Genomic DNA, 228,167 nt, shown 5'->3' with positions numbered 1-228,167 from the left:
GGAAACAGAAGTCGCATTCAATCAAGCATGCACTGTACGATATTTTATCGGTAATTGTATGTATAATTTAAGACCCCATCCCCACAAATACTTTACTAGGTCGACTAGCAGGATCGACCCATCTCCGAGGGGTTTCTCGCTAAATTACATTCAGATTAAGCGGCTCTGATGTCCGGCACGCCTACCAAAGCTGTTAGGGGGTAATTAACGATCGTTTAACAGCGTCAGTAGGTGTGCCAGACATCTAAGCCGCTTAACCTGAATGCAATTTAGCAAGAATCCCCTCGGAGATGGGTCGATCCTGCTAGATCGATCTAGGTATGGGAATGGGTTCTTAAACTACAATATTTAATGGTCGGCATGATTTGAATTATTATCCCTTGTATAAATTGAGCCTTTGTCGTTATTTGAAATAGAACAGTAACGTTTTCGATGAATTGGTCGTCTTTATTCACTTTATAGCATGTGTTTGTGTAGATAAGGACGTACAAAATGTATATGTACGAGATTGTAGAGGGGAGAAAAGATGTTATGAAAAACGGACAATTAATGACTGTTATTATATGAGTAAATTACAATATTGAATAATAGGCCATGCAGATTTTTGTCCCCCCCCCCAAAAAAAAAAAAAAAAAAAATTAATGGGATGGAGTAATTAAAATGTACATGTAAATATATATCATTAGATTTATTTATTTCATGGATAGATGTAATACATACAGACCAAAAGTGAATGGTCTTATAGCCAACAATACACGGAAATTGAATGAGACAGTTTTTTTTTGTTTACACTATTGAATTCCATAACGAATACTAGCAATGCTTGGAAGACTGGTTCCTCGTTAAACGGTGTTCTTGTGATATATACCTGTAATAACCGACTAGTGGTCACTGAAAGCCTTTTTACAATAGAATTCTGGTTTTTTTAATGTCTTACCCGGAATCCCAACTACATACATCTAAATGGCAAATTGCTTTTTTTTACATTCCAGTGGGTAGCAGTAATGGAACTTTAAAATGTCAACTTTCTTCACAAAAGAGTGTGCATAACTTGAAAAGCTTCAATACATTATGTTTGTAGGTTGCAAACTAACTGGCAGCACCACTGTTCTATAGTAATTTAATGCTAAAAGTAAAACAAAGACGACGCTATCTTTCTTAAAATAAAGTTTGGCAATTGCCAAAAAAATAACTATCATATTACCAGATGACCTTAAATAGTTTTATCTTAATTTTGGCCCCCATATATGAAAAGGAATACATTTCACTGATAATAAAAAATATATTGAAAAATATTTAAACATTTACATGCTTGTGTACAAAATACACGGTGGGACTTCTGTTTATTGAGACCAAACGCTATTGTAAATATAATACAATACACAAATGGGACTTTTTTATTTTCCAGCGCTGAAAATGTTTATGGCTGATGGGATATGTCACACCCCAAACACTAATTACAACACTTACTACCCATAGTGTTTTATCAGAAATAGTACTCAAGGGGCATACAGTGTAAATTAAGATACAATTACACTGTAGAACTGAAAATGAAATATCATTAAGTCAGTATTTAATACTTACACATTTAATCGTATTGCAATGACCTTTATATACATGCAAAGTACCTACTTTTAAACAATTTGTAAGGTGAGTGAAAAAAACTGCACTGTTTTCCAACGCTTGTAGTAATACAAAAGAAGGCAGTTGTCAGGGTTCTATTGCCACTGATCCCACTATGTACGCAGAATGCATATTTTTCTTGTACTTAAAAATAGTTAATATTTGCTAAATATCTGTTAATAGTACCATGCAGAATAACATTAAGCATAATACAACGTTATGCTATCTTCGCTCTTGTTGACAATGTATAATAGGTCAATCTATAACATTCAAACTAAAAAATAAAAATAAAAAATTCTTGGCAATCTGATGTCAAACTGGATAACCAGTTGATCATTTTATATGTACATGTAGCTATATTTACAATGTAGTATACTGTGAACACTGTTTATGGAGCAAATTGGAGCCTATGCCGCTTCCTCTATACATGACTAGACAATACCATTTAAAAGTTACCTTAAATGCTCAATTTTGATTGCTGCTACCTTTATGAGTGGCTGATAACAAAACAGCCATTTTGTAACGTTTATATTGAGCGACTAGATGAAAATAAAATTAGGCCAGTTCTATGTGTACAGTTTACCCTCAAATAAAAATAACTAAGCCCTGAACAGAATTAAATATCCAACAGCAGTACTCTGACATTCGAAAACTACTGGAACATGCCTGCCTAAAAATTCTATGGCATCAATGAGTATCAAGTCCCTGTAATTTCGCCGCCTTTGGCAATGCTAAGAAATAAATGCATACATGTTATGCATATCTGGGCATAGTGCAACCTGTGGGGTAGTGATGACTCTAGACATTCTATTGTTTTTGCTGTCGTTTATTTTTACTCATCATTGTTGCATATAACCACACCACTTGCTGTTATATTTCTTCTATAAAACCAACATCGGCAGTCATATTGTATCTTAATATCATCGACTCTAAAATACAAACTTTGTGAGACGTATTTTGTCACACAAAACCTCGGGCTCCTCTTGTAATTTTTTTTAATGGTGTGACGTCCACCTGCCGTTTTAATATACAAAAGGCCGTCTTTTTCGATGTGCCTGCTGAGCACATCAACTATCAAAGCAACGGTACGTCATTTTCCTTAATGATGTTGAACTGCTCGAGGATTGTGGTAGTTGTCTCGGCAGACACATTCGAGTTGTGCTTTTCATCTAATACATTTTGTTACAACCGATCGTCTACACAATATGACGTCCTATTGTGAGGCCCAAGTTTTAGTTCCTCGTTCGTACCAATGCGCGGTTGCTGAAAAAAGAAATCATAAATAAATATATAAATACATAAATATGACATACTTGCTGAACTGAACTACAAATCATAGCCCTCGCGTGAAGTTCTTCAATAAATCATTTTTCGATAATCGAACATGTTTTCTATTTTTTTTTTGAAAGAAATTCAAAAAACGTGCCACACAAGAAAAGATTTAGAGAGTCTGCATGTAAAATGCTAAAAACTTACGATTTTGCGTATTGAGAAAAGGACAGTTTCATTTTCTCGTACCACACTAGATTTAAAATCTTGAGACTCGTACATGAACACACAGGTTCTGAACCGGCTCAACGTAACTTGTTAGCTCTATCATCCTGAGCCCATTGCTACTGATTGCAATCAACTATCTGACCTACTTACCCAATGGTCCCATGTCATCAAAATCTTATAGAGTTCCTCCCCCGGGCTCTCGAAGGGGCGGACCTGGCACTGTCCGTACAAGACATAATCCGGAGACAGTTTCTGCTTATAAACACTGTACTTCAGAAATTCTCTGAGAGCGGTGAGAGCGCGTTCCTTGGGCGCCTGGAAGCGGAAGTCACCGATGAATGCGATGCCATAGGAATCGTTGTTCCAGCTGTAAGGTATAAGGAGAGATTGAAATGCCTGTTATAAGGATATTGTAGCTATGATTATATGTTGAAAAGAAATAGTTTCGATGTTAACAAAATGCAGGCAAGACCTCTTCTGGTCTTCGACTTTCTTTCCCATGAAGAATGGTATTTATTTTTGATACACCCAGGCCAGTATCACTGAATTAAAACTACAACCTGTCCGCTGCTGTACAGATTCACCTTTTAAGGGTAAATTAAAATTTTTGAAATGTGGTAAAACTGGCTAATCCGTAGCCTGGACATTTTTTCAACAGGAAAACAATCAAACTTGAAAGCAAACAATGAGAGAGACGAAGTCAATCTCTTGCAGTCTCTAAAAAACATTATCAAACTCAAATGCTGTAATCGTAGTACATGTATCAGGACTTGAAGTGTCCTCACCGATAGCTGTGAGCCCCGATGTAATCCCACCCTCGACCTTCGTAGATCACACCGTCTTCAGCCACCAGGAAATTGTAGCCGATGTCATACCATTCTGAAAATAGAAATACAAGACGTAACAGAGATCTGACGGAGATGTGTTAATGGCAATCTGAACGACAACTTTAAGCGTGCTTTCTATGAGAGGGTTCAGATAAACCCCATGGACCGATCCAACTCTGTTGGGATTCTTGCTGAAGTGCAGGCAATGGGAGCGTTCAGATAAACCTTTCAAACTAGATGAATCGATCCAACTCTGCGGGGATTCTCGCTGGAGTGCAGTCAATGTGATCAGCTTATGTGTCTGGTATGCCTCCTTGACCAGTAAGTGGGTAATTGACTAAGGTGCGTGCTCGGCTCTCGGAAGCTCTTTCACTCGAGGAGGCCTGTTGGACAATTAAGCTGATTACAATGCATGCACTTGAATGAGAATCCCCTCATATATGGATCGATCCAGCTAGGGTTTATCTGAACGCGGTCTATTACTATATCACTGACGTAAACGGTTTCTTAGCAATGATCTCGTAAGGTCAAACAACGACCCTAAAAGCCCTGGCTTGAACTTAAACGACCTGTTCTTTCTGCCAATGAGTCTGTTGTTATTTCGCAGTTATTACAATCGGACGCTAATTGGACGTTGGTGTCGGATCTTGAATTCCTTATCTCGCCAAAATACAGTATATGAAATTCTGGGATTGTATATTATTTAGCCCATTACCTCCCTAAGTCTGGAATTCAATATTATAAACTTTTATAAAATAAAATAAATGTTATTATGATAATAATTATAAACTTCACGGAGTCTAGCATTTCTTCAAAAAGAAAAAAAAAGATAATAAAATAAGGTCCCATGTTAATTAAATACTCAGTAAAGATGAATTTTATCGTAATATTGATAATGTTGTTTTGACTTCACAATTCAAGGTTCATTTATTATATAAGGCGAAGACTTTGCGGGGAAAGCATTAGGGCAACCAATTGACCATTCAAGATTATAAGAGGAAGCAAAAACAGGTGGCGTGTGGGCGCACATCATGTGGACCTCTTATGATCACAAACCATATAAAACGTGCGTAGCACAGAGAGCCGGGTGGAAAACAAACATGTTTAGCGGGCCATTTTAGCCACAGCACGGAAGATTATTAGCAAGCGGTGGCGATCATAATCGTGAATGATAGTAGACGTTTTGCATATACAGCAGTTTGAATAAGACCCCATTCCAATACCTAGATCGATCTCATAGACCGTTCTATCTCCGACGGGTTTCTCGCTAAATTACATTCAGCTTAAAGCGGCTCTGATGTCTGGCACGCCTACTAAAACTGATAGGGTGTAATTAATTATCGTTTAGCAGTTTCAGTAGGCGTGTCAGACATTGAGGCCGCTTAATCTGAATACAATTTAGCAAGAATCCTCTCGGAGATGGGTCGATCCTGCTAAATCGATCTAGGTATGGGAATGACTTGTTACATACTCCCCATTATGGCAAGATCGACTCAGGATTTATTTTATTTATCAGCGGTGATATTCTTTGGAATAGAACTAGTAATGACTTATCTTTGGTCAAAATAAAATTAAATTTTGACCCCGGGCGTGCATTATTAACATTTTGCTCACTGAGGATTTCAGACTTTAAAAATGTTCTCCGGACAAAATAATAAACATTTTCACTCATTGCACGCATGGTGTCATAGGAAAAGAAGGCTAAAATTGTGATGGGCTAAGTCAATTAATTGTATTGGGAAATGCGTCAGTCACTATAGCATCAGACGCACGCGACATTTTCATCAGCGCTTCTCACTTACGGCACTACTTTTAAAGTGAAACTGTGAAAATGAGCAGCATCTCCGTAGCCGCTATCTCTAACACAGACTTTAACTACTGATGACGTCTTAAGCCCGTTTTCCTTACTTATCCACAAAAGATGAATCGATTTCAGCGTTCCCTTTTCTATACTTTTTTCTTTTAGAAAAAAAATCAATAATTGAGTGTTCACTGACTCAAGTATAATTCTTCACCAACCATCACCACTAAACCCCTCGGCGGGCAGTATTATTATTATTGTGCAGGCTTTTGGTTTTTGGTTTCCTATAGCTAAATATAGTCTGCATTAAATATTATATTTTTGTAAAACACCTGGTAGACCTCAACAGTGTCAATTTAAATAAACTGTATCATAGTTTCCTACGTTTTTAACGACTGATTTAATTCTAGCGTTTGAGTCATGACATGTTGAAGTAATATAGTGCCTACCTCCTGCCAAACGCTCTGGATTTTGACACAAATAAATAATTTTCTTTATCATTGAGCATCGCTTTATCCATTTAAGTACTTTTTTATAGCAGGGCTTGTTTTTCAGTTTCCCCACAATTCTAGATATTATTCATATGATTTGCTATTTCAACTCGGGGCTTTGGCAGTCAGACGACGAAAAGAAGGAAATACGTTCGGATAATACAGGTATGTCATGAGAAGAATTTAATTTAATTTCCAGGCTCATACGCTCTTGACAATTATGGGTCGTTGTATTGTTCCATCTTAAATTACCTAAAAAATACACAATCTTATTTAAGATAGGTTTCAAATGTTCACGATTAGGCTTATTCTAAAGCGAAAATGAGGGCCTAAACTTGGATATGACAAATTGGCATACAATTATTATCAACATGTAAGTATGACATTTGTCACTTTGTCAATCAATAAAGTTAAGCGTACGTAAGTAGACCAAAGAAGAAGTAAATTCAAAGGATGTAAATGAAAAAATTAATTTCAACTGGCACGGGAACGGTAATGGAGCGAGGGCAACGGAGTTGCATGGGCTTTTCTTTGTGACCCCCCCTCCCCCCCCCCCCCAAAAAAAAAAAAAATCTTTCAAAGAAACTTAAAAATATTTATATACTACTTACTTCTCCCATCCATGTGATCATCTTGCATAGATTTTACATACTCGCAGCATTTCTGAGTTTCTGTGGGACCACAGTAGAGGCCGCCAGTGTGAGCAATAATAACTCGGTGCGCTGGCAAGACGAGCTTGTCTCGCTCGCCAGATGGATATCGAGCTTTCCATCCAGCTCTTGGCATCAGTTGGATATACGTGTCTGAAAAAAACATAAACAGTAAAATACTGTATACATATACACAAATATACAAATATCGAAATGTAAACATCAAAGTGTATCGACTCTTTTGTACTACATTTTAAAAAAGATCGGAAGGGCCTTAAGTGATTTGTCATTGCTTTGAGCTCACTTTTTAACCAAAACATTAGACTTACAATAATGACTTACATCATCGAGGGACTAATTCTATATCATAGAGGCCAATGGACCGACGATTACGCGACATTTTTGTCCAGGTGAGCAAAGCACATCCCACCTCAATGTGATTTTAAGGCTCTGATGTGATAAATTGTATAATGAGACTACACTCACGGTTTTTTATAAGTTCAATATTCTTTCTGCATGGCGTTTCTATAGTCGGAAACTCCGTTTTGGGCGCAGACACAACATACACTATAACTGCCATAATAACAAGTAGCACCGCAACACCAAGAACTAATCCAAGTTTCCCGTATTTATGAACGATTTCCGTCAGTCTTTTGATTCCCTGGTTCTGTTCCTCAAGATTTTCCACAATCTCCGGATCAGTTAGGGTCACCCTGTCTCTTCTATAGTTGACCAAATTGTCCACGTTAGCCCCCATTCTCCGGAGGGGCTCTGAAACACCAACAAACAACTCATCGTATTCCTCCAGGTCCATTGTTTTTGCAGATTCTTGTTTAATCAGAGGATAGAACGCTCTTATTCGGAGCACATCGTCCGATTTTGAGATCTCAAATTCTTGGGGTGTTTTATCCCATTTTATCTTGACCCCACGGGTAATGTTCCTAATGAGGACCACTAGGAGAGGCAAGTCCAATTCAGTGACGTCACACTGAACCCCTTGCGCAGGATATAGAAGTGCAAATTCCTCTTCTGTAATAATGCTGTTTTCTTTGAGAGTCTCTATTTTTTCTCGATACTTCTTTTCGCGCAGAACTTTGGCCACGTTCTTGGTTTTAGAAGGGAGATGGGATTGGAGGTATCGCACGAGACATGCTCTGCATTCTGCGCGCAGAAGGCTGCATAGTTCAGGTACGCTCGGCGGCAGTGGTTCTTCACCAAAACCTGGTTCTAAAAAATCATTTGTAGCAATTATACAATTACCAACCGTTGACTACTTTAGTCAGTGTGTATACTACTAAGTACACACAATGGACAATGGAAGTGTCACCCCTACTGAACCAATACTTTGGGGGAGATAAATGAATGTGGAATGATATGCTCCTGGTATCATTTTATTAACATCAAATTTCACACACACACACACACACAAAAAAAAAAAAAAAAAAAAAAAAATGAAGACCAGGCATTATAAATACTCAAGATCTGACTTCTTTGATTATTGATTACTCTGATTCAGGGGGTGACACTTCCATTCTCCATTGTGTGTAATTTGACTGAATAATATTGATAGAATTTGAACATATATCTGCGCCTTTTAATCTTGACCATTCATGCAAAGCATGAACTTCCATAAGCAGCACTACATGACCATAAGTCGTTCTCATTTTGTTAGGTGTTATTATATAGAAGGAGATTCCTTACCGAGCTCCAATACACATGTGTCGTCTCCATTGTCACAATCATTTGGCACTGGCTGGCAAAATTCGTTTGCCAGAGAATTATCTTCAGGAGACGTCGGACAGTTATTTGGTATATTGTGTTCATTTGCATTTTTAATGTTCAGTAACTTGACGTCTTTATCCTGCGTGCTGCCTATTTCAGGTTCTAAGTCTCCCTCTTTATGGCAAGAAGGCGTCCAGCCAACAGGATCTTTTTGAATTTCATCGGACGGTGCCGTTTTTTCTGTGTCAGTTACAGGCAGTGTGTTAATGCTGTGAGGTACAGGTGCCTTGTGATTGTCATACTTATCCAGTATATCCTGTAGAACGTTTGCAACGTCTGTCCGTCCCATAGACATTGCCCCTTGATACAAATTATCCACGAACTGTCTTCCTGGTTGGCCACATCTACCGCTATAGATAGACAACAAGGCCTTGGTGGGTTCATTCTCTCGTTCCAGTTTTCGGATCTCTTGGAAACTGAATCCCAATATGTCTGCCAGCATTCTCCAATCATTGCCGAATGCGTCATGAGGATCCAGCAATAAAGAGAGCTGGCGTATGGCGTTGTAGCCAATGAATGAGATGCCATCCCCTGGAAAACAGTGGCAATAATTAAATTGATTGGTGATCTATGTATTTATGCACCTTTATTATATGTCACAGGGCAAGATTAAAATCAATGCAGATTTAAAATACACCATACATGTAGGTGTTCTCAAGGAATGTGTGCGATGAAAAGATGGCCCTCACTATTTCCTATAAGGCAGCTCTAGTACAGTATTGCCTTTTAAATGTATGAGCTATATGTGTATATTTATTTATCATAAAAATTGATACTTGGTATTTGAACAAATATTTTCGGTTATCTTTCTGCGTCACATATCACAAAGACAAATAAAGATACATAGTGTACCATAAATAACTACTGTACTACTGTATATACTGTATTATCATATATCTAACCGTGTTTGTTCTTGTTATAACCTTAACCTGATGTTTTTGATAAATGTGCAAAGTTCGGTGACTTGTAAGCCCACGCGAACAGGTGATTCATATATTTATATATTCACATGTCACGTTAATAAATACATTCTTCTCTTACACTCGGTCGTTTTCGCCAAACTTCATATGAATAATATTATTGCGTGCACAGCAGTAATGCGTCATACAGGGGGGTCCAATTTCTGAAAAAAAATCACACCAATGGTCCCCTCTTGAAGTTAAAAATTTGACTAGCTGAATCATAGTTCAAAACCGTACCAAATGCCACCGTTCGTCCTCTAAAATACCAAAAATTTTCGGGGCCCGCTGAAGGGCCGCGAATACCACTTCAAGGTGGGGGTGGGGGGGGGGGGGGCGGCCCTCATTCCCAAAATAACGGACCCCCTTTAAGTAATCCTGGACCCGCCCCTGTGCACAGTGTACACGCCAATTCGACACAAGTTGTACAACTTGCTGAATTGCTCATCAAAAATCAAGACAACTTAAACTAGTGTATTATTTACAAGGGAAGGACTGCAATGTTAGAGCTTCCGCAGAATACTAGCTGTAATTTTGTTGTCGTGTTTACAGGATGAAACAACTCATTAAGTGTTTGTCCTTGACCTTCAAGACGCCTTCGATTGTTACCAGCAAAGTCAACATTAACTATCAACCAGGAGGAAATTTTTAAGCATAGGTCTACAGTTTGACACACGAAGTTCCACTGGTCGTGTACACACATAATTAAACAAAAGCCCTTCACGGGACTCCTAACCCCACTCCAAGGGGGGGGGGGGGGAGGGTCGGCTTTGCACATGCGGATCCCCCTCAAATAATCCTGGATTCGCCCCTACCTAACTACGAAATTTGCGGACTTTTCGAACAGAATGGAAGGAAAATTACGACCAGAAACTTGAAGGTTCTTGGTTGATCGAATGATTAATTTGGTTTTTTCATCGGCACGTGGGCTTTATATGAGTTGCATAAGACTAGTAGGAGTGATTTACATGTGTTACTTTAAAATCGGACCTGAACTTTAAAATTGGATTGAAATCCAAGTCACAGACACTTCAAATTAACAGCAGAGTAATCAAATCCCTTACAAGCCATTTTAATTATGAAATCCATGGATAAGAACATCTTTCATCTCTCCATATGGTCAGTGGGTTACAAAAAATTTTAATATATATTTTTGCCTCACATAAAGGTTCTCTTAACTGTTCGGATTCTACGTACTTTGACTAACATGTTAAGTTTTTCATTTTCATTTTTTACACTATACTGTCACTAATTGACCCAAATGTTAATAGTTGTTAAAGGACAGCAAGGGTCTAGATAGACGTAGATGCGTTTGTGAAAAACGAATAAGCGCTTTTTGCGACGACGTCGAAATATGTAGTTGTATTTTAATAAAATGTTATACATGTGCCACCTTCCAATATAATAAAAAAAAGCATTAAGTCCTGCAGTTGTTGTGACAACCACTCCTTACCTAAAACAAAAAGAGGCATTGGGAAAATTCTATGCAATGTTCACTCGAATTTACCAGAGGCCATATAAACATAGACAAGTATATCTGGACATTTCATTTCAAAATTGATTTTATTTTTGATTGCATGAGAAAGAGTAAAACATGTAGGCCTACGTTTGGCATGGGGAGTAATACACTGCACATTATCAAAATCATTTCAGTAACGTAATTCTCATGATTACTTTTTTTTGCCGACAATTTTCAAACAAATAGGAATATGCGACATTACATGGGCGCGCTACGAACACATTTACAAAATAAAGGAGCATACTTGTTTGTTTAAACCCAAAGGCTTTTAATTCTAAATCAGTTACTCTGCTATCCATCAAGGAAGATAGAATTTAAAGGCGTTTCCATATATAGACAAGGGATATGAAAAGGTATTTTTTAATTCGCAGAATTAATGACCGCTGTTAAATTAGACAGGACGAAAAAAAGTAGGAACATTTCCTTCCAGAGGTGATGCATTATGAATTGCATGTATTAAACAAGCCACTTTTGTTTTAATAAAACCACGCTTTAAAATGAAGGTTACAGCTCATTATATGGGATAGGCCTCGCCAGTCTTTTCTTTCCACCTACTCCGTCACTCCTTTATTACATGTACCACGTTACAGACAAATTTTCTGACAGGCACAGAGCGTTCCATCTAAAACTCGAGCGTCTGTTTATATTTGGCTTAAATTGTCACATGGGCTCACCCTGTTAAAAAGTACGAAAAAAACGTCTCTCTGATTTACTCCGGATTTACCCCACATAAATTACGAAGTGCATGTCACCAAAACGGAGCGAGGCTCGACTAAAGTTACATGCATATACAGGCAGCTTCAAATCATTAAAGTCCACTGGCAGTGGGAAAACGGCTGCCAAATACCACAGTATGCTCAGTCAGGTGGGATCACTCGAATACTCTTTAAGGGCACAGAAATTTTGGGTTATAAGAAACTCTTGTTAAATTATGTTGGTTCACGGCCAGCGGCACTTCGTGTGTCAAACTGTAGACCTATGCTTTTTCTTCCTGGTTGAAAGTTGATATTGACTTTGCTAGTAACAATCGAAGGCGTCTTGAAGGTCAAGGACAAACACTTAATGAGTTGTTTAATCCTGTACACACGTCAACAAAATTACAGCTAGTATTCTGCAGAAGCTGTAACATTGCAGTCCTTCCCTTGTAAATAATACACTAGCATAAGTTGTCTTGATTTTTGATGAGTAATTCAGCAAGTTGTACAACTTGTGTCGAATCGGCGTGTACACTGTAAACAGGGGCAGATCTAGGATTACTTGAAAGGGGGGTCCGTTTTTGGTAATGAAAGGCCGACCCCCCCCCCCCCCCCCCCTTGGCGCGGGGTTCGGGGCCTGTTGAAGGGCCACGGAAAATGTTGGTATTTTAGAGGGCGAACGGTGGCATTTGGTACGGTTTAGAACGATTCAGCTGGTCAAAATTCGAATTTCAAGATTGATGTGATTGTTTTCAGAAATCGAAGGGGAAATGGGGGGGGGGGGGGTCTCGTGCCCCCCCCCCCCGACTCTCCCCTGGTTTATAGAGTTAAATATCTGGTAAATAATTTTACTGTTACAAACACTGGTACATATATGCATACATGTATCACCACATAAATGATTAATGCAATTTATTAAATTTTATCTAGTGTTTAGTCTGTAAAGATTTTTTAAGGCGAAAGAAACCCGTGGTACTCCATCAATTTTAAAGATTTCGGAAGACCAAAAAACATATTTTTAGGAGCTAATGGTTGAGTAAATGTGGGACAGAAAGAATAGGAAGAAATAAAAGAAGAGAACAAAGGGGCGAGAAGGAAGAAAGAAAGTTAAAAAGCCAAGCAAAAAAAAGATATATGGAATTAATTATATTATATATAATACCCATGTATATGGAAAATGAACGAACCGACATGAAGAAACCAAGGACAACATTTTCTACAAACACATCAATTTACACATGTAACTAAAGCACAAACATGTCCAAAAATAACGCCAACAAAATATGGAAAAACCATACACAAAAGCATTCCTTTATTTTTTTATCATGTAAGGTGTCACTGACTTTTCTTCATTTGGATATAAGGCGGGCATTATTTGTGATTTCTTTTTACAAAGCTCTGAGCGTGATGAAGCACATAAAGGAACCCCATTTATTTATTCCACATATCTAAAGTGGACAGTCCGTTATTCAGACGCAGTCCGTATTACTTGAAACGCCTCGGCCCTCGGCGAGTATACTGATGGTATGAAGCATACAATACCCGTCTGATTTTTACTAGTCTTGTTCCGGGATTTCTACTATCAAACCATCGGCCCCCGTACTGCACGTAATATATAGGCGCGGCTGACACAAGGTGGTTGGAGAGTCATAGAAATGACGGGTGCAATAATTTGGCCAGATTCTTAAGAATCAGATAAAATGCTTTATAATAGAAAAGTTTTTACGCACCATGTAAGTGTTATACGGTATGAATATTATTCACACGTTCTATAAAGCCGTATGGTAGAAGCCTTGTATGTGTATGCGCGTGCATATGTGTATGTGGGTGCATATGTGTACACATTGAAAAACGTCAATCAATTTCTTGTTTTTTACATCACATATCTAATAAAATATATTTTTAACAAAAGGATGGAAAAAAGATATAGAGCCTTACTAACGGACCAAGTACAATAAAAGCACAGTAAGCCAGTAAATCGCGATTAACATTTTATCGCGTGAGCACACTGTCAGGTAAACATCAGTAATAAGAACGGAGTCACCGTAGTAAAAATATGTTAACAGATGGCCATCGGTGGGCTTTTAAGATGGTCATCACAGTATGTTAAAAAATTACACAGTCGACTGACAAGTGACTCAACTAACAGTAACAGCGGTCTTTATTCAAATAAAATAGGATTTATGGTGACTGTATGTGGCTTGGACGAGGTTTCTCTCCTTTCCACACTTCCCTCTCTCTTTTTCTCGTGCAGTGACTGGCGTTTTATATCTACATACCGAGGGGCTGACCCCATACGCGGTGATATTAGCGCGGTGATATCAACGTAGTCTATTTTGGGTGGGAAACATGTACCATTTTCCTTTGTATGTATGACAAATAATGCACTGGTACCCCCCTCGTTTTCGCTCGCATGCTGTCGTGTACATCGGGCTCGTGGGCCGTGCATTATTTAGTGCCCAAAACATGTCGGCATAATACAAACACCCCAAAGCTCGTGCTTAAGCTAGATTTGGGGTCCGTTCAGGAAATACATATAAATTGGTTATAAAAAATACTTTACCGTATAGATTAGCCTAAATTCCAACGACTCCATACATACGTTGTACCGTAGGCCAATGTGAGTTTTGCAATGATTTTAAAGCAAAGCAAAATAAAGTAAATTCGGAAATATTACTCTTACACGTGTACTCTAATAAACACCAGCATCACATGTGGGCTGTGGTACCGGAGATTAGAGTGAATTTCTAGATGTTTATATAACCAAGATCTAATAGTAAAATAAATAAAAACTTTCTACACTAGCATATAAGCCACTTTCAGGTCTCAGCAATGGGATTTTTATGCCAGATATCAAGGCGGTGGAGCAAAGTGCAGTAGCAGCAAGTCTAATGTAAACCAGCATGCGAGTGAACCATTAAATACAGCATTCATATAGATAAGAGGGGAAAAAACGTGTACAGATTTATCTTGCGGTCTATCAGTTTTCGGGATTTTGTCACTGTCTGTCATGCCTTCTGTAGACTATATTCTGTTTAGCCGCCCAGCTTATATTTACAAGGCTTGTATAAAATACAATATGATAAAATACAATATGATTATTGGTGGTCCACGCGGGTTAGAAGAGGTTTGGTCTTATATAAGATTTTAAATCTTCCCCAGCTAACAAACCACCAACTACACTACATTTCAGTGCAAAGATATACCCCCATGAGCATGGTATTCACGTCGCATGTTTAAAACTTTGTTTATACAAGCAAGAGCGTTTTAACGGATAAATAGGGTGGCGATTAAATAAAGTTATCAAGTTCGACCCACTGAATCTGACGGCTAATAAGTACATGTAACTAAAAAGTAAGAAGCGTGCTCTCATTATCACTATATGTCATTACCTTTTATAATTCAGTTATAAAATTAAGTTAGAATGCCTTTGATTATCTTAAAATTACACATGTGCACCAGAAGAGGTCAGGTTGTCTTTTTTAATTTCCACAGTGCATTTACGCTGTAATAAGCGAACACAACTAAGGAAACGCACTGGCTTACAAGAATTAGACAAATCGTCAGTTTAAACTTGCAGCTTTGAGTTTTATTTTACTCTTCAAACAAAAAGAATGAAGAAATTCACCCATAAACAATTTCATTTTTAAATTAAGAAGTTATTCACAGAAGTCTTTTCAAATATCGTATTAAGTAAGCAATAGATTTATTTTACATTGTATATTTAGAATCAGTGTTTTTTTAAACTAAACTAAACTAGAACGGGGCTTTTTAACCACATGGATTCATTAAAATTAATAGAAATTTATGGCAGATATAGACTGCGGTCCACGACCTGAAAAAATGCTTGCTTCTTCGTACTCTGCTGTTGTTCTTCATACAATGAAATGCGTGGTAGTATTTACTGCGGTCATAAATCACTTCTGTTGACTATAGATGCATTGTTTGCGCATTTCCTGATTGTACTGGCAAAAGCAAAGAAAACCACGTGAAATATTTTACAATTTGCAGCAGGGCACACAAACACACACACACGCACCCACGCACGCACGCACGCACACACACACACACACACACACACACACACACATTTCTGCCTCTGTCTCCGAAAATAATGAATAATCAATGACTAAAAAAATCATATCTCTGCGTCATCCATGAAAGACCCATTCTGCTTTAGACTTCTACACCTACCAGTTGTATTACCGCTTCTGGTTTTCATTTTTACTAGGTAAAGGCCTACATTATACTGCAAGACAACGAATTACATCAGTGATGAAGATTTCTTAAAGACCCATATGGGGGTACTCTCCCCTCTGGCACACACACACACACACACACACGCGCGCGCGCGTGCTATCTATTTCCTTTCCCCACACGCGCGTGCTTACTCACTGACACACGTATAATAAGTAAAGGTATATCTGATGCACAGCGGAGTCGTGAGTAATTAGCTCTAGTTTTTATGAAATGTTTAATTTTCTTTATCATACATCACGTACTATTGGAGAGATAAGTCATCTCATCCGGTAATCACTTGTCTCGCCATGTCCAAGATAGAATCTCGGAGTTAAACCGGCCGATTTAATGCCACTTAACTGACTCAGTTCTATAGAGATAAAATAACTTAATTTGTTAAACAGAAACGTTTTTTTTTAATTTCAGAGGGTGTGGTCTTTCAAAGTTTGGTTATTTCAAAGGCTTAATTAGTAGAGTTAAAATAATCAAGTCGGTTTACAGAATGCATCATGGTGTGTCCACTTTTTTCTTCATTTCTAAGCATGACAGTGGCGGTGCGGTTTTCATCAAACCGCGGTTAAGCTGGATCGAATATCGATTTGTGGACAGGCGTAGGTGTTTCCTTACCAGGTTGGACCTGTTTATAGCATGGTTGCCACGCAAAAGCGAAGAACAGAGAGGAGTGGAGCTCCTTGTCCTCACCCTCTCTGTCTCCAGTATAGGCACAACAAGGCCTGATGGAAAGAAATGAACAGCGACATCAACATATACATTCATCAACAGTGTACGCTAATAAAGAGTTTTGATCTGTTTAGTACACGTACTCTCAGATGACTGGTGGTATCTATTTTAGATACGTGAATGAAAAAAATTATTAACAAATATTTTTTTGGGTTGACACACTCTAAACAACAAGCGTTTCAAGTGTGATTCATACATTACGCTGAAAAATATCACCACTTCCTTGGAAATCTTCCAAACCCTAATAGTGAGTCCAGTTTTCTTGGTCTCCAGTTTTCTTTCGGCAATATTCCTGTTTGTTTTATACCGTATAATACGAATATCTATGGCGCAATAGCACTTTGACATTTCTCGGTGACTTCTTCAGTACTTCTCTCGACGACTTGTTTATATTGATATAAAACGCGATTTGTTTTAGAATTTGAGGTGTCCACTTGAACAAAACCGTGCTTTTATTTATACTTACCGATTTTTAGACGAGGTCCTTATTCGCCACACAGGGACGTTACCCACTGCTACGGTCAAATAATGAATGCTGTTTTGCTTAAGTCATAAAACTGACCCCGTAATTCTCTACTGTAACACTGTCTGCTACTGTAATATTATTTTATGAACAATGCTTCCATTGATTTAATGTTGGTCCCTGAGGCAAGCTCAGTGAAATAAATTTGGGGAATGCCCAGTCACAGCAACAGACGTCTGCTACTAGTATGTCAACCGAACGACATGTACATGTATATGATTGACATGGTGACATTTGGTTTAATTTCAAATTATTCAATTTAAATCCAATGTGCCGAATTAATTGTGATACTACTCGGTATTATATTCATGTAAGGAGCATATTTCTGTTAAAATTAAGCTTCCAGATATTTTAAGTCTTACACTTTTCAAAGCACCAATCACGTTGATTTACATATTTTCTTCCCGGTTCATTTCCGTGAATCGCGCGTTGTTTATCTGACGTAAACAGCATAACGAAAGTACATCAGAAGTTTTGGGGTAGGGTCATTAGGCAACGGCAGCATCTCAAGGACACACGTAAAGTCGCTCTATCTATATGGCTCTTAAATAGATAAATAAATAAATCAACTGATGAAAAAAGAGAAAAATGTAAAGCCAAATGAAACTTCATTCACGATCTGTGAAAAACGTATCGAAGAGGCGCTTTGAAGATGACCCCCCCCCCCACCTTCCCCTTCACACACTTTGGATGACTTGTAGATGTCCTATACGTGCGTGACCACGAGCAATTGGTCATTCTTTTTGAGTTAGAGGGATAATGATGACTCTGGGGTTACAGCTTGTACCTTTACTGGCCATTAATTTTGAAGCTGCATTTAAAACAAACGCTTGTGTTGAACGCTTGTCGAAGCCTTTAGTTCCTGGACCATTCGTCATCTGGATCGTGATATGCCCTACATTGTTCAGAAGCCGGTTATCCGGCATAAAATGTGCTTTTTTTGCCCAGGACATGTTATGTTATCTGTGTTGGATTATAAAAGTATGAAATGCTTGATCATTAATCGAGCCGTATGTCTGATTAATTTAATTATGCAGGTCGTCGATATAAATTAGAATGCGAATGTCGCACGTGCACCTCTCTCTCTCTCTCTCTCTCTCTCTCTCTCTCACACACACACACACACACACACACACACACACACACACACTATTTTCATTGCAAAAATTAACGGCTTACTGCAATCAATCGCTGGGCTCAATTTCGTGATTAAGGGGTCTGCTAGAGGTCGCTGTCTGGAATGTAATCGGCACACTCCTTTCCTCTGGCATCCTGGTTCTCTGTGCCGTTATCTCTTCTGTTACGTTATAACTCAATAGTTACCGGTGATGCGTTGACTACATTTCAAACGGAGATTCCCCTTTATTTATTTATCCACCAATGTCGGATGCAAATATCTAATTTCAATGTCTGTTTGTATACTTGGTGGTTTCCATAGGTTTTTATCATGCATATTGATATCTGGATCCCCATTTGAAATGTGAAGGTCACAGTAACTGCCGCACCCCTCCCAATCCGCCCCCCTGTGAGTCACATTTTCCCCATCAACTTCAACGCGACACCCACAAAAACATTTCGGGAGTCTGAATTTTTCCACTACTATATTCACTGCATTGTAGCCTATATTATGATGAACTATACAGTAAAATGTACTGTAATGCGTAAAAAAAGAACAGTCTACGTGTAGCACATACAATCGTACAGTGAATTCCAATTTTGAACAAGAAAACAATACGTAGTCTGAGATCGAAAATCATGAAAAGTAACAAAACGCAGTGCTACCATGCTGATGGACAAAAACACAAGGGGAGTAATTGTAAAATGACACGACATCATTCACTGGCCCTAAACATAACAGTCTTTGTGAATAATTTTGCACTCGAGCTGCGTCAGAAGAAAGATGGTTTAAGACACGCTTTGCCACACATCAGGTCTTTCTCTCTCTCTCTCTCTCCCTATAAAACACACCCAAGTCAAAAACAAGAAGGAGCTGATGCTGGCCCTCTCTGCCATACTGTCATTAAGACGTCCTTTCCTTTCAGAACGAACGATGAATTATGCAATCCGTGTTTAGCATTAACAAATAACATCAATGTGGCTTTGAGCGCAAACCCAATATTTTTTATAATAGGCTATAATACGTGTCTATGCAATCGTGGAGCTTTTTTTCTCAGTACTTCACCGTGGTAGACAAGTCACAAAGTCCTTTCAACAGTTACCTATATATTAGGTACATGTTGACAACGTGTTTTCGCATTCATTTTTGAATCAAGGATGAGGGTGCACTCTGACCACAGGGTCCGCTAGAGGTCTGTAACTAATTTATTGTATCTATACTTTAATTTTGTATAGTATTTTAAAATCTACTGACATCAGAATGAGAGAATGTGAAGATTATAACCCCAGCTGGATCTCTCAAGACGATCGTACGAGGCGCGCTCTTGATCAGCCTCGACCATCTAGCCTAGCTCAGTTTTGACCTCGTTCAAGGCATTTATGATATCAAAAACCATTTAATGACATCATTACCCTGTGTTTGTTTTGTGGGAATATGGAATACGTATAATGTTTACTGACAAAGAAATTAATCATGAAATAAATCTCGCTCATAAACACTTATGGATTGTATCAAGAATCTTGATTGTATTAATTTCGTAGATTAGACGCTCAGATCCCATTGCTCTTCGTGCTGACTCGGCATGTATTTATACTAAGCCAGTCTAGCGCCTTCTGGCGTGGTCTATATCTACCTAAGATAACTACACTGAACCCCACTGTCTTTTATTTGAATATTAAAAGTTTAAAATTTATGTATTTACTGCCCAGACAGACAGACAGACAGAACAATTGATACAGCCAAACTGTTTTGAAGTCAAATATCTGAGCGAAAAAAAATTTAGAGCAATAAAAACTGCTTTATAAAAACGATGACAAATACCGATTCTACATTAAAACAGATTATGTTATAAAGATCATGTGCAAAAAAGAATGACAAGTTAATGTTAAATTCTTTACGTTGACACAAAATGTCAAGGATAATTTGTCATCATTTTGTACAATCAATTACTTTAAGGAACTAGAGAAGACTAGTGTTTAAGGCAGATCAAAATATCATTGTTGACATTGAAACTGAACAGACAAACGCACGTGTTTATCCAGACTTCCCTTCAAAGTATCAACAGGTGTGATCAATTTGGGGGTGTCGTGGATAAAATATTAAACAGTGGTCGAATACATGGTTCTAAACAAGACATCTTAGAAATATATTTGCCAGTTAACAAACTTTTAACTTATCTTGTCACGGGCGGCAAGAAATGAATGAAAATTCTCTCAGTTAGAGTAAACTTGGCCTCGTAAACACGCAAACATGAGGTGCGGGGAAGTGTTAACCAGATCCAGTCGCAACGTAAAACCGCCTGCGCTCCACCGCGCTGAAACAAAGCCGCTGTGTAGCGACACTCATCAGGTCTACATCGACTTCTTGTAAATAAAATATTTCCATACTGGTCTCGCTTACAAAGAAACTAAGAGCCCACTTCATTCACCTACCTCCTTTTCCTTTACTCCTCATATTGGTGTCGTTTTTGTTTTCCTTGATATCCTAGAATAATTGGTACAAATCCTCAGAATCTGACAGCATCTTCCCCTCGGCAGAGCTGGCGTTATGACTGTGCAGTGAAATGAGCAAATGAAATGTACAAGCACCAGTTTGACCTACTTCCTCCAAGATTACTCATGACGTAGGATTTGAGCGAGAGCGGATCTTATTAAACTTTGGCATGAGACGCTTGTGTGTGCGAATGTATGGTGCGTTGTCCCAGTTTTGGCGGAGAACATAGTCCATACCATTAGTCTGACTTTAGGGATTTCACCGACTAAAAATAGCAATGCGTAAAAGTTTCATGAGTTTTACTAAAATTTATTATCAAATGTTAGTGTTTTATGCTGCAGTACGAGGGGTTATAAACCTGTGTGAGGGAATTAAGCCGCAGCCGCCCCCTACTTCTTGTCCCTTGATAGATTTAAAAAAAAGAAAAAAAAAAAAACAGCTAGGTTGGGGGAAGTTCAGATAAGAACGTCTGCTGGTTCTTTGTCCTAAATCACGTGCTTAATTAATTTACAGAACAGAAATCTAAAGCTTTAGAATTGTGTACTATAGGTAACATATTCGCAAATATAAACACGTTAATTCTTAACGTTATTTTAGATTTTGCTGTTGAATTAGGATAATGCAGAATAATGAAATGTATTAGCGACATTCAATATTTATTTCTAAGCCTCCATGATGATTTTTTTTAATACCCCAAATTTGTTTTAACTTGGCATTCTTTTAAGATGCTGTCATGTTTCACCATAAAGGGGAATACACCTCACTTTTTGAAAAACACCCGGACTCCAAAATTTAAGAACTGGCATTTACATGTAAACAAAATTTTTCAATCCCATGTAGTTACAGGTACATATGACGTCACGGTCCTCCAGAGAAACTGTAAAAAAATCTAAATCTGATCCAAGTGGGATACAATGAAATTACATGTATAATTTAACCTAGTGAGGATTCAACTTAAATCTAGCTTTAACCAAGGACAGTTCAACCGCTATCACTGCAGACTTAAAACATTCTTTGAGAATCTGGTCTAGTACCAATACGCCCCAGGAAATGAAATGGCATTACCCGAATCCTGACCTGGACAACATTAGGTCTACACTACGCTAACAATAAACCCAAGAGACGTTGGCAGAATTATCGTAACAAAAGAAGAAAACGTTTTGTATATTCTTCTCACGCAGATAAGGCCGTGTCATATTTCATATTTTAGTCTGTGTTTACACAGAGATAAACTCTTAAATTACAAGATGATTAAAAAGATCATAATTTAGAACGAGCAAAGAGATGATTTACTTCACAGAAGTCAATGGCCTCATTTTCAAATATAGCAAGACACATTTGCATCAGATCGCGCACGTTTAGATAAATTCACTCTTGACGTTTTATTTTTCGAAACCGGTACCTAACACGTATGAATACGTGAATTCAGGATGGAGTACTTGCCTATACGCTAGCTTTTTGTGCAATTTTTCGTAAAAACCGAACGACGAGCTAAGAGCAGAGAAATCGGACTTTCTCTTAATCTTCGATGTGCAGTTGCGTGAGCCCCTGCATGAAGCATAGTGGAATCAGTCTCCCGCTAAACCGCTACCGTTAAACACATGATCAAATTTAAATACAGGATGGTCTCATAACCAAGCAGAGAAATGAGATATAAAGATATTTATCCGTAGAGTATAAGTACATTCTTGAATGTTCTTACATGCTTGCCAACTTCTGTCACGTCCATGAGAGGTCAAACAGACCACTTCACCCCCCCCCCCCCACCTCACACACATACACATTGTACACGCAGTGGCTCTTTTTTTTTTGTAGACATACTTTTGTTAGTCGAGCTATAGGTTTTCCAATGTGTGCCCCTAAAGCCCCCCCCTTGAGTTGACAAAAAAGGGTTATTCTCCAGTTCATTCGCCCTCCCCTCTCCCCCGAATGACCTTATATAAGAGGTTGTTGACGCATTACTGCCAAAAGCTATAAGGAAATCTTTGTCCGCTCAAGTTTGATATTGTCGCCAATAAAAGTTACATATAGTGTACATGCACTCAAAATAATAACATGCAACAGTGTTTGAAATTCTTATAACAGTCTCAACTGTTTTCAGTATTGTTTCAGCATTATTACTCAGAAGAATAGCAAATCTTGTACATGTAAATGCACAGGTCAATTTGGGGTGGGGGTTCAAATATTTAACAGAATCCAGATACAATAATTGTTCGAACAATGGCATTAAAATACATATGCCAACAACTAACTTTCAATTTATCCTACGGATGGAGTAAGGAATGAATGAAGAACCATTCGTGATTTTAAAAAGTTTTAGTAAGTAGACCTGAAGTTCCAGGCCCGTAGCCAGCAATTTCAGAGGGGGGGGGGGGTCGTTTTCTGAAAAAGTGGACCTTTTACCATAAAATCCTCAAGTACATAGATAAAATTTTACCCAGAGTGGACCTTTTCCCAGCAAAAAGGGTGGTTCTTTCGAACCCCCCGAACCCCCCCTGGCTACGGGCCTGAGTTCTAATTGAATATTCATGTAGGAGGAATGGGAGAACTGCTGGGTGGTGTTTGATATATAACAGCAGGTGTGGTCTCTGATTTGCTCACCATTCTATTGTTTTAAAAGTTTGAAATGTCATTATTTTCTCTTTATTTTATTGTTTTATTGATTTTGGGATACTGAAGCATTAAACAATGTTGTGGGAGCGTCTATTCCTTTATGACATAACAAAGTACCTTTAAGTGGCCCAACCCTGCGATAGTACATGTAGTTTAAACCCTACATATAAAATAATGAATACGCACCAGAAGTATGTATCATTATAAACCTCTAAGCACGGAGTAGAGAAAACTTGAAAATGCGATCGAAATAAAAAATGTTCGCAAAACGTTAAAAAGAAAAATGTATAGTGTTGCACTGTGGATTTGTTGCAATGTCCTTTTCCATTAACATCCCCTATTTGGAGCAAATTTAAGAACACTGAAAGATATAGCGTGACAAAACAGGCGTGTGGATTTTCTTAACTGACTTAACATTGGACTACAACTATTTTGGAGGAAAGATAAAAATAATTTTATTAGATATATAAGCACACATCAAACTTTTTACAATTACATGTACTGTTAGATGCAACTGGAAGCTATATTGCACTAGCTGAGCTCGGCCCGTCGCACCAACCACAATGCTGTTATGCTGCTTCCTGCATTAGATTGTAAGTTTTGTAATGTAAACCTACCCTCTACCAGGGCCGCAGTTATTATTGTGGACATTTTTGCTGAGGCGACCCTGTCACGTTTGGCCAGATGGGAGCAATTAAATCTGCACGCGCGCAGATGGCATTGTACCTGCTCTGCAAGAGCTCAGTGAGAGCTGGGCTTCGCGCCAATGTAATAAGCGCTTGTTACGCAACCTGCCTTGTCTTGTCTGTCTTCTGAGGGGCTGTTTTTATTGTCCAGATGAGCAGTTAACTGTCTTGATTACTGTCAAGGGGACTTGGCAGGGGCTTGCTAAGTGACAGTGCCTGAGTAGCTATTATATGTAAACAATTACAAGCCATGTAATCATCCTTGAGATTTCAGAACAGGGTCACAGTGCAGAAATTAGCCAGCTGTTAAACCAGAGACATATCTGTTAGGGACCGTTCACATGCAAAATCTATTTTCTAAAAATCTGAAAATCTATTTGCGGTATTTTGTGATCACTGTCTGTGTCTTGAATACCCCGCGGCGTAATTACTGGCAGCGCCGAGAATTAATTACAGCTTTGTAAGTAACTGGCTCGCGCTGCCCGTAATTACGCTGTGGGGTATTCGGGGCACAGACCGTGATCACAAGATACCGCAAACAGATTTTTAGATTTTTAGAAAATAGATTTTACATGTGAACGCAGCCTTTTAATTAATATTGAATTTTAATTTAATATTAAAATATCTAGTGAAAAATCAATCTGTGGCCCTGGTAGAGGGTAATGTAAACCAATGGCCCAAATCGGATCGATTGATCCCACTTGACTGAAACTATATTTAGTTTCTATTTATCCCAACTTAACTGTTTTGTTCAAGCAAAATATATATACGTGCCTTGATCTATTTTCTCATCACAAAATGACTTCACATGTATTATTGCTCAGAGGATCATGAAGTTATGCAGGGCTGAAAGATCAACTATTCCAGTTATATGACCATCTTCGTAATAGGCCACTGCGACATGAGAACACCGGCAGCTTTCCTAGATGAGTAAAGGGTTGAATTGAAAATGATCATTACATTGATCTATGTGGTGTTTCAGATCGTTGAATGTTGGCAGACTGTCGATAGTTGCCCCGAAGGCACAGTCTGGTACTCCTTTAAAGGAACTCTAATATAAAAGCACTCCAGTCAAATTTATTTTTAGTGTTAAGTCAATTTCCTTGCAATTGTCTACAAATGGTTCTACATACCCACGTGAGAGTTAAACAACAGGAAACTCCTAAAACTGACAATCTTGACGTGATAATTCTAACGTACATTTCGACGTGTATTGTCCGCTTTATATTTTTTCATGGAATGCATACTCCTCTGACACAACCAAATTCTGGCTTGCTAGCGGAAAGTCCATCGCTGTCTCACAAATAGGGACATCAGGCAAAGTTGACGGACGATCGACAAAATTAAATCCGGTGCAAACCCACGATTCCAAACACTTAGCAGCGCAGTGTATCTTTGACGGCGTGGACCAATGGCTCGTCGTATTCCCTGCGTATCTCGTGTTTCGATGTTTTTGGAATATTGCACCTCTGTCTGTAAATATAGGGTTTAAAGATAATTATCTATCAAACTCAAGTGAAAAAAATTCAACAGTTTTAGAAATGTGGCATTTTTCTGTCCGTATTCAGGTCTCGTGATTTCACAAAGAAATTTTAACAAAATTGCATTAAATTGTTGTAAATTGTCGTAGTTCATTGAAAGTCAATAATGCCAATGGCAGAGTTAGTTTTAAAGAATTTTCCATTATTTTTAAAAGTATTCAGTGGCTATTGAGTTATGTCTTTGACGATCTGTCAGTTCTCAATTTTAGTCCGATGTAGGCCATAGGATTTCTTTACATATACACATAAAGCGAGAGTAGGCATATAAACCTCTGTAAGGTATATAAACCACTTCTACTAATTTTTATACGGATCAAATAAAGTCAATTTGCCAAAGGATAAACCAAATCAGTCACATAGTCAGCAAAAATAGCTTTAATAGTGCACCTTCTTCAAATTTGATCTATTTATCCCTCTGGTCATTGAACACATTGTGCAGTAATTATTTTGATAGCTCATCTCTTCTGCAAGCAAATAATACACTGAAACTTTAGTGCTTTATCATACGAAATATCCAAATATATGATTTTTGGTCTATATTATCGTTTCAGGAGAGTTACAAACACATTGCCGTCACATTACATAAACTGGATCGAATGAAGTGGGGTGATACTATGGACTTAAAGATGACACATGCATTGCTCAGAATTAACTCTAAGAAGTATACATCTGACGGTGACCTGATGCAAAATGCAGACCAGAAAAAGGAGGCTAACCCACAAACGATTGTCTCTGTAGGATTGTTTCAATTATCGATTGTAGATAATTACCATCAATGTCAATCTAACAACTTTGAACACAACACAGAATTCCACTTCAATGTCAGTGCATAATATTTCCGTAACAAAGCTTTACAAAAAATCGATGGAAACCTGTGTATATGAAAGAAAACGAGATGTATAGATTCAGTCAGTTGTGGAAAATAATCTTGATAACAATTAAACTAAACTTTCAAGTTAGTGATATATCGACCGTTTCGTTTCAAACAAATAAAATTCCTAACTTTTGTTAGTTTTGCAGGATGTTGGATCACCGTTAATCTTTGTATGTAAGCACGTGCGCTTGCTGCACTTGTCACTTTTGATGTGACGTGTTATGTTTGGGTTGACAGCTGTCAACGTTCTGTCAACAAATTAACAAATACATGCAATGTTCTGTCTTTCTCTTTGTACTTGACGAGACGTTTTGACGGACTGACAGTGAATAGACGAAGGTGATACGCTAAACTTGTTCAGTTTCACGCTCTGCATTGTGTTCATTAGGAATGTTTTACAGAAAAATTGGGGACCATTCCCAGACCCTATAGCGCTTACTGTGGATCGATCTATCCCCAAGGGGTTTCTCGCTAATTCACTTTCAGCTTAAGCGGCTTAGATGTCTGGCACGCCCACTGAAGCTGTTAGAAGGTAATTAACTATCGTGTAGGCGTGCCAGATATTTAAGCAGAAAGCAATTTAGCGAGAAACCCCTTACAGATGGTTCGATCCTTTTAGATCGATCTAGGTATGGTAACCCAGTTCTTGACTCTGAAATGATAGTTTGTACTATTATGTTGCTATGAAAAGAAATCTGGTCGTTTTACAATGGCTGCATGAGCCAGTCGGTACCAACAAAGATATGATATTAAAGAGAGAATCGACAGATGGAGGCAGTATAATCACTTATGTACGGAAAATATATCAGTTGCCTTGGAAGTAGGCTTTGGACACCGTCAATAGTGAAATATCTTTTTACCAGACATACAATCATAAAGTGCACAGTGAAGCTGGGGTGGATATTGTGATTACAGGTCCGGGGTATATATAGTTATACAATACAATCTTAGCATACATACTTGTTAACCGTTGACACCGTAGACTAATGTGGCATCCACGCCCTCCGCAGCCAATAGCTGTACAGGTTTCCCTTTGGTAATCCAAGGTCAAGACGACATTTGTCGCAGTCCACCTGAGAGCATAAGTCACATTGCAAGGCGAAATCAGCCATTTGTATTTGCTCTACGTAAAGACAAAAGTTTTAACCAGAGTAAGATTTACAATGTATATATACAGCCTTTTAACATTGTTCAATTTTTTTCACTATTGTTGCTTAGTATACTACCAAAAAAGAATTAGGGTACAATTAGAATAACAAATATTTAAAAAGAACGTTTACCGTTCAACAAGTAAAATTGTAAAAATAATAACTGTCGACCATCACTTTATTGAATAATGCATTGCGTTTGGACTTAACTATCAAATATCATAATGCGTAAAGCAAAAAAGCAAGGGGGTTAAATACACGCTCGGCTGTCACCTTGATTGGATAGTAAACGATTGTTGTAAAATCGCTAAATGATATTAAAACCTTAGGGAGAACCTCCCGCAGAGTTGGATCGATCTGGCAAGTACGATGGGTTTATCTGAACGCCCCCTTTGTCTTAGAATTGCTAGTATTAATTAATAATAGGCATGGTTCAAACGTTTGGATTTTAAATGGCTGGTGTTCCCTAAATTCTTTGGAGTAGTATACAGGTGTATTAAAAGCTGTCGCCTGCCATGTTTAGATAAGCCAGATTTTGCTCTGGAAAAAATTCCTTGACGTTTATGCTTTTATATTAAGTCACGGTTACATGAAAGTACAACATGAAAACTTACGCAGAGTGAACAGAACACGAAACCATGGCAAACATGGGCGGGCATGTGGCGGTAGGTACCATAGTGTAGTCTGTCTCTGGGTCGTACAGTGTGATTAAGTTTGAATTCCCCCTGTCACGTACGCAAGTCGCCTTGGCCTATACACAAAGCAAAACAGAATGAATGAGGTACACTTATTTATCTTTGCTGTTGTTATTGCTGTTTTGTTGATTTTCATAATGTGCTGGTTGATTTGTAAGTAAATGTGTGCGGATTTTTGGAGACTTGCAAGACACGATATTGATCAGACACATTGCTTCCTATTTACGACTTACAAAATTTAGGCAAAACATTTTCCGAATGAAATTTGCCATATCAGCTCTCCCCAGTGCTATTTAAAAAGAAATGCATTTTCGCCGTTTGGTTTTCAGACACACGGAGAACAAAAACTGCATTTTATTTTTTTTACTCTATTTTATTCATTCAGAAATCTTTTTAATTTTTTCTATATTTCCTTTATAGAAAATGAATGGAAATCTAAAAATTGAAATTACATGTTATCTGACCTGTGAAATGTAGGGATGACCAGCATTATAGGAAACGCAAGTGACGTCATCCTCTATAACTGACCCGTCGCAGTGATACACTCCGACCATGTAACATTCGCACGAACGAATGACGTAACCATCTGGGCACGTGGCAGTGGATGTGGCGTCATCTGCCGGCAGTGACTGCGCACCATACACAGTCAAGGAATCTGAAATACGCGCCACAGTGACGATTTTAATAAATTTTCTAAATCTGTTTCTTAATATATATTTAAAAATGTAAACTGTAATTTTGCTGGATATGTGAAAAAGACGTGAATGATTCAGAAGTCCTTATTCTTTAACCGTAAAAAGTCTTTTAGTGTAACTAATCTAATTTTGGCTGCAATAGGGGAATAGGGCAAGTCTTTGTAATAATTAGATCTATGTCAGTAATCAATTTCAGTTCTAACGCAAGGGGGAGAAATTTCAAAAAATAATATCGAAATACAAAAACCTATTATAAGAAATTATTGATATGATAAGCTAGTTCAGTATTTTCAAATCACCATCCCATTAAATTCAATTTCAGAGGGCTGTTGCTTAGCTAAGTTACAGATATTGTGCCCGCTTCATCACGCGTTTACGCAATTCTGTTGTTGGCATTATTTAAGACCAGGCCTGTAGCCAGGGGTGTTCGGTTTTTTCCCTTTTGCCGAGAAAAGGTCCCCCTCTGAGTAAAATTTTCTCTAAGAAGATGAAGGTTTCATGGTAAAAGGTCCACTTTTTCAGAAAAAGAAACCCCTTTTGAAATTGCTGGCTACGGGTCTGAATACAATCGTTTGAAACCACATTGAAAGGTGACATTTTAAATCAAGTAAGTGCTTTTTAAGATAGGGTTTTAATGAATGTTTCCATCGGTATCCGTGTGGTGTTGTATTCTGTGCGAGAATTGTTCCACGTTTATCATAGTTTTAACTGTTCGTAATACGTTGATAAAAGTAACTGTATCCAACCTCCACTTACCTTCTTCCCCATGCACGCATCCCTTTCTTCCAAAAAACAGGATTATCAGCTGTATGAAAGCAAGGGCAGCTTCGGTTTTCATCATCCCTATTACCGGTAACATGTCGAATGAACAGTATGTAAAATTTACAGAATAAGCTCAACGCTTTCGAATTAAAGCACAACAATACAATCATCGATTTTTCTTTGGTTAATTATTTCCATCGTCTGCTAGGTGATAAATCATGGATGGTTAAGTAATATAAACCTCGTTGGTTTTTTTAGCCAAACGAATTTTATTGCCACTATCTATGCTAGAGTAGGACATTCTCAGTGACAATACAGCTCGTATACACAAGTCTATGATGTCGCTGGATCATTAGTACTAGTTGCCGTTGATTCTCAAATGTATTGCGATAATACAATCTTACCTTCATTCTCCTGTTCCAACTGACCGTAGTTTAGAACTTGGACAAATAACACAAATACAATGTATTTCTCGTCCAAGTTTAGAATGAACTCTCCACAATGCCTTTAGACGTCACACCAATCGGAAACAATATGGCGATGGCAAAGCACCGCGACAACCAATGAACTTGTCAATCTTCATTTATCATTTATATTGAAAAGGTCTAATATATAGTTCATTATAAAACTGTTTTTGCTGCATGCTAACATCAACCTTTAACGATTATTTGTCCATCAAATACTACAAGTAGTATCTAACGAGTGTCAAAGTAAACATTCCAACTTCATGGTTTGGATAGTTTTCTTCTTTTTCATGCATATACTCATATCTGCATGTCCACGGTACTGGATTACAACAATGGGTTATCATCTTTGAAAGTCTGTCAAAATATCCCTATGTGTTAGATTACAATGGGGTGCTTTCATGTGAAAGGGGATGGATTTGTCTTATTATAAAAAAAACAAATTTGTGTTTCCAAACATTGCTCTGTATTTTAAACTTTTTAAATTCTTATCCGAAAATGACGCCAAAACAGTGCTTAAATCTGGGACACAGACATACCAGTCTGTTTGCAGGTGTACATTTTGGAAAAGAAAAGTCTCAGAATAGTATTGTCATGTTATGATGGGTGAAGAAAACGGGTTGTTGTGCGTTACCACTGTTTCGTCTTCAACATCAGTACAAAGTATTATCGCCCACACACGCGAACTATACAAATCGTTCAATTTTGGGAAATTGAAATACTCTGAAATACACTCTGCTTTTCATAAAACAACAATGTATAGGAAAATCCTGTCACCTGAGCGTGCAATCACAGGTGTTATGACCCAATACTGTTTCGTTTCCTTCAGTCACGCACGACAGTGAACCACAGCTAACCTGTAGTCTCGTTTCCCCATTCAGATTCAGCCCAGGGACTTACGCTGCGTTTACATGAAAAATCTATTTTCTAAAAATCTAAAAATCTATTTGCGGTATCTTGTGATCACGGTCTGTGCCCTGAATACCCCGCGGCGGAATTACATCTTGTCTTGAATCCGCCAGTGATTAAATTCTTTAGTAAGGAATAAAAAGAAAGGCAAATCAATCAAGTTACGATTCTTTTCCAAATGAAGTGGACGGGGACCATTATAGTACCCTTATTTACAGCGATATATAAGAACTGAAGTTTGTTTTTATGGAAAAACATCAAATAAAGTACTTTATTTGAAATTCATTAAACCTTGTTTAACCAACCCAGGTTATTGATTATGTCTGTACTTCTACTGGAGCGGGAGAAAGGAAGAGACTAAAAAAACTCTCCTACATTTACTCCTCCCCACCGGCACCGGTAATGTTTGAAAAATACGTTTGCTTGCACAAGCTGCCACCACGCCGTAATCTGAGCTTCCACAGAGCTGATCAGTTATCAGTCTTCAAGATTTTAGGGGGAGGTGGATAAAATAGAGAGGCACCACTAAGTCTGCAAAAGTCTACAGGGTGGAATTGGAAAATTGGGTTAGTAAAACGCCTTTCTAAAGCTTTGCACTATTCTTTGATTTTGGTAGCCCTATAGATAGCTCGAGTATTTCGCTGGTATCTTAATACGTTTCTCTCGTCTGTCTCTACGTAAAACGTTTCACGCTAAAAAATCTATAATTGTACGGTAAATTAATACAGGCAATAAACCTACTTTTGTCCAACGCAATTATCGCCACGATTGTAATAGCTTTATGAATCTGAAACAAAAATATGATGCATGTCTAAGATATAAAAGTTATAACCATACCAAGTATTTATATAATTAATGAACTGCGATCATCAGACTAATCGCTCTGTCAGTCTTTCTGTTGGTTTGTGTTTCAGATTGGTACATTGGTGCATTACTGAGATCTTCACTATATTTTCCATAGGACTTAAGAATTAAGAGCAACCCCCGTCTGTGATCGTTCATTCAAGGCAATTGTTGCTTGTACCACTCTAGTAGATTGGCGACTTGTGTGTGTGTGTGTGTCTGTGTCTGTGCGCGTGCGCGCGCGCGCTCATGTGTGTGATTTTGGGGGGGGGGGGGCTCTGCCAAGAGACGACATAACTTTCACAAGAGGGGTAAAGTGCTAGCCTGCTCGTTATGTTGTGGGTAATATTAAACAGAGATGGATTTCTGCATAGTAACATTGATCGGCCCAAGTTGAATTGCTGACGTAAAACACTGAAAACGTATAAAATGGATCTAAAATTGATGCTCTGTTTTTATGGAAACACATCATATAAAGTAATTTATTTGAACTTCGTTTAACCTTGTTAAACCAATCCAGGGTATTGATTGTGTCTATATAATTTACTGGAAAGGAAAATACTTAAAAGTTTTTAGTACAGATCCACAATGATAACTTTATTTCAAAATTCTGAGGGGTGGGGGGGGGGGGGGGGTTCAACTGCCTACACAACTATGTGCGGGAGACGACTAAATTACTGTTATTTTATAAGTTACAAGCATTGATCCTAAGATCACTATTTACTTAAAATTTGTCAAGCAACAATATCCCATAACATGTATCAGTCTGCATCCATCAGTGTTGCAGTGACACATAAATTCAGTTTAGTTTTGTCAGTATCCGGAATTTTTCTTTAAAAAAACGGATAATCACAAATATTTTTTATAAATAATCATTTGATCTTGGAGACTTGTGTGTTCATCGAAAAGATATAAAAGTTTGGTAATGAATATGACGGCCATACGAAGGCACATCGAAAGTCATGCGATAAATAGCCTACTATTGGCAACTATTTTATGTGTTTACAAAGTCTTCCGTTATTGTGCTGTTTCACGACTTTGAAAATAATTGAAGGATGAATAACTTCAGAGCTAAAATATTATTTTCCAGAAAAAAAAAAACAAAAACTATTTGACTTGTGAAGTACAAAAATACTTGAATATTTAAAACATAAATTTGTTATTTTTTTCTACCGGTAATTACAGCTTTGGTTAGGTGTCGCTGCAATCAATGTAACCCTGGTGTGTGTCCCACCTAAAGCAATGCACAAAGTCACAATCGGGGGTAATTTTTCCAGCACGACGAGATTAATTATATATTAGGAAAGATCAAAACATTTAACCCTCTTTCTTGTTGGAAAAAACGCCGATCTGTGTGGTCTTTACATCAAGACGTTGTCCATTCATTTTGTAAAAAAAAGTCTTTGGGATCTCTTGCGAAAGTCTTTCATATCAGACGTCTTCGCGTCTTTGTGACCAAGACAAGTTGTTGACTGGGTAATTTAGGCCGTATCTAGTGGATAAAGCTGGAATAATGGGGCCTGTGTCATTTATACGTAATTGCTTGAACCCGAAAATTAATCCGAACTTCCAGGCCAAAATTTTAAGTTGATTTGTACTCATTCCCAATGGAATTATCGGTTTACGTAGATCGATGCATCTACGCGGGGACTCTCGCTGAATGCAATCAGATTAAGAGATTAACACACTCCTTTTAAAGTTGAGTAGAACCTCCGCAGCGTCGGATCGATCTACGTAGACCGATGGTTTCATTGTGAACGATTCCTTACACCTACATGTACGACAAATAGTGTCATTTCAATCACACGAAATGTTATTATTGATAACAAGAAAGCTGTGCTTAATGTTGTCACGGGGTAACATAACGTTTAAAATGAAAATTTTGGAAAACCCCTCTTCAATATACCGAGAACTATCTGACCCTATGCACTGTATTGTGCACTGGATGATCGTCTTTGCATTTAAGTTGTGAAGTCATGTTTTATTTTTGAGGCGTGACAATTAGTTAGGGAAATTTGGACATTGATACCTAAGCAAAAACAATGACCTGCCTCCTGCATCACATTATACATAATAAGGTAAAGATATTAGCTGCATGCCGTAAATGATCTGTATAACCAATCTCATGTAATCCAGCATTTAGGTTTGATGATTTCACCTATTGTCCATGCAATCATTATTGTTCAATGCGTAAAGTAATTCTGACCATATATGGTAAAATGCACACGGTACCTTTGTATTTGCAAACGGTACGCTATTTATTATAATATAAATATATGTGAAATTTATTGAAAAGTTAGTCAAGTTCCGAAAAGCTCAAGTGCTAAAACAGAGGATCAACTACTAGTAAGAGCAGTGACTTAAAGGGTTGAAGTTAGCACTTAGAAGTCTTGTAAACTGCACTCAGAAATAAAGCAAAGTATATTCCAAGAACTGACTCCTTTCATCAATAGTTACGAAGTTAATAACCACCGTAACAATGTTTCAGATCGGTACTTACATTATTAAGGTGGGATGATATATGGGTCTTGAATTGAAACAGACCAATGTTTCCGGGCTAAAGTGTATTATAATTAGTCAAACCAGCCTTGTTATACACATCGATATCATGATAAACTGTTCCTTCAGTATTTTCTAAAACAGGCAAGAATTTCCCGTTAACTGTCTTCGGCTTCGTTTTTCTTCTGTTTTTGGATTTTGAATGTCTATACTGCAGTTTTAACTAATATTTTATATTTCAATGCGTATGTCAATCAAAGTAATGTAACCTGCCACTGCTATGTGCGTTAAAGGGACATCGAACAACAACTCAAAGCTCTGGAAATGGTGTATTTCCTTAATGTTTCTTTTTAAATCTCTGAGCATTCAAAAAAGGCAATCGGAATGCCAACATTTGGGTTAGCAGGCTAGCAGTCGGATTGGCAGGCTAGCAGTCGGATCAAAAGACTATCGATCAGATTAGAAGGCTAGCAGTCGGGTTAGCAGGCGAATAAGGATGGAGTTCAGAGTCATTTGGGAAGGTAAACCCTCCCATATACACTCTCCTTCGCTCCAGGCCATAGGTGAAATGGTAGCAACAGAGTAGCTTCCGTGTCAATAGTCCTAGTGTTTTTGTTGGTATTAATCATGAAAGTGTCTGTTTAGGTAACATTTGGTCTGCCTAGATTAGCCTCCCTACCTGGCGGTGCCCAAAACCTAAAGATAAGCTTGATTGATTTAGTGTTCGGACAGGGTGTATGGCAAAATTCAGTCTTCTTTTCCTTATTACGGATGATAGAGGTGGTAGGTGGTAGGGGTCTGCACATCTCTCGGTTGCCTGTAACAAACATCTACACTGCTTTTCAACTTCATAGTTCCTAGGTGAAAGTTTTTGAGCCGTACAGAAAAATGCTCTTTACTATGACAATGGTATAACGAGTAACTTGGAAATTATAGTGCCATGGGCAGAATATGACATTTTATAACGCACTTCACGCACTTTATTTACCCCCCCTCCCCCCCCCTCCCCCCCCCCCCCCCCCAAAAAAAAAGTTCAACATAAGCCTTGGTGTTGCTGGCAGGCCAACCAGGTGTGTTATTTGTACAATGCACTTTCACGCCAACTTCATCGGTAATGCATTTACTGAAGCTCCCAGAAATCATAATCAACACTGTTTTGCAATGCAGACGTATTGAAAGGCCCAGAGAGTATCTCGCACGTGTATGCTGTTCCGTTGTTGAAAGCACGTCCTCTGCTGACGTTAAACCCCGCGCACTGTGCAGTCTTGAGACATGCGCGTGCGCAGTTCATGGCGGTCGACACAGTTTTTGTATCCAACAAGTCATCAGGATGGTGTGACAGGAGAACACGACGGTAGTAGGCTCGGCGATCTGAATATATAAAAAGCATCTTTGATTATCGTGGAAAATGACTACGCCACTTCACAATTAAACGCATTTTCATGACAACGCAATCGTGTAATATGAGAACGTGTCCCTGTGAATGAGTATTTCTAAAGCACTTTTTGGCTTCTTATAGATGTACGGTACAGCTAAAGGAACTTTGTTTGTCGCTTTGTGTGTCAGCAAACTGACTGATATACTTTTGAATGCTTTACGCACCAGCCTCCGAACTGATCTATTTTAATAATCAGAAATAGGAACTTGAATACATGTAGCATGTTTTAGCCAGAATGAACTCCATCGTTACTTGATTGGTGGACCCACTGCTTTGGGCAAAATACTACTTGAATTCACACCCTCTGTCCAAGAAGTTGTACTCTTTACAACTTCTTGCTCAACGTCTTGCTCTGTCACACCCTTTATTGCATAGCACTTATTATGTGTCTCTCTACTATGTAAATATCTATCTTAAACTTAATCACGATATACACTAGTTTTGTTTTCTCACGCTTCAAAAGGAAAATCATGGTTTAATTTCTTTTATTGAATGTTAACACGTCACATGGTACGTAGCAGGAATGCAAATCTATGAGAAGATAATAATCACCTGTTATACAGAGTCATCCGATGTATATAGTTTATTACCTTCGTTTTAATATTGCCTAAATTAATGCATTTTAGTTTTACTGCCGTTGTTATAGAATGTATTAGGTCATAGTCATTATATCAAATTCACTTGCATCGAAATGGATAATAAAAATAAATATGAAAAGAGCAACTGGAAAATAAAGAGGTGGGTCATATAAGTCGCCTCGCAAAATAAACGTTGATACATTTGATACCTTAATTTTGTCTATTAATTACGCACAACTGCCATGAAAATTGTTAAAGAAGAAAAATTAATACAAAACAAATCAAATGTTCCAAAATACGTTAACATAATCTCATTCGTCGGCTACTTTACCTGAACTGAAAGCTCCTACGACGCAGAAGGAAAGGAATGCCAAAGCTAGTACTGATCGACCGTCCATCGTGTGTGAGATCGCATGAAAACCTTTCCTGTGTACGTATTCTTAGCAAACCCAGCACTGGGTAACTTATGTATACCGTGAACATGACCGTGGGGTTGGGGTAATTAAGTATCCTACTGAGACGATCAATTAACAAAACCGTTGGTGATTATATATTCCTTTAGCATCAATTTCCTTTAGATAAGGCATAGAATTGCTAACGCTATAAACTCTGTTTCGAGCTGTGATGCGTCTTTAATAATAGACCCATCTGTGCTTTTTGTTGCAGTCAGCACCTACGTTCCCACGGCAAGTGAAAAAAAAACCCGGCTGTATGTTTAATCAATTTCGACTTAGATAAAAACTGTATATATTTCCAAATATAAGACATTCGATGTTCTCATATGTCTAAGCTTCAGGTTTGAGGGTGTTAACGGAACTGTAGTGACGGTAAATACTCCAGTGACTTTTTTGTATTGATTTTGCCAATACATTGGTCTTTAAATGTAAGGTAAATACACACATTCTTCGGCTCAGAAACATATACATGTATCTAACGAACGGCAAAGGCAACAAGTCCCTGTGGATTTCTTTTTGATGTTTTCTCTTGCTTACCACGCTTAGTTTATGTGCATTGTTAAAATAACACAAAAGGAACTTATCTTGGTTCAAGGTTATTTGCCATTGGCGGCCAATTCGGAGAAAGCTGGTCACCAGCCAGATGTGAAAGATGCCGGATTCAAATACATTAATATTAAAATAGGCGTTCTGAGTAATATGTTGAAATTTCATCTTTCCATCACACCATCTGTATATAAGTGGCCTCTATTTAATCTCTTACATTCGAATGATTAGCATCCATGATTTAAGTTTGAAATATATCATTATTATTAAAATTTTGTGATGAACATTTGAACGTTCATATCCCCACCCCAAAAAATGCTGAACAAAAAAATTCACACGAAGTTGATAAATGAGTATCCAGTAGACGTGTCAGGTCAGAAATAACTAGTAGATTTGTGAATGACATGCAAAAATTTGGCTCTGCCCCTTGGTTTTTCTCATCTTCCCCCAACACATCTCCTTTCTCCTGTCTGCTGTGCCCAAATTGTTTTGTTAAAAAAAAACAAGAAAATGAGTTCACATGTGAAATAATTGTATTTGTGTAACTACAACCCAGCAATTATTCTACATGTCTAATTACGGTAACTGCTTAAATGCATTACATAAATCTGTTTCATTTTACAGAATTTCTGCTGCGACGTATCTTATTGCAAACTCTGGAAGTAATAATGTTACCGCGACGTACGGGCTTATTATAAATATAATAACTATATACTGACATTTGTTTAACATAAATTCATGCTCTTAAACGGGTTATGATGACATGTGTCTAATGATATCTTCTTCCCTCTTGTTTTGGATGACGAAGATGAAGGATGACATCTAATGAATACCACAATGTCGTTTTTACCAGGTTTTTGAATGTATCTACTATATAACTTGCTGTTGGGGATATGCTGTGACAACATGGAGAGTTCATATCGTTCTCTGCAAAGTCATATGCGAGATCAATTAATATGAATGCTTTTTAAATCAGTCGTGTTACATCCATGGTATTGTCCTAGTAAGTGATACCAATAAAAAGAAAATCAGTTGACTAGTTTTTTAGCTTCACCGCTTTACAGCAGCGTCCAGAATTCTGCGTATCTCAGAGGTCACCGCCAAGTCCATGGGAGACTGTCCTTTAAAGCCGGCTGCTAAAACATCGGCACCAGCCTTAACAAGCTGCTTCGTGACCCCAGTGCGTTTGGCGTAAACAGCCACGTGAAGGGGTGTCGTCATGTCGACGTCACCTTTGTTGACGTCAGCGCCATTGGAAAGTAGAGCGGAGACTGCATCAGTGTCCCCTAACTGAGACGCTATGTGAAGCGGGGTCCAGCCAGCGACATCTTGGCTGTTCGGGTCAGCGTCATTTTCCAAGAGAAGTTCCAACATTAGAATATCATGCCTCTCTATGGCGTGGTGAAGGGGCGTTTTTTGGTCTGAGTCTTTGCAGTTCACGTCTGCACCATATGATATTAAGATTTCTGTGATGGTTGACTTTTCGTAGATCACGGAAAGCAGCAAACTGGTGTCTCCTTTTGCACTGCAAACATCGCTGTCAGCACCTTCCTCAAGCAGCGTCTTTACCGAATCTTCTTGACCCATAATGGTCGCTATATGGAGAGCGCTATACCCGTTCTTCCCAATGACGTTCATGTCAGTTTGTTTAGAGTGCAGAAACCTTATCATATCAGTTTGGCCGTTTTGTGCCGCAAGATACAAACTTGTTATGCCAGTAAAAGACTGAGCGTCAACATCAGCCCCGGCAGCGACGAATAACTTAGCCAGAGTAATATCCCCACTGGCTGAGGCGAGGTGGAGAGCACCGAACCCTTTATCATCGTGTCCGGAAACCTTGGCACCGTTCTCTAGGAGAAAGTTGACGACTCTAGTGTGGCGTGACGACGTGGCCGCCATGAGTGGTGTACAGCCGTTGGATGCCGGCGAGTTGATGTCGGCGCCCTTTGAGAGAAGCAACTTGATGATATCGAGGTGACCGTTGAGAGCGGCGGCGAAGAGAGGAGTGCGAGACTTGGTTATTTCTGCAATGTTCAAGTCGGCGCCTAGTTCCAGCAAGTCGCTGACAGCCACCACGTGACCATTTTGGGCTGCAAGATACAGAGCCGTTACCCCCGCCTTGCCTTGTTTATTTATGTTATCGCTTGCGGCATCCACCAGAAGTTCTATTAAATTTGCGTGCCCGTTGCTGGCAGCTACGTGTAAGTGCGTCCATTCTTCTTTATCCGATAACTGCAAGTTAGCCCCGGCGGCGATGAGGAGTTTCACGGCTTCTTCTTGTCCCTTGGAAGCCGCGTCAAACAAGGGCGTGGCACCGGCATTGTCTTGCTGGTCGATACAAGCGCCTGATTTGATGAGCTTCCGCAGCGTTTGCTCACGCCCTTTAGATGCAGCGACGTGAAGAGGGGTTGACCCATCCGGTTTAGCTAACGTGACGTAAGCTTTGTTCTCTAGAAGGATCTCTACGATTTCATCGAATCCATTTTCCACAGCTTGGAAAAGAGCTGTCACACCGGTTGACGGGACGTGGTTTACCTGCGCACCTGCCTCAACAAGGATGGACACAACGTCCCTGTATCCGCCGTCCACTGCCCCGTGGAGCGCCGTAAAGCCCTGTTTGTTGTGGCGATTAATGTCGCAGTCCCCATGCTTGATCAACGCCTCTACAACTTTCTCACACCCTATGCTTGCTGCCAAAATCAGCGGCGTGTTTCCGTCCTCGTCTGGCTGATTGATATCGATATCCTTGCCGTTCTCCAGTAACACCTTGCATATTTCTACTTCTGAATGCGCGGCCGCTTGTTGCAGAGCAGTAAACCCGTGTTTGTAGGAACAGTTTGGATTGCATTTGCAATCCAGTAACATCTTAACGATTTCAATGTTGCCGTTTTCAACCGCCGTTATCAGAGCTGTCGCGCCGTCCAAGTCTCGTAATTCCACGTCCACTTCGGTGTAATTCTTTAAAAGAAAGTGTACGACGGCGCCATGGTTTCCCTTGACAGCTGCGTGAAGAGCCGTTTCTCCGTTCAAATCCATGCAGTTAACAGGAATTCCGGCATCGAAGAACAATTTTAAGGTGTCTGTAGCACAGTTTAACGCCGCGTTCGCCATCAGAGACCCTTGCCCCTCCGACTGTTCAAACCGGGTACACAAGTCTAGAGCTGCTTTTTCGTGTGTCTTTAATAAGTCCTTGATCTTCTCGTGGTTATGTGACTTGCAAGCAGATCGAAGGCTACTATAGACTTCCTTATATTCAACCAATCGGTTTTGTTTTTCCACCGATTTCCGCCTAGGCGGGGCGACAGGGTCCTGGTTTGTTCTGGGAGTAGAGCTGCCACTGGTGCTGCTACTAGTGCTGCTTTTCTTTCGACTCCGAGGCGGAGCTACGGGCGTTGAATGCTTCTGAACTGCCGCATACATCGCGGCCGTCTCATCCATGGTTTCAAAAAAGTTTATGTCACTTTTGAAATTGCTAGGTAAGTAAGAACAGGGTCAAAATTAATAAAGTCTGTCCTGTGTCAGCTGTCTTGTGCCATAGTTCAGGTAGAGCGTCTCTTTTCCACTCACTGTGAATGGTATCACAATGCACTAAGTATGCACTCATTAACTGAAGTAACGGCGCACGTTAACTAGACGATGAATTTAGCTCTACCACTGCCAAATATACCTTTAATTAAACGTATCCTTGTATATACTTGACCCAACAATAGTCAGAACTTGCTCAGTCAGCTATGGTTAAATCGAATAAACAGCAGCTGTCCAGTTGCTGTTGGTGCAAACGAAACAGGAGCTTGAGTGCAAATAACCTCACTGTCTCTCCTTCACTCACTTTCCACTCCACTGTACTAAGAGGTGATCGTCACAGCGGGTAGTGTTGTCAAGGTGTTGGGCCTGGGTTCCACACAGTATGCGGAGAGGGCGCATACATCACCGGGCGCTCACTCACCTGCAATTAGAAGGGAACCCAACCTGATAAGACTCCGCCAAGGTGTTAGAAAACAGCTGTATCAGAAACCGCGATCTTTGTCGAAAGTAATTGAGGCATTTTATCATGTCGGCTTCCTCTGGAGAAATATCGCTTTCTTGATAAAGCAGGGAAATTTTATTGAATACACGCATGAGGGTTGGTCCCTCGGTGGATTTTAATAGAATAGGCGGATAGTTAGTGATATCAAACAACTTTTATTGTTTCCTACTTGTCTATTTGCGTAATAAGCGTGGTTGTTTATGGTCACACGGAGACCTCATTAGAATTGAAGACAGTATTTGAAGCATAAATCCACTGAAGAATAAAGGAGCATGTCTTCTTATTTGAATAATCTGAATACTCATTTCAGGTAAATAATGGAAGCCCTAGGATCCCCGATTAACGTTGCCAAGTCAGGTCATTAATGCAATATTTTTCTACGTTTGAGGTTAATGCGATTTTAATCCTTAGTTTAGAACGTCACATATGTGTGTTTCTCGTTTCAAGGCCTTTCGCTACTGTCTAAGTATTCAATAAAATGGGTATCTTGCTATTGTAATTAACAATTCCTGTAAAATTCGCAGAATATTCCGTCGGAAAAAAGGTGTCACATCTCTTGAATTGTGAAATTATGATCACATTTCACAGATACAGAGGCACAAGCGTGAGTGTGTGTATGTGAGGGGGGGAGGTTATGCCTGTAATATTTGGATAGCGATTCAGTTGAAATTGTCTAACCATTGCCCATACATATGTATACACTTGTAGCTAGGGAGTGTCACAATCAAGATATGTAATGGATAATGTTTATTGCTGCCTTTCACAGTTCACAGTTTGTAAGACTTAGTGCTTCAAGTTAACGGTGTAACTGTACTAATAGTAATATTTCGTTATCCTAATTGTGGACTAAAGCTATAGTGTCAACGCCCTCGGTAACCCCTCCCCAACGCATATGATTATTTCAGTTTTGGCGTCATGATTTGAACGATATCATCATTAGTACAGCAATTAGAATTATCAACGTTATCAACAGTTATTCCTGTGAGTGCAGACATCAAGATATATCCGAGTCATATCTACCTAAAGCTGCCATAAGCTATGTGGAGGGTCATGATTTGCAAGCATCAAACAACGTTGACGTGGAAAAGGGTAATTAACGAGTGAAAGATTTAAAAGGATAGCAATTATTAGTGTGATATTCATATTTCACATTAAAAATATTGTTAACAACCCAAAGAAATATATTTAATTTCAATATAATTATGTATGATAAATAAATAATCACGATATTTTTGAACAGTTATCCCTTAAAGCTATCAAGTTTATACCTCCTTGTGAAGACATAACGATAACTGGGATGTAAGAAGGGGGAGGATGGCTAGAGGGAATTCCTCCCCAAAACCCCGTCGCTAATTTTTCTACTTTTCCGAACAGGTAGACCTTCAAATTTGCCTACTACGTGGCTGGTGTGCAATCGATTCGATATAACTTGGGATCGAGAGCGTCTCAACCTGGCTCTTAAGAAATACGTTTTCTGCGCTTGCCGAATACTTGAGGCGCGGGAGAGGGTGCATCAGAAATGAAACGTGGGCGTCATGTCAGAGTCAACATGATTTTACCCATGACAAAGATAATAATTATAATTATATCTTGTATCGCATATTCTGTTAGATTCAGTTACATATTGTTGCTTATTCTTGAAAACGTATACTTTACAAAGGAAAGAGCTTCCCGAGCAATTGTCATTTAAAATGCACGGACAAAAAAAAAAACGCAAATGAAAAGTTCTTATAAGAACAGTGATAGGACCCCCAGTTGTCGCGTACACTAAACATGTTTAAAACACTGTAGGTACGATGACTGGGGAACCGGAATTTCATAAGATAGGCCATGCGTGCAATGCAACCAGGCGGAATTTTTATCTTCCTATTTTATTGCTGTAATACCATATGGTCTGCTGGTTTAGCGTGTAGTTTTATACGTTCTGTTGACAGATAAGAGAAATGCCTTTAATGATTTGTGCGCAAATTTCATCTTTGCAATATATTTGTCTTTGATATTTTTTGCAATACATTTAACTATAAAACTTGATATTGCATTGTAAAAAAACAACGATCTCTGTGTCCCGAAGTTGTTCCCGATGTTGACACCCCATCTCCATCCTGATAATACAGGGGTATTTTTGAAATAGTAAATGGAGCATATTTGAAAGGACACGGGCATGAGCCACCTGTAACCTCCCAAGCACATACTGAAATACATTATTCGGATGTGCAAATATTCTCAAAATTTATAAAAAGAGGTACTTTTATATATATATAAGAGGCAGAAGAATTGACATCATTCTAGGAAACGGACGTAATTAAATCAGCTCAGGGAATGAGTAAATCCAAATCTGCAATAAAACTTGCCTTATATGATTAAAAACTTAATATATTTTGAACATGTCACTGCTAAATCATGGACACTCCAAACGAACAGTAACTGCAGCGATAAAAAAGTAAACTGGATACGTACCATATACAAGGCTTGTCAGATGCTATTCCATTGGTTCACACAGCCATGCACGCTACTAGCTTTGCGTTCCTTACTGCCATGTGATGTCTCCGACGTTCAATATAATATACATTGCTAGTGCGTGCACATTAATACATTGAAGGAGTGCGTGCGATCAAAAGTGAACGCTCAGTTCCTCGTTATTTAAGGCTAAAAATACTGTAACTGCGCGTCACTTTTTGCATTAGTTTTAAAGACTCTCACATCCGTGACCTCCGCCATGTTGTGGATGGTGGCCTGTCATTCAGGGAATACAGGATGAGTTATGGGGAGCCCTTAGCTGCTTCTTAAGACATTTTAAAATAAAAATTGATCAAAGGAATCCTAGATATATTTTCATCAAACAAGTATTTGAAAGACAATAAAATACACGCGGTCTGGCGTAGATATTGCCAATTGCTACAGTATCTTATTAGGAGGTAAGGCTTGGCTCTCTTGTCCACGGTTTCAGAATTTCAAATATGAAAAAAGGTAAATGTATTTTTGGATATTGAAGTATTGTTGAGGCGAAGAGTTCAAGGTCGAGCCTGGACTGGTTTAATTAGGTGAACATGACGCCAGGTAAAGTGACACTATAACTTAAACACCAATATACAATTTACTTTTGATAGAAAAACAGCCCTCTTAAATGAGCTCTTAAATGAGCCCTCTTAAATGAGCACTCATTGTTAAATAAACTCAAATTACTGCAATATTACATGTAATTCCGATGTCGGGCGATATTATTTTTATGATCACGATTGTTTGCAGGGAATCCTTGTCAATGTAACATAGAAGGATGCACCAACTTGCAGAGAGAAAGAGAGAAACCAAGAGGAAGAAATGAAATTTGAGCACAGTTACGAGAACACGTGACTCTTTAACTTGTCAGTTTCTTTTGTCTATAAAATCACGCCCAAGTCAACTCGTCCGACCTTTTGAATTATCTCGTTTCTAGATTAATAGTCTATAATGATTCAGGACCTACGAATAAATGTAACAGGTGCCCAAGCACTCCACCCAAATTGAGATCTACCTTCAAGATATGTAAATTGTGGCTAGCTTTTTAACACGCTGACAGGACGCGGTACTTTTCGCACATTCTTCAAGCACGAGCGTCTTATGTCGTGGTAATACACTAAGTCTTTTCGGGTCGTTTCTTGTCAAAAGAGGTGTTCCTACGTGTAAAATAGCATCTTCCTGTTTCTTAAGATCTATAAATAGTGTCCTTTTTGCTAATGAATTTTCCTTCAGATGTAACAAAGATGATCACAACGATTGGCCGTGAATTTCGTTAAAAAGAATCTTTATGATATAACATTGCGTAATTTTAACTAATAAACATTATCTTATGTCTAACACCATTTTTTACAAGTGGGACCTTTCAATAAAAGCGGCCGCTACCGGCCAAATTCTGAACAATATATTTGTGTTCGTCCTCTAATTATCCTTTCGCTTGGGTTAAAGGATCTTTAAGATGTGCATATGAGCTTTGCCTTCTTGGGGTCAGTTCAACTGAGAAAAATAAATATGATTTCAAGAAACGTTTGTTCTCCATGACGATATTAATTGTGAAAGATAACAATTCCCTGCATCCATTTAACACTGTTGCAAATTGGCACATCTGTTTCTGTATGTATTGTGTGTGTGTGAGTGAGTGTGTGTGTGTGTGTGCGCGCGCGTGTGTAAGGGGGGGACCCCGGGTGATACGCACTGCGTAGTAGCGCATGCAATACAGATACATACAGTACACGTCGTCAAGACGACTATCGATATTGTGTGAATATTAACTGCTGTGGAGTGAATATGCACATAATATTACATATAATAAGCGTATACTTTAGTTGTCCTTAACGGTGTGCGGGGCAGCCAGTCCTGATCTCAATATAAGTGGGAGGTGGTCTAGATTAAATCATACACTGTGGGTATATATTCTTCAATGTTGTGACAGGAATGGTAGGAATGGAATCCTGCCGCCCTATCCGAAGGACGATTCTATTGTCAGTCGTTTTGTTACGGATATTGATTCCACTAAATTAATACTACCCACGATGTGTGTGTGTGTGTGTGTGTGTGGGTGTGTGTGTGAGCTTGTGAGTATGTGAAATATATGAGACATTCCCTTTTTTGCCATCCAACCATGTTGCAGAGACAATCTTTGGCAAAATTGTTTTAAGTGAGTGTTTAAGCATTATTGAATTATTTTTCTAGTGATGTAATTATATATGCATGTACCCTCACCCAGCTTTTGGTCAGGTATGGGGGCTAGAATCAAACTTTGTTTTTCAATATGGGGGGGGGGGGGGGGGGGGGGGACACGTCCCTCCAACATCCTCATGTAACTTATTATTATTATTATTTACTTAGAATGCACTAGCATTGCAATGCTCCCAGTTTAACACGACTGATATTTTAAACAACGCAGTCAAACATCAAGAATACCTATTTATTTTAAAATTGAATAAATTAGTTCAGTTTAATTTAATTTAATTGAGTTAAAATTGTCATTTAAAGACAACTAAGTTAAAGATATAAGAACCAATCTTTAACCTCGTTACAATTTGTGATTCAACAATTGCCTACTGTGAAAATTAGCTCCACTGAAAGGTGCATCACTCATCGTATAATAAAATTAATTATTAAAAAGTGACATAAAAAGCATCATTGTAAAAAAATGCATTCGGTCAGGTCTAGTGTCCTTGAATGTACACAAAGATTAAATTGTACATGTATTTTTACACGGTGCAAAAAATAAAGTACATGTCAGACCAAAGAATCTAGTGTTTAATTTAAGAGACATCTTTTTATCACATTGATTAAAAAATTATCCTCATTTGTCATGGAACTCATGCTGCCTCGGATGTTTCAGCTTTCATCTGCTTCACGTCCACAAGAAGCTGCTTTTTATCTACCTAAAACAACAAAAAAAAAACAAACATTTTTTAAGTTGCAAGATTGTTCCAACTCCCCCGGAACTCTCGCTGAATGCAAGAAAGAATGCAAGAATGAGTGAATCCTCTTCGAGCAGCACGCGAAATTTAATCACCCACTAACAGCACAAGGAGGCGTGCCATACTGTTAATCTGTTTGCATTCAGCAAGAGTCCCCGATGAGAGGTGAAACTGCGTTAGCTTATGGACGAAATATACATTCGTCCATGGTTAGGAACAGTGGTTGTTTAAAAATACTGCTTGTCTCTAAGCTACAGAGTCTATGGGAGCCAGCTTCTTCATTTTCAAACCCTCATGTGAGCATGTTTATCATATTTGAAGATTATTTATAAGAATATGATGCACCAGGCACAGATGGTCATCCGGTTATCCGGATTCCTTGGCAAGGTATGTGACGTAGATAAGCCTAGATTACATTTGCCACGGGCACCGTACGATGAAATTGTAAAGGATTTTCCATACGTTTTTTTTCACATCGTAAGAGGCTACAGGCTACGAGTATGTTTATAAAAGGCCTACATGCCGTGTCATTTCTTCGACATGACTTTCAAGGTCATGATCAGGTGCGGAAAATTCGGTTTATCGGTTAAACAGTGATCACATCGAGCCAGTAGTAGACACGAGAAACAAATCTGGCTGGTGAAGTCAGCTTCAATCAGATACATGTAACACTGAATTTCAATTTTGCCGGAAGCGAGTATGAATGGATATTCATAAACTTCGCATCTTGCCAGCGTTCGATGTGAAACCTGGCCCTGGTTTTACAAAAAAAAAAAAAAAAAAAAAAAAAAAAAAATATATATATATATATATATATATATATATATATATATATATATATATATATATATATATATATATATATATATATCTTAAATCAGTTCCCTGACTTAGTTGACTAGGATTTCCGTAAGAGTGCTGTAATACTGTTTCTTGATAGGATAAGGTGTGTGCACGGCACCGTGTAACGTTGGTAACCAAATTCTTAATCAGTGAAGCTGACTTAATTTTTTTTGTGAAACAGGACCCTGGGCTACTTACCTTGTGCCTTGCTCCAATTTTTATGAATTTGTCAAAGATATAAAACTCATCCGGTACATAATATTCCAGAAGCTGAAACAAACAAAGAAAAAAGTTCTCACACATTATATGTCTCGGGGAACTAATTAAAATTGACCAATTACAGCTATAATTCATTTACGTGAGAGTGAAGTTCGTTGATAATTATCCATATCCATTATTTGAGGTCGTGTATGTAACAATTTCGTCTGTGGTCAGCATTTATAAGTTCACTTTCCATATAATTTGCACAATTATCTTAAATTGTGCCAAAATCTGAATAAATTGAGATAATAATTCGTAAAATTAATTCGAAACTTACTTCCTTTTTACAGTAGTCGTGAAGTTCGTCAGTTGTCAAAGTTGCCCCCGGTTCCAAGCTAAAAGGAAAAAAACAGGATCATGCAAGGCCTTAAACTGAATTAATCTTTAGAATGACATCAGCGACATACAGTGTACAACAGTTGCAGCAGCCACATCACATGGTATATAAATTTTAATGCTCCAATTGAAACGTTCAAGTGTGAGATCATTTAAAGTTTGTATTCCCGTGAACTTTAAAATATATTTAAGTGTCACCGTGTCACCGTTTTTATTCCATTCTCAGGCAGTTCCTAAATATGTTTTCAATGTAACTAGAGCAATAATAACAACAATGTAACATACACCAAAGACCCTTAAAAATGTATCATAACTGAAATGTTATGAGATCGACTTACATCACACAAAGAATGATGGTGTCACCAAATGCACCATTTGGGAGTCCGACAACCTGCAAAAACAACATCAGGGACTCATACTGTACTGAACTATATGTCATGTGATATTTCTTTTCGATATCATAGAGAATAGTTAAATTTATGTAATCTGTACACAAAAGTAAAATACACAATATCCATATACATATTCTACAAAATAAATATATAAATAAGAAAAGTAATAAAATGAAAAACATAAAACAAAATACATATTTTATTTGATCTGTCAGATTATGTAAGTTGGAGAATTGCTTGGTGAGTATAAACTAAATAATACCTCCAAAAGAGGAAAAAACTTACCGCGGCCTCTTTGACTTTAGGGTGTTTCATGGCGGTTTCCTCAATGGGCTGAGGATACACTTTGTCGGAATAGTGATTGTACCTCATAGTTTGAGACTTGCGCCCCATAAAGTATATGAACCCCTTCTCGTCCATTTTACCCATGTCACTAAATTAAACATTGACTTCTTAATTTATATATGCAGTCTTTCCGCAATTTTAGATGTAAAGCCGACGTGAGAAAAAGATAATGGAATGTTTGGACAGGAATGTTTTACATGTGCACATGTACTACTCGTATAATAATGCGCATATAAATTCATATTTATACACGCGTGTGTCTAATATTGTCGATCTATTGTTTAGTAGGGTGCACTCAGAACAGATGGTCCGCGGATGAATTAATCCGCGGACTAAACATGGCCGACCCCACTTAAAAGTAACGCCGCCTAACCCTTTAATGGTGGCCCCGTCTCCAAACGGATTAAATTGCGGCTTCGAGGTTTAATTGCTAGGCCCCTACAGGGGAGACACGTGTGGAGCCGGGGTGGGAGGCATCAGGGAATAAGGCGATTTGCTTTTAAATATTTAGTCCGCGGATCAGCTAGTCCGCGGATAATCTGTTGTGAATACGAGAAACTAGTCTGCAGATTATATACGGCGACCCACTTTAAGGTTTGCCGTCCAACCCCTTATACATACTGAACAGATTCTCCGCGGGGATTACTCAAGAAGTATTTAAGTGGGTCGGCCATATTTGGTCCGGGGACTAGTTAGTCCGCCGTCGTGAATGGGTGCATTCAGAAGAAAATAGTGTGTGTGTGTGTGTGTGTGTGTGTGTGTGTGTGTAAGAGAGAGAGAGAGAGAGATAGAGTTAGAGGGGCAGGGAAGCGATTCATACCAGTTCATCTTGTACCTGAACAAACCCACTCACCCTGTCTTATACCAGCCACTTGGTGTTTTTGCCTTTTTTGTCTGCTCTTCATCGTCATATCGAAGCAGCACGGCAAAGCTACGGACGTAAATTTCACCAACTGTCCCAATTGGAACAATATTCTCATTGGCTTCATCCACTATTTTCACCTATATATAAAATATAATAATAAAACTAATACGAGTTTTAAATCCGCGCTACACATACGCCTCAGCATTGTTTACAAATATTATCACATGTAAAATCTAAGGATTTAATTTCAAACTAATAATCAGAAAATAAATCCCTAAATATAAATAAATAAACTAAAACAATTCATAAGCACAGAGGGTTTTTTAATGTAGAAGATAATAGCTGACGGTGCATATGATATGGTGTTAAGCACCACCAATAGATATGAACAGTATTGACAACTGTGATCTTATGGACAGTTTGGGTAGTTATGTTATTTCCTCTTGAAAAAAGTCCAATAAATACCAAAATAATAGTACCTTTTTAATATGGGAGCCATTTGTAACAAAGTAATGAGCCAGGGAATTTGCATGACTGTACAAAATTTGCACATTTAATATAGATATGGTGAAAATACGAATAAGACAAAGCAATATTTTTTGGGTCCTTTTCGCATTTCATGTTTTAAGGTTCGAAGTAAATAAATTACAAGTACATGGTCACGTGTTTAGATGACATGAACTGTATACAAAATGCAATTAAGGGAGATTTGTGTTGAAACATCACACAACCATTGACACATGTGTAATACAAAAAGTTACATATAACAAGATCTACATGTACCTCCGTGTGGCCAATGGGAAATCCCATAGATCCAAATCTATGGCTAGGGTTAGAGTCACGAGGGTAAGTCATTGAAACGTAATACACTTCTGAAAGGCCCAAACCATTCTGGAACGTAACAAGAAATATAGTTAACTAAAATTAACAGAAAAATAATATTAACATATATACACTACATATGTACATACATTGGTTCCAGTTGTCTTAAAAGGGAAATTGTCTACTTATCCATACTTTGCTTGACCGTCGTCGTTTTTAGAAGCTGAAGGTTATAAGGGTATTTAGGAAAACGAGATTACTTACGACGAGAACCAAACGATATACAGTGCGATTGAGCATTTATCTCAGTAAAACGCACAGCCAGTCGATGAGGATACTGTAAAACGAGACGCCATACCTGACTTGGAATCGTGTGGGAATCTTTGTAACGATAAGGGTAAAACACTATGCGTCATGCAGTAATGCTGTATTTATAAAAATGACACTCTAAAAGGTGAATTCGTACTGTTGTACATGGACTGTTTTCTACTGCACTTACGAATAAACAACCACAATCTGTTGATAAATTATTTTAGTTTTTACTCGTTGGCTGAGTCTTCCATTATTTCTGATTCCACTATCCTTAAAAACACACGAAATATTACTTGATTTCACGCAAGTATTGCGATCTCGGATGATCTCCATCAATAAGCTATTCTTACTTCATATACAGTGTATCACTGGCTGTTAAAGATCGAGTACAATGATAACGCATGATGAAATGAATTTTCACGTATAACAGGATTTACAGACGAATTTGTTGTTTGTGATATCGAGCGGCAGGTTTGTGATTGCGAACACCAAATTTACAACTTACATGTAAACTGCGGTTAAATGGAGTTATTATCGTTTCTGTGGCCTGTATTAACCAAATTATAAAGAAAATGTACAATTCGAAAATAAATAAAAGTTTTACAACAGGCATGTACCGTAAATTCTGGGATTAACTGTGACATTTGTTTCTGTAAATTCTCGCTCAAGTACGTGCCAGTCCAGGTGCCTATATTAACAGAAAAACATTTGAGGTTATATCACAAAAAAGCGTTAGCCTTCAAAAGTGAATGAAGAAAATCGGCAAATATAGCAGTGCATACAATAAATCTACAAGTACATACTGCAAAGACAAATTTACGATTTATTATGCCTAACATTATTTACATTGTTGTGTTAAGGCATTGTATTCTTTTCCATATTCCTTTTTCTTTCTTTCTTTGTGTGTGTGTATGTGTGTGTGTGTGTGTGTGTGTGTGTGTGAGGGGGCACACAAGGACAGTAATCGAGAGAAAAAAATTCCGCCTTGATGGATAAAATACAATGCCGGTGCCCACATGTATCTGCTTAATGTGCACGTGCAGGCGCAGAACTCGTCTTTTAAACAATTCTTACGACTTTTGAGGATGTACATTCTCAAGGTAGCACATCTATATCGTTATTAAACAAAATTAAATGCATTTTTAAAGGATATTTCACACCTACTGTTATTTGTTTATTACAGCAAAAATGGTTAGATAAATACCTCGTTTTAGCGAAGATATATCATACTTCTTCAATAATTCAGGGCGTTCCAAAATTTTTGCCCAAAACTGCGGGTAAACATCGGCATGCGTGATTCTTAAAACGTAAACCAAAAAGAAAGTGAAATCTAATATTGTTAATAATATACCTTTCACAACAGAAATAAGAAAATAATAAACAGAATTTCAATCATACATCCATCAGCATTTTTCGAATAAAGTTTAAGATAAGCAACATGACCATAGGGACCATGTAAAAAGTATCGACACTATTTAGTGCACGGTCCCTTTGTAAACCCCACCTGCTACTTAAAAGAAACATCAGCAGATGAAGCTATAAAGGAGAAGAAAAAAATGTTATCTGTTAAAACAAATTACAATACGTGAATTAGTGAAAAGGATAAAACTAGATTAGAAAAAAAGATGAGATGGTTGGATGGTACATGTATGACTGTTCAAGAGAGCATAATATCAGTAACCCAGACCTACTTACTTGTAATCTTGTATCGTCCTGAGTAGATCTTCTACACCCCAACCCTCCTCTTCCGTGAGCCCAAGTTGGTCGTAGTAAGCGTTCCAAAGCGTGGACGGAAACACTACTGCTTTGGGGCGGATCTTATAATCCCTCACCGCCCACACGACGCAGTCAATCTGGATGTCGTCTACTGCGCTGCTCATGAGCCCTACAACTGAGTGCTGGAAAAGACATACGAAACATGCAATTTTGTAGCTTCCTCATTCACAAGTACTGTCTAAAATCCCCTTTATACTGGACGGCGATCCTTTCTGCGTCCATGTGCGTCCATGAATCTGCCATTGCTGTGGTCGTAGAAAGGAGGCACCAGCATTGGTTTGGTTGCAGAATGAATGGTTAATAATCGACCAGTTGTGGGCACATACCGGTAAACTATTTACTCTTACTTTTACTCTTAAATCGGGTCGTACATGTACTACCGAAAGGACGCCGTCCAGTGCAAAGGGGGGTTAAGAGATCGGTTGCGTCTGACTTGAAGCCATGTCATCCATATAATGTGAGCATATCAAAGCACGTATCTGGACACTGTCTTTATTAAAGTAATTACACTTCGCGCTTTTGTAAAATTTTAGAGCTATTTTATCAAATATTAATAATACTTGTGTTAGGCTTTGATTGAATTTATTCCAGTTACAAAAGTCAAATTACGGGCGGAAAAAAGGTTGAAATGAAGAGGGGGCTTATTACTGTAACACAGAGTTGGAAATATTACCTCTATTGCGCACTTTTCATATCTGAAGCAACAGGAACACTATAGGAAAGTTTTAAAATTTTGGCGGGGTCGGGGGGGGTGGTGTGTGGATGTATTATCTTCACCTCTCTGTTCCATTTTACTTCGTGTCTCACCTGAGCTCCGATTCCATTTCTCATAAATGTATATTTCATCGAATTTACGGTGCTGTGGTGGGTATTAAGGCCTGTCTTCGGAGATCCCGTGCTGCCCTAGAATATAAACACAGTGCAGCTTGTTTTGCTCAATAAAGGCCAAAAGTTTAATCTTCTCGGTTGATTCATGGTAGACTAATTATGGTGGAATCGCCTGTTTGGTAGAACAGCTTTTTAGGCCAGGCAAATACAGATTGTTGTAATCCTAAACTTGTTTTTACCCCCTGTAGGTTCTCAAAGCCCTTTACAACAAATTTACCTAAGTAATAAAAACAATATCTAATGTAATAACTGCACTCCGCTTGCAAAAAGAAATGCATCCATTGACACACATATATTGGCCTATATAGGGACCATTCTTATAATCCTATCGTACTAGCAGGATCGATCTATCTCCGAGGGGATTCTCACTGAATTGTGTTCACTTTAAGCGTGCAGGAAAGTTAATTATCCCCCTAGCAGCTTCAGTGGGCGTGACAGACATTTAAGCAGCTTCAACTGCATGCAATTTAGCGAAAATCCCCGCTGAGTTAGATCGCTCCTGCTAGTCTATAGGTTTATGGGAATTCAGTCATAGACTGTTAATTAACGCGGTTACATACCGTAGTGCAGAATGCATAGCTGATGTCGTCCATGGTAACTTTAGCCTTGGCTTCTCTCAGCGTCTGGTCGCTGATACTCTCCCCCAGGGTACACAGACTCTCAATAGTCAACCTACAACATACACACCTTACCGGTACATTATAAGTACGAGGCTGTAGGCTGTAATTGCCATCCCCACCAGAAATTTTGGGTAATTTTTTTTTTTTTTTTGGGGGGGGGGCTTAGCCTTTCCTTTCCTCGCAGTCTATTACCAGTCTCAAGCTTTTTTCTTCAGTCAGCATTTAGATAAGTGTCACAAGCGGTACACATAACCTGCTTACATACAGACTTGACATTTAATATGGAATATTTTTTTCCAAATCATTTTTCATCAGTTTTTTCCTATTTTGCTGACTGATAAAAGAAAACAAGGATTAAAATCGTGTTTTAATAACTTTGAATTATCTCTTTGATGTCATTTTGACATCAGTTCATTAATGGAATTCGCCAGAGAAGCAAACAAAAACACATTGCCTATTCTATGTCATACGACAACCATTAAAAGAGATATTTTGGATCTCCATATTTTCCAAATTATTGTCTGTAAAAGAGTTACACGCTCCACAAAGGACACTCATTTCAGTGTCTAGTCACAGTAACGGTTGCTGTTACACCTGACTTCTTCTGGCTGCTACCAGCGCTCTCAAGTGGCAAGGCATTCCTTGGGTTAGGTTTTTAGGGTTCAATCATGAATAACATTCCAGGCATCGGTCAAAATCTGTCCAATTTGGTCCAGATTTGTTGTAGGACATATAGGCCATTGATTCGGCGAGTAATGGCCTACCCACATATTGTCTATGTGGTTCAAAAATGGCGATTTTGATGGCCAAGGTAGTTGCTCATTCCCTTGGTGTTCTACGTAATCTGCTATTAAAAGTGCTCTGTGTGAACCGGCAATTTCACCACACAACCTAAAATTGTTCCTAAGGTGCCCCCTATCAAATGATAGTCAAGTGGTTCCCAGATTATTCCATTATTTGATCTGGTTCAGGTTTTCGTCGATGACTACCATTGGTGTTTTGGCACCAATGTGGTGTCCACTCCAAATACTGACGCTGTTAATGATCTTAGTCACTTTAGACGCCGCACACGCTTCGTCGTTGGCCTCTTCTGGATGTCTGTAAACTCTGTTTTGACTAATTGAGCGGTACAGATGAAATCTGACCTCAATAAATAAAGCCGCGAGGTTTCAGTGTTCAACCCAGAAATGGTCAAGGTCCCCAGTTCATGAGAGAAACATACAACGATGTTTTGCTGTTTACAGTGGGTACCTCGGAGGTCGTCTGGAATTTTAACCTGCGAAAACAAGTTTGGTGTTCGATAAGGGCCTTGAAAAATGCGTTTTGGTGGCAATTTACCCCTCATTCTGAACGGACTGGGTGGTTTTTGTTTAGTTGCAACAGTATATCCCGAAAGACAGTGGGTCCTGTGCCCTGGTGGTAAAATATCAATACACTGGGTGTGGCCTCTGTGTAGGTATATCAGTCTGGTCATTACTCTATAAAACTGTGCGGACCGTTTCGTTTGGCGCGATTATCTGTCTGGCAATGTCGGACTTTTTCGCGCCATTCTGCCACAGATAAACAAATATGCAGAGCACTGCATAGCTCATTTTACACCTTGCAAACACGCGGTCGCGACCACCTGCATGCAAAATTTCAAATTCTTCTATGCAGTAGTTGCCGACATATGGATACTTTTTTGACAGAACCATGCTTTGCCAAAGCCAAGCTTTGACCTGCCCAAAGGAGCACTACCCACTTGAATCACTGCATATTACATAATGCAGCAGCGCAACAAACCTGGTATTCAGTTAATTGGAAACGACACACCTGACTACACATTTCTCCATTCACATATCTTATATGAGATCGGACTTTTTTGAAAAAAGAATGCATTTTTACCTAGGCATACCTTCGAAACTGAAATATTCCATATTAAATGTCAAGTCTGTATATTGTAGGCCTTTAACGGCCAATATCAATGCCTTGAAATAAGAAAAAGGTTAGAGGATAGTTCTAGAGCTCTGGAGCCTAAATGAATATACATACGAGTAAATAACTGAGATGTATAACTATAAACAAACATGTATCTGTTACAGTATATGTGACTTATTAAAGTGCGTTTTGTGCCTTCTGTCAACATGCACCTACAGTATATATTGGAATCTTTGACACAAAGCTGAACATTGTAGGTAACATTATACAACACTCACGATGCGTTTGTTAATTGACTCAAAACTACATATTTTCTGTTAAATATTCGAGTTAGTTTCCACCAAATCTTACCCGGTCACCCTTCCATCACCTATGACCACGTGACGTAAGGTTGGTAAACTGAAAAACAAAACAAACTTTTTTGATTAATTGTTCAAGACAAGACACTATATATTATTAACGAATAAACTCCCTAAAATTTATTTTAGCTCATGATAACCATTGTGTCACTTCTATTTTAATTCATTTTCTGGTTACATGTAATATAGAACTATAGAAATATAGTGTGCATTTTGTGGTCATAATAACAGCTGAGCTAGAATTCGATGTTTTGTAGCATTTTTATTGAATCTTAGCCCTAGAAGAATAATGACTCTTTCAGACCGCCATGATCTTGCTGAAGTATTAGAAGGAAATATCGTCATCAGATACTTTTACTCGTGGGATTTTATCAACTTTAAGGTCTGAATAAGGGAAAATGCTTTGTAGGATATTTAGACATAAAAATATGACTTTGGCACATTTTCGGAAGTAAATGGTATATAATAATCAAATGACCATTTTACTATCGTTAAGATATCCTTAAGATATAGTTAATGTACCTTTCAGATGTGATATTCACCCCCTCACACTTTTCCAAGTCAGGAATGATTTCTTTCAAAGCCTTTAAGTTGGCATCGTTTACCCCAGGGAATAACAACATGACCTTGATTTTGGCCTAGAAAGCGAAAAATGTTTGAGAATCAGTCCCGATGCGGGCTAGCTTCTTCATTTTCAAACTCTCACATGTGTGTTGATCATGCTTGGCTATCATTTGACTCAAGATATATCTGTTAATTATGGTCAGTTTAATGCATAAATGAAACATAATGGTTGATTTAATTAATAACAATTATGATTAACATTATGCATAAACAACCACAAATGTTTAATAAACAACGATTTATTTCTAAATAGACTACATGATGTATAACTTGATACACACCATATTCAATTCGCTGTTTCGGTTATAACTGAGAAATTAATCGTATTTTAATTATATGTACAGGTAAACATACGAGCGCATTTGCTCCCGTAAAGCAGACATGGTTTCATTTAGTGCATACAACATATACAGCACCAAATATAATGTACATGCTCGCCGAACAGATATACCTGTGCATAAAGGTGTACTAGTGCATGTTTAGTTTTATAATCTGTTCGACGATCGACAACAAAAGTCGGGAATTTCAATTGGACACAATTTCTGAGACGCTAGAGTGCTTCTTTTTGTAGGAGTCTTAAAGTTGCTTTTGGCTGGCGGTTACAAGAATAATTAATTATGTAAGTTAATTTCCAAAACTTAGTAACGGACACGATGGGTGGTAGAAGCCTTTGAACACAAGCAATACATATGCAAATTCCTCGGAAAGCCAGCATCTTCGGTCACTGTTTGCAACATGAATATTAAATATTATGATGTGATATTACCCAAAATTGGACCCAGTTGTACAGGTCAAATACTACGTTACGTGCCCTTTTTGTAAGGCACAACAGTTGGATGATTAGATGGTATATTGTAATCAGCGCGGGAAACAAGGTAAGGGCCCGTTAAATGTGCACATACGGAGATTTGAAAATGAAAACACTAAGACTGGGTTCCCATGCCTAGATCGATCCATCTGGATCGATCTTGCTCCCTGTTGAGTCTCAATAGATTGCTGTCAACTAACTGGCTTAAGTGTTAATTGTCACACCTACCGAATCAGCTAGAGGGTAAAGATAATTACCCCCTAACAACTTTACTAGACGTGACAGACATTTAAGCCGGTCAAGTTGACAGTAATTTAGTGAGACTCCCCAGGGAGATAGACTGATCCAAATAACTGTGGGAATGGTCCCAGGCTAACTGAGGGGTTGATGCAAACAGAATAGGTTTAACCTTTTGTTTGTAAAATATATAGTTACTTATTTCTAGGTAAGATTTCATATTATATTTAATTTAATGCTTGAGTTATTTCCATGTTTGTTTTGATATAATTTCATCAAGTTTTAATATTCGCAAATATTTTGTCTATCAATATAACTAATGTAGCATACCTTGTTAACGAGCACTACAAGATGTGTTGATCTCGGTTCATACAAATGGGCTTGCTGCAAGTCGAAATAAATAAAATAAATATTGACAACAAATGAAGATATACACAATTTGCCATCAAAATGAGCACTTTCATTTGACGTTTAATTATAAGTGCATCGTGATATTAAAGAAGACTACACATGCGGTAACTAACATTTCAACCTCTTATTTAAATATAAAATTGAAGACGAATATAACAGAAAATTGAAATCACATTTGTCGTATGATATGTGACAAGACGATAGGCAATAGTGAAGAAAAAATAATCAATGGGACCATTCCCATAACCCTATTGTACTAGCTGGATCGATCCAACTCCTCGGGGATTCTCTCTAAATTGTATTCAGTTTAAACGGCTTTAATGTCTGGCACGCCCACTCGTAACTAAAAGTACTTGGATAAAGTCGGGAAAACTTTGTGGTCCACGATGTTGTTCATGTTGCTTGCGAAGTAGGCGTGCCAGACAAGTTGATTACATTGTCTGTGGCTTAGGGAGAATCCCGCTGAAAAATATCGATCCTGGTAGTACGATTGGGTTATGGGAACGCAGTCGATGAATTACCGCTTGTGTAGTGGCTAGAATTCTATATCCCGTGTTTAAGGGAAAGTAATTACCATGTAGTCTCACATACTGCATTCGGTGCAATTGCTATGTATTTGGTTGAGAAAATGATCTTTAGAAGAAAGAGATTCGTAAGTTGGGAGAGGTGCACACGTTCAGATTCACGGAGGACGCAACACTCGCACGTATGAAGAGAAAGTAGGAAAAAAGACAAATAAGTACAGTATGTATTTGCCCGGTCCTTTCTTAAAACTCATTTTATATATGTTGCTTGGTTACTAGACCTATTTTATAGCTCATTAAGTAATTAGCATATAAGTTTGCAAGTAATGTAAAGGTAGGTATATCAGAAAAATTTTCAAACTGATCAGAAAATTAAAATACTTATATCATCTGAAAGGTAATGCAAAAACCGGATGAAATCATTTGGAATTTTTTAAATATTCCTACAAGCAACAAAGATATTGAAGTTTTTTAACTGCAAAAATCCACCAAAAGTGTCCACACTTCTCAGCTCAAAACCTGTGCCCACTGACCAGCAGTGATCACTCAGGCGCAGCAGAGCACCCTGTGTGTCTTTGTGTGCTCAGCCTATTGTCTGGCTCACATAGCCTGTGACTAATCAGGGCAGAGCTATTTCCCTGTGGTAATTTTCACATCATGTAATATTGCGGATTAAATTAACTATACTTCGCAACCTTCAAATTTCATGATTTTTCTACATAATATAGCAAATTTCATAAACTTTGCTGGATATAAATTTCAAAAAGATGATACCAGCACTTACCTGAAATTTTTTAGCATTTTGTAGAGGCAAAACTTAAAACAAGCAGAACCGAAACTTGTCAAAGACTGCAACATGGGAAAATCATGTGACCGGATTTTACTCTTTGATTTACAACTTATTTAGTTAATGGCTTGTATTAGTTTTTTTACGCAGCGCTAAAAGAGAGATTTAAAAAAGGGGTTCCATAGGCGAACTGTCAGCAGGCCGACTTCAGTTTAACACTTCACTGCCCGTGGACAGTTACGACTGTAGCGCCCCTAGCGGATTGTGATCTACCTAGTAAAGGCATTTTAAGAACACGTGTTATAATGCATGAATGTATTAGGCGTGGTTAACAAACGAACTTTGTCAGGCCTGTTAGTTTACGTTTATTTTCTTTCCTTAGATATTGAGTATGTTTTTCTCAGCTAGCTACATAATTTCATGAAGTTGTTTTATATTTATTACAGTGTCAGCAGACAAAGGTTACGGTATTTTGTCATGTTTCACAAGTCGAGGCTAGACAAGTCTAGTGAGTAGCTAGTTTATGTATGTTATCATTTAATTTTGGAATTAATTTGTTTCTTCTTAACTTTGTAATGCACTTATAAAAGAAATTGATTTAATAACAGTGACATTCAGTCATTATATAAGTAAGTCATATTGAAAAGGAACATGAAGTATAGATGTTAAGTCTCTTTATTTATTATTATTTCAGAACGTATCTTATTGTAGTGGATCAATAAAGGCTCAAACAGACAACCTGCGTTTGTTAAGATATTGGACGCTACATGCAGTTTAGACTTTTGCCTATCACGGAACAGACCTAAAGAAAGAAGAAGCTGATTTGTACCAAGTCAACACCAAGTCAAGTCAACAAAGATGTCTGATTTAGAAGATGTAACCGAAGACCCAATGAATTTAAAACGTCTACGAGGGGCCGCTAAAGGTGTTGTGACACGAACCATAAATCAGATAAATTCATCTATGAGTAGCAATTTAGTAAAGGAGGTAGAAGAAGGGCTCGAAGCACTTAGTCAAGCAGTTAGTAAGTTTGTTAAAGCCCATGAACGTTACCATGTAACTCTGAAGGACGAGGATGACATTGATGTCTCAGAAGGATATTTATCATCAGTGCTACATGAAGTTAGGGATTTTAGAGCTTCAACTTTGTCTTGGATTGGCAGGGTAATGGAGAAACCAGAGCCCCTTGTTGAACAGCAAGCTGAAGAAAATGTGACTTCTGTACTCAATCAGATTCTCAAGGAGATCAAACAGCAACGTGATAGCCAGGAGCAAGATAAACAAGAATTTTCGCGTCTTATAAAAGAGCAAGAAGAAAGGTTACGTGAGGAATTTAGATTAGTTAAGGAGCAGACCGACGTAAAGCCGCTTTTTCCAGAAACCACACAAGGTGAAAAGAGAATAACAGCTGAATCACCTGCTTCTGCAGCTGAGTCTTCATTGGCCCAACTTTTGAAATTATCACAACAACAACAACAAGCCAGCATAGAGTCTATGCGTCTCCCACCGGCAGATCTCATCAAGTTTGATGGAGATCACATAAAGTATTGGCCTTTTATGAGACTTTTCTCTTCAATGGTGGATAAAATGACAGTGACCGATGATGAAAAACTAACTAGGTTATATCATTACACAGTAGGCCCAGCAAGAGATGCTATATCCCCCTGTTTGTACCACCCAGATCCAAGTAAGGGTTTCTCAGAAGCGATGACAACTCTGAAGAGAAGGTTTGGCAATCCGTATCTGATTTCTCAAGCCTGGATCAACAAAGTTTTAAATCACAAATCAATAAAAGACAGTGCACAATTGAGAGCATTTGCCGATACACTTCGAGGGTGCCAAGATACGTTAAGTGCCATGAATTGTGAGGCAGAATTAAATACAGGACAATCCTTACGAAGAATTATTGAGAAACTTCCATTAGATATGAGGAAAAAATGGTTAGAGAACAATCACAAGATCACAGCATTGGGCAAATTTCCGACTTTGAATGATGTGGTAAAGATGGTTGAAGTGGAAGCAGAGAAGAGGCGTGACCCTGTATTTGGTTCTTTGGTTGACATGTCACTTGTTTCAAGCAAATCGTCCATCAAGGCTCAGTCATTTATTGCTGAATCCAAAGCGTCAGAAAGTTTCTCAAGAGAAGGTAATCTGCCTGCAGCAGTCAGCAAGCATTGTATCAGATGCAGCCAAGATCATTGGTTGGACCAGTGCCCAGTTTTTGTGTCAGACAAATATGAAGAAAGAAGGAAGATGGTGTTAAGCAAAGGTCTGTGCTTCAAATGTCTTAAACCAAACCACACAGCACATGAATGTAAATTTAAAAGGAACTGTGAAGTTTGTGGGAAAAGGCATCATACTCTTCTACATAGTTACAATAGTATGCCAAATGAGAACAATTCCTCTACCCCTCCACGTGCTGCTAATGGGTTTGTTGACACGGAAAATGTTGCAATTGGACTACCCATAGTGCCAGTGAAGGTGAAAAACCCAAATGGAAACAATGTAGTGCAAACGTACGCACTACTGGACAGCGGTTCAAATTCCACCTTCTGCACTGAAGGTCTCAAGAAGAAACTGGGAATAAAGGGAAAGAAAACACAGTACACACTAACAACCCTAGAAAAAGAAGCTACCCCAGTGATTGGAGAAATTGTCAGCTTACAGATAAGTGATGTAGATGAAAACCATAGTATGCAACTGTCAACAGTATTAACAAGAAGCAAACTCCCTATATCATTAGAAGACAGGGCAACACAAGAAGACATCAGTGAGTGGACCCACTTACAGGACATCCCCTTCTACTTCCACAAACAAGATGAAACAATAGGGCTGCTTATTGGAAATGATAACTTTGAAGCATTAAGGCCCAAAAAAGTGGTTAGTGGAGGAGAGGGAGAACCATGTGCTATACAGACTGTACTCGGATGGACAATAAATGGCCCACTAAAACGGAAAGGAAAGACTGTGACTTCAAATTTCATAAGGAAAGATTCCCAACTTACTCAAATGTTTAACAAGTACACTGAAAGAGACTTTGAGGAAGTTAAAGGAAAAGAAGAGATGTCCAGAGAAGATATCAAGGCACTAGGGATATTCAAGACAAGTGTGAAATATGAAGATGGGCATTATTGCGTAGACTTACCATGGAGAGAAGAAAAACCTCTTGATAACAACATTGATATGGCAAGGAGGAGGCTGTTACTATTAAAGAAGAGGTTGGACAAGGACCCAGAGTTAAAGGTGAATTATGTGGGTGCAATGAAGGAAAACTTGAAGAAGGGATATGCTGAGAAAGTTATGACAAACAAAGATCAACCGCAGGCATGGTATCTGCCACATTTTCCAGTATTCAATCCAGCAAAACCTGAGAAGACAAGAATAGTTTTTGATTGTGCGTCCAAATTCAAAGGAAGATCTTTGAATGACTGTCTGCTACAGGGGCCCGATCTTACAAGTTCATTATTTGGTGTGCTCACAAGATTTAGAAAAAATGAAGTAGCAGTAATGGGAGATATCAAAGAAATGTTTCATCAAGTGAGAGTTAGCCCAGCTCACTGTGACTACTTAAGATTCCTTTGGTGGGATACAGAAGACTTCAATGAGGAACCAGGAATATACAGGATGAAAGTTCACTTGTTTGGAGCTACGTCATCACCTAGTGTATGCAGCTATGCATTGCAAAAGGCAGCTGAAGATAATGAAAAGGAGTTTGGCAATGAGATTGCTCAAAGTGTGAAGGAAAATTTCTATGTTGATGATTGTTTGAAGTCGCTACATACAGAAGAAGAGGCAATTCACTTTGTTACCAAAGTTACGCAATTGCTTGATAAAGGAGGTTTCAAGATTACCAAATGGATATCAAATTCGTCCAAAGTGTTAGAATCCATACCAGAAAGTGACAGAAATCCAAAGGTTAAAGACTTGGACTTAGAAAAGCTACCAATTGAGAAAGCTTTAGGAGTGTTGTGGGACACTGAGAAGGATTCATTTGGATTTAAGGTCAAGGTCAAAGAGAAGCCAGCAACAAGAAGAGGCATTTTATCCATTATCAGTTCTGTGTATGATCCACTTGGATTTACTGCACCATGTATGTTACAAGCCAAAATATTACTCCAAGATCTAGCCAGGGCCAAGTTGGACTGGGATGAAGAGATAAGTGAGCAGAATTTTAGGATCTGGCAAAGATGGCTGTCTGAAGTGCACAAGTTAGCCAAGTTTTCAAGTCCAAGGTGTTTAAAGCCATGTAAATTTGGTCTAGTGGAGTCATGTCAGTTACATCATTTTTCAGACGCATCACAAGTAGGATATGGAGCAGTTTCGTATGCACGACTGATGAATTATGACAAAGAAGTTAGTGTTGTTTTTCTGGTAGGCAAGTCCAGAGTCACGCCATTGAAAACAGTGACAGTTCCCAGATTAGAGCTAGCTGCAGCCACTGTGTCAGTGAAATTAGACCAGATGATTAGGAAAGAGATAGACTTACCTATTAAAAAATCAGTTTTCTGGACAGACAGCATGGCTGTGCTACGATATATACACAATGAGGATAAAAGGTTTCATACATATGTGGCAAATAGAGTTACAATGATTCGTGAGAATACTGATTTGTGCAATTGGAAGCATGTGTCTAGTGATATAAACCCTGCAGATCATGCTTCAAGAGGGCTCACAGCAAATCAGTTAATTCATGAGAATACATGGATTGCAGGGCCGGCATTTTTGTCCAAGTTTGAAGATGAATGGCCAGCACAAGCTGTTTATGAAGGACAGTTGGACATTGATGACCCAGAGGTGAAAAGGAAGGTCAGTACATGTGCACAGACAGCAGAAAAAACAGGATTTTTACACAATCTGATTCAGAAGTACTCCTCGTGGACAAAAACTGTGAGAGTTGTTGCCTGGATTTTAAGATTTATTACTAGGCTGAAAGGAGCACAAAGCAAAGAAAGATATTTATCAGTAGATGAAGTTGACGAAGCTGAGATGATAATCATCAAAACTGTACAAAAATCATGTTTTCCTGAAGAGTTCAAATCATTGTCTGAAGGTCAAGGAGGACAGATAAAGAAGTCTAGCAGTTTATACAAGTTGAAGCCCATGATGTTCAATGATTTGTTATGTGTTGGAGGAAGATTGGTACATGCAGGGATATCAGAAAAAATGAAACACCCTGTAATATTGCCTAAAAAGCACCATGTTACACATTTGATTATTCAACATTATCATCAGGCATGTGGTCATTCAGGGAGAGATTATGTTCTTTCACAGCTCAGAAGCAGATATTGGATAATCAAGGCCAATTCCACTGTACGTCATGTTCTTCACAGTTGTCATGATTGTAAAAGAAGACAAGCTTCACCATGTGTCCAACAGATGTCAGACTTGCCTGAAGAAAGGGTTAAACCAGACAAGCCACCGTTTACATATGTTGGGATAGATTATTTTGGACCCTTTCACATTAAGAGAGCAAGAAGTATGGTCAAATATTATGGGTGTATATTTACATGTTTGACATCTAAAGCAGTACACATTGAAGTTTCAAGTGCATTGGATACAGACGCATTTATTAATGCGCTGCGCAGGTTTATCGCCAGGAGAGGTGCTCCAGAGTTGATCAGAAGTGACAATGGCACTAATTTTGTGGCAGGAGAACGAGAATTAAGGGAATCCATTTTATCATGGAATCAAGAAGCTGTTAATGACTTTCTAGTGCAGAAACATGTGAAATGGGTGTTTAATCCACCTGCTGCCTCACACTGGGGAGGAGTGTGGGAGAGGTGCATTAGAAGCATACGTAAAGTGCTATCTGCAGTGCTGAAGCTACAGGCTTTGGATGTTGAAGGGTTAATGACTTTCATGACTGAAGTAGAATCCATACTGAATGGAAGGCCAATTACCACAGTCTCTGATGATCCAAATGACTTGGAGCCTTTGACACCGAATCACTTGCTTCTCCTACGATCAGTAAATAATTTACCACCAGGAGTATTCAGGAAAGAAGATTTATATGTCAGGCGCAGATGGCGTCAAGTTCAGTACATGGCAGACCAATTCTGGAAAAGGTGGATCAGTGAATACTTACCCTTATTGCAAACAAGACAGAAATGGATTAAGCCAGAAAGAAATATTCATGTTGATGATGTTGTATTACTGGTTGATGATGTATTACCTCGAGGAAATTGGCCTCTTGCCCGTGTGGTTAACATTTTTCCTGGAGATGATGGTCTTGTGCGCAAAGTTAGAGTCAGGACACAAAATTCCATGTTAGTACGACCTGTAACCAAGTGTGTGTTTTTGGAAGGTCAAAATGAAGATTAACATTGTTTATGATATAATCGAGGTGAATAATTAGACCTAAGGATACATCAAGTGGATGTGTTAAACAGTGTAAGGGATGTAGGCGGATCGCTGTCCCAGTGAGACTTGAAAATGTTATGTTTTTGATTATATTGAATGTTTTTTTTTTAAATAGTTTATAAGGGATTTCTCTTTGCTATACTTACAATACATTGTTTATGTTATACTGTATTTGAATAATTAAGATCACTAGTAGCAGTTTGCTGAAGTAGTTAAAGATATATATGGATAGTTAAGAAGCATGGCATGCTCTTAAGGTGGAGGGTGTATGTAGTGGCTAGAATTCTATATCCCGTGTTTAAGGGAAAGTAATTACCATGTAGTCTCACATACTGCATTCGGTGCAATTGCTATGTATTTGGTTGAGAAAATGATCTTTAGAAGAAAGAGATTCGTAAGTTGGGAGAGGTGCACACGTTCAGATTCACGGAGGACGCAACACTCGCACGTATGAAGAGAAAGTAGGAAAAAAGACAAATAAGTACAGTATGTATTTGCCCGGTCCTTTCTTAAAACTCATTTTATATATGTTGCTTGGTTACTAGACCTATTTTATAGCTCATTAAGTAATTAGCATATAAGTTTGCAAGTAATGTAAAGGCATTTTAAGAACACGTGTTATAATGCATGAATGTATTAGGCGTGGTTAACAAACGAACTTTGTCAGGCCTGTTAGTTTACGTTTATTTTCTTTCCTTAGATATTGAGTATGTTTTTCTCAGCTAGCTACATAATTTCATGAAGTTGTTTTATATTTATTACAGTGTCAGCAGACAAAGGTTACGGTATTTTGTCATGTTTCACAAGTCGAGGCTAGACAAGTCTAGTGAGTAGCTAGTTTATGTATGTTATCATTTAATTTTGGAATTAATTTGTTTCTTCTTAACTTTGTAATGCACTTATAAAAGAAATTGATTTAATAACAGTGACATTCAGTCATTATATAAGTAAGTCATATTGAAAAGGAACATGAAGTATAGATGTTAAGTCTCTTTATTTATTATTATTTCAGAACGTATCTTATTGTAGTGGATCAATAAAGGCTCAAACAGACAACCTGCGTTTGTTAAGATATTGGACGCTACAGCTTGACAAATCATTCCTATAGAGTTCGCTGCAAACACTGCAATTGGAAATGTCTTGTCCGGAAACGCCACTATGGTAACCCTGTCTCCCTTAGCACAGCCCAAAGCTAGGAAACCCTTAGCCAGCCGATCGCTCTAGAATAAACACTGCATTTGAAATCGAAGATAAAACTGGAAAAATTGCCTGTTAATTAGGGAGTTGGGAAAACAGTTCAAGCTATTAAATCATCACCACAGGCAAATTTCATTGTGTCCCTATTTAAGAAAAATTTTGGAAAAAATCACCTTTAGTCAACGATATCCGTGCATGGACCGTGTCAAGGATCCGTGGTACGTGTAACCATACAGCTGGTGCCTTATTAGCTTTACATCGTTTTACCTTTCCACAAATTTCGCTCTTCTTTCTCCTCACCTGTTGCAGCCATTCCCTGTATGACAGGTGCTGGTTGTATTCCGGGTAGATAAGTGGTACATGGTCTGGGTCAGCCGTGGCGGCCTCAGTCAACAGAGATCCGATGGTGGTCGACAATAACGGGAGCCTACTGGTGGCATGGATGTAACTAGTCTTCAGCGGTTCTGTAGGAGGGACAGCGTCGCTTGAAATACAAAACATGTTCCGGGCCTAGTAGAAATGCCCGCGATTGGCAAATTGTTGAATATTAAGGATATTAAATCGATGATTTATGGACCTGCTTGACAGCATTCTTACAGTGTCGCTGTTGCTTTGATCCAAATACAGTGTACCCTCTTACTCTTCCGTTTTAAAATAAAAATCCCTCTTTCAAAATTATGTTTGCACGCAAATCCCTAAGATTCTGACGTAACTCTGAGTCATACTACAATATCTATTTAAGCATGGTCCCCCCCCCAATTCTGCCTGCCATTCATTGACATTTGCAGACTTTCTTCTCTCTACCATTGACCAACCGAGCGATAACATCATTTTATTTATTCTCTTTTTTTTTCAAAAATTTCTAACAGCATTGAAAAGTGCAGAGAAACAACCAGAGAAATGTCTGTGAATGATCTACTTCCTTGATTAAATCTATTACTTTAAGCAGTATATGGTAGTTTATATATATGTCAGCGCAATAAAAACATTCTGTGGAGAAAATTATTTATGACCTAACATAAAACCAACGTGATGAATCTTAAAGAAAGGATCGGTGGATTAAATGAGATAACGAGCTCGAGGGGAGGGGGTGGGGCGTATCACCAGATTGATGCCCGTGACTTAAGACCAGATTGCACTGGTTCTACACTTATCAGTCTTTAATGAACAACGCAGGTGAGATACCCGGTGGGAGTAGTTGCCTTTCGTCAAGCTACCCCTGTACATGTATGTGTAAGACCCATGCTCGTCCCTTACATTAATTGCATGTTATTTCTTATAACTTTGAGCAAATATTGTTTGTCATCCAATAGAATAAGAATGAGAAATATAAATAGCTCTGATACTGTAACTAACATTTAGTAACTGACTGACGTTGCGATCTCAACCTGAGACCTTTCACTGAGTGAATCGACTTGGACGGACTGGTCACCTGATCTATTGTCATGCGGCTAGGAATGCTTTTTAACCTCTCGCGGATATAGGGCACTGGAGACTATTTCTGTGACGTGCAGAAAATCTGCTGTTTTTTAATTGTGCAAATTCATCACTTTATATTTCATGGAAATCTTAATTTAACATATATGTTAGGGTACTGTATGTGCATTAATAGGGTCCTCTCCAAGGTTTACAAGCGAATGAGTCGCTGTTGGCTGTGTTATGAATTACAGCTTGGAATTCCAACTTCCCATGATGTTGCGTGTGATTTCTAGACACCCGGGTTCTTTCTGCGGGTTAGTTGGTGCTCCTTACACCAATCGCAAGGACCTTATGTGAAAATGAACTATCCAGCACACGCCCCCCTGCATCAAGACACGTTGATAACATATTGATACCAAAGCATTGCAAACGAGCAAACAAATACAGTACGACAGGTAAACTATATTCTTAACTAAGAACGCTCTAAGTATTAATGTATTTTTGCGTGTTCTTCTTCATTTGAGTACTTACTCTGGATGTTCAACTGGAAATGACGCGCTAGCTGATGCCGACATTGTGATTTCGTGGCCGACAGAAAAGACGCACTCTTCGTTACTAGAATCCACATAATTCTATATTAATATTCTTAATGGCACAGTTTGAGACTTATTCTTTTATTCAAAAGTCGTTTTGACAATAATAGACAGTAAATCATATTTAAATTTGCCATGGTTTCCAAGGCCGTTGAGCTCTGATAACCCTGACATTTTTCTCTTCACACTCAGTACACTTGAAATTATAATGTTACCCAAATAATTACATACCTTGGCTTTCTTTGTCCCAAATCTGGCCATGAAATAAAGCATATATGTACTGAACTTACTTATGCAGTTTCCATTCAAGCTTAGGCTTTTTGTCACATCATTTAACTTTGAATAGTTTATGTTCGATATTCTTTTTACCTTACAAGTGTATTTAGCGTAGAAAAACAATCTGTAATTTACATATCCATACTTAATTGCCGATGCAAAAAGTTTTGTAATTGGTCACGTTCACTTACCTGTAGTGCACTTACCTATAGGGTAGGCTGCAGTACCTCTGATAATCTGAACACTAATAGTTCAAAGAATCAAATCAACTTTGAGGACCGTACATGGCCTATGTTATGGAGCGCCATTCACGCAAAAAATGCAGACGTCAATTCAACAATCTATCGGCACTATTTAACAGCCAAAACCTACTTTAACTATCTAAACTTAATTCTACTAAATAAGTTGTGGTCATTTTAATCATTCGTCAAAATCTAACAATCAATAAACGATTCAAAAGTTAGTTACTGCAACTCAACAATCAGTCACCGCAACTCAACAATCAGTTACTGCAACTCAACAATCAGTCACCGCAACTCAACAATGTATCAATGTATTTTTGCGTGAATGGCGTGAAAGCATGGTGCGCCATTCACGCAAAAAATACAGACGTCAAATCAACAATCTACCGGCACTATTTAACCAAAACCTACTTTAACTATCTAAACTTAATTCTACTAAATTAGTTGTGGTCATTTTAATCATTCGTCAAAATCTAACAGTCAATAAATGATTCAAAAGTCAGTTACCGCAACTCAACAATGCATTTTTTGCGTGAATGGCGCGAATGCATGGTGCACCATTCACGCAAAAAATGCAGACGTCAACTCAACAATCAGTTGCCGTAACTCAACAATTAGTTGTCGCAAACGGTCATTCGCGGACTTAACACCAGATTGCGCGCGCGCACCGTCAGCGATCTGAAACGTCCTTGACCTTTTCCATGTTTTCAATTCCGCATATTATGGGAGTACATGTGGTTCATCGTGTTCGTATTGTCATGATATAGTTAAGTATATAATAGTAGGATTGCGTTCAATCACATCATACTGAAATTAGATATGGCAATGAACCACATGTAGTTCCTACTCGAATAATATGCGGAATAGCACAGGTCTCAAACTACTGCGCATGCGCGAAAAGTACGCTGTTTGAAATAAACAAATACATTTATTTTCTCTTCACAAATAGGGTAATTCCTTTCGCATTTATAGTGTTATATGTGGCACCAAGGGGATTTTCCACCCCTCCCCCACTCTTGATTAATAAAATTATCCATCGGGAGGAATGAAAATTATATTGCAAAATACATTAAAAATTGCAGATAATGCTGTGAGGATATTTCTAGGGGGTCATGCCGATACTCCCCCGCACCAATACTCCCCCTCACCGTAACTCCCCCGTACTAATACTCCCCCGCTCCGATACTCCCCCTTAGTAATTTTTTGCATTATGCACGTCGATACGACCTCACACCGATAGATCCCCGCATCGATAAATCCCCTCTAGAATTGCCGTTAGGCCTATACGCGCACGGCCGTTACTCCCCCGCAACGATACTCCCCGCATTATTACTCCCCCTATGCAATTTCCACGAAACTGAGGGTCTGGGTAACGGAAAGTCATCCATCCATTTAATTATAGGCTACAGGTTAGGGTCAATCGACGTAAGTGGGTCAAAATCTAGGGCGGGGCTGAATTACCTATATGCAAATTGATGGGAACCGGACTGTCTATCATGGGAGAGTCTGTCACCTTGCATCGATTTTTTTCACATATAGATTTGAAAAATTGGTCAACGACTCGGAAGCACGGCCTACATTGTATAAGAAATACTTTTTTCAAATGGAAAAACGCTTTGGATATTGGTGAGATAAGTGAAAAAAAATGGCCACAGGGAGATTCTTGGTGATGTTGTTTTTATGCTATTGCGCAGTGCATACAAATCTTAATTGCTTACAATTGAGCATCGGTATTATACACAAGAAGCCGCAAAGTTCCTAAAAAATCTTGGGCGACAACACATTAGTCTCGGTCACAACCGGCCGCACGGGCTCTTACGACCCGTTTGAGTCCAAATTTTGCGGAGAATCTCAAGTGCCACGCAAGTCCTTTATGCGAAATTTCGAGTTCGCACGTATGTAAGCACGTACGGAGGATACTAAACATTTCCAATAGATTCTACAAATAATCTTTGTTACGCTTTATTCTACAAATAATCTCAAGTTACGCTTGCGGCCTCGCTGTTTAAATAATCTTTAAACAGCGAGGCCGCAAGCGTAACTTGCTCCCTTCGCAAGGAGTTTGCGAGGAGTTTGCAAGTGAGACTTGCGTGGTCCAAGATGCACGTCGCAAGCAATGAAAGAGAAAGTGCCCTTTGCGTGTTGAGTACGGCGCACGCCCTCACATCTATGACGAAGTAAGTCGAAAACACGGCGGGACTGCGAGAATAAAAGGTGTGCTCACGACGCATGCTCGTGTCTCTACAATTTCGTTGTCCAACAATTTTCAAAAATTTTGAATTTTGCTCAATTCAGATTCTAATATGCCTCCAAAAGACAAGGGAAAGAAGTTTAAGAGCAGAAAAGAAGGTTGGAGGAAGATAACAGAAAACGAAGCGCTTTAGCACTGCTTTTTTATTATTTAATAATTAAACAAAATCATCGTTGCCTGAGGAAAAGACATAGCTGCGTCATCTTAGATTAAAACTAACTTTGCCTTAAGTAAATAAATAAAAGGGTGTATAATATAAATACGGTAACTACAGTAGGAGAACAATATTAATTTTGCACAAACATTTCTCAAATTTACAAGGCATAGCTGTAGGCCTACGGACTGTTAAGCTGCACGCAAAGTCTGAGATCGACTTCGAGTAACGCCCTTTATTTTCCCCAATAAATTTCGAATAAAATGTGTCAATTATGTGTCCCAAGAGGGTTGTGCAACTTTGAAAAAAATAGCATAATAGAAAGGGTTTTGAATCACGATTTGTGTCTACAAAGCCCAGGGAATCTTTGCTTTGGGGAGTAGTGTTTTTGCGGAGTATTGGTACGCGGGAGTATCAGGGGGGGGGGGGGGGGGGAGGGGGGGAAGGGGGGGTATCGATGCGGGGATGTAAAGAAGCGGGGGAGTATCGGTGCGGGGGAGTATTGGTGCGGTGATGTAAAGAAGCGCGGGAGTATCGGATGCGGGGACGTATAGGCATTCTAGTCGGTGGCGAACTCGGCCAATATAAAAATTTTAACTTCGTCTTACGATTTTGGAGCGCCTGTTCTAATTTTTGAAAGCGAGGCAATGGAACCAAACAATACGAATCTCATAAAAATTGATATTTTTTAATAGAGGTTATAGCCGGGCGTACATCAAAAAGCGACTCGTTTATTATTGTGATATGTAATAATAATTAATATAAAAGATACGATATAATAGGTTCTTGTCGATTAGCTTCAGATCGTTCAGATCGCTGACGGTGCGCGCGCGCCATCTGGTGTTAAGTCCGCGAATGACCGTTTGCAGTAACTGATTGTTGAGTTGCTGTAACTGATTCTTGAGTTGCGATAACTGATTGTTGAGTTGCGGTGACTGATTGTTGAGTTGCGGTAATTGACTTTTGAATCGTTTATTGATTGTTAGATTTTGACGAATGATTAAAATGACCAAAACTAATTTAGTAGAATTAAGTTTAGATAGTTAAAGTAGGTTTTGGTTGTTAAATAGTGCCGATAGATTGTTGAATTGACGTCTGCATTTTTTGCGTGAATGGCGTTCCATACTATGTCACATGACGTGATATATTTAGTGATATATTTCCGGTATTATCTTATAACACTGTGCCACTGTGGCTACATTGCATGACGTTTTCTGTCATATGTTGAGAGATTATATTATCTTAATCCAACGTGAAGCGGTTATTTCCAGAAAACCCATGCTGACATGGCGGTAAAGATAACCGAAGAATATAAATAATAAAAGGACAGAAAATAGAGTTTATCATTTCTGAACTTTACTTTTCAGGTGACGGGGCAATCAGGACTGTTGTCACCCTAATACGTTGACAAACAAGGTAGTCATTCACATATTTCGCCAATACGGATAAGTGCGCGTTGTTCAACTATGCGCTAGTACATGTACTAAACAGTCGTGTTATTGTACTCAGTAGTTTTATATCATACAGTGAGTCATTCCAACAAAAATTGAACACTTGAGCAACGCCAGAGACTCAATCATTTTGTATAATATTTTGCATAATTATTATAATAATATAATCTTTATAATTATGCATAATCCAAAATAAACATAATAAATAAACAAAATCTACAGTGCTTAAAGAATGATATAAAAGAGTTATGAAAATGTAACACAAAATGTGTGCGTCACTGACACTAATCAAATATTCATTTGCTTGTGGAATAACCCAGAGAAGACGAAGATATTATAATCATTTTCATGCAGTTAAAACAGTAGGATCCATTCGGGAAAAAACACGTGGAACATTTGGAACACGTAATCAATTTGACCCATATATGTGGGAGGTGTGCCCCGTGATCGAGTAAGTCTAGCCTCTGATCCACCTGGTGGTAATAAAAGCCCCCATTTACACTGGACGGCGTCCTTTCTGCGTCCCTTCTACGTCAAAAAAGTTGTCAGGACGCTCAGTGGACACTTAAAACTGCGTCCCTTGTCCCATGGACTAATAATAAGCCAGATGATCATTGTTGTCTTTGTAAGAAAGATGGACAGGCGCCGAAGACGAGAAGGCTAACTGATACAACATAGGATGTTTGAATCCGTTTTCCACAGACGTATGTTACGGCTCTCTTCTGGTCTTGAAATCAGATTCGGTCCCTTGTTCCTAAACTGTTTACAAGAGGCTCCGTTCCAAGGGACCGAGTTGAGCCAGGCTTTACAAATCCTGGGGACTAAATATGGCGGTCGTACATGAAAGAAAAACCGCCTAATCTTTTAATAGTCTCTCCGCCTCTCACACGCCTCCCCACACGATGTCCCTGCGGGGGGACAGTCATTAAATCTCGGCTCCATAGGGACGACACATGGGGAGGCGTGTGAGAGGCGGAGAGACTATTAAAAGATTAGGCGGTTTTTCTTTCATGTACGTCGTCGTCCGCCATATTTAGTCCCCAGGGTTTGTAAAGCCTGGCTCAACTCGTTGTGAATGCGATCTAAGTAAATGCTATATAAAAAACTTAATAATGTAAGTCTCTTATACTAGTTCATGTAAGTCTGATATATAAATAAATACAAAATTAATTAAAAATTGACTTACACAATTGCAGCTATATTGCGAGATAATCGTAAACGTTCCCACAAATAAGTGATACACGGCTAGCGCGTAGAACAAAAGACTCGGCTGTGCTGTATTCGACATACAAGCACGTCATGTATGCGTGCGTTCCACGGTCTGTTGCACTACTAGTGTAGTAGCCAATCAGAGGCCGTGGTTTAAGCCAGATACAACACTCGTCGCCGAGCTGTACGTGAAAATTACTCGTGTATTGTCTCGCCTGCGGCTCGCCAATACACTCGTAATATTTCACGTACAGCTCGGCGACTCGTATTGTATCTATTTGTCTTATCACCAAACCTGAAGAAATAAACTAGTGGGCAAGCCCCGGCTCGTCACAAATGTAACTTTTTATTATTATTATTATCATTTACTTAGAATGTACTAGCATTGCAATGCTCCCAGCTTAACACGACTGATATTTTAAACAACGCAGTCAAAGTGAGAGAACAGTTTCATTAGCTCTGTATGTATAAATTCAAATTACTGTTTTTCTTTTTATCAAGAGCTTGTAAAATATGTGGGTATTACCTCCAATATTTCTGCAGAGGGATGCAGAGGAGCCCCGGGGGGAGCAAGTAACAGTTACAGTACAACACGTACAAGGCCAGTGATTAGGGGCAATTGACCTGGATTTTCATTCCAGGTGAAATGACCCTAGTCATTTACTCCCTGATGATGGTGACTGACAGTCACTCCCATTTACGAGAAAAATATGGCCAGGAAACTGTGTTGGAACTGCGAAAATGGGAAAAAACATCTGCCCAGCTAGCTAGACATAGAAATCATATCAGATTCAACCTGAGATGCAAGGACTTGGATGTAACACCAACAAGCCTGAGGTTAAAATGTACAGTAAAAACAGAAAGAGCCAAAAATATCATCAAAAAAGCAGAAAGAGCTCTCCTGAGGGAAAGAATCAACATCACCAACCAGAGAATAATAGAGCTGAAAAAGGATAAGAATGTGCAGGCAGAGAAAGTGAAAGAAAGACTTAAAGATGACAAAAACATATATGACATTACATGTGACATGGTGGACAAAGTGGGTGAAAAGGAATTTCAGAGGTCTAAAAAGACACAAATAAATAAACTCAACAAGTTGACTAACAAACATATAGAAAAATCAAACACTGTAACTGAAGTTGACCTAACAGGAACACAGCTGAAAAAGTGGGTCATGGTGTTATCTAATTATCAACCTACTGAAGATGAAATGAAGCTAATGGCTAAAGGGCTCAATTATGCTATAGCACCAAGCAAATTACCTGTGAGAGATGTCATCATACAGACTGAAGTGGCATGTCAAAAATTGAATATAGAACAAGCAGCTAAATTGAGACATGAAGTAGTAGGAACGTTGAGATCCAGTAACCCACCCAAACCAAATTTGACCAAAGGGGAAAGAAACGCCATAAAGTCCCTCAAGAATAATAAGGACATCATTATAATACCAGCAGATAAAGGGAAAGCAGTGGTTACTATGGATAGGAATGAATATGAAGAAAAATGCAACAACCTGTTGAAGGACGAAACAACATACAAACAATTAGCAAAAGACCCAACACAGAAGCTGAAAACAAGACTTATCAACAAGTTGAAGAACATCAGAAAAGAGAATAGGATTGATGATGCCACATACCAGAAGATATACCCTACAGCAGAAGTGACCCCCCGGTTCTACGCCACTCCAAAAATACACAAAAAGGACAATCCTGTCAGACCAATAGTATCCGGGATAAACTCTATTACATATGAATTAGCAAAACACCTAGCAAAATTATTGAAGCCTCTAGTCGGAAAAACAAAATACCATATACAGAACTCACAACACCTCGTTAAGCTGCTGAGAGGTATAACACTTGAAAAGGATGACACACTTGTATCTTTTGACGTTTCCGCCTTGTTCACCAGCGTCCCGTGTGATGAAGTAGTAGGAATGTGCGTGAACAGATGCCAAAAAGACACCACCTGGGCAAGTAGAACAGCATTAACACCTGAAGACATGGGCGAACTACTAGCTATGACCTTGGACACCACCTACTTTCAGTACGAAGGAAAATTTTACCAACAGACCTATGGAGCAGCAATGGGTTCCCCCCTGTCACCAGTCATAGCTAATATCTTCATGGAAGAATTTGAAATGAAAGCACTCCAAACAACACCCAACCCACCTAATTTCTGGGGAAGATATGTTGATGACACAGGAGTCGTATCCAAGAAGACGCATGTGCAGGCACTGTTTGAACACATTAATGCACAACACCAAAGCATACACTTCACAAAAGAAGAAGAAAATGTAGAAGGTTCTCTGCCAATGCTAGATGTAAAGATGACCAAAGACAAAGAACGGATTAAAACCACAGTGTACAGGAAAGCCACGAACACAGATCACTACTTACAGTGGTCGTCTCATCATCCAACCTCGCAAAAACTTAGTGTACCAGCTTCACTTTTCCACCGATGTGAGACCGTGATATCCGATACAGAAGACAAACAAACAGAAAGGAAGAAGATTGAAAAAGACCTGTTAGCATGTGGATATCCAAAATGGGCACTAAAACAAGGGGAAAAAAGAGGCAAGAACAGACATGACAAAGAAAAGGATGCAATGGGCCTCATTGAGGGTGCAAAGCAAAGTATAGTGTTGCCATACTGCCAAGGTCTGTCAGAAAAACTAAGCCGGGTTTATAAAAAATATAACATCAAACTCCACCATAAGCCAGGTTGGACGCTGAGACAAGCACTAGTGAAGCCCAAGGATCCTCTAACCCAAGGAGAGCAATGTGGTGTGATATATTCAGTCAAATGTGGAACCTGCCAAGGAGAATACATTGGCGAGACAGGAAGACCATTAGCCACAAGAATAAAAGAACACAAAGACTCAGTGGCCAAAAACAACTGGAAATCAGCCCTTGGAGAACATACCTGCAAACATCCAGGTCACCACATAGACTTTGACAGCCTGAAAGTGATAGACAGGGAAAACTGGACATTCCAAAGAAAAATAGCAGAAGCTGTACACATCAGGACCAAACAACCAGACCTGAACAGACAGGGGGGGTATGATTTACCAGCTATCTACCTCACGGTGCTCCAGAGGGATGCAGAGGAGCCCCGGGGGGAGCAAGTAACAGTTACAACACAAGGCCAGTGATTAGGGGCAATTGACCTGGATTTTCATTCCAGGTGAAATGACCCTAGTCATTTACTCCCTGATGATGGTGACTGACAGTCACAGAAATATTGGAGGTAATACCCACATATTTTACAAGCTCTTGATAAAAAGAAAAACAGTAATTTGAACACAGTCAAACATCAAGAATACCTATTTATTTTAAAATTGAATAAACTAGTTCAGTTTAATTTAATTTAATTGAGTTAAAATTGTCATTTAAAAATATTAGAACCAATCTTTAACCTCATTAAAATTTGTGAATCAACAATTGCCTACTGTGAAAATTAGCTCCACTGAAAGGTGCGTCACTCATCGTATAATAAAATAACTTATTAAAAAGTGACATAAGAAGCATTATTGTAAAAAATGCATCCGGTCAGGTCTAGTGTCCTTGAATGTACACGTTGCAATGAATAGAGTACATGTCAGACCAAAGAAGCTAGTGTTTGATATTGAGAAAAATCTTTTTATCACATTGATTTAAAAATTATCTTCATTTGTCATGGACCTCATGCTGCCTCGGATGTTTCAGCTTTCATCTGCTTCACGTCCTCAAGAAGCTGCTTTTTATCTACCTAAAACAACAAAAAAAAAAAAAACAAACATTTTTTAAGTTGAAAGATTGTTCCAACTCCCCCGGAACTCTCGCTGAATGCAAGAAAGAATGCAAGAATGAGTGAATCCTCTTCGAGCAGCACGCGAAATTTAGTCACCCACTAACTGTACAGGGAGGCGTGCCATACTGTTAATCTGTTTGCATTCAGCGAGAGTTCCCAATGAGAGGTGAAACTGCGTTAGCTTATGGACGAAATATACATCCGTCCATGGTTAGGTACAGTGGTTGTTTAAAACTACTGCTTGTCTCTAAGCTACAGAGTCTATGGGAGCCAGCTCCTTCATTTTCAAACCCTCATGTGGGCATGTTTATCATATTTGAAGATCATTAATAAGAATATGATGCACCAGTCACAGATGGTTAGGCCACACGTTTTTATTTTTATGGATGACATCCTCTGGGGACCCCAAAATCGGTGCGAGCGGGCGAAAAAAAAACAGTCCAAAAAAAAAAAACTGCTTAAGAAAAGTTATGTTTTCAGTACACAGCTGGAAACACTAATTTACCACAGAAACACGTATCAAACTAACAACATGTCTTTATCCATGCTCTCAAAATATTAAGGGGTCTAGGATATTAACGAAAAAGTCCAAAACTAATGCAGTTAAATAAATTTCCTCTTAACTAAAGGATATGGTCTAGCAAGCAAAACAATTTTCCAAAGTTTGTAGTCACAGTGTAACACGAGTGACGTAATATCAGCGTTTTGGGGCTAAAATTGTCATTATTTTAATCAAGATTTTTTCTTAAACAAAAAGGCCTTTAAATACGATTGAAATAGCTATCTAAAGGTTAGCACAAAAACCAGTAAACTCTGTCAGGATTTTCTCTTATTATTTTTACTTTTGATTTTATTTTGATAAAACGTGAATTTTACGAAATATATATGGACCTTCCACTTTCAGTATTAATAACTTCAAAAATAAAAGGTCAATCAAAAACCCAAGACGCAGTCGACTAGATATTATACTGAAGCACAGACACATCAAATTTCATGCCAATCTGACAGGAAAAGAATGAGATATGGGGATTGAAGTTTAGACTATGTTATCAATCTTCAAAGCTGAGAAATCGCTCATAAACCATTTGGCTCAGGTAATTGGGCTAATTTAGCAAACTAATTGCACCTCCACCTTACCTGTTATCATCTTATTGATCGGGAAGGTCTATACACCATTACGTGTTAAAATTGGGTTGTTTGTTTCTATCTAGATGCCAGAAAATCTTACTTTTGTACGCAAACTTATTCGCACCACGAAAGCCGCTCTTCCCTGAGAAATGATTGACAGCTGAGTAGGCCTACCGACTCTCGTTTCACTGACGTAATTTAATTATAATTGTGCTTGACGCAGTAGGAGTCTGTGTACTGTCTAGGAAGTGTCAAAGGAAGCGCTAACAAACAAAAAGAAAATTATTTGAGGTGCAAGCAGAGGACAATGCCACCCGTCGTGCGTGGACGCCGCTCTACACACCAAGACGCGAAAATGGAGAAAGCAAAGAAAGAATTACTCCGAGAAATGGCCGAATGTGGGTACGTATTAGCCACGATGCCACAGAGTGCCAAGACCGTAATATGCGAGTTTGAAAATGTTTTGGGTGGCAATATTATTTATAAACTTGCTTGCTGTTACGATTTTTATTGTGAATAAAATGATTGCCTAACGATTTTTTTTCTGACAACCCCAGACGTTGAAGAATTCTCAGCAGCTCAAGTGTGATCTTGACGTAACGTGATTGAGACACTGAGGGAGAAAATTTAATATATTGTTAACAATGTAATGGAAACGATATAATCTCAGTTTAGCTGACGTAAGACTTATGAGCTGCCAGTGCACGCGTAACAGCTTAAGACAAGTTAGACAGCCATTCTTGCCCCGCCCCCCATAGTAACGGTGCTTGACAACGGAGGCCGAGCCTAAAGGCTGCCACGGACAGGTAGAAAAACTCGTCCAAATGTATATTTTTAGGCCGTGTTGCAAAAATATAACTTAATTGAGTATTAGATACAATATTGATTATTTCTAACGTATAAAAAACTAAAAATCGAGTTTATTTTTAATATCCTTGACCCCTTAAAGCATTGTGAATAGGGCCTACTTCGTAGAAAGGTAAAAAGTCATGAATATATATGCTGCATATTACCAAATCTATTTAAGGTTATTTCATGCATTCTGTTGGTATAGCAATCAATAAAACAAATATCAAATAAACAGCGTGTCTTTATTTGTACTCTCAGAAAATTAAATCATTGTGAACACTTCACAGAATTGTTAAAAAATGAAGCAAAGATAGGCCTATGCTTCCTACTACCAAATCTAAAAAAGGTAATTTCGCACGATGCCATTTTGTCTACTTCGACTCACACGTAGCAGCCAACTATCGGGTGGCCTGTCCGACCTTCAATCCACCAAATACCACGACGCTCTTGTCGACCCTTTTTCGCTACAAAAAAACCTGGTATGTGCTGCTTTGGACACAATGTCACTGAAATTTTCCGGGCGATGATCGCTGGCCGCGGCCAGCCTTTCGTATAATTGTAAAAATGTGATATCTCCATGTCCAATATCAATGGCAAACCAATCCAAAACGACGCCCCCCGTTCTCTTTATGACTTTAATTGTTGTGTATTTTGAAATTAATGCTAGAGATGAATTTGACGGCAAAGCGGCCATATTTCCACGTGGTGATAATACGCATGCGCAGAAAGCTCATTTTCCGCACTTGGAACTACTCGGATGTCTCCGCAGTCGACAATGACAGTATGGAGCTTGCGGAATTAGCCGAGGATTGCCGATTGCATTTTCCGGCAAATTCAATAACGACGTTTGCGACAACCGACTTCCTTGGGGGGGGGGGGGGGGGGGGGGGGATTTTTTTTTTGGGGGGGGGGGGTAGAACGGACGAAAATCGGTGCGCGCGCAGGATGTCATCCATAAAAATAAAAAAGTGTGGCCTTACCCTGGGCAAGGTATGTGACGTAGATAAGCCTAGATTACATTTGCCACGAGCGCCGTACATTGAAATCGTAAACATTTTAACATACGTTTTTTTTTCACATTTTTTTCACAATAGGGGCATAAGAGGCTACAGGCTACAAGTATGTTTACATTAGGCCTAAATTCACGTCATGATCAGGTGTGAAAAATTGGGTTTATCGGTTGAACAGTGATCATATCGAGCCCGTAGTAGACACGAGAAACACTGGTGAAGTTAGACTGGTGAAGTTAGCTTCAATCAGGTATATGCACCACTGAATTTCAATTTTGCCGGAAGCGAGTATGAATGGATATTCATAATTTTCGCAACCTGAAACCTGACCCTGGTTTAACAAAAAAAAATTAAATCAATTCTCTGACTTAGTTGATTAGGATTTCTATAAAAGTGCTCTAATACTGTTTCATGATAGGATAAGGTGTGTGCACGGCACGGTGTAACGTTGGTAACCAAATTCTTAATCAGTGAAGCTGACTTATTTTTTTGTGAAACAGGTCCCTGGGCTACTTACCTTGTGCCTTGGGCCAATTTTTATGAATTTGTCAAAGATATAAAACTCATCCGGTATATAATTTGCTAGAAGCTGAAACAAACAAAGAAAAAAGTTCTCACACATTATATGTCTCGGGGAAATAATTCAAATTGACCAATTATAGCTTTAATTTATTTATGTGAGAGTGATGTTCGTTGATAATTATCCGTATGTTTGAGGTCGTGTATGTAACAATATTTCGTCCGTGGTCAGCATTTATATGTTCACTTTCCATATAAAATTTGCACAATGATCTTAAATTGTACCAAAGCCTGAACAAATCGAGATAATAATTCGTAAAGTTAATGCAAAACTTACTTCCTTTTTACAGTAGTCGTAAAGTTCGTCAGTTGTCAAAGTTGTCCCCGGTTCCAAGCTAAAACAAACAAAAAAATGATCATGCAAGGCCTTACACTGAATTAATATTTAGGGAATTACATCAGCGACATACAACTGTTACAGCAGCCACATCACATGGTATATCAATTTCAATGCTCCAATTGGAAATGTTCCAGTGTAAGATCATTTAAAGGTGGTGTTCCCGTGAACTTTAAATCATATTTAAGTGTCACCGTGTCACTGTTTTTATTCCATTCTCAGACAGTTCCTAAATATATTTTCAATGTAACTAGAGCAATTACAGGCCTACCCAACTACCAGACTCGGCACCGAATGATCCTGAATTCACCGGTAGATCGGACCACACTGCCCGTTTTCAAGGTGTGTGTCAGTACGCACTTGGAAATATCAGACGCGACACAGCTCTTGTCTAGTACGCGATGTTATAGTGATGATTCTCAGCGGAGTTGGAAAGTAGTGCATCTCATCTCAAAATTTGTTCCGGGGTATGATACTGTGCAATGTGTAGTGACACACACACCTTGAAAACTGGTAGTGTGGTCAGATCTGCCTGTAAATTTAGGATCATTCGGTGCCGAGTCTGGTAGTTGGGTAGCCCTGAATTATAACAAGACAAGATAGAAGAGACATACAGGCAACAATGTTACATACACCAAAGACACTTTAAGATGTATCATAACTGAAATGTAATGAGATTGACTTACATCACACAAAGAATTATGGTGTCACCAAATGCACCATTTGGGAGTCCGACAACCTGCAAAAAACAATACTGGACTCATGCTGTACTGAACTATATGTAAAGTGATATTTCTTTTCGATACCGATTTTTTATATAAAGCCGCATAGAGAATAGTTAAATGTATGTAATCTGTACATGCACAATATCCATGTACATATTCTACAAAATAAATATATAAATAAGAAAAGTAATGATATGAAAAACATAAAACAAAATCGAATTTTATTTGATCTGTCAGATTATGTGAAGTTGGAGAATTGTTTGGTGAGTATAAAATAATTAATATCTCCAAAAGAGGAAAAAACTTACAGCGGCCTCTTTGACTTTAGGGTGTTTCGTGGCGGTTTCCTCAATGGGCTGAGGATACACTTTGTCGGAATAGTGATTGTACATCATGGTTTGAGACTTGCGCCCCATAAAGTATATGAACCCCTTCTCGTCCATTTTACCCATGTCACTAAATTAAACATTGACTTCTTAATTTACATATGCAGTCTTTCCGCAATTTTAGATGTAAAGCCGACGTGAGAAAAAGATAATGGAATGTATGGACAGAAATGTTTTACATGTGCACATGTACTACTCGTACAATAATGCGCATATAAATTCATATTTATACATGTGCGTCTACGATTGTCGATCTACGGTTTATTCGGCTGCATTCAGAACAGATGGTCCGCCAACTTATTAATCCGCGGACTAAACATGGCCGACCCCACTTAAAAGTAACGCCTAACCCATTAATGGTCTCCCCACCTCCAAACGGATTAAATTGAGGCTTCGAGGATTAATTGCTTGACCCCTACAGGGGAGGCACGTGTGGAGCCGGGGGGGGGGGGGGGGGGGGGGCATCAAGGAATAAGGCGATTTGCTTATAATATTTAGTCCGCGGATCAGCTAGTCCGCGGATAATCTGTTGTGAATGCGAGTAACTAGTCAGCAGATTATATATGGCGACCCACTAAATAGCTTGCCGTCTAACCCCTAATATATACTGAACAGATTCCCCGCGGGGACTACTCAAGAAGTATTAAAGTGGGTCGGCCATATTTGGTCCAGGGACTAGTTAGTCCGCTGTCGTGAATGGGTGCACTCAGAAGAAGTTAGTTTGTGTGTGTGTGTGTGTGCGTGTGTGTGTGTGTGTGTATGTGTGTGTGTGTGTGTGTGAGAGAGAGAGAGAGAGAGAGAGATTGAGTTAGAGGGGCAGGGAAGCGATTCATATCAGTTCAAACTGTTCTCGTGTACCTGAACAAACCCACTCACCCTGTCTTATACCAGCCACTTGGTGTTTTTGCCTTTTTTGTCTGCTCTTCATCGTCATATCGAAGCAGCACGGCAAAGCTACGTACGTAAATTTCACCAACTGTCCCAATTGGAACAATATTCTCATTGGCTTCGTCCACTATTTTCACCTATATATAAAAAATAAGAGTAAAACTAATAATCGATTTTTAAATCCGCGCTACACATACGCCTCAGCAAACATAATCACATGTAAATCTAAAGATTTCATTTAAAACTAATAATAAGAAAACAAATCCTTATTTATAAATAAATCAACTGAAACATTCCATAAGCACAGAGGTTTTTTAAATGTGGAAGATAAAAGCTGGCGGTGTATAGGGTATGGTGTTAAGAACCTCCAGTAGATGTGAACAGTATTAACAGCTGTGAACTCATGGACATTTTGAGTAGTTATTTTAATTCCTCTTGAAAAAAGTCCAATAAATACCAAAATGATAGTACCTTTCAAATATGGGAGCCAATTGTAACAAAGTAATGAGCCAGGGAATTGCATGAATGGAAAACATTTGCACATTTAATAAAGATATGGTGAAAATACGAATAAGACAAAGCAATATCTTTTTTTGTTCCTTTTCGCATTTCATATTTTAAGGTTCGAAGTAAATAACTTGCAAGTACATGGTCACTTGTTTAGATGACATGAACTGTATACAAAATGCAATCAAGGGACATTCGTTTTGAAAAATCACACATTCATTAATACCTATGTAATATAAAAAGTTAGATATAGCATATTTTACCTCAGTATGCCCAATGGGAAAGCCCATAGATCCAAATCTATGGCTAGGGTCAGAGTCACGAGGGTAAGTCATTGAAACGTAATACACTTCTGACAGGCCCAAACCATTCTGGAACGTAACAAGAAATATTGTTAACTAAAATTAACAGAAAAATAAGATAAACATATATACACTGCATATGTACATACACTGGTTCAAGTTGTCTTAAAAGAAAATTGTCTATTTATCCATACTTCCGGAAGACGGACAGTTTACATTGATGGGTATCTAATTTTTTTCTGTCTGAAGACGGTCGAAAAATGGAGGATGGATCAACATAGATAATGTGGAAGACTGTCAGAAAATATATCTGGATCCGCCCCTAGCCGCCGTTTTTATAGACGAAATTGCCTTTTGTGCGTTCGAGCCGCGGATTTGTGATTGCAAATTAACAACTAAAACTGCGATTACATGGAGTAATTATCGTTTCTGTGGCCTGTATTGGTCAAATATAAAGAAAATGGACAATTCGAAAATAAATAAAAGTTTTACAACATGCATGTACCGTAAATTCTGGGATTAACTGTGACATTTGTTTCTGTAAATTCTCGCTCAAGTACGTGCCAGTCCAGGTGCCTATATTAACAGAAAAAACATTTGAGGTTATATTACTAAAAAGTGTTACCTTTCAAATGTGAATGAAGATAATCACCACATCTAGCAGTGTATACAAAAATCTAACAGTACATATAAAAACAAATTTACGATTTATTCTGACTAACATTGCATTGTTGTGTCAAGGCATTGTAATTTTTTTTACATTTTAGTTTTTTCTTTCTTTGTGTGTGCGTGTGGGGGAGGGATTGGGCTATTGGGGGCACAGAAGGACGGCGATTGGGAGAAAAAATTCGCTTTGATGGGTTAAAATCAACGCCCGTGCCCGAATGTATCTGCTTAATGTGCACGTGCAAGTACGGGACTCGTCTTTTTTTAATAAATTCACGACTTTTGAGAATGCACATTCCCAAGGTAGCACATCTACATGTATATTGTTACTTAAACAAAATTAAACGCATCTGAAAATAATTTTTTCACACTAACTTGTTTCTTACGACACAGAGAATTAGATAAGTACCTCGATTTAGCGACGATATATCATACTTCTTCAATAATTCAGGGCGTTCCAAAATTTTTGCCCAAAACTGCGGGTAAACATCGGCATGCGTAATTCTTAAAACGTAAACCAAAAAGAAAGTGAAATCTAATATTGTTAATAATATACACAACACAACAGAAATAAGAAAATAAAAAAACATAATTTCAATCATACATCCATCGGCATTTTTCAAATAAAGTTTAAGATAAGCAACATGACTATAAGGACCATGTAAAAAGTATCGACAATATTTAGTGCACGGTTCCTTTGTAAGCCCCATCTGCTACTTAAAAGAAACATCAGCAGATGAAGCTATAAAGGAGAAGAAAAAAATGTTATCAGTTAAAACAAATAACAATACGTGAATTAGTGAAAAGGATAAAACTAGATTAGAAAAAAAGATGAGATGGTTGGATGGTATGACTGTTCGAGAGAGCATAATATCAGTAACCCAGACCTACTTACTTGTAATCTTGTATCGTCCTGAGTAGATCTTCTACACCCCAACCCTCCTCTTCCGTGAGCCCAAGTTGGTCGTAGTAAGCGTTCCAAAGCGTGGACGGAAACACTACTGCTTTGGGGCGGATCTTATAATCCCTCACCGCCCACACGACGCAGTCAATCTGGATGTCGTCTACTGCGCTGCTCATGAGCCCTACAACTGCGTGCTGTGAAAGGCATACGGAACGTGTAATTTTGTAGCTTACTCATTCACAAGTACTGTCTAAAATCCCCTTTATACTGGACGGCGATCCTTTCTGCGTCCATGTGCGTCCATGAATCTGCCATTGCTGTGGTCGTAGAAAGGAGGCACCAGCATTGGTTTGGTTGCAGAATGAATGGTTAATAATCGACCAGTTGTGGGCACATACCGGTAAACTATTTTTTACTCTTAAACGGGTCGTACATGTACTACAGAAAGGACGCCGTCCAGTGCAAAGGGGGAGTTAAGAGATCGGTTGCGTCTGACTTGAAGCCATGTCATCCATATAATGTGAGCATATCAAAGCACGTATCTGGACACTGTCTTTATTAAAGTAATTACACTTCGCGCTTTTGTAAAATTTTAGAGCTATTTTATCAAATATTTTAATATTAAAATAATACTTGTGTTAGGCTTTGATTAAATTTATTCCAGTTACAAAAGTCAAATTACCGGCGGAAAAAAGGTTGAAATGAAGAGGGGGGCTTATTACTGTAGCACAGAGTTGGAAATATTACCTCTATTGCGCACTTTTCATATCTGAAGCAACAGGAACACTATAGGAAAGTTTTAAAATTTTGGCGGGGTCGGGGGGGGGGGGGGTGGATGTATTATCTTCACCTCTCTGTTCCATTTTACTTCGTGCCTCACCTGAGCTCCGATTCCATTTCTCATATATGTATATTTCATCGAATTTACGGTGCTGTGGTGGGTAATAAGGCCTGTCTTCGGAGATCCAGTGCTGCCCTAGAATATAAACACAGTGCAGCTTGTTTTGCTCAATAAAGGCCAAAAGTTTAATCTTCTCGGTTGAATCATGGTAGACTAATTATGGTGGAATCGCCTGTTTGGTAGAACAGCTTTTTAGGTCAGGCAGATACAGATTGTTGTAATCCTAAACTTGTTTTTACCCCGTGTAGGTTATCAAAGCCCTTTACAACAAATTTACGTAAGTAATAAAAACAATATCTAATCTCTGTAATAACTGCACTCCGCTTGCAAAAAGAAATGCATCCACTGACACACATACATATTGGCCTATATAGGGACCATTCTTATAATCCTATCGTACTAGCAGGATCGATCTATCCCGGAGGGGATTCTCACTGAATTGTGTACACTTTCAGGAAAGTTAATTATCCCCCTAGCAGCTTCAGTGGGCGTGACAGACATTTAAGCAGCTTCAACTGCATGCAATTAAGCTAGAATCCCCTGGGAGTTAGATCGCTCCTGCTAATACGATAGGTTTATGGGAACCCTGTCATAGACTGTAAATGAACGCGGTTACATACCGTAGTGCAGAATGCATAGCTGATGTCGTCCATGGTAACTTTATCCTTGGCTTCTCTCAGCGTCTGGTCGCTGATACTCTCCCCCAGGGTACACAGACTCTCAATAGTCAACCTACAATATACACACCTTACCGGTACATTCTAAGTACGAGGCTGTAGGTTGTAGGCTGTAATTGCCAACCCCACCCCACCAGAAATTTTGGAAACATTGTTTTTTTGTTTTGTTTTTTTAGAGGGGGGGGGGGGGGGGGGGGCTTAGCCTTTCCCTTTCTCGCAGCCTATTACCAGTCTCTTGCTTTTTCTACAGTCAGCATTTTAAGTGTCACAAGCGGTACACATAACCTGCTTACATATATTGTAGGCCTTTAACAGCCAATATCAATGCCTTGAAATTAGAAAAAAGGGTTAGAGGATAGTTCTAGGACTCTGGAGACTAAATGAATATACATACGGGTAAATAACTGAGATGTTTAACTATAAACAAGCATGTATCTGTTACGGTATACATGACTGACCTTATAAAAGGGCGTTTTGTGCCTTCTGTCAACATGCACCTACAGTATATATTGGAATCTTTGACACAAAGCTGAATATTGTAGGTAACATTATACAACACTCACGATGCGTTTGTTAATTGACTCAAAACTACATATTTTCTGTTAAATATTCGAGTTAGTTTCCACCAAAACTTACCCGGTCACCCTTCCATCACCTATGACCACGTGGCGTAAGGTCGGTAAACTGAAAAACAAAACAAACTTTTTTGATTAATTGTTCAAGACAAGACTCTATATTGTTAACGAATAAAGTCCCTATTACAATTATTTTATTTCATGACAACCGTTGGGTTGTGTCACTTGTATTTTTTATTCATTTTCGGGTCACATATGATATAGTACTGATAGTGTGCATTTTGTGTTCATAACAGCAAGGAATGGATTCTTTTGATAAGTGAAAAAAAATTCAGATACTGTAGATACAATTGGCTTATTTCAACATTGTGATTGAGTTATTTTACATTTGCCACTTTCTTATTTTTTAAGGTTACCTAAACGGGATTTTTGCTCTAATTTTACTCAAAAAAAAAAAATTTGCTCCTACTCCCAAATCATCGCTGAGCTGCAATTCAATGTTTTAGAGAATTTCAATTGAATCTAAGTCCTAGAAGAATAATGACTCATTCAGACCGCCATGATCTTGCTGAAGTATTAGAAGGAAATATCGTCATCAGATACTTTTACTCGTGGGATTTTATCGACTTTAAGGTCTGAATAAGGACAAATGAGTATCTTTGTAGGGTATTTAGACATGGAAATATGACTTTGACCATTTTCAGAAGTAAATGGTATATAAGAATCAAATGCTAATTGCCTACATGTACCATTTTAATATCGTTAAGATACCTTTCAGATGTGATATTCCGCCCCACACACTTGTCCAAGTCAGGAAGGATTTCTTTCAAAGCTTTTACATTAACATCGTTTATCCCAGGGAATAACAACATGACACTGATTTTGGCCTAGAAGGCGAAAAAAAATTTGAGAATCAGTCCCGATGAGGGCTAACTTCTTCATTTTCAAATTCTCACATGTGTGTTGATCATGTTTGGCTATCATTTGACCCAAGATATATCTCTCTATTATAATCAATATGGGGATTACAAGAATAATTAATTATATTAGTTAATTTCCAAAACTTAGTACCGAACACGATGGATGGTAGAAACCTTTGAACACAAGTAATACATGTACAAATTCCTCGGAATGCCATGATCTTTGGTCATTGTTTGCAACACGAGCGTGAATATTAAATGTTATGATGTGATATTACCCAAAATTGGACCCAGTTGTACAGGTCAAATACTACGTTACGTCCCCTGTTTGTAAGGCACAGCAGTTGGATGATTAGATGGTATATTGTAATTCGCGGGAAACAAGGTAAGGACCCGTTAAATGTGCACGTATGGAGATTTGAAAATGAAAACACTAAGACTGGGTTTCCATGCCTAGATCGATCCATCTGGATCGATCTTGCTCCCTGTTGAGTCTCAATAGATTGCTGTCAACTAACCGGCTTAAGTGTTGTCACGCCTACCGAATAAGCTAGAGGGTAAAGATAATACCCCCTAACAACTTTACTAGACGTGACAGACATTTAAGCCGGTCAAGTTGACAGTAATTTAGTGAGACTCCCCAGGGAGATAGATCGATCCAAATATCTGTGGGAATGGTCCCTAACTGAGGGGTTGATGCAAACAGAATAGGTTTAAGCCTTTGTTTGTAAAATATATAGTTACTTATTTCTAGATAAGATTTCATATTATATTTGATTTAATGCTTGAGTTATTTCCATGTTTGTTTTGATATAATTTCATAAAGTTTTAATATTCGCAAATATTTTGTCTATCAATATAACTAATGTAGCATACCTTGTTAACGAGCATTTCAAGATGTTTTGATCTCGGTTCAAACAAATAGGCTTGCTGCAAGTCGAAATAAATAAAATAAATATTGACAACAAATGAAAATATACACAATTTGCTATCAAAATAAGGACTTTCATTTGACGTTTAATTATAAGTGCATCGTGATATTAAAGAAGACTACACATGCTTTAACTAACATTTCAACCTCTTATTTAAAAGTAAAATTGAAGACGAACACAACAGAAAATTGAAGTCACATTTGTCATATGATATATGACGAAACGATAGGCAATAGTGAAGAAAAAAAGAATCAAAGGAACCATTCCCATAACCCTATTGTACTAGCTGGATCGATCCAACTCCTCGGGGATTCTCTCTAAATTGTATTCAGTTTAAGTGGCTTTAATGTCTGGCACGCCCCCTCGTAACTTAAGTACTTGGATAAAGTCGGGAAATCTTTGTGGTCCACAATGTTGTTCATAATGCTTTGCGAGGTAAGCGTGCCACAGACAACATTGTCTGTGGCTTAGGGAGAATCCCGCTGAGAAAGATCGATCCTGGTAGTACGATTGGGTTATGGGAACGCAGACGATGAATTACCGCGTGACAAATCATTCCTATAGAGGTCGCTGCAAACACTGCAATTGGAAATGTCTTGTCCGGAAACGCCACTATGGTAACCCTGTCTCCCTTAGCACAGCCCAAAGCTAGGAAACCCTTAGCCAGCCGATCGCTCTAGAATAAACACTGCATTTGAAATCGAAGATAAAAATGGAAAAATTGCCTGTTAATTAGGGAGTTGGGAAAACAGTCCAAGCTATCAAATCACACCACAGGCAAATTTCATTGTGTCCCTATTTAAGAAAAATGTTGGAAAAAATCACCTTTAGTCAACGATATCCGTGCATGGACCGTGTCAAGGATCCGTGGTACGTGTAACCATACAGCTGGTGCCTTATTAGCTTTACATCGTTTTACCTATCCACAAATTTCGCTCTTCTTTCTCCTCACCTGTTGCAGCCATTCCCTGTATGACAGGTGCTGGTTGTATTCTGGGTAGATGAGTGGTACGTGGTCTGGGTCAGCCGCGGCGGCCTCCGTCAACAGAGATCCGATGGTGGTCGCCAATAACGGGAGCCTACTGGTGGCATGGATGTAACTAGTCTTCAGCGGTTCTGTAGGAGGGACAGCGTCGCTTGAAATACAAAACATGTCAGAAATGCCCGCGATTGGCAAATTGTTGAATATTAAGGATATTAAATCGATGATTTATTGACCTGCTTGACAGCATTCTTACAGAGTCGCTGCTGCTTTGATCCAAATACAGTGTACCCTCTTACTCTTCCGTTTTAAAATAAAAATCCCTCTTTCAAAATTATGTTTGCGCGCAAATTCCTAAGATTCTGACGTAACTCTGAGTCATACTACAATATCTATGTAAACAGGGTCCCCCCTAATTCTGCCCGCCATTCATTGACATTTGCAGACTTTCTTCTCTCTACCATTGACCAACCGGGCGATGACATCATTTTATTTATTCTCTTTTATTTTCTAAAATTTCTAACAGCACTGAAAAGTGCAGAGAAACAACCAGAGAAATATATGTGAATGATCTACTTCCTTGTTTAAACTTATCTACTGTTACTTTAAGCAGTATCTGGTAGCTTAAATATATGTCAGTGCAATAAAAATATTCTGTGGAAAAAATTATTTATGACCTAACATAAAACCAACGTGATGAATCTTAAAGGAGGGATAGGTGGATTAAATGAGATAACGAGGGGAGTGGGGGGCGTATCACCAGATTGATGCCCGTGACTTAAGACCAGATTGCACTGGTTCTAGACTTATCAGTATTTAATGAACAACGCAGGTAAGATACCCGGTGGAAGTAGTTGCCTATCGTCAAGTTACATGTATGTGTAAGACCCATGCTCGTCCCTTACATTAATTGCATGTAATTTCTTATAACTTTGAGCAAATATTGTTTGTCATCCAGTAGAAAAAGAATGAGAAATATGAATAGCTCTGAAACTGGAACTAATATTAAGTAACTGACTGGCATTGCGATCTCAACCTGAGACCTTTCACTAAGTGGACGGACTGGTCAACTGATCTATTGTCATACGGCTAGGAATGCTTTTTAACCTCTCGCGGATATGGGGCACTGGAGACTATTTCTGTGACGTGCAGAAAATCTGGTGTTTTTTAATTGTGCAAATTCATCACTTTATATTTCATGGGAATCTTAATTTAACATATTAACATTAACGTACTGTATGTGCTTTAATAGGGTCCTCTCCATGGTAATTGAATGAGTCGCTGTTGGCTGTGTCATGAAATACAGGCGGAATTCAAACTTCCCATGATTTTGTGTGTGCTTTCTAGACACCCGGGTTCTTTCTACGGGTTAATTGGTGCACCTTACACCAAACGCAAGGACCTTATGCGAAAATGAACTACCCACCACACGCCCCCTGCATCAAGACACGTTGATAACATATTGATACCGAAGCATTGCAAACGAGCAAACAAATACAGTACGACAGGTAAACTATATTCTTTACTAAGAACGCTCTAAGTATTAATGTATCTTTGCGTGTTCTTCTTCATTTGAGTACTTACTCTGGATGTTCAACTGGAAATGACGCGCTAGCTGATGCCGACATTGTGATTTCGTGGCCGACAGAAAAGACGCACTCTTCGTTACTAGAATCCACATAATTCTATATTAATATTCTTAATGGCACAGTTTGAGACATATTCTTTTATTCAAAAGTTGTTTTGACAATAATAGACAGTAAATCATATTTAAATTTGCCATGGTTTCGAAGGGCGTTGAGCTCTGATAACCCTGACATTTTTCTCTTCACACTCAGTACACTTGAAATTATAATGTTACCCAAATAATTACATACCTTGGCTTTCTTTGTCCCAAATCTGCCCATGAAATAAAGCATATATGTACTGAACTTACTTATGCAGTTTCCATTCAAGCTTAGGCATTTAACTTTGAATAGTTTATGTTCGATATTCTTTTTTACCTTATAAGTGTATTCAGCGTAGAAAAACAATCTGTAATTTACATATCCATACTTAATTGCCGATGCAAAAAGTTTTGTAATTGGTCACGTACACTTACCTGTAGTGCACTTACCTATAGTGTAGGCTGCAGTGCCACTGATAATCTGAACACTAATAGTTCAAGGAATCAAATCAACTTTGATCGAGGACCGTACATGGCCTATGTCACATGACGCGATATATTTAGTGATATATTTCCGTTATTATCTTATAACACTGTCCCACTGTGGCTACATTGCATGACGTTTTCTGTCATATGTTGCGAGATTATATTATCTTAATCCAACGTGAAGCGGTTATTTCCAGAAAACCCATGCTGACATGGCGGTAAAGATAACCGAAGAATATAAATAATAAAAGGACAGAAAATAGAGTTTATCATTTCTGAACTTTACTTTTCAGGTGACGGGGCAATCAGGACTGTTGTCACCCTAATACGTTGACAAATAAGGTATTCATTCACATATTTCGCCTATGCGGATAAGTGCGCGTTGTTCAACTATGCGCTAGTACATGTATTATACAGTCGTGTTATTGTACTCAGTAGTTTTATATCATACAGTGGGTCATTCCAACAAAAATTGAACACTTGAGCAACGCCAGTGACTCAATCATTTTGTATAATATTTTGCACATTTATTATAATATAATCTTTATAATTATGCATAATCCAAAATAGAACAAAATCTACAGTGCTTAAAGAATGATATAAAAGAGTTATGAAAATATTACACAAAATGTGTGCGTCACTGACACTAATCAAATATTCACTTGCTTGTGGAATAACCCAGAGAAGACATTATAATCGTTTTCATACAGTTACAGTAAAACAGTAGGATCCATTCTGGAAAAAAAGTGGAACATTTGGAACACGTAATCAATTTGACCCATATATGTGGGAGGTGTGCCCGTTGATCGAGTAAGCCTTGACTCTGATCCACCTGGTGGTAATAAAAGTCCCCATTTACACTGGACGGCGTCCTTTCTGCGTCCCTTCTACGTCAAAAATGTTGTCAGGACGCTCAGTGGACACTTAAAACTGCGTCAGTTGTCCCATGGACTGATAATAAGCCAGATTATCATTGTTGTCTTTATAAGAAAGATGGACAGGCGCTGAAGACGAGAAAGGCTAACTGATACAACACAGGATGTTTGAATCCGTTTTCCACAGACGTATGTTACGGCTCTCTTCTGGTCTTCAAATCAGATTCGGTCCCTTGTTTCTAAACTGTTTACAATAGGCTCCGTTCCAAGCGACCGAATTTGATTTGAGGATCAGAAGAGAGCCGTAACAGACGTATACAGCAAAAACTGCGACAAGAGCTGCATTTTTTAAAAAAGGCAAAATATTCCTTCCATAATTACCTCAAAAAATGGATCGGTTCAAGAATTTTAGAAAATTCTGATTGAAAGCTGGTATGAGACCACTAGTAGCTACACGTATAACCGTCAGATTCCCTTATTCTGGTGAAAAATACCCTACCACGGCCCCATTGAGAGAAACAAAAATAATATTTTACGTGCCGACCAATGGCCCATCATTGAGCATTCATTCTGCAACCAAAGAGATGCTTGTGCATCCTTTCTACGGCCACAAGCGATGCTTGTGCTTTCTTTCTGCGACCACAGCGATGCTTGTGCGTCCTCCCTGCGTCCCTTGAGCGACCGTGCAGCGACCAACCTCCACTTCGTTCTTTGTGCGATTGTTTTCAACATGGCGTCCTCGGCGATGCTTGAACGTTCTGTGTGAGATCTTAGCGATCACTGTGCTTTGATTGAGCGTCCAACGGCGACCTGGCCAGTGTCATGGTCGCACAAAGGACGCAGAAAGGACATTAGAGAAAGGTCATTGAAGGTTAAATTTCGTTACTTCTCTCGACATCAGTTTTATAACGTATATAATACATGAACATTATTGGTGCGAACTCGGGACTTTAATCTCCGTATAGTAGCGTTTATACCGCATATGCAGGGGGAAAACTAAAAAAAGGTCGTAATATCGGCCTAAGTAAATAACAATGTAAGTAAATGCTTTATAAAAAACTCAACACTGTAAGTATCTTATATTAGTTCATGTAAGTATGATAAATAAATAAATAAATAAATAAATAAATAAATAAATAAATACAAAATTAATAAAAAAATTGACTTACACAATTGCAGCTATACTGCGAGATAATCGTAAACGTTCCCACAAACAATTGGTCTTATCACCAAACCTGAAGAAATAAACGAGTGGGCAAGCCCCGATTCGTCACAAATCACAAATCACAAGTGGTCTTATCTCCACGAGGCAGCTCACGAGATACACAGACACTGCAGACATAGACTAGCCTCGTTAAAATTATTTAAAAATTGCCATTTGTTTTTTGTCTTTGAGTTCATATTGAGTATCATTCTTGTGTTTATTAAGATTGTCTTATTTAAAAAAAGCAATATTTGCAGCATCCTCTACACTGGAGAAGAATTTGCTCTGCTCGCAAATATACTTATCAATTGTATAGCCAATAAATCTTCTTTGACTACTACTAATATTATGTTTTGTGGGTTACTAGTTACCCGTATCAAGGCTTGCTGCTATATATACTCTCTAAACATTTCAATATTATATATATAAATATACAATTTCTAAACAAAATAAATCATAACTATAATAATAATAATAATAATAATTAAAGTAATAAAAATGATAACAAGTATAATAACATGACTGTTAAGGAATCATCAATCATTGCCGCAAGGGTCAGCAACTCTAGTAACAAAATTACAATTATATGTGTCCTCCGAATTTTACCAGTTTTGTAAATGTAGGCCTACCAGTAAGTGTGCGCACCGTGGAACACATAACTAGATCATTGCGACCGATATTAGTTTATTTCACGATAACCTCGCGACATGGCTTCATCGAGCAAAGGCGCTAGATCGTCCGGTTTAAAGTTCTCCCTAATACCGTGACACTCCGAATGACTCTGGAGTAATACATACTCACTGGCCATGGATAATCTTTTTGAGACCGCTTTAAACAAACGACAGTAAGGTGAATAATACATCCACAGCTTTGCCAAAAAAAAATCTGATCTTCTCATCTTCAGAATTTAACTCTTCTACAACACCGGTGTACTTTTCGTTCAAGCTGTGTTGGGATGTGACAGGAATGGTAGTCCTAGGAATGGAAAACCTGGGTCCCATATGATGAGTAGGCTACAGGTTAGAGATAGTTGGGGTATTGGGGTTAGTATATGGGACTAATGTTACCTGTCCAAAGTAATGGGAAACGGACTATATATGGTTCCTAGCGGACTTCCATTCCTGTCATACCGGCATTGTCTGCAGAGATATCTGTATCCTTTGATACACGTACAACACTGATAACCGAGTTGCTTTTAGGCCACTCAGATTTAAATTCAGACATAAACCGAACTCCTCTAGATCTAACCCATTTCCAGGATTTCACGGAGGCCACACCCCTGTCACAGCCAATCGACTTGATTATCACATCCAGAAAAATGCCTCCGGTTACTTAGAGATGTACTAGTAGTTTTTCCATTGGGCCTATTCAAACACAACCCTAAACGCGAACGCACTGCATTCATTTCACACATACCACATTCATCAATGCGCTCGTCAAACGGCACAATCAAATGTGCATTGCCCGTGCCAATAATTAAATCAGCTTGGGACCTCGTATAAACCTGAGAAAAATTGATATTTGGTAAATGAGGGTAAGCTGACACATTGATAGGTCGATTTGCTGACATACTGATAGATGGGACAACCTAGGATTCAACATAACGTTGCTAGGAGAATAGCACAGCTCTCTTAGTCTTCCATTTTCTCAATTTAATACTTTCCGAGCGAATCGACTTAAAAACTGTGCCTCTACTTCAGCAACCATAGTTTTCGCCAATTTCTCCCCCCCCCCCTTCAATTTTTTTCCTATGGTAATACTATGCCACTATACTCGTAACAAGAGACTTTGTTATTGGAATGCTCTTTTTATTGAAGTAAAATCAAAATAAGAAAGTCACACATTTGGTGTTAAGTAAATAAAGCTATGTATATATATATTTATGTCCATGTCATAAAATGTTTTGTTAACTTATACTAATAATTTAAGTCATTAAATGTTTGTGGGCAACCTTTGTTAAGAATATAACCCACAAAAAGGATGAAATACCCCTATCAAGTGCAAAGTAGTGGCAGTAGAGATGAATTAAATCCTTATTCATTAAAATCAATTACTTTCATTAAGTAATATCAGGAATACATGATACAAATATATTTGTTGTCCACTAAATACAAATGTTAGAGATAAAAGATAAATGTCAGATAAATCCGTGCCAACAGTTCCATATTTTAATTGCTACAGACCCAATTCATAACTCCCAGATGCAAATAATATAAGTATTTAATGGACTAATTACCCACATAATACTGATCACAATTATCTGACTGATGGCATCAAGAAAAATACACCATAACTGACTTTATAGTCTGTGTCCAAAGAAATTCAACTAGTTTTAAATTATCACAATCATAATACTGCCAACAACAGGATTTTCTGGCTATATGGTACAGAGCTAACAAAACTCATCGAGCAAGAAAATTTATCAATTCTCATATAATAATAATAATAATAATAATAATAATAATAATAATAAAAAACATACAAATAAATAAATAAATAACAACACTTTCAACAGATAATTGGTTCACTCATCAATGCGTGAAAAGGAAACTTTTCTAACGTAATAACATGCAAACATACCAGTCACAGTAACTTTTTTCTAAAATAACTTTTCAGTTCAGTGGGAACTTTGCTGCTTCTTACTGATGTAAACATGACACTGAGTAACTAAGAAGGGCTTTAGGGGCAGAATTCGATAACAAAAAATAATACATTGTTTTATCAAACAGTAATTCTGATTTATGCATTTCTGGAAGGTTTCTCTACTAAAGTTTCAAAATCTGCCTAAGTAATTCTAGATAATTAAATCACATAAAATTTTACCTTTAAAATCTCAGGTTAATTTGTACATTAGAACAGTACCATAGTAGTACAGGTAATGTGTAACATCAAAACATATCCATAGTTAAATATTTTTGTAACATACTTTGGTTGAAAAATACTTATCTGAGTGTGATGGTTATAATTTTTTACCTCATTGTATATAAGATGGTTTGAATTCAATACTCAATCGAGCAAGCAAAGAATCTTATAAAGTAATCTTTTGCTCTGTAAATGTATATCTGCAATATAATCAACATGAAAAATATATTGTATCTTCTTAAAATAATATAACACATTATCACTAGCTTAATCTTATGTATTTATACTGAACTTGCAATTAATAACTTGTCTTTTCAAGAGTTTTGAGCAAGATAAAATGTTTACATCGATTTATAAATAATTTTTTCTACTTTTACCTCATTACCCCAAAACACAGTAATGTTTACAGTAGTGTTTAAACAGTTCCAAAGCAGTTTTGATGTCTAGGTAAATGTTGTCAATAAATTACATGTAGGAACATGATTCCCTATCATCAGGAACATGATTTAAATGGCTCTAGATCTGCTCCCTCAAACTATACTCAATGATGTACACATCGCACTCGTCATTAATACAAACTTTCTTTCCACACTCATCATGGACTACTTCACGACCATTAGGCATTACTGTGACCTTTGTCATACCGTAATACTGGAATCCATCTGCTAAGCTTCTCCAAAACCTCTGTTTTCACAGTAAAACAAATGTTATTGCCCTTAATAATAGAAACTGTTTTAAAATATAGGATTGACTTTATTGTATTCTAATAGAGTCAAAACAGGTATTAAGTGATACCAGGACAGACCAACCAGACAGTAAGACTAGGTTCCCATCCCTAGATCGATCTAACAGGATCAGTCCATCTCCATGGGGTTTCTTGCTAAACTGCTTTCAGCTTAAGCGGCTTAGATGTCTGGCACGCCTAGCAGCTTCAAAAGGCGTGACAGACATCTAAGCAGCTTAAGTTAATTGCAATTAAGCAAGAATCCCCTTGGAGATAGTTTGATCCAAAGTTAGTACAATAGACCTCTGGGAATGGTCTCTAAGACTTAAGTGGACACAAACATGTACAAGAGAAGTGCTTAACTGTATGCCATCTTACTGTCACATAATCCTCTTAAACATAATGCATAGCAAGTTCTCACAACAGAAATAAAGTGCAATTTCACATTTCCCATAATTTGCAATAATTAAAAAAGGAACTCATCATGGCACGGTGTAAGAAATTTCTTGTCTTAAGTTATTTAACAAACCGCTTGACTACACTCAAAGCACCCTTTCTGCAATTCAAAATCATTGAAAATTTGATTTTGTTCAAACATATAAAGTTTAGGGGTTTGATCTAGTCATTAATATTGTTCACAACACATTAACACTGTACTTTGTTCCTACTTTTATAGGCAAACTTTCAAGCAATGTCTCCAAGCCTGACACTTGGAAAGGACAGCCAGTTTTTACAAACATGAACATTAGAATTGATGACGCCATACAAGTAAGCCATCCAAATTCAATTTTCAGTATATGTTGCTTGTTTTTATCCTGCAAACAAGTGGAGAAAACCAGAGCACATTCAGACCAAAAAGATCAGCAGACTAAGGCTCTATTCCCATAGATTTTAGATCGATCTATCCCCGCGGGGAGTCTCACTAGATTACTTTCAGATAATCCGACTTAAATGTCCGTCCCGCCTACTACAAGCTGTAAGGGGGTAATTAACTTTCGTGTCCGCCCGGCTGACAGCTATTTAGCGTGAACCCCCAGGGAGTTAGGTCGATCTAAATTAGGTCAATCTAATCTATGGAAATGGGGTGTTACAGATCTGCAGACTAAATATGGCTGATCCACTTAAAAGCACTGCTGCTAATACTCTGATGGTCTCCCCGCCTCCACACACCATCCCTGTAGGGGCCTAGCAATTAAACCTCAGAGCAGAAATAAAATCAGTTTAATGGCATGTGTGGAGGCGGGGACACCATTAGGGAATTAAGCGGCTTGCTTTTAAGTGGGGTCAGCCATATTTAGTAGGCAGATCAGTTAGTCTGCGGATCATCAGTTCTGAATGCCCTCCAAGATAAGATAAATGCTGCACCTTTGTAAACATATGTTATAATTAAGTACATTTGCCCCGTGGATTAATGTCTTAGGTTAACAAATTAGACAAAAAATAAGGTTTTAAGTAGATTGCCTGTGAATAGATTCTGTAAGTGAGAAATCTTAATTTTTTTCTTCAACCAGTTTTACTCCACATAACTTCATCACTCTCCCCCAATTAAATATCAATCTTTTTCTTTATCCAAGAGTTTGTAACTTTGACCTGGATAAAATATTGCAAAAAAAACTATCCCAGAATGGGGCCAAATTTACGTGACCTTGTCTCTATAATTATGGTTGTAAGCTACCCTTATCTCACCATTGGCTCCACTCTGGCTAGGTGTTTTAACACCACTGGAGTTACTGTCAAAATGCTCCAGATCTTCCATCATGGCATTGGCATCGATCATATTGTGGTAGTCATTCTCTAGCATGGAGGCACTATCCTCGTCATTGTCCCGAACTTCAATGGTCCAAAACTGACCAGGTCGCCGAACTTTCCAGTGCTTGTAGCGCCTGTATCCAAAGTACCCTCCAACTGCTAACAATATTAATAGAGCAGCTACACTGCAGCCTGCTATAAGTCCTTTGGTTGGTCCATCTAGTCCAGCACCAGAGGAGGGTGAAGAACAGACTGTTGCTGAAAAAAATTTAGTACAGTCAATGTCACAAGTTGTCTTCTACGTGAATCATAAACATGTGGACGGTGGCAACTGTGGAAGTTTTTGTTTTTATATTTCGTAGCTTACTGGTCTGTTAGAAATTAAGGCTGCATTCCCACAGATTTAGATCGATCCATCTGGATCAACCTAACTCCCTCTGGGTTCATGCTAAATTGCTGTCAGTCGAGCTCGCACTACAGTTAATTACCGCCTTACAGCTTTTAGTAGGCGGGACAGACATTTAAGCTGGTTAAGCTGACACCAATCTAGCAAGACTCCCCAAGGGGATAGATCGATCTAAAAATCTGTGGGAATGCAGTCTACGATATCTCATTCCTTTAATGCCAAAGGAATGATTGTGCAGAAAGTCTGTTTGTTCCAACTTTCAAATGCTACACTAAATTTCCTTAATCTTTTCTTGCTACTAGTAATGCAAATTGGATGATTTTGATGACAGATAAGACTCTGAAAGTCTGTCAGCCTGAAAGAAAGGATTTTAATATGTATGGCTTAAATCTTATCCTGCTGAAATCATACAGTATATATACCACTATGTACCAACCTGAGTCCTGGCAGGGCAGACACGGCCCCTGCTCCTGATCTTTGTAGTACCCAAAGTTACACTGGTCACAATATGGTCCAGCATAGCCTTCTTCACACTCACATAGCCACTCATGTTCAGCTGGACAAATAATACTAAAGTCTGTACTTAAAATTTTAATGCTTTCTACAAAACACAGCTAAGTATGTTATTATATAACTGGGTACATGTATAAAATTTGACTTTTGATAAAAGGTAAAAATGCACTGCCTTCAGGTAAATACAATTACCTGAATGGAGAAATCATTTACTTTTTTAAACAATAATTATGGCATAAAAATAATTGTGACTTATGAATGGCAACTTCAAAGCAGAGAGAGAGAGAGAGAAAGACTCTGACTTACCAGAGATAATACATTTCCCCATGCAGGGACAGTAGGAACAGTAACTTTCATTCTTTGGCCTCACATATCCAGATGCACACTTATGGCACTGGTTTCCTTCATAACCCATCTTACATACACACACTCCAGTTGTTGTATTGCACAAGGGTTCGTGACTGGGAGTTTCAGTACCAGCTTTATCACAATTGCAGGCTACAATAATACAAAAAAATGCACTTTATCATTAATACCAAATATTGGTCAAAATTCATTCATAAATACTCTCAGTACTAAAATTTACCCACATGCTTTTCCTTTTTTATTTCTATGTTTTTAAAATTTTTTTTTACAAATATGCACCGTAAATAAAGTTTTAGGAATAGGACAGTGAACATACTACTAATAAGTTCATAGAGAATATAAATTTCTACCAGGCCCTTACATCTGTCTGGCCCATATCCTTTAGTCATAGTTGTTTGCACCGTGGAGTTGACAGCAGGAGTGGATGAGAACACTGCCTGAACATACACCCAATATCTGGTACCGCTCTCAAGATCTCTGATAACTGATGTTGTTGAACTGCTGTTTGTTACATTGATAGCCTTGATTTCTAACATAAAATATATGATAATAGAATTGCATACATGTAAAATATGGTATATACTCATGGTACTACAATGCATATCGAATTATGTTGTGGATAGACATATTTAGCGTGAATACAACTTCCGCTGCACCTCCTGGTTCTCTTTTGAATAACTAATCCAGAATATCACATACTGCAAAGACACTCTGAACAGGGATTCAAATGTCTGAGGAATATCTTTATTTAAGACAAAGGCGAAGATAGACCCACAATAATCTTTGGACTTTTAGAACAGACACTGCTTTTTTTAACATTTTCACTGATACTTCACTGTTTGATTTACCTCCTTTGGAATCTCCTACATGGATGACATATATCTCCACTGTATTGTTTCCTGATATAGTCGTCCATCTTATGCTGAAGCTCGTCATCTCACTGTTCAGCACAGTAACATCAAACATCGGCCCTGCATATGAAATAGAATGATCTCAATGAATGTCAGTGCAACGTACCAGTAATTCAACCTGCGTTGTACGCGTACAATGTAGTACACAAACGTTATTGTACAAAGTTTTTTCTCCTTTGGAGGAGAGAACCATGTAACGTAATTTTTGTATTTTTTCTATATCCACAGAATTGTTCATAATAGACTTCTTTCTTTATAAATGACACTATACTTACCATTTCTCGCCGACTTTGGCGACGTGTTTGCCCCAGTCAGGTGCTCTGGTCCGGCCAATGCACCCGAAAATACTGGTCCTCTTTGTCCTACCAGCCCCAGTAGGAGAATCCAGGCCAACGCCTGCAAACTTTCCATACCTCGTCAAATAGCATCCAACTCACTTGCCATTTCAAATTTCTGTAAGCGATTAAGCGAGCAAAAAAATATCAACAAGTGGACAAAATTTGTGAATAAATATTTAATGTCATGTTGATTTCTACCTCTTCTTAGTGGAGAGTTCTTCCGTGTACTTCCGTTTTAGATGCCTTTCTCACTTCCGATGTAAATACCGATGTGCATCACCAGTCGCTCACAGTGTTCAGGTGCGTCAAGGGACATTCAGGCCACTTTACACTCGGCCCATTTGTTTTATGTGTTTATTTATAACGGGATTAATGAAGACGTTAATTATTCTACAGGCGTCATCTCTCGAATCAAATCCTCACAGGCAGAATTCGTCTGTCACCAACGACGCAGTAAGCTACACGAACGAGTTCCTGCCATACGTGACCAGAGTAATAAGTTGAAGACGACTCGTGCTTTGTCTAATTACTTTTCCCTCACTCTTCCTTTGTTTGAAAAAAGGGTGCAGGTGTGAGCTCTAACATTGACTAACGTTTTGGTTAATAGGTGTGCTCGCAGTAAGGTCGACAAACAAAAACCTTCATGCCTACAAATGAGATCGTCATTCGGAATGAAATGAGAACCTTTTGGTCAGCGGATTCAGAACACATGGGAAAACTGATTGGTTACAAAAACTGCTTGCTGTGTTATCAAACAAAACCGTGCTGGGAATTGTAGAACACGCAGCTGACACTGAAACACTCAGCTCTGCTACTAATTGTAAAAGGGACCTGAGTTATCATAATCTACAGAAAAAAAATGAATTCCTTCCGGGACTCCGAGACGAACGAACTGCTCACAACTTCTCCAGTTGAAAGGCTGCACCTCTGTATTCGTAACGGCAAAAATAATGATCTGGTGAAGGAGATGATAACACAAGGTATAGATTTTTTTTATCAATGCATCTACCGGTATATTACTCAGTCTGTCAATCGGGCAAACGGTATAGGCTATAGGGGCCTGGGCCTATATGTAGGCCTATTCAGGTACCAGTAGAAGCAACCCATCTTCATACCAGTAAATCATACATGTCCTATGCCAGGTACATTTCCGATTTGCACATGACCATTACGCAATATAAACGATTATTGTCACTCCTAACTTACATTCTTACATGTACAGTACATATATGATGCTGTACAAGAAGAGGCGGATACATGGGGGGGGGGGGGGGGGGCGACAGAGTTTCAGTAGGTGTCCACAAATAACTCCCTAGGTGATTCTGTGCACATTTTCTAGTTTGTGCATGTAGACTCTACTGTCCAGCGTATGTTTTTTTTTTTTTTTTTTTTTTTTTTTTTTTTTTTTTTTTTTTTTTTGCACAGCAATGACTTTAGCACTGCAACCGGTCTCTGGGAGAAAGAAGGCAATGCGGGTTTTTATATGATGATGGTTTTGAATGTAAGCGTGTAGTGAAAATTCAAGCATTTCAGTCTTTATGTAATTCCTTTTTATATTGAAAACCTGCATAGGCTGATTCTGAACGACAAAGAGAATGTGGGACCATTCCTCTGGTTTTGCCACGAACATAAAATTATGCAAATTTCTGGCGTCATCGAGAAATTTCTGGAGTTAATTGGCAATTTATTGACTTTTTAAACTCGAAAATACGCGATTAATAAACAGAAATTAACTTCATTTTGAAACCTTTTTTTAACTTGATCTTAGTCACGTAAATGGTTTTGCATGTCTTTTTTATTTTGTCCTGACATAAATTATTTCCAGCGACCGGTAGTAATTTCATTGCTTGATTGAAAGACATATCACGCTCTTGAGGCATACCCTCCTAAACGTTAATATAAATAAAGGACTGCACGTACCCCACGTTTGAAAACTATGGCACAGTTGTATTATTAGCAAACGGTAGAACAATGCAGTGCATAATTAAAGATACATGTTTAAAAAAACAGTATTGTTCCAATATATGTTTTAAATTTTCACGAGTCTGATAACCATGCCCTTTTACGAGTTAGGCGCTAAATGTTAAAGTAAGGAGTGCACGTACTGCATGTATACGTACTCGTGTGTGTGTGTGTGTGTGTGTGTGTGTGTGTGTGTGTGTGTGTGTGTGTGTGTATGCGTGCGTGTGTGTTTGTGTGTTATTTAATGAACAGTATTCAGTAAAAACAATGTCTTTTCCATTACAGGTACAGTGAGCCCCATGGAAGAAGTGGAAACGAACTTTACTAGTCCTCTAGGTAGTGCATATTTATATCAGAAAAGTGTAAAATACAATGTGTACATTTATAAATAATTTTTTACTTTTACCTCATTACCCCATTACACAGTAATGTTTACAGTAGTGTTTAAACAGTTCCAAAGCAGTTTTGATGTCTAGGTAAATGTTGTCAATGAATTACATGTAGGAGCATGATACCAGAGGATTTTCCCATTTATATTTTTGCTGTGATGCTAGAAAAGTTTAAAAGCATGGCATTTGAAGTAAAAGAAATTCTTCAGCGTCTATTTTTATTTTCTTTTAAGCGTCGTCTTCGAGTCTCTTCATTCAGTCATTCTTCATTGGTTCTAGAACATTTTCAACAAATGCTGTGACCTGCATGTGACAACCATGTAATACAATAATGACATGATAATTGAGCAGTACATTTTATCGCTCTAAATCTTAATTTATCTATTGTATTACTTCTACAGCATATTATCAAACTTGCTCCAGAAGGAAAATGATTTCCGATTTTTATAATTGGCTAAATAAACTCTTATTTTATCTCATTTTCTTTGTTTCAAATCTAGGAACAGCCATCGAGAGCAACAACCATGAGATTGTGGAGTATCTCGTGGCGCACCCTGGCTGTGACGTGAACGTTGGGAGTCGTAGAGGCCGACCAGCCATCTACATGGCGGCAAAGAAAGGTTCTGCCCGGGTTGTTCAAGCTTTACTGCATGGAGGCGCGAATATGGAACTCAAAGGACTCGATGGTGAAGGATTTTGATGAACGTCCTTGAATAAATCAATAACTTGTCATAGATTTATTATCTTGTAAAGAGCTTAGTATATGTCATAAGGTATATGAGTTTAAGCGCTCTTTGTTTATGTTTGTGAGCGTTGCACATGGTACTGGGATACAGTGTGCACTTAAGAATAGATTCCACAACCGCTTACCACTAAAATCTATGAGAGAATTAAAAAAGTTTGATACACAGGGAATACATATAGGGCCTACCTGTATGTGATTTTACCTTCAAGTGTTGACCGAGTCTAAGAGCCATTTGATACCTTGGTTTCACCATAAGCCGCTGTGTTTATTCTGTGGATGAGTTAGTTATATCAGAAGCGTAACTTTTGAGATATTAAGTTCGTAGGTGTCTCGTGCGTGCTTTCCAGGAAAATTAAAAGTTATGTTCTTTCCTATCCAGCTTGGGAATCTCGTGAAAGACTTTTTTATTTGACTTTTAATTTTAATAGTTAACACTCGATAATGTTTTGAAGTGACATTTTTATCATACCACTTGGTTGTTTTAAATTTGAAAGTATAGCTGGATTGTCATTGAACGTGTTGCAACTGTTTTGATGCCAGGTGATAGCGCCCTCCTTGTGGCAGTTCGCAGTGGTCACCAAGAGGTGGTCAGAGTGCTGGTCGAGGCAGGCTGTGATCTAGACGCCAAAGATAACGCCAACACCTCAGCCATACATCTTGCGGCTCTGAACGGACACGAAGAAATTGCACGTGTAAGTATAATATACTTATTGATGGACTAAAGCGGCATTATTCCATCTAAATATACCGGTATGTAGGAGTGACGCGTGATATCGGACCAGGTACGTGTTATATTCGTGCTATCAGCTATCGCCAAAACGTGAATATGCACACATAGGCCTACATGTAGGCTTACACTACTACTGTAAGTATGGTAACTTCGTATATGACAAGTGTATAACTGTTTAAATAATTTTCTGGTCAGTACTTTTATTTTCCTTGACAGTCTGGAGAACTGTTCCTGAATAGTATGCAGGATCTTATTTTATAATACGTTTTTTATATAGTTCTTATTAGAGAAGGGGTGCGACCCAAATGCCATTGCCTCTCCTAAGTCAACCAAAGAAATGAAAATAGACCCAAGTTTAGGCATACGTCCACTTCATTATGCTGCGCACATAGGCAACAGCAATTTAGCCCGGTTACTGGTGACACACGGCGCGGATGTTGACGCCAAATCCTACGGGTATCGTACGCCACTTCACACAGCCGCCACGTGGGACAGCTCCGAAGTGGTAGATGTTTTAGTGGAGGCCGGGTGTGACGTCAATGCACAAAGTCAGGAGGGAGATCAAAGAAAGACGGCACTTGGGATGGCCGTTGACGGTGGACTGGAGAAAATCGTGCGAAAACTTCTTGCAGCTGGTGCAAGCGTTAGTCTTGGTAGCCCTCTTCTTACGGCTATATACCAAGGTATTTGGATTACACTTTGCACTTTATAAGCTTAAAAAATAATCATGTAAGGTAACTTTATAATAAAAAAACGCTTAGAGTCTTAACTTTGGCCTACTAGATTTCCATAAAGGGGGTTCGTTTATTTTTGGTTTACTTAGATTATTCCAGTAATTTGACGACTGCTCAATATACGATGAAAATTACCTAGTAACAGGAAAAATCTATGCTTTATTTCCAGGTAATGAGCACATCGTGTTAAGTCTCCTCCAGGCCGGCGCCGATGTCAATCAGCAGTCACATAACGGGACCACAGCGTTCCAGTTATCACTACAATATCTGCCCACCCTCCCGCTCTTACTCCTACTAGCAGGCTGCAAGCTAACGGAAGAAGACAAGAACAAGCTGCAGAGTACTTTAACAAATCGAACCAAAGACTATGTGTCAGCGGAGGCTGATATACTGGCTGATATGGCGTTTGGCGTGCACCCGTTGAAGTGCATGTGCCGTTGTGTTATACGGCAACAAATGGGAGTGTTGGTGCGCACGGACACCCAGTATCTGCCGTTACCCAGGCCTTTAATAGGGTTTGTTGGTTTGATGGATATGGAGTCTGGGTGAGATTAAGACATGGCTTTCTGATGCAGGAAGTGTAGTTTAGTACCTGCTAATGAAATGTTACAGTATAGCAAACGCTTACGAGTTATTAGCGCATTGTAACCAATGAGCAATTGCAGGTAATCTGAAATCATCATTCGGTAGCAACATAGGCTACAGTTTGTACAAGTGTTCATATTGCCTGACAGATCTTGTGTCTAAAAAGATCAGATCATCGCTGCCAGTGGAAATTATTAAGGCGTCTTTTGTATTTGAAATTATCTTGGATTGTTGCATGATTTTACGCATTTTTTTTCATTATGTGAAACAGTTTAGCGGAAAATTAATGGTGTATTTAAGAAACTAAAGGGCTTGCATTTGATAAGATGTAACTGCCAACAAACTTGCTTTTAATAGGAAAAATTCAACTTTTTATCCATTAGTACACCACAGATAAATTCGAAATCGATTATATAGCGTCCCAGGTCTTGTGATGTGTGTTCCAGGACCTCACACCTTCTCACAAACACCTGAAAAGAAACATGAAATACAATGTGTATGTCTGGATAAGATCAATAGATTAACTTCTTAAAAATAGCAATTTGTATGGGTGACAAAGAGAGTAATAAAAAACGTACAGGCTTTGCGATCCGACCGCAAGCACATATTTCAGAATCATTTCGATAACCGCTGTTTAAGTGGTAAATTGGGATTTTAATAAAATGTGTTGTTTGCAATGTGTTTATTGCGGAAGTTTGAATCTCATGTGGAGAGTTGTTATCTCTTTAATGAATTAATATCTTGATTTTTGGTAAAGTTGCTGTGTTATATAATATCTTATTTTCCATTACAGTACTGTGGTGGAACAAGAACTGGTGGTTAAAAAAGATAAAGCTATTCTTGTGAATAGGTCTGTAGCCAGTAACATTCACAGTTTTTTTTTCTAAAAACACGTGGACCTTTGTAATCCTTTGACCCAACTTGGGGAAATCGCACAAAACCTAGGGCAAATTTTGCTTCAGAGCAGAACTTCTCTATCAAAAAGGGCGTTTTACTCGCCTATGGGCCTGGTGAAGAATCAGATATAACCTTGAGTTACATGTACATGTCGCATTTTTGAATAAATAGCAACTTATCTACAAAACATCAAAGAGTTTCAAATCTTACCTGTTTCTCCCATAGGTACCTCAATGACACCTGTCCCTTTGCAAGCGTATCCTGTTCCACAAGGACATCTCATCACGTGGTAGTGACTTCTCTCCTTAGGTCCGCTGACATAACAGGCTGATAACAAACAAGGGGGAATGTGAAATGATCTTTATTTGAATTAAGCTTATATGTTTTCCACGCGTTGTCGTTAATACATGTACTTTGCAAGATATTGCTATATTACTGTAGTATATACACTGTAGTCTAGTTTCTACAGGATAGCTAGCATATTGCAGTCAGTGTGGGTCAAGGGTAAAGATAGAAAGATTTGGAAGTTTCAGATCGCATTCAGAACTGATGATCCACGGACTAACTGATGTGCGGACTAAATATGAAACAAATAATAAAAGCAAGTTGCCTTATCCCTTGATGGTCTCCCCGCCTCCACACGCGCCATTAAACAGATTTAATTCTGCCTCCGAGGTTTAATTGCAAGTCTCACGCAGGGATGGCGCGTGTGGAGGCGGAGGGGCCATCAAGGGATAAGGCGAATTGCTTCTCAGTGGGATCGGCCATATTTAGTCCGTGGATCAGTTAGTCTGCGGATCATTTGTTCTGAATACGGCCTCAGAGGTTTACGTGAATTTTCCACGCCCATCTTTGTACAGGTGCCCCACATGGATGGCAGTATAAGCTGACGTTTTCCTTTCAGTTGGGATTGACTGAGACAGCATTCATCCGACTTGCAGTAGCTAGCTGACAAGCAGCCCTTACTGCCATCTTGTGTGACCTGGAACATTGAAATGCGGCGTTATGTGCTGCACGGCCTTGCATGGAGATAACGCCGAACGAGGCGATGGCCTCACTAACTGTTAGGCCGGTTAACTCGTCAGTCAAAAGGCTCTTCGATACGAACCCATATTTTTAAAACTCCTCTGAGATTCTATGGACTAGAAGGGAATCTGAAATACGGTTGAGTAAAACTTGCGCGTAATTTTTTTTGCCCTCTTTTTACCTCCGCCAAGGAGGTTATTTTCACCCCTGTTTTTTTGTTTTTATTTGTTTGTCATCAACATAACTCAAAAAGTTATGGATGAATTTCGATGGAATTTTCAGGGTAGGTCAGAAATGGGTCAACTTAAAAGTGATTAGTTTTTGGTGGTGATCCGGATCAATAATCAATCAATAATCAAAAATCAAAAAACTGAATCATTATAGAATGAACATTTAGGGGTGAAACGGCATTGGATGGAGACTTTGCTGTCTTGGTGGAGGTCTGCGCTCTCTAAGTGCTTTTCTAGTTTCAAATGTGTCGTGCGCTAAAGAAAAACCTAGCAGTGCGGAGAGCACTGCTCAGTTGAAATGAAGATGTTGGTCTGGTTGCAGGAAGCGCTTTTTGGTCAACAATTATTTAGATCGGCTGCAGGTCCTAAGGTCCTTGGTCCTAGGGCTACTATTCCTGTCAACCCAGCATATTAATGTTAGAAATGGTCTCAAGTGTTTTGCGTGTTATGATCTTAATGATTCAGCCTATGTGTCTTGCTATTGTGAGTATGATGCTGCTGACTTTCATGATGTAGTGAACGTAGCGAAACAGTTACCCAACTGCATGTACTGCACTGCTGGATGGAGAGATCACACAAGCACGTTTTGGGCGAATAATGTATACGTGTTATGTTTTTCATAGATATTTAAGATAAACTAATGCAAACATTATCATCTTAAGTATATTACCCTTCCTTGTTTTATATGCACCTTTAAAACAGGAATACCCTACAATGTCACTCTGTAAAAAATAAATCTGAAACACGACTAGAAAACTCCGTCTATGGTATTGGAAAAAAAAGCAATAGTATTACTTGTTTAAAAAAATGACTTACTGAGGAAGTAGCCACGGCTAGAAGCCAGAGAATACCGCACAGAGAGACGAAAATATGCATGTTCACGTTCCGCTTGGTCTTCAGTTTATTGTGGAGCATTCGGACCACTTCTAAGTGTAGTTGAGCTACTTATAAAGTGCTTTCGGCGGGGGTGACACTGAAAGAGATAGTGCACTGTTGTAGATGTAAACATTATCTCCAGGTACATACGACGTGCTTGAATTGCATTTTTAATTTTCTTCATCTTATTTCACGATGCTCAGTAGTTTGAAATTTTGATTGTTTTAGCATTTGAATTTTTACACGAATCAACAAGTTATTTTTTCCAAATATTGAAGATCTAATACCCCTCCAGGTATAAAATTGAAGTCGTGGGTTACCGCTATCTAAGGCTGTATTCCCAGAGCTTTTAGATCGATCTATCCCCGCGGGGAGTCTCACTAGATTACTGTCAGATAATCCGGCTTAAATGTCCGTCCCGCCTACTACAAGCTGTAAGGGGGTAATTAACTTTCGTGTCCGCCCGGCTGACAGCTATTAAGCGTGAACCCCCAGGGAGTTAGGTCGATCTAAAGTAGATCGATCTAATCTCTGGAAATGGGGTCTAATAGCGTATCTGAGAAATTAAACATATGTTGTCTGGTATTAAAGATGACACTCAAGTAAGAGACCTTGACAAACGAAATGTTGCATCTCTTAATTACATTTGATTCAAAGATGGCGACATGTTATGAGAATTATTTAGTCGATGCTTTAATATTAACTTACAAATATCCACTTTTTTGAAGGACAAAAACCAAAAGCTAAAACCAAAGGCACCGACAAAAGAAAGCGTTAATATGGCTGTATAGCTCCTTGTGGTCCGTTATCTATAATTACGTACAGTTCAGTGTACACGACATAAAAAGAAAATGAGATCGAATTGAAAAAAACCCAGTTAAGTCTCTCTAAGAATTCGCGCTGTGTTTAAATATCATGGATTGCTACCACGGATTGAAAACCCTCGTAGCTATGGTGATTGCTTTATTGCCATAGTAACAATATTGTTGAATATTCTTATTAATGGCACACTGCATTGGTTTAAAAATCCCCCAAAATGGTTATTTTTGAGATCCACAGCTTCTTATAAAACCTTACATACGCCTTAAAATGATTTAACTCTTTAAATATATTTTCTGGATCGTACCTGATTTTTGATATTTCCATTGGAAACGGTCGCTGTTATAATGACTGGTCAGTCATTTAATCTAAAATCTACCTTTATAAATTTGATCAAAGGTCTAATCCAAGTGCAGAGGGGGGAGATTCATGAGTATGAGAAAATTGGTTATTTTCTCCGGAAAATCCATTTTGGCGAGTAAATCTCATGTACTAGACAGTAGTGAACTTACAGGGAGATAAAATGCTGTGAGCATGTTCAACAACAATAACATGCGCTGCCTTAATGTTCATGCGGATGGCTCAATTTTTTACACATTGTAATTATTGCTATGTCCTCCTAGACCTTTAAAAACTTAAGGATATGATGGAACTTTCATCAGGGACTTGCCTGAGCACTTTGGAATTTTAGTGCGCTTCTGGGTAGGGCTGTTCCTGGGGGTTGTAACTAAAGCTATCTCCATCTAGACCATTATAGTGAGGCGGTTCAAACGTTGGGGACTGATAGACCTATCATGTGGATGGACCAGTCATTATTTATGTGCGCATATAAATTGGGATGTCTCTGTTGGGGAGGGTGGGGGGGGGGGGCTTTTTTACATTAAGAATCTAACTCGAATTTTTAAAAATTGCAATACCGTTTATTAGGCATATTGGAGTCAGGCATTGTCATAGATATCAAGGTAATGGGGTCCCTGATGGTGAGCTACTCTCTACAATGTGGAGAAGTGCGGGGATATGCGACGGCTTCTCATCAAAACCATCTAGCAACGGCGTGTAGGTCCTATTAAATTTATTCAGCACGCGTAGTAAGCCCATTGGTTTGCTAAGGTTGCTGCCTCGTGCGTGCAGCTGAATACCTGTGTAGGGGCCAATTGTTGAATAAAGTGCGATATCAGAAGCCTTATCATTCTTATGTCCCGCCCCCTTGATAAGTGATTCTGTATTGCCTCCCCCATTACTGATTTGAAAAAGGCTTCGTACCAGTAGCAAACAGCAACTGAGGATACCCACCCTAAGACAGCTATAAAGGCCCAATGCGGTGCTAGTAAATTCAGTTGCATTTACGTCTCGCACGGGGGACATCTAATCCAAGTCTTACAAGATGGCAACCGTTCTCCACTGGGGTGATATTCTCACCATTGTCGTGTACTTTGTCATCGTGTTGGCAGTCGGGCTGTGGGTAAGTAAAGTTTTACAGGTGTTTAAATACTGCATCGATATGATTCTGAGGATCACTTTAATTGTCGAAAATAAGGTTGCAAACAAATGCCAAATAGGCCCACTGAATATTAATACAGGTCAGCTGTAGGCATTCTACTGAATTGCTGTTATTTCACCGTATCGTATCCAAGGTTTTAATTTCTCGAGTTCAAAACTAATCACACCCGTCCTCTCCAACCTTTTTCTCTCTCTCTGTTTATTTGGCAATCTGTCATTAATTTTCATAAAAATTCCCTGGGAGGGACTGATATTTGGGTTATAATGGTGTACATGTATATATCTAGACTTACACTGAATAAATACGGTCTTAACTATCAGATTTCATTGTATAGATTCATGGTAAGACACCAACATTTTTTTCTCCACCTAAAGGCTATGCTGGGACACATTATACGTTGTTACTTCTTTGCTATTCATGAAAATAAAGACAATTAATGCGGACATTGAATGCAGCAAGACATATTGCACATTAACTGCAGTTTTGTTGCAATAAAAAGTACCACCCGCTTTTGTAAATGTCACATTTCTTATTTTCTACCTATCCTGGAAAGTTACTCATCTATACCAATTTAGATCTTAAAAACAATGACCTTAAAAAGCCAAGTCTTTTAATAAACTGCCTGTTGTCTAATAAGAAAGGTAGAAAACATCGAATCCAATGCAGGGACAGGGCAAGCAATGATTCAAGAGCGTGAAAACGAGGGAAATTCGATTTGGCGGGAAAAATCCCGCATAGGATATCTTTAAATACATACTGTTTGTATGCTATTGTACGCCATTTAAAAGAAAAAAGAGATTTGCTGCATTTCAACTTCTGCATTTGCATCTACAAAGTTGAGTTCGCTAAATAGCTTCAGACACGCAGTCTACACGTATAAAAAGAATTTCTCCTCTCCACTCCCTACATGTGCTACATTTGTAATGAAGCATGTGATGTGGAATGCAGCATTTTAATGTATAAATAGGCTGAAGTCACGCTAAGATTTAAATTATCAAATATATATAACCATATCATTTAATTCGTTAAGCTCTAACAAACCATTTAAATCGTTAAGCTCTAACAAAACATGCTAAATATGCTCTCGCAGACTAGTTCTTTGAATTTAAGTTTTGGGTGTGTGTTTGAGTGCGTGTGTGTGCATGTTTGTGTGTGCGCGTGTGTACATGTTTTCGCATGTAATTGCATTGGCGTATTAAACATACAAAATAACATGGCAGATTGTTAGACCTAGCCAATCGGTGCTAGCAATTTGCTTATTAAGCAAGACGCACCAGAGTAAGAACTTGATTGTCTTTAAGATAAACTAGGTTTTTATCATTGTTTTATTTTATAATTCAGACCAGCATCCGTTCACACAAGCAAGACACTGTCCAGGGATACTTCTTGGCGGGAAAAGACATGTCATGGCTACCCGTGAGTATTTACGAGAAATGGTCTATGCGTTACTGACCCACAGCTCTTTTTAAAAACAGACTTCCTTCCTCGAAGTGTCGCAATGGCATTGTTAAATATAACAACACCCAAGAATAATTTTCATACCAAGTCCAAAGACACGTCAAGTCTCAATTACCTGGTTCATCTTACTCTCTACTCTCATCTTGACTCTACCAATTCCACATACCCTGTATAGAGAAATCTTTCACCAAATATTCACATATATCACTCTGCCTATTTACTGGCTGAGCAGACTTTTCTGCCAGGATTTTTTGCACAACATCGACGCTGTCACCCAGTTGGCCTCTGATGGAGGGTAGTTTAGATTCTCAACATACAAAGCTATGTGCATGAGACCCAATCAATTTGAACTCATTTTGGAAGTGATGACTGTATATATACAGAGACAAGACTCAAACATATGCTGATGAGTAGCGTTGCTATAATTGAATGAGATATTCCGTAATATCGAGTAACACAGAATGCCTCTAGGTGCAGCGCATCTCTATGTTATACTTTTATTTCAGGTGGGTGCGTCCATATTTGCCACAAATGTTGGGAGTCACTTTTTCATAGGAATGGCAGGGACAGCGGCCGCCAGTGGAATTGCAGTAATCATGTTTGAGTGGACAGTAAGTTGATACCGTAGCACATCCTTACCCTATGATACCAGGGGCTTCTAAAATAGTACAATAATTTTGTAACAGACTTCTAGCGGTGGCTAGAGAGAAGCACATTGTTCCGAAGGTTAATTGGTTCGAATGTTTACTATAGAACCTTCGGAACAAAGGACCCTTGATTGAAAAAAAACGATGAAAATGTTACCATTTTTCGGACCAATGAACCTTCGGACTAGCGAGACGCCCCCGAATCTACCGTATAAACCAGTTTTAACGTTAAAACGCGAATAATCAGTCTGTCCGCAGATGCCGGGCTGTGCGTGCAAAATGGCTGAAGCGAAGGCTATTTTCGCAAGTTACTTTCAGCAAAATCGAGTGAAAATGGACGACTTTTGAGCTCGTCGTATTTTCATGTGTATTTTTGTTAACATGTGATGTGATTAAACGATACGTAAAACGATAATCGATAGGCAAATTAAAAGATGCGGGAATATATAGGAAGTCGGAATTTTAAGGTTAGTTGTCATAAAAATAGATTTAGAACGGTAAAACAGAAGATTTATCCACGTGGGTGATTGTAAATGGCCTCTCGTTTCAGGTGACCGAAATTTTCTATTAAAAGATTTCTATAAGAAAAAACCTAATCATGAAAGCCAATTAAACTGGGCTTCTGGCAGTATACACGTTGTGTAAATTTAGCCTTGTCCATTTTTTTTTTTTTTAGCGCGAGGTGAAATCCACGCCAAGCACTCGCATTTCTGAAGCGTGTTACACTAGTCCGTTTCATCAAGTTCTGATTTTTATTCTTGATAGTTTCATGCGAGTTATTTACAGACCTTAATTGATTTACATAACAGTTACGGATTTTGCAAAATATGGCGCGCAGCATACGTCGCGGACAATTTTGTGCAAGCGCATAGTAGGTGTTTTTGTAAAAATCACCGCTTACGCATTGATATGCTAGATCTGCAGACAGACTGAATACTGCTGACTTGGCCTACATTTTATGTGGTGACTTGGAGGAATCCTTAATAAATAAATAAATATATAAATAAATAATAATAATAATAATAATAATAATCCCGTATCTATATTTTTCTCAAATTTTACAGACATAACACTGAAAGAGAAAATACGACACAAACAATGCGAGACTTCTTAACTATCTTTAAATTTTAATCAATTTGAAAACGCACTTATGAAAAATTCAATTTTGGATCTGGCCTCACTCCAGTGGTGTAGCTGTGTAAGTAAATCTAAAAGCAGTCATAACATTTTAAGGAGACTGTTTAAGCGTTATTGTTCCAAGATGATTCTTATCTATCTTTTAAACAGTCTATTCACATTTTAATATCATGTCACATCCAATCAAAAACATGTCTCAACATTTTAAAAATGTCAGTTTCAGATTCAACTTTAAGTTTCGACCTTTTATGTGGTATTTGGTGAGACGAGGGTAGTTTCAACATGTGTTTTATCTTCCAGGCGATCTTTCCGCTTCTTCTACTAGGATGGTTTTTCTTACCTGTGTACATATCTTCCGGCGTAAGTAGTTTTAAAGTTGAAAAATATTATCGAAGTGGGTAGTTGTACAACCTAAATTCAATACAGAAATTATATTAAAAAAATTATAAGTCGCTTCTTTTCTTTGGATAAACCTTGTTAAAAATAAGATGCACATCTAGTAAAAGTGGACATTTTTGTTTGCGTTAACTAAATTAACTTCTCACTTCTTATACTAAGAACCTACATACTGTATATTTTTCATTATAAGTTGATGTTGCATGGATATTCAGGAACAGGAAAATGTACTAATGTGCTTTTTTTTTTTTAATGAACTTCACTGATATTTGTTGTTTACTGTTTTAGTGCTACACCATGCCCGAATATTTGCGGAAAAGATATGGCGGAGAGAGGCTGCGCATTTTATTATCCGTGATGTCCATTTTTCTCATGATCGTGACCAAAATATCAGTGAGTGGATATACTGTACATGTACCTATACATTGCATATGTTTTTTTTTCTTTGCCTAAGCAAGGAAGACGTTCTTTTTTTTTTAATAAAACAGTAGCTGCGAAAACCTTAACTTTGTAGTCTAAATTAAACATGAAATAAATTCAAAATTGAAGCAGAAATCGATAAAGAAAAAGACTGCAATGTTCTTTCTATAGGACATTATGGTCAATTTAATGGTTTTTCTATTGTCTCTTCTATCAAGTATCATACAAGTACATAGTATTCACATCCCAATATTGGTCCACCGACATTACTGTTGCAGGTAGCAGTTTACTCTGGTGCCGTTTTCATCCAGCAAGCTCTGGGCTGGGACCTGTACATAGCCACCATCAGCGTGGTGCTGATCACTGCGGTCTACACTGTACTGGGAGGCCTGTCTGCCGTCATATACACAGACGCCGTTCAGACTGTTATTTTGGTAGGGGGTGCTTTGGTCATGACGGGCATTGGTAGGTATCTTTTTAAAAATTGAATAACTATAAAAAAATTATGATATTTTGTGACAGGATGGAACGCTCAAAGGGGTTCTGAATCTCAAAAAGTGTCTCCGCTAAAACAGTAGCATTTTTTATATTGGTGGTTTTACATTGGCAGGTAAAAATAAGAGGTTGAACAGTCTGCCCATAAAGGCTCTCACGACCGGTCACTAGATCGTTTATTTCTTTCTTTTAATTCACAAAGGCTTTGATAAAGTCGGAGGATTTGAAGGCTTATTCGCCAAATTCCTGGACGCCGCCCCCAACGTGACCACGTGCGCCGGTAACGTCACTGCCGGCTACCCGCCACCGGATTCTCTCCGCATCTTCCGAGCCCCGGATTCTGCCATATTGCCGTGGCCGGGGGTTGTGTTTGGTATTATGGCTCCTGCTGTCCTGGTCTGGTGTAATGAACAGGTAGGCAGATTGCAGGATAACTGAATTCAGTTTATATAAACGGCGCTCACTATTATTTTTTGCCGTTGATCTCTATGGATACTGGTAGAAATAAGAATTGAATATTCACTAAAGGCAAATGAGGCGTTCATAAGTATATAGCGTGATATGCGGCGCACATGGCATTAGGTGTGGGATGTATTAGAACAACGTTTCTGTTTCTATGTATCTCACTTCTTATTGCTTTCCTCAAATGCAATACACGTTATGTAAAATGTCTTAAACATTGTCAGCTTAATTTGATCCTTTTTTAAGTTAAAATTCGACCCAACTACAGCTGGAACATTGTACTTGTCGGCCTGTAGGACAGCTCATATTCCGCTACCTACATTAAAAAAATTATTCTGACCCGGTTATATAAATGCTGACTTTCCATAATTCAGATAATTGTCCAAAGAGTTCTTGCCGCTAAGAACCTTCACCACGCCAAGGGAGGCACCATTCTAGCCGGCTACCTGAAGCTGCTCCCGTTCATCATCATTGTGTTGCCGGGGATGGTGAGCAGGGTGCTGTTCCCTGGTGGGTTACAATGTATTACAGATCATCAACATAACTACATTAATTTCACTTTTATTTGAGGCTTACACACACACACACACACACATAGACTGCATATTCTGCATAACTTGGAAACTGTCACCGAAAAAATGTTCTATTAGTTTAACTGACGTCACCAAATGACTTGAAAACAGGGACCACCGTTGCACTTTAGATTTTTGCATGCTCTCCGAAGAAGTCTGATGACGTTATGATGATCTCTCTTGTGTCTAAGCTATTCCATTTGTTGTATGTGTTTTTAGATGAGGTCGGTTGTGTGGACCCAGACATATGTGAGAAAGTGTGTCAAAATAGAGTTGGCTGCTATAACATAGCCTATCCCAAGATGGTGGTGGAAATATTGCCAGTCGGTAGGTCGATCTGTTCAACTCATACTTTTCATTTGTTTATTCATGAGATATCATTCGAATCAGCATCTTTAGAAAAGAAAAATATCATTTATGTCATCTTTGATGCAGCTATACAGTAATTGGCAAATATTCAATGAATTGAAAAACATTGGTGCAGTAAGGTGTTGTCCATTCCTTGCTTTCATCATTATACTACATGTCTTCCAGGACTTCGAGGGCTAATGCTGGCCGTCATGTTGTCGGCGCTGACCACCACGCTGACCTCTATATTTAACAGCGCCAGCAGCATCTTTACCCTGGATCTGTGGACCAAACTCAGAAAACGAGCAACAGAGACAGAGAAAATGATTGTAGGAAGGTGGGTGACGTGTCTTCCAACCACGGTCTTTCACATATACGGAAGTGGCAACATCAGTTTAGTTTAAATTTGTTGATTCAAGACAAAAGTTACTCTTAATTTTTGTAAAGTCTACTGAACACGTTGGATTTTAGACTATAAATAAATATTATTATTATTATTCTCTAGTTTTCCAGTTGTTTAATTTGCTTAAATTGAAAGGAGCGCATTTTCGCATATTCAGAAACGTTTGTGCTAACTGGAAATTAACAGTTTAACAAACAACCACGTAAGTGTAAGGTTATTTTTTAAAATAAAAATCAAGAAAAAAATTACGCACGTTTGCTTGCTTCGTTTGTTTTGACCGCCGCTTAGGAATATTGTTTGAAGACAAAATCCATAAATAAAACTATAAGCACCATAAGACAAATATCGTTTCAAGCCCCAAAAAATCAGAAACCTAACAGGATCAGTCCATTTCTGGTCTTAATTGCACCTAATGTGAACATGTTTTTATATCTGAATTTTTGTCTTTTCTCCCCATTGACAGGGTGTTCATCCTTGTTCTGGTAGTTGTGAGTATAGCGTGGGTTCCTATCCTGAATGCCGTCCAGGGAGGACAGCTGTGGAACTACCTGCAGTCTATATACGCGAATATAGCGCCGCCCTGGTGTATGGTCTACGTACTAGGAGTGTCATGGACACGAACCACGGAACAGGTATAGAACAGTTATTGCAAATAGCATTTTTAAGGCAGACATCTAATGTCTCACAACCTCTCATTTTTGCTCATTGTACAACGTCACAAAGTTGTATATCAGTGACAAAGACAATCACGTTATGGCTCACACCACATACTTTTGAGAAACATGCATTTGAGTATATATTATTTTGCGTAAATTATTTTCGCTAAGTTAAATTTTTCTCAGGAGTTGGTTATATAGGTAAGAGTGCTCTATTTTACGGCTCATAAAACAGTTTTTGCTGCACGTAACATAGAGCATGCCATAACTCTGTGCAAACCTTCATTCCTCCTTAGAATTCTGTTGATATTTCCTAATAACAAATTGATGGGAAGATATTTGTCATAACTCAGTGCAAACCTTCATTCTTCCTTAGAATTCTGTTGATATTCCCACATAACAAATTGATGAGAAGATGTTTGTCATAACTCAGTGCAAACCTTCATTCTTCCTTAGATTTCTGCTGTATTCCCACATAACAAATTGATGAGAAGATGTTTGTCAGATGAAACAGTAAAGTCAGAACGGTGGCAAATACTGTATTTTGTACTTGCACTGTGTTTTGTATAGGCTATCTGCCCCAACAGATCATATTGTATATAACACTGCAATTTTACCGAAGGGCGCCTTCTGGGGCCTCCTTGTCGGGACAGCAGTGGGTCTAACCAGGATGGTAATGGACTGGTCTTTTCCCAAACCCGGGTGTGGCGAGGTCGACCTCAGACCGGCCGTGCTCGCTGACGTGCACTACCTTTACTTCTCCATCATCAACTCGGTTATCTCCGCTGTCGCAATCGCCACAATCAGCATCCTCACTGAACCCAGAAAGAAATCGGAGGTAAGAAACTGAACTTTTCGTCTCCGCTGCAGCAATCGACACAATGCTCTAGAACATTTTGTCATATCCGAAGTTGGAGACATACATGTACATGTACCTTACTCAGTAAGTTACTGAACGTATGCAGTGATAATGGGCAAAATGAATAATGATACGTTAACTCTCTCCACAGAATGGATTGTTTGTCAATAATTTTATTACAATTCAGGTATTATTTGTCCAAGAAATTGTAACGTCATGTTTTATTAGATTAATGTTTTACGTGGTTAATCGGTATCGTTTCAGCTTGCTGGGGTCACGTGGTTTACTCGCCATGAAAAGCTGCAGACCAGTAATGTTGAGAGGACGGAAGCCACTCAGAAAATGGAAATTCAGGAACCTTCAGATGTAACGGCTGGCGATATGGAATTAGGTAAACTTGCAGTATGCGACGTTGATATGAAGGTTGTGGTCTCGGTCAATTTCTAGTGGGCGAGACAACGGCATTTCTATCAGAATTTTTTCTATTAGAAGAGGAGCAGTGCGGGTGGGGGCACAGAAACAATGTTCTTACTTTAATCATTAATGTCAGTTTACAAACATGCTCCTTTTACTACTAAAAGCTGCTAATTGTTCTATGGTAATGGTGATTATTTTGGGAATGAATGGATCGAACATTTTCATTAGAATGATTTTCATTTGAATTCCCACTATGTTTGAGTTATTTCATTTAACAAATTTAAAACGTTGACGATAACATATTTCACTGGGTTTTTCATTCTAATGGTTTAAATGATTATTCACAGACCACGCCAACCCGACCACTTGGAAGCAGAAATGTTTCAACTTTGTGTGTGGAGCATCGACCAAAGTGCGTCGTCTCACTCCGGAACAGGAAGCGTTACAGTTGGAGAGACTCACGTCCATTAAGGAGATTCCGAAATGGCAGAAGATTCTAAATATAAACGCAGTAATTTTGATGACAGTGACTGTATACTTAATTGGATTTTTCAGCTAAAACTACATGTTAACAATATCCTTAACCGCCACACCCCCAACACGCACCCACATCAGTATATAATGGCAGATTTATTATAAAATAATAGAACATGTACATAAATGTATATCCACTGGATATCTCAACCGTGCCTATAAATAAAAACTTGTGACAGTTTGTATTTTCTCTGCACTGCCCACGAATACATGTAGCAGTGAGCTTTGTTTAGCATCCGTCTCGGTGAGAGGCAAACTTGCAAACAAAATTAGTTTTTTTACACCATAAAATTGATATGACGCCAACAGATGGGATGCCGCTTTTAGTGGGAAAATAACATATTTTCTTAAACTATATAATTTTTTATTGCTACGTATTACATTAAAACTGTTTAAAAACCTCCCTTGAGTTTTACTTGTCATTTGAAGATTTATGTAGATATTCAGTAAAGAGGACAGAAAAACATCGATTTTCAGTAGGAACAATCGCGAGCTTCCTTCCAGTCAAGTTGATTTCTGTAAGCGACTCCATCTTCCTAGTATTTATAGAAATTACCCCAAGCCTTCGATGACATCAGATCGTCTAATTTCTGGACAAAGGAAGCCCTCTTGTGAACACAAAGGCGATTGGCTGTTAGATTTCTTCAACGATAATTCTGGTTGCACTGTGCCAGCCAGTGTATGCATCTCCTCCTAACTGACTTTCTCCTCTCTTGCAAGGGCCAACATGTACACCAATCACAACTTGTCCCGACCGTAAGTGCTCGCAGATACCTTCAACTATAAAGTACACAGTGAATTTCATAATCAGGCGTGTCGACTTGAGGCATTTGATTTTAAGGCAAAGAATACTAATTATTGGCGGGAAACGTTTCATGACGACACGATATCCCGACAGGTTCCGTAATTTAGTTAATTGCTTACATATTCTACAGCCTATAGGCATGTTCTTTTTTTTACAAAAATTGTTTTCCTCTAAGTCTATTACTTTCTCTTTAGCCATCCTTAATTTAGGTAAAAATATACAAATCAATTCCAAAGACTGGCAGAATATTTTAACTTACACGGCGCACGCACAAAAGTACAGATCGACAGACACATTAATCCTAATTATTCATATACAGTAAAATATACAAACACAGCACGCGTAAATAACACGCAAGGTACACATGCAAATACACATGCACGGAAAAGAACACACGTGCACATCTACACATTCCTGTACATACACACAAAAGTTTTCTATAAGAACACTTACGGGTGGAATCTCGGTGAATATTATACTGATGGGTAGAATAGAACTGTGTATCAATAGATGCTGGGCTTTCACACTCAGTGTTGTTGAATGTTAACCAGTAACGCCGGCAGCTCTCGATTTGCCCTGCAGGGGTCATGACGCGGATATTACCGTGGAAAGCCACTCGGAGCATAGTTGACATTTCGGCTTTGAAGAATGTCACCTCCTTAAATTAAACAGAAGGTTAATTAAAAAACTTTCAAGAATACCTAGCCCATCTGGTATCAGTGACTGGCAAAGTAGATTGGAAAAGTGTGTGGAGTGGGAAGGTGCAATATGTTGAGAAATAAAGTAGTATAAATTCAACTATCTTGCTTTTTTCTGTATGAGACTCAATATTTATCTTACCTTAATCAGACCGTCATCTTTGCCGTCGTTGATATCCGTCCAAGTGAACTGTCTAATATTTCTCGGAGAACACTGTGAACCTGTTAAAAACAGAATATCGAAAACATTAGCTATACAAGTACACAGGGTTATGTATTCATTGGGAGATATGTTACTCAATAACTTAAACTGAATGATGGTGTCAACATGATCAAATGATTTTTTCTTTCAAACTTACACTATAATCTCAGGTTTAGCAAAATCAAAGAAAGTGTCTATCTTTATTTTTACGTGCTTGAGCATAAAATTACTTTTGCCTTTGTTGTTTTTACTGATTTGTTTTCTTTTTACAGTTATAATTCCCTTAATCACCTTTTCCTGAAAACACAACCACTCTCAATTGTGCTCAAGGTCCATAAACTTCTCAGCATAACATTATATGTTTCAACCTCACCGTTTTCTCCCTTAGGTCCTGGCGGGCCTCTCTCACCCTGCAAGCCGTCTCTCCCGTCCCTACCGTCTCTGCCATTCGTTCCGTTGGTACCGTCCTTGCCGTCCTTACCGTCCTCGCCACACTGCTGACAGGGAAATAATAAAATTGTTTAGACACCAAGATAAATGCCTTCTGTATTCAAATCTTAGACCATTTGAAAGAGCACCAAACCACATTCCAAACAATTCATCTGAAAACACGTAACTTGCTCCGTGAAAGAATGTTGAAGACTTGAAACTTTGCTTGACACGCCGGTTCCATGCTCAGTATAGTAGGACTAAAATTCATAAATAGTTAAAATTTGATAACTTACTTGCACTTGAGCACGTGCTGACATGGCTAAAATGGAGTAAACTGCCAGAACAGCTATAACGATGCTTTTTAAGCAGTTCATCATAAATTCTGCCTATTTGACTGGTTATCGAAATAATGACTTATCTGGTTTTCGTAACAGGAAAACTTGCTGTATTTATACCCGTAAACAGGAAAAACAATCTCAAACTGGCATGGAAACAGTATAAATATCACGACGTTGGCATAGAACCAGTAAAAATATTTATACACGTAAATAATGCTTTTACAATTAAAAAAAATTGTTTATAGGTGACGAAATCTGAAGAGGCATCAGGGGCTTGTCATAAATTATTCGATTATACTATACATTGAAAGAAACCGCATTTTCGATAAGTTATTCTGACCCTAGTAGGGTGATCAACTTTCGTCCGTGTTTTCGTTGTCCACCGGTATCTTTGAAAGCGTTCAAAGGACATATGTAACGTTTACAAGACACACATAGCAGCGTTTCTAATGAAAGGTCACAACTCATGACTTCGATCAAGTTGCTGCCCACAGCGTAGCTGGTGCGGAGAGACCCAAGGTTAGCTGATGTACTGTTGAAAGTGGAATTTCTATAACCTAGAACTAATGACAATAGTAACTTTATTGAACTAGACTTATTGAGGACTTGAGCCACTATCCCAGTAAAATACTCAGCATGCAATCTAGATCTTTACTCCAGACTCGCATTCTCGATGTAATGCGCTCTTTGCGCCCACACACTATATGGCACCATGGGTAGAGCGCTTGGGTTTTATTACAGTAGGTGTGCGCAGAGGGCCATAGCCAAGGTCCACCGAGAAAATTTACACCCGATTTTCGCAAATCCTTCTTTATCTAGCTGAATGGACATTTCTGTACTGTGGCCAGCGAGCATTTTGGCACAGAAATTCAAAAATTACTTCATCACTCGTCTGGCCTCAGGTTGAGAGTACCATATGTTGCCCTTCCCCCTCCACATACTCCACATATCATCTTTGGGAAAACATTCTGACAAATAGGATGAAACTGTACAGTTAGGGTTCATACCCAATGAAACCATCGTTCTACGCAGATCTCTCCAGCTCCGCGGAGACTCTCGCTAAATGCAGTCAGATTAGCACTCATCTTATTTTCAACGCACTCGCATAATCACCAGCTTTTTTTATTCTGCTCAACGCTAATCTGCTAGTCTGGTTGGCAGTTAAGAACGATAGTTCCATTGGGAATAAGCCCTAGCTTACACTCTGCACGTAAGGCACGATAACCTTCATGTATGTTACTAGGCTTAAATTGATAACAGCTTGCTGACATACTTACTACGTCAGCTCGCAGCGTCGAGGCCCTGCACTCGCTGTGACTCGGTCCTTCCGAAATTTAAGAAACTGTTGGCCTCACCCAGACGTGTTCAAGAACAATGGCTATCAACTGGGTGGACATCCTTACAATTGTTCTGTACTTTGCAGTCGTCTTAGGCGTTGGATTGTGGGTAAGACTATGTTGTGCCCCTTATGTATGACTTTACTGAGTGACAAGATTTGAGAATGATTATTTCAATCAGACCAAACTTTGGCAGAGGTTATGTCAATTTGTAATTGGATAGATAGCCACAATGTTGACCGTTCTGACTGTGAAAATATGCTAAGGAGGACATATTATGCAAGAAAGTACTTCTAAAAAAGGCCCGCTTTTATTTTAGACGGTAAAAATGGTAAATTTGCATGTTGTTGTAAGGGGGTTGACCTTCAATATGAACCGATTTCTATTCATTTTATGAGTTTTAGCGGTGCCGTTTATGCTTTAATTAGGGGAAATAAATGAAAATATTTTTCAAACTATTTACAGACAAGTTTCCGAACCAACAAGCAGGATTCAGTGAAGGGGTATTTCTTAGCCGGCAAAGACATGACCTGGCTACCGGTGAGTTTTATGTCAATCATTCCATTTCAATGGCGGACCCAGGAGGTGCACAGTAGTTCAGTTTTCCTTCCATAGTTTCGGAGGAGGTACATACCCCTTTTACCCTCCCCCCCCCCCCCCCAAAAAAAAAGGGGGGGGGAGAAAAACGTATAACAAGTGAATACTGACATAACCAAGCAATTTTAACATTGTGCTCTGCAAATAAGCATTCGAGCTATGCATATACAGCGTTACAGAAAATTGTCTTAGCTTTCTGTTCTACATGTATTTTTGCCTCGCTTTACAAAACCCTGGGTCCGCCTTGGCATCTTTTCCAGTGACATTACCCTCATAAGCTTAATAGAAACTATATTATGAATTGATAGGCTACTATAGTATCTGATCGTACTTAAACAAACGTAGGATTAAATTGATATCAACTGATGTTCTCTCACAGAAGGTCCGTAAGTATTAACCTGACAACGGAGTTGCGAAATGTTGACCCAGTAATCTCCAGAGCTGATGTCTGGGAGGAGATCACTCCACAGTATACATATAACTCCTATATGTTGCAGCGCTACTTCTTTATCTCACAGAACTACTCTCAAACGTAACAGCACTCTTAAGTGTTCAAGCAAGCATCTTACCTTATTCTACAGATATAACAGAGCACTGTATTTTCACAACACTGCATGCATTATAACATCACAGTTGCACTTTGATAAAAATTATTCTATCAAAATAATACTATTTATTGATACAGCAAGCAGAAAAACTAATTCTTACATAAATTGATTCGTCAACCCCATTCAGTCAAGTCCAACATAGATACAAATCTAACGATCTTAGTCAACATTTTAGGTGGGAGCCTCTGTGTTTGCCACAAACATCGGCAGCCATTTCTTCATAGGGCAGGCCGGGACAGCTGCCGCCAATGGAGTTGCTGTAGTCATGTTTGAATGGATGGTTAGTGTAATGAAAGTGTGTCACAGCAGTAAATTATACTACGAATAAAAGCTACTGAGAAAAGGACAAACTTCAAACATCTCTTTATCAGAATTCAAAATACTTTATTTCAGTATGCCGTCTTACTGACGAACATTGTCCGGTCACCGTTTTCAATTCATCAATACTTTGATACAAAGACATATAAAGGTCATAGTTCACATTTGTTGTAACATTAAAGAAGAAATGCATATAATCTGTAATCTATGTTGGTTGCTTTTTTCCTTTCAGGCAGTGTTTCCACTTCTGTTGCTAGGATGGTTCTTTCTTCCAATTTACATTTCCTCAGGGGTATGTTTCTATCTGACCTTAGAAGTGTCAAGATTTTACACATTGTCACTTTTAATATATCACCTAGCTCTTATACCTTCGTTGGTTACTATGTGGCAAGAAAGTTCAAAAGCAAGGACAAATCCCACTTGAGGATTTTTATCTAACGCTCCAGACCGGCAGGGTTGGTCGTTTGGGAATTTTTATCTCGTGCACAAAATAATGGATTTGTCTGAGTTTTCAAATAATTCGTCAATTTGGTAATTGAGGGAACTCGTCTTCTGTAATCTTTTCAGTGTTACACAATGCCAGAATACCTCAAGAAAAGATACGGCGGAGAGAGGCTAAGAATGTCACTATCCATTCTATCCATTTTCTTGATGATTGTAACCAAGATTTCCGTACGTATTTTTAATTCAGTAAAACAAGTTATGCATTTTGTTAAGATGTTGTGTACGCTTTAGAACAGCGTTTTATTTGTAACCTTCCCTTGATCTTTTCTTTCTTCATTGGCGCTTATGTACATGCAGTATGTCCTTATAACCAAAAGAATGTCGAAAATACCAGACAATGTTTATTTTTATGGCATTTGCGCCGAATATAGGGCCACAAGACGTTATTTGTGAATTTTTTGCGCACAAACTCAATTTTCTATAAACTTTAAATGTATATGGATACTAAATGTGGACATTTTATACCGATTGAACATTTAAACAAAAAATGAAATCCTACAACTTCAATGACTTCACAATATTATGTTAATATAAGAAAACGGGCGATTGCCAATTGCAACCATTAAAATATGCAATTTCGCAATATTTTTTCCTCATTCTAGATGTCAGTGTATTCAGGCGCCATCTTCATCCAGCAAGCTCTGGGCTGGGACCTGTACATAGCCACCATCAGCGTGGTGTTGATCACTGCGGTATACACTGTGCTGGGAGGCCTGTCTGCCGTCATATACACAGACGCTGTTCAAACAGCTATTCTGATAGGAGGCGGCATTGTTATGGCGGTTATAGGTAAGGCGAATAAAGAGCAGGTACACTGGCTTATTACGAACCACAGGCGTAGAAGAAGGAGCTTACCCCCCCCCCCCCCCCCCCCCACACACACACACCCATATATACACACTTTTCCAAGTACGGCAGGTACAAGCGGAGGGTGTAGGGGAGGCAAAGGGGAATTCCCCACCCCAGTCGCTATTTTATTATGCATTTGTCATGAATGATGTGGTTATTTGTCAACAAACCTTATGAAACTGTCAGTGAAGCAACCATATTGATCAAATCTGTGTGTGTGCGCGCGCTTTTGTCTGTGTGTGTGTGAGAGAGAGAGAGAGAGAGAGAGAGAGAGAGAGAGAGAGCAAGCATTCAAGTAATAGTATTATTTCTAATTTTGTCCCACGCAGGCATCCAAAAAGTAGGAGGTCTGGAAAATCTCTTCGACGACTTCATGTACGCAGCTCCCAACGTGACGCAGTGTGCTAATAACGTCACCGCTGGTTTCCCGCCTTCAGATTCCTTAAACATATTCCGAGCTCCGGACACACAAGACTTTCCCTGGACAGGATTGATATTTGGAACAATGGCGCCAGCTATACTTGTGTGGTGTAACGAACAGGTACTTTAGAGAAACAGGTTAAAATGTTTTCATTCGAAGGAATATTATCGTAATGAACTCGTGGTTTTGCTTAGAAAACACATCCTAAAAAAATCGTCGGGTGCTTCTTGTTATACAAAAATGAGCACCGTGATGGCAACGCTTTTAAAGTGCTTAAATAACCTTAAAATTTTCATTGACAATGTCTTTTTTCCATATATTCTAAATCAATTAATTTTCAATTATTTGAATTGTCGTCCACTGCGTTTATTGATTTCTTTAGCATTTTAAAGCATACTGAGAACGCTTCTAGAGTTATATCAAGAATAAAATACATTCATTGTTTGTTCAGATAATCGTTCAGCGTACTCTGGCCGCCAAGACAATTGAGCATGCGAAGGGTGGCATCATAGTGGCCGGATATCTGAAACTGCTCCCATTCTTTATCCTCATCGTACCGGGCATGGTCAGCAGGGTTCTGTTTCCAAGTATTCTATCAACTATATCTTTTTCTTCTAAATTCCATATTTGTAGCTTACTTTTACCACAAGTCTAAGTGAGAGAAAAGAAAAAAGTTTGTATTTATTAATTTTACATTTACATGTTTTCGTCGTAATTATTGGCATGATGAGGTTTTCAATTGAAAGAATAGAATAAAAGCACTCCTGCTTGTTACGCGGATTTTTTTTTTTGGGGGGGGGGAGTGGGGGGGGAGGGTAGATTGTAATCATATTCATTTATTTCACCGAATTCTTCAATTCTCTTTCAGATGAAGTGGCTTGTGTAAATCCCGACATTTGTATGAGTGTGTGTCAAAATAGAGTCGGCTGTTCGAATATAGCATATCCCAAACTAGTGGTGGAAATCTTGCCAATGGGTAATCACTTGGACCGTTTACGTTATTGTGGTTTTGTGACATTCTAATAGCAGGAACAAAAACTATGATTTTAAGGAAATCCATTCTTCTCCCTGTCCCTCTCTCTCTCTCTCTGTCTCTCTCTCACACACACACAAACAAACAAACACACACACACACACTGGTAAATATTATAGGAAAGCATGAGTGCGCTTACATGTTATATAGCATCATATACAACCAGAAGAGCGTATATTTCACTGGCGTGAAAAGAAAAGCTACGAATCATTACACTGTGTTCTTGTGTTCTATTAAAAAAAACACCAGTGTGTGCCAGTGTGTGTTCAAGTCTTACAACGTTGGAACCGAGGGGAGAGGGTTCGTCGCATAGGAAACGCGCCCTCTCTGATTCTGAGGCACCCTGGTCTCCTCTTCTCCCTACCCTCCCACCTATACCAAAAAGTAAGGCATTCTTACGCCCTTCATATGTATAGGAGATTATTTTACTGTTTTTTTTTTCCTTTTGTTCCCCTCGGCAAAATCCAGCGCCTTTGGTCCTGTTCACGTCGAACGTTACATTTTTCTGTATCACACAAGTTTGTATATATATTGACAATATTGTATCCCTGCTTATAATATCGCGAGTCACTAAACGAAGTCCACGAGACACTGCCTTTATGTGGAATAATTTCTTTTCGTCGGTACATACATTAATAGTACTTTACAAGAAAGGGAGATTACCACACCCCCCCTTGATTAACTAGTAGATCTGGAACCCATTGGTATCAGAGTCTTCTAAATTAGCATAAAAATTTTAAGTATTGGCGATACAATAGTTTTGTAACAAACTATTATCGCGCCCTGTGGTCAGAGAGTATGACACTTGTGTGATAAAAAATTGTTTGGCCCGATGTGAAAAAGGCTTGATTTGCTAACAGTTCTCATCACTCATATCTCAATATGTAGGGTTTCGGGGGTTAATACTGGCTGTCATGCTGTCCGCGCTGACGACAACATTAACCTCTATATTCAACAGCGCCAGCAGCATCTTTACCTTAGATATATGGACCAAGATGAGAAAACAAGCAACGGAGACAGAGAAAATGATTGTAGGAAGGTAACAACACATTTTAATAAGGAGTCTAGCATACCACTTTGGTGGAGAATTATCTTACTTTCGAATATCATTATTTGGAAACGCCGATTAAGATAATCGGAAAAGGTATTTTGAAAAAGCACGAATAGAATGCCCGTAATATATCTAGTTTAACATATTTAACTCAATCCGCTCAGCAATATGGAATATTTATATTTTGCAGAATATTTATCCTGGTGTTGGTGGTCGTCAGTATTGCCTGGATTCCCATTCTCAATGCAGTGCAGGGGGGACAGCTGTGGAACTACTTGCAGTCAATTTACGCATATATCGCTCCGCCCTGGTGTATGGTGTACCTCCTCGGAGCGGCGTGGAACAGAATTACGGAACAAGTAAATAATTGTGTTTCTGATTTATTTTGATTAAACGTATTTGGCCTTTGTTATACTGTTGCTAGATCACCCGGTGAGTAAAAAAGGCTATTTTGATCTATAAAAAACGAATTGGTGAACATATTGCTTCAAAATTTTGTTATTTTATGGAATTACAATGTAATTTACATGGCCGTAAAAGGATGCTCAAATAAATGTTCTACGTGTACATATTGCCTTATACTATGATAAGATAAGTGTTGAAAAATATTTAAATTTTAGGGGGCTTTCTGGGGCCTTTTAATCGGCACAGCTGTAGGGGTCACTAGAATGATACTGGACTGGTCGTATCCTAAACATGGCTGCGGGGAGTTGGACACCAGACCTGCCGTGCTGGCTGAGGTTCACTACCTCCATTTCTCCATCCTGAACACCGCAATCTCCGCTATCGCAATTGTTGTGATCAGTCTGTTGGCCACTCCTCGGGAGCCTTCTCAGGTATATGTATATTGCCACTACTTGATTGTATTTTATCTTCCATTTAAGCCCCCTTTACGCTGAACGGCGTCCTTTTTTGCGTCCCGTAGTTCGTCCCCTTTTGAGAGCAATATAAATAAATAAATAATACTTAAAGGTACATACGAGTCGAGCATCGGTGGAGTGTGGATTCCCAGTAAAACCACTTCTACTAGTTTCTTATACGACTCAAATAAATTTGACATGCCAAGAGATAAACTGAAAAGATCACTTGATCAGCAATAAAAGAGCTTCCGACTGCTCCTTTCCTGAAATTTTTGGTCGGAAATTTAAACTACTTTCGTGACCTACTTTTCTGCCCCATTGACAAACAGCATAGAATGCTGGCAGAAAAATCCGTTCAAACATCATTTTCGGGGAAAATTAAAAAGTGCCTTTTGGTAATTCTTTTAGTTATACTACTTGAAACTATATGCTGGCATTTGGTCGGTTTTTTGTGGCAAAATATTGGCTTTGTATGCATCTTTAACATGCGGACAACTGGTCGATCATTAAGCATTCATTTTGTAACCAAAGCGATGTTTGTGCCTCCTTTTCTGTTAGTTTCATGGTCGCACAAATGACAGAGAAAGGACGACGTCTAGTGTAAAGGAGGTTCCAGATGTTTGTCTTTAAATAGTCTTTCGTGCACTCTTCCACCCATCGGTTTATTCTGTTTATCTTATCATATATTTACATTGAGACATTTTAGATTAACCTTATGATTTGTCAAAAAGGAATCTTACTGAAACGATATAACATATTTTAATACAGGTAATAACCACAAGGCATCAGACAGCCAACGAGAAGCTTCCAAGTGAAAAAGAGTGATGCTTATCGTTCGTTCTTTATATCAGTTAGCAGGTACGACGTGGTTCACGCGGAACAGAAAAAGAAGCTCTGCCCTCAGTTTACACACACAAGAACCTGGCGCTGGACCGGGCACCAACAATGAAGAACAGAAACAGTCAGAAGGTTTGGTATATTAAACAAACCGGTATTAAATCTATCTACAGCTATGTTGAATTTTGTCAATTTTTGTCAGCATTCTTCTTTCTTCATATTCATCATTTTAAACATACAGAAACAGGCAGTTTATTTAGATACTTGAATTACCTTTGCCATTTACAATGACAGGTGTTAATACCCGTACTTGTTCCCCCACAAAAATATTTTACTGAATATTGCTGACATTTCTTGATTACAGAGAGCAGTGCTGCACCAACTGTGAAGCAGAAATGTTTCAGCATATTATGCGGGGTACCAAGCAAAGGACGCCCCACTGGATCTGCCGAAGAATCCATCCGGCCAACAGAACTACCGTCTGTACAAGAAACTATCAAATGGCAGCGGATTTTGAATGTGAATGCTGTTATTTTAATGGCGGTGACGGTGTTTGTTATGGCACTCCTCTATTAGAAATTGGCTTTGTCATATAAAAGGTATAACTTTTCTTGTTTGGTGATAACATTACGTAACAGATAACAAAAAGTCCAGGGCGCTCATCCTCCCCGATAGTGTAGCAAACATAAGTGTCCTCAGGTGGGATTACCTCCGCTTCCATTTCCACAGTCCACCGCTACCTAAATAGGAAATATAGATCGCCTCGGATCGTTTTCAACAAAAGTACTGGTTTAAGTTCAATCTTGAATGTCCTCGACTTTTTGCTGTATACACAGCATATGTTCGTTGGTCAGTCTTGATGGCATGAGAAGACGATTCATGAATACGTATCGTTTTTGAAACATTTACATCGTATCGAAATCAGTGCTAACTTAAAATTCTACCGTTCTTCTGCTGGCGTCGTTTAGTCTTTTTTGTTTGTTTTAATTAACTCAAATTTGAAATTTGAAAGCAGAATCAAATACGATACGCTAACTGTGGGTACATGTATATTCACAAGTAGTTTATTGACATAACTACATTGCATTTGTTTTCAAAATATGTATATTTTTTACCGAAGAATCATATAGAATGCAGTGGTTTTAACAGAGTTGCATGCGTGTAGGGTACGACCATCATAAGACCATCATAACAGAATACCAAGGCACAGAGATTATGGTAAAGGGTTAAACGAAACTTGGTCAACTGACTGATTGTTTTATACGGGTAGCTGACAGTTGTTTATAAACACGGGCACTACAGAAAAATCACATAAAATGACACAGGGGTATATAACTGAACAAAGATTAGTGCAGCAAAATTTTTTGATAAAAATAGTTTACGTAACAATTAGTGTTGACATATATCCGGACTCTATAGTTTTAGACACAACCGATAGCGATGTAGGCGGTGGGATTAATACCTCATGTCCAAAACACTGCCAATGTACACAATCACCAGATGACTCTGGCCCATCAGCTGCAATAAACTCGTTTGCACATATTTTGTATATGAGAGTCACAATCGCTTCTACTTATGGTTTCTCTAAACTGTCATTTCAACGACCCGTTCTGTATATTAACATCCGGCTCCACTTTTCTCCAGTCTATCTCCATACTTAGGTGCTGTTGAGATTTCCAAAGCTTGTAACGGTCCACATGGAAATACGCCGAAAGCATCTCCGCACCTAAAACAAACAATAAAATACTTTTTACAATGATGGTAAAAGACAGTACCAAAGAGTTTAAATTATAAAGATTTCGATGACGACGAAGGCATAGTTGAATCAACGAGTCGTATTAGATACAACTCCTTGGTGGAACTTAAATCTGATTAAAATTGTCTGACAGATAACTGAGGCGTAAATGGGTTCTTTTCTTTAAGAAAATACAAATGCATTTAAGTCAAACATACCTTCCCTTGACATCTCCAACGGAGCTTCAAATCTCACCATATTCGGCTTCATGAGTTCCGTTAAAGACTTACATAACTGAAATAAAATATGCAAATTTATCTCTGTTGTGACCCAGGAAATTAAATGAAAATGAAATTTAACGAAACATCTCCGTGAAATATAAAGACAGAAAGAACGTTGTGGGAGCATTTACTTCTTTCCTTCGGGGAAAAGACTTTTGTAATGCTGTAAAACGGAGAAACATCTAAAGTATTAGTAATAAACAAAGAATAACGTAAATTTTACAATAGCAAACTGTTAAATAAACCCGTGAAACACCAGAATGGTTGCGTTTGATGTTACAGTTTTTGCCTTAATTCTTTCATTCACCTTTTCTCCTTGTTTATTTCCATGGAGCCAAAAACCCATGAAGTACACCACAGCGTCCTCTGCCGGGCATTTAGTCATCAAAGGGCCGATCGAGGAGAAAAACCTAAAATCATTACTTTTTGATTAGTAAAATATGAGGTCGCTCTTCCAAGCCTGTGTTTAGGTGATGAGACTCCTGGTTATTGACTTTAACAGGCCATAGTTTAAATACGAGGAATCATAAATAAGACGATAGTACTGTGACGTTGGTACTGCGTGTTCTTTTCACAACAGGTCCGCAGCTCCCTTGTGTTACGCGTGATCATAAAGAGAATTTATAAGTGCGGACAGATCTTGGTTTACACTCTTGCCTAATTTGTTGGTGCAATATCAAATGAAAAGAACACTAAGGAGCCAATACTGACGGTTTTTGATGGTCACGTTGTTTTTCATCATTCAAAACTGGTGATCTTCAACTTTAACTCATTATAAAATGGCGTTGCACCCTCTACTTAAACAAGATTTGATAACACCTTATACCATTCCAGTTACACTTGGTCTATTTCTATAAGCTTTGACAAACGAGTGAAAATTTGACTGTCTGAAGCAGCCCCCTACTCTTACTTTTCCATGTCCTCTTCTCCCGGCTTATGCAACTTAGCTGGAGTGAGCACCCTTTTCTTTAGTATGTAGGCGTGGCCAGGACCTCCCTGAGAAAAAAACAGAAGACCATTTTTCATTTAAGTATTATGCAGCAAAATCAGGGCAAAGACACCCCATCAGCAGCAGCTTTTTGCTACCTCAAGTAAAAGAGATAATGGATCAAATATAATTGTAAATCGGATTAAGAGTTTAAGAACGTCAGAATTTGGAAAATTCCGAAAAACATAAATCTGACTGTAGTAGTACTGAAAGAGTTCTTGCTTGTGAGAATCTTTGCTTTTTAGTGAAGGATTTTAATATGATAGATACAACTGTCATCAGATCGTATGGAACTTTGTCAGGATTACGCGACAAATGAATGGTGATGCTTGACTGCAGAATGGTTTTACTGAGGGAAAAACTTCAAATACAGCAACGTGTCGTTTAATTTGTGATATCTCAAGAATAACCTACCTGGCAGTAAAATGCAATAGACTCAGCTTTGCTTCCTTGTTTATATTCATTTAGTCGTTTTTCGATCTTTTCTGAAAGAAAAAAGATTCTGTCGAGATAAAAGGCATAGGGATAAAGTACTTGCACACCATGGCCAAACTACCTACGGTTTTTCTATAAATATATATATATATATATTTTCTCTTGTGACAACGTGCGTGATATAACATTATACAAGAAAAAAACGACAATATTTGGGAAAATCTTTTCACTCGTTTCATAAAACTGCTTGTTATTTGACCAAATCTTCCAATTTTTTCTTGAAATTAGAATCCGATATACTCTAAAGATACCTCGACTTATTCTAATTGCAAATTAACCTTCAGGTAGATCGCACAGAATATTATTACCTGCTAGTTTCGGAAATGATGTCTTTTCAAAATCCTGAAAAAAAAAAACGAAATGGAACTTTAATGCCGATTTCATGTGAAACTGGGCTCAGAAATTGTTGAAGTGTTTGAAAGATATGGCTTATATAGCACAGAAAATGTTACGAAATTCATGAACACACAACTGTCTACATGTACAAAGCCTTAAGGATTTTACCAATTAAAGCCTAGCTATGAAAAGTTTTAGATGGACGGTTATTACTTCCATGCCCAGTTAACAGAGCGTTCTTCCATACATAAACCATGGACAAATGAAACAGATTAATTGTCCAAGATTAAACTGATTAAATGGATATAATTCGCATTAATTGTCACGTCTCAATCGTGTTTATAGAATTCATGCTGTTAATCAATTAGTAAGAAAATAAAGCAAGTAAGAAAATACATATACTGACCGTCAATAAGTACGTTCCAGTAAAACCTAAACTTTTTAGCAGCTATGGAAATAGATTTGTTTTTAGGGTTTCTTCATTGAAGTGATTAGTTGTCATTGGTAGTGTTTCTAAATTTGTCAGTCATTGGGTACATATGGTAGACATGTAAAATTTGGCCAAAATGTCCACTTGTCTTGCAAATTTTATTAGCAGCATGTGTAGGGTATGGCATGGTAACCCTCTGCACGGATTGCTCCGTTAAATGCCACCTTTATAACCTACTTATTCTGTGATATGATGGTTACCAACGTTTCTTCTTCTAAATTTTGTCAGTCAGTGGGTATATATATGGTAGACATGTGAAATATGGTAAAATGCCCCCTTGTCAGCCTTCAGGAAGTCACTACATTTGAATGTCTTACACCCCATTTCCATAGATTTTTAGATCGATCTATCCCTGTGGGGAGTCTCACTAGATTACTGTCAGCTTGTCCGGCTTAAGCGTCTGTCCCGCCTACTAAAAGCTGTAAGGGGGTAATTAACTATGGTGTCCGCTCGGCTGACTGCAATTTAGCCTGAACCCCCAGGGAGTTAGGTCGATCTAAAACTTAATCTTTAGATCGATTTAAATCTCTGGAAAAGCACCCTTTGTAGTGACACTGTTATACAGTCACAACTTTCTTATGTGTGTTACTTTGATAATAAATTACATAAAAAAAACTCCCTAGAACATTCTTTATTGACGGCCAGTGCATAGCATAAAGACGAGCAATGAATTATAATATTTTACTTACATAGGCTATAGTAATGATGTGGCTTTCCTTTTTCACCACATGCTTGATCAACTGTTCAGCTTTTTGAACATTGGAAGACACTAACTGAAAATCGGAATCAAAATATTTGCTAATCACCAACAAACAGAATACCACTGATTTAAAAATTTTGGAAATTATTTTCACAGTTTTGATATTCATTTTCAATAAAAGCCTTATGTTATTTAAAAAAAAAAAGCAACGTAGCAGGTAGTAACACAAAATGGCTGAAACTAGAATGTAAAAGAATGCATTACTTGTTGAATATTCATTATGGTAATCAAATATGCTTTGTTTTACAATTTCTGGAAAATCAAACCTTTTAATGCAGACAAGGAATCAAAGAGATGCTACTGTTCGTCATAAATCCTCTGGGCTTCAAACAAAAAGGAATTCATGACCCATAAACATGTTGTAAGCAATTACCAAAATCCTCGGTCTTATCGTCCGTGAAATAAGCTGCGAGCGATCTTCTCTCTTCAGTTTTCCGCATTTTTTCAGTTCCTTTTCTTTTTCTACGCTGTAACCAATGGAATTTGCCTCTAAAGTCTGCTCTGCGAACCATTTTACATCTATGATATCATCTTGAAATGAATTCAGTTCTTCTTCGGTTTGTTCACCTAAAACACAAAATGCGTTTATTTTGTGTTTATTTATTTTGCAATGCAATGCCACTATCATATGTATCTGGTTGTAGCAAGGACAAGTAAACAATTTTCAAGTTCAGAAAGTGGAAAACGGATGCTAACTTGAAACTAAAGGTGATATCACTATTAGTGCTCGGTCGCAAATTGGATGCTTTCGAGTTATGCAATAGCGACGAATCGCCATGCTTGCGCTCGGTCGCAATTTGTGATGCTGCCGAGTTATGGAGCCCCATGATTACGTACCACGTGCCACCAGTGTTATTTTCAGCAGAGATTTCACATTCACTGTCTCGCAGTGATATACCCCTCTAAATACATTGGTCAGTTTATACATCTATCATTTTAAATTCTTCATAACATATTTCATAGGTTTCGGAATTACAGTGCCGCCGGAATCTCCCCTTACAATAAAACTTACTATAAAACTACTATTTGCCAAGTACTTAGTTTTTCTAACAACAGCAAAAAAAGGTTAAGTATTCTTCTAATCAGTAATCATGTCATTTAAGATCCCACAACCATTTCAGTTTTAAGAAGCAATGAACTAAAATGGGATCTTGCTGACGTTTGACTTTTCAGGGAGATTGCAAACGCATTCCCCCTTAACAAAAATTACATTCTCCTCTATTTCCTGTCCTATTTTGTTTTAAATATTTCTTATTCTTTTTTATTTCTATCTGGTATTTGTTTCATCACTCTTTTATTGAAACTCTCCAAGTAGATTATCCGTGGCCTTCATCTTCTTTTTCCTTCTGAGCATTCTATATAAGTCAGAATTTCACCCTTACTTCCCCACAACTCCTGTGTGAAAATATTAATCAACTGGTGCCCATTTGGTACTGATGTTTTTTTTTTCAGGATATTTTATCCTGTAAAATATCCCTTTATCAAAACGCGAGGCATATAAAACCAACATAAATTGTCTTACCTATTTTTATTTCTTCGCTCCAGTCGACACGTTTTAATTTTCCTTCTTCTTTCCATTGCCTGCTGCGATTTTCTCTTTTTTCGTGTCTCTTTTCTAATGTTTCGCTCAGCTGTTGATTGGAAAGTCTCCTTCTATACATTCTGAAATTAAAAAAAAAGAAACTTTAGTTTGATAACGGGTCCATCACCATGAAACAAAAGCCTACTTGTTTTTTTTTTTTTTTTTCACTTTCGTACATCGGAACATCAATTTTTTCTTAGCAATAATTTTGCCATAATTTATCATTTTAGTAAATACTTTTTTGGGTTTGATGACAGAAAAGTTCGACCAACGTACATTGCCAAAGTAGTGTGACTGTCGTTCAGTTTTTTATCATCACACCTAGGGAGTCTTGATAATGTGTTAAGCATTTTTCCTGATGTCCAGTTTTTTCCTTCCATCCTTCCACTTTGGGAAACATCAACAGAGGTGTCGTTTGCATACTTTGGGCGTCCTGAATAATCCTGCCTGTTCTCCTTCAGTTTAAAAACGTGATATGCTCTATTACATGTATGCAACATCGGCGTGTAAGAGATCTTGTCTCCATTTTTATCGACAAGGATTCTATTTCTATGACCGCAGCATATGCACGTGACGTATCTAAACGACATGTTGTTAAGGCCAGGTATCAAATACATAAGCGCCCTTAATGCTTTAAGGTGCAACTAATGGCTTTTAGTTAGAAAATGATTAATGGACCATGCCCTGGTTTAGATACGTCGCATTAGATCACCATATTCAACTTTTCATCCCACCACTGTACTCAATCCCATCGTTTGTATATAATGCCCAAAATATGCATCAGTTTATACCACAATCAAATTCAAAATCTTTGTGAATCTTTGTGAATTTTACCAAACAGGAATGACACCATATGTCTCAGAATGGGCAATTCATTTGTCCCAAACCTCTGTTCACATTGTGCTGTTCCTTTGGAGCGTTGTTTCATTCCTACCAGTATGCTAGCATAACTCTCATAAATTAACTGGTGGACATCTCGTGTGGTATCAGCACCTTCAAGAATTAACTTCCACGTTCAATAAAATCCTCATAAAATCTCAAGATACACTGAATTCTTTTCGGGTCACCGTAAGTTCCAAAACCAAATTGCAAAAGACTAACAGACAAATCATCATCAGCGACCCTAAAAACGTCTGCCACCTTAGCTTTTTAGAAGTTCATCAAGGTACAGATATCATACGTCTCCTCTGAATTATTTATTAAGATAAGATGGATATGTGCCATTTATATCAAAATTCGTGTGTAATATGATTTCCCATGGGTCCACGTAGTAATCAATCCAGGTAAGCCGAGATGTTCATTAAATGGCGGTTCACGCACTTTATTGGATGTGTCCCGAACTGAAGAAGCAGATGTCAGTGCAATTTCTACAGTTAGTTAGAGTTAAAGGAAAAATTAGATCTATTAAGAAATATTATGGTCTAGTCAATTACTGTTAAAGGGTTACTGTATCAGGTTTCGACATCTTTGAATTTGTTTCAAATATCATTTCGCCTCTGTGTTCTCCTCTGTCACTTCTGACAACGCTGAATTTGCTTTCATCTGAGAACTGTATCATTGTCCAGTTGTTGGCTGGTATCCATACATTCTGGTATAGCATCCAACTCTGCGTAGAACGGCGATCACTGGTCTCCTAACAACAACCCTGCCAAAATAACGGCGGTTGTGCAGACGTCTTCAGCCAGTAAACTCAGAAACACGGTTTGCCCTATTCTCGTTCAATGCTGCAGTCAGGTCCCGACATGTCATGGAACGTTTTCTACGAGGAAGTCGTGTTAACATTCTCTCTTCTCTATGTGTGATTTCCTTCTGTCGGCTTTAACCAGACAATTTTGCTTATGTGCCTCTTTTGTTAAGATGTTGTCTAACCTTCTGAATGATTCTCATGGAACAACCCGACCTTTTGGCCATTCGGAGTGTCAAAACTAACTTCTATGTCAGCCGCTTGGTAAAAATGTATTCCTCTCACTTAGATGCCGCATATTAAAATATATTTGGTGTCGGGGTATTTCAGTGGTCACGCTAGGTAGGTCAATGTTATAGTACTCGCATCCTCAATTTATTTGAAGATCGGTAGCCTAGATTTTATGCAATTGTAAATTCAAATCTATGGGCACCTTTGCAGCAATGTGCATAAATGCATAAGGGATGATATTTTTCAAGAGTATATAGGCCTACTTCGCCGCACTATTAAGTAACCTACTTTACTATTAATTGTCTATCAATAAGATTAATTGATTCAAGAACTTTTTGTACGCATTTTTAACATGTTCACCTGAGCGTTTCAATGTATCAAACGATTTTTTCAAAGTAGTCAGACATTGAATACTCTTACCTTTGAATTTTCGTGGCAGCTTTGGATGCCTCGTTCGATCTTTCTCTGGACCTGTACCCACGCCATATACTGGGAAAAATTGAGAATCAAGGTGTTGAAATAAAAACCAACTTTTAGTATATAATCTTCAAAAAGCAAATATTATGTAACACTTGCTGTAAGAATGTTAAGTTACTTAGAATTTACGAGGCGAATGTGTCCATCAACTAGGAGAATGGTACTTCCGGACTCATCCAACTTAATCACATTCCACATAAAAATATGAATTGTATGTGTCATCGTATTTGAATTATAACCCAACTGTTTAAAGGACTGGTAATATTTTAATCCAACACACATAAAGCATTATTATCGAATAACCATACCATCTTAACGCTGCAGATACCCGTTTTACTTTTCCCTTTCCACATATCCATCCATTCATGTTATCAGTCATACACCATGCTATCCAACAAGTCAGACACTTCACATTCTCTTCATGTTCTTCACTGCCACAACACCCATGATATTTGATCATAACTGTGCCAGTGAACATTTGGGGTAGACCAAAGATGACTTCTGACCGATAAGTTAAACAGATGGATGGACAATATGCTTTTGCAATGTTATTTCTTAAACGATACACGCTGGGCAAAAAAAGAAGACAAAATGGCTTTCTGTGACTGTCTGTTATGTATCATCCCCTCTCTTTTGGGACGAAAGTCGGGTATCGTGTTATCCTGCTCTGTTATCCCAATCGCGCATCAGTGCGTTCGTGAGTCAGTGTTTCTGTGCGTTAATATATAATTTCCGATATCTCCTCTTAGATTCCAGATTTAGTGACCTGTCATAAGGGATGTGCATGGGTTTTTTAGAATTTTAATGTGCCTGGGGATTGGGCTGTCCCTGGGGTGGTTTATCTAAATTCTTTTCATAATGAAATTTCCGCATTATCTTCCTAAACCATTAGAGTCAGGAAGTTGAAACTTAAGTCATCGATAGACCTATCATCAGGGATGTTCATGGGCATTTCAGAGATTTAGTGCAACAGGGGCTGGGCTGCCCCTGGGGGTGTTTTGATTTTAAATTCTTTTCAGATCGTATTTTCCGCCATCTCCTCCTAGACCATTAGGGGTAGGAAGTTAAAATTTTAGTGATTGGTAGACCTATCATCAGGGGTGTGAATGGGCATTTCAAAATTTTAGTGCAACATGGGGTTGAGCTGTTCCTGGGGGTGGCTGATTCTAAATTCTTTTCATATTGATGTCTTCTAACTTCTCCAAGATCGTTAAAATGAGGACATTTAAACTTTGGGGATTGGCCTTTTAGCACAGGTGTACATCGGCACTTCAGAATTTTAGTGCCCCTTGGCATAGGGCTCTCCCCTGGGAGCAGATGATTCTAATTCTTTATTTCATGGGAATTTCTGCTATTTCTTCATAGGCCATTGGAGAGAAGAAGTTAAAGCTTATAGGGAAATAATAGACCAATCATAAGGGATTTGCATGGACACATTGGCATTTTGTTGCGTCTTAGGGTAGGGCTGTCCCTAGGAGTGGATGATTCAAAATTTCTATATTGTAACTTCAGCTATCTCCTCCTGGACCATTAGAGCAAGGAAGTTAAAACTTTTGGGATTGATAGACCTGTCATCAGGAATGTTGATGAGACATTCATAATTTATATGCTCCTGGGGGTTGGGCTGTCCCTTGAGGTGGGGTGGGGTATCTTTATGATGTTATTGAGGATTATTTGCAAAAATTATACATATAGGACCCAGGCATTGCTGGATATAGACGATGCAGAAACTCAGTAGGTGTGCCAGCTAGAAAATGGAGGACATTAATAAAATTAAGAAAAAAGACTTCTTGAATTTCCGGATCATTACGTAAATGAATCTATGGCATACTCAGTTAAGTATAATATAAGTGGTCGGGGGCGGACGCAATTCTTTTTCTTCTCGCTGCCCGTCATTGTGTCCTCATCTTTGTCTTCATTCTGGCCCTTTGATGACGTCATACCAGTACCGTGGACTTGTATTGCAGGCATACATATTTCGTCTCCCTAAATTATTATATATAATATGTATGATCAACAAGATCTACAAAAATAAAGGCAATTGTAGTCTCATTAGTCTTATGCCCGTCTTTGAGGTTGATTTGTCAGTGTTTAAAAAATTATTATTATCTGATTTTGAAAATTTTTGTTGTGGGTCATCCCACAAAAAATAAGTGAACATTTGAGTAACGTCAGTCATTCACACGTTTCGTGTAATAATTGCATTGCTGTCTTATAGCACGTTTTAATTACTGTTGATTTTTTTCCATATTGGAGTTGAGAAAATAATGGGGCATATCAGAATTATGCAAATGTTTCTCAAAATTTGTGCGTCAGTACAGGGCGATTAGCGTTCCTCTTATTGTCGCTGACATAATATAATTATATAAATTTGGATGAAATTTTGTCAATCATTTACGTATTAGATTTGATGGTTTGGAAGTGTTTTTACTTAATTGTAGAAAAGTCAAAAGCACGAAAACAAATGTTTGATAACATTTCTGTTACAACTTCGGTCTGCTTATTTTACAGAATGTGAAATATGATTTTACTTCGGGAAAAAACACGTATCATTTCTTTTCCCCGTTGGACTAGAGAGGGCGCCACAGTAGGAAGTAGCCAGAACTTGTTTGAAGCACATACTTTTTAGGGATTGAAAACTTGTCAGAAATTGATCAATTAATTTAAAAAAATGTCATTGGTTATAGGTATCGCACGTAAAACTTTTTGGGGATAGTAGTAAATATAACTGATGAAGAGGATGTCGGACCAAATAATAATGATAATAATAATATAATCGTAATCAAATTAACAAATATGTGAATGATTTGTTCGAAACCCCCCATACCTGCAGTAGCTCGAACATAACGTGGATATCCTTATCGCAGGCGTCCAGCTGAGCCACTGAGTCCCCGTACACTGCAGCTAAGACTTCAACATCCTCCGCCATTGCGCTCACAGTGAGTCACTTACACCTCCCTAAACCTTCTATCATTCAGCTGTCACTTGGTTAACGTAATTATTCTGTACCGTCCCAGATAGGCACAAAAAACTCAGTTTAATATTCATTATATTAGATCAGTCGATCCGTGGTCTAACATATGCACAATTTCTTAGTCGGTTGTGTCATGCATAGCTCAAAGTATTCTGTAACGAATTCGCTCTGCCGCTTTCGAATTTGTTGAATACTTGATCTTCATCTAAACCACACAAATAACTTGCTTGATACATGTTTTGAAAAGTTAGGTCACAAAAACATTGACCGGTGCCATACCGTGAGCAAGTATTTCAAAACATGGCTCAAATCTATACAACATAAAACAACTTGTCTACAGCAGCATGCGTAACTGCCTCATACCGGTCGTTTCCTGTTTTCGTGTTGTTCAATTTTTTAAATCGGATAATTTATTGATATTGCATTGGTCGTCTTTTGTACTACTTAGCGCACCGACGCCCTCCCTTCAGCATCAAAAAAGAAGACTTCGTTAAATCAATGCAATCCTTAATCACCGGCCCATTGATCTCTGGAGGAAATTGACCCCAAACGCCCTGCTTTGATTGCGTGGATGCGAATAAATTGTTAGGATGAGACCTTGGTTTCCTGGGGCGAAGGTGAAACTTTAAAGTACCCAGTTTAATGTCAACATATTTTTGAGATGTTTAATATCATATCGCAATATTTATAATAGCAAAACCCACAATCAGCAAAGGGAAACCATTAGATTGATGACAAAGGCCTACATAATGACATTAAGAAATTAAGAGTTTTTTCTTCGGATCGTCCCATATACATTGTACTGTTTTAGTTAGGAAAATATGCCCAAAAAGACACTGGTGTGAAGGCAATGCAATTTGCCCTTTTTGCCTTTCCAACATACCAGTTGTGTACAGATTTGTGCCAGAGAAAACATAATTATTACTTGACTCACGACGCATGCAGCAGAAAAAAATGTCTGTCTCGTGTAATGAAGTATCACTAACAAAATCAAGCAGTTGATTAAAACCGCCATCGATTGTCCGGGAAATGAATCCAAATCATCAATACAGAAGTCACTTTTAACCACCCAAAGAAAGGAGTGATATTATTGGCGCGAAATGCGCTAGAGAATGGAACTTTTAACTGCAAATTATCACTGGTATAAAATAAATGCTACCGGGGACACCATTTTAGTCAAAGCACATGATCAAACCATTATCTACTGGTCATTTTCCCTTCCATCTCTTTCACTCTCTTTCTCTCTCTTTCTCTGCTTACGACTGTATTTTCAGCACGGCCACCATTGCTCTACCATCTGCTAGTGGGTCGGCGCACTGTAGTGATGTTCGGTTGGTGTTTACAGGGGCTTAAATGAACAGAGTGGGTGGGGTCTGAGTAAGATATGCAATTTAAAACAAGTAGTATAATTGTTATATAAAAGCTAAGACTGTGTTTAAATTAAGATTGCAGAATTTGCTATATTAGCCTCGACAATATAAGAAAACAAATTTTTAGTATTTAAAGGCATAATAACTCTTTGTATGAGACCTATATTTCATAATAAAAACCTTGTGAATAACTCATAGAAATATAATATATTCTGTTTTACCACAAAAACAGCAGTTATAGCTTTTATTCTGATATTTGAACTTGTCTTTAGACCACGTGACCTCCATTGATGTCTATACTCTGTTAAAATCTCTTAAGAGATTTTAACAAAAAACCAAACTTTTTAGAAAAAAACCAGGGACTAACTTTGAATGTAAAAATGGATTCATTAACCATTGGTAAGCATGGGAAAATTGTTGTTTACTCCAGGAAAATTCATTTTTTGGCCGAAACGAAGAGTTATTATTGCTTTAAGCTTAATGTGCTTCAAACATAAATGGTACAATAATGTTATGGGTCTTTTAGATAATTTTATTCCTTATAAGCATAAAGTGTATAGATTCCATATGAATCATTTTTAACATACCTTTTCCGTTTCCACCCTGAGCGCTTGTTGCGGTAGCTGCACCTTTACCCTGGCTGCAATAACAAACCAATAAACGCAACTGACACAGTGCAATTGTCCAGACTTTCAAGAGTGACAAATATTGTGTCAAACTGAATGTTTGCAGATCATGCTGTTCGTAAGGTTTATTATACTTTCTTTGCAACATATATTGAATATACTGAATAAATACATAGACATGATAAAAACACATACGTATATATATTATAAATCTCACACATTGCTTGTTTGCAATATATGCATTGATAATATTACGGGTCTTTTCAATCCTAATTCATTGTCATCTCCCTGAGGAAAATACAACCCGAGCTGCGGCATACGTGGCGCTCAGAGTTAGCATTAACAATGACCAGCTTCAATACCATATGACCAGGTTATTTTCCCTATTTCAACCCAAACTTAGATCCCATTCCCAAAGACACCATCATTCTGCGTGGATCGATCCAACTCTCGGGGACTCTCGCTAAGTGCAATCAGCTTAACTGAACGACACACCTCTTGTTTTCAACGTACTTGTATAATCACCAGCTTTTCTATTTATTTCACTCCAGTATGAGGCGTCTCATTCAGTTTAAAAACTGACTGTGCACAGTCAGCGAGAGGCCCCGTATAGTTGGGTTGATCCACGTAGACCGATGGTGCCTATGGGAATGGGGCCTTAGATACACTTAAGATGGAGAAATGATTTTGGAAATACTTTTCTCAATTTGACAAAAATTACACAAAAAAGTTAATACTAGAACAGTTATACGGGACAAAGCAAGCATAGTTGGCACAACTAACCTTGCATTTTTCTTCTCTTTTGATGCACCTGATCCCATGTTGGCCTTGTGGAGAGAATTTTTAAGTTGTATCTACGCCGTTTCTTTTGAGTGAAACGTCAAAACTGATCTGGAGTGGTGACTCGCAAAGCTTCAGAAATTTGGGAAAAGATTGCGTCTCTGCTGTGATTTCTGAAGACCAGTTATTTCCATGTTCTTGAAGTCCTTGTATGGCCAGCTATTTGCTTGATCAACAGGGTCAGTTTTTCATACCTTTAAATTCTTAAAGGAAACCGTTTGCATAAACATTAATAGACAAGATGTCAAATATACATGTACTGAGACGCTTACTGCATCAGTCTCTCTTCAGTAGGTGGGTCGATCGCCATTAGAAACGATTGTCATCAGTGAAATAATTGCCTGCAGTTACATAGAAATTTAGTTGTATGTTCCCTTTTCATTTTAATACCCACGTGAATCGGACTTAGCACACCTGATGTTTACATGGTGTATTGTGCGCCTAAATAATCTAGCTATAATAAATATGAATGGTTGGGCTGGTCAGTTCAAAACATTGTAAAAACATTTGTCGCATGGGTGGACGATAAGTTCTGCCTTCTCCAACACAATCGATTTATACTTCATATGAAAATACGAGAAACCCAAAACTGGACTCGTGAAAATGATGTAACCCACCGTAGCGTTAAATCTTCCATGAAAATAAACCAACTTGAATCTCGGAGTTAGCTAGGTTTTCATATTGTTTAGCTGATTATTCAACTAGAAAAAGACACGCCAAACACATAATATTGTTTATGGGACAATTAAATTTCCATATGTGTGATTTAAACGATTTGTCAGCAACACAAATGTTTTGAAAACGGGTGGGAATATGTCAAGAAAAATACGATATCGGAAATAAAGTAATAAATTCACACTTGGAGAATTATAAAGATAGGCCTATTATCAAAATTAAAGTCCTTGCGTACAGTGTAGGCCGAAGTCTCTTTAAAAGCAGCCTCATAAAGCCGTTGTCTGCTATATAGGCCTAGCTCTTATGCAGATTTATTTCATTTTTCCCCTCAAGATGTCTAAACCGAGTCTGTAGAATTGGTACGTCCATGTATTAAAAGTTCTTTGATATCAAAGCAAACGCTATTGAATAATCATTCTCGTCTGACACGAATAAAATTGTTTGTTGAACAATTTCGCGGAATTGCTTCGTGAAAATGCTTGAGATGCGCTGGATCACAACAGATGCAATCATCAGTTTCGGAGGCAGATTAGACAAGTAGATAAGCCTACCCCCTCCCCACCTTTGTTGGGTCCGCCCATTTAACTTTTTTTTTCTTGGCGTCCTGGCGCTGACTGAAATAGATAGGGATACTTTTTCGAATAGAAAAACAAAGGGACTTCTCTGGCAACTTAAGGAAATAAATGACAAAGTTTTTCGTTCAACCTTGCGTAAATTTGTACAAATTATAGAAGTACAATATTGAGATTGAATAAATTATAGTTTTAATTGCACTAATTCTGCCTAATTGTTAATTGCACCTAAAAACAATTTTCTTGTTTCGTTCCCCCTTCTTATCCCAACCCCTTGGTGTGCCATGTTGGCTTTCAAAAATCGATCAGTCGTGCTCCTTTGGCAGTGGGCTACTTGAATTATAGGATAGTTTTTCGAGATTTATTTGAAACGATGCTTAGGCGATTGGGACGAATGCCCCCATGGGTTTATTTGAGGAACGGTACAATTGATCAGTTTTGGACTTTTGAAATAGTATTCCAGGTTATTTTAGGTATATTTTAATACAATACACAATCGGAATACTGTTGTGTAAATGCTGTATAATAACTAAAATAAAAACCATTCAAGCTCGTGACTCATTCGTCCCTGGAGTAAATTGGAGTATCGTCACGTGACTTCGCGCGACCGGAAGTTACCGCAACATGGAGGAGTAAAGAAAGTTTTTACGCTCTTCGTTCCTGAGGTGTTTTTTGCAAGAATTTTGGCATTTTGAAAGAGATCGCGCATTTTATAGCTAATGTGAACTTAATGCACTTCTGAAGTTGTTAGCGTTAGCTTTAAATTAAGACTTTCGAACACTGGACTGCACAAATCTCCTGTGTAAATTTGAAGACTCGCGGCACTGGATTTATATCAAGCACTTTGGCCTTGCTCTACAAGGTCGATGGAGAGCTACTGTTAGCGAAACACAGAATCACGTATGCCTTATGGATTAGCCGTCTCTGGCAACGATAGCCTCAGAAGAATGCCAGAATCAAAGAAAATGCCGTCCAAGAAGCAGTACGATCTTGTGTCGGACGATGGTTACGACAGTAGGATTCCTCTGCACAACGAAGAGGCTTTCCAACATGGGATATCCTTCACTGCCAAGGTATGTGGATTAGAAATTATTCAGATCATAATTTAAGGTTTTGTAAGGTGAGGAACTCATTACTTTTTCAAGTTAAGCAGTTTAGTTAATATTTTTTGCAGAAAAATTGGAGGGATAAAACTTTTTCATAATCTTAACATTTTGATGACCCTTTAGTTTTTTATTTCTCTGTAGTTTGAGGGCATTTTAACATTGCCATAATTTCAGTATATCACTGGATGGCTTGAAACTATGATAACATGTCTGTTGGTCATTTATACATGATCTGATGATTTATTGCTTCCATTAAATTTTTTGTGGTAAGAGATGATTGATTGATTCTATGGCAAATCAACATTTTACTTGAACAGTTGATATGCTCAGGCATAGTAAATGTGGGTGCACCTTGTCTCAGGAGGAACATAAATGAGATATTTGGAAATAGCATAGTGACACCAGGTATTTTTGCAAAGATTGCATTGAATATGAAGAAATTTTGTGGTAACCTTTAAAAATGTCAGCATACAATGATTAATAAGACTGTCAAAACATCATGGGAAGTATGCCAACAAAAAATTCAGTAATAACAAACTTACCTGGTTTCAGTCAGCACATGATATTTCTTTAAAAAAATCATATAAATGACCTTAGTTTTTGTGATTAATGGCTTAAACATCGGAAATAGAAATGTAGATGGCAACTTCAGTAAAACAAAGTTATCATGGCTCTGGTATTAATGTGATATGACCACTAAGTGAGTTCACTTGTTTTGTTACCTCAAATGAAATACAGTAGCTTTTTCATGCACATGATAGATGAAAACTGTCAGTAAGTTGGTGAATTGAGTTGCGTTCGGATATCGTTTGGAGTAAGTGTGGAAAAATGTTATGAAGACAAGTGCTTCAAGTACTTGATTATGGAACAGAAATGTTTTTCATGTACATACATGTACAAACCAAAATGTACATATGCTTCTCATATTAAGAACATGGAACAATCAGCATTGAAAGCAAACCTTTGTAGCTGCTTTTTTCATTCTCAGATAGGCTGCAGAATGATTTAGAAACAACATTTTGTTCAGTAAGGAAGGTACAGGAATATTTCGTTTTATATTAGTAGATTAGATTCCAGTGCACACCTAACAATAGCAAAAAATATAGGGAAATACATCTGTTAAAGAAGAGAGGATCCATCTTGTACACAGACAGGTAACTGAGCTGTTTTAGTTGTGTACAAAAAGCAAGGCCTGGTTCTGTGTTAAAAATAGTCTGTTAGTTAATGAGTGGCCCTTCTAATTGATGGGTTTTACCTGTAGGGCAGGAGGCAGCTGGACTGGGGTCCATTCCTAGACTTTGTGGATCACACATTACAATAGTGGTTCTAGCTGGGACTCGATACACCTTCATATATACTGGATCTTGAGTTCCTCTTAACCTGTTGTCAGGTTAATTATAGTGACGGGAGTCTGAAACTTTTCTATAGAAAGACTTGTGGGGTGGTCTACACTTGCAACTGGTTTTGTTTAAAATGTCCTGATGAAGTTTTAGGAAGTGTATTAGGCATTGATGAAAGGAGTATGGCCAGGAGCAACTCTCTCTTGCTCCCATGCACGTACACACACACACACACACACACACACACACACACACACACACACACATGTATATTGTAGTATTTGTTGCATTGTGTGAATTCAATTGAATGTGTACATTTATCTCGGCACATTTGTTCTAATCTCTGTAGGCACCAGGACATCATGTTCTGAACACAATTGTAGGTGTAGCAAATACAGACCACACATATTTACCATCATAAACCTTGAGTAGGTTTTCTTAAAACCTGTGAAAATTTTAACAGGGTGCCTGTGCTCTTTTTGTTTATGCATCACACTTGGAGCTTTAAAGCCCCCAAAAACCATAAATGACTTTGTTTAAGAACATTATTTGTTGGGGTTAATCTCCAAAAGGTCATCTTTTTCAAGCCATGAAGCAAACATAAAATAGCTCTTTACAGCTTGTGCTGACCTCGTGGGCTTACTGCACACATGTGATGCTTTTTTTCCCCTACTAGAATCAGGTCAGCAGTGCTCAGTCAGCTGTAGAACCAGTTTGTGAAGCTCTTCATATTTTCCCATAATAAGCATAGAATTCTGGTCTTGCGTGAGGTCTTGAACTGTAGCTCTGTGGTGTCAAGTCTATCAGCCTCGGGCAGTCAAACCTATACAGTTAGATCACATTTTGTGGGTTGTAGCTTTGTCACTTACATGCAGAGTGATGGCAGTTTGGTTGATAAAGAGGGAAGAAATTTGAATTTTTGAGTTGTTAAAGGAAATGACAGTCAGGATTGGGTGGACCTCACTTGTAAAAATTTTTGTCTGTAGTCCACTCTCTGCTGAGGGTGAGGTCCACGTGAAAAAGGACAATTGAAATTCTTGATTGAAAATCTGAATGTTATTGTTTTTTTTTACTAATTTTTTTTCTCTCTTTATTCAGTTTCTTTTTTTAGTTTCTTTCTGTTTTTGTCTGTAGTCCACTCTCTGCTGAGGGTGAGGTCCACGTGAAAAAGGACAATTGAAATTCTTGATTGAAAATCTGAATGTTATTGTTTTTTTTACTAATTTTTTTTCTCTCTTTATTCAGTTTCTTTTTTTAGTTTCTTTCTGTTTTCAAAACATTTATACCAGTGCCTTACTTGTGTGACATTTAGCATTACATACCTGAGTACCCTAGGGGTCATGCTGCTACGTATACGTGCAGTAGTATGCACTTCAAACTATATGCTGATCAACTTTTCATATCTGCTCTAAAACCACAGAGACCAAGGAGGGTTAACTGCAGCCAATTTGTAGGTGGAGATAGCAATCTGTGTTGCCACCTACCTGATCTACAGGTTTGATAACTTCAAAAGGACTTGCTTGTTTTAGAATGAATCTGTAAGCTTTCTGACATCTCCCACCACTTCCTGAAGCATTTTGAAATAATGTTGGTAAGATTTTCCAGCTTCATTCCTATCTAATTAAAAAATATAACATTATATTTGTTAGTGAAACATCTTTGATTTATACATTGTTTGATCCTTGCTCCCCCCCCCCCCCCCCCCCCCCCCCCACAGTGGTATCTATATCCTTTCCTTTCTCACTTTTATCAGATCTGTTTAAGCATTTTGTAAACTGAAACCGTGCTGTAAGCAGATAATAACTTTTAAAAAATGTTCAAAAGTTATTTGGATTCCATTTTTATCCAAAATAAATATAATATTTACCAGGCTATATTTATAAGCACTTTTAATCACTTAAACCTCCATTTAAGGTAAAAGCCATGTTAACCTGCTCCCCCCCCCCTTCCCTTCCAGTGTTGCAGTAATGCATTGGTCTCGTCATTAATGTGACCAGGTAGGGTATGGACATGTTTCCAGGCAGATTAGGCCCATTTAACTACTAGTAGGCACTTGTAACCACTCATGTTGAGTGTCTTATGGTTATCTGCTTGCCATAGGATGCTGATATGATGGCAAAGACCTTCTTTCGTAGGCTTGATATTACTGAAGGGTAAGAATTACTACCAGTGGTGAGCTAATCAAACCAAAAGAAGTGAGTTTGGTGGACATAACTCATCTGGAAACATACCTGCAAACCACAGGAAGCTCAGACTTGATCATCAGTGTGATAAATACACCACTAAGCAACAGAAATAAGAAATAGTTGCTTAAAAGACTGATAAAGGTGGCATTTGAAATGATTTATGCTGTAAGAATAGGCTTGTAAATCATGGTGTCCACCAGCACAAAGTAAGAAAGCAGAGTTTAGATGGACAGATGGATTGATTTGTGGAATTCTTTGTCAGGCTGATGGTTTTTATTTCTTTCTGGTGATCTTAACTGATGGATTGCAAATTTCTGAGGAGAGTTATTTTTACCATTTCTTTTATCTTGGATACATGTGTTATTATGGCAATCTCATTTTGGTGAAACTTTTTGTTTGATCTGACTGGGCATTGACATGCAATAACATTTTGTATATAAATTTGTGTTTTAAAAATACTAGTAGTTTCTTCAATCAATATAAAAACTTAGGAGTTATTACAGCACCTGTGGTTTGGTCTATCTAGGATCCAGAAATAATTTTTGGAAGGATAGAGGTTTTGGGGGGGGGGGGGCTGTACTTCTCAGGCGAAAAACACCTGTAGTCTTTTTCAATGATGAAGTCCTGGTAGACATTGAATTATCGGTGCAGTTTATACTTTGTTTTAAGCTGTCTTTTGAAGAATCTGATATTGTTGTTGTCACTTTGAATGCGCAATAAATTTGTCTGCATAGATTGCGAGGTTTCTATTGAAAAATAAGACTGTTAGGTTTAGCTGCCACTACTTCACCTTACTGAACAGTTGATAACAATTTACTGCTAATTCAAAGATGCCAAAATCAGAGGAAAACCACTTTAATCATAAACCTGCAGCTGTTAATCTGATTCACCTACTACACTTTGGATACAGTTGTTGAAGATCAATGCACAGTTGTGTTTCTAGTGATGTCAAATTGAAATAATTTGGTATGCCTCATGATAGCTGTCAGTCTGTTGTCTGTGGTACAGCCCAGTGCAGGTTCCATTAAGGACACTTCTTTTTCTTGTTCTTCCAATTAATTACTTAATTTAACCAAAGGGGTGTCGTGATGATTTAGTATATAGTATTGAAGTAAGACTTTTATGTCAAAAATATTTATGCTAGCATTGGTCTTTATACTTAGGTTTGTGATTTTGTAAGTGTCATATGTTGCAGCCACACACATTATGCTATGATATTTGTTTTGTGGATTCAGGGTTGCTATCCATATTAAGATACTGAAATTCTTTACTTGTATAGATATGGGATTGTTTATATCTTTAATCTTACAAATTCCAAACACAGAATCATAAGTGGATCTCATTAATAAATGATACGCTCTGGGAATTGAACTTGTGTTTCATTTACTGATAAACCCCAATACTTAGAGAGCCTTGGATGATATTAAAAGCTGCCAATAGCAGAAATTGTTCCCAGTAGTCATTGCTGAGAGATGAACTGTACAGTGCATACTTTGTCAGTGGCTTATTATTGAGCTATTGATTTTAATCAATCTCCATTACTTCCTCTATGTGTAAGAATTGCTTGGCTGGAAAATAGCCCACTTTTGCTCGTCTTAGCTACTTGAGTTACTTATTGGAAAAGAAATTAAGAGAACTTCACATTCAAATGTCGTTTATTGGATTTTGTTGTGAATATGCATGTTTATTGACATAATTCTGATGTAGATTTGCCACATATACCAGTATATAATATCTGACGCTATTCTCTTAGTGAAATTGACAGATTATCAAAAGTCACATTGATAGATAGTCAAAGACCAATATATCTTGCAAGTCACCTGCAATTGTGAAGGATAGTTCATTAGTGATATTTTAATGTTTAATTATTATTGACTAGTTTGTTTGTAGAAATAAATGCTCTGATTCTTTTTGAAATATTGTTTGGGAAACAAAAAGGAAAGTGAATGATTGAAAAAAAAACATTAATATAAGAAGTTTCAGTTGAAATATGTTTTCTTTGAAATGAAAGTTACAACATAAAGTAAGAACTTAAGGAAGACAGGTACTACAAATGATGAATAAGAATGATGAAAGATGGACAGAGTTTGACTGGAGGACTATTTTTAGTAATATGCAATATGCAATAATATGCAATAATATGCAATAATACTCCTATGGGTTTGGTTCTTTCCAGAGGCAGTTTGTTTCTAATTTGCCTACTTGTTCACAGTTGTATATGTGCTGTTTAGCACTGTATGACTTCCAGGTCCCTCTTGTATATCATTTAGCAGGTGTCTGCACTTAATTATCATAAATTCTCATTAATTGACCATGTAAAAGTATAGCACTGTGAAATATTACTAGAGAAGTATGCATTTCGTTTCTAAAGCGTCAAAGTTTCATGTCACTGAGTTTATCTCTCTCTGACAGGCAAGCACAAGCAAGCATATTTTTCTTGTTCATCATTTTTGAAAGAAGCACTTTCACAAAATTTGCTCAAAGATTTATTGAATTAATTTTTTTATGTATTCAGTGCATCTTTTCCTCTAGTAATTTGATGATATACCCATACTATTTGCATTTTCTCTTTCTCTCTCTCTAATCTTTATATGTATAAAGAAGATAATTTTCCAGGGGCACGGTGAAACCATAGATCTGTTGTTGTCAGCGTCCCTATGTGTTATCCAGTCAGCATGTCTGATCCACATATGCTGTATGTTGATACTTATTTCTGGCATCATATGAGATAACATGCAGTAATTTCTGATTAAAACAACTGAGGACAGACAGGGAAGATAAACTGTTGGCATTTCTCTGAATGATATGCCCCAGGAGGTTCTGGGATGATGAGAGGATGATGGAAACCTTTCTAATAAGGCCCACTGTCTGATCTTGTTATTTAAGTATGTGCAGGACCTGTAGCAGAACTTAATTGGATGTGAAGTTACCTGAGATATTCTGAGAGATCAAATGGAGAGCGAACAGCTGTGCCGGGGCACCTGTGGTTGTGAGGGATTTTTTTTACCAGGAAGCGGTGGTTTTTATTCTGTTTGATGCAAGATTTCACAATCGATGTACATGTTTGAAAAAGATTTTGCATGCGCGGGTGCACACACACACACATGCATTAGCAAAGTTTACTTTTTTTACACACAGACCTGCTATTCTACATATAATTTTGCCACCCCACTTGCATTGTGACTTGAAGCAAAGTTTTTTGTTCAAATTGAGTGCTGTTATAGACTATTAGTATTCAAGATTACCAAATACAGAACTATGTGTAAAGCTGGTACATTTTGGGGTTCTATCTACACATTTTTATTCTTTCTTTAATGGCTAAATTAATCGCAGAATAATGCCAGTACTAGTGGTATGAGTCATTCTGGTCACAGCTGCACACTTGTCACTGAGAGCTCCTGTTGTTGTATGGTGAGAGCAATCCACACCAGCAGATAAATACACTGTGAAAGGGAAACGTGAGAAATGCACTTGAAATTCATAGAGAGATTCTCTCATGTCTTCATTTACATCAATATTATTCAAAGTTTTAGTAACCAAAGAATTGGAAGTGAAAAGGAGAGAAGAGAAGATTTAACATAGATACTGTGCATATTACTGTAACAAAAGAAGAAATGAAAGAGATCAAATTCCTATCACATATAAAAGCCGCAGGGGGAAATCATTTGTGAAATTGCTCTAAGAAATTTGATTCATTTTCAATACTCTTTCCCTTTATACATAGTGTCTCCATGTTTGTTCATGAATTCATTCTGAACTTTGTTGAATTCAAGCACATTTCTTTTTACATGATGTTTATCTTTTAATGTGCATTGCCATCTTTGGTCATTTTAAACCACCATGTCTGAATCAGATGTTGAATTTTTACTTCTGTTTAACATTAATTACATTCAAAGAACAAATCGGAGCTTTTAAGCAACCCTTTTAAATATGACATGAACCAAAATTTGTCAAATTATCTAAGGACAAATAAATAATACTTTTTGATAGCGTTTTAACAGCTAAATTTAAATGCCTTGAATTGATGTCACATTAATAATGTATCACCTCCTGATGAACCTTGCCACCTGTCAGCCATCTTTACACAATTGTGAATCTCCTGAAAATCTGAAGACGGAAGTGATGACAGAATAAAAAAAATATATTTAAGTGTGGGCTAAGAACTTTTCAAAACTTTTTCAGATTGTTTCATAGTTATGGAAAGTGACAGGAAAGTAGGATTAAAGGTTGGTTAGTAGGAAAAAAATACCCCAGGAAAATTCATTAGTTATACACGAGGAAAATCTTACACTGGACACCTTTTAACATTTTTTAACATGTCATATTTGAGTCACCTTAACAATGTATTACCACCACACTCCCCACTGCAGGACATACAATAATCTCCAAGACATAAAGTATTCATTTATTTCTGAATGCTGAGTTTCAGTAATGTCATCTTCTTGTCTAGAACTGAAGATAGACCAAGTTCCACGTGAAGTTTGTAAAGACTTGCCAATAACGAGAACAGCTCATTCACTGAAACATTAGACTTCTTTCCTGGAAATAAAGACCATCAGCTGAACCATATAATGTGAAAAGAGTCTATCATTTTCGATTTCCAAGAAATTACAGACTTTATTTTCTTATTATAATTTGATAAATGGATTTTTGTCTTTATAGCAGTGCTATTGGTGACCAAGTAATTGACTAGAGAAATGGTTAATTAAATGATTTCTCTCCCAGAGGTAGGGAGTTAATACTGAGTCACTGATTAATGAAAGATTGATTCTCCATGAGACACTGACATATGCCATAGTTGACTCCTGGGTCAAGGTATTGTTTTTTAGAACAAGAGGGGAGGCTCAGATTTATTGTTATCACAGTGGCAGGCCACTTAAGAAGAGCTCTCATCCTAGTGCTTTGGTGTACCTTTCACCATGAGATTTATCTTTCACTTTCACTATTTTTCTATGTCAATTTCTTTATACGCAATAGGTGATACTGAGATAGAAATTAAGTGATGTTTTGTATCATAAATTCTCCATTCATATTAAATTTTAAGTCATATTTTTGAATCTCTAATTCTTTAATTAAAAAAAATGTATATGCATTATTGACCAGTTGATAAAAGAAAGGTATACTCATGGTGAGTATTGTATAGTTTTGAGAGCACTTGATTATGCACAGCAACTCTGTGATAAAATTGTTTCTATAATGTATTGATAATTTGATCTATTCTTCAACCAATTCACATATATATCTTTTTGATTTGGTCGGCATTTTCCACGTTACAGCTTCAACTGTACCTGACATTTTTCATATCCACATACAGTCAGCATTGAATTTCTCACATTTCTTGAGGTTATGATTGTTAATTTGCTCAGTCAACAGCTGTGGTTAAGACAGCTCTAAGGTGGCTGCTGTGTTATTGCTTAGGTTGTGTAAGTAACACCTGTGACCCCTGTTTTATCAGGTCCTTTGGGGAAGGGATTTTTTTTTTTTTTTGGGGGGGGGGGAGGGGGGGGTTAAAAATTATAATTTATCAATTGCCCAAGATATGTGATTTTTGCTAAAAGAATATTAACAACATTTGTGCTCTGAAAAAATGTTCAGTTGATTTTATAAAGTTTTGTGTAAACCTGTAAAAAATGTAAGCTCTTGTGGTCTTCAGGTAAAATGGGTAGAGACTTAAAGGGAGGGGGAGGGTGTAGGTAAGAATTTACTCATGATAGAATAGATGGAGTGAAGAGAGAAACTTATTTCTTGTTTCTTCAATTTTTCATTGACTTTTATTTATTTATTTATTTATTTATTTATTTATTTATTTTATAAGGATAGGGATTTTTCAGCTATGAATAAATCTATGTCCTGAAATATCAGTCTGATTCTAGACAGAGTAAATACATACTTTATAGTCTAAAATGTGCTGTCACTGCTCCTGTTGGCTGTGAATAGGTGGCCTTATAAATAACTTCATAACATCACTTGAATCCATATGGTAGAAGAGTTATTTTCTGATAATTCTAAAATCTTACAAAATAATAATAATAATAATAATTTCCTAAGCATTGTGTGAAGCTTTGAAGCCATGCCTTTTGACTCCTCGATGGTATACAAAAATGCCATTTTTTAAGGGACTAAATATAGCCAGTTTTCATAGGCTAAATATGAAGATCTATATTTGTTCAATAATTTGCAATGCTAAACATATCATTTGTGTCTGAGTATGACATACAATAGAAAACATTCATTAACCCCAGGTGGGTGTGCCTCAGAACAGTAGTTAGGCATGCACCTTGGGATCAGTTCAGAACCCACCCAGAGCATGAGAAAAGCCTACAGAAAGGCATTTCGGTGAAGTATAACTTCCACCGGTGACCAGATAACATAAAGTGCATTCAGAACACTTAATCCCCTTACAGAATGGTCCTCCCACCTCCACACATGTCATACCTGTAGGGGCCTAGCAATTAAACCTCAAAGCAGAGATTTAATCTGTCTAATGGTGCACGTGGATGTGATAAGATCATCAGGGAATTAGGTGGCTTGCGTTTCAGTGGGGTTGGCCATATTTAGGTTGCAGATCAGTAAGTCTGCAGATCATCTGTTCTGAATGCGGTCATAGAGAGCCATTAAATCTCATTTAAAGTAGTCGTAAGTACTGTTGTCTAGCTTCAATCACAGGCCTACCCAACTACCAGACTCGGCACCGAATGATCCTAAATTCACCGGTAGATCGGACCACACTACCCGTTTTTAAGGTGTGTGTCAAATCGCATTTCACAGTATCATACCCTGAACAAATTTTGAGTGGTGATGCAATTCTTTTCAACCCCGCTGAGAATCGTCACTATCACATCGCGTACTAGGCAAGAGTGGTGCCGCGTCTGATACTTTGTAATGCGAGCTGACACACACCTTGAAAACGGGTAGTGTGGTCTGATCTACCGGTGAATTCAGGATCATTCGGTGCTGAGTCTGGTAGTTGGGTAGGCCTGAATCAGGACAACAACTTTGTCCTACCTTAGCCATGATGAGAACATGTTCATTGCTGGGAGTCCCTGTAAACTACTACTAGATCTATTTCTAAGACCATACAGTATGTATGCATTGTTGCAGTGCTCTGGCAGTATAGGGTCATCTCATTTCATACAGAGGTGATTGATAATTGATTTGAGGGTGGGGGTGGGTTAACTTTGTGTCATGGTTATGGTGTGATAATGGGCCATTCTTGGTATTGATTTTTGCACCGATTGGCTGCTGAGGGCTAGGAACAAAGGGGTGTTACTTCCACAGGAACGGGGGGGGGGGGGGGGGGGGGGGGGGGTCATTTTAGGGAATTGCTGTATTTGTCTGGAAGTGATTTAGAACATGTGAGTTTAGTGTAAATAACATGAAATTTTGCTTTCAAGTCCAATATTTGATTGTGGTTAAAATTAAGAAGTAGAGTATTTTATTTTGAAGAATTTTTAGGAAGGTAAATTATTAACCCCTTCCCTGAGCCCCCCTCCACCCCAACCCTCAATGTGGTAAAAAAAGTAAGAGCAACTCTGGTTAATATTCCAATATAACTTGAGTATGCACTATACATAGAATACATTTTGTAAAATAGGCACTGAGGACAGAGAAAAAGATTGATTTAGAAGCCAAAATAAGATAAAAACCATTAAATTTCTTTCGCATCAGTTCCTAGTGATTAGTTCACCCACCCCCATTGTCACTTTATCGGTGGAAATCTCTATGCAAACTTGGCCATCAATAGAGAGACCCAGGGGCTATACCTTAAGTCATAATTGCCTTGTGTGATTATTGATGTCTGCCCTGCAGTGGCATTTAGGGGTATTGATGAGGAATTTTCTGGTTAGTATATGTTTCTCTAAGTAACAATTGGAGCAGGTACAGGGTAATAAAATAGGTAACTGCACATGATTTATTATTTATGAAAATTAACTCATCACTTCTGACAGTATTGATATGAAATGGTTGCAGTGGGCGTGTAATTTCAGAAGTTCATAGAACATGATAACTATAATAAACTTCAGAATGTCTAGTCAACACTTGAAAATAGAGAAAGTTGCAAATGAAATATGCTCTAGATCTTGAACACAATGAAAATATTAGAATTTACAAGGACGTGCAACTTTGACAAATCAGTACAACTCTGCCTGATATAAGATATCAGTAATAAAAAGTAAAAAGGAATAGGCTACTAGAACCTTCTTTATTTATGACGAACAGAAATAAAATCCTTAAGGATACAAAAATTGAATTATAATGGAGGCAATATTGTCAAGAGAAGGGGACCACTTAAAGATCAATTTCCGCCCTGACTCACTGTTAAATGATTTTAATGAGAAACAGGTGAATCCACATGTACCCTCAGAAAATTTTGTTTCAAGGACCACGATGTTTCTGTTGGAAACTTTTTGAAAAAATGAACTGTCTCTTCAATGAGTATCCTGTATTAAGACCTTTGTAGCTAAGTACTTTTCAATTTTTGATTTAATTATACTGTAACATATGGGTGACTGAAATTTAAAAAAAAGGAAGAAAGAAAAAACAAAAAGAAAACAGAATCTGGCTCAATCAAAGGGGAAATTACCCTTGTACAATCCTAATTTTAATTTATCATCCCACCCCTACTAAAAGAAGGCAAAAAAGGTAAGAATGGGCATTTGTTCATTCATTCATTCATTCATTCATTTCTGTGCATGGTACATAGTCATTTATAACTGTATGTGTAAGTGTTCTTCTTGTATGATTTCAGTACATAGGAACCCTGGACGTTCCCCGTCCCAGCAGCAGGGTGGAGATAGTGGCCGCAATGAGGAGAATTAGGGTGAGTAATTGGAAGTTAAACAAAACCTAAAGAGCAAAAAAACATGATGAGTAATTTTACTAAAATTTTGCCAAGTTTTTTGCCAAGTGCATGATATCCCATCATGCTAAAACTTTTCCCATGTTCACACCAAGGTTAGCTTGGACTGGAAACTGGTCTAAAATCTGCTGAGGATGGGATTGTTTAAGTGAGTCCTTAACCACCCAGGTCACGTCCCTGACCATCTTTCATGGAGATTGGTATGATGTGGCTTGCTCGCCACTTCTTGGCCCCAGTATAGACTGTTTCAAATCTGAACTTCTCTGAGCATTCTCATCATATGAGATGTGTTCAGCACTGTATTTGATCAATTCTTTTAAGACTGACCCCAGGACGTAGCTTGATTGCATTATGAAGTCAACCATTATTTTCACTGACTGCTAAACTCTGGGAACATAACATAGTACACTGGGAAGGGGGGGGGGGGTGCAAATATTTTGCTTCCTAGAATTGGTCTAAATTTGTTTTCTTATATCTAAGCTGAGTGCTCCTTCACATTCCTAATATGAAAAAACACTTGTTTCACAGACTAATAGCATATGGCATGATGAGAAATTTGAAGTACACATTTGTGAAATGGCACATTTATGCCAATGTGTGCAATTGCTAGAGTGATATTCCTCCAAATAACAGTAATCATCTGGTGAAGTGACTATTGTAATCTGCCTCTAAATTATAGCAATAAGCAAGAAAAGTGAATTCAGCACACCATATTTATGTATCATAATTTGCTACAGAAAGACATAATTTTCTGTTCAACAAATATGCAATGTGATTATCTGGGTACAGTAAATGGAAGTTCTACTGGTCAACGAGCCTTCCTGACAGAATGCTAGGAGCTAGAGCTGATCGCCTTGATGGGAAGAGCAAGAACAGGGTCTTCTGTGCATGTTGTTGTTGCACGTTGTAAGGATGGCAGGAAAATCAGTTATGTCCTTACAAATTCTCTCCTACCGGTGCACAATTTGACCAAATGTCTACTTTAATAAATATTGGCAAAAAAGAGATTGATTTTCTTTTCAGATTTGTCCCCATTTTATTATTATTGAACATTTAAGTATTTGGTTAAAGACAACAAAAATGTGATGTGATTGACCCCAGATATTTGATATCAAAATTGACCTTTGTTAGGTAGATTGAAGTTTTGTTTGCACATGAGCAACAGTTAGTATAGTTTTATCCTTGTCATGGCTGATTCATTTTCAGAAAAAGTCCAAATAGTTTTCATTTTTGGTGATCAAATGTGTTGCCTCATTGCTGTCCAAACAGAACTTCTATGGATGTTAACACTGAATTAATTTCTTGAATATGAGTACAAAACCAGAACAGAAAATAATGTCTTTGTAGTATGACCGGTTCCACAAGTTGACCACAGTCCAGTATTGTGGTGACATTCCTTGTGGGCAACTAGGATGACAGGTCACTGAATGGCTGCATGCCAGCTTGACCTTTCTCCTCATCAAGTTGACCAGAGGGGGTGCATTTACATGGCTTTCTCTTTACACTGGTTCTGAATCTGTCTTCTTCTTCAGTTCCTCTAAGATGAAAACTGATGTTTGTGAAAATCGCTTCACCTTTAAGGTTGCTAATTACAGTTAGGCTCTTTTCATTTAACTAAAACAAAATGCTCAAGAATGGTCCTAATGTGGCTTGGATTTTGCTCCCTTTCACAAGCTTGCTTCCACCTGTTTGGAGCAATGAAAATGAATGCAGTTTCAGGTGGGTTGGGGGGGGGGGGGGAGGGGGTCCAGGTAGGTGACTGTCTAATGTAATAGCCAGGCTATCAATGATGTCAGTCATTAAAAGTGTGCTGGTATAACATGAAAATCTGACTCCCCCCATGAAATCTTGACTTCCAGAGGGGCTGACCCTAACCCTAACCTGCTAACTAACAAAAAGGGCCAATGTATCCTCTGTTATGCATACTGCAAGATAAAGTCATACACTAAAATATACTAATATTTATGAAGTTTTGTGGGGGGAGTCATATTTTCATAATGAAAATCTGACTGGGAAGTCGTCTTTTAGGGAAGTCAGATTTTTATGGCACACGGGTACAGACTGGAGCGTTCAAGTGCACTCTCTAGCAAAGCTCAGATGTGGAACAAGAGCTGACCTAGCCCAAGTCCTGTGAATTGTTCTTCGTGTTGGTCACTAGTAACTATGCATAACCAAGTGCTGTTGATTTTAGGCCATTGGTTTCTCTTGTCAGATCAGTTTTTATAGCCCCATTATGAGCAGAGAATATTGACTGAAGCTTGTTTTGTGTCAAAACTATCCACAGCTCTGAATGGTTTATTCAAGTGTCTGCTGGCCGTAGGGCTGGGTCTGTGGAATGTTCAAGCGTGAATCAGTTACTACTGCAATACTGATCAACTTTGAAGCCATGGCAGTGGCTGTGCCCTGGTTTCTGAAGCAGGCTTGTTTTGTAGTGCAGGGTGTGACTACTTACTGGCTGTCCACTGTTTGTAAACTATGCTTTGCCACCTGAAACTGGGAATAAGGGTGCTTTCTCAGAGATTTAGATCGATCTAAAGATTAAGATTTAGATCGACCTAACTCCCTGGGGGTTCAAGCTAAATTGCAGTCAGCCGAGCGGGCACCATAGTTAATTACCCCCTTACAGCTTTTAGTAGGCGGGACAGACGCTTAAGCCGGCCAAGCTGACAGTAATCTAGTGAGACTCCCCATAGGGATAGATCAATCTAAAAATCTGTGGAAATGGGGTGTAAGTGGGTGTTGGTGGCAGAAGAAGGGGGAAGGGTGTTGAAAGACGAAAGGCACACGCTAGTACACAACTGTCCATGCAGAAAGTCAGAAACTCTCCTTCTTTTGATGCCCACTAAAACAGGTTAAAAACTGCAATTTTTACAAATTCTCATAAAGTGTATTTGGTGTTGATCATACACATTTTAAAAGTGTACACGATAGGATTTCTGTTTCTACACAGTACACAGTAATTCCCAACAAAATGACAAAATTTTTGAGGTAGTATCAACATTTTTTATTTATCATTCATAAATTTAATTTTTGTTTCCTAACACTACCTTCCAATGTACCAGGCCCTCCTATTACTTCTATTACATCTCTGCAAACTTGTTGAATGTTCAGTTAAAATTTTATTAACATTTACTACGTTTTTTCCTCATAATTATTTATCTTATTTTGAATATGATTTTAAAAAACTAGTACACAAAATGTAATAATTAATATCATCATTAAATAGTGATAGTGGTAAAAAAGATAACACACATTCACTTTTCAATCTTTTGATGTTTTTTCATCAATAATTGCAATACCTATTGCTATGTGAGAATATAAACCACATTTTCTGGGATATCAATTGTTTCTCTTTATCAAATTTGGCATCAAAATGCAGTTGTACAAGGATTGTGAACATTAGCTAAAACTGACAGATAGAGGCAGATCTCACTTCCAGTGTAATTTGCTGAAACTAAAAAAAACTTTAAGACACCCCAGAGACTTGAATGAAAAGGTCAGAAAAGGTCAGCTGATATGGAAACTCTTGATCTAAGCTATGTACCTGCTTCTAGTCATGCACTACATCAAAGAAGATTTTAGAGGCAGGTTGCCCTGAGAAATAGTTCCCTGATTGAAATGTAATCAAATAAATATTACAGTCATTATTTTAATGATTGTCCAACTCAAGTAAGTCTGACAGGAATATCGAAATTCAGCCTTCAGCTCATAACTACCTCATTAACTTCACCCCTGTAGTTAGAAAGAAGCTCCGTAGCCTTGTTGGGTTTTGGAGTTGAAGTTTTGTGCACCAGAATTTGGCACTTCACAGTTTTACTTACATGTGCGAATAATAATAATTGCAATTTATTATTATTATTATTATTATTATTATTAAATTTCTTTCTTGGAGAGTTGTAATGTTCTCTACAATTCTCATAAAAATTATTTTATGAGTGATGATACTGAAACAACAACACAGGAAATAGCATCAGAAAATTCTTCAGCTCATTCAGCCATTTAATATTTATAGAGTTATGTACAGTTTTATAAAGGAAATCGACAAGAGGCCATTAATTCCAAATCTGAGATATAACAACTAAGGTGATAAAGGATGTAGACACTATCACCTGCCTCCCTTGTGTCTAGATAATTTATGGCCAGTTTCTTTTAGGTTGAATAACCAAACCATCTGATAATTCACCTGATTGGATAGTGAGGCTCTGTACCTCTATTTGCCTTGATCTATACTAGTTAAGATCATCAGACAACTAGATTTTGTAAGAGGCATTTCTGTTTAATTTAGGTATGGGCAATCATTTGGTCCTTTTGATTATACTTCACTCACCAACAGTAGATATCTTTCTGATATTAACCTGCCTCCCCCCCCCCCCCCCCCCACACACACACACACACACACACACTCTGCCATGAGTTGCTATGGGATGCACTAAGTAATAGCAACCCAATTTTACTGGCGACACAACCAAAGACAGCAGCGTACATTAGCAATCTTGTCCTTGATTGCCCATTTTAGGCCCAATTACCATTCCCAAATTGTCTGAATGTGAGCGCAGCTTGAGTTAGTTTTATAGTGGGGAAAAATTCAGTGAGACATGGAATTCAGTTTTTGAAAGGTATTGATCTGGATGAATTTGTAGCCATTAAGGAATCAAATAAGATACTCCCTGATAGACTGGAGTTCATCTGATTAGCCGTAATGTGGGAGAAATTACAGGCTTTGTTACGGCAAGGAATGCAATCGACAATATTTTGACTGCCTTGTTCTGATGATTGTCTAGAGGACGTGGGTTTTGGGATATGCTTGTTGTTGCTCATTAAGTACACACTCATGTCAAATGGAAAGAGAAAACTGTCATGTGAATTGAATGATATCATATTGTTGGTGTAAATTAGTATGCGACACTTTGACAATTTGAAAGTCATTTTTGTAGATGAAATCGAAAACTTGACTAGAAGCACACATGTAATAAATGAGCCCATAATACAAGGTAGCAGTTTTATTGAGTGGAATGAAGGCAATTAGTTTTATATGTTACACAGTGAATTGAGGTTTGTTTTTTTATGCTGGATTGATATGAACTTTACCGTATCATATATTTTGTAATGACTGTTGTGATTGTTAACATTTCCCAGATGATGGTGTTTTTGATGTGTTTGGGTTCAGAGTCCTCAAAACTAAGTCTACACATTTTTGTACTCACTGACTGAACACTGAAACAGTGTAATATCAACCTGAATAAGGGTTAGAAGTTGTGGAAATATAAAAAAGGAGAAAATAATCAAAATAAAAAAGAGAAAATAATGAAACAATATTTTTTGTGTTGTGAACTATGCCATGATGTAAGCTACGGGTAAACCCATGTTAAGCAATCGATATGTAGTTTCTCTGCTTTGTAAACCATTAAAGGAAAGAGTGACTGAGCTAAATAGGTTCTGTAACCTAATCAATACAGTCAATAAGATAGAATTCTCTGTTCACACTAGATGTGATATGGATAAGGCTAGTTTAGAAGTTTAGCATTCTCTTGTGAAATGTTTTATATCCCTCCACCACCATCATGGCTACTGACCTCCTTAGGTCACTAAGTACTTGAGACATTGTACCCACTTCTTCCACAGATTGCAGTCCAGTTATTAAAATCATTTTAGTACTCCTGTGTCTCGAAAATAGTGCAGAATAAGTCGAGTAGTAGTAAGTTTTGTACATAGATGAACAGAAGTGATGGGGTCTCTGTGCATGTTTAAACCCTTTCTGCGCTTAATTTGCTTAAAGTTCTTGTTTTTGGTGAAATTTGTAACATAAAAAAGTCTTTGCTTTATCCCTAGCTAACTGACATAACTTTATCAGTGTTCAAAACAAGGCCCAGATATTCTAAAATGAATTTTGAATCTCACTTGAATCTAGCTGGCTGATGATATTTTGTTATCCCAGTAAGTCTAAGATGATTCAGTGATGAATGCAGCCTGAGCTGTTATTACAAATAAGTGATATTGTCTAGAGAATTCAAGTGTCCTGAATTTCAATTCATTTCCACTTTCTGTATTTTCTGAGCATATAGACAGAGACTATCTAGAGTGGATGTGGAGAGCACTGTATAATAATTCTCAATCAAGTTTGTACTGAATTATTCACAGGATTTTCTGTGTAAATGGAAACCCTTTGAATACATATCAATATTCTTTAATTATACATCTTGCTTTTTGACCGCATCAGAACACACAATATCAATTTCTTATTGATTACAAAAATATATTTTGAAGCAAAAAAAGTGTATGAAATAATCTTTTGGACTCAATAGTGGTTAATGAACGATAAATTATAAAGTATTATCAATGTGTGAAAAAAAAAGATGGGGATAAAAACCTTCAGAAACATACAGAAGCTTTGCAAGTACATGCCAGAAAATAAGAATAGTAAGAGTAGTGGTGTTAAATCCTGGCTTTTTGGACAATGTCACAGAAAATCTTTAAGCATTTTATTTATTTTTTCATGAAGTTTCCAAAAGCCCTTTCTCCATAAAATTACATAAAAAGTGGTGAACAATTGAAGCAGTATCTGCAGTGTAAACAAAGCATACAGGAAGTATTCTCCACCACAAACAAGGGTAAAAACAGAGCAGGAGTAGGATTGGGTTACTTTTAATTGGCCTGTAATGTTGATTCAGTGTAGTTTCCGACTCGCCAACTGTGCTGCGGCAATCAGTCACAATCATAGGATTATTATTTCCGCTGCCATATATTGATATATGAGAACAAATAGTCCTGTCAGTTCCAAAATTGTCTCTGACTTTGCGTTGGTGGTAGGTGGATCTAATTCATCCAACCTGAAAAAACAGTTTTAATTGTTAAAACAATGGCTTCTTGTTATTTTATCTAGTTATTGACCTCATCACTGACTGTCAACTAGTGTTGAAGACACAACAGCATATTTTTCATCAATACAAAAAAAGGCATGTTTTACTGTCAATTCGTGTTGAAGACACAATGGCATAATTTTCATTATACAAAAAAAAAAGGCATTTTTTACCTGGATGGTTTTCTGCTAATACATCTTTGTGTTGGATGTTACATTCAGATTCAAATTAAGTTGCTGTTTAGTCTCAAATTCATGATTTTGATAAATATTCTTCCCTCACATTTTAAGATGAATATACTTCCTTGTTTCCAACATACTTGTATAATCACCACCTTTAATTTTATTCTACTCAATGCCAGGAGAAGGCATGTTAAGCTGATTGCATTCAGCGAGGGTCCCCACAGAGTTGGATCGATCTAGGTAGACCAATAATTTCATTGGGAATGAGCCTGTAGACTATCCAGAACTGAAGAGCTGGGTTAATCTTGTTAGATTATTTAGTAAGAGACTACCTACCGCAAATATCATCTTCAGCTAGGACCAGAGAGTGTTGTCTTTCTCAACATGTAAAAACATTCACAAGTAATTGGTGTTCAATTGTGTGATGATTAGCAGTGTTATTGTCTCAGTTTTTACAGCTGTGATGTTTCAGTAGCTCTGTGTGCCCTTAGTGAAGAGTTAAAACCAACTTTCCAGACTGAAAATAATCTATATCATTTAAGAATTCAAAAGTCATGGTGCCATTCATTTCTAGTCACGTGGCAATTGATATATATAACAGCTTGGCAATTCACCACCAGAAAAGAAGCTGCTACTTTGCTTTATGCTAATATAGTGTGACATCCAAACTAAAAGGAAAGCTAGAAAAAAAGAGTTAAAACAGCTCTTAGGCTGAACTTAACTGTCTTGGCTTTTAAGATCAATACTGAGCAATAAGTAAACCTTTGGTATATGCTGTCTGGAATTATCTAGGGAAATTCACATGGGCAGCTCTAGTTCAGTTTCTACTTTACTCACAAATTTCCAACTTTGAATGGAAGTGGATTAATGGACATCACACAAGATAGCCTAGAGTCTTGCCTCTTAGTGTATAATCAATTGAGATTTCACAACAATACAGATTTGCCATGTTTTGCCCATGATTTTCTTCTTATTTTCTTTTTTTTTTTTTTCATTTAATTTTGTAAAGTTGCTATTGATTTTGGCAAAAGAGTGATTTGGCCAAAACGTGATAAGTTAATTGACTAACACATAGAGCATGAGCCAAGAATTAAGATCCAACTAAGATACTTGGGGCAGTGTGCCGCAAATTTTGCTCTTTGTGACTGCTGTTGCCCTATCAGACATTGTCTGGAGTGACCACCTCGGTGGAAATTTGGAGGTCCACCACCAGGCTGTAAGTTTTTTTTCAAGAGTACATGAACCTACTAGATTTATCAAGGAAGATAGAATTGACGTGTTTACACACACACACACACACACACACACACACACACACACACACACACACACACACACACACGTAAATTCTATCTACAGGTCTCCATGACCCCGCCCACAGACATCCATTTACTAGTATACCTCTCCTCTCTATTCTTGAATTACTATAAAAAGTGTTAAATATGTCCTAGCATGTAATGTGTGTGGCTAGAGCCAGGAGACATCAGTAAAGGCTTACTTACTAGGGAAAGCTGAATCCTGTCTATCTATGATGGGCCAAAACATTTACTAGTATCATGTTTTTTATTTAGTCTCAAAGTAAAGAATAATTGATTTATCAAGAAAAACTACTGTATACAAGTACTGTACTTTATATAAGCCTCTTATCTGTAGTTAAGTGGGACATGTTGCTTAGTTGAAGTGTACATGGGAACAGTGACAGACTCACAGTATTAATGAATGATTGTGAGCAAGAGTCATGTTATCCAGCTCCTTACTGCAAACACACACCGCATTACTGCCCATTGTACAGTTTATTTGACAGTTTGTGATTACAGTAGTGCTGGAGGAAATGTTACCCAGCGGATTGATCCTGGCACAGTGGTTTTGCAATGAATGACTGAATGTATGGATTTGATAGAGAAGAAATTACAGAATGCCAATACCAAATGACAGTTATTCTACATTTTTGCACTGTATTATCATTATGGTGAAGTTCTTCTAAACAGCCCAACAATGACTTGGCATTTTGAGATCACTTTAGGGGATAAAATAGTAATAAAAATTCCAAGAAAATTTGCAGTAAAAAGGTTTCACTGATGGCTGTTGATTTTGAAAGACATCACACTTATTTCCTCAGCAATTCGTGAAAGTGCTCTGTGTTATTAGCAATATATGCCAGTTATCATCATCATCTTCATGATACTTTTTGATTAACAGTATTATTATTGGTCTTTTCAGTATGAGTTCAAAGCCAAGGCCATCAAGAAGAAATCTGTGAATTTGGTGATAGGAACGGAAGGAGTGAAAGTAACCCTGAAGAAGAAGACATCTCGGGTATAAAACTTCAGCAACTTTTTGCATTTAATGATGCATTCTTGAACTAATGGAGCTTTCAAATTTTATTTGTTGTCAGCTAATTACTTGCATTTTGTTCTGTTCTTAAGTAATCTGTCATGACAAACCCATTTGCACAATCAATCATGACGCCCAAGGAAAACGCTAATCAACGCAGACACCTAAACACTTCATCTATCAAAATATTGATCATTCTGAAAGCATTATTATCTCCCTTGCCTAATTAAGTAGCTCAGCTGCATTATTGTCACATTCAACTCAATCTTTCCACATTCATTTCAAGGAGAAACTTAAGGTTTAGGAGAAGCAAATGGGTTTACAGCATGAGCAGGCAGGCACTCGTGGTGATTTACACACAGAGAAATAGACACACACACACACACACACACACACACTTCTCAATTTTCCCTAGTAAGTTTGATATTTTTATCTGATATAATTGTAGGAAGGAAGTCCCCTCCCCAGTTTTTAATTTTATCTCAGCATTTTTCACTCAATAAAAAAAAAGAAACTTATTTCTGCTCTCTAGATAACTAAAAACTTCAAGGTCAAACATACCCTTTACACACTGACACTCAGCTGATGGCAACAGTTGAGCTTTCAATACCACAGCAAGGGCAGATTATGTGCACTGGAATCATTACTGAAACCTAACGGCTCGTTAAGCAAAATGTCAGATGTAGTGAAACACACAGTGGAAGTTATTAATAGTTGCTTTTCTACAGGTAGGTTTTCAGGCTTAATTTCATTCCTGTGGCTGATTGGGCCTTTTCCAAGGAATGAAATAATCTGTATTCACATCAGTTTTAATTTTAAACTGTTCCGAAGCTAAAGTGCATCTTTGGGTTGCTAATCAGTAGTAGTTTACTTCAACATACTCTATGCAGTTTTTGCCTGACATTGTCTGAATTGGACCCAATATACACCCTAACTTTTTTACTACTGATATGCACTAATGCAGTGAGAGCCTCTCTGGCACAAGGATGGCAATTGCATCTCTCTCTCTTTTTTTCTCTCTCTCTCCCCTATCCTGCTAGATAATACTTTTAATTTACACAGAGGCCCCTACACTGTTGTACAGGATAGAACTGTGGCTACAAATGGGATCTCTTTGGCAGACCACAGACTGTAGAGAGACTCCACTTTACCTCACACAGCTACCCCCCCCCCCCCCCCGCATGCACGCACGCACGCACGCACACACGCACACACACACACACACACTTGGCTGGCTGTCAGTACATTCTGATCCAAAATCATGTAAGTTGTCAGAGCATAACCATACAATATCATAAAAACATTTCAAAGTATAATACCTTCCATACATCATGAAGCCATTACCAGCTGGAATGATACTGTACTTGTATTGATGGATGGGGGTGTAATAATAACCAGCATTTCACCATCTCCACTGCTGTGTGATGTGATAAGGATTAAGTTAATAATGAAGTTATAGAGATGTTATGTGGACTGTCATTAGTTTGCTGATGTCAGGGAGGAGATGTATCATATATACTGTAATTGGCAAATACTGTAATGGCTTCTGACTACCAGTCTGGGTTAAGTCGGGTTCTGTGCAGCTTAGTGGTTACAGAATGGGAGCTTACTAAACTATAAACCCTTTTTCAATAAGGTCCACCATTTCTTGTGTAGATATTTTATTTATTCTTGGCATGGACATGTGAAATAGGGATGGATAGAAAGTTTGGGGACTGATGGTTAACTTTTTGCAGAACCTTCTCATAGTAATTTTGGTAAATTTCCATTCACCACTTTCCCACCTATTATTTGACAGAAATAGACAGAAGTTTATAAATATTTGAATTTTAATACCCCCCTCTCTCTCTCTCTCTCTCTCTCTCTCTCTCTCTCTCTCACACACACACACACACACCCTTTTAGTTTTTTGTAGCAAGCCCACTGGCTGTAGTTTTTTTCTTAATGAGTTCTTATTCCTTTCCTTCCAGAGTAAAACCCAGTACCCATGGGATGAGAGTAAACTCCTGGTGATGCATCATCCTATATACAGGTAAACATCCTCCTGGTAATACCTCACTGTGAGGAGGCAGGTAATACAGAGGATAGGGCAAGACTGTTATACCATGTGTTGGGATTGTTTATGGAAGGGGCCACATCAGAATTAAGTAAACTAAAAGCTTAGTTATGACAGGCAGTTTAGATTATGAATCTTGTTTTTAGAATGTAGATAACTCACCAAAGGTTTATGTAGTGATAATATAGATTTGTTTAAGATATACTCCCATGCATACATAGACTCGTGCCTACATTTGGTACCATATAAAGTGATTTTAAAAACATTATTTAAAATGAGCTTACTATCTATAAAACTGCACTTTTAGACATCATAACTGTGTTTCATATGTTAAGATCTGATTCTCTGTATTATTAATACTATTAATCTAAGATGTGTTCTTTACCCTAGGATCTTCTATGTGTCTCACGACTCCCAGGATTTGAAGATCTTCAGCTACATCGCCAGGGACGGCTCCACAAACGTCTTTAAGTGCAATGTCTTCAAAGCTTACAAAAAGGTGGGTCTAGGCCTACATTAATATCATATGCTACTTGTTTTTAGAAATGTATCCATTTATTTCATGACTTTTGGTGAGATAAGGTTGTTATAAGGTGATGATGTGTTTTTGAAGTGCCAAAATAGCATTTAATGTACAATTGCAAATTGATGTAAAAATGGCGCTGTATTATCGATATGTGATCTTTTCTAAATTAGTCATGATCAGTCCAAGATCATACTGAACATCTGAGGATAGAAATGATTATATGCTACAAGGCATGTCATCAATTTGAAACTACCAATGTTAGAAAATGCCTCGTCTAAAACTGGTTTAGTACCTAGATTTAATCAAGATAAAGAAGGTAACAGATTGCTGATCTGAGGCTTCTGACAGTTTGTATTCCTGGGATTCAGAAAAAAAGAGCATCCTTTTCCTCAGTCAAGGAAATGAGATGGAAAATCCTGATTTGGTTCAGTCCAGGATAAGAAGTAGTTTACTCAAGTCAGAGGACTGTTTAAAGATATAGGACTTTTATCTTCATTTGAGTGGACAACTGCTGATTTATCTTTGGGCAAAATAGACTTAATTGTTTTTGTCTTAAGGGTTTCAACTTAAGACTTTATTTCTATAGTGTGCACAAGCATCTGATTCATTCAACAAGGACTTATGTATCTGAGGTATATTGAGGTCATGCAATTGAGCTTTTGAAGATTCTTGTCTCAAGTAATCCTGGTCTGAGAAAATCATATAACAGGTCTGGTGGAATCCTATAACAAGTCTAGCGGTATCTTAGGTCTGAGGGGATTGTATAACTGGTCTGAGTAGATCTCATGGCCATCACTAATAGTGCTCCCTCTGGCGAGAACATTATGTTTATTGCCATCGAGAGGCATCATTAGACGTCTTCACCATGCAGATTAGATTAAAGGAAACTGGACATTTACTTAAACTGTTGTTCATCTGTGCATTTAGAGATCAATACCTTTCATTAAGCTTTTGAAGAAGATCAGCCTCTTAAATGAAGTGCATTGATGTTCTGTCTTAAAGTGGGGGGATCAGGAGATTAGGAAACACCATGTAGATTTTCTGGGAAATGAGAATTTTTTGAGTGTTTTCATCCAAACTCCTTTCATGAATTGTGTGGATTGGTCCTTTGGTAAACTCACAGTAATAAAATTGGATTTTTGATTCTCTGTTAGTCCACTGTGCAGCGAATAGAAGCTGTCTACAGGGAAGCAGTTGTGAACTAAATAGTGCACTGCTTATAGGCCAGATATTCTGCCGTGTACAGCGAGGGGGTAACAATGCATTGTTTGTCATACATATGAGTATAGAGGAAAAGAGTTCAAGTTAACAACCCAGAACCTCCGGTTTTAAACAGAATGTGCATCAAAGAATTAACTGTCCATGTTTTATACTAGACCTTTTTAAAACAATTGTTTTGAAAACATATTTTGTGAATAGGGGCCTATTAGCTACACTGACAAAATTATACTGGTTTGGTGGTTGTCATGAAAAGAGTTTTGAAAATAATTGAAAAGACCTGTTTTATTGTTTTCTAGCGCATCTTATTGACTTGGTCAGTAACCTCTCTAATTTGTTGAAATGAAGTGGATCATCACGCTGATTGGGTTTGTGCGTGTTTGCTGGATATTGATTGTACAACTCCCAATCGTGCCAAACTTCACTGGTGGGGTTCAACACAAGAGACCTTGGAGCTGCTTATTTAAAAGTTAATAGAGTTCTTTAACTTGATGCATTTGGTATTGTGTCTTGATAAATGGTATTCTTGAGAGACCAAGTTAAATGTCATGACCACAGATGATGATTTCTAGTATATCAACAATTCACACTCAGATTTTTTTCACACCAAATGCCTGTTCTTTTGTAAGCACTGTTTTTAACAAGTGTCTGTCTAACCCTTGCTTGCCAAGGGCGTTTTTTGAATACTTTCCATTTTCAGATTATTTGATTTATGTTGAAATTGCTTGGCCAATACACAGAGAAAAATGGAAAAAGAGGTTGCTATTCTCAGACTGGCATGCTGCACCTTTCTGACCTTGTCATGGTTGAATAAAAAACATAGTCTGTATCAGATAATGTTTGGCTCTTGGAATAGTAGATTCCATTAGGCACTTATCATGTTAAGGACATTTTGCAAAACTGAAGATTTGGGTTATATTGGGTAACTTATTGCATTATGTACATTTGGCAAAATGGAAAACTGTGCAGCTCCATTAGGCTGCCTAGCCAAGCATCCTTGGAAACTGAAGATAAATGCAGACAAAAGCTCAGACCATTGGGAAAAATCAATTCCCCGTCCACAAAAGTGTCTAAACAAGGTGTGAAATTCAATTTCCTTGTCACCACTTTGCCATCAGTTTTGTTATCTGCACCGTGCTTTGTTGGGATGGGCCCTGATGCAGCTTTGAAAAAGAGATACTAGATGCATTTATGTTGTTTATTATCCCCATCTAGGGCCTTAGACTTAATTTTCTTTTTTAGTAACGGTGGATGACAGATGTGGAGGTGTCCTGTGCATGGAGTGTGGGTATAGCTAAATGAGTTGTTTTCTGCTAATGGTTTTTGCACCTCTGTTTTTAAGTGAGGGATGAAAGACACATCTGTCTAGACAATTTGTAACACAAGTGTAAGACAGAAATTTTCGGTTTTCTGGAAAATTGAATAGTTCTTTCTTGATGGAGTAAAAGAAATTTGTGAAATGTAATTTAAAAGATAATAATTATAACAAGAAAAGATTTGAAACCTAAGTTAGAATTTCTTTCCTTTTGGGAGGGGGGATCTTGCTTTCCAAATATTTTCTGTTTTCATCTGGTGTCGGCTGTACAAAATTAATACCAGTTGAATGAATTTAAACGACTAGTGGTCCACTTTTGCTACTTAGTTAATATTAAACCGGTTTTGGTCTAGCTCCAGGAAGCAGGCTGTATGATTGCACCGTATGTGTAAAGGTTGAATTAGTTGGACCCAAATGTTCAATTAGATTTAATGTGTGTACTAATAAAATTGGCCTATAACAGTTTTACGTAACCACTGGGAACCAAATATTGCTGGAATACCTGGAAATTCAAGATGACCAGGTCAAGCTAAATATACAGTGTTGCTTTAAGCAGAAGATGAAAGAGGTAGACCATTGTTGTTGCTTAAAAGCCATGTGGCAATTTTGAGAAGTTTCATTGTGTGAACTATAGTTGAGTCTTCCCATTTCTTTTGTAAATAGATGATTTCTTCAGGTGGTTTGGTTTTGATGCAGGTGAATTTTCTGCTTTGCCACTTCGCTGTGAACAGGAAAGATAGATGCTTACTGTGACCTGGTGGCTTTTTTTTCCACTTTTTTATTTGAAATTTATAAAGATTTGAGGTCTTGGGCCTAATGGAGCTTATGAGATTTCTGCATTTGAATAAAACTGCATGAAACTTTCTCATATTCCAATATCTTCTTTTCTCCACCAAAGGAGTATTTATTGTTCACATCCCTTTTTAATATTTATGCATATTTTTTTCACTTAACCCATTAGATTTTGTTCATGCAAGTTGTCAGAATCACATTTGGTTAGGAAGAGTTGACTGGCAAATGCACCCTGTCGCCTAGAAACCATTTAGTTCTGTGTTCAATAAAAGTTATATCCAGCGCACAGAATTGGCTTTTTTAGACTCATGTTTCTATTCATGTCCTCGTAATTGACTTGAAGGTCTATTCAGACATTTAATCAGAATTCTCTGCTGCAAATGGTAATTTAGTGCAGAATTCAAGGATAAAGGGGCTTTTTATAGATCACAGAAATGTACCACTGTATATGAGATTTTGTTACTCAAGTAATTAAAATCCCTATACTCCAGTAGGTTGTGATTTCAAACTGTATTTTTGCTTGACCACATGGATAATATTTATGGACAAACACTTTCTCTGGACATTTAGCCTTGACCAGTACCTGTTATTGCCATTTGCATTGTCAACTCTGTGCACTCTCCTGTTTAACACCATAAAAGGAAAACCATGTTACTTACTATTTTCAACTTTTATAAAAAATATTTGTAGGACTCCATACTCCTTGAGTGGAAACCAGAATGATTTACATTACTTCTCTTGAAGTGTTTGTATTTTTGATTGTTTAAGTACTTATTATCTCAAGAAAACCAGCTATTGGTATTTGTGAAATAGGTATACATGAGGAAGAGACCATCTTGGAAGTAGCACCAGTTGTGATTTCATGTGGTGGAGTAAGTCTGTTGAAATGATATTTGATTTATCAAAGACCTCAGTTCTTGCTGTTTGGCAATCACTAGTGAAATAAACAGGTAAATAAATGAATAATAATATGCCAGTTTATAATGATAAATGAATCACTTAATCTTTCAAGAAAAAAATTAATTTTTTATTTCAGAGTCATGCTATGCGTATGGTTCGCACCATAGGGCAGGCATTTGAGGTGTGTCACAAGCTGAGCCTCCAGCAGGCAGCTAAGGAAGCAGAGGCCCTGGGAGATAATAACAGTGATAAATCTGATGAAGTAACAACTACCTTGAAGAGAAAAGGTAATTTTATTACTCAGCCTGAGATAATAATTGGTTAAAATCTAGTCATGCAAAAAGAAAAAATGTAAAATTTTTTTTTTTCTTTTGTAAAGTTAGACAATGGCTAATATTGTCAGATATGCTTAGGGAATGACTAATAAAATCATCCATCAAATAGTTGCCTAACTAGAAAAAATGTTGTATGTGCTTTGTAAAAAAAAGTGCTAATATTTTTGCAGTGTAGGTCAGCCTAGGTAGTCCATAGATCGGCAGATTTAATGCTTCTGTTTTGAAGAGGAATATAATCGGCTTATTTCTGAAGTGGTTGGGATTTTGAAAGATCAGATAATTCTCTTGCCTGCAGTTGAAGAGAAAAAGATGAGATATATACAAACAACTCACTAAGGATGTGCTTACATCCAATTTTTATTTTAACAAGTAATGGTTAAATCCTAAATCCAGAATAGACGTCTCCCTCCCCCCCCCCCCCCCCTCCCAATGTATTGATACTAACTAATCATTATCTTGTTCTCTTTGGAGAGTAATGGAGGATTGCAATCGACTGATGACTGCCTACAGGCAGGACTCTGGTTATTTTGTTATGTTTTTTATTTTTTATGTCATTATTACTATTATTTTGTAAAATAGATCTTGGGATAACTTATTTAAAACTTGCTTTGACATAATAGATGCATAGAAGATTTGGAATCATTGGAGCAAACATAAAAATGCAGAAAGAAAGTCTGACTTTTCTGGCATGAATGCCAGCTTATCTTTCCCCTTAATCCACATTAAAATTGATGATATAATAGGTATGAAGAGCAACAAGATATTTCAATTAAAGCATCTGTGTATTTCATGATGTTGTTTTTAGTAAAGTGAATAGTCCAACAATCATTACTAAGCAGTGCTGTTAATCTGCTTGTTACAGCCTGTGCAGAAATAGAAATATGATAGATATGGAGAATTACGTGACAATTCAGTCTAGAGTTTTTAATTCCAATTTCAACCCATACAAGTCATTCTCATGTTAACCTGATACATGACTTCTCCTCTCACCAATAAGGGAAAAGACAGGGAATTGGAGTAAAGTACCTCTAATCACGGAAAATTACAGATATAGTGTTTGGGCGGATATTCTCAGCTTGTGTCCATGCCAAAACAAAGACTGTTTATGTTTTAAGTCCACAGTAGCCATTTTTGAAGATGTAAAAAACAAGAAATAGGTATAATTATGATCCTGGAAGTGTCAATTTTTGTCAGGGAAATATCAGGAAAAAACATTGAAATTTGTACTTGTAAAAATGCTGGGAAGTTGGTATTTATAAATTGTTTTTCTTGTTGGCATTTGATGCTCATTTAATTATTGAAGAAATTTTGTAGCTGATGAAAAAATATCAAGTACAAGCTATTCCAGTTCATAATTTTTCTAGAATGTGGTCACATGGGAATGAACACAGTTGTCTTTGTGTGAAAAAAAAATCAATCTCTTATGCCTTAACGTGCCATTTATTTATACACCTCTGCTAGCTAAGATAAAAGCGGCAGACTTCCACTGTTATATCTAAGTCATTCGTGTATACATTTTTTCAGCTAAGAAGAAAGTGACTGAGTCCCAGAAGGAGTGTGATCAGTTTGACCGAGTAGACAACAGCGGCAGTAACCAGACAAGTCCAGAAGATGCCCTGATGCAAGCTCAACAGATGCTGAGAAGTATGGGGGCCAAGACGCCAGTGTCCATGGTAATAATTGGGGAATGAGGCACTCTTGAAACAGGGTCACACAAGCCCCCTCTTTTTTGTTAGATGACTGAATGAATGCATATGGGAGCCATTAAGACTAAGGTCTACTTTACTTGAAGATGATGATGATATTTTTTCCATATCAGTCTGCTTAGGCTTGCACAAAAACAACTGTTACGGTGGTATTCCCCCAAGTTTTGAAATTCATATTTATATACTTAAAGGTAGGTCATAACAGTTAAGACAGGCCTTAGGCTGCGTTTAGAACTAGTTGATCAAATATGTGTGATTTGCGAATCAAATATAGCCAACCCATTTGAAAAATTGCTACCAAATCCCCTAAAAGACACTTAATAGATTCCCCATGGGAATTTAAAAGATGTAACCTCTTTCAAATGGGTCAGCCATATTTTATCTGCGGATCTAGTAATCCAGGGATCAACTTCTGTTGTGAACACGTCTTAAGTCTTGGTTTTTGTAAAAGAACCACTTGAATTAAAGCACCATCTGGTTTCTGTTCTCAGGGTACCTTCAGCCCTCCTCTGGGTTCTCCAGTCCAGCTCCTGGGTGATGGCTACCAGACGTCCGGCCAGATGCCCCTCAGCTCCCATCACCAGGTGCAGCTTCTGAGACAGCAGCTAGAGCAGCAGCAGCAGCAGACACAGGTGGCCATTGCTCAGGTACACCTGCTCAAGGATCAGCTGGCGGCAGAGGCAGCAGCCAGGATTGAGGCACAGGTCAGTGCTGCTGGCAGTTGTTTTGGTTACTCTGTCTTTTAGGAACTGAATAATGGAACACTCATGCATGGCATTTAACTGTTATGTTAATCTAAGTTCACTTAAAGCAGGTAGTATAGTTAGTGACTGTAAACAGACTTATTGTATATCATAATTGATCAGTGCTTTGTGTTCTGTCCATCTAAACATGAAGTTATCTATTCCCTTGAATTTTCCTCATTCTCCAGTTATTGCTATGCTTCATTTTTGGTAACTTCACAATCCAGTTTCTGATAGGATATAAATTAATATGTATATGGTACTTGTATTTCGTATTATAGACTTAAAAATTTGTTACAGAAGTCAAAATATTTCACAATGCCCAATGTCAATAGTTATGCATTACAACAAGGGTCAGATTGATTATGACCAAGATTGAATAGCATTTGTATGTATGTTATGGAATAAATGAACTAGATATATATATGTGTGTGTTTAGGCCCGGTGTCACCAGCTTCTACTTCACAACAAGGATCTTCTGGAGCACATCACTCAGCTGGTGTCCAGGATACAGGAGGTGGAACTGAAGAGTGTGGGCAGCACCCCTTCACAGGAGTTCTCCACTTTCAAACCTCCAGTACAGGTGAGCACTCTTAAGTCTGACAAAGTTGGACTACAATATCTCAATTCTGCTCATGCTGTGTGTTGAAGTTATCCACCCGAGTTCAAATTAGATGAGATATCAGAACATTCTTTTTTCCTCGAAAAGTGCATTCATAACCACTTTAACTTAAAAGCTAAGTTGTCCAACTGACATCAAAAGATGAGTTCACAGAGGGTCACTGCTAACACTTGCCTCCATAACCACATGTTGACATCAGTCATGTAGAATTCTTTATGTTATATAATTCACTTCAATTTATAGCAGGACTAATGTGATGACAGTGATCATGAGTAAGATATTTGCAATTGATCTGTGATAAGGTTGAAAGGTTGTGAACTCAATTTTAAAGCACAAGATGCAGTGTGAGAGTCAATTTTAGTTCCATCTTTATCTTAGTTGAAAATGACTGGTTGAATCAAACTATGATATTGTATACTATAAGTCATAACACTCTTGGTCAGCAACCTTTAAAACTGAGAGAATTGCTGTGTGTTTTTATTTAAATTGTTCAACTATTTCAGGTGCCCACTCTTCCTGATGTGAACACCCCCCAGCCGCCACCAGTTTATATCCCAGAGTTCCCAGACATAGACTCCTCGTATCCTGCATATGTGCCAGAAAACGGTTTGTTTGAAAACCGAAAAACTGATGTAGCATACACAGATTCCCCAGATAGTGGACACAGGGAGATGTCCTCAGACAGTCTCATGTATAACTTCAGTCAGGCAGATGCCAATGCCTGGCACAGAAAACAACAAAACACTCCAGCAAACCAAAACAAGAACCCATTTCTCATGAACAACAGCAGTAGGGTTAACAATAACAACAACGTCTACCAGCCAAACTCACAGCACAGAGACCAGGTCAAGGTCGTGGATGGCAAGGCCAAGGTTATTGTCCCCTGTCCAATGCAGGACGCCAGTGGAAATCGCCTGGATCTTAACCTCACACCAAAGTTGGAGCCACCACCCAAATACAGTCGCCAGTCACCTCGCTCCTCCGCCACTCAGGAGAGCCTCAAAGTGGGGGACAGCCAGCAGGAGGCAAGTTATCGAAATTCCACCACAAGTGAAAATTCCTCTGGCTCGTCAGACCATGTAGGTAGCCGTGATGATTCAGCCATGGAGATTTCTCCATTGAGTGATATTGAGCTAGTGGATGCCGATCCCACTGAGCTGAAGGAATTAAATAGTAACAGCGGACATGTGACCTCAATCGAAAAGCAGCGCTATTTGTACAACAGTATCCAAGAGGCTGAACTGAACGACTTAACTTACAGCCCCTCATTCAAAACGGGCACTTCTAACAACACTTATAACTCTGCAGACAAACAGCATACCATGACGCTGTCAGAGGAAGAGCTTGAAAATAACAATATGAAGAACAAATCTGACAGGAGATCTGCTGATGCTGGAAGGAGGCTGGATTCATTAACACTAGAGGAGTTTGAGGCTTTGAGCACCTCCTGAGTTACATTAAATGTTTAAATTATTATTAGACTAATTAAAATTTGCATTTACTATTCAGGTAAAAGAATTACCTGGTGTTTACTTATATATGTGGAAACAAGAAAATAACATAATGGAGAATGCAGCTGAAATAATGTGAACATATCAGATATCCCGAGGTCATGGTATGCAAAGAGTTCTACATAGTTAAAAATAAGTGATATATGCCACTCATGTGAAACAAAAGGGATCTGAATGTTGACTGTGAGGCATTTGTTTGTGAACAGTAAAAAGAAATTGGTACAATTTGACTGAAAATGGAAAAAAATGGTGTAACTTACTTGCATGTTGATGGCATTTTGGTATTCAAATACTGGCTGCGTGTGCTTTGGTGCCATTTACCATACTGGCCATTGTGGTTAAAAACCATCATTCTGCTTCCAAAGAACTATGATTATAATTATTGTTGTAGACTAACAGTACTTACTGTATTGATGTTGGTTATCTTCATTTACCAGATAATGAAACAACTGACTTACATTGTGCATATGTGAGAGTCTTATATCTTCCTCAAGTTCAGCATGTTTTTTAAATGGTCATAATTTTTTTTTTTTTTTTTTTTTTTTTGAAAAAATCAAAAGTTCAGGATGGATTTTTAAACAAAGACTGTGTAAGTAATAAAATGTCAAGGATGAGGTTATATTAGGGTAAAAAGAGGCTGCTGAAAGATTGTGGTAGTTGTAGTTAAGTATAATTGTGTTTTTGGGTGTGATCAGTTTATCCCAGTTGGCACATTATGGACATTTGTAAAAACTAAACCTTTTCTCTGGTATCTTAAATAATGTATTCTTTATTTGAAGACAAACCCTTTTTTGTATAGAAGAAGGTCAAAATGATGCATATATTATCAGCTGTAGGAATGTTGTTGCATATTATTCCTCTGACTGTAATCTTCACTTGATGTACTGAAAGCACAGTGCTCTCTTTAGAACTGTGGTCATCTTTTATAATGTAGCTTTGTGATGCTTCGTATGACAGTTTTGACTTGACATTTTTGACATACTAAACACTTGAGTTTGTTTGAGGTTTCTCAAATCTAGTTACTGAATTTAATTCCATCTAATAAAACCATAATGTATACTTGTATAATCTCACATAACTGGTCATCATAAAATAGTTTTTTAATGTTTTAGTACAGGGTATATGTAGAGGCACCTGGATCTGGCAGGGTGCTTTTTATGTACAGACACAGATGTGTCTGTACATATTGCCATCACCTGCGTCTGTCGTCGCCGTCGTCGCCGATGCCGATGCCGATGGCAATGCCGTCGCCGTGCACTTTCACTGTAAACACGATAAGTGGAACACAGTTTTATTTTTTGGTTTTATATTTACAGAGCTGATGAATATTCATAAAACGCAGGTCAAGTTCGAAAATCAGCATGATTGGGCCATTATTGTAGAAGTTATGCTGTTTTATCACTTTTCAGCATATATGCAACCCTGTAAACACATTTTAAGGAAAACCGATAGGCCTGTTGTCATGAAACTCACAAGAGTAATCAATCTTACTAAAACGCAGGTCAAGTTGGAAAATCGGCATGGTTGGGCCACTATTTTAGTAGTTATGCTGTTTTTTCCTTTTTTTCAGCATATGTGCAACACTGTAAACACAATATAAGAAAAACCGATAGGCCAATTGTCATTAAACTCACAGGAGTGGTCAATCTTACTAAAACGCAGGTCAAGTTCGAAAATCAGCATAATCGGGCTATTATTTTACAAGTTATGCTGTTTTTTCACATTTCCTCAGATTCAATTCTTAGGCATGTTAACAGTCTTATTATTTTACTAATAAGATACATTTAAGTGTTTGTTTGACATTTCCTGCATCTTTACAACATTGTTAGTTGATTATGTAAAAATGATGGTAAACTTTTTATCGTGTATTGTGTAATAAAGTGTCACAAATGGAAATAAACTCATATCATTGCAGTTTGTCAGATTCAATCATCCACTATGTTCAGAATCTTAGAATGGAGGAAATTGGACATTTAACACTGTTATATTGATATTTTTCCAATCTCATCAATTTTCTTAGTTGATCATATAAAAATGGCAGTAAACTGTTCATTTTGTTTTATGTTAAAAAAGTGTTAAAAATGGAAATAAACCCATTTCAGAACAGTGATGTCTTGTTAAAATTTGATGTTGAATTTGCAGTTTAACTTTATGTACTTTTGCATCAGAATTGGCAGTAGCCTATTTTGTGCATAGTTATTTCCTGCTTTTTGTCTGTACATTTGACAGCTTTGCTGCCTTGTTTAATTTTTATTTATTTTTGTCAATTTTTGCCAGCAGTTTTAGTTCAGTGGCAGGTTTGCAGGGTTCATCCATTTATTCCATGTGTACAGATTTGTTAATAGAGATGTGAAAATCACAAAGCTAAGAAGTTGATGCCACAATTGTATTTACATTGTAATATTGCTTTTTATACTGTTAATATATGTGAATCATAATGTACAGCGGTGCTTTTATCAGTTTTGATAATTTTAAGTGGTATTTTCACAATGGTTAGTTTGTAAAAATATTTTTACTTACTTTTAGAATTTACATAATGTTGTAAAATCGCTATTAATTTAAATTTTGTAGGCCAGGTAATTGATTATTACAGCCTAAGATGTAGTTGGCAGCTGATGAATTTAAAATCTATCCACTGCTATTGGTTACCATCCTGAGTAAAAGATAAGTGATGGAATTTAACCCAATAAGTGCTGGTGTCTTTGCACTAAGATAAATGAAATGTAGACGTGAAACGCTTCTTAGCACTTCTAAGAAATTGTGGGTCAACACTGGCATTTTAAATTTTACCAAAATAGGTTGCTCGTTTTATCTAAACATGTCAGGTGAATGTCTTATTGCTTACCTCATGCAACTGTGGGTTATTAATTTGAGGGTTATTGAATATTTTTCTTCTAAAATGAATCACTCAACAAACAAAAAAAGGTGTGTCATACAAGCGTATGGTATTTTTATAAGATTTAATTATTGTGGGGACAGCAGGCAGCTTGAGTGTTACATAATGTGACTTTGCTGACTGTTAAGACAAATCCAGTAAATCTCGCGGTGATGATGTTACACTGTTTGCCGTGTTGCTCATCAAAAGTAATAAACGGAAAAATCATCTCACAAGCCCCGAGCACCTTTATACGCAGTTTAACTTGTAAAGGGTGTTTACTTCTCTTGACCTAACTGAAATATTTATTAGGTCACTTTGTCAAGCAATTGACACAAAATAGAAAGTAGATTAAAAAACTTACTGTACATGTTTGTTAACACCACCTGGATGCATTTATAGGACATTGGGCTCAATTAACATTACCCAGCACCTTTAGATTGGTGAGCTTGCCCAGCAAGAGACTATCTGCCCGTAGGCTTGATGTTTCACAACTAGAAGAAATGTATAAATATCAGCAAACTTCATCTTTTTATGGCATATTCAGCAATTTCACCTTTTGTTTTAATTATTACTGTTTAAATAGATGTCTATATGTATTAAATAAAAGCGTTTTTCTTGTTGTAAGTACTTACACATTAATTTTAGTTAATTTACAATAATTCGGTATGTTAAAGTGTGGCTGCCCTGATGACTGTACAGCCACTTATAAGTGAGATTGACCTAGTGGTCATGGTCCTGGAATAGCCTGTAGTGGTCATTTTCATCCACATTGTTCCTTAGTTGAAAATAAAAGTTGATTAAAGGATGTTATGCTGTTGTTGTCAGTTTCTTATTTTCAACAGTGACAGGATTTATTGACAAACTAAATAATTCGTTTATCTGATAACTGCAAATCCAGGTTTCACACCGATTTCTCTCTCTCATCAGAAAAAAAATGTGAGCAGCGTTAGTAATGTGATGCAATATCCAGCACAAGTTTTAAAGGTGCACAATTTTTCTGAGAAAATTCATACTAATCGAATTTTCTCCGACTAACCAACTGTTGGCAACATTAATTCATGGCATTCATCAGTTAAAAATATGATCAAAAAGCACTGCTTATCCTCAGCAATGATAAGATCGTGAAGCAGAAGCTGGGTTCATGCTTCCATAGTAACGTCCCTTAAACTTGAGACCGGTCGTGGCACTTGTTTCACTGTCCGTGCTTTCAGACACAGTTGACGTAACTGTTTTCTGGGAGGCAACTGTATCGCTCTCAGGTTGCCTTTGGCTTTGCGTGCGGGCCAGGCAGCAACGCAGACATGGCAACATCATCTGCTTCAGCACTTGTCGGTATTTGGGTCCACTAAGGCAATAGAGGAAGAAGTTTGACGCATGGTTCAAGTAAAAGAGTAAAGTAAATAAAGTAAAAACCAAAGATATTTCGGCCTCCGAGTCAGTGCCAGTTTCTTCCCATATATCCACGATGCCGGTTTGAATTGTGTTATAACCGGTCGTCATGATTAGAAATGAAAACGTGACGACCAGCAACATGTTTGTAATTTGGCTCTTCATTGACGTGTTCCTTGTCATACGTGAGCTTTCCTTGTTGATTTTTCTCACTTGTAGCATGATCAGAGTGTTAAAAATTAGGAGTGTGGCAGTTGGGATGACAAAGTAAATAGCGGCGGCCACCCATTTATGCACGTCGACAAAATACGCGGTGATCCTCCTTTCGTGAGTGATGTACCGGGGACTGTTGTGGAATATATTCCAGCAAATATAGTCACGACATTGTGGAAGCTTGAAGTAGATTTCGGCAAATAAAACTGGTAGGTTTATCAGCAAGAGAACCGTTACTATGGAAACTATGGTGACTCTGATTTTGGTCACTGAACATATTTTTCTAGCCATAATGGGAAAGCGAATTTTTATATACCTCTCAATGCTCATCGCAGAAAGCAAGATGGCACTTGCTTCCGGAGCAAAGTAAAGCGTGAATACCACCAGTTTGCATAAAAATCTACTTCTAGTCATGGTCTTAGCATTCAAATCATACTGAATCCAGAAAAAGAAACCGTTCACTAGATTCATCGTATCAAAGATTGCAACGCTGATCATGAACATACATGTCGTCGTGCGTCTCAGTGATTTCCGGCAAAACACAGCTATCGCCAAAGTGTTGAAGACGAGGCCAAGGATATAGATGGTGGGTCTGCCATAATACCTCAGATGTTCTGCAAAAATATACAACGGGTCACCTGTTAAGTTCTGGTACAAAGCAGCGTCGTTCTCAATGGCCATGCATACGTTCTTTAACGGGATGCCATCCCAAGCTCCCGCCAAAATGGTGCTCGTGTTCGGAAGTGGCATGTTTCTGAGTTGCACATTCCCGTTTACATGTGTATTTAGTCCATTTTAAAGATATGTCCGTGACAAGCTGAAAGAGAGATGCAATCGATTGACAAAGCAAAAATTGGCCATCGCAACTAGACACAGTAATTACTCAGGTTTTTACTAGCGGACTCTTGAAAATCAATCGGCGTAGATAACGTAATTTAAATAGGCGCATGACCGGAAATCAATTGTCAAACGTCGTCGTTTAATGCACAATTATTTTTCCAATGAACATCATTGTTTGTCAGTGCTTTGATAAATTGGCAAAGTAAAATAGTCTTAACACAGGCCCGTAGCCAGCAATTTCAAAAGGGGAGTTCTTTTTCTGAAAAAGTGGACCTTTTACCATGAAACCTTCATGTGCCTAGATAAATTTTTACCCAGACGGGACCTTTTCCCAGCGAAAGGGAGGTTCTTTCGAACCCCCCCCCCCCCCCCCCCCCCCCCCGGGGCTACGGGCCTGTAACATATATGTGCCTATGCGTATACGTGTATGGCATCATCATCCTAGAAATAAGGGAAGGCTTTCTGATCAAGACGTTAAAAAACTGCAGAGGAATTTTTCAATTTTAAAATATTGTAAAATGCTCGTTCATTATTACTTTTTACGGCTAAAGAGACCACAGCACTAAGACAAAGGTGTATGAAAATGCATGAGTTCATAATAGACGCTTGTCTCAAAGGAAGGCATGGCATAATTAAATCTGTCATCGCTCCAAATATTGTCTACATGAATATATATCACATGGAAGATAAATGTCGCTAGAACTGACGTAAACAATAAAAAGCACATTTTAATAGTTTGGAACTTGTTTGACTGATATGGACCCTCTATATCAGTGCAATATTGATAACTCCTTCTCTATGCCATCTGTTACAGTACGTGCTTTTGATTAAGTTTAAAGTCCATCATTTCACCTAATCGGTTCATAAAATCGGTCTGCTGCCGAACACTTTGATAAAATGTATTACGCTAATCGGTAGTATGTGGAGAAATGGATGGTATTTATTTGCACAAGAGTAGAGAAAAGAGAGAGAGAGAGAGATAATGCGCTGATACCAATTTAAGCTAATCCTTCCCCTCCCACACCCACCCACCCCGACCCCAACCGCAACACTGGACGCTCACGGAGATGTTGTCGCGCATTTAGCCTGCTTTATGGATGTTGTTTATATATTGCCCTTTCTTTAACCATGTACATACCGGTTTAAAACCATAGACTACACCTACCTTAATATAGTCTGTCGTCTCTGTCAATATCCCCGATGACTAGAATGCGCTTAAATGCTAACCAGGAAGTGACTAGCAAAAGCGAAAGAAAAATGCTTCGTTGTCGGCTGTAAACAAAACTATGACCTCATTTTATAATCAGTGTTGTTATCACGCAGTAAATTCTGAACAACTCCATATTTTATCTCCGTTCTATCCTATTATAATTAGTAGTTGTAGGCCCCCTATAACTGATCACGTGCATGCTTAGAACACATATTGTTTATCAACCTCAACAAAATACAGGGTATAGGGCCTAATGAGAAAAAATCGTTGTTGTGTATGCTTGTGATAGATGTATGAAAGACTGCTGTGCTAGTTTTATAATACCCGTTGTAATTTTGCACAGCTGTTGAATAAACGAGTTCTTCTCTTAGGCTGTATTCCCAGAGCTTTTAGATCGATCTATCCCCACGGGGAGTCTCACTAGATTACTGTCAGATAATCCGGCTTAAATGTCCGTCCCGCCTACTACAAGCTGTAAGGGGGTTATTAACTTTCGTGTCCGCCCGGCTGACAGCTATTTAGCGTGAACCCCCAGGGAGTTAGGTCGATCTAAAGTAGATCGATCTAATCTCTGGAAATGGGGTCTTATGGACGATGTATAATTAGCAAAAAAAGGTTAATAATATTTATTTCTTGATACTTAAAGCAGTTGAATTGAGAAGTGAACAAAAATACTACTGACATAATAACAATAAGTGGATGAATTGATAGGAGTTAAAATAAACATGGTAGGTTTAAAGTAAAATAAGCTGTACTTTTTAGATAAAATGAGGTAACAATTGATGTACATCGATGTTTTATCTTTTTCGTCGTTTAACACCATAAAGTCCAATATTGCTGTGCATTTCAAAGTATTGTGTTGTCAATAATTGCCGTTTTTAACTGCCCACTGTCAGCAAGCTACTAAGGGAGGGGGGGGGGGTGCAAATCAGCTCCATTTATTATTGCATGATATTTCCAATTTGGTATAGATTTGATCTAATATTTCGATATGATATATTAAAATAGAGCAGAATCTCTCGATTTTTTTAGTCACAAAAATTAATGCTAACTGCGAAGTGGGTGTGTACCCTGTAAAATCGGCAGTAATAAATAACACTTTGTCATGCACGCTTGATCTTTTATTTCCGCACCAGATTTAGAACTATCAGCTTTCATCTAAATAATACTTTGGTAGAGTCGGGTGTCCTTATCAAAGTATTAATTTTTTTCACCACAACCCCGAAAATCAGCATGAAAATAACAATAAATATACAGGGGAAGACTATAAAGAGCTGCAGTCACAACCTTATTGTGACGTCACAACGCAAGTTGTTTGTCATAAGTGTAATATGACGTCACCCGCTGTTGTCATGAAGACGTCTTCATTGAACTCTTGACGAGGATCAAGATGGCTCGCTTTATCGTATTCCGCGATAAGATAAAGGATTTATCTACTTTTTTAAATGAAAAGGTAAGTTTTCTTTCAGTAGTATCCAAAATATACACATATTCTTTCTATTATTAGACATTCTAGTCATTGAGACCTGTGCAAAATTCGAGAGGCAATCTGTTTCGCGTTGCCCAACATTAGGGACGGAAGATGCAAATTTCTTCCCGAAAAATGAAATCAACATTTAATACATATCAATAAAGCATTAGATAATACCATTTAAATGTTAAAACAATCAAGTGTATTTGTCAAAATTTAGGAGCTAATTACTTGGTCGTGTGACGGGCAAAACGTAATGCAATGACCTTTCTATCATGTTCTTTTAAGATATTGCATACAACTTCTCATTTCTTTTATTTATTTTGCGAAATCTATTTTTTAAATATGTATAGTTTTGAAATCTGATATTGAAATATGAATGATATTTGACAACTGCATAATTGCACTGCAACCTATTTCCTTTCGCTTTGCAGGTTCTAAGGGGGTCTGCCACCTTGTATTTTGTTTCCAAAGTGTTGCCAATAATAATGAGCTCTGGCCAATACTATACTGTTTATGGACAGCCTTGCAGCGCTCACGAGGTAATATATGTACAAAAGTTAAAAGGCAGCCTAGATTAAAGGTTCCCCGATTCGTTGCCCGTATAGTAAGCTCGTCTTCATCTCGACTCTCTTCTCAGCGTGAGTACGTGTTAATATGTATGTACAAAAAATAAAAACATTTTCTATCATTTACAAACGTGAGCCTTAATTTTCTTTCCCAAAAATTATATATATATATATGATTTCTGTTGTTTTTCATTCACCCAGCGTAAGCCCCCTCGAGAAGGGAAAACGGACCCAATAGATACAGAAATCGGTCTTGGGTCACTGTGTGAACGGGACTATTTTCACAAGTCCCGTCTATATGAGACAAGCTCCAGCTCCCGGGAGGCAAGGGGAAACCAAGAAATCGGTCTTGGGTCGCTGCATGAACGGGACTATTTTCACCAGTCCCGTCTATATGAAACAAGTCACAGCTCCTGGGAGGCAAGGGCAAACCAAACCCAAAGTTCTTTTTGGAGGACTTGGACTCCATGCAGAGAAGTCTGGAAAACGTGGACACCCTCCCGAGTGGAAAATCCTCGACATCCTTGCCGTTCTGAAACCCCACGCAGGTGTCTTTTCCTTAGTGATATCCCTCTTTCCAACCTTCGTCCACTCGGAGGGCCAGGCGGAACATCGGTTCTAGGTTGCGGGGCCTTTGGAGAAGTGTCATTGCATCTCTACCAGCCCATCGACGGCGGCAAGCCCCGAAACGCTGCCGTGAAATTTTTCAGGGACGGCAGCTTCATGGATTTAGCACACGAGGCCAGTGTTCTGCTGTCTCTCAACGATCTCAGCTGCGTCCCGAAAGTGTACGGCCAGGTTGTGGGAGGCAGCAGACCTGGTCTTGTTATGTCAGCTGTACCCGGGACAACGCTGGAAAAGTTTTTGGAAAAGTGGACAACCGACAGTTGTTTCCATAGGTTTGAATTATAATTTCTTTATTCTTTGGATATATTCGTGTTTCAATTTACATTTATTTCTACATTAATTATTTATATTTATATTTTTGTAATATATTCATTTAATTGTCTTCTTATTTCTGATCAAAAATGATTTTTTCATAGCATTAAATCGATATTTTTCCTTAATACAAAAGTTATATATTAGCACGTCAATTCATTTATTTATTTTTTATCTTTTTCCACAGGTGCGTCACTAGGGTAGATTTCCTCCACATCTGCCTCCAGGTGGTGAGGGCCATCAAGTCGTTGCATTGCAGTAACATCTTGCACAACGACTTAAAGACAGACAACATGATGGTCCAGATACTCTCACAGAACCATCACATGTTCAGAGTCTTTGTGATAGATTTTGGAAATGCCACTCAAGTAGGCCAGTACAACGCCTACCACATAGACCCTGACGATGTCAGAGAGGGCAGGGTCACCTGGCTGGCCCCAGAGGTGAGGAGAGGGGAGCCTACATCTATCTCATCTGACATCTACAGTGTCGGTGTCGTGCTACGAGACGTCCAACACAGCACTGGACTCTACGACGACCTGGACAATCTGGTTGAAGGGTGCACGAGGGAAGAGCCCGTTTGTCGGACACCACTGGGCGAAGCAGAAAAGAGGCTTCTGCTGAGGTACAAGAGCCTCAGGGGATAGACGGACGGTCAGGCGGACAGACAGACAGACAGACAGACGGACAGTCGGACACACATAGACCATAGGAGGGAGTGGCCGATGGACAAACAGACGGTAGGGAGGGTGTAAGTAATGGCGAAAGATGGACAAACTGACAGAGGGATAAAGGAGTTTGAAGGAATTCAGGAGGGAAGGAGGAAGAAAAAGAAAAAAAACGGAAGTGGATACCACTGTCGAATGGAGGTCAGACACTGACATTTAAAATATCGTGACTCTGCTTTTGGGATTGAAGTATCAAAGTGATGTTGATGCACGAAGGCGGGACCAGTTCCTTCACCTGTGTTATAAACAGCCGCTGGCCCTTATTATATAGTTGTAAGAAACTAAAAAATATACCCATGGCATGTATTGCTTTCGTCTATCATCTTCAGCAGAGTAAGCTTTACGAGCGCGCCTAAACAATCAAAAACTGTAACTTTGAAGTAAAAGTGTCTTAGTTCTTTTCAGAGCCGACAGAGTTGAACATTCAGGAGACTTTTGGTGCTCTTGTTAACTCCATCTCTTTCTGTTTTACGCGTTATTAAACGTCTCGTAGACTTCAAACTACGAACAAAAGGCATTTTGGATAGCATTGACGACACATACGTGAATTAAAATAACGCAACAAAGAATTAACACAAAGGAAACACACACAACGAAAGGTTTAAGATACCATTAGCATTTTATTAAACTTTAATTAATCATAATATTTACATAACTCTTATAAAACTTTATGCATGTTTCACACTCTCATAAATGCGTACAGGGATTTTAAAGTCCTTCACAATGTTTTCTGGCGAAAACTTTGCTTCGACAGACTGCATGGTCAGTGACCGATGTGCATTCCCAGGCCACGTTCTCCAGTAAATTGGCAATATATCTGCTCTTTGTGTATCTGTCTCTCATTGGCTGCAATGAACGTTCAAAATCTTAATCAAGATTGTTATTCACCTATTCCAACGTAACATTATGAAAACAAATCACGATTATGAATATTTATGAGTGATGTAAAGAATGCTGTTTCACCCGGCACTATGCTAATAAAAATATTTAATTCTTGAAAATGAAGGCTGTAGGTATCAAATGAACGACATTAATTCGAAAGAAGGAGATAGAAAGTGATGTTACATGTATAGGAAGCAATGGGGCTGTGATTATTATTATTTTTTGTTTGTTTGTTTGTGATACCGGTGATGCCCGGTGTGACAGGAATGGTAGTCCTTGGAGTGGAAATCCGGGGTCCCATCGGGTTCGGGTTAGTCTTATACTAGTATTGAGGTTAGTATATGGGGCGAATGTCACCTGTACAAAGTAAAGGGGAACGGACTACCGTTCCTAGAGAACTTCCATTCCTGTCACACCGGTGTAAACGGTCTATGCCGTTGACAGCATTTTTTTCTGCAGTGATTTTCCCTACTTCGTGTATACGGATGCTTTGTTCTCCGAATAAAAACATCAAATTGTGCGCAAGCGACAAGAGTCAGGCCTGTAGTCAAGGGGGCTTGGGGGATTCAAGCGAACCACCCTTTGTCGGGAAATGGTCCCCTCTAGGTAAAATTTGATGTAAGTAGGCCTACACCAAGGTTTCATGGTAAAAAGCTAATAGGTTCCTTTTTTTTCAGAAAAGGATCCCGTCCCCTTTGAAATTGCTGGTTACGGGCCTGAGGGTCATTATATCTTGAAAATAAAGAAAAATAAACTCCATAGATCTTGTGCTTCACACTTTATTGAAACCAAAAGCTATGATGGTGCGTTTCCTGTTTACGCCATTCATAACCAGCGGCGGATTTAGAGTCGGAGTCAGGGGGGTCCTGGCCCCCCACCCCCCTTCGGTTTCTGAAAAATATATCAGACCAATATTCCCCTCTTGAAATTAGAATTTTGACTAGCTAAATCATAGTTCTAAACCGTACTAAAGGACACTGTTTGCTCTCCAAAACACCACTTTTTTGTCGGGGCCGTTGAGCAAGCCCCAAGCCCACACCAAGGGGGCGATGGTCGGCTTCGCATCCGAGGCCTGTCGTTCCGCCCCCCCTTCTAATAATCCTGAATCCACCCCTGCCCTCGCCCCTTCACCTAGCCCCAGCAGCTGGAGTGGCAAAAACAACGGCACTGTGAGGGCGTTTTGAACTTTTTTATCCATGTTTTACTGCAGTAAAATAAACTAACAAAATAGTTACAAGAGCGAAGTAGCGGTTTGGTTGTTAAATAAGATAGTAATATTTTTGTTTACATTTATATTTTTGTTTCCCATCCACTTATTATCAAAAGTCCTTCCTAACATTTAGCCCCGCAAAAATGAAACCACTTACCTCAATCATAACACGAATTTATAAATGTCACATTTAATGAAGATGAAGTAGTATCATTCTATTTATTTATTTATTTATTTATTTTAATTAATCAATTTATTTATTTATTTTTATTTATTTATTTATTTATTTATTTATTTATTTATTTATTTATTTATTTATTTTTTGCAGTAGTAATTTGACAGTAAAAGAATCTGTCAATATTCCACACATAATGCAAAAACATTTATCTTCCTTCTTCCACGCACATACTGGGGTACATACACTAATTTTGAAATGACCCATGCGCTACGTCCAGAATAACGTCAAATGTCATATTTCTTTACTTGCATCTGTTTTTAAATTGGTTTCTTTTGCTAAATTCTTCTTTTTGCAAAATAGTTTGTAATCTAGAGTGTCGTATTAGACACGCTGAAGTTCAGAAAGGGAACTAGTTTGGGAAACATGTTGTATATATTCTCTTGAAATATTTTGCAAGTTAAATACTAACTTCAGATTTTAGCGCTCTCTTTCGGCGTACTCACTGTTTCACAGCGAGAGAAATCACAGTGCGCGATGATTGACGTTTGTTTATATAACCTGCCAATCAAGCTGTTATTACTTGACAGCAATTATGAAAACTAACTGAATTTGATTGGCACCTTGTCAATCAAAGGATGTAGGAATCTTGAACTAAACATGTTCGACGACTATAGTGATCCACTCTGTAATGATTGTGATTGACGTTTGTTTATATAACCTGCCAATCAAGCTGTTATTACTTGACAGCAACTATCAAAAACTAATGAGTTTGATTGGCATCTTGTCAATCAAAGGATATTGGAGTTTTTACATGTTCGGAGAGAAGCGTGTTAATTGTGTTTGACGTTTGTCTAAAAAACTGTCATTCGTGTACGCTTGGCAGCTTCTATCAAAGTTGAATTAGCCTGTTTGAATTTGATTCATACCTGTCTATAACAATACATGTCGTAACATTCTGGAGGTAGGGGGCATTTTGTTTTATTTTCTTTTTTTTTTTTTTTTGCAGCGCGCTAAAAAACGTCGGTTTCTTTATTTCAACCGAGAGACTGAAATTTAACAACGTGAAAGAGTCCCGGGTTCTTTCACCAGTGTTTTAATTGTACTAAAAATAAGTTGTCATTCTTTTTCTGGATATGATGAAAAATGACTATATATGACCCTTTCTTTGGTGCTCGTACGAAATCGGAACTTCGTATACGAACTGAACATATTTCTTTAATCATATTCATGTTCTTTTGCCTTTTTCTCATGAGCTACGGAGAGAAAAAATGTCGAGATAATGATGTTAGTGGCCAGGTAAAATTAAAAATAACCGGTTTTGTTCGTTCCTTATAATGGGCCGGGGCAATAAGTAGCCCGTCGCTGTATATTGACAGGAGCGTGTGTAAATTTGTTGTTTTTAAATAAACTACACAACTAAAACTGCCAAATTAAAATTGAAAACAATTTTACGCAATGCGTTAATAATCTTTCTAGCTTTAATCTGCGATATATTGTTAGTACTTCATAAGTATAAAAAACTCCAGATTTCAATAACGTGTGAAAATTAAAATTAATAAACTAATAGTGGAATAAGTCGGGCTGGTTTAATGAAAGACTTGGAATTTGGTTTAATTTATTGAAGTTGTTCGTTCAATTGGTAAAATATTATCTTTTCATTATATATGAAATGGTTGCTTCGCCGTTTTAATATTTTACTCTTTTATTTAATTTATTTTATTCTATTTTCAAGTAAAAACAAAATTAATTCAGCATTAACAACAGCATCTTTGCTTTGCCTCATTTTGCACATTCTATGAATTTTTTCTCCGAAGGCGCATATTACGTATAACGTAATAGATTTCCTGGCATGCTTTTTGCAGTTAATATTCATAATATGCAGTATATTAATGTTTCATACCGCAAGTGACACTAAAAATGAAGTTTTTTCCTCGGTAAAAATACCCACACATACTGAACTTACTTAAGCCCCGATTTAAGTGTCATTCACAAGTAAACTCAGTACCGAAATGCCGTATACTGTACTTCCATTCTTATTGTTCAACCTCTCTCTCTCTCTCTCTTTTAATCTCTATATACGTAAGAATGATTCAGAAGTTACTCGATGGGGAATCATAAATTGATACAGGGTTGATATAAAAAGTCGTTCCATTTTTTATTGAACTGATCTTTAATGGTAGACATTAACGAGTCTTCTTAGGAACGGGGCAATTTTTGTAGAGAGCAATATTCCATACGCTGTCTACTATAGAGACTAGTCCCGCCTAGGTTTGTTAATTTTATTTATATAAGGCGGTCAAGACCAATATTTGGTTTACAAAATCACAACATGAATGGCATAATTCAAAATATTTTTGGGGAAGGCCCCTTCTTCACACCCCTACGGCTGCCCAAGGCAGTCGGAGCGCGGGCTATAAAAAGAATGGTGTTTTAAAAGCCTCCTGCCCACTTTTTTTACGTTAAGGGGAAGGGACGGATTGGTTCTTCTATTTTTTTTTTTTTTTTTTTTTTTGAAGCACAAAGTGGTCGACGTAAAAACTTTTTGAGACGTTTCCTGCCTTGCGTAAGCACAACCAGCACAACGCATGAATTTTGTGCTAGCCGTCACAATGAGGCCGAGACCGCAGCACAGGCAAAACACTGCAGTCTAAGCAGTGGCGTGTTTAAGGCTAGGGGGTGTCAGGGGGGTCCTGCCCCCCCCCCCCCCCCCTTTCGGTTTCTGAAAAATAAATCACACCAATACTGCTCTCTTGATATTAGAATTTTGACTAGCTTATCAAAGCTCTGGACCGTAGCAAATGGCACCGTTCGCCCTCTAAAATACCAATTTTTTTCGGTGCCCTTCAGCGGGCTCCGAACCCCACGTCAAGGGGGATGGAGGAGGGGGCGAGGGTCGGCTTCGCATCCGAGGCCTGTCACTCCTAAAAAAAATGGATCCCTACTTCAAATAGTCCTGGATCCGCCCCTTAATAACTGCATTATCATCAAAACCAGAAAATTATTCTATCTGTGCAATACACGCAAGATCATGAGGTATTATCATATTTAGAACTAGGTATTATTATTCAATATTGAATATTGAGTTCTACAGTCTGTAGTTTAAAAGCTAGCGCTACTTCAGCAGATTTATTGTTTGAAAACAAAGGGCCAATGGGCCTATGGGGCTATCAGTCACACACGCAAAAATCACGTACAGGTTTGCACCCATAGGCCTACATCAGTGGCGGATTTGGGGGGGTGCCAGGGGTCCTGACTCCCCTTCGATTTCTGAAAAAAAAAATCACACCAATCAGGCCCGTAGCCAGGGGGGTTCGGGGGGTTCGAAAGAACCGCCCCTTTTGCTGGGAAAAGGTCCACTTTGGGTAAAATTTGATCTAGGTAGGGCCTACATTAAGTTTTTATGGGAAAAGGTCCACTTTTTCAGAAAAAGAACCCCCCTTTTGAAATTGCTGGCTACGGGCCTGCCAATGGTCCCCTCCTGAAATTAGAATCATAGTTCTAAACCGTACCAAATGGCACCTTTCGCCCTCTAAAATACCAAAATTTTTCAGGGCCCTTCAGCGCCCCCTCCCCCCCTCCCCAATAAAAAAGAAAAATTGCGTACTTTTGAAGTATATCCCTACCCCGCCCTATAACTCTCTCATTTTTCAGTCATTTAATGTAGTGTCGATCAATATCTACCAATCAGATAAATTAGTTTGGAAATTTATAATTTATATTTAAAATTTAAAGTTCTTTTTTCTATTTAACCTGTCAAGCTCTTTGATCAATGAGATCACAGCAAATGTTCACACCAGTGATGGCCGCAGCACTCAAAACATTTGGATAACATAAAGTCTCTTGAAAAAAAAAGAACATCGTTAAATTAATAAATAAATTGACAAACTGATTAATTTGATTAGCGGAAACATTGTTCAAAGTCACCACACAGAAAAGATGTTGGATATCAAACAGTTATGTGGTGGTGGTGGTGGTGCGGATAGGCCTACTGCAGAAGCGCCTAATTTCGAACTTCGTGGTTAGATCCCATATGCTCCCCCCCCCCCCCCCCCCCCACACACACACACAAACTGGCCAACCACCTGCCGCCATTGAGAAATCCCGTGTGTGAACAAAAAAGTGCACTCATTAACGTATAAATATAATAAAAATTACAAATATGATAATAACTTTATATAAGTTAACCGAAAACGTAGAAATTGCGTAACTGTCATTGAGGCGAGTTTCCCTTGATATGAAAGCTGAAACTCGGGGTGCTTGAACGAGATATGAACGAGAGTATTCGAGAGTAGCGATCACAGGGGCCTTGCGGTTGGCGCGAAGTGAAATGTGCCCAACGAAAACTTGAAGTATTCAGTAGAGAATCAAATCAGCGGAGATAGAACTGTAAAATACTGAGCTGTGAAAAGGTAAAAATTCACGGAAATAACTTCCTTGCTTGTAACGAACTAGCTGTTAAAATTAAGTCTTCGTGTCGATTGTCTTGTCTGGGCTGGGTTGTAGGGAGATGGGCCATGTTGTTGCCGTATGCATGTCTTCTAGGATATTACATAAAATTAAACGTACACACATGAACTCGGGTTTTATTAAATAGTTATTGCTTTACTTGAAATTTTAGGGGTGTAGGGTTTCCTCGACGTTTTGTCATCTGCTTGTCTTTTAAGACAAAAAAAAAAAAAATGGGAAGTCATATTATGGGCAATCCTAATGTGGTCTTGAATTTGACCTTTGAGCAACTTTTCATTTCATTTCACCTAATCAGTAAATATAAATGTCCTGAACAAAGAGCGAACTGCTCGCCATTTGCTTGTATGATTAGCACCAAGTTTTCATTTATTAGCAGCCATGGTTTTTGGTAGAAAATTTTGCCTCGTTTTTTTTTGTTTGTTTGTTTGTTGCTATGCCATAGCCAAACTGCATGTAGGAAAAAGCATTCACGTTTATAGTTATTATTGAAATAAATATACATTTCAGACAAGGACACATCACACATCTGGCAGGATGCCAAGTTCCTGATAGAATGTTATTTCGTCACTTCACTCTCATCGTCTTCCTGTTCACACACATGATGAAGACGATGGAAAACAAGGAAGTGCAATGGAAATTGCTGCAGATAGTGGACTATATGAAAAGAGATTTATTAAAATGATGGAGAACTTAAGAACGAGTAAAAGCACTGTAGAGCCTTGATGTCATTTTATGGTAATAGCTTAATAAATTATTTTTCTGGCATTTGCTTACAAATTTATAATTCATTGTATTAATTTTTTTTCCATTAAATTGCTCATTTTTTTAGGTACAAAAATATGCTTTCTCCAGTAGTTTACAGATAGTGCATGTAGAATGTTGATTTAAAAGGTGATGAAATCAGTTTTGTTCAAATTTAGTGGGACATTGCCATTACATATTAGAATTTTACACAAAATAAATTTCCAGATACTACAGCAAGGCAAGATGTGCCCTTAGTATCGCAGTTTCCCAGAATTGTTGTTAGTCAGCATGCTACAGTTCTGTCTTATGCAATATCTACTTCAGGCTGATTTGTTCTAAGCAAGGTATGTCTATGTGCTTGCATGTGTGCGTATGTGTTCACTTGTATGCCTTTCCTCTGAACTTTCTTTCACAACCTCTCTGTTTGACAACGTCAGTACCCATGTTTACTTTGTAAACTTATCTAGTTACAATGAAAATGTCTTAAAAACATTAAATTTTGTTTTTTTAAAGACTTTTAATTGTAATCCAGTCTTTTAAAAAGACTTAATTTTACCAATTTCTGTTGGTGAATAAAAACAAATATGTTTTAGGATCTCATTGCCCCTTCCTCAAGATGTGCCAATGTTATTTCTTATACTGCCAGAGTATTACATGGAGGATTTGGCAGACTACTTTCTGCTTGTCATACAGTAAGTGCAGTTTTATACTTTTATTCAGATCGAAAGCATGCCCATGTCTTCTTTGTTTACAGGTATCTGTATGCATATTTATCAGACTTGGACCATCAGCAGCTAGTGATTGAAGTTTACTGCCACAAGCAGTGTACATCCTGTCTGATGAATTTGGCTGACAGGATATATAACTTTATGTCATCATCAAATGGTTTGTAGAAGGCTCCAGGCACATTGGTGTAACCTTTTTGACCTCTGTTTATATTCATTAAAAAGTTGAAGGGTATAATTGATTTCATTCTCATGAATTCTCTACATCTATCTGTAATCCCCCCTCTCTACTCTTCTCTCAACAGTTCTACCTGTGTCTGTGATTAAAATAAAAAGCGAAACTGTTTCAAAACAAAACCTTAATTGAAGTGAAGTGAAAATAAAACCCATATCTACACTGTTCACTTTTCTGGTTATGATGGGTATTGTCTATTTTCTGTCACGGGGGCCATTCAGAATGGATGATCCAAGTATTTTTTGATCGGCTGACTTAATATGGTCGACCACAGACCAAAAGGGATGCCCCCAATTCCTGATGGTCTCCCCAGGAATCAGAAAGTACTTGGATCATCCATTCTGAATGGGGCAGTGCACTCGGTAGGATTTTTCTAAGGGAGTACCGTACCCCTTGCCCAAAAAAAGAAGGGGTAATTTTCAAAATGAAGGGGTAAAATTAAAAAATGCTCATCAAGGTGTAATTTTGTGTATTAATAATCATGCAATCACACAGTTCACTTTCATAACAATAACCCACTATCCTTTTATCCAAAATCTTTTATTATTGCAATTTAACAAAAAGAAAACAAAAACAAAATGGACAGGTCACGCATAGGTCACGACTAGATACTGTGTTTCTTTGACTAGAGTAAAAGTAACTGGTGCTACCTAGTAAATCAGTGGGGGGGGGGGGGGGGTGAAAATATAACATGTAATTTATTAGAGATTTTACATTGCTTTTAAATTACCACAGAAACAATCAAAATACAACAAGTACGACTGCACTTCATAGCCAAAAATTTACAATCTATTCTTGACTGAGATTTAAAAATGCTCCTGGCCTAACTGCTTCCTTAGTAAAGTTTTTAAAAAAACTAGGTCAAACAAGCGCTCTGTAATAGTTGGGAGAGGGAGAGATAGAGAACGGCGCCAAAATGTCTGGACACTGACAAGTAGTCACCCAGTATCCGTCTCTGTCAAACAAGCATTTTTTAGTATACTATTTGAGAAGGGACACAAAATTTACATATTTAGCCATTTTAATCAATCAAAATGTTCACACTTCTTACTCTTCCTAGTGTTTCTCCCTAAAATTGATGCCGACAAAAAGTAGGTCAAGTCGGGAACATTAGGCACCCGTCGTTTTTAAGTTTTACTAAATTGTTTATAAAAATTAAACCTTTGCTTTCAATTTGTAAATAATAACTAGAAATATTATTTCACAGTTTGTTGAAAGATAATTTTTATTTATGTTTGTTAGCGCAGCACTTCAAGTTCAACTGTTTTCTAAGCTGGCCAAATCTGGAGCTAGCCGGTTGCTGCAAACCACTTTGTTTCCAACCGGCAAATGACTGCCAATAATAAACAATCTATTTTGTCTGTGATAATAAATTTTACACTTCAAATTTTCCGGGCAAGTGAACAGCCGAAAGTCACTTGCGTTTCCGGGCAACTACCAGCTAAATTTTAGTTGCCCGGTTGATAAAACTAGTTGCGAAACGCAACCATCGCAAGTAGGTATGTCGGACTCTGAAATCTATAGTAAATAACTTTGCCTACCTTGCATGACAAAACCTTTTTATTGACTGTTGTTTTTTTCCTTTGCTTTTCCTTTTTCTCGTCATTTTGTCATCACTGGTAATCAGCAGAGCTGGAAATTCCCGGTCGCCCGCTCGTCAAATGCGAATAAAAATTTATTCTGACGACTAAAACTACAAAAGTCACAAGGGTTGCTGGCCTAAAGTATTTGGTCTGGGCGAGTGATTTAAATTGGTCCTCAACGTATGGTTGCTCAATTAAAATGTTGAACAATTATGTGAATAAAAAAACGATCATTTCATCGTTGTTCATACCTTGTTTATACTAAAGAGAGGCACACGTGCTTTGACCTAAAACTTGCATATTATGACCAATCAGAGAAGATTACGTCATCCTCTGCGGGTCAGTGAAAGAAGAAGCATGTTTTAGTCGGGTAATTCAAATATCTTAAGAAAAAAATGAGACACTTGGGAATCAATTATGACATTTTCAACATGAGTCTGACCTAACAGTCAACGGACTGGTCAACCTCGCCGATCTTCAAAGCCAAAGGTGTGCGTATTCGTACGCGCTGGGGCTCCAGCCAATGCGTAAAAACAGCAAAACAACGCGTAATTACGCACTCTCATACGCTAACGAGTTTACTGATGGGGCCATTTCCTATCGAACTTTCTCAGACATATCTAATCAAATTCTAATGATACTTTTTCAACAGAGAAGAATTACTTTTAAAATGAAATGTTTAAGACATTTGATTTCTTTGTTTGCTGTAATAGCACGTGTTGATCATTATTAAACTTTATAACCATGTATTATTTAAGATGTTTTATGATTGACTCTCTGTCTCTCTCATGTAAAGCTGATTTTTCTCAGAAATTAGCACATATAATCATGTTCTTACTCTTTTTACAGCTGGTTGAAGGGAGGCTGAATATAGATAGACATGACAATTACTCCTAGACATCACCCATCTCTAATACCACTGATACAGAGGAGAAGAATGCTGTACCACCACCATCATTTACTCACAGACAGGAGTTTCCCACCTGGGACAAGCCTGGCTTCCTAGTTGTGACTGAACTTGCAAGTTGTTGAGAATTCAGGCAAGGTTTGTCAGAGCCTTCTCTCCCCCCACCCCCCACCCCCTGTTCACTTATGATATGTGAATGTCAAAAGTTGCAGATTTTGAATTTACACCTTCTTGTGTGTGTGTATTTTCATTTTATGTAGTAGAATGTATAATTGCTATGTGCTTAGTGTTACTTGATATTTTATCTGCAGAAATCGAATTATGAGCTACAAATATTATGGGTGCTAGTGTAAACTTGCATAGACACTGTAATTACACAGTGAAAGTTATGTTATTTTGTGAAACCAGACCTGCATCATATGTGAGAATGGTAACTAGAAAGCTTAATAGCAAGACTGCTTTAAGAATTTTGATTAAAGTGCAAATAGTGAAAATATTATTATGAAAGAAAATTGTTCACATTTTGTAAGTAAATGCTCAGTTCAAAAACCTATAAAAAGTTATTTGATCACACAACAGATGTAACGTTACAAGTACAGTGGCCTGCACTATAATTTATTGGTGTTACGAATTGTGAACTATGTCAGCAGCGATCTATACACTGACAATTAATTTTTTTCCTTTGGTAAATTCAAAGGCAATTTTTAGATGTACTTTATTAAGTTTTAATTCTGTAAGTTCATGGATTATGTAGTGTAGTAGACATATCAATGAGATAAGACCAAGTTTCAGTTTGAGGAATCTTATGCGGAAGTGGGTATTCATATCTCTCAATGTTGGGATTTGTTCAGAAATCTTTGTATGCATGTTAATGATATACATCACTGTTACAAATAGTGAACTGCACTTTGCATATTTTCTGCGCTTCATATTTTTTAAACTGCCCCTCATATCTTCAAATATGTCCAGTTTTGCCCCTGGTTTTTCCCTTTTTTCAGCATATATGCAACACTGATAACACATTTCAAGGAAAACTGATAGGCCCATTGTCTTGAAAATCACAGGAGTGATCACAGGAGTGAAAAAAATAAAGGACAATTTTAAAATCAGCTTGATTGGACCATTTTTACAGATATGCTGTTTTTCCCTTTTTTGCATATTTTGAGTTAATTGCATTTAATAATGGCTTGTCAAGCACAACACTGGTGGTGGTGTCCCTTTTTTGGTTTTCCATATGAATGCGCTTAATCCAGCTGTTGTTACATTATCCGGAGGCGGTGTTGCCTCTCTGATCCTCTAGTTGTAACCTCGAGAGGACGTGTGTCATTAAAGGGGAATACAACATTCTGTGGACCTAAATTCAATAAAATCTGACCCCCCTCTTCTCTCTAGACCTGCCCATTAAGTTTTACCCACTGTAAGCGTTAGCCTAATTGTTCGGGGTAATTACCCAGTTGTGACGTCATTGCCTGAACTCTCTGCGATGTGCCTACATATTACAATGCGGTGTGTAATGCCATTGCATGGGTACGACATGTTTACCTTGCAAATAAAACACTTAACGATACAAAAAATGGAACACATTATCCTGGACTTTCGTGCATTTTGATTATGTAAAACATATCTTCCTAGTAGTGCTTGGACTATTTTTAAACGATTATTTAAAAGTGGCTCTGCATATCATAGACAGCTGAAATCAGGAAAACTAACTATATTAAAAGATAGAAATAAAATACTGCAAGGCTTATTTTGGGGGTTTATTTGCAAACGTTCCTTTTCTATAGTATTATCTGATTTGCTGACAGTCTGGCGTTTGGACTATAAAGGCACGGCGTATGCTTAAAATGATGGAATAATATGCTTCAATTCCCAAAATGTTTCAATTCTGTTGATCTTAGTGCATCTTAACAGCTTTTTTGCAGATAATTTGACGAATATTTTTCTATTATCTGGTCCCTGATATGTCCATTTACGTTTCTGCCTGTACTCTCAATTAATGAGCAAAATTTCAGTCATACTTGTTCCATATTCTTGAACACGTGTCGCTCATATGAAACATTCACTTGCAGAGTAAAATAATCCTTTAAAATTCTGACCATCGTGTCATACTCCGTTTCCCCTTCAGCTTTCTGCTCTTCAGGCAGTGTGAAATAAATATCCTGCATCCATAATCCTGCTGAAGGCAGTAGCAGGGCTTTCTTCTGGCCGGCAAGTGTAACTCCCTTGCTGTCTGCATACAAGGTTAAGGCGCGAATCCACCATTTACACCATGTGCCAACATTTGCCATTTCAACACAATCCAATGGCTGGAACCCCATGTTCCCTTTGCTTAACGGTCTTGTGTTTATCCTTGTCCCAATTTATGTACCCTTGAGAGGATATTTATCATTAAATACAGGCTCCAAGCCTAAGGAAAACGTAACACCGAACTGTCCGCTTCCACACTTTATTCCTTAAACTCCATACACTGTTATGGGCATGCGTGACTTGATAGTGACTTTAAGCCTAAGCTACATACATACACGACACTGTAGTGTCCATTTTTCAGTAATAGATATTTTCTTTTCAGAAAATTCATTCATAACAAAGGTGTCAATACATGTGTACAGTGTCTGCATATAATAAGTGGTTTCTAAAATATTTTAGCACCAAAAAATTCCTTTTTATCATAGCACTTTCCAAGCATGCATCTAATATCCCAAGCACTTGGCCGTTGACTGGCCTTGTATTGGAGGCATGCCTTTACTGCCAGTCCCAACTTATTGTTCGCCACCTTCTGTATGGCCTCTGGCAACTCTTCTTGAAGCTGTAACATTAAAATTTGAACTTCATCTGATCCCTTAGGCCACACATGTCCTACTAAAACATGTAGGATGGTGCAGCCCAGGGACCAGATATCGCAGGATGGTTGATCTTTTAAATTTCTGGTCTTGCACAGCTCTGGAGCCCTGTAAAGGGGAGTCCCAGGTCCTTTCCCCCCCTCCTACTGTGGTTCTTTTGGTGGCCTCACTGCGCAGTTTTTCCTTTAATCTTGACACACCAAAATCTGTTATTTTCACAATTCCCTCTTTTAACTGATAGTGAAAAAAAGGTGGTTAACATTAGTAAATTGATCACAGAATGAAGCAAAATAAATTCAAGAAAATTTATGAAACTGAAATTAATATGGCTACTTTTCTCAATAAGGAAAAGGAGTAAATTGGCAGTCAATAATTGAATTGGAATATGAATGTGCTTACTTCAGCTAGTGTTACAATATCTGGAGGTGGTATCGCCTCTCTGATCCTCTAGTTATAAATGTAGTGTCCATTTTTCAGTAATTAAGTTGCTATTTTCTTTTCAGAAAAGTCATTCACAACAAAAGTATCAATATATTTGTATGGTGTCTGCATATTAAAGTGTTTTCTAAAATATATTAGCACCAAAAAAACTCCTTTTCATCATAGCACTTTCCAAGCATGCATCTAGTATCCCAAGCCCTTGGCTGTTGACTGGCCTTGTATTGGAGGCATGCCTTTACTGCCAGTCCCAACTTATTGTTTGCCACCTCCTGTATGGCCTCTGGCAACTCTAAAACAAGTCTGCCAACCCTGCTGGCAACTGTTCCACATGTCTTGATGTTCTGCAAATAAGATTTATAATGATAATATTATTAGAATATTTATTACTGAATCAAACAGAAAAAGAAATGCTTACAGCATACATTTTAAATAGAAGATACCTTCTTCCAATACATTATTACAAAACTTCCAAGATCACATAATATCCCTTTTCTCTCTATCAAAAAGACTAAACAAGTGATGTTTCTGTGATAGAATCTGGACCATCAAGTTGTCGGTATTTAAGTCATTGTGCAAGATATTACAGCAATGCAACGATTGGACAGCCTGCGCCACCTGGAGGCAGATGTGGAGAAATCTCCCCTCGTGACACATCTATGAAAAAAGAAAAAGGAATTGACATGCTAATGTGTACATTTTATATAAAAGAAAAATCTCAATTTCATGCCACAACGAAGACTGGCTAGTACTGCTAGTGTCACTGGAGACCTTGTATCCATAGATGGGGTTCTTCTATCCATACCTTGTAGGGTTTGCTTAACAATGAAAGAGGCAGTTGGGTTGGGAATATTAGCCATTTTATATTTGTAACTTAGAGCTGATATATGCATTCTAATTGAGGATGTCTTGTAACGTGAACTTAGGAATTGAGTGAACAAAGTCAAGTGCCTGTTGGGTTGGATGGGAAAGCACTGAAACCTGTCTGTTGTTGGAATTTGGCTAATAGTCAGTTGGTCTTGGAGTAGATCCTTGCTGTGTTTTTTGCAAGTGCTATCCGCAGTGTGTAGTTCAAGTCTTCAGCAAGTTGGCTGGTGACCAAGCTGGTGGGATGGGAGTGGGATGTGAATCTGCCTGAGGACATAGTTGTTCTAAATGTAAATATGAAAATAAAGATATACATGAAGTCCACTAATTCTTACCTTTACAAAATATTAAAATATTTCCCAAAAGGAAGGACAAGCCATCCCAAGTAATGGTCTATCCTGCTAGAATTAGCAGACCCAGTGGTCCTAAGCTGCCTTTGTGCCTCTTCAATTGCTGTCTCTTCCACTTTCAGTCTCTCATTGTTAACAGTGTTAGACACGGCTTAAAGTCTTTTGCCTCGGCACTTCTTGTTAGGGCACATTGTTGTCTGTTAGCACAAAGGGAATTTAATAAGTTGACCAATGGCCAATACCTTTATTTGCCATAGAGGAAGACTTCCAAGCCATATCTTGTATTCTTTTTGGGGTCAAGATGGCCTTTGACTGCTTTGGTGCTCGTCAAACACATTCTTTGGATGTACAAGCTGGCTGGCATAGCCCAGATCTCCACCCATACTCTACTTTAAACAAAATGGCAGCCACATAATTACACTCCTGTACAATAGGCCCTCAATATTTTGCCATCCTTACTGCTTGCAATCCAGGCCTGGTGTGGTGGGTCATTTAGCCTTTGAGAGACAGTGATATTTGCTCTTAATAATATAATAGTAGAATTTGGGACATTGAAATGTTTCATTTGGAGGCAAAGTATGAGTAAGCTTTCTGCTCTTTATAGTCCCTCAACAGACATTTTCTTAAACTGGCATTTGATATAGCTACATCATGTTCTTCTAAAAATTCAGAAATGTCATAGATTGTGATGGGAGGCCATGACCCGATGCTCTTTGGTTCTCCTGTCCAAGAATCCACCATGAATGGGTCTGGAATCCTCTATCACTTGTAGAGTTTGCGTGCATTTGTCGAAATGATGACGTAACAAGATGATGTAACTAGATGATGGAACCTTTATTCACTGATAGGTAGTACCAGAATACCGAAGTATTTTAATACCAAATTACCGTGAATCTGAAATAATAAAATAATTAAACAAAAATCAAAGAAAAATAAAATGTCTAACCAATTTTCTGACCTTGTTACATTGTCTTAAACTAACACGTCTTGACTGTACTCAGACTGACTGGAGAATATTATATGTGACAATTTGTACACACAGCCTACACTTACTAGTGGTTCAAAGTAAACAATAACACTCAACTTGTAACATGACACTACTCAGTTAATTAAATTGAATCATTTAACACACCATGAATGTAGTGACATAGAAATATATCAAAATATAAGAAATTAATTCTAATATAATATTTGTAACATAAAATATGGAATATTAATAACATGTCGCTAATCTAAATAAACCAGTAAATACAGTTTAACACTCACAACTTTGGACCCTTTTGCCCTTGTGCACGTAATCTCTCTAAGTTGTCCTATAGAATAGATATGTTCTTTAGCAAACATACATTTAATTCTACTTACAATAACTTTCAATCTAAAAAGAAAATGAATATGATGCTACTTAAAACCTGATAAACTAATTAAATTGCTTTTTTACTAACTTTTCTAGAAAATGCTGTGACAAGTAATAATTATATAACCTTTGATGTTAATCATGTGCACTTTATAAGAAGAAAATCAGGTAGAAATGTACATAAAATTTATCTGTAGAAGCAAGTTCAGTTTAAACCATGTGGCATGCTCAGAGAACAAAGCACTGAGGGTGTTAGTTGTCTATCATTAAAATATACCTTTAAAATTTCATTAAGATATAAAATATTGGTATCTTGGTGTCGTTGCCTATTCAATTTTCATAAAGATAAACTTAGATGATCTGTTTTGACTTGTAAAATTGTTGGATTTTTTCTCTAATGGGTGGAACTGCTTCTACTCCCAAAAACGCGTATCTTTGACAATTGATTGATTAGCTTTTGATGACCATTTGCACTTAAAGTGGGTTAAGCACTCCAGCTCAGCTGCTGGACATCTGATACCTGGACTTGATAGCCTGTGTTTGTAGCTAAGGGTAACTGACTAAATTGAACTACTCTAACATTATAAAAATGTTACAATCCCGCCATTAAATTTGTCATAAATTTAAAACTAGTAAAGCTTCCCTTCCAATACTACTATCTTGGTTACTGGTCATGTTAAGACTGTTGATCTTGTCTTTAACTTGACGGAACGCACAAGTCCGTCATCTCCTGGGTTTACTTGCACTATTCTGCCCAAAGGCCAGAGATTCCTTGGCATATTTTCTTCCACCAGTAGTACCAAATCTCCTACAGACAGATTTGGTGATGCTGTGTGCCACTTCATTCGACGTTGTAATTCCGGCAAATATTGTTTGGTCCATCGTCGCCAAAAGGTGTCTGCCAAGCATTGTACCTGGCGACAGCGTCTTCTGTAAATGTCCTTCTGTTCTGTAACACATGGAGGCAGGAGAGGTCCATCATTCAGCATGAGTAGTTGAGCGGGTTTTAGTGCCTTCAGATCATTTGGATCTTCACTGACTGGAGTGATGGGTCTATTGTTCAATATTGCCTCGACTTCACACATCAAGGTGTGCAAGGTTTCGTAGGTCAGTGTCTGCTCTCGCATGAGAGAGGTCAACGTCTTTCTTATGTTTCGAATTTGTCTTTCCCATATGCCACCCATGTGGCTTGACAATGGTGGATTGAATTTCCAAATGATTCCTTTTTTCAGAAGGTTTCCAGTTATTTTTTTCTTATCCATCTCCCGTGACAATTCTTTATTTCCGCTTATGAAATTACCTCCATTGTCTGAGGTGATCGTCCTTGGCTCTCCTCATCTTGCTATGAACCTTCTGAGTCCATTGAGGAAGGAGTCTGTGTCAAGACTCTCAAGTATTTCTATGTGTATTGCTCGTGTCGTGAGGCAGGTGAAGATACACCCATAATGTTTTAACTCAGATCTTCCTCTTCTTACTGGGAAAGGGCCGAAGCAATCTACATCACTAGCTAGGATTGACATGTCCTACTAATTTCTTCAGCTCTTTCAGTGGCACATTTAGTTACTGGGACATTGGCTAATGCAGCTGCATAAACCTAAAAAATACAAGCCATTTGTGAGACTTTGTAGTATTTCACTGTAATAAAGAGCTGTACTTGTATTAAGAAAATGTTAAATACATAATATAGTCTGTAATTACTTAAATCAAAGCTTGAAAATCATTGGGTCTTTACCATAGCTGATCGATAGCCGAGTGTAGGTATGTGCAGTTTATTATTCTAATTTTAGGATTAAAGGGTATTAGAAACAATTTACTCTGAAATTTCACATACAGAGTTCTGTAACTCTATGCTAAGCAGTTTTACATATTAACCTAAGTTGGAATAATACCACACATAATTCATTAATGATAGTTACTTAAAATTTCAGTGCACTAAGTTTCCTGAGTAGCAAATATAAGAGGTGTTTCGTTGGACTTACCTTGGCCACTAACATTTCTTTTTTTCCTACTGTTGAAAGCTCTCGTCTTCTAAGATATTTCTTCAATGCTTCTACGCTCCACATTGACACAATTTTATATATTTCATCCTCGTTTAACGATAAAACATTTAACCCTCCAGCCGATGCCATTATTTTCTATGCTCGCACATGTGCTTTTATTACCCAAACAAACTGATCTTGCTGATTCTCACAGCGAGAGATTCATGGCCGCAGCAACCAGAAACTGGAGTATACGCCAGTACTTATTACAATGCATGTTTAAGGGTTCAAAAACACTACTGAACTGGTCATTTTGAAGGTTTATTCCATGAGTAATTGTAGACGGAAAAAAAATAAGTTTCATGCAACCTCCATCCTCACACAAATAGCACACCACATGTTTTCTGTGCCTCAATTATGACCATTCAGCTGACAGTAAATGCTGCATGCCTACCATATACTGCGTTTCTATTCAATATGGCTGCCCCATCGTTTTTTAGTGAGTGAAGATGATAATGGCTTGTTTTATTTTTTTTATTTCAGGTGAAATTACAGAGTTTGAGAAATTAAATATTTCGTAAGAAAGTTTCACTAGGTGAGTCCAAAATTATAGTCCGCCTAACTCCCAGATTGGTGAGTCAAGGGCTGGCGTCCGGAAATTTTCAGCATGTCTTGAATTAATAAAAGTTGCCGCACGCATATATCCAAACAGTATAGAAATTTATATTCAAACCAGTGGAAATAACTGTAGGTTGTCCATTTTTCCAGAAATTTCTCTAGTGTCATCCAAGATACAGCTGACATTTCAGGACTGGGTCTGCTACCATGCACAGTCTGACCGTTCACTTTCAGGACAGAGAGAGAGCAGAACACTGGCCAATATTTGACTTTGTTTGCTCAGTTGAACCTTTGACTTTACTTCTCAAAAATCTTCTGTAACAATTCATGTTGTAGATAGACGGCACGATAATTTTGGAGTAATGTCCACCTTTGTTTCATTTCAATCAATGAAAAAGTGGCAAACATGACACCTCCCCCCCCCCTCTCCCAGGCATTACGTCACCTTCCTATATCAAGCTGCTTCATTGTATATAAAACAGTCAGCTACTGGTGGTGTTATAAATATCTATAGATCTAATAACAGCAACAGGTTACTGTGTCAGTAAACCTTAAGAAAAATGTAACTATTTTGGTCACATGTTTTATTTTAATTTTTTTTTAAGGATTTTATCACCCCCTGTAAATTGATGCCTGTTTTTCTCTCCCCAAACCAATTTTAAACCCTAGGGTTGGGGGCAACAATGGCTTCATTAATATAGAGCATATAGATATGCCCTCCCTCTGTAATAATTTTGCAGGAACATCCTCTTTGTGTTTAGCCTAATGTCAGACAGTGACAATGCATATTATTTCCCTTGTGTGAGTCTTCTCGTTAAGCTGTCGGGGGCATTACTGGCTTCCTTTATATATATATATATATATATATATATATGCCATCCCTCTGTAATAATTTTGCAGGAACACTCTTTTGCTGCCTTTTCAAATTTCGTAAATATTTTGACAATATTTGTGCATTGCGTTCGATGCCATTTTCTTAAAACAAGAAACTGTAACCATGTGTGGGACCCTGTGATATGACATGTGATATGACAAATTATATTAGTAATTATTTAAGGGGAAAAGGGGTTGGGTTAAGATTTTCTAGGTGTGAGGTGTTGAAATGTTTAAGCAAAAATTCGAGGGGGATCTTGACATTTCCAATCAAAAATTAGCGTGGGTCCTGAAAAAATGAATGTCATAAGAGCGTCCTGAATTTTCTTTGATCACAGGCCATTTCTCGTCCCACCAGCGATGTCACTACTTCTCTTGTGGTGGTACATCTCAAAGCTGTCTTGAAAGGAGTTATTATTGACTGTGAACATGTGGAAGGTGAATTTATATCAAACATTTTTGTGAGAGAAAAGAAAAATTGATTAATTTTGAACTTGAGTAAATTAAATACCTTTGTGGAATATAAACATTTTTAAATGGAATCACTTTTAAGTGCTATCAGAATGATGAAACAAAACTGCTATATGGCATCGATTGACCTCAAAGATGCATGCTTTCCAGTGGCTATAGAGGAAACGACAGAAATACCTTAGCAAAAATCTCATGTTGAGCAATCTGGTGAGAATGCGTCTAGGTTTAGAAGAGGGGGGGGAGATGAGTCTGTACATAATACAGAGCATTACCACAACTCATTTACTGTGCACAAAAAAGTACCAGTGAATTTTCTTGTACTGCTTCATTGGAAATTTAATATAAAAAAGCTGACAAATAAATTACTACAAAACTAACTAAGCAACAGATCCACCTACCTGGTAAATTCCTCGTAGCTGTTAAATGCCCTGTCCCGCAGACCTTTCGATGTGGACCGGCCCAGCTGCAAAAGCATTTCCTTTGCAGTCCCCCATGGAGCCTGCTTTGCAGTCTCCCTAGAGGTCCTGCTCCGGCTGCAGTCTCTTTTGCAGGTATCCTTAAGTATGGAGAAAGTCCCCTTAGCAGTCTTAATTTGCATTTTTGGAATGCATTGCCAGGGCTGCCAGTCCCCCCAGCAGTCTGCTTGGCAGCCCCTCTGGCAGTCTACTCTGCATTCTCCCTAGCAGTTTGCTTAGCAAAATAAAATTTGGCAAAAATCTTTCTTTTCTTTTTTTTTCAACTCAAACATGTATATATTCAAACAATAATTACATTTATCAAAAGAAATCTGGTAATAATCTTTTCCAAAGTATGTAAGTTCAAATCTAAGTACAAAATTTTCCTTAAATCATAAAATGTATGTTATCTGATCCATTTATCTAACATATTGGTTTATTTCTCTCCATACTGACCAGATGGCTCAAATGGAAGAGTGCTCGCCTCAGGTGCAGTAGGTTGTGGGTTCAACCCAAACAAAAATGGCAAGCTTGCAATTCATTGCTATTGCAAGCTTGCGGCAAGCTTGATTCGCAAGCTCGGAATTGGAACCTCGCGACGAGCTAGTAATTGAAACCTCGCGGCAAGCTAAAACCGCAAGCTTGCAGCAGGCCAAACTGCAAGCTTGCGACAGGCCAAACCGCAAGCTTGCAGCAAGCCAAACTGCAAGCTTGCGGCAAGCTTAATTTGCAAGCTCGGAATTGGAACCTCGCGACGAGCTAGTAATTGAAACCTCGCGGCAAGCTAAAACCACAAGCTTGCAGCAGACCAAACTGCAAGCTTGCGACAGGTCAAACCGCAAGTTTGCAGCAAGCCAAACTGCAAGCTTGTGGCAAACTAAACTGCAAGCTTGCAGAAAGCAAAACTGCAAGCTTGCACAAAGCTTAACTGCAAGCACACTGAAACTATTTTAAAGGTTAACTGCATACAAAATTGACACAAATAACTACTGAGTATGAGGTTTCACTCATCTATTATCTAGATTATTGTACAGAAAATGAATAGTAATTTGAATTACTAACAACAAGGAAAATTGAAAAAAAAAGTTGATATATACAAGCATACAAATCTATTAAGTAGTGTAGTGATTAATTTCTGGAAAATATTACAAGCAAGTGTTCCTTTTATTTACCATCAATGAGAAAAATTGAAAAAAAATGTAATATATATACAAGCATCTATTAAGTAGTGTAATAATTTCTGGATAACATAACAAGCAAGTGTCCCTTTATCTACCAACAATGAGGAAAATTTTTTAAAAATGTAATATATATACAAGCATATAAATCTATTAAGTAGTGTAATGATTAATTTCTGGATAACATTACAAGCAAGTGTCCCTTTATCTACCAACAATGAGGAAAATTTAAAAAAAAAAATGTAATATAATATATATACAAGCATGTAAATCTATTAAGTAGTGTAATGTACAGAAAAGCAAAAAATAACAATGCACAAAATAGGCTTCAGTAACTGTAAATTCTGATGCAAAAGTACATATGCTTCACTGCAAATTCAACATCAAATTCTAATTATGCTGAGCAGGTAATACCGATGTAAGTAAAATATGTAACAAGCAGAAGGCTTCAGGGCCAACGAGAGTTCTCGTTCACACTTTGAAAATGCCAGAATGAGGAAAATGAAAATTTCACACAAAATTGCATAAATTCAATAATAAATGATATTACCCACTTGAGTTGGCTTTCTAATTTGAGCTGCATGCTAATCCTAAAAATCATTCTTGTAAGTTAAAAATAATAATAAGTAACACAGTTTTCTCTTCATAATGTTTGTGGTAGCAGTGCAAAAAGAAGATGTAACATTACATAATAAATTACAAAATAATTATCACCAATTTTTGATTATTGACTATAAATAGCATGGACATGTACAAAATTTGATTACCAATCCGCTTCATGCCCTTGGGAGCTCTGAGACCCACAATGAATATGCCAATACAATAAAAATGAATATTTCATCAAAATGTATAACTTCCAGGAAAAGAAGCCAATTAGACTGCTTTACCAACTCAGACTGCATTTTAGTCCTGTGTTTCTTTTTTATAAGTTTGACAATCATAAGTAACATGGTTTTCCCATAATGGTCATCATGGCAGCAGCACCCAAAATTGCATTTTATTCTATTTTGATGCAATATTACATAATGCTTAACAGCAAAATGACCATCAATTGTTAATAAAATATTAGCAGCATGGATATTCAGAAAATGTGACTAGCAAAGGCCTTCAAGCCCATGGAGATTCAAAATCACACCTTGAAAATGCCAACATGTGAGAAATTAAATTTGCACTAAAAATGTGTAGCTTACAGAAAAATATACCAAAACAGACAGCATTTACAACTGAAGTTGTATTTTAATCACGTTTCTTTCTTGTTTGAGAGTTTGAGAACAGTAAGTGGCATGGTTTTCCTCTAAGGGTCACTATGGCGGCAGTGCCTAAAATAGGCTTTTCTTCAATTTTGACGCAATATTTCATAATGCTTGACAGCATAATGACTACCAATTTTTAATGATAAAATATATGTATCATAGGTATTCAGAAAATGTGACTGGCTAAGGTCTTCAGGCCCATGGAACTTCAAAGTCACACCTTGAAAACAACCGGAAGTCAAGTTATTGAGTCCAACGAAGAGGACCATCTGGGACCTGTGTTGGAAAGCAACAATAAGTAACAATAAGTAACAAAATTACATTATCAGTTTCTCAAGACGGCACGGAATGCAGGAGACCTACATTCTACCTCAATGACGATTTTAAGCTCACAGACAATACTAGTTTCAGCATGAAAAAAAAATTCTTTGAACTTCATTCATAAAATACTTCTAAAAAATATCGGTGTATTCTCAACTGACGATTAAATTAGAAAAATGTATGTTGTTTAACAAAGGAAAACTTACCGCCAATTTCTACGATGACACCTTTCCGCAGTCCAAATTTCGGTAGCTTTGCTACAACTTCGTCACCTTTTTTGTATTCAAGAAAGCCTTTTCTCGGTTCTTTGATAATTTTTATACTGTTGACGCTAGTTGTATTGTCATCCCAGTCGAACCAACAAAAGAGATTCGCGGTGTTTTCTTCCATTTTTTTGTATTCTCGAGCTCGCAGTTTGAATTTGATGCAGCGGATTAGAGCAGACGACATTTCCGCGCATGCGTACGAGCGCTTTGTCTACGCGCCATAGGTGGCGCTGCGGTCATTTCTTCCGTGAACTGTACATGTAATGTAATAAAGACTCTAATATGTAAATTATCTGGTCTATGAAAAGATTAAGATAAAACCTTATACACAAATCATAACGTTTCAAATGACATTTTAAGCATCGTAAAACTTTGTAACAATCTTTTTGTTTCTGTTTCATTAAACCCCTGAAAATTCCGGATTTTTCGTCCGGCCATTTGTTCAGATTTTAGGAAAGCCCAGTAATTTCCTGTTTATATATATATATATATATATATATATATATATAAGAAAATCAAAGAATATATGGTCCTCTAGTACTTTCACCTCTTTCTAGAGGCTCATCATATTAACATTTTACCTCCAAGTTTGCTGAAATTAAAATTCCCAGATGCTTGTTCAGATTTCCTAGCTTGCAAAAATTCATGCAAGCTTGCAGAAAGTGTCATCACAAGCTTAATTATTAATTACAAGCTTGAATAGTGTTCTGTAAGCTTGCAAAAATATCTTGCATGCTTGCAGAAAACCTCCCTGACCAACTGCAAGCTTGCAGAGTGTTCTGCAAGCCTGCAAAAATATCATGCAAGCTTGCAGAAAGCCTTCATTGCCCGCTGCAAGCTTGCAGAGTATTTCACAAGCTTGCAGATCAATTCTGCAAACTTGCAAAAGTATCTTGCAAGCTTGCAGAAATCCTTTCTAGCCTCATGCAAGCATGCACAAGCTTCCAACTTGCTTGTAACAAGCTTGCGAAGGGTAAAACTAGCTTGCCACAAGCTTGTGACTAGCTTGTTGCAAGGAAGTATTTTTGTTTGGGAATCCCCGGCCGGGTCATACTAAAGGCCATCATAATATGGTACCTACTGTTTCCTTGCTTAGCATTCAGCATATAAAGGTTGAAGTAGGGAACTGAGCCAGTATTGTTGAATGACTGGTAACAGAGGGTCATGTGGAAGATAAGCTTACGCTTAACATGTTTACTCTCTTTAAATAAAGTTAATAAAGAATACTATTTACTTTGGTTTATTATTTTACATATGTATATTTTCTGCAAAGCCCATATTAGCAGAAGATTGAGAAACCTACTGTACATTATTTAATCATTCCTAAAAAAAAGATTGATGTTTAAAAAGGTATTTACCCCATCTGTGAATTATTGTCTATGTTCATGTCAAAAACAACAAAGTTTGAAATAATATTTTGACAAGGACCAAATTGGTTAAATGCAAACCTTTTTCTAGCCTAATAGCAATTTCAAGTACTTTTTAAAACCACAAACAGAATTCAAAGTGCTGGGCTAAAGTTGAACACTTTTCAAGGTTCTATGGATCCTGGTGCATCAGTAAATTATTGGAAAATACAAAATCAAAAGACTTGCATGCTCACTTCTTATCCTGTCTCTTTATCTCTTTATTTTTCTTTCTAATTTTCAAAAAAAAAAGTCATTTTTTTTCAATCCAGAAATCAATGTTTTCAAATTTCTTGCCTCTTCCTTAGAACATTCCTAACCTAGCTTCTGGCTAAGATTTTTGAAACAGCTCAACGGTTATATGTTCTGCCTGCTTAAACTGTGCTATGTATAGTTATTTGACCTGATTGAGCAAGTTATTTTTTATAGGTGAAGTACATGTTTATTATATATGAATGTATATAGCTTGGAGGATAAAGCCGAAAATTGCTTTTAACGCAAACAATTTTAAAGTAATTTTGACAAGCTCTTAGTAAAAGTTTTCTTTTAAGCCTGATAACTATAAGTTACTGATCAAAAGATTGAGGTCAAGATTAGCACATGTGCTTCTCAGTTGTGAAGAGAAACACTTTTTAAATAACTATAGGGTTGTTTATTGCATACATTGGCCCAATGTTGAAGATGTCCGTTATTTCAGTTTCATTTGTAGTCCCCTTTGCAGTCTGCCTGCTCAAGGAGACTGCACACTGGAGCCCAAGACTGCAAAAGAGCAGTCTCTCTGGCAGCCTGGGCTCCCGTTCTAGCTGGGGGCCTCTTTGCAGCAGATCACCAAGACTTCTTCCTGTACCTCTGGTGTTCCTGCATTTGGACACCACACAAAGAACATTGTGGCTGCTGTTCCAATTTTGGTCTCTTACAGTTGACAACCCCAAGTTGTCGCATTAGTTATCTGTCAAACAGTCCTTAAAGTAACAGCTAGTGTCCCCTACTTTGATCTTTGACCCTCCCAAACTCGCCATGGAATGGATTCTCATGGTACTCTTTATGGGTTTGAGTTTTATCTGTTCTAGCTCTCTTGAATTTTCACCACATTGGTCACTGCTAACATAAAGGAAACTAACATGCATGTTAGATGTCACTGCCCAATTGTTAAAATCCCATGCATCTTGAATTAACATGTGCCCGCTTCTCATGGTCTCGACGGTGAGACATTTGCTTGTGTCCCCCAGTCCTTCACACGGGTTTTTGCCATGACTCAATTCAAAATAGTTCCCAAAGGCCTTTACGCTATGTATTTGCTCATGGTTTGCAACAAAATCAAAAACTTGCTTGTTGCAATATTAGCTTGTAGGACTGTCTGTCCAGTAAGTGCATGGTTGATAGGTTGGGGACTATGGCTTTCAAGTGCTGCATAACATCATAAATAAAGGATATAACCCTGGAAGATTTGTGTGGGATTTCATCTGACCCTACTCTCCAATATGATACATAGTGATCAGGTGAAGGGTAATGGTGGTTTGATTGAAATATGTGCTCTGCACTTCTAGCGATTTGCAAGTATAGTATTCTGCAAAGTCCATTTGCACAATGACATGGTTTGGGTGAAGGTTATTTTTCAAACACTGGATTTCTTCATACTGCGTTACAACACGCAATACGTGTCCACGGAAATCATCTACCTGTGTCTGAAATAACTGGAGGAATGCAGTCTTGTCGTATGTGTTTTCAACAATTTTGGTGATATATTTTTTTGCCTTTATCTTCCACTGCTACTCTCTTCCACTGATGCAATTTAATCTGAAATGGCATGTTTTCTCTTACCTTTTCCATTACATGGTCTTCTTTTGTAAAGTGTTCTGGATTCTGGGGGACATGTATTCCTGTCGCTTTCAATGCTCTAGCGAGAAGCGCAACATTTTGATGTTTGGTACACAAGTATGTGTGGCGACTGATAAAGGAAGTCAACTGTATATTTTTTTAGCTGAAATCTCTGCCTTATTCTTGCACGTGAATTTGGTGAAGTATGTAAGCCCGAATTTGAGAGTTGTAGCAATAGATGGATTGCTAAAATTGAAAAATGTGTATTATATAAAAAACACCTTAATATTGACTGGAATAGGTGCCCTATTGACTGGAATAGGTGCCCTTAATTAAAAATAAAAAATAAACTTTTATCTAAAAGAGTACTTTGTTGTTAGGTTTTGTTATACTCATTTAACGTTAATATTTAAGCATTTTAATGAACAATTAAATATTACTAGCACTGTGGAATGTAGGCCTCAAAGTACCAGGTAACGATGGTCAATGGCTCTAAACTGACAACACTATTATTCTTCAAAGACAAAATTTTTTAAGTCAGCAGACATGATAGATTGATAGAAATTGGCTTACCCCTTCCTGAGTTCGAGTCTGACTCTGACTACGTCTTCGAGTTTGACTTTGATTCTGCTCTACTCGATGAGAACTTCCAAAAAGAGCTCTGTGTTTGGCAATTACACTTGCACTGTCACTTGACCGACTGGAACTGGATGTGGATATGTCAGTAGCAATGGTAGTTGTAGTAGGAGTAGGCCTGTCGTCACTACTGGCTACACGCTGCCAGAGTTACATTGGCCCTTGACAGCTGCCTCCCAGTCACGTTTTTAATGTCAGCGTCATACATGCTGCCAAAGTGCCAAGGTCGGATTACCGTAAAGTGTTCCTGTAAAAGTAGGTTACAATTTACGACATAAACCCTAAGACCGACAGCAGTGACCGCTATGTGTTGTGCTATGATGTCATCACTTTACGCACCGTCCATGGATAGACCCGTGACAGCAGTGACCTCTAGCATTAGAGAAGTTGGCTGTAAGATTTTTATCACTGTTAAATTTTATGAGTTGGCTATTAGATTTTTTATCACTTAGATTGTTTGTAGGCTGTTAGAATGTCATTTGGCTATTAAATTGCAAGTCTGATTTTTTGTGTGAATGGTGTTCCATACTAGTAGTCATGTTGTCGGTATTAATGATGACAATTTGTTAATCCAAGTAGGTGCCCATCTGAATATAGCAGCACTCACTGCTTTGGTTTCCTTCCTGTTAATGTGAAAATCCCTGGCGAAGTGGGCATCTGTCCCAATCTAGATAAGCCCAATAATTTTCGCAGACCATGCCAGCCCCTATGGTTGAGGCATCAGTGTACATGTGGACAGTTTCTCTGTGCGATATGATTAGCTCTTCACAATTAAAAACTGTATATGCACTGTGTCCACTAATCCATATCCCCTTGAAATTGTTCATCTAATCTTGCTTTATGCTTTGCTTGCTTAATTGGTCTTAGTGTGTCTAAAATCCACTGGAGGTAAGCCCTACCCCCTCGAATGATAGCGCACGCCCATGACAGCTTCCCCGCTAACTGTTGCAGCTGTTTAGAGACGCCCGTCTCCTGCTTTTAAATTTATACTCTGCTCTCTTGCCAGGAGTCTTAATCATAAAAGAAATTTGCCATAATAAAGAAGCTGTCAGTGAAAACCTAAATACATAATGAACTTTTTTACTGGGTTCATGAAGAGGAGTTATAATTTAAACTGCTTGTTTACTTACCCACCACATTTTCATTGCTCTCATTGGGTCAAATTTATCAACAGCTGGTCCTTCCAATTTAATGGTTAGAAGATCGTTAAGGGTTTGGGGAAGTAATCTATATCTCCTTTCTGTTTTAACCAGCTTTAAGTGGCTAAAGGATACTTCACATGGTACACTTGTAGCAGGCAAACTGCCAAGAAGATCCAACAATCTGCATATATTGGGAAAATCATCTTTAAAAACATCAAAGACTTGCTCCCAGACTAGTTTTCCCTGCTGCAGCTTCTCCTGAAATCTATATGCAGGGAGGGAAATGGGAATTTTTCAGCACTGGTCCACTTGGACCAGTTGACTCTGGAGGTAGTGGTCCCAGGCCTTGGGGCACTGGTCCAATTATAAAAGAATAGAAAAGGGGTGGATGGTTTAAGCATACTTGGCAATTTCATTTTTATGTACAGACACAGATGTGTCTGTACATATTGCCATCACCTGCGTCTGTCGTCGCCGATGCACTTTCCTTGTTAACACGATAAGTGGAGGGCAGTTTTACTTTTTGGCTTTATATTTACAGAGCTGATGAATATTCATAAAACGCAGGTCAAGTTCGAAAATCAGCATGATCGGGCCATTATTGTAGAAGTTATGCTGTTTTTTCACTTTTCAGCATATGTGCAACCCTGTTAACACATTTTAAGGAAAACCGATAGGCCTGTTGTCATGAAACTCACAGGAGTAATCAGTCTTACTAAAACGCAGGTCAAGTTCGAAAATTGGCATGATCGGGCCACTATTATAGTAGTTATGCTGTTTTTTCACTTTTTAGCATATATATGCAACATTGTTAACACATTTCAAGGAAAAACGATAGGCCTGTTGTCATGAAACTCACAGGAGTAATCAATCTTACTAAAACGCAGGTCAAGTTCGAAAATCAGCATAATCGGGTCATTATTTTATAAGTAATGCTGTTTTTTCACATTTCCTCAGATTCAATTCATAGGCATGTTAACAGTCTCATTATTTAACTAATAAGATATGTAAAAGTGTTTGTTTGACATTTCCTGCAACTTTACAACATTGTTAGTTGATTATGTAAAAATGATGGTAAACTTGTTATCATGTATTGTATAATAGAGTTTCAAAGATGGAAAAAAAACTCATATCATTGCAGTTTGTCAGATTAATTCATTCACTATGTTCAGAAACTCAGAATGGAGGAAATTGGACATTAAACACTGTTCTATTGATATTTTTCCCATGTCATCAATTTGCTTAGTTGATCATATAAAAATGGCAGTAAACTAGTAAACTGTTAATTTTGTTATATGTTAAACAATTGTTAAAAATGGAAAAAAACACATTTCAGGACAGTGCTGTCTTGTTTACATTTTGGCATTTTCAAGGTGTGACTTTGAAGTTCCATGGGCCTGAAGACATTTGCTTGTCACATTTTCTGAATATCCATGATACTAATATTTTATTATTAAAAATTGATGGTTATTATCCTGTTAAACATTATGTAATATTGCGTCAAAATTTGAAGAAACCCCTATTTTGGACACTGCTCCCATGATGACCATTTAAGGAAAACCATGTCACTTACTGTTCTCAAACTTACAGGAAAGAAACATGGGACTAAGATACAGTTTAACTAGGCAATGCAGTCTGTTTGGTAATTCTTTCTGGCAGTTAAACAGTTTTTTGTGAAAATTAAATTTTTCACATATTGGCATTTTCAAGGTGTGACTTTGAAGTTCCATGGTCCTGAAGACCTTTGCTAGTCACATTTTCTGAATATCCATGATACTAATAAATTATTATTAAACATTAATGGTCATTATGCTGTTAAACATTGTGTAATGTTGCATCAAAATTTGAAGAAACCCCTATTTTGGGCACTGCTCCCATGATGACCATTTAAGGAAAACCATGTCACTTACTGTTCTCAAACTTACAGGAAAGAAACATGGGACTAAGATACAGTTTGATTAGGCAATGCAGTCTGTTTGGTAATTCTTTCTGGCAGTTAAACAGTTTTTTGTGAAAATTAAATTTTTCACATATTGGCATTTTCAAGGTGTGACTTTGAAGTTCCATGGTCCTGAAGACCTTTGCTAGTCACATTTTCTGAATATCCATGATTCTAATATTTTATTATTAAACATTAATGGTCATTATGCTGTTAAACATTATGTAATATTGCATCAAAATTTGAAGAAACCCCTATTTTGGACACTGCTCCCATGATGACCATTTAAGGAAAACCATGTCACTTACTGTTCTCAAACTTACAGGAAAGAAACATGGGACTAAGATACAGTTTGATTAGGCAATGCAGTCTGTTTGGTAAATTTTTCTGGCAGTTAAACAGTTTTTTGTGAAAATTAAAATTTTCACATATTGGCATTTTCAAGGTGTGACTTTGAAGTTCCATGGTCCTGAAGACCTTTGCTAGTCACATTTTCTGAATATCAATGAGTCTAATATTTTATTATTAAACATTAATGGTCATTATGCTGTTAAACATTATGTTATATTGCATCAAAATTTGAAGAAACCCCTATTTTGGACACTGCTCCCATGATGACCATTTAAGGAAAACCATGTCACTTACTGTTCTCAAACTTACAGGAAAGAAACATGGGACTAAGATACAGTTTGATTAGGCAATGCAGTCTGTTTGGTAAATTTTTCTGGCAGTTAAACAGTTTTTTGTGAAAATTAAATTTTTCACATATTGGCATTTTCAAGGTGTGACTTTGAAGTTCCATGGTCCTGAAGACCTTTGCTAGTCACATTTTCTGAATATCCATGATACTAATATTTTATAATTAAACTTTATGGTCATTATGCTGTTAAACATTATGTAATTTTGCATCAAAATTTGAAGAAACCCCTATTTTGGGCACTGCTCCCATGATGACCATTTAAGGAAAACCATATCACTTACTGTTCTCAGACTTACAGGAAAGAAACATGGGACTTAAATAAAGCTTCAGTGAGCAATGCAGTCTATTTGGTAAATTTTTCTGGCAGTTAAACAGTTTTTTGTGAAAATTTAATTTTTCACTTATTGGCATTTTCAATTGAGGTATGACTTTGAAGTTCCATGGTCCTGAAGACCTTTGCTAGTCACATTTTCTGAATATCAATGATTCTAATATTTTATTATTAAACATTAATGGTCATTATGCTGTTAAACATTATGTAATATTGCATCAAAATAGAAGAAAACACAATTTTCGGTGCTGCTGCCATTATGACCATTATGGGAAAACC

At 37.9% G+C, this 228,167-nt stretch overlaps 17 protein-coding genes and 2 long non-coding RNA genes across 29 annotated transcripts; 7 read left to right on the top strand and 12 right to left on the bottom strand.

The window, feature by feature from the left end:
- Positions 1-673: 673 nt before the first annotated feature.
- On the bottom strand, positions 674-21,092 carry LOC106168506 (uncharacterized). Its single transcript, XM_013547592.2, has 7 exons — positions 20,897-21,092; positions 8,591-9,202; positions 7,376-8,116; positions 6,851-7,042; positions 3,906-3,999; positions 3,271-3,487; positions 674-2,886 (listed from the first exon to the last, which is right to left on the bottom strand). The coding sequence occupies exons 1-7, from the start codon at positions 20,916-20,918 to the stop codon at positions 2,806-2,808; spliced, it is 1,959 nt and encodes a 652-aa protein (XP_013403046.2). The 5' UTR covers positions 20,919-21,092; the 3' UTR covers positions 674-2,805.
- Positions 21,093-24,739: 3,647 nt separating this feature from the next.
- Positions 24,740-30,505, bottom strand: LOC106168488 (uncharacterized). The gene is made up of 6 exons (XM_087009237.1): positions 30,376-30,505; positions 29,966-30,052; positions 28,979-29,169; positions 28,434-28,570; positions 27,632-27,744; positions 24,740-25,729 (listed from the first exon to the last, which is right to left on the bottom strand). Exons 2-6 carry the CDS (start codon positions 30,048-30,050, stop codon positions 25,479-25,481), a joined length of 777 nt encoding a protein of 258 aa, XP_086865363.1. The 5' UTR covers positions 30,051-30,052; positions 30,376-30,505; the 3' UTR covers positions 24,740-25,478.
- Positions 30,506-35,715: 5,210 nt separating this feature from the next.
- LOC147763097 (uncharacterized) lies at positions 35,716-37,603 on the bottom strand. Its single transcript, XM_087009240.1, has 2 exons — positions 37,034-37,603; positions 35,716-36,057 (listed from the first exon to the last, which is right to left on the bottom strand). Exons 1-2 carry the CDS (start codon positions 37,098-37,100, stop codon positions 35,807-35,809), a joined length of 318 nt encoding a protein of 105 aa, XP_086865366.1. The 5' UTR covers positions 37,101-37,603; the 3' UTR covers positions 35,716-35,806.
- A 134-nt stretch (positions 37,604-37,737) lies between these two features.
- Positions 37,738-41,656, bottom strand: LOC106168447 (uncharacterized). Its single transcript, XM_013547490.3, has one exon. The coding sequence runs from the start codon at positions 41,139-41,141 to the stop codon at positions 38,754-38,756; it is 2,388 nt and encodes a 795-aa protein (XP_013402944.2). The 5' UTR covers positions 41,142-41,656; the 3' UTR covers positions 37,738-38,753.
- A 4,981-nt stretch (positions 41,657-46,637) lies between these two features.
- LOC106168453 (medium-chain acyl-CoA ligase ACSF2, mitochondrial) lies at positions 46,638-70,369 on the bottom strand. The gene is made up of 20 exons (XM_087007424.1): positions 70,320-70,369; positions 70,084-70,105; positions 69,791-69,874; positions 68,141-68,324; positions 67,729-67,863; positions 58,892-58,945; positions 57,415-57,530; positions 56,885-56,932; positions 54,557-54,668; positions 53,886-54,011; positions 53,028-53,230; positions 52,537-52,631; positions 51,950-52,020; positions 50,982-51,089; positions 50,187-50,335; positions 49,274-49,421; positions 48,935-48,987; positions 48,538-48,595; positions 48,198-48,269; positions 46,638-47,117 (listed from the first exon to the last, which is right to left on the bottom strand). Exons 3-20 carry the CDS (start codon positions 69,832-69,834, stop codon positions 47,052-47,054), a joined length of 1,842 nt encoding a protein of 613 aa, XP_086863550.1. The 5' UTR covers positions 69,835-69,874; positions 70,084-70,105; positions 70,320-70,369; the 3' UTR covers positions 46,638-47,051.
- On the top strand, positions 59,502-67,699 carry LOC106173592 (uncharacterized). Of its 2 annotated transcripts, XR_015333312.1 has the most exons (5): positions 59,502-59,830; positions 60,566-60,791; positions 60,978-67,129; positions 67,408-67,469; positions 67,656-67,699. XR_015333312.1 is itself a non-coding variant. In XM_087007414.1 (3 exons), exon 3 carries the CDS (start codon positions 61,142-61,144, stop codon positions 66,602-66,604), a length of 5,463 nt encoding a protein of 1,820 aa, XP_086863540.1. In that variant the 5' UTR covers positions 59,502-59,830; positions 60,566-60,791; positions 60,978-61,141; the 3' UTR covers positions 66,605-67,699. The 2 variants fall into 2 exon arrangements, 1 of the variants encoding a protein (XP_086863540.1); XM_087007414.1 differs by having other exon boundaries at positions 60,978-67,699.
- Positions 70,370-76,108: 5,739 nt separating the features above from the next.
- On the top strand, positions 76,109-78,586 carry LOC147763096 (uncharacterized). The gene has a single exon (XM_087008741.1). The coding sequence runs from the start codon at positions 76,109-76,111 to the stop codon at positions 78,584-78,586; it is 2,478 nt and encodes an 825-aa protein (XP_086864867.1).
- A 161-nt stretch (positions 78,587-78,747) lies between these two features.
- On the bottom strand, positions 78,748-94,798 carry LOC106164658 (medium-chain acyl-CoA ligase ACSF2, mitochondrial-like). Of its 5 annotated transcripts, none has more exons than XM_087007420.1 (21): positions 94,594-94,798; positions 94,370-94,391; positions 94,077-94,160; positions 92,463-92,646; positions 92,052-92,186; positions 91,455-91,508; positions 90,430-90,545; positions 89,720-89,767; positions 89,542-89,580; positions 89,027-89,138; positions 88,386-88,481; positions 87,497-87,699; positions 87,011-87,105; positions 86,441-86,511; positions 85,897-86,004; positions 85,115-85,263; positions 84,161-84,308; positions 83,814-83,866; positions 83,068-83,125; positions 82,729-82,800; positions 78,748-79,182 (listed from the first exon to the last, which is right to left on the bottom strand). In XM_087007420.1, the coding sequence occupies exons 3-21, from the start codon at positions 94,118-94,120 to the stop codon at positions 79,117-79,119; spliced, it is 1,851 nt and encodes a 616-aa protein (XP_086863546.1). In that variant the 5' UTR covers positions 94,121-94,160; positions 94,370-94,391; positions 94,594-94,798; the 3' UTR covers positions 78,748-79,116. The 5 variants fall into 5 exon arrangements, with proteins under 5 accessions (XP_086863546.1, XP_086863547.1, XP_086863544.1 ...); XM_087007421.1 differs by having other exon boundaries at positions 94,609-94,798; XM_087007418.1 differs by lacking the exons at positions 94,370-94,391; positions 94,594-94,798 and adding an exon at positions 94,429-94,472.
- Positions 94,799-98,510: 3,712 nt separating this feature from the next.
- On the bottom strand, positions 98,511-104,819 carry LOC106157732 (uncharacterized). The gene is made up of 6 exons (XM_013533469.3): positions 104,530-104,819; positions 104,192-104,314; positions 103,705-103,872; positions 103,284-103,475; positions 102,901-103,020; positions 98,511-102,316 (listed from the first exon to the last, which is right to left on the bottom strand). The coding sequence occupies exons 1-6, from the start codon at positions 104,663-104,665 to the stop codon at positions 101,946-101,948; spliced, it is 1,110 nt and encodes a 369-aa protein (XP_013388923.2). The 5' UTR covers positions 104,666-104,819; the 3' UTR covers positions 98,511-101,945.
- Positions 104,820-104,837: 18 nt separating this feature from the next.
- Positions 104,838-124,294, top strand: LOC106168460 (sodium/glucose cotransporter 4). 3 transcript variants are annotated; one of them, XM_087007416.1, is made up of 17 exons: positions 104,840-105,572; positions 106,840-106,890; positions 107,444-107,629; positions 108,229-108,380; positions 116,428-116,502; positions 117,051-117,155; positions 118,629-118,688; positions 119,013-119,117; positions 119,423-119,609; positions 119,842-120,053; positions 120,476-120,611; positions 120,893-121,000; positions 121,208-121,358; positions 121,888-122,056; positions 122,703-122,918; positions 123,204-123,330; positions 123,704-124,294. In XM_087007416.1, the coding sequence occupies exons 1-17, from the start codon at positions 105,452-105,454 to the stop codon at positions 123,913-123,915; spliced, it is 2,373 nt and encodes a 790-aa protein (XP_086863542.1). In that variant the 5' UTR covers positions 104,840-105,451; the 3' UTR covers positions 123,916-124,294. The 3 variants fall into 3 exon arrangements, with proteins under 3 accessions (XP_086863543.1, XP_086863542.1, XP_013402956.2); XM_087007417.1 differs by lacking the exons at positions 122,703-122,918; positions 123,204-123,330; positions 123,704-124,294 and adding an exon at positions 122,537-122,700 and having other exon boundaries at positions 104,838-105,572; XM_013547502.3 differs by lacking the exons at positions 104,840-105,572; positions 106,840-106,890; positions 107,444-107,629; positions 108,229-108,380 and adding an exon at positions 114,481-115,047.
- Positions 110,071-112,863, bottom strand: LOC106157733 (uncharacterized). Its single transcript, XM_013533470.2, has 4 exons — positions 112,707-112,863; positions 111,466-111,616; positions 110,845-110,961; positions 110,071-110,207 (listed from the first exon to the last, which is right to left on the bottom strand). Exons 1-4 carry the CDS (start codon positions 112,803-112,805, stop codon positions 110,188-110,190), a joined length of 387 nt encoding a protein of 128 aa, XP_013388924.2. The 5' UTR covers positions 112,806-112,863; the 3' UTR covers positions 110,071-110,187.
- A 109-nt stretch (positions 124,295-124,403) lies between the features above and the next one.
- On the bottom strand, positions 124,404-126,469 carry LOC106168454 (collagen triple helix repeat-containing protein 1). 2 transcript variants are annotated; one of them, XM_013547495.2, is made up of 5 exons: positions 126,321-126,469; positions 125,969-126,089; positions 125,536-125,615; positions 125,149-125,353; positions 124,404-124,670 (listed from the first exon to the last, which is right to left on the bottom strand). In XM_013547495.2, exons 1-5 carry the CDS (start codon positions 126,402-126,404, stop codon positions 124,525-124,527), a joined length of 636 nt encoding a protein of 211 aa, XP_013402949.2. In that variant the 5' UTR covers positions 126,405-126,469; the 3' UTR covers positions 124,404-124,524. The 2 variants fall into 2 exon arrangements, with proteins under 2 accessions (XP_013402949.2, XP_013402948.2); XM_013547494.3 differs by having other exon boundaries at positions 125,969-126,092; positions 126,321-126,468.
- Positions 126,470-127,666: 1,197 nt separating this feature from the next.
- LOC106168459 (sodium/glucose cotransporter 4-like) lies at positions 127,667-134,941 on the top strand. Its single transcript, XM_087009326.1, has 13 exons — positions 127,667-127,811; positions 128,168-128,242; positions 129,083-129,187; positions 129,458-129,517; positions 129,793-129,897; positions 130,332-130,518; positions 130,908-131,119; positions 131,451-131,586; positions 131,868-131,975; positions 132,921-133,071; positions 133,274-133,442; positions 133,704-133,919; positions 134,795-134,941. Exons 1-13 carry the CDS (start codon positions 127,740-127,742, stop codon positions 134,924-134,926), a joined length of 1,728 nt encoding a protein of 575 aa, XP_086865452.1. The 5' UTR covers positions 127,667-127,739; the 3' UTR covers positions 134,927-134,941.
- An 822-nt stretch (positions 134,942-135,763) lies between these two features.
- LOC106157729 (NMDA receptor synaptonuclear signaling and neuronal migration factor) lies at positions 135,764-150,309 on the bottom strand. Of its 3 annotated transcripts, XM_013533467.2 has the most exons (13): positions 149,593-150,309; positions 148,771-148,823; positions 148,074-148,161; positions 143,783-143,851; positions 141,388-141,527; positions 140,239-140,432; positions 139,795-139,878; positions 138,588-138,621; positions 138,199-138,269; positions 137,707-137,792; positions 137,104-137,206; positions 136,734-136,809; positions 135,768-136,506 (listed from the first exon to the last, which is right to left on the bottom strand). In XM_013533467.2, the coding sequence occupies exons 1-13, from the start codon at positions 149,628-149,630 to the stop codon at positions 136,373-136,375; spliced, it is 1,170 nt and encodes a 389-aa protein (XP_013388921.2). In that variant the 5' UTR covers positions 149,631-150,309; the 3' UTR covers positions 135,768-136,372. The 3 variants fall into 3 exon arrangements, with proteins under 3 accessions (XP_086865994.1, XP_086865992.1, XP_013388921.2); XM_087009866.1 differs by lacking the exons at positions 148,074-148,161; positions 148,771-148,823; positions 149,593-150,309 and adding exons at positions 145,671-145,825; positions 146,667-148,049 and having other exon boundaries at positions 135,765-136,506; XM_087009868.1 differs by lacking the exons at positions 143,783-143,851; positions 148,074-148,161; positions 148,771-148,823; positions 149,593-150,309 and adding an exon at positions 141,724-141,874 and having other exon boundaries at positions 135,764-136,506.
- A 1,183-nt stretch (positions 150,310-151,492) lies between these two features.
- Positions 151,493-189,168, top strand: LOC106168457 (carboxyl-terminal PDZ ligand of neuronal nitric oxide synthase protein-like). Its single transcript, XM_087008491.1, has 10 exons — positions 151,493-151,969; positions 164,278-164,349; positions 173,648-173,743; positions 175,732-175,793; positions 176,208-176,316; positions 180,705-180,855; positions 182,428-182,576; positions 183,101-183,313; positions 183,792-183,935; positions 184,478-189,168. Exons 1-10 carry the CDS (start codon positions 151,799-151,801, stop codon positions 185,423-185,425), a joined length of 2,115 nt encoding a protein of 704 aa, XP_086864617.1. The 5' UTR covers positions 151,493-151,798; the 3' UTR covers positions 185,426-189,168.
- On the bottom strand, positions 187,735-192,172 carry LOC106180523 (uncharacterized). Its single transcript, XM_087008493.1, has 2 exons — positions 191,971-192,172; positions 187,735-190,782 (listed from the first exon to the last, which is right to left on the bottom strand). Exon 2 carries the CDS (start codon positions 190,713-190,715, stop codon positions 189,468-189,470), a length of 1,248 nt encoding a protein of 415 aa, XP_086864619.1. The 5' UTR covers positions 190,716-190,782; positions 191,971-192,172; the 3' UTR covers positions 187,735-189,467.
- Positions 192,173-194,367: 2,195 nt separating this feature from the next.
- On the top strand, positions 194,368-197,129 carry LOC106180522 (uncharacterized). Its single transcript, XM_013564531.2, has 2 exons — positions 194,368-194,954; positions 195,182-197,129. The coding sequence occupies exons 1-2, from the start codon at positions 194,779-194,781 to the stop codon at positions 195,639-195,641; spliced, it is 636 nt and encodes a 211-aa protein (XP_013419985.2). The 5' UTR covers positions 194,368-194,778; the 3' UTR covers positions 195,642-197,129.
- Positions 197,130-202,233: 5,104 nt separating this feature from the next.
- On the top strand, positions 202,234-209,454 carry LOC106180525 (uncharacterized). Its single transcript, XR_015333449.1, has 5 exons — positions 202,234-202,401; positions 202,967-203,194; positions 203,429-203,547; positions 203,797-203,895; positions 206,596-209,454. It is a non-coding gene; the product is annotated as an uncharacterized LOC106180525 (long non-coding RNA).
- An 8,440-nt stretch (positions 209,455-217,894) lies between these two features.
- Positions 217,895-220,180, bottom strand: LOC147763095 (uncharacterized). Its single transcript, XR_015333448.1, has 2 exons — positions 219,857-220,180; positions 217,895-219,605 (listed from the first exon to the last, which is right to left on the bottom strand). It is a non-coding gene; the product is annotated as an uncharacterized LOC147763095 (long non-coding RNA).
- Positions 220,181-228,167: the final 7,987 nt, after the last annotated feature.

This window comes from Lingula anatina, chromosome 3 (assembly GCF_051362555.1).
Source record: "Lingula anatina isolate TDL-2025a chromosome 3, LinAna3.0, whole genome shotgun sequence".
NCBI classification, from domain to species: domain Eukaryota; kingdom Metazoa; phylum Brachiopoda; class Lingulata; order Lingulida; family Lingulidae; genus Lingula; species Lingula anatina.
Note: the sequence above shows the minus strand (reverse complement) of the source record. Positions and strands in the feature narration are given on the sequence as shown.

Excerpts from the sequence above, each read along its gene's own strand:
- LOC106168506 (XM_013547592.2), bottom strand. The coding sequence starts at position 20,918 with ATGAGGAGTAAAGGAAAAGGAG. Across the intron at positions 8,117-8,590 it reads CACATGTGTATTGGAGCTCG|AACCAGGTTTTGGTGAAGAA; the intron begins GTAAGGAATCTC and ends ATGATTTTTTAG. Across the intron at positions 7,043-7,375 it reads TATTGAACTTATAAAAAACC|ACACGTATATCCAACTGATG; the intron begins GTGAGTGTAGTC and ends TGTTTTTTTCAG.
- LOC106168488 (XM_087009237.1), bottom strand. The coding sequence starts at position 30,050 with ATGATGAAAACCGAAGCTGCCCTTGCTTTCATACAGCTGATAATCCTG. Across the intron at positions 28,571-28,978 it reads GTCATCCCTACATTTCACAG|GCCAAGGCGACTTGCGTACG; the intron begins GTCAGATAACAT and ends CTTTGTGTATAG. Across the intron at positions 27,745-28,433 it reads TCGTGTTCTGTTCACTCTGC|GTGGACTGCGACAAATGTCG; the intron begins GTAAGTTTTCAT and ends TTATGCTCTCAG.
- LOC147763097 (XM_087009240.1), bottom strand. The coding sequence starts at position 37,100 with ATGGACGGTCGATCAGTACTAGCTTTGGCATTCCTTTCCTTCTGCGTC. Across the intron at positions 36,058-37,033 it reads CGTAGGAGCTTTCAGTTCAG|ATCGCCGAGCCTACTACCGT; the intron begins GTAAAGTAGCCG and ends TTATATATTCAG.
- LOC106168447 (XM_013547490.3), bottom strand. The coding sequence starts at position 41,141 with ATGGATGAGACGGCCGCGATGTATGCGGCAGTTCAGAAGCATTCAACG.
- LOC106173592 (XM_087007414.1), top strand. The coding sequence starts at position 61,142 with ATGTCTGATTTAGAAGATGTAACCGAAGACCCAATGAATTTAAAACGT.
- LOC106168453 (XM_087007424.1), bottom strand. The coding sequence starts at position 69,834 with ATGTCGGCATCAGCTAGCGCGTCATTTCCAGTTGAACATCCAGA. Across the intron at positions 50,336-50,981 it reads TTCCCATTGGCCACACGGAG|GTGAAAATAGTGGATGAAGC; the intron begins GTACATGTAGAT and ends TTTTATATATAG. Across the intron at positions 47,118-48,197 it reads AAATTGGAGCAAGGCACAAG|GTAGATAAAAAGCAGCTTCT; the intron begins GTAAGTAGCCCA and ends TTGTTGTTTTAG.
- LOC147763096 (XM_087008741.1), top strand. The coding sequence starts at position 76,109 with ATGGTGACTGACAGTCACTCCCATTTACGAGAAAAATATGGCCAGGAA.
- LOC106164658 (XM_087007418.1), bottom strand. The coding sequence starts at position 94,457 with ATGCCTAAGCTTGAATGGAAACTGCATAA. Across the intron at positions 86,005-86,440 it reads AGTTAATCCCAGAATTTACG|AATGGTTTGGGCCTGTCAGA; the intron begins GTACATGCATGT and ends GTTACGTTCCAG. Across the intron at positions 79,183-82,728 it reads AAATTGGCCCAAGGCACAAG|GTAGATAAAAAGCAGCTTCT; the intron begins GTAAGTAGCCCA and ends TTGTTGTTTTAG.
- LOC106157732 (XM_013533469.3), bottom strand. The coding sequence starts at position 104,665 with ATGGAAAGTTTGCAGGCGTTGGCCTGGATTCTCCTACTGGGGCTGGTA. Across the intron at positions 103,021-103,283 it reads GGGGAAATGTATTATCTCTG|CTGAACATGAGTGGCTATGT; the intron begins GTAAGTCAGAGT and ends TTATTTGTCCAG. Across the intron at positions 102,317-102,900 it reads TCTGCCCTGCCAGGACTCAG|CAACAGTCTGTTCTTCACCC; the intron begins GTTGGTACATAG and ends AATTTTTTTCAG.
- LOC106168460 (XM_087007416.1), top strand. The coding sequence starts at position 105,452 with ATGAATTCCTTCCGGGACTCCGAGACGAACGAACTGCTCACAACTTCT. Across the intron at positions 120,054-120,475 it reads TGGTCTGGTGTAATGAACAG|ATAATTGTCCAAAGAGTTCT; the intron begins GTAGGCAGATTG and ends TCCATAATTCAG. Across the intron at positions 122,919-123,203 it reads AACCCAGAAAGAAATCGGAG|CTTGCTGGGGTCACGTGGTT; the intron begins GTAAGAAACTGA and ends GTATCGTTTCAG.
- LOC106157733 (XM_013533470.2), bottom strand. The coding sequence starts at position 112,805 with ATGCTCCACAATAAACTGAAGACCAAGCGGAACGTGAACATGCATATT. Across the intron at positions 111,617-112,706 it reads TAGCCGTGGCTACTTCCTCA|GTCACACAAGATGGCAGTAA; the intron begins GTAAGTCATTTT and ends TCAATGTTCCAG. Across the intron at positions 110,962-111,465 it reads GATGGGCGTGGAAAATTCAC|CCTGTTATGTCAGCGGACCT; the intron begins GTAAACCTCTGA and ends GTTTGTTATCAG.
- LOC106168454 (XM_013547494.3), bottom strand. The coding sequence starts at position 126,404 with ATGATGAACTGCTTAAAAAGCATCGTTATAGCTGTTCTGGCAGTTTAC. Across the intron at positions 125,616-125,968 it reads AGGACCTAAGGGAGAAAACG|GTTCACAGTGTTCTCCGAGA; the intron begins GTGAGGTTGAAA and ends TGTTTTTAACAG. Across the intron at positions 124,671-125,148 it reads TATTCACCGAGATTCCACCC|TTGAAGGTATCTGCGAGCAC; the intron begins GTAAGTGTTCTT and ends TGTACTTTATAG.
- LOC106168459 (XM_087009326.1), top strand. The coding sequence starts at position 127,740 with ATGGCTATCAACTGGGTGGACATCCTTACAATTGTTCTGTACTTTGCA. Across the intron at positions 128,243-129,082 it reads AAGACATGACCTGGCTACCG|GTGGGAGCCTCTGTGTTTGC; the intron begins GTGAGTTTTATG and ends TCAACATTTTAG. Across the intron at positions 129,518-129,792 it reads CAATTTACATTTCCTCAGGG|TGTTACACAATGCCAGAATA; the intron begins GTATGTTTCTAT and ends TAATCTTTTCAG.
- LOC106157729 (XM_087009866.1), bottom strand. The coding sequence starts at position 146,768 with ATGGCGGAGGATGTTGAAGTCTTAGCTGCAGTGTACGGGGACTCAGTG. Across the intron at positions 140,433-141,387 it reads GAGCGAAGAAATAAAAATAG|GTGAACAAACCGAAGAAGAA; the intron begins GTAAGACAATTT and ends TTTGTGTTTTAG. Across the intron at positions 136,810-137,103 it reads GAAATAAACAAGGAGAAAAG|TTATGTAAGTCTTTAACGGA; the intron begins GTGAATGAAAGA and ends ATTTTATTTCAG.
- LOC106168457 (XM_087008491.1), top strand. The coding sequence starts at position 151,799 with ATGCCTTATGGATTAGCCGTCTCTGGCAACGATAGCCTCAGAAGAATG. Across the intron at positions 164,350-173,647 it reads CCGCAATGAGGAGAATTAGG|TATGAGTTCAAAGCCAAGGC; the intron begins GTGAGTAATTGG and ends TGGTCTTTTCAG. Across the intron at positions 176,317-180,704 it reads TCTTCAAAGCTTACAAAAAG|AGTCATGCTATGCGTATGGT; the intron begins GTGGGTCTAGGC and ends TTTTTATTTCAG.
- LOC106180523 (XM_087008493.1), bottom strand. The coding sequence starts at position 190,715 with ATGCCACTTCCGAACACGAGCACCATTTTGGCGGGAGCTTGGGATGGC.
- LOC106180522 (XM_013564531.2), top strand. The coding sequence starts at position 194,779 with ATGGATTTAGCACACGAGGCCAGTGTTCTGCTGTCTCTCAACGATCTC. Across the intron at positions 194,955-195,181 it reads ACCGACAGTTGTTTCCATAG|GTGCGTCACTAGGGTAGATT; the intron begins GTTTGAATTATA and ends CTTTTTCCACAG.